The 268,033-nt window shown below is 43.5% G+C and overlaps 1 protein-coding gene and 3 long non-coding RNA genes across 7 annotated transcripts; 2 read left to right on the plus strand and 2 right to left on the minus strand.

Moving 5' to 3' along the window:
• Positions 1–12,366: 12,366 nt before the first annotated feature.
• Positions 12,367–212,595, minus strand: RFTN1 (raftlin, lipid raft linker 1). Of its 4 annotated transcripts, none has more exons than XM_072792875.1 (10): positions 212,419–212,595; positions 194,299–194,451; positions 132,466–132,652; positions 105,657–105,765; positions 72,290–72,629; positions 63,453–63,656; positions 52,164–52,279; positions 22,935–23,038; positions 19,729–19,810; positions 12,367–13,738 (listed from the first exon to the last, which is right to left on the minus strand). In XM_072792875.1, the coding sequence occupies exons 2-10, from the start codon at positions 194,441–194,443 to the stop codon at positions 13,343–13,345; spliced, it is 1,683 nt and encodes a 560-aa protein (XP_072648976.1). In that variant the 5' UTR covers positions 194,444–194,451; positions 212,419–212,595; the 3' UTR covers positions 12,367–13,342. The 4 variants fall into 4 exon arrangements, with proteins under 4 accessions (XP_072648976.1, XP_072648977.1, XP_072648978.1 ...); XM_072792876.1 differs by lacking the exon at positions 212,419–212,595 and adding an exon at positions 212,226–212,371; XM_072792877.1 differs by lacking the exon at positions 212,419–212,595 and adding an exon at positions 211,676–211,834.
• Positions 25,631–32,365, plus strand: LOC140614070 (uncharacterized). Its single transcript, XR_012014961.1, has 3 exons — positions 25,631–25,870; positions 32,014–32,124; positions 32,275–32,365. It is a non-coding gene; the product is annotated as an uncharacterized lncRNA (long non-coding RNA).
• On the minus strand, positions 26,519–34,675 carry LOC140614072 (uncharacterized). Its single transcript, XR_012014963.1, has 2 exons — positions 33,894–34,675; positions 26,519–31,244 (listed from the first exon to the last, which is right to left on the minus strand). It is a non-coding gene; the product is annotated as an uncharacterized lncRNA (long non-coding RNA).
• Positions 85,327–88,004, plus strand: LOC140614071 (uncharacterized). The gene is made up of 3 exons (XR_012014962.1): positions 85,327–85,414; positions 87,089–87,163; positions 87,889–88,004. It is a non-coding gene; the product is annotated as an uncharacterized lncRNA (long non-coding RNA).
• Positions 212,596–268,033: the final 55,438 nt, after the last annotated feature.

A 268,033-nucleotide genomic window follows, 5' to 3' on the forward strand; every position in this document is an offset into this window, starting at 1 on the left:
CTCGTTGAATGACTGAAAGAAAGCAACTGGCATTTAGCTCCTTGATAAGCCTGGGGGTTGGGAGGTGGTCCCCAGAATGGGTAGAGAGAATGGTAGAGCCTCATCTCAGGGCTGCTGTAATGAAACTCCTAGAAAGCAGACTGCTGTTCTTAACCTTCGTTTAGATTTTTAAAAATCCAAAACAAGTCCATAGGCTAAGGCCAGGCCATTCTTTCTGTGACACACAGTGTTGGGCCTGAAGCTACCAGCTTGGAGAACACTGTGAGAAGGAGAAGGCAAGATCAGTTCTAGAGACACAGGAGCCCCAGTTGGGATTCTGTTCCTGAGCTGATGGGAAAAGTCAACTTGCCTCTTGTCATCTGTGGCTATAGGCCTCCCAGGGACTTTGGGGCTTAAACACAGAATGGATTTATGGGGCCTGATGATGACTGGCACCACTGTTCTCAGTCATCATCTCAATGACTCTGCCCCATTTTGAATGTTGTCAAGTTTTAAGCAAAGATCATTTGTCAACTATTTCCATCCCAGATTTGAATTCAGCAGGAGGAAAGGGGGGCTGTTGACCTGATGGGAATTTCAAAGTTTATCCAAGGTGCACTGGTCACCAGTGTTTCAGAGGTGAGGTCTGGCCACTATAAGGAGCCCTGACTCATCAATTGGCCCCAAAGTGCTCAGGCCCAAGGGCTGGGCTTTAGGGCTGAGTACCCAAGAGGCACAGGAGCATAGCACCATGAGATTCAGTGATGTGGGAACAGCAAGGGGCTCTTCTGCTGGCTGGCCAAGGCAGCTGGTGTGGAAGCAGACACAAAGGTACAGAAAGAATGGCCGGCCCGGGCCTTTCTGTGTTGGGAGTGGAGATGCAGGGTGAGCCCCTTCAGCACAGCAGGAGATGGGAGCGTAGGGAGGTGCCACCACTGCCTGTCTGTCCACTATTGTGCTACAGCAAGGTCTACCTGTCCTGCCCAGCACCCTGCCAGTGACTGACTGTCACCATCTGTAACCTGCTTGGATGGGCCAGGTCATGACCTTGGCCTGGACTGTAGTTCCTTCTAGCCTGTCGTTTCTGGTGCTGAGTGCTGGACAGTCTTTCTGGTCTGCTGGCCAAGAATGGCCTGTTGCCCTTGTTTACCAGGCTAGTCAAGATCTCTTGGGTACTTGGATTGAGCTAACTCCCGCCAGGGTGCCTTGAATTTATAGTGTGGTGGCTGAGAATATAGACTGGAGAGAGCCCTTGAATCATACTGCTTACTAGATAGATGACCTTGAGCGAGTCACTCAACTGTGGCATGCCTCAGTTTGTAATTACACACATGTGTGCACACACTTGCAGCTGCATATAAAACAGAGATAATACTCCATACCTCCTAGGGCTGTTATGGGGACTAAATGTGATTTAAAAAAAAAAACATATAAAATGTGTAACAGAACACTGCTTGAGTGTGTTGTTAATTTGCTATTCCTTGTCCTATTGAGAAAGGATTTGAAGAGGCCAGATGGCTTAGGCTTAGTCCACTGACCTTTAACCTACTTGCAGGTAGGGCTCTGTCTTGTTCAGCACTATGCTCAGCCCACAGCAGTTGCTTAATATTTCTTACATGGGTGAAAGGACCTGCCCAGAGCTGATGAGCTACGTTAAAGAAATTCTTAAAGATCCTTCTGTCTCATGATTCTGTGAAAAGACGTTTCTTCTTGTGACAGGAGACCCTACAGTCTATGCATGAGATAGGTTTGAGCCTTCCTCAAATGTGAAGTGTTGGTATGAGCACCAGTGCTCACCAGAAAATGGATCAAATACTTGGTCTTTCCCAAGTAGTCCACCATTCCTCACCAACAGGCTGTCTGCAGGTGGCTGGGGAGCTCTGAGGTAAAACCCTGGAACCCTGGTTCTGGTTAGTAGCCTCTACTTTAAAAATCTTGTTACAAAAATGATGAAAGAATCAATGCTTGATTCTTTCCTTTTATTTATCGATATGAATTGGTGCCTTAGCAACCTCCAAAGATGGTCACCAGTGAGATGTTTTTAAGTTTCGTTATGAACTCATGGCTTTTTGTACATTTGATTGTATCTATTGTGGCCAATTTTCTGATGCTCAGCTTGTTCGGGATGGCCCCTGCTGTGTTGGTTGTGGGCGCTGATGAAGGGTTGGGACTCTCAGGGGTACAAAAAGTGATCTAATGAGCAGGAAGGAGGAAAAGAAGGTAAGTGTGGTATCAGGAAGCTACATGAAGAAAGCATCTCAGGGAGGACAGACTGGCTAGCTGTGTCATGTTGCTGGTAGGACAGGAGAGAGGAGTTCCCACGAGTGGCCATTGATTTAGCAGCTGGAAGGTCACTGGTGATCTCCATAAGATGGGTGTTATAAAGGAAAGCATGTGAAGAAAGAAAACCTATTGGAGTGGGTTTAGGAACAACTGGGAGAAAAGAAATTATAATGGGTGGGTATAGATAATAGTTTCAAAGAGTTTTACTATAGAAGGAAGGAAAAACATAGGAGAGGCAAGTAGAGTCAAGAGAACTACCTCCACCCCACTTTTTTTTTTTTTTACCCATTTAAAAAAATTTGTTTTAAAACTTTTTGTTTTTAAATAATTTTAGGTTTATAGAAGAGTTGCAAAGGGTTCTCATATATCTTTTACTCGGTGTTTCTGAATATCAACATGTATTTATCAAAATTAGGAAGTCAACCGTATAGTTAAGTTGGTGCAGTACTGTTAACAACCACAGTATTTTTAAGGTGAGAGAAGTAACAGCCTGAAAAACTATGAAAGAATCATTCAGTGGGATACCAGCTGGGGAGGTGGTGACTTTTTCTGGAGGACGATAAATTGGTTAAGTATGATTTATTGAGCATCTAGTATGTGCAGTCACTGTGCTAGTAATTGAAGATAGGAAAATATGTTATCTTGAGGGAGTTAAGTAGTTTGGAAAACTCTTTTTTGCCATTAAAAGTGGATGCTTTGGAGGGAAAAAGTGGGTTTTTTTTGCAATCATTGCTGGTGCAAAGAGAAGCTGTAGAAGGTGGCTGGCTGGGCAAGTCCCTGGACAATGACATCCTATGGGTGGAGGCGTGGGAGAGGCAGTGGGAAGGGTTGTGCCCACACGCTGGAGACGGTGCTCAGGAGAGTTCTACAGGATGCATAGCCGCTGCTGCACATATGTTCACGTGCGCTTGTGTGAGCAGCAGTGTGTTTGCGCGTGTGGGGATTGTCCAGTGCTGTGTGCCTCGGCCTGATATTTTTTTTTCTTTCTTGATGGAAAACAGCAATTTCCTTCATTCCTGGGTACTGCAGATGATCGTATGCTGATAATTTGACCCGAGCGCTGTTGTTTCATTTTATTTTAAATGAAACTCCAAGAAGTATTCTATTCTCATCTTAGAGAAATACTGAGATGCCTTGTCTTTAATATTATTCTTCCCTAATATGTACCTCTACAGCAAGCGGGGTGATGACATATGAAGATACCTCCTAACCCACCATCAAATCAAGGCATGCATTTAGAGGTGTTTGTGTTCAGGAATTCAGACTTCCTCATTGTTGAGCAACCATCTTGGTCCAGTCTGTTCTGGGTTCTTAAAAACCCTACAGGAGCCCATAAGCCTGACGTCGTCTCTTCCGTCTCATCCCTGGGTCCCAGTTTGTTGTGCTTCAGCATACCAAGATTTTGTCTATTTCTCTCTTCTTTTTTAATTACCTGATAATTATGATTGTAAAAAATCAAATAATATGAAAGTATGAATACTAAAATGCCAAAGTTTTCTTCTCTCCCATCCCACTCCCTGGCCTAGAATTAACTTCTATATAAAAAGCTTGCTAGGTATTAGACATTTTACAGTGTATTTACCTCATATACAATATACAGATATGTGTGATAGTGAATTTCAGTCTTCTCACACACTCCACACTGTGGGTGTATGCCATAATGTATGTAACAGTGTGTCTATGACAAACATCTAGATTGTTCCCAGTCCAGGCCTATTACAAACAGTATTGAAGTGAACAAATTTGTTTGTGTGATGTTTAGCATGTATTCCTTTTGTTTTTTTTTTAAATTTTTTTAAAGATTTTATTTATTAATGAGAGACACAGAAAGAGAGGCAGAGACGTAGGCAGAAGGAGAAGCAGGCTCCATGCAGGAAGCCCGATGGTAGGACTCGAGCCCCGGACCCAGGATCACACCGAGTCGAAGGCAGATGCTCAACCACTGAGCCACCCAGGCATCCTTAGCATGTATTCCTGTGGAATTATTAGAAGTGTCATTTTTGGATCAAAAGTTGGCTGGTATTACCCAATTACCCTGTAAAACACCTAATTGACTTATATTCTAATAGAGTATGAAAGTACCCATTTCTCTGACAACACTAGATTGTCAAAGTCTTTAAAGTATATTTTCCTAGTCAGTGGAATCAAAGATGCTTTTTGAAAAAAAAATGCTAGGAAGTAGCTAAAGTATTTTGGCCATTTTGATGTCTTACTGATTTGCAAGTCTTTATAAAATAGAACAAATACTAATCTTTTGTCTGTATATGTATTGCAAATGTTTTTTCCTAGCCTATTAATTATCCCTGAATTCTGTTTGTTATAACTTAACACCAGAGTTTTAAATTCATATATAGTCAAACATATCAGTCTTTTCCCTGGGCTTTTTTTTTTTTTCTTCAATTTTTATTTATTTATGATAGTCACAGAGAGAGAGAGAGAGAGTCAGAGACACAGGCAGAGGGAGAAGCAGGCTCCATGCACCGGGAGCCCGACGTGGGATTCGATCCCGGGTCTCCAGGATCGCGCCCTGGGCCAAAGGCAGGCGCCAAACCGCTGCGCCACCCAGGAATCCCCTTCCCTGGGCTTTTATGCATATATATTCTTCCAGTACTTTTGCAGGTCTTTAGTCCATTGGGAATTACTTTCTGTGCTTGATGGGGGATAACCGTCTGACCTTTTTGTATGGCTCTCCAGTTGCCCACCACCATTTATCCAATTCCCCACACTTTCCCTAATGATTTGGAATGCTTCCTTTAGAGCGCCTGGGTGGCCCAGTCAGTCAAGTGTCTGCCTCCAGCTCAGGTTATGATCCATGGGTCCTGGGATAGAGTCCCTCATCGGCCTCCCTGTTCAGTGGGGAGTCTGCATCTCCCCCTTCCTCTGCCCCCCTGCTTATGCTCTGTCTCTCACACTTGCTCTCAAATAAATAAAGGAAGCATTTCTTTAAGATTTTATCACATATGAAATTCCCACCTTCAGATGAATTTTTTTTCCCCTAGACTTTGTTCCATAGGTTTACTTATTTGTTCCTGCTTTGTTATAACACTGTTTTAATTATTCTAGGCTTCTTAGTATATTCTGTATTTTCTTTACCTCCTTTCTTTCATCTCCATGGCTGGGAGTGATGAAGCCAGACCTACGGGACTGGGACTTGGTCTATTTCCTCTCCTTTTAGGGGGCTTTCTGCCCCCTGGACTCATCCTTGAGCTTGTTCCAAAATCCTCCCTCCCTGCCCCCCCCCCCCAAACACACACCATTAACAGGGTAGACTGGCTGCTTTTTTTTCGTTGTTTCTATCTTTTTTTTTAGAGAGAGAGAGATTCATTTAACCAGAACACCCTGTTGTGAAAGCATTCCAGTAGTGAGGTTTTTTTTAATTCCAACTAAGGCTCCCTGTTCTTAGGGACTGTAGGAGCCTAGAGAGAAGAAACAAAGAATGATACAAGTTTAGTTGGCTGTGTAGTAGGATGGAGAGAACAGGGCATGGAGAGACCTAAATCATCACTGTCTACAACTTGCCTCCTTCATGACTCACCATCTCTCTGTGCCCTGCTCTCCTGATCTGTCAAGTGAGTAGGACTATAAAACTTACTATCCCTTTTGGCATGATCATTCTGCAGTTTCCTGATGGAAGAAACGGGCCTTAGAGATCAGGGGGTGGGATGGGTTTGAGGTTGGCCATTCTGATGAGAGATGACTAAGGAGGGTCTTAACTGTCTCCAGATCTTTGATTCACTGTTGGAGTGGCTGTTGTTTGCATCTCCAATGTCGACAGAAGAAGAAGAAACTGCCTTGGACTGAAGCACGGGAAAAGTTTGGTTTGATGTAGAGGACTTTTGCACCATAGTGCTGATTAAATTCTGGAGTTGGGGCTCGGGAGAAATGGTGGATTCACCATTAATAAGAAAGAAAACTGACAACATTTGCCTGTTGGGGCTTAAGGTGGGCTAGACTGAGACAGCAGCTGAATTGATAGCTCCCTGGATCCGTGAGAAGTTAGTTTTCAACAGCTCGTAACTTAGGCATTTCGTGAATCCAGAAACTAGCAAGACTGCCAGTTGTCCTTCCTTCCAAGATGATTTTCTCGTTCTTTTTTGTTGAAGAATCAACAAGAGGGGAGGTGCCCAGGAAAGCTCACAAACAGAGCTTCATTATAGGAAGCATTTTAATACCCGATAAGTGAAATGTTATTTCTTACCCTCATTAAGGCTTTATATTGTTTACAGGCAGCAGAATAATCTAAAGCCGTAGTGAACTTAGTGACTAGTGAGCAGGACATTTCAATATAGAGGTGTTTATTACTAAAGACTGCATTTGTTGCAGGGTGGAAAGCTTGCTTTCTTCTACCAGTCAACCAATGTGGGATCCATGTTTTTAAATCATTTCTGGATTGAATGAATCCCTTTACTCCATTGCTTTCCTTTTTTTTTAAGTTTTTAATATTATTTTAGAGGGAGAGAGAGTGCAAGTGTGTGAGCACAAGTGGAGGAGGGGCAGAGGGCGAGAGAAAAGCAGACTCCTCGCTGAGCTCGGAGCCTGACACTGGGGGTTTGATCTCACAACTGACACCATGACCTGAGCCGAAACCAAGAGTTGGATGCGTAACCAAATGCACCATCCAGGTGCCCCCCGACTTTTACTCCATTTCTTTTTTCTTTCTTTTCTTTTTTTTTTTTTTAAACTCCATTTCTAAGACAGAGTCTGCACAGTGAATAGCTGTGGCTGAATAACTGTCACCATCACCATAAAAAATCTTTTGGGGCAAAACTTGGGCCCTGTCCTTCTGACCCAAAACACAGAGTTGCGGTTGTACAGCCACATGCCTTACCCATGGTACCTCCCAACCAGCTGCTTCTGCTTGCCAACAACTCCCTCTCTGAAAATTAAAGACATATTCTTCAAGTCTTAAGGAAAGTATCACGACTTAGGTTTTATTTTTTTATTTTTTTATTTTTTTTTTACGACTTAGGTTTTAGTAACTTTGTAGAATAGTTCTTCAGATTTTTTTTTTTTTTAAGATTTTATTTATTCATGAGAGACAGAGAGAGGCAGAGACGTAGGCAGAGGGAGAAGCAGGCTCCATGCAGGGAGCCCGATGCGGGACTCGATCCCAGGAACCCAGGATCAGGCCCTGAGCCAAAGACAGACGCTCAACCACTGACCACCCAGGTGTCCCAGGCATTCAAATCCTTAATATTAATCCACGAGAGAGGTGCTAGAAAAGAGGTGCTAGAAAAGTTTTTAAACAATGGTAGTATCACTGGATTGCTTATTCCGAGGAATAACTTTTTTTTTAAAGATTTTATTTATTGGGGATCCCAATAAATAAGTCACGCGCCCAGGGCCACACACCCGGCCGGTGGCAGGGTCGGGGTTCCAGCTGTGGGCGGCTCAGCCCATGCCCGCCCCCCCCCACCCGTCGGTCTCCACGCAGCCCCCGGTCACAGCCGCTGGGGCGGGGGGAGCGGGGACTGGGCGTGTGGCGGCGGCGTGGGAGGTAACCCGGTCCCTGGCCGGGCGCATGGCTTCCTCCTCTGGCAGCAGGCACCAGGGCTCCCAGCCAGAGGCTCGCCGGGCCTCACCCTCGCGTCCACCGTCCACGTCCTTCCCGGTGCCGTACTCCGGGGACCAGGGACAGGAAACCCCGAGTGTCCCAGGAGGCGGCCTCGCCCGTCTGGGTGGCCAAGCAGGCCGGGTGCTGCTCACGCGGGGGCCTCCGGCACCTCGGCAGCCCGATGGAGGCAGGACCCCCTGGACAGCTGGGGAGTCCACGCAAGCCACCCCCAGGCTGCAGGCTGCACCCGGGCCTCCTCCTCCCCCTCTTGTCAACCCTTTGTCCATCTTTATCGCCGCCCGCTGCCCTTGGCCTGCTCGGGTGGGAGCCGGAGCCCAGACGGTGCTGGGCCCCCCGGGTCCCCCCAGGGCCAGCAGGCCCCCCCTGCACAACTGCAATATGTTGCCGGAGTGAGGAGCTTGGGGTGAAGCCGAACCTCCTAATGAGCACTGCTACATCTGAGAGCTATTCCTGCAAGATGTCCTGCGGTTTAAAACGGGCCATGATTAATATGTTTAGAGGACTGATAAAATGTGCTTCTTAAGAACTGAATTAGAACGTCTCGTCCCGATGCTTTCTTGAAGCTGGTCCCATCAAGCAGAACTGGCCGGGTGTGACCAGCTGGGAGATTTGAAGACATTCACGCAAGGACTGGACTCATGTTGACTTATCGTTACTTATAAACCACTAACAGAGGGGTGCCTGGCAGGGCGCAGTCAGTTAAGCGTTGGGACTCTTGGGGGCCCCTCAGTGGCTCAGTCAGTTCAGCATCTGCCTTCGGCTCAGGTCATGATCTCAGGGCCCTGGGATCGAGCCCCACATTGGGCTCCCTGCTCACAGAGAACTTGCTTCTCCCTCTCCTCCCTGCTTGTGCTCTCACTCCCTCTCTCTCTCTCTCTCTCTCTCTCAAATAAATAAAATCTTTTTTTAAAAAAAAGTATCGGGACTCTTGCTTTTGACTCAGGTTGGGATCTTGGGGTCATGAGATCAAGCCCTGTTTGGGGCTCTGAGCGTGGACTCTGCTGGAGCTTCTCCCTTTCCTTCTGCCTCTGCCCTTCCCCACTCTTTCAAAATAAATAAAATCTTTAAAAAAAAATCTCTGCTAACAAATACATTAAGATTTTATAAACACTATTAAAGTATTTCTGTTGGGATGGCTCCTCTGTGCTTCCATAGCAGATAAACTTCACATTCTCGGTGCTTCAGCAGAGCTCATTTGATGTACCCCTCGCCACGGGCCACGGTGACCCCTGCCAGGGGTGGTGGGGAGGAGAGGGCGGGGGGTGCTTCGTAACGATCAGGCCCAGGGGTGGCCCGCATCACATCTGCTCACGTCCAGTAGCCGGAGCCCAGTCACAGGCCCCCAGGGGCTAGCGGGACTGGGAGAGAGGAGCCTGTGGGCACCGGCGGAATGAACCCTGACAGCCTGTCTCTGCCGTTTGTCGCCTGCCAGCCTACGTGAGGATTAGCCCCACACCACACCAAGCACTTTGCATACAGAAAGCTAATGAGGCGGGTGTCCGCGCCATCCCACACATGGGGACACGGGCACGTGGAGGGTAGCATGTAACCAGCTGGCTCCACAACCCGGCTGGGCTTTCGTCCCGCACGGACCCGGGTATCAAACAGGCTCACTGCTGCATTCGCGCGGGGTCCCCAGGCCCTCCCTGTGTCACTTCTTCGGCCTCGTGCCCATGTGCACTTGAGAGCACTACCCCTACATCTCATTCAGCAGGGGAAGGTTTCCTCCGCACCCACACCCTTTCCCCGAGCCTCTCTGGAGGTGGAGAGGAGGTCTGGAAAATACCTTCCTGGCCAAAGAATTCAGCCACAGCTTCGAAAGAACTTCTTTTGTTCCTGGGGGAGGGTTTTTCCCCCCTCTAAAAACCTCTCGGGTTACCTGGGTGGCTCAGTAGTTGAGCCTTTGTCTTTGGCTCAGGGGATGATCCTGGAGTCCTGGGATCGAATCCCGCATCAGGCTCCCTGGAGGAGCCTGCTTCTCCCTCTGCCTGTGACTGCCTCTCTCTGTGTGTCTCATGAATAAATAAGATCTTAAAAAATAAAAAAAACTTCTTTCCATAGACAAAGGGAACAATGGGGCCGAAAAACTACCAGAACCCTCCATGGCATGAGGCAGTCCCTCCCATGAGGCTGGCCTTGGCCTCCCCTTTCTGGCAGTACCCCTGACTCCCTGGAACGCTCCCATTGGGCTGCATGGTGGTGGGGGCAGGGCCACTGAAGTCAGGTCTCCACTTTTTTTTTTTTTTTAAGATTCCCCAGACTGCGGGCAGCCCAGGTGGCTCAGGGGTTTAGCGCCGCCTTTGGCCCAGGGCCTGATCCTGGGGACCCGGGATCGAGTCCCACGTCGGGCTCCCTGCATGAAGCCTGCTTCTCCCTCTGCCTGTGTCTCTGCCCCTTTCTCTCCGTGTCTCTCATAAATAAATAAAATCTTCAAAAAAAAAAAAAAATCCCCAGACTGGAATCACGCCCTGAGCTGAAGGCACTCAACCACTGAGCCACCCAGATGTCCCACTTAGGTCCCCACTTAAGTCATCTATCACCCCCAGAATTCCCCCTTTCTTTCCAGACCTGCTGTGACAGGTACAGCCCCAAAGACTGACTGCCACATCCACAAGCCTGGTGGAGCCCAAACATGAGCCTCTCCAGCATTTCCTGGTCCACAGGGCTCTCGGTGCCAACAGGCCTTTTCCCTGATCGGCAGTCACAGGAGAGCACACTCTCCTTCAGGGATCCCGCCACCCGAAATGCACATGGAGGATGTTGGGATTGTCGGGGCCTTAGTTATTTGCCGTTAGTAAAAAGCATCTCATTTCACAAGAAACAAGCTGTGACTCAACTCAGCAATCCTGTGGCTGGTGGCTCTCACCCTTGGCTGCACCCTAAAATCCCCAGGGGGCTTACGAACCTGGTGCCCAGGCCACTCCCTAGAGCAACCACTCTAGTCTTGGGGTGGGACCCAGGTAGTGGGAATATTTTCAGCTCCCCCAAGGATTCTAGGGCGAGCCAATCTGAGTTCCGCCTCGGGCAGACCGACGTTTTGCCAGGTATCAGCGGGGGTGCGGGGAAGTGGGGAAAAGCAAGACCCTCAGGAATTACTTGTTAGCCTGGTGCTGGGGGCCAAACTCCCTGAGGAATTCAAATTAGCTACAGTCACCTTTAATTTTTTTTCCCCATAACACATGCAGCCAACATAAATGTCATTTAATTATTGAAAAATATGCCCACTGCCGAGTGATGGCAGCCATCCACCTGAAGGGTGCAGCCTGGACCAAATGCTTTCCAGACTTGTGAGAGATGGGCCTTGTTTTTGTCCCAAGCTCTGCTAATGAGCGTATTTTTAAAAATCCATTCCTCTAAGAGGCTAAGAGACAATGTTTTATTTTTTATTTTTTTAATTTTTATTTATTTATGATAGTCACATACAGAGAGAGAGAGAGAGAGAGGCAGAGACACAGGCAGAGGGAGAAGCAGGCTCCATGCACCAGGAGCCTGATGTGGGATTCGATCCCGGGTCTCCAGGATCGCGCCCTGGGCCAAAGGCAGGCGCCAAACCGCTGCGCCACCCAGGGATCCCGAGACAATGTTTTAAATCAGTGTGGGTAGCTCAGTGGTTGAGCGTATGCCTTTGGCTCAGGGCGTGATCCCGGGATCCTGGGATTGAGTCCTGCGTCACGCTCCCAATAGGGAGCCTGCTTCTCCCTCTACCTGTGCCTCTGCCTCTCTCTCTGTATCTCTCATGAATAAATAAATATGATCTTTTATAAAATAAATCAATGCTGTATAGATATTCTTGAGCATAATTGTGGGGAATGTCATTTTTAAGTATCTTCTCTTTGAATGGAGTCTTTAACCTTTTTAGGGAAGCTCTGGGTCTGGGTGGGGGGCAAGTGTACTAAAAAATCAAGAGGCGAACACCTGGACAACATGGCTTACAAGGGTTTTTCAGTACTGCCCTATAAAAATATCGCACAAATGTGTTTATTTTAGCAAACTTGCAAATGAGGACGAGACTGGCTTCATGAAATAATTAAAAGTCTGGCAATGGGGCGCCTGGGTGCTCAGTCAGTTAAGCAGCTGACTCATGATTTCTGCTCAGGTCATGGTCTCTTGGCTCTGGCTCTGAGCTCAGTCTGCCTGGAATCTTCTCTCTCCCTCTCCACTCCTCCCCCACTCACATGTGTGTGCACTCTCTCTCCTTCTCAAAAATAAATATTTAAAAAAAAGTGGAAACATGCAAAGAAACCGATGGAGGGCTTTTTGTTTGTTTCTAAAAGATGTTTGTCTCGACCACCCCAGGCACTAGGAGGTGGCAGTGCCCTGCCTTACCTGGTGACACCTAAATCCCACTTTCCATTTTCTTTCTGCAAATGACAGGAAAGTACAGTGGGCTTCACTGGCTCTATTTTCCACAGGAACTTCATTTTCCTCTCCAACAGGAGTCAGAAACAGAGTGAGTGGGGACTGAATCCTCTGGACATCAGGCTAGGATTTTTTTCACTGTGACACAATACTCAATACTCACAATACACTAAACTCATAGATGATTTATTGCTTTAAGTAACTAAACAAGAAAGAGAAAAGACAGGCTGTTGCTTGGGTCAAGACAGTCGGCATTCTCTCTCCATAGTTTGCCAGTTGCATCTACTTAAAGCCTTAACAATACTTTCTGGACAATATAAACACGTGATAGCATACATGGAAACAACTTGGCCAATGATACACTGATGAAAATAGCACGTAACAAGGGCTCCTGACTGGTCGGGTTGCCCTGAAATGACAGAAGGAACGGGTGTTCATACGATGTGCTGAGTACAAAACCCTTAAAAAATTTTTGGCATTAATACTAATACAGAATACTTTCTTGGACATTCTGCAAGAGCAGGTGCACACACAGCATTACCTCTTCACTTCCAGATTACCAGTATCTATGGGAATACTTTGAAAAAGCCAGGAGGTGGGGCACCTCCCCTCCCCGCTGTCATTTCCTCATTTTCTTTGCCAAAGCAGCAGGGTCTGTGGGGTTGAGATGGAGAAGGGCACCTGATGGCCTCCAGGGGCTGTAATGTCACCAAGTAGCTGCAGAGAGCAGCAGGGGATGGACAGGGCCTCAGTGGGTGGGCATGGGGTGGGGATGAACAAACAGCCTTGGTTTGGAGCCAGGGACGCCCAAGGATGGACTTGACTCGAATGCACCCTGGAGACCGTGGGGGTGGACACAGGCACTGGATGTTCTAGTCCCTCCCATGGGACTGGGCAACGGACGGAGAAATAACTTGACCTCTTGCATTCTAACACTGGGGCAGTACGACACATTTCTAATGGATGTGCAGAGACCAACACTGTCAGGGACCCGGCCCTCGGGAGGACCCGGGTGAGCTCACGAGAAGAGGTCAAGCCAAGCCAAAGGGTAACACGTGACACTGGGGCGAACCAGCCCCCCGCCTGGACACCAGCATGGAGCCTCGGGTCGGCCAGCTCATCAGGCTTTCAACACCAACACTGGACTCAATTGTCTTCCACGGTGGCGGGCTCCGCAGCCCCCTCCTCGGCACCTCCCTCCCCGGCCTCCTCCCTGGGATGGGGGTGCTCAGCACAGCCCCCCGCGGGGGCCCTGCAGGGTCCAGCTGGACCATTCTGCACAGCCCCACCCTCTACACACAGCTGCTCGGGACACTGCTTTCCTTCGATGACATCCTGGATGGGGACCTTCAACTCCTCAGAGGCCTCGTCCTCCTGATGCGGGCCTGGCACACAGTTTCCCACGTCTCCAGCTTTGGAAAACTGGTCTTCTAAATTCTTCTCGTTTTCTTCTGCTTGTCGCTTGTCTCTGGCGCTGAGTTTACCTTTGGATTTCCTCATCTGCCTGCTGTGCATGTCTTCTCGGGAGAATCGCCACTGGAACTAGAGATCAGAGAGGGTGGGGATAAATGAATGCAGTCTCCAGGAACCTAGAGCTTCACCGATCGCTCGCATTTGCACCCATGTCACTTCTCAGAGCCAGACACACAATCGCCAGTATTCCTGGAGCACAGCATTACCAGCACCAAACTTGAGTCATGGCCCAAATACATCACACCCACTGCAAGAGTCTGCCCAAGGTCTTCCATGTGGTGTATTTTAGATCTGGATTTCAGGGGTCTCTGGGGACGGTCTCTGTCTTTCAACTGGCTTTGGGAAAGGAGGTCCTGAAATCCCATCATTTGAAGAGGCAGGATGGGAGAAGAGAAGAAACATGGGGCCTGTCCCTCTTAAGAGCCACGGTGCTGGCTACTTGCTTCCATTCTGAGCTGTGGGTTACCAAGCACTGGGCCTGCATTCTCTTAACCAGGTCCCTGGAGTTCAAAGGGCACAGAACCAGGGGCCAGTGCTGTGCCGCATGATCCACCCTCTTGTCCCAGCTCAGGCCAACTTAAAAGGCCATCCCAGCTCCAGGACTCCCCGGGGCTTTGGCTAATAAAGCCACTGCTGTGACTGCATCACAGCCCAGCTTCTCCCCCTGCCCACTCCTGTGCTCTCCTTTCCCCACAGGGCACTCCTCCCTAAAAATTCCCTCCACCCAAATTTTCAGAGGCTGCTTCCTGGGGAGCTTCCCCGCAACTAAGCATTTCCCCCATGTGGCACAGAAGTCAGCAGAGGCTCAGAGTGGACAAGGTCGCACGGTAATGGAGCTGGGCAAGAACGAATCATGCTGACGCTATGAGGGGTGACGGGCGTGAGGAGTCCCTAAGGTCGCGAGGTGCCCACCCACCAGAGGTTGCCGCTGGGGCGGCAGCAGCGTGCGGGGGTCAGAGGCGGCCACGGGCCTCGCGGGGCGTGCCTGGCAGTCTCCGCGCCAGCGGGCAGCGGGCACCGGGGCAGGAAGCTCAGACCACCCAGAGGGAAGGCAGCTGTCTGTCCTTGGGCAAGTTATTGATCTCTCCAAGTCTCAAATTCCTCGTCTCTCAGAGAGGCCCCGGCTGTGCAGCTCCTCTGGGCCCTTCTACCCCTGCCCATCTACCCCCCGCTTGCACTGTCTCACGCACGCCCGGCTCTTCTCCCAGGGACTGCTCTTGCCAACTAAGCAGAACTTCCATGCGTCCCCTGGAAGCCCAGCCACATCCAATTTCCTGTAGAAGATCACATTTTGTTGGTTTGCTGTAACCCACCAGGAGAAGACCCCAGCCACTTTCTCCGGGAACCGGCTGGGCTGCTGGGCACAGGATTTGGGGCTGTCCACACTGAGCTGGTGGGAACGATCCCAGCCAACGCTTTCTGTCCTCCCTAGTCACCCCAGGGAAATCTGTCAAGCAGGGTGACTTCTAGGACTACACTGTCTTCTGTGTCCTCAGACGGGCCACGGTGACGGTCACCCACTCCCCCTGCTGCCTGGGGGGTCCCCATCCCAGCACAGCTGTCACAGGGCCTGCAGCTAAGCATCGAGGAGGCCCTGACTTAACTCTCCCCTTTGCCTCCTTCTCTCTCTGGCAGGGGCATTCCCCCCTGAAACAGGGAAGGAGCAGGAGACAAAACTCAGTGTATCACCTGGAAGTGAAATGTTCCAAAATGTGAAGCAAATGGCCTACAGGGTGGAACAAGCACACACCACTGTGCCTAGGGAGGAACGGGCGCACACCACGCTGCCTACCACAACTCTCACACTGTGGCAAGGCCTCCCGTTTCCCTGAATCCCCAAAGCTGTGCTCTCACTAGTCACTGTTAGCATGATTTTATAGATGAGCCCACAGAGGTTCAGCGAGGTTGAGTAACTTGCCCAGTCACATAGCTAGAAAAGAACATGCTGGAATTCAGACATGCTGAACATGCTGGCTCCACACAACCCTTCCAGCCTCTCATTCTTGGTAGATGAAAGGCTTTAGGCTCTTGCTGTGGGTAGGAGGGAGGGGCGGGGCAAGGGAAGACAGGAAACAAAGGGAGAGGCCAGGCACCTGTGGAAGGGCTCAGCCCAACACATAGGCGCCTCACCTTTCAGACTGTATGAAGTTCCGATGCACCTGCTGGGTCAGGCGCTTGACTCATTAGGCCAAGTCGTCAGCTAATGGAAATCCAGATTTAACTGCCATTAAAGATAAGATACTTTGGTTCAGCTTATTTAAAAAAAGATCTATGCTGAAGCCTCCCTGACAGGCCTATTTTTGAAAAAAACCAATAATGGCTGTCCACAGGTGGGCCAAGAAAGGGCCCCACACTATTTAATGATAAGGCACTGGCCCTCAGACTTGAGCAGACCCCACAATCATGCAGAGGGCTCCAAAAACAGATCACTCACCCCGTCCCAGAGCTTCTGATCAGTGCAACCTGGGGAGGCCGGGGAGACTTTGCATCTTTAACAAACTCCCAGGTAAGGTCCATACTGCTAGTCCATGGGCCACAGTCTGAGAAGCACTGAGCTAAGAGAAACACACCCTCTGCCCTCCCACAGCCCTCAGCTCTGCCTCCCATGGAGGGGCCTCCTGGTCTCCCTCTCATCTTCACATCGGGCCCCCTTCACCACCTGGGCTTCCCCTCCTTCAAGCAGAAGACAGTCAGGGGTTTTAACAAATAGCAACTGTTCCAGATCCCAAAGCTCAAAAGGGCAACGTCTCAGAAAGCAAGATGAGGAGAAGCAGGGCGGGACACAGCCACCCCTGTTGGACAGTGTCAGGTTTTTGGGTTGAGGCCCTGAGGGGAGGTCTGTAACCACAGCCCAGCATCCTGGTTAGGATGGATTCCTAACCTCGGGAGGTACCAGGACAGCCTGTGAACAAACAAGCAGGCCGCACGTGCCGGGGCCTTCCCAAGCCGTGTGTATGGCACGTGGGTGTGTCGCTGCAGCCCACACCAGAAGATTCCAACTAGCCGTCCCTGTCAGAAAGAACCGTGGAAAAGAAAAAAAAAAATCCTTCACCTGACAGCAGTGCATGTCCACAGTTCCATGTCGGCAAGGGGTAATGGATTTCAACCCCACGTTTTAAAAGCTGTCTGTTATCTGCCTCCACTTCAAGGAGTGTAGCCGGAAGGAAGACTTTGGTGTAGTGGAAATCACCTATTACCTTGGTAGGAGTTTAATTATTTGCTCTGAAAGTCACACTCACGTGCACACAAAGAGGTTTCTTTCAAATGCTGAAAAGTCTTGATTGGAGAATTTTCTCTACTTTGCTGATTAAAAGAGGCCTCAATATGCTGCGTCCTTGGTGTGCCAGCCTTGAGGTCCCTTTTCTGAGATTTTAATCCAGATGTAATACGAATTTCCTGCGCTCACAAGTTTCATTACTCATACATACAAAGGAAGAGAGTGTCTGAGGCAGAGGGAATAGCCAGGGCAAAGGCCCTGTGGCGACAAGGGACACAGAAGGTCATGAAGGCCACAGGAGCTGGAATGCAGAGAACGAGGACAATGGCAGAAGAACTAAGAAGGGCCAGACCACACACGGCCCTGTGGATCCCACTGCAGACTTCCATCTTTATATTAAGAATCACACAAAGCTTTAGAACCATTTTAAGCAGTAGGGCCATAGGATTCAATGTGCTGTTTTCAAAGATTCCTCTGGCTCCTCGTGGAGAACGTATTTGAAGGGGAGACCTGCTACTAGCGGATTAGAGTTGTTGAAGTGCATGGTGGTGGCAAGAAGTGGAGGGATTTAAAGTTTCTAGGACCTAAAATAGACAGGTCTTGAGGATACAGTGACCATGGCAGTGAGGAGACAGGGAGTCAAGGATGAGCCCTGGATGAGTGGCTGCCTCTGGGTGGTGGTGATGCCCTTGTTCTAGTGGGGGTGGGGGGAGTGGGAGTGGCCAGGTCACAAGTTGCTCAGAGATGCTGAGTAGTGACGGGGCACATGCTGCTGGGGTCTTAGGGCAGAAGCGAGTACTGAAAATGCAGGTATAGGAGTCATCAACTCAGGTGGTCAGATTTCTCCTTCTGGGGAGGAATGAGATTTTCTAAGGAAGAGACCAGAGAGTGAGAGACAAATGGGGCTGGGTCTGAACAACCTGATGGAAAACCAGGGCAGCAGTGTGGGGTCAGACCCAAGAGAAAAAGGTGCTTCAAGAGGCAGAGGGCAGCCAACAGTATCAGTGCCGTGGGGGCTCAGGCACAGTGAGGACTTGATGGAGTCACTGCCATGGCCATGAGGGTACCCACACCTCGTGCGAGCAGGATGCCAACCTGAGTCAGCGGCAGAGCACTGCCAGGACCATGAGAAGGAGACAAGCCATCTGGCTGTAAAGTCCCCTCTCTGGGACTCCACCAGTGAGGTGACCTCTCCAGGTCACACGCAAAACATGTGCTCCACACGAGCCAATCCTTTGAATGAGCAGAAGATAAGTAAGTACTTCACAACAGGAAGCAGCCACCCTAAAATTTTAGTACAGCTGATTGGGGTTGGAAGGGTCTACTGATCAGAAAATGAATGACTCCATCCTCTGGATTTTCCCCAAGGAAGTCGGTCCACCTTCTTATAGTAGCTTTAAAGCTCGGAATCTAAAAATCTCTGGCTCATCTCCTCCGTGAGCCACAAACCCTGTGTCTCTCCTTTGGGAACGGCCCACAACCCAACCAGGAAGAGCCTGGCAGGAGAAGACAGCACTGCCTCCCTCCCTCAAGGGCAGAGCCGGCGCGTTCTGGCGTCGATGGCAGACCTGCCCGCGCGCTGTTGCTGGATGTCACCGTGAATGCACGTGGTCCCTGGGAGCTTTGGGCAAAGCCGCAGCTTACAGTGGGCCGGGGGAGATCCATCTTCCAGCCGGAGGCTGACTGCTCCTGGTGGTTAATGGTGGCTTCAGTCGTGGCCTTCTGGCCCTCTGCTGCTGTCACCTGTCACATTAGCATCTTGGAGCTGAGACAGAGACTTTCCTCTGCATCCTACACCATCTGGCTTCAGGTCGCCATCTCCTTGGCGCTCCTCCCAGGAGCCTCCCCCCAGCCCCTGGGTTTGCCGGCTGGTGAGGGGCTGCTACAATCTGTTCACTTGCTTGGTTGCTCCTGTCCAGGCTCTGTGTCCAAAGAACACGAGGAGCCAGGAGGGGCGCATGGGATGGTGCCAAGCGTGAGATGTGGAGCAGGTCCATCAGGCTCTGCCAGCGAGCGCTGCCGTGGCCATCAAAGGGGGCTCGAGCTGGCTTCAGGTGGCACCTGACTTGGGCTTTGGCAAGTTCCCCTGACTCCCTCACCCCTTCCCAAGCCAATGGTGAACCGCTCACCGGCTGCAGAGCGTGGCAGTGCAAAGCATCAGATTCGTCCGACATAAGAGAAGGACTTGGGTTTGACTTCTGGAAACGCGGGACAATTTCTGAGAAATTCCCAGCCACTGTCTCCCAGCACGACTGTGTTCTCCAGGCCTGGTCACGTGCCTTCCAGAGTGGGGAGGAAGGCCCCCGGCAGCCCCCGGCAGCCTGGCCTGAGGACTCACCGCCACGGACTGCGGGCTGGCCTCGGTCCATACCAGCCGCTGCCACCGAGAGGCCCTCGGGTCGGGGCATGCCAACGAGGAGCCCTGGCAGCGTCTCCCTGCCAACATCGCCAAACTTCTGATGTCCCGAGGGATCCAATGGGCTGCAGCTGGAGCTTGTCATGAGATTAAGATACAGAGAAGCTGGGCACAAACCCAAGCCAGCGCACCCCCTGGTCAGACGGCGGCTGACCTCACGCCCCTATTTTCAGGTTAGTGGGAGTATCTGGCCTATGTGAGCGTCCCCCAGAACTGCTCTACTCCACAGTCTGGCCTGACTGCGGGAGACTGGCGGACGGGGAGATCCCCCGGCGCCCCCCGGTGCCCCCATCTGGCTGGTTTCGGCAGCCTCGGGTGTGATTCTGCTTGCCGAGGGCTCAGGAAGTCAGAGCCGGCTGCCCACTCTGCGCCACAGAAGGTCCAGCTGCAGGCGGAGTCCTGCCCAGGAAAATCAAGGTCACTCACCTTTGATTCCTTCTTCTTCATTTTCTGAGGTAGACACGGTCTCTGAAGAAAGACGATCTGCTTGGTGGACACATTCCCCTCCCTGTAACACACACAGAGCTGAGACTGTGTTACACCTGGGGGGGCCCCAACCTCACCGATGCGCCCGTCCCGAAGGTCATTAGGGCCGAGCGCCCGCAGAAAGGAAAGCTGCCGCCCACAGTGAGGGTCGGAAATCGAGAAGCTGCCCCCCCCACACACACACACACCAAGCCATCCCCCTCCACTGGATTCCAGGGGTCTCTGCCAGGCGCCCAACAAAAGCGTCGTGGGCCTCTCTGCCAAGTCAGCTTCGTAGCTGGAAGCTCCCCTTCCCTCAGTGTGAAATAACAGCCGGCATCTTGGCCAAATGATGACAAACTGGCTTCTTTAGTGACTCTCAAGAGGTGGAAGGCCTCTTCCAAATCTGTCTTTGGATATGAGCCGAGGAGAGGTCAGAGTGGCCCAGGACGGGTGGTGAGCTCTGCCCCTCCTGGGCCCTGAGGCGGCCTGGCTCCTGTAGGCACAGGTGAGGGGTGCTCGGCAGCACTACACATTTTTATGGGTGCGCTTTCCTCTCGGCCCCCACAGAGCCGCCTTTAAAGGTGGCAGAAATATTTGTGAAGGAGATCACGGTCTTCTCTGCTGAGGCAAGCGCCACTGCATGGAGTATCAGAGGGAAAGGAGGGAGAAAATGAACATATTTTGTGCTGGGGCTGGGCTGGGTGATTTCACACATCATGGCTCATTTAAGCCTCACCACAGAGCTCCAAGGAGTGGGACTGCCGCCCGTCTGTAAAGACAGGAGACAAAAGCTCAGTTAAGGATCGGGCTTGAGATCACACGGTGAGGTTTCAAGCTCAAACCTGCCTGGTTCCAGGCTCTCTCCACTCCACCATGAGGAGGCGTGTATGGCACAGGCAAGCGGAGGATTAGGGGGGATTATAGAGCAGTTATTGGATCTGAGAGGGAGACAGAGACACCTGTCTGTACCCTCTGGGTGTAGAGAGCTCAAAATGAGCTGGGGCTTCACATTCAAATCCATTCTCATCACGACTCTTGTCCTTTGGAGTAGGTAGGGGGACAGGAATTCTTCCAACTTATGAACAAGGAAACAGATTTAGAGAAGCTACAGAACTTGACCAGAATGGACAGTTAGCAAGTGGAAGGGTCTGGACTGGTCATGGACAATGCACAAATTCAGCATTCTTTCCACCCCTCCGCACCATCCCATACCCACAGAAATCTTGGCTGTGATGCAGCCTGGACGCTCCCCATGGCCTGAGGCCCAAAGGTGGCTGCAGACCAATGCCTGGTTGTGTGCAGACCCGCTGTGGCCCAGTGTCAGGAGGAAGACATGTGGAAAGCCCACACAGCCTCATGGAGGGACCCAGGAAGGCAGAGATCGTCACCATCATTCTCCACCCTCAGTCCGCGACTGCTCCGCAGCTGCACTGCCCAGCTGTCCCCCCAAAATCACCAGCCTTGCCTCATGCTGGCCATCACCCTGCAATGGTGAGCATGCAGTAGGACTCAGGGAAGGTGGAATATTGAAGGCCAGGTCGGTGACAAGGCTGCCTGGTGTAGAGGAGCACCTGACTCTGGAGACTGAGGGTCTAGTCTCAGTTCTGCCACTTACTGGCTTGTGTGGCCTCAGGTACATGATAGAGCCTCTCTGAGCCTCAGTTTCCTCACTTGTAAAATGGGAATCATATCTATGCTTATAACCCCACAGGATAGTTGGGAGGATTAGTTGAGATAAACCTGAAATACAGATGGAAGGCCTTTCAGGGTTGATGTGCCTGGGAAATGCCCATGAGCTCAATGGAGGGTGGGCCAACCTAAGGTGGACAAATTCTCCTAAATGTGAAACTGTAGGGAGTGCCACAAACAAGAGCCAAGACCACAGGTCTTCATATCCTCTTTGTGGGACTACTGACCAGGATCATGATCTTGGGTAAGTCCTTCAACCTCCCTGGCCATACCTTCCTCAGCTGTAAAATAGGTTTCATAAAAAGATTTTACCCTACATGATTTTTTTGAGGACTAAATGAAGCTTTACATGCAAGGTACCTCCTCAGGCCAGCATAGGACACAGAGTAGGGACTCAATTTCTTTTGTACCTGAGAGCCCTGGGTCCCCTCAACCCAGCAGGCTCATCTTGGACATGCCTGGCAGTCATGATTCATGGGCCAAGACTCCCCATGTGGGAAAAGGAGTGCAGAGGTGATGGTTAAGAATGAATGCTCCTCATCACTTGCCATCAGGGAAATACAAATCAAAACCACAATGAGATACCACCTCACACCAGTGAGAATGAGGAAAATTAACAAGACAGGAAACAACAAATTTTGGAGAGGATGTGGAGAAAGGGGAACCCTCTTGCACTGTTGGTGGGAATGTGAACTGGTGCAGCCACTCTGGAGAACTGTGTGGAAGTTCCTCAAAGAGTTAAAAATAGAGCTACCCTATGACCCAGCAATTGCACTACTGGGGATTTACCCCAAAGATACTGATGTAGTGAAATGATGGGACACCTGCACCCCAATGTTTATAGCAGCGATGTCCACAATAGCCAAACTGTGGAAGGAGCCTCGGTGTCCATCTACAGATGACTGAATAAAGAAGATGTGGTCTATGTAATACAATGGAATATTACTCAGCCTTCAGAAAAGATGAAAACCCACCATTGGATTCGTTTGTGGATGGAACTGGAGGATATGATGCTGAGTGAAAGAAGTCAATCGGAGAAGGACAATCATCATATGGTTTCACTCATATGTGGAATATAAGAAATAGTGAAAGGGACTATAAGGGAAAGGAGGGGAACTGAGTGGGAAAAATTAGAGAGGGCGACAAACCGTGAGACACTCCTAACCCTGGGAAACAAACAAAGGATTGTGGAAGGGGAGGCGAGCAGGGGGCTGGGGTAACTAGGTGACAGGCACTGATGGGGGCACTTGACGGGATGAGCACTGGGTGTTATACTATATGTTGGCAAATTGAATTTAAATTTAAAAAAATCTGGAAAAAAGAAAACCAATCTGAAATCCCAGCTCAGTCACTTCCCAGCTGGAGTCTGTGTAACCACTCTAGCCTCACAGGGCTCATCACAGGATTAGATAAATGATGCGCATGAAGTGTGCAGCACAGAGTAGGTGTTGAATAATACTGACGATGACTGTTACCTGGTAGTCTTGATGACAGGAGTTGGTAGCACACAGGTGAGCTGCCAGCCATAGGCCGCCAGGGAGTTCAGCAGGGGCACGTAGTCCGTCTGCACCTCGACACCCTGGGGGAGAAAGGCCACTGTGAGGGCTGCGGGGCCGAGTGACTGAGGGGGCACTGGTCAATTGGCCAACTCGAGAGTAGGAAAGAAGCGGGGCACCCTGCAGCCTGGAGGTCCCGCTCCAAGGATGCTTACAGACTCTGGAGCCAAACTGCCAACACAAGATTTCTTTCTGGGTCCTGACTCAGTCTATGCAGCGACAAGGAATTAGAGCCAAAGGATTAATGTGTTAATTTGGTTTTATTCTTGTCTGGACAAATAGCCTCTTGTAAGTCTCCTGGAGAAGCACAATCACCTTGCTTCAGAGCTGTATTCAGGGCTGATGACAACATATGCTAAGGATTTTGGAGCGTGCTGTGGGGAGTTAGATTATATCACATAAACGATCAAGTCGTTTGCATCCAGCCATAGCAGCGACACAGACACACAGTCACCCATGCACACACAGTCACACACACAGGGAGCTTCACCTGTGTTACACATCCTGACGTAAACGGGGTAATGAGCACTCTCCGTACTTCAAATCAGTGTGTGTGTGGTGGTGGGGAGCACTGACTTGCCTTTCAATTTAAAAACTCAGTCCTGCTGCCATGGGAGGGCACCGTAATGAGAGGCCACTGCCCTGGGTTCCATGTCATGCTCTCACTTTGCACCAGGCCTGGTTTCTTTCCCTGGGCTCCCTGCTGACATTGGAAGTGAGGCCTCCACCCTGCCCGGTGTCTACCATGGATTCCCCATCTCGGAGGTTGGCTTCAGAACCACAGAACATCTCAGACCAGGGTCCAGATTCCTTCCAACCAGGGCTAGTCAGCCAGTATTTCTATTTTGTGGGGTACAAATGATGAACGAAGGTCCTGCTGCTAGAATTCACAGTCCGGCAGAGGCAACAGCACAAACATTCGAGTAATGGAAATATGAAATGGCCTACTGGCAGGGCCACGAAGCTTCGAAGGTCAGCAGAAGAGGTAGGATGCCAGCTGTGTGTCAAGGTAGGCTTCCTGAGGCCCAAGGGCTGGGCAGATACTTGACAGGTGGAGCTGGGGAAGAGGCATTCCAGGGGAAGAGGTCCAGCACATACAATAGAAGACCACACCGGGCCTTGAGCACCGCGGAAGGTGAGCTTCACTTGGGACTGGCACTGCTCACAGGGGACCATAGGTAGTGAGTGGCTGTCCTGCTGGAGGCCTTCTGGAAATAGAACCAGCTCATCTGGCTGCTCTTGAGTAAGGGGGCTGGCAGAGAGACGAGCCTTGCCTCTTTAAAATGGCTTCTAAAACCCCCATTGCTGGGTGCCCATCCCGGTGTGGCTACCAAGTCACCTGAACTCCTGGCAACTAACTGATCCTTTGGGAGCCTGTTTCCTCAACTGTAAAAAATATATCTTGGCTTATGACGACGGTTCTCCAAGTGTGGTCCCCCAGCCGGCAGCATTGGCATCACCTGGGAACTTGTTAGAAACACAGAGTCATGGGACCCTGCCGAGACCTACCAGATCAGAAACCTGGGGGTGATGTGCCCTGGAATCTGTTTGAAAGAACCTTCTCACTAGTCCTGATTCAGCAAGTTGAAGAAGCACTGCCTGAATAGTCAATTAGGTCTCTCTCTCTCTCTTTTTAAGATTCATTTATTTATTTTAGAGAGTGAGTGAGTAAGTGAGGGGCGGGGAGGAGGGGCAGGGGGAGAGGAAAGAGAGTCTCAAGCAGACTCCCTGTGGAGCCCAGAGCCTAAGGTGGGGCCTGATCTTCTGACCCTGAGATCACAACCAGGCCCGAAACCAAGAGTCTGATACTTCACTGACAGCACCACCCAGACACGCATCAATCAGGTCTCCTCTGATGACACCGAAGAGTCTGCAATTCAGAGGCCAAATATAATCAGTTGTTACCTCAGAGCTAACCTTCCGTCATCCTTCTCCACTTGAGAAGAGGGCTCTGAAAGGGAAGTGGGGTGAGGAAGGGGAGAGGGCAGGGGAAGGACAGGCAGGCTAAGGAGCAGGAGAAAGGAAGGGGCCTTAATAAGAAGGCAAGGAGCGGGAAGGGAAGGGAAGGGAGGAAAGGAGAGAGAGGCCCACGTCTCATCACTTGACCGGAGGGCCAGGAGGGGCCCCCATGCTGACCCTTTCCCTGAAGTCCCCACTCAGGCCCGGAGATGGCAGGTGACCCCACGACACCCCTTTCTGCCCAGCCCCCTGGCCACAAGGGGGAACCCCCTTCCACACCAGCTGGCTGCAGCCTTCTTCACTGGGCCAGGCCCCCGCCACCTGCTGTGGCTGCTTTGTCCTGACAACCCTGCCCCCATCTCCTGCAGTCCCCGTTTCAAGGAGGGAGGGAAGAGTGTTAAATCCACACTCTCAAGCTTTGCGAGGTTATGATTACTTGGGCCTATCAAGAATAACCTTCCCACTTTATCAAGCGCTGTGACAAACCCGCCACAATCAGACAGTAGCCATGGCAACTGGGACAAGCTTTGGCGCCTCACAAAGCCCTGAGAGGCAGAATGGAGTCCTTTTATTAGTGACCGTGGCCGGCTGGCGTTTTCGCGGCGGGCACCGCGAGCCGCCAGACAATGGACCGCCCCGCCGCAGCCGGGCCTGCCGCGGACGGGCCGTGCCTGGGCTGCCTCTGTTTTGCTCTATTTTATTTCACTTTGTCACTACCTTAAAGAGAAAGACAGCAGGATTTCTCCCAAACAGTTTTTCCCCTCAGGGTAGGGGATGTCAGCCAGAGGGTGCAGAAGCAGAGAGTCTAAAAGGAAAAGAGAAAACACAACAAAACGTAACCCTGCCGGAGAGAGCTGAGGGTTCAGCCTCGAGTGTCACTATCCGGCCGTCACGTGGTGAGCCTGAGCCGCAGCGTAAAGTACAAATGGCAGGGGGCGAGGCGCCGCACTCTGCCACACTCTCCCGCTCCCACTGTTTGGGGTGGTCTTGATTTAATTAATGGTAAACGTGGTTTTTCTGTAAGCATCTATCAAAGCCGGTTTGCATACTACCAATACTGCATGAAGATGGCATTTCTAGAATATGACATGAGCCCCATGCAGTCAGTGGAGGAGGCTTTCAAGTCCATTAGCTCAGAAAGGTGGGAGAAAACCTATCCGGGTGGAGGCTCCCTTTGATCTGCTTTTCTGTGACACTCCAGTGAGGACAGAAAAGCACAAACAGCACTCCAAAGACAGCCCGCTTATCAAACGGAAAGACATTTCTTTCTGGAAGTAGGAGCACAAATTTTAATTAACTCTCCACTCTCCTGTGTGGATCCGTAATCTCCGATCACACCTGGAGTGCTAAAAAAATGGAGCATGTCCTGTGGTTTTGCAACTTGTGTAAAAGGAATTCATTTGTATTTATGGCTTTTTTCCCCCCTTTGTTCTCTATAATTTCTCCAGTGGTTGCAAATCAACTAAGGAAACAGACATCCAATGCAACCTTCCCTTACCCTCCAAAAATCATGACAACAGAATGTAGAGTTTACTAAGAAATGCTTTTGTCTTTTGAGCATTTTTAAAGATCCTCCATGCAGGGAAGTAATGAGGAGGTAGCATACTGGTCCAGTGAGAAAGCTGGTATCCTGAATGTCAGTTTGCTCTTCTCTTTTCTCCTCTCTCAATCTGTGGAAGCAATCTGGGAGAAACGCAGTTTCAAAGAAAAGACTTGGATCCTTCCACATGACTGTGTAGATGAAGAGAGGAATTTTACTTCCCATATCTGAAAAGTGTGTGGGACCAGCACTGGGATGGTCTCCATACCTGGAAACAGTGACTGGGGAATGTTTGCCTCTATTCCTGACTGCCACCAGGCTGGGCCTTCGCCTTTCACGGAGAGGGTGTGTGAAGGTAGAGCCCTGCAAAGACACATGTGTGTCTTTTGTAAAATTGCTGCCAAAACACTAATGCCCAACACTTATTGGCAGGGTATGTATATACCACTGTTTCTTTCCTTTCAACTTTAGATATCCTTTTATTTCCTACCATGAGAAGTAAAGGCTTAGCATTCCCATACACATTTCTTTCTTAGTGCCCCAAATGGTCACAGTGTAATTCTAATCAAATCAAAAGTTAGTGTTTGTGTTATCACAACTTTGCACATGTTGCTCATTGCCAGGGCAAGCAATGCACTGTGACTCTGCCTTCTTTTTCACAGGATACTTTATTTTTCCTGGAGTTAATTATGTCCTCAATTTTTTTTTCCTTCACATGTCTGGTTGTATGTGAACCCATGACTAATATTTATTCCATGCTCCAACAGCTATACTTTATGCCCATCGATAAATATCCCATGTGCCTAAATACATTAATTCTGTGTTTGTTTTTTTCTCCATTAGGGACATCTGGAGCTTTCTACACCCTTGCTCCAATCCTGGTCTGGATGCTTTCCATGACTGGGTTCATCTGCCATTGCTATCTAAGGCTGGTGTTTTCTCTTTCTTGGGTTCCTCCACATTTTGCTGGACTGCATCCTCCAGTGGCTCCCTAGGAAGCAAATGCCCTGGAAGTCATTTGAATCTGTGCATTCATAAAAGTATAACTATCCTCACCTTTAACTAACAGTTCGAGTAGAGAAGTCTGGGCTGAAATCTACTTTTCCATTAAGATTTTTCAAGTACTGCTTCTCTAGCTTCTAGAAATCAGCTCTGCTATTGGGATATCTACTTTGATTGCTAATACTTTGTAACCTGTTACGTGTCATAAGCTTTTAGGATATCTTTCCCGTGAAGTTTCAGAATTTCACAATATGCCTTGGTGTGGGTCGTTTTTGCTCATAGGGCTACACACACTTGATGGCCTCACATTCTGATGGTTCTTGTCCTTCAGTTCTGAAAAGTGTTCTTTGGTTTTCCTTTGACAGTTTTCGGTTTCTCCATTTTCTCCCTTCTTTCTGGATCTTCTGTAAGTCAAAATGGAGGACTGATATTTTCATGTCATTACCCCTCCCTATTGTCTTACTTGGTCTTTTTATTTTTCCTTTTGAAAGATTTCCTTTATCTTTCAGCCTTTTTATTACATTTTAAAATTTTCTGCAGCTCTATTTTGGAGACCCAAAAGCTACAAAGACGGGAGCTAGTAATCTTATCACAATATGTAAGGATTTTAAACCAATGCCTCTGTTGTCAGCTCTGCTGTTCACTTCTCACCATCCCATGGTCATTTATACTTTGAAAACCAGAGCTTTTCTCAGGTTCTGCAAGAAAAAATGGCTCCTTGTACATTTAGGTGGCAGCTTCCTGCACTTTGCTAAGCCAATTAGCATCCCTCTATTTTCCTTTTCTAAAAATGTGTTGAAATCAATCCTCTTCTACTTTCCCTTCTTCCAGCCTTTTTGTTCTTGTGAATATCTCATCTATCTATCTATCTGTCTATCTATAATCTGCAGTTTTCATTATTCATGGGAGTTATGTTCTATAACGCTGCCACAAGAATTACTGAATACAGTGCTCTAGAGGAAACACAGGGTTAGGTTTCTTTGAGCTTCTTCTGATGACAATATCTTCATCACCTGATCAATACAGAACCTTGTTTTATGTGTGTTTCTGTTGAAAGGCACCTTTTTGAATATATCTTGTTGATTCATTAACTTTGAACTCACAGCTAACAGTACTAGAACCCAAGGCTGAACAAAACTTATGCAACATGTGTCTTTGCTCTGTAAGGCACATTACAGCCTTCTTGTGCCTAGGAACACCAGAGAGTACTTCAGCATTAGGTTTAGGGCTATTTTAAACAGCAAAATCACCAATAAAAGGCACAAAAGTGTGAAAAATGTGGCACTAAGTAGACTGCAAAAAAGGAGACTTATTTATAAGGGCTGAAACAACAGTATGCCTTCGCTGGGGCACGTGAATATTGGCAACTCAAATTCTTTGCCGTTCTGCATATGCCTACAAGTGACAGTGAAAGCACCAAGATTATTTATTTGAGGATTACAAACAAATTTAAGCAAGTAGGATTTGCAAATATAGAATCCATGAATAATGAGAATTGACTCTATCATCTTTTCATCTATCTACCTACTTACCGATGTATCTATCATTGATCATTCCTTTTGTATCCTTTCACTGGGATTTTTCAGAAGACATAGATGCCTGTGTCCAACTCCCCACACTGAAAACAGTTTTATTATTTTAATTTTAAAGGATCTACTGGAAGCCTTTTCTCAGAGTCTGGAAGCTATGAAGTAAAAATAATAAATTTGGTGACATAAAAACCCTTCTGCAAGACAAGGGACAAGCTATGTAAAGTGAAGAGACAAAAGAAAAGATGGGAAAACATTTGTAGCTCATATTACAGAAAAAAAAAGGAAGAGCTCCTAAAATTTGATTTAAAAAAAACCAGTAATCCAAGTTTTAAAATGGACACAAACAGGAAGAGAGTAGAATCACAAAAAAAAAGGAAATTCAAATGGCCATTAAGCACACTAAAAAACACCACATCCCACAATAAGAGAAAAGCGAACTATAACTACTGAGATACATATTTTCACCTATCATACTGGTAAAAACCCAGAAGTTTGACAACTACTTTGTTGACAAGACCACGGGGAAGTAAGCATTCTCATACACCGCTGGCAGGAAGGCAAATTGATTCAATCTCATACAGAACAACTTGACAGTATCTTTCAAAATTGCAAATACATTTACCCTTTGACACAACAATCTCACTTCTGGGAACTGATCCTATATATATATATGTCAAATGTACAAAGTTATTCACTGGAGAACTGTTTGCAATAGCAAAACACTAAAGATTACCCCGGTGTCTATCACTATCAGGCTTGCTAAATTAAATTACGTTTTATGCACATGACTTGGGGGCCTGATTATTGGCTGATCATATGTTGAACCAAGGTGTCCAAGATAAAAAAGACAATGAGAAGGAGTGAATTCCATTTTAGACATGCTGAGTTCAAGGAACAGTGGAAGGTCCAGGAGGCAGCTAGATGAGATGGGGCCTGTGGTAGAAAGAATATACCCACCCACTCCCCCAAATACTTCTATGTCCTAATCCCTGGAGCCTGGGGCTACATCACCTTCCACGGTAAGAGAGATTGGGCAGATGTGATAAAGTTAAGGATCTCCAGAAGGGGAGATTATCCAGGTGGGTTCAATGTAATCAAAAGGGTCCTCTGAAGAGAGAAGCAGGTGTTGGGGATGGAGGGAGGATGGGGGGGTTGGCCAGTTAGGGAGAGAGGTGTGAGGATGGAAGCAGAGGTCAGAGTGACTGGCCCTGAGCAGGACAGCCTCTATAAATTGAAGTCAAGGAACAGATTCCCTCCTACAGTCTCCAGAAAGAATGCAGCTCTGCCAACACCTTGATTTCAATCTCTTAAAACCCATTTTGGACTTCTGACTTCCAGAATGGTAAGAGAATAAATCTGTTGTTTTAAGCCACTCCAGCAGCCATAGGAAATGAATACACAGTTAAATGCAGGGGAAGGCAGGATGAAAATAAAGAACTGGAGGGGACAGCCAATACTCAATACTTGGGAGCTGCAAACTCAGGAGGCTTGAGGTTGGTGAGGACAGGATCTCCTGGTGAGGAGGTGAGTGGAAAATAAAACAGAGGCTGGATGGGGATAAATCAGCTCTTGAGCAGTCAGGGTGGGAAATGGGTTTAAGAAGAAAGATTCACACCATCAAATGTCACAAGAGGGCAAGCAACACAACAACCGAAAGACTTTCTGCAGTTGACAGTGAGGTCTTGGGAGACCACGAGCAAGACATTTTAGAAGGGAAGTGGCAGACGGCAAGAGGTCTAGCATGTGGCTGGTACTGAAGACGAGACAGGGTGTTAGCATGCTGTCAGGAAATGAAGGTTTGCCTTGGCTGAGCCTGGGTGCAGCAGGGGCCGTGGCCACCAAGGGCATGTGGGGAACAGTCATACCCTCATGTGATGGAAAGTAGAGATCCGAAGGCCGGGCAGGAGGGAAATGCCAAGGAACATTTCATCTCTATTTATTCAATGATAAGTGGATGCTTAACACTGGGCCAGTCTTTGCTGAAAACTCAGTGAGTCCTTCAGCATCCCAGAGGGCAGAGCTACACTCCTACCACTCTCCATTTATGAATCTCCACAGTTAGTCAAACTGGTTCTTTGCTGGGCACCTGGGAAGCAAGATAGTTGAGGCTCTTCTGCTGCGGCAGGAGATCCCGGTCTGTTGGGGGGGTGTGGAGAGATGAACACGGTTCCCCCACCAGATGGAAGCCACCATGAGCTGTGCAGGAGGGAAGGACAGGGAAAGGAATGACTTGCCCCTCTGCTCTCTGGGGAAAGGGCAAATCCCTCCAGCTGGGGCTGCAGCAGCCCTGCCTTCCCAGCCCTCATCCTCCCCCTGGGCCTCCTGCAGGACCGCTGCCTCTGCCAGCAGGAGGGAGGGGCAAGGACGCTGGGGCCGGCTGGAGATGTTGTTTTCCTCTTTGTTTTACACACAATGCCCCAGAAAAACATTTTCCTGATATGTAATTAGGCCAACATAATAGAGTCTAAGAAAGCAGTCGGTCTCATTTTAGACAACTTTGGCTTTCATAACGTTCAAAGAGAATATGTTAAAAAAAAAAAAAAAAGCTTAGTTCTCAGATGTAGAAAAGGGGGCAGATGATATGCAGGCAGTACAGTCTTCCATCCCAAGACTCTTTCCCCACCCCCCTTGCTTAAATTCACGTCTTTGCCTGATTTTCTCCACCACTCAAGAAAGGTAACCAACCTTAGTGCCCTTTGAGAGCCCAACAAAATAATAATAACAACTGTCATTATTATTTGAGATGCATTGTTTGCAAAAAATGGCCTTAATTATTGTCTCCCTGTATCCAGGCCTCTTTACAACATACCTCTGCAGAAAGAGGGAGAGTCTGTCTCTCCACCCCTTGAAACCAGGCTGGTCTTCTGATTTTTTTCTGATCAAGGCAATATGGTAGATGTGATCTTACAGGAGTTCTGAACCTGTGCCCTGATGGGCCTTGTTGCTTCCCCTTGCTCTCACGCAGCCCTGCCTATGTGCTGAGGACATGCCCAGGCGAGCCTGGTGGAGGATGGCAGACATTTGAGAGACCATCTTGGACCTATTAGCTGCTGCCGAGGCATCTGTGTGAGCCCAGGTGGGATTAGTCAAACCGAGGCCAGATCAGCAGTCACCTGGCTGATCTGCAGACTCACTAGCAACAATAAAGGGTTGTTCTTGAAATTCACTAAAAGATGGCTATTTTATTCCATAGTAGAAGCTAACTATCCTATTCTTATTATTCTAGGAAGAGCTGGATGCCCGAGCAAATGTCTAGAAGGAACACCATTGTAAAAGTCACCTGGTCTAACTTGAGAGAAATAAAACAAAATAGCTGCTACTGAACGGAATTCAGTGTTTTTAATTTTTCACCACACTCAAAGCTGGCACACCCAACCTCACTTTCTCCATGCCAGACACTCTGTGACCTTGCATTACACCTGCAGCCCTGAAGGCTAATTGGTGATAAGCTACCTTGAGGCCCAGCACTACCACCAGCATATCCTGGGAAAGAGTGATAAAAACCCCCCACTGGGGAAGAGCATCCCAGCTCGAGAAGCTGCTCTGGCTTCTCCTGAAGTACCACCCACGACAAGCTGGCAGGAAAACTAAACCTGCATGTTCAAGATAACACTCTCCTGGATGCGAGGACAAGCGGGGTGATTTGGTCCTGGTATGTGTGGTTTTCTCTGAAGTCACATACGTGGAAGGTGGGAAGGGGTTGTGGGGTGGCAGGTGATGATGGCAAGCCATACATACTACCGGAGCTGTCTGCTGACATGCGCCAGCCTGCGCAGAATGAGAACCACAAGAGGCACGTTACAATATAGGACTCGGGATTATGCTGGAGATGATGAGGTTGGATGTTTTGAGGTTAAGGAGGTGACAGCTGAGCAAACCTAGCTGTTAGTGGGGACAGTCGCTGCCACGGTTCTGAGTGCAAACAGTTAAGCATCTCAGAACTGCTACATCCTGTTGGCTGCTCAGCGGGACCTCATACTGTCGCAGCACGGGACTTACATCCTCCAGAAGCTGACATTTCACACACATACTGAATGCATCAGGGGTGAGCATGTCCTCTCCAGCAGACTTGGAAGCAGCTTTGTTTGATAACAATTAAACAAGAAACGCTTTCTCTATCCAGAGACTTGCCAAGTCCCTCCCACTTGCGTTGATGAGTGAGGAAATTAGGCTCTCTGGGAGTAAATGGGATTTGCCACTTTATTACTCTTTTTTCAGACATTCTGAGGTGGATGAAGGATCATTTTCTAACCTTTTTTATGTCTTCACATTATCTACTATCTGGAAAAGAGAGGATTTAAAAGAGCTTTCCCACAGTATATAATTAAAGGGATTTACTTTGGAGTTGGGGGCCTGAAAGTATGTCAGCAAAAAACTCGAACTTTTTAAAAAATTATTTTCTATTTTTTGGGGGGCTAGGAGGGGTAGAGGGAGAGAGAATCTTAAACAGCCTCCACACCCAGTGTAGAGCCGACGCAGGGCTTGATCTCACGACCCTGAGATCACGAACTGAGAAAAAAATCAAGTCAGATGCTCAACCATCTGAGCCACCCAGGTGCCCCCAAAACTCTAGAACTTTTAAGACTACATCAAAATTACCACCTTCCTCTATGGTTGAGTCCTGACACCTTACCAATAATCATAAAATGCTAACCCAAAAGATGGCCCAGAACAAAGGTTGGCTCAAAATCTTAACAGCAGAGGAAATGGAAGGAAACTAGCAACAGATAGAGCTACACAAGGCTGGGTGTCTTGGCCTTGGGTTCACTCTGAAAAGAAAGTGGCTAAGACCTTGATGCTGTGGAACGCTCAACACAACAGATTTTGTCTCCTGACTTTCCCCACCTGGTGAATTCAAGGTGCCACAGTCCCACTTTGGCATTCGGTCAATATTCTCTTCAGTCAATTTTCTCTCCACGGTGACCCAATTGTCAGCGTCTTGTTGCTATGGTTACCATGATTCTAACTCAGCCATCTCTCCCCATGTTCCCTGCTCCCTCAGGCTAAATTATGTTACACTAATCCCAGAGCACGCCCTCTAAGGACCCTACTCCTGGTAAGTGGACTTCTAATAGAGTGTCCAAGAAGAATATCCAGCCTTCAGGACATGTCAGATCTCTGACTGTCCAGTACCCCCATCCCATGAGTCCTTCCATTCTCTCTGGCTCCCTGCTCCACTATAGCCTAGAGGTAAATTCTCCAGAGACTGTATCAGCATCTGCACTCACCAAAGGACAAGCTGATGAAGAGCAAACCAAAGTCAAAACAATGAAAACGATCTCAGAGAGACTGGCCAACTCTACTTGGTGTCCTCTGAGAAATCCCCATATCACCCACTGTCCCCTGCCCTATCACTTCATCTTATTGATCACTACTTGGCATGGATTTGTTTACCTACTTATTGCCCCCTCCTTCACAGGAATGGATCTCCACAAAGGCAAGGATTTTATTTATCTCATTGCTGACAAATCCCAAGCATCTAGGCAAGGGTCTGGCACAAATGAGTGTTCAATAGTTGTTGAGTAAATGAATGAATGCACTTGCCATCCCATTTTTAGGGTAGGTTCTCCTGCTGCCATCTTCTACTCTCAAAGTCTTAACCAAAATTGCTATAAATCACATTTAACATTGATGAGAGGAGTTTACCATTAAAAAATGTGACTTAATCTGCCCGGGGGATGTGATACCATTCTCCTGGGTATTCTGTATGTGGGAGCTGGAAGTATATTCTTGTATGAAAATTGAGCACACAGAGTCATATGCTGGTCACCATTAAGGTCACTAGATATTTTAGCAAAGATTATCTGGTAAATTATTAAACTGGCCCCACACCAATTCATCCACTTCCTGCATCTGTGCTGCTACAGAATGTTGCAGATTGTCTATCAGGAGATAGCGTCTTTTTCCCCACCTCTTGAATCTGAGATTGGTTTCAGGACTTTCTTCGGCCAATGGGACATTAGCAAATGTGATGCAAACCAAAGCATGAAATAAGCTAGCACACTGGGACTCTTGAGGACCCTGGGACTGACATTGTGTGAATAAGCCCAGTTAACCTCCTGGGCATTAAGATATTTAAGACCAAGTTGCCCCAGCCAATGGCCAGGCAATAACCGGCCATGTGACCAAGGCTACCCTGGACCATCCAGCCGTCAGCTGAGGCATAAGAGAGCCCAGGAGAGATTAGCTAAGGTGCTCCAGAGTAGAACTGTTCAGCTGACCCAAAGAATCCTGAGGTAAGTAAATGGCTATTTGAAGCTAAAGACTGGAATGGTTTACTACCGGCAAAAACAAATATAGACTAGAAAACAAAACAGCCAACTACCATTTAATAGAGACGAGTCTTCCTGCTTCTTTCAAAGTTACTTTGTCCTCATATGGGAAGGTGACTCTACAGAATCACCTGTAGATGATTCATGGCCCAAATAAGCTTTAAGTAGGGCAATACTTTTGTGATGAGCCCTGACCTTTACCTTGGGCCATAATCACCATGGCCCAAATAAGCTTTAAGTAGGGCAATACTTTTGTGATGAGCCCTGACCTTTACCTTCTTGCCCAATGCCCTTTCACTAGTAAGAACTTTCACAGTAAAATCAAAAGTAAAATTTGCTTCAGTGGGATAAAAATAAAAAATTGGCTTAAAAAGTATGGACTTTTAAATCAAAAAATGATATGAAGTGTAATGAATGATAAAAGGTAAAGAATATTCATGGTTCAGGCACCTGGAGGGCTTGTCAGTCAATTAAGTGTCTGACTCTTGATTTTGGCTCAGGTCCTGACCTCAGGGTTGGGAGATCAAGTCCCACGTCAGGCTCTGTACTTGGCGTGGAGCCTGCCTAGGATTCTCTCTCTCTCTCTCCACCCCCCCCACCCCGATTTCTCTCTCTCTCCTTCCTAAAAAAAAAGAATATTCATGGTTTGCAAGCACAAGAAAATGGAAACACCTAAAATCCACCAATAGGAAGCTAATGGAGCAAATTAAAATACTATTGTTCGTATACTGAAATACTTTACAGCCATTTAAATTGATGAAGTAGAAACAGTATGAACAGTAAGATCCCAAATATGCAAATGTAAACAGAATATATACTACAAGAAAATATACCAAGATGTTACATTGTTATGTGGCTCTCTTCTCAGTGATAATGAGAGTAGGGTTTTTGCTTTCTTTTCCTCATTTGCATTTCCTAAACTGTCTTCAATTACAAGCACCACTTTTTAAAAACATCTTTATTGAGATATAATCGAAATATCTAAATACTCACCCATTTAGTCTTCAATTCAATGGTTTTTAATATAGTCACAGAATGGTGCAACCATTACCACAGTTTAAATTTGGAACATTTTTCATCACCCCCCCCCCCAAAATTCTTGTGCCCGTTAGCAGTCACTCTCCCTCTCCCTCCCTCGAAGCAGCACCAATCTACTGTTTCTATGGATTTCTATGGATTTGCCTTATCTGGACATTTAGTGTAAATGGAATCATGCATTACGTGGCCTTTTGTGTCTGGCTTTTCAAGGTTCATCCATTATACCGAAGTGAAAAAAGCCAGTCACTCCTAGAGATGTAAACTCAGAGACATCCCTTCTACCTCAGTTGAAGAGGATGTTAATTCTATCTCATCATGATCCCAGGGTCTGGAGATTGAGCCCTGCTTCGAGTTCCCTGCTCAGCGGGGAGCCTGCTTCTCCCTCTCCCTCTGCCTCTGCTTCTCCCCCTACTCCTGTTCTCGCTCATTCTGCTCTCTCAAATAAACAAAAAAATCTTAAAATAAAAAAATTCTGTCTCAAAGAGGGTGCTCACTTAAAAGCAATGAGCCAACCATGCATCCCAGCTTGTTGAAGTTGGAAGGGATCAGGGTGGTCCTGCAGTCGTGTGGCTCTTGGGCTGGTGGAATGTTTCACGTGGATCTCGCATTTTCCCCTCCAGACCTACAGACACGGAGTCTCCAGGGGTGGCGCCTTTTTAAGTCCCTAGGTGATTATGAGGATCAACTGCTCTAGTGTTTCCTGCCTCTAGAACTGACTGAACATGTGAATCACACTGGTACTTGGTTGTTGACAGCCACAGGCCCCAGCCACCTCCATCGCTGAATCGTTCCACAGGGGCTCTCCAAAGGGACCTAGTTATTTCTTTGCAACCAAGGAAAACAGAGTCTACCTCCTTTATGATAGGTCAGCCTCTCAAAGTTAGGGAGTCAGCTACCGGATTGCCTGTTTTTAATTCTTTTTTTTTTTTATAGAATTTATTTTTTTTAAATTTATTTATGATAGTCACAGAGAGAGAGAGAGAGAGAGAGAGAGAGAGAAAGAGGCAGAGACACAGGCAGAGGGAGAAGCAGGCTCCATGCACTGGGAGCCCGACATGGGATTCGATCCCGGGTCTCCAGGATCGCGCCCTGGGCCAAAGGCAGGTGCCAAACTGCTGTGCCACCCAGGGATCCCTGTTTTTAATTCTTTTAAGATAAATATGCCCAACTGTTTTCAACCATTTCCAAGTGTACCCTCCATCCCTCTCTCTTCTGTGCTCCCTATAGCCTGTGTTTCTCATCAAATATGGCAGTTGTGGTGCAACATGAGGCTTGAGGGCAGCCAGTATCAGACTGGCATGTTCATAAATGTGGCCGGTTTTCTTTTATAAGTAGTAGTAACCTGATGTTGTTCTGTGTTCATTCAACCAATGTTTGCAGAAAACTTGCAACACAAGAGAAATTAGTATGGGAGCAGGGGACATGAATATTAAGGATGGCTAGTTGTCGTTGGGTCATGGAGTGTGCACAGCAATTTTAAAAATTAACTCTAGAGTAAGGTGGAACATGCTCAATGCCAAAAGAAAGGGAGAGCTGATGTTATCAAAGATGATTCCATAAACATCTGGGGCAGGAAGTGTGAGGATCCCCATGGTGAAGACTTGAGATGGAGGAGGGATTCAGCAGAGGAAAGGAGAGAACACAATGAGGGGACAAAGCGACACCTGGTGTAATCTGATAAATCCCACTTTGTCCTAGCCCAGGGCATGTGGAACATCTGGAGGGGAGTAGTAGGTATACTGTTGACCTGTATTAAATTCCTTTCATTAGAATTGTTGTCAAATCAAGTATTCTCCCTTCTGTATGACTGATTTTTTTTGAACTTAAATGTAACTGATTTTTTTGTGATACTTAAATGTACCTCTATTACATTTCATTGGACTGGTCTTGATCCAACATTGACAAATTAAGAGATAATGAGATTAGAAAGGAATTAAAAAGTCACAGAAACCTACTTTAAAAAAAAAAAAGCTGGATTAGATAAGTAATTTTCAAGGTTTCCTGGATTTTTTCTTTCTTTCTTTTTTTTTTTTTTAAACAGTGGGGGTACTTTCCACAAATACCAACCGTAATCTAAATTAGAAACTCTGTGAAAACAGAGATTCAGAAAAAGCAGTTCTTGTTGACACTGGCATGGGTGGGTTGTCCAGAATCTCCCCCTTCCCACTGTCAAATGTGCCCTTTATGGTCTTCCTCCCATGCCCAACTGGAATGTTTTTGCAGAGCCCAAGAGCATCCATGATCTTTAGATCCTCAAGGCCACCTAGTATACTCTGTGGCTTACCAGCTTTGGGTCTTTCTCCACAGGCCCACTACTTTCTAGATTTCTACACAAGCCATTGAAAAAGCCGCAAAAGAGGTCAATGCACAAGATGGCATCACAGGGCCCAGGGGCAAAGACTTCCTCTAATTAAAGCACTTCATTGCTGAGTATAGTCTCTCAACCAGTCTCACTCCATCCATAGGCTCCTTTTTATTTAGTTTTATTAAAATTCTTGGCCAAGTGAATTTCAAAAAGGACACATTCAAAGAAGTGGTGATGAATTGATCACTTAACTACAAGAACACCCTTCAACCCTCTATAGTCACTGATTTAATACACTTCATTCTTCTTGGAGAACCATCTGCCCTGTCCTCCTCTGTAGCTTGCAGACTGTCTAAGCATCTAAAAAGTTCTTCTACGGCTATACCACCCTGAAAGCACCTGATTTCGTCTAAAAAGTTCTTAAGGGGGCCACACAGAAAGCATGAGAAGGAATGTGGCAGTCCCTAGGAGCAAAGGCCTGCCCTTGATTGGCAGCCAGCAAGGAAACCAAGACCATAGTACTACAAACGCAAGGAATTGAATTTGGCCAACAACCCGAATGAGCTTAGGAGTCGATTCTTCCCCAGAGCCCCTAGTAAGGAATGTTGACCTGCCAATACCCAGCTTCAGCCTTGGAAGACTCTCTGTAGGGGAAGCAGTTGAGCCCACCTGGATTCTGACTCACAGAAATTGTAAGATAGTAACTGTCTGTGCATATGTTTAACACTCTTACAGAATTATCTTCCACCCTTCTAATGCCAAACACCCTTGGAAATCTAGAGATCGAGCTTATTTTATCACATTGAGGGTTGCCTCCTTGTCATTCTGTGCTTACAATGAAGGCTTTGAAGCATACTGTTTTTTAAAAAATGCATTTGTTAAAAAATTCTGAAAATTTCAGAATTTTAGTGCGGACTTCACTATCCCTTCCTCTGCTGCAAAGCTCTAAATTCACCTGGCCCTGTGGTCTTCACCAGAACGTACATACACTTGCCTCTCCCCTCTTGCCTGGGGGTCCTGGTGACTTAGTGCCTTTCACCATCCTCAGGATGCATGACGATGAAGAGAAATTATTTATGGGCATGCAAAGGCCAGGGGGTGGGAATTCATTTTTAATGACTGTATTCCTTCTCTCTAGTTAAAGACATCAATCCTTTCTGCCCCAATTCCCTCCATTCATCATTTTTCACAGTGGCTGACACACAGTAGGAACTCAATATTTATTTGTTGAATAAATGTTTTAAAAGGTCTAACTTAACTTGTATTACTAAATTTGTACAGGAAGTGAAATATGGGTGTCTGAGAGAACCAGATCATTGACTTTATGGAAGAAAAACATCAAATTCTTCCTTTTCACTCTCCTGCTATCCAAGCTGTCACCATGTCCAGTTTTCTTTAGCATACTTCCAGGAGCATCCCCCACCTTTCTAGTCCCACTCAGCAGCAAACACTGTTGGCTGTCAATCAATATAGCCACTTGTTAGCCCCGGTTCCCTTTCAAAGTGACACCCTCTGTAGCTCTAGCTAACCATTTCCTTGACAATGATGTGGGTCTGCGACCCAACCCCAGCCAAGGGGACCCAAGCAAACTCTGCTTGAGAGTTTCTGGGAATAGTTTTGCTGGGGGGGGGGGGGGGGAAGCATGTGGCAAAAAACAACCTGTTCTCCCAGTTGTCAACATGTTCACATGAGAAGCTTGGAGTTGCTGCAGCCACCTTGGGCCTAGTGTCCCAAAGAGAGACCTGGTAGGCAGAACACAGAAAGGTGACAGCACTTAGGTCCTTTGCAATGTCCTTAAGCCAACAGAAAAGCCATCGGTTGCTGACTCTGCAACCACCCCACCTTCCTCCAGACCTCCTGCTTGGTGAGCTGAGAAGAAAAATGCCTACTGTTTAAATTATTTCTAGTTGGATGTTCTGCTGACAAGCATCCTCGCTGAGACCATGACTGCCACTCTTATTCTCTGACCTTGGGACCTTTTCCCCAAGCATCCGTCTGCCTTTCCCCCATTCCAGTCCATCTCTCCCAACAACATGCCACTTTAGGGCCAACTGTCTGTGGACTCATGGTTCCCTGATGAGATCCCCACCACAGCCCACTTCAACCCACTGCAAACCCAGGTTCTTGCTAGCCCACAGAGTTCCCGGCAGACTCTCTTCCCAAGCAGACAAGCTATCAAATGCACACCCCAAGGCTCCCCTGCAGTTCCATCCATACATGTCCCCATTTCCCAGGACTGCTGTAACAGTGACCACAAACTTGGTGGCTTACTACAACAATAGAAATCCATTCTTTCAGTTCTGGAGGCCAGAAGTCCAGAAGTCAAGGTGTTGCAGGGCCACATACCCTCTGGAGGCTCTAGGGGAAAACCCATTTCTGGCTCCTTCCAGCTTCTGGTGGCTGCTTGCATTCCTTGGCTTATAGCTGCATCTCTCTATTCTTTGAGGCCAGCGTTTCCAAATTTCTCTCTACTTTGCCTTCACGTCTTCTCTGTGGGTGTAGAACCTCCCTCTGCCTTCCTCTTAGAAGGATATGTGTGATTGTTTTTAGGACCTATCCACATAACCCAGGATAATCTCCCTATCTCAAGATCCTTAACTTGAATCACATCTGCAAAAATCCTCTTTCCAAATAAGGTAACGTGCACAGGTTCCAGGGCTTAGAAGCTGGTACTTTTGGAGGGCCCTGTTCAACCTACTTCTCATGTGGCTGTGTGTGCCCTCCACCTCTGTTTATCTCTGGAAGGAGCTCCCAGAGGGGACTCTTAGGGGATGGAGGGCCAGAGGTGGGAGGAAGATTCACTTTTTTAATATATGCACTTTTGGACTGTTAAGAGTTTTGTTTAAAATTATTATAAAACCCACAATAATTTTTTATTTCAATTTGCAACATAATTCACATTATCACATGGAATTTTTTAAAAAAGACATATTCTATCTTAGGCCAGTTTCCCCAGAAACAGACCCTGAGAGGAGGATTTGCATGCAAGTAGCTTTATTATAAGGCAGCGTGGGGGTGGGGAGAGGCGGCCAAAAGGCTGAAGCCAAGCAGGGACACAGGTTTATGCAACATCCCTTGAACGGTAACTAAGCCTCACCCCATGGGAAGCTCTGGGGGGTGTCCAGCCTGGAGCCAGGGAGCTGGCCTTTTACATACCCACCCTCCTCAGTCACAGACAAAGACCACCCCAGGGGTATCTAAACACCCAGGGACTTCTGGCTCGCCTTTGCCTGAGCACAAAGCAGACGCCAGCAGCCAGGCACAGGTGTCAGCAAAGGCACTCAGGCGCTGGTTGCTAGAAGTGAAAGCACATTGATAAAAAGGAACCCAAGGATCTGGAAAACCACTGACATCAGCTGCTAATGTTCTAATTTGAAAACAAAACAAAACAAAACAAAACAAAACAACACCAACAAATGAACAGATGTGCTTTCCCTTCTGGTCTGCCTCCGCTCTTGCAGAAAGCCCCTCTTCCAACCCCCTTGGCTCATCTGCACCCCAACGGAAGCTGCTGTGTCCAGCAGCCCTTGTCAGTCTCTACTTTCCCAGGGCACTTCTGGCCAGCAGGATATCATCCAGCACTGAGTGCCTTGCTACTTGTAGGAAGTCTTCTTTTCACCTGGATGCTCCTTAAGGTTAGGGGCCTCAGCAAATACCCCTTTGAGTTCTTGTCCCAGGGCAGCAAAGAGCAGTTCCCTCTCTCTGACCTCTGAGGTTTTGCACTTCTCTGGGAGTTCTCTGCTTTGTAGCCACTAATGCTCTTCACCCTTTTTTTCACTCCTACATAACCTTCCACCAAGTACCAGCCATCTCATGGGGAAGCTGGAGAGCTGGTTTTCATCCAAAAGCCCATCATGTGTCTCTTGCTGCCACCGCCACAATCCACCTGACATTTCATGATTCCACGTCAAGCTGCTGCTGCCCAGAAAAAGGCAGAGGGAAAATTCTGCCTGAAAAAGAAGAGGAACAGCCATCCATCCAGGGATCCACTAACCCAGCAAAGGGCCCAAGTCTAAGAGCAGAAGTCAGGACTCAATGACCCGATAATGGCTTTTTGGGGATCACTCTTTTTAAATACGATCTCCATCATTTTGGGAAGAGGAGTGACTTACTTGGGCAAACACAGACCATACAAACTAAGCTGTTCTCCATCAAGTTCCTAATAGCCAAGGAGCAATAGAGACCCTTCCAGGGGCAAGAAGAAAGGGGATGTCAGAAACTCAGGGAAAGTTCACTATGGCCCTATGGCAAGAAACACCTGAAGGGAAGCTGACTCCAGGTAGCAGTGTCAATTGAGGATAAAGTTGCAGCACCTAAGTAAATCAAGGAGTCTGTAGAGATTGATTGAGTGTGGATTTACAAGGACAGAGGGAGGTACTTGACTCTCCAGGGATGGTGACAAAAGTGAGGTAGACCCAATAAAGGAGGAAAGTTAGGCCCAGAGCGATACTAGGTATACGTGACTGCATACACATTTATGCACACACGCACCTTTCAAAACTCTCTTCACAGCAAGAAGTTGTACAATACGTTGAAGATAATAGAAAGTGGAATTATTCAACTCTCATTTTACATCCTTATCTACAAGAAGAAAACAAATATAGCTAAAGACGAAGAGAAGAAAGGATGTGGTGAGACCTAACGACTTATCTTTTAAAATTTAATTATTAATTACCCAAGTAAAATGAATATTTCTCTATGGAAAAATGAAAATGTTAATAGATAAAACTACCTCCCCCTCTTCCATTCCGAGTCACAGAGAACCACTGATATCAGGTTGATGGGGGCCCTTCCAGGGTATATTTACATATACCCTCAGAAAATAGATCATATTGTTTTGTGAAGCTTTTTCCCCCCATTAATGGCATCACACTGTATCTGTATTAGTCAGGGTTGTCCAGAGAAACAGAACCAGCAGGCTGCGTGAGAGACAGAGGACAGAGGCAGAGATACACAGATACAGGTACTTCCCTCTTTTCAAAAGTTCATTTTCTACCACTTCATTTCACTACAAAAGACCTATAATAGTGCCTGTTTTTGCTAATTGCAAAAAAGAAAAAAAATCCAGTGAGGATTTATGCTTTTATGAAAAAAGGCAGAAGGCAAAAATAGCGTTCGGTGGCTGTTGGGCAGCGAGCTGGTGCAGAGGGAAGGCGCATCCAGAGCAGTGAGGGCGGCCCCGCCAAGCTCCCTCCCCAGAGCCACAGAGCCACCCTAGCTTTGACCTGTGTCTGTAAGCACCTCTGTCCTAAGGCATAAGAAAAGCCCAAGAGAGATGATCTTTTGGGTCTGGAAATGCTCAAAACATTTTCTATGTAAATGAATGGCACTCACTTCTTTGCTTTATATCAGGCTTATGAAAGCCTTCATATGAGTGCTCTAGTTTTGGATAGTGGGGTAGACCTGTATACATATTAGAGCAGGTTGGGGAGGGAGGGATTGATTTTTTTTTTTTTTTTTTTTTTTTTTTGAGGAATTGGCTCCTGCAATGTGAGGGCTAGCAAGTCTGCAGTCTGTGGGGCAGGCCCTCAACTGATGGGATAAGGCCCACCCACATTATAAAGGATTAGCAATGTGCTTTACTCAAAGTCCACTCATTTGAATGTTCATCATGTCTCAAAACTCCCTCCACTGCAACATCAAACTGGTGCCTAACCCAACAACTGAGGTCCACAGCCTAGGCAGGGTGACACATAAAATCAGCCATCACAGCATCATTCTGTAACCTGTTTTTTCACTTAACATTTCTTGGAGTCCCTTCCCTGTCAGTTTAAATGGAATGACTGCATCCTTAAGGATGTATCATCCTTAATCCTACTGATGGACATGTATACTGTTTCCTTTTTTTTCTAGTACTCTAATCATCCTGAGATAATGTCCTTCTGTGTGGCTTCTTGTGAACAAAGGCATGTGTTTCTCTAGAAGAGGTGGATGTGAGGCATGGGGGCTTGCTGAGTCATGGGTAGAAGTTGGCATTTCACATTTTTTAAAAAGATTTTTTATTTATTTATTCATGAGAGGTAGAAAGAGAGAGAGAGAGAGAGAGAGAGAGACATAGGCAGAAGGAGAAGCAGGCTCCATGCAGAGAGCCAGACGTGGGACTCGATCCCAGGTCTCCAGGATCATGCCCTGGGCTGAAGGCGGCGCTAAACTGCTGATCCACTGGGGCTGCCCAATTTCACATTTTTAATAGAGAATAGTAACCTGCTCTTCAAAGCAAACCTCAAATTTTTAAACAATGAACTTAAAATTTGTCAACCGTAGGTACATTACATTTTAAAGAAAAGGTGCTCAGTCGTAACAGTGCAGTGATGTGCCACTTTCAAAACCCAGGTGGGACAAAAGGAATCTGATCAAAGTGAAAGCCCCCAGAGTTGCTAGAACAGACTCTGAGGTTGCCCTAAGCACCTCCCCTCACAGGCCTCCTCTGTGCTGTGATCTGCTCTGGGTTAAAAAAAAGGGCAGAGTTATGGCTTGGCAGTGGGTGGGGAGTGGTGGTGGGGTGGGGAGGAGTCTTGCCTTCAGTCCTGGTCAATCATGGCAGTAATCATTTGAGGGAAAATCTGAGTCACAGGAAAAAGAGAGAACTGCTGCCTTTGGCACTCAAGGCTATGATCTCAGAACCAAAGTAATTATCCTAGAGAAACGGTGGCAATGAAAAGAATGCCAGATGGTTTAATAAGGATAAATATTGGCTCCCTTGTCACAGCAGAAGGTGGTGGATGCTAGATACCATAGAAATTGATGTTACTCCCTGGCAAATCCTGTGTGGATTGTTCAAGAGATGGCTGGGAGCCCCTAGAAACAAAAGATGGATCCCTAGAAGCCTTAAAAATACAGAAATTTGTGGACAACAAGTGGGACCGGTGTGTTGTGGGGCAGGTTAGGGGACGAGTTGGGTGGGGGCATGGCCCAGAGTAGATGTCAGTTACAGAAATGCATCCCACTGAGCCTCTCGTGATTCTTTCAGCGATAATGCTGACATGGTAGGTGGAACAAGAGGACCATCTGAAACCTTGGCAAAGGGGTTGGGCATCATGTTAGAGACTAGAGGAGAGATGCCCCCAGCGTGCCAAAGGGCCATGTCCTCCATCTAGTTGTATTTGACATTGGATTGGAAAGAAGCCATCCTACATATGAAACCTTCAGAGAAGCCAAAGCTGAGATGATCCTCCAAAAATGCAGGACGATATAACCATGATCTAAAATGTCTCCACAGGCTGGGAAAATGGGCAGAAATTAATAGGATGAGATGAACTGGGAGTCAGTTCAACAACAGACTGAATGCACAGGGAGCGGATGGGGAGAGCTGACTACATGCCACCTCACATGGCACAGTCTGTCATGGCTGCCCGCAAAGCCCATCCAACCTCCCGCTTGACTAGCAGAAGCTCGGGTCCAGCTGTCGGGGGACCAAGTACTCACAGGTGGCAGGCTGCTCTCCAGGCTGCTCATGCCACCCCACCCCCAACCCTGGTCCCAGCAGCTGAGCAGAGCACAGCAGGCTGACTCCCATGTGTTCCCAGACCTGTGTAGGCCAGTTAAGTTCAACATCATAATTGCAGGTCTTCAGTTAAATTACTTAAACTGATGGTGAGGGTGAAAGAAGTTATTTCTAGGGAAACTAAGTAGAATGCTTTAAAGACTTGACAAAGTACAGTTACTTAAACATAACAACTGTGGCTGAATTAGAAGTGGGGGGGCTGGAAAATATTAAGAAAAAATTATGAAAACAAGGATTCTGCAGTGTGATGCCTTTCCTAGACTTCTAAGAAACTGACCCAGGACACTGACAAAGTCACATTGGGTGTGGTTTACACAAGAAAGATGAAGTGGGGGGATCCCTGGGTGGCTCAGCGGTTGGGTGCCTGCCTTCAGCCCAGGGCGTGATCCCAGAATCCCGGGATGAGGTCCCACGTTGGGCTCCCTGCATGGAGCCTGCTTCTCCCTCTGCCTGTGTCTCTGCAACCCTCCCCCCCTCTCTCGGGTCTCTCATGAATAAATAAATAAAAATCTTTTTAAAATATATTTAAAAAGAAAGATGAAGTGGAGTTCCAATCAGCAGACCTCAAACTCTAAAAATTGGCAAATATATGTGTACTTATATATCTTACATTTAAATATATGTGCAAGATAGGGATATGATTTCCTTTGGTTCTTTTTAACTTTTATCAACTAACTGGCCAAACACCATGCCAACTACATCCGCCAAAAGTGCTTTTACTGTTATCTGGTGGTCAGTTCTGGCAGCAAATTTCGCAAGAAGCACTGATGAGCTAGAAGGGATCAGGGAGAGGGATGAAGATGGCCTCAAGGGGCACCTGACGGTGTCCACAGCAGTGACGGGCCATCAGGCTGAGGGTATGCAGAAGAGGGTCCCTGCCTCTGTCCTTCCAGCTCTTACTCTTGACCTACTCATCTATGTAGTTTCCCTTTTCCTTTCAAAGAAGGACCCTTTCGGCTCATACTCTGGATTGTAAACACAAAGATGGTAAACAAAATGGGCTCCTGCGTGGCTCAGTTGGTTAAGCGTCTGCCTTCAGCTCAGGTCATGATCCCGGGGTCCTGGGATTGAGCCCCAAGTCAGGCTCCCTGCTCAGTAGAGAGCCTTCTTCTCCCTACTGCTCATGCTCTCTTTCTCCCTCCTAAATAAATAAATAAATAAATAAATAAATAAATAAATAAAATCTTTGGAAAAAAAAGAAGATAAAAAGAATACCTATTACAAATGTTCTATGGATGGGGCAGCCCCAGTGGCTCAGCGGTTTAGCGCTGCTTTCAGTCCAGGGTGTGATCCTTGAGACCCGGGATTGAGTCTCACGTCGGGCTCTCTGCATGGAGCCTGCTCCTCCCTATGCCTGTGTCTCTGCCTCTCTCTCTCTCTCTCTGTGTGTGTGTCTCTCATGAATAAATAAATAAAATCTTCAAAAAAATGTTCTATGGATGGACTTTTATCATACTACTCACAACTGCCTTTAATTTAGGCCACAGGCTTCCAACTGAGAAAAATGCAATGCGTTTGGCTCCATACTTTCTCTAGCCAACCTCAGCTGTGCTTTCAGAATAAGATCAAGGCAACAGGGAGAGGATCTTTCTAGTTGATGACCCTAGGTGACCAATAAAAGAAAGTGCTATTTACTTACTATATGCCAAGTACTACACTCACAACTTTTTAACATATTATTTTCCTTCATTCTCAACTTTGAGAGGTTAACAGTATCTCCACTCATACAACTGAAAGATGGATAAACAGAGGGGATGATTTACTTTTCATATATTCAGTCAGCCGGCTGGTAATTAGAGAACCAGGATGGATTGCCAGGCCAGACTCTAAATTCTCTTTCCAACATATTGCAGTGTCTGCAGAACTGTGAAGAGCTAGGTAGGCTTTCTCATGAAAGCATACATGTGCACAGGTGGACAGGGAAGTCAGGAAGCTGTGGCTAAATGAGAACGTTACATCTGTACACGCCGCTGAGGCTACCAATCTGCACAGGAGTAAGGAGGCAAAAAGCAGCAGGACAGTCCCAACTGTGAGAAAAGGGAAAAAGCTGGTCAGAAATGTTTTGCGGCCAGAGCCCAGGAGTTTATGGGCTGGCCTGAGAGGATAGAGGTTGCCAGAAAGGCAGGGTCAATCATGAGCCAAGAGGGACCTGCCCAGGGCTTGAACAGGAAAGGTCTTTCCGAGATGCCAAAAGGGTGGAGAGGAGAGGACGCCATTGGGGTCTCAAGGGTGGAAGCTGAGGTTGCTGGACAGACGCCCACATACCTGGAGGGGCAAGCAGAAGAGGGGCTGACTGTGGGGGCAGGCGGGGGTGGTCCTACAGAGCCTCTTCAGAGAGCTGAGCCATGGGCAGACCTGCCCTGGACTGGACGCTGCTGGGCCGTGCTGGGACACAGCTGTATACAGGTGGTTCTGCTAAGGCGGAGATTCTCAAGGGTGGGCTTGAAAAGGAAACGCGGTAGGGAGAACTTGGATATCTGTGTGTTTTAAAACTCTCAAATGATTCAAGCTCAATTCTGAGAAATGTATGTGTACGTAATGCTGGATGAACCAAAAGGCTTCAGCCCAATTCAGGAAGCATTTGCTGGAAGCCTTAGAGAACAAAGATGACCAACCCCCAGCCAAGAAACTCAACGTGAAGGAAGGAAATTGGATAAAGAAATCACAGTGATCATAATAGGAATAGACAGGCTTATGCACAGAGAATTATAGAAACACAGAAGAAGAGTCTTTAACTCTGAAGGAGTTTAAAAGGCTTCCTGGAGGAGGAGACCTATAAGCTCACCCTAAGTCTGCTTATACCAGCTTTCAAAGAGGAAGAGAAATCCATATAGGCTAAGGGGTACAGTCTGTCCAGAAGAGAGCTCCCCTCCTTTCGTCCTCCAGAGATGGCAATCAGAGGCTGATGCTGCTAAATGGACAAGGGTCTGTTTCTACTGTGGGAAATCTGGGAACACTCCAAAGGCGCTAGAGAAAAGAACAAGTCTGAAGACTTGTGCAGAGAAAACTGGCGAACACCTACATCAAAACCATTAATCCACTTGTCACCATCAGGAAAATTAAGAAAATGTGTTTCTGCCTAGCTGGATGCCAGCCACACCTGCCTATCATGTTGACGTGTGATAGAATAAAGGCCTAGCCAGTGATGTGCTGCTAAATGCTTACAACTGGTTCTGAGGGAAAAAAAAACAAACCCTGATTTCTAAGGTTTGCCAGTTTTCATGGCGCAGTACTTCCACTGTGGCCAACTTCAAGTTACCAATCTGACTGAATCTGTCACCGAATAGGGAGCTGGGAAGAAATGCACAGACCTGGCTTTGCAAGCTGGTACACACCACTGGGTCAATCATGAGTCTTAAAACCCTAGGTCATTTCCAAGGATCCCTAGAAAAAAGCCACAGCATTCCTGCAGTGAGTGTGTGTGTGTGTGGGGGGGTGGGCATGCAGAGAGAAGAAGACAAGGCACAATGATGACACGACTAAAAACTAGTATCACTAAATTAATCAATGCACAAAAATTAGAGATCATGACAAAAGAGTTCAAACATCTCAGAAAGAAATAAAATTAACAAATAAACCTAATGAAAACCAATTTGCCTATCCAGGAACACTTTCTGGGTAAATGTTAATCTTTCCCGATCTCAGCTCTTAACCCATAACATTGATCTCTGAATCAAAAAGACAATCGTGTTCTTATTTCCTTATTTCTTATTTGCTGTAACCTTATCTTCCTCCCACAAACATTTTAGATAGGATGCATTCATTCTAGTTATCCATCAAGGTCTCAGTTAGTTTCAAAGGCTAAAGAAAGCCAAGCCATTGGGGTACTTTCCCCCATCACGACTTTCATCAAACAACACACTAGACATCTGTACTGTCCTTTTAGAGACTGGTTCTTGAAACTGTGGATCAGAATCCCCTGGAGGGCTTGTGAAAAGGGATTGCCAGGCCCTACCCCCAGACTTTCTGTTTCAGTTCATCTGGAGTGGGGTCCCAGAATCTGCATTTCTAGCAACTTCCTAGGTGATGCCAAAACTGCTGGTCCTGGGACCACATTTTGAGGTTTTGGATCATTGCCATCAAGTCCCCTTTCTTGAGGAAACCGCAATGCCCTCCTTCCCTGAACAGCCATGTTAGTGTGCAGACAGCAAGAGATGTGACACATGTCCCGTGGCCTGCCGATCACTTCCATACATGCACCTGTTTCCATGTATGCACCTTCCATACAAGCACCATGTGTGGCTTGCTGTTACAGCCAAGTGTTACAGAGCAAACAGAGTTACTGGATGTTGAAGCACGTGGGCTGTTTCAATAGGGTCCTTAGGATCCTCAGTTGCTACCTCTGTTTTTTTTTTTTTTTTAATTTTTATTTTTTTTTATTTATTTATGATAGTCACACAGAGAGAGAGAGAGAGAGAGAGAGAGAGAGAGAGAGAGGCAGAGACACAAGCAGAGGGAGAAGCAGGCTCCATGCACCGGGAGCCCGACGTGGGATTTGATCCCGGGTCTCCAGGATCGCGCCCTGGGCCAAAGGCAGGCGCTAAACCGCTGCGCCACCCAGGGATCCTGCTACCTCTGTTATGTCATATTTTATCCAATCACATGCAGTGGGCTGGATGAGCAGCATGGTCCCATCTTAAATTCAGGAAGCTTCGGGCCGAGAGGGTCTTGACCTGCCCTTGTTGGGCTCTCCACATTATACCGAGCTTCACCTCCTTTGCATTCCATTTCTGGTGAAGGGAGCGGCGGTCCACTGAGACCAAAGTCAGGCAGGAGGAGCTCACAGAGCCTGACAGCAAACCGGGTCATCGCCAGAGTCCTACCTTTCCTTAAGGACCCCCAGCGCCCAACCTAACTGGCCCTGGATGCTGTGTTTTTGGAATTCCTATTGTCTCACTGATTACTATAGTTTTCCTTTGCACTCTTGCTTTCATACTTGCAAGCATCACTGCTCGCATGCAGGCACGCCCCCACCAGCTCCACTGCCAGTCTCACGCCTGCTCAGAACTGGGTTAACAGTGCCCTTGGGACACCAGCTGCCATCCAGCAACCAGGTAAGGGAGTCGCCTGCCATCAGGTTGCAGTTCCAGAAGGCACGAGGGCACGGCATGCACCCAAGGTCTGGTGGGTCCTGGCACCATATACTCCTCACAAAGACCTGCACCCACATCTGTCTTACTTTGGCATAGAGAGCCCGGTTTGGCAAGGCTCCTCAGGGCAATGCCAACCCTGTGTTCTACTCAAGAAATCAGTTCAGAATTCAGTCCTGTGTGTTCAAACCACTTATCCCTTTATCCAAGATATGGGCTGGGTAAGCAACTAGTCTGAAAAGCCCATCCCCCCTATAGTTGGGAGAAATCTCCTCAAAGTACATACTGGCAAATCTCAGAAATAAATCAGCTCTTCCAGGGTCCCAGTGGAACATGGCTTGAGGAATTCCTCTGCCCACAGCAGTTTGGTGGCTTCGGGGGTCAGTATTTCTCAAAGACATCCCTCAGCACTTACTGTGAAACCTTGGGTCAGGGACCTAACCCCTCTGTGCCTCAGTTTCTTCATCTGTAAAATAGGGGCAGTCATGTGCTTGCCTCCTGGGCTTACTGCACAGAGTACGTGAGTGTACGTGCACAAATTTCTTCTAAGGATACTTGGCAGAGGGAGCCATAGGGTCTAACTCCAACAATAATGCCCTTATTATGGTAGCCACAAACTGTGTGCAGGCCTCATTTATGTCACTTAGAGTTTTCAGTTATAGGCAAATTAGTGAAAGAAGAATCTCCTTCCACCCAATGATCCAGCACACACATGTGTTTTTCCTACAGAAAGGGAAAGTGGGGCCCCAACTGGAGGGTGTGGCAGTATGAAATGGGCCTTGGAGGGTCTACCCAGGTCAAACTGCCTTTCAGAGAAGATCTGCAACAGACACGGTCAGACCCAGCGAGCGGATGAAACAATCACTGTCCAAACAAAAGAAGCACCACTGCCAATCCCACACTTACTTCCAGGACTGTCCATTGTTCGACAACAATAGCATCATAGGCCTGCATGGTTTTGCTATCTTCTGTGGAAACAGCTTCAAAGATGAATACTCCATCTGTCAGGCTGTGTAAGGAATCTGTGGAAAAAGAAAAAGGCGGGGGGGGTGGGAGAGTTCTGTAAACCGTCTGTGGCAGAAGCCTTACAAGCAGCGAAAATTTTCACTGCATTCATTAATAATCCCAATCAGAACATCTTTTCAGCATGTTAATTAAAGAAGGCACACACAGCCATAGAGTCTAGCCCCATCAGAATGAATGAGACTAATTTACCTCGCAGTTTTGAATAATATCCTTGATTTTATGAGCCCAAATTTCATTGTTAGCAATCACCATTTGATTTCACGCTTTACCTTCTTCTTCACGCTCCAGCGTCAGGATGCACTGGGGTGAACTTATTCAGGGTAAAACACAGTCATTTAGAGACAGTTTTTAGAAGAAAACTATATTTAGGTGAAAGGATTTTTTTTTAAAGGGGGAGAGATAGAACACACCTGATCTGAGCTTGGCGGATGCATTCTATATGCGCTCATTCTTGGGAGTTCCTCACGATGTGGGCAGCTGAACAGACAACACTTTAGCTAGCTCTTGTCAAGAGGCAGAATTTGAGGGAAAGGGGAATTTTCACAAAGGATTTACCACTGAAAATGTTTCCTCGGGCATTGCTCTGGTCGGTATTCCAGGGTCTGAGTTCCATACAATTCCACAAAAGTATTAAACAGATAACAAGATTCAAGAAGGATTCATGGTCTTACATAATGAGAGTATAAAGAGAACAACAAGGTCCCTACCACAGCAGGAATCATTAAGATAGGTGCTATCTGCCCCTTCCTTTTTCTTAATGGCTCCTACATGCCCTAAATTCATTTAGATAAGAGATTGTGGGAAAGAGGTCTTGGAGAGAGAAGCAGGTGGCTTGGATCCATGCCCTATCATGAAAAGTGATGTGACCCCTTTCAGAGGTTTGGTCTCTCTGTGAGATGGGATTATGGATATAGACTGACTCCTGGACGCTAGATTCTGTTCAACAAAATCAATCACACTGCTATGTACTGAACTGTATCTCTCCTCACCCCAAATTCATATTCAAAGCACTAACTTCCAAAGTGACTGTATTTGGAGATAGGGCCACTAAGACAGTTAATGAAAGTTAAATGAGGTCATCTGGGTGTGCCCTAATCTGATAAGGCTGATGTCCTTACCAGAAGAGGAAGACACCAGTGTGCCTTCCTCCCTTCTCCTTGCATGGAGGGAAGGCCAGACGAGGACCTAGAGAGGGAGGGTGGCTGTCTACACATTAGGAAGATACGCCCAACCAAAAACTGAATTAGGTTCAGTTTAATGTGCTTGCTTAGCCAGCACCTTAGCTGTGGACATCTAGCCTTCTGAACCATGAGAAATAAATGTCTATTATCTAAGCCATTCAGTCTGTGGTATTTTATTATGGCAATACACGCAGAAATATATTTAATGATATACTATTTTTATTTTAAAAGAATAATTCACATAATAATACGATTTTTTGAAATTTTATTTTATCAGAAAGGGAGGGAAATTCAGAAAATCCTTTGAATCACACTGGAGTTCAGGAACTGCCAGCATTTTCAAGAAGCCACAAAAAAACAAGACTGGCAGATGTAAATACTTAACAAATATTTAGCTTCTGTCTTCCAGTAGACATCATAAACAAAATCGAAAGGCCATTAAGTGAGAAAATTATTTGCAACAAAAAAGATAAATAAATAAATGGCTATGCTTAACATTCTTTATATGTGTATAAAAAGCTTACGGTGCTTAAGGGAATTTTAACTGCACGATCTTTCTGGAGAGCGATTTCACAAGGTCTCAAGAGCCTAAAACAGAAAAGTCCATCTTCTTTGACCCAGAAATCTTACCTCTTTCAGTCTATTTTACGATAATAACCACTAAAGCCATCAAATATTTATCTACAAGGAATACTTATAAAATTACTTGAAAACATAATCTAGGGGCTCCTGGGTGGCTCAGCTAGTTAAGTGTCTGACTGTTGGTTTCAGCTCAGGTCATGATCCCAGAGTTCTGAGATCAAGCCCCATGTCAGGCTCCATTCTCAGCATAGAGTCTGACTGAGATTCTCTTTCCCTCTTCCTCTGCCCCTCCCACTCATGTGCTTTATCTAAAATTTAAAAAAATGTTTAATTTAAAAAACATAATCTAAATGCTCAACAATGCAAATATTAAACCATAGACAAATAGTTAAGTAAGGCAGGCGACTTCCATACAATTAAATACTATGTGGTCACAAAAGAATCATGGGAATTTAATGATTCAGAAAAATCCTTAGAGACAATGTTATAAAGAAAAAAAAACAAGATACAAGACTACAGTATGAGCTGTATGTGAATTTTTATGTTAAAAAGGGTTAGACACACAAACTTTAAGGGAACACATAAAATCTAGTGGCAGGTATGAGTGGCAGGCTGAAGTATAATTTTAATTTTTTTAATCCTTTTCTACAAGGTGAAGCAAGAGTTAACACAAGCATAATACAAGTAACAGATAACACATACACACACAATAATTTTCTTTTTCTGTCTTCCACATGGCTCTTGAAGACAGAACTAGGATCAAAAAGTTTTAGGAACTACAGGGAGAGAATTTTAGTACAATAGAAGTAGAACCTTCCTTAGTCTAAAAACTGGTAGATAAAACTCAGAAGAGTGAGCACTGTGTTACTGGAAGAATTCAAACTTATACTGAAAACCTTTCCTAGCGGCTCATTCATTCATTCCAATGCTTACCTAGCATCAATCTCATGTAAGATACTCCTGTGGTCACTGGAGATCTTGCAGGCAGAAGGACAAATGAAGTCTATGCCCCACAGAGCTTACCTTGCAGTGAGGGAGGGAGTCAATAACATAATGTCAGAGGTAATAAAGGCTATAAAAATATAAAGTAGGCTAAGGGGAGAGAGTGAAAGTGGAGGCAGTGGTTGGCTATTTTTGGAAGAGGTGTCCAGGGCATGTCTCTCCTTTTGAGTAGCAATAGGAATTTAATTAAGCAAGGAAGCCTTATGGATCTTTAGGGTTTGAGAGTTCTGGATAGAGGACAGAGCTGGAGTAGTAGAAAGGCACAGTGAATGAGGAGCAGCCAAGGACCACAAGAATGGTGAAATCATAAGAGAAGAAAGTCAAGACTAATAGAACTGATGGGGAGACCAGACAACTTGGGACTTATCCATGTGACTTGTCTGGCCAATGGCATATTAGCAGGAATGATGCAACAGGTGTTTGGCAGGCACTTGTGTGGTTGAGCTTAACCTCTTCTATCTTTGCCACCACTTTGAGAGGACATGCTCAACTAGCCCATTGGTTCCAAGAAGCTGAAAGACACATAGAACAGAGTTGCCCCAGTGGATCTCAACTGAGACCAGCTGACCCACAAACCTGAGAGTGAGCCCAGCTGAGGTCAGCAGAAATGCTTCATGGGGTTGCTTGGGCCAACCCACAAATACTCGAGAATAAATTATTACTGTTTTAAGCCAATGATGCTGGAGTGGTTTGTTACACAGCATTATTATGGCAATAGTGACTGATACAATGTCCAACCTAAACCTAAGAAAGATGAGACTGGTGTACTTTTGGTTGGCTTGGGGGTATTCTTGATTATTTCAGAATGACAGAAAGGCCTGGCCAGCTCAAAAAACCACAGCTATGAGAGTCATTCCTGTAGCACAGTAGCATTATCCAGATACTATTCCAATCTGACAAGATAATACTCCATTTCAAGTAAGATCAATGTAAGTTAATCAACACCATGCTCCGGTTTCTCCTTTGTTCCCTAAACTGAGAGTCTGTTATTAAACAGCTTTGGCAAAAGTACTAAGCTTGCCTCTCTTATCTGCTCTATTATAAAGTTTTCTCCAAGTGTTTGCTGGATTCCCTCCTGAGAGATATTTTACAGAGGTAACCAGGGAAGAACAGGGCTGCTTTTCAGCTGAATCACATTACAAGTATTTGGGGCTTCAGGATAAGATGGACCAGAGTCAAGCTGATTTTTAAAGTTCTGAGTAACAAAGATCTAGCTGGAGCTCCTGGCACAGTAGGAATGCCCTAGAGAACTGCTTTGAATAAAGCTTCCCAAGTCCTGACCTGGGGATTCTCAAGACCAGAAGGGACTCAATGATTCCATCAGGATTATACTAATACACCACAAATTCCCACAAGCCTTCTACCAAAAGAGTTTATCTCCAATTTCCAAAGTCTTTACAAACAAATCTCCTCAATGGAAAACCTGCAAGCCCTTAAAATGTGCCTACCATGCGCTTGACTTACTAAAGAACCCGATCTGACATAACCATGATGATGTGTATTTAGCCTGCCAAGAGCACTGTATGGCTGAGCTGGAGTCCAGAAGGAGAAAGAAGACACTGCCAGTCAGCCAGACTTTCCCTCCTTCCTCCCAGGTCACAGGCCCGGAAGGAGGACTGTGTGGTCAGTGGGAAGAGGTACGGCCAGACCTGGGTATAAACCAGGTCCTTGTTTATACCACCTCATCCACTGTCTGCTTTCCAGCTCTCAGCCAGCTACTCTGCAATTCTGAATACAGAATGCTGATTCACTTAACTATGAAGCAAGTTCAGAATGGCTGTCAAAATTTGATCATCTGTAACAGCAAAAAGGTCAATGAACCACAGAGAGCAGACAGCTGGGCTTTTAAAGAGCCCCTTGTTTTGACGGCCTCGTCCACTCCCCATCTTCTCATTACCTTCTTGGCTCAGCCTTGCTGCAATGTGTGCCGGGCTAGGTATAAATAGGTCTAGCTTAGAGTGAAGGCTCCCAATGTAAAAGGTTAAATCGCCCTACATCTATGGAAAACACTCCATTATCACTGCATTTTTTATTAAAGCAAAGATGATTCCCTACTGTGCACAGAGAGCTATTTTCCCTGATATTGTATAAATATTTGATGCCAGTCTTTTGGCAAAAGGCCACCTTAACATTCCAAGCTTATGATTTACAAGAAGGATGTGCGAAATGGAGATTTGCCCTATTATTCCAAGAGATAAATTCTAGGGGGCCACTGCTCTGTCCCTGCAACCTCTGAGACCTAGCAAGCTAAACTTTGGGCTTATACTCATGGTGTTCTCCAAAGTCCAGCTGGAAACATGCACACAGTGACAAGTATGTGGTCTAATTTTGTGGGATGAAATAAAAAGTTACCATTCTCCTTTTAACAAGCTAGGCTGTATTAAATTGTTCCCACTGGGATAGCTGACCTAACAGATTTCCTTGGGTCTCTGAGAGCCCGCCCGTTCTCCCCATCAGAGGCTGTGCGGTGCTCACAGCACCATCTTGGTGCCAGGAATGGCACATGACAACTGTATAACCATAATTGCATGTACTCTCATCCCTACCTGTAACCTCACCATAAATGTAATCACTGTGAAGCCAATCCTAGGTCATGGTGCCACGTTGCTCCCCAAGCATATGATGCCTAATTGATATTAACAAAAGAGTGGGTAGGCCTACTGCCTTCTACTTCCCAAGCACTCATGGCTCCTCTTGGCCTGTCTTCACTCCTGTTTTCTAACTTTGAAGTGGTTAGTGATCTAGAGGAGGTATTACCCCGCTTCAGTTACAGCAAGGTGAGCCTGCAAGTTCAGAGCCATTTAACCAACCAGACGGGGAGGAAATGCTCTGATCTGCTTGCTGGATGTGAGGCACATGGGCCAGGCACAGTTAATAGTTTCCCACTGAATCCTTCCCCCAGATCTGCAAGGCTAACCATTACTTCTTGGTGAGTGAGTGAATGGAGGCTGCAGAAGTTAAATCATGTGTCCATGTTCAAATGGAATGAATGCAAGGGCCAACCTAGATCTAAAATGTGGTTTGTTTGATCCCAAAGCCTATACCCTTTCAATCACTAATGGATATTTACTGAGCTACCATTCTGTGCCGGGCACTGGGGTTCCAGCCCAGGTTCCTAGCCTTATGGAGTTACCTGACTACTATGCCATACTCCACACCTGGCGTTTTAGTGGGATCACAGTGAGACTGGCCTTAGGGCTTCAGTTTGGGGCCAAATCTGTGCAGATGCCACACCTTCGTACATGGAGCAAAAGGAAAAAATGAAAATATACTTGGAAGTGGATCAGTTGTACATATTGACACAAGAGATGGTGTATAGCAATGAGAAAAAAAATGATCTATAATTACATGTAAAAATGTGGATGAATCTCACACATACAATGAGCAAAAGAAACCAAACACAACAAGGGGATTCATTCATATACTCCATTATCAAAAGTTTACAACTAATCTACAGTGTTTCTAATTGGGACTACAGTCACCCTCTGGGGATAGGGACTATGAAGAGGGCTTCAAGGGGACTGGTATCTTCTATTTCTTGACCTGGTACTTGTTACACAGATATACTCACTTTTTGAAAATCTACTGGGCTATTATCTTTATAATGTGCATAGTTTTCTGTATGTGTGTGATACTGCATTAAAAAGTTCATTTGAAGATGTGCTAGGGATACAAAGGAAAATGCATTTATGGTGTAAGTGACCTCTACCCTTCACAAGTGGCTCCTCTGAAACAGAAGCCATGCCTGTAATCAATAAGCCAAACATTCCCAGAGATGGCAGTGTTCCAAGGGAGTGGCTGCTGGAAGCACCTGGAACTGCCTCATCTCCCTTCCTTTCCATTCCGCCCACATCTAGCTCTTTAACTCCCCAGGTTCCTGTGATACACACCCTAACACCAGCTTCTCCCCTCACCTCCACTGGCATTACTTAGCATCATCCAGAAACCTTTATCGGTCATCTTCTGTATACTGCATACAGTATACAAACACTGGGATACTAAGAAGTAGAGGATGCAGAACACGCCCAGGGGTTTTTAAGTACGCCTGTGTAAAATATGTATCTCTGTGTATTTTATTTGAAATATATACATGTATATTTTGCAAATATAAAGTAATGTAGGTCATGCTAGGCATCAAAAAAGATGATATAAATACCAAGTGTCATCTCTTAATGAGATGCAACATGTAAAACTCAACATCATCTGGAAGGTGCTGTAGTCATGGTGCTTAATTTATCAAGGCTGTAGAACTAAATTCCAGTTTATAGAATAGAGAGGCTAGAGAATTAGGTAAATGACATCATGAAGTACCAACCAGACAAATAATACAAGACATTCTGCAGGGTAAGAGGCCGGATTTATTTCAAGCAGCAAGGGTCATAAAAAACTCTTTTAGGTCAAAGAGAAGTGAGGCCATGGTCACCACATGCAGTGCATATTGGTGGACTGGGTTCTGGTCTGAACCACTTGCTGCAAAGGACATTTTTGAAACAACTGGAAACATCTGAATGTAGGCTGGATAAGGATGATACTGCCAGAGATGTCAGGAGTATAGAGCTAGGAGAGGGTGACGGGAGGGCCAGGGGAGCTGGGGGGAGGAGAATTAGGACGGGCCAAGAGAGTATAGCGCAAAGGTGAGGTCAGGGAGGTAAGGATAGGGCAAGGGTAGAATAAGGAATGCAGAGCAAGGACAGGGTCAGCCAGGGGACAAAGGGAGGACCAGGGCAGGCAAAGAAAGTTGATGGTGGCAACAGTATCATCAGTGGCCTGTGAGAGCAGCACAGATTCTGTAGGCCTGGAGGCCCTTGATGAGAAATCAGGCTCCTGAGTGGGTCTTCAGATGGTGGGCACCTGGCTCTACTTTGCCCTTACCCTTAAGGATACTCACCCAACTCCTTATCAAGAGCAGAAGGATTCCCCTCCCAGCTTCTGCCACCCTCTGGAAGCACAGATTCTGACATTTGTTTCAGTGGGTGGTGTTTCTTTATACCTATCTGCCCTACTGTCTGACCCACCCCTGTATGCATCCAAACCAGTGGCTGGCAACCCAGGTCCTGCTACTTCCCTAAAGGTGACTCTGGAGCTCTCTTCCTTCCCAAAAGCCAGCCAAGGCCTCACTGGGAGCCTAAACCTCTTGCCAACATGGTCACCTCCTTTACTCCCTCCTCACATGGCTTTTCCCTCCCCTTACCCTTCTTTCTTCCTACTACTCTCCTGCCACTTACTAGCTGGTAACATTAGCAATGACTTAACCAGTCTGTACCTCAGTTTCCACAGATATGTAACAGGGATAATAACAGTATCTGCCTCATTGAGTTGTGGGGAGTAAATGAGTTCCTATGTTTGAACTGCTTAGACCAGCACAAGCACAGAGTGGTTGCTAGGTGTCTTTTATCATCATTATGCTTCATTTTTATCTGTACCTTGGCTTGCCAGGCCTCAAGGGCACAGCTTCCCCAGCCCAAGATACCCGGTCCTTCTAAAGCTTAATAAATTATTCCAGGAGAGGAGCTCTAGAGACTGAGCAAGGCCCAAACTTGAGGACCACTCAAGTCTTTCCATGTCCATGCGTGGGCAAAGACTTGAAAACAGAAGCTGGAGTCTTAACTAAATAGGCCTGAAAACAGAAGCTGGAGTCTTAACTGAATAATTCTGGCTAAAACATCACCCTGTTTATGGGACAAAGTTCTCAAGAGTTTTACGACTCTGTGGAAAATATCTCAGAGTATAAATATCTATTTAAGAATCAAGACTGGTGTTTTTCCAGATGGCAAACAGCTTAAAGATATGCTTCTAGCTCTGCCAGCTTTACTTGTAAGAACACTAATTACCTTATTAGAAATAGGTTCCTTTTTATAATTATGATTAGCTTGCCCTTTTTTTTTTTTTTTAAATTCTGGGAAAAGAGCATATGTATATTTCATCCCTGGCCAATGGAAACCTTGGGCTTTTCCAGAGCAGAAACACCCTAACCCACTGAGTATTACTCCCAAGTCACATTCCCCTCCCATCAGAAGCATACAGGGTGAAATTGCATTTGAATTTTGAGTAGGTTTAAATAAATTTTGTTCTGAGAATTTTGCCATCCCTGAGACAAGCCATGCAGCTGTACTGAAGCCATAGACATGTCAGAGGCTTGGGGCTCAGCTTGCACAGTTGCAGTTGCCAGGGGAAATTTCATGTTCTGTCTTCAAGGCAGGAAGGTTGGATTTAAAGCAGTTAAAGCCAAGGGAGGATATAACAGCATTTCATTTTTTTGTTTATATATATATATATTTTTTTATTGGAGTTCGATTTGCCAACATATAGTGTAACACCCAGTGCTCATCCTGTCAAGTGCCCCCCTCAGTGCCTGTCACCCAGTCAACAGCATTTCAAATGCTCAAGTCAAATCTGAAGAAAAAAACTGCATGAATTATCTGTATTTTTGGACTCAGGGTCAGAGAATGGGGTAGGAGGAAGTAGGAAGCTGTCTTGATTGCCAAAGCCACAATGGCCCAAAAGATGATTAATGGCGTTGTGAACTTTCAAGGTGTCCTCAGTTTGCCCCAGACATGCTGGTCAGCAGGACCAGAGAAAGTTTCTCTTTTGACACCCGAATTCTCCAAAGTGAGGCTGCCTGTGTAGCTGCTACCTTGAGTGCCTCACTGAACATCTTTACGGTGTTAGGACAACTAACCATCAGTTTCCAAGGGAGAAATTTAAACAGATGTATGGCCACAGAGAGCCTCTACAGGCCTAAGAGCAGATAAAAGGGGTCATTAGCACAACCCAAGATGGGTGATGGGGTGTCTCTGCAGGAAGCAGGAGGCGAAGGGCTCCTCCCTGGCCTTCCCTAACGCCAATGAATCAGGGCTGTAAACATGTGCCCCAAGTAGATGCCACTTGGTGTCTTATGGTGCATTTCAAAACAGACTGTGATGTTTTCTGGTCCAGGACCTTTGCAATCACCCAGGGAAAGCCTCCTTGTATAGAGGGAGGTTGCCAACCTTGCCACCAGAGAACCAAATCGATTCTTCATTAGTTGTATTAATGAAATAATATACTCTAGAACTGCACTAAGATACTACTAGCCAATAAGCACATATAGTAATTTAAATTTAAATTAATGAACATTATATAACATTTTAAATTCAGTTCCTCAGTCATACTGGCCACATTTGAAGTGGTCAACAACCATGTATAGCTGGTGACTACCATCCTGGACAGCACAGAGACAGAACTTTCCCATCATCGCCGAAAGTTCTTTTGGACAGGGCTGCTTGAGGTGTATTCTTAATGAGCCAGCCACCTTTCTTATGTCATTCATCCATTCTACAAATGGTTCTGACCCCTCATGCTATATAATACCTTCTGCTATTGTATTAATATTTTAAATTATATACTGATATTTAGATAGGAACAAGGGACTCATTTCCAAAATTAAGACCTGGCTGTGCCGTACAATGTTCCAAGGCTTCAGATGATTTAAAGCACACATTCAGAACTAAGACTGATGTCTCTTCTGCAGATGTTTGCTGGCATTTCAAGGACTGCAAATAATGTAGAATCCAAACTCTGTTCCTGACTCGGCTAATTCTTGGAGAGAAAACTGCTCGACAACCAAGACACGGTGCTGTCAATGCCCCCCACCAGGTTTTGCTGGGATCAACAAATTTGGTGTTACGTTTCACTTAGGAATCCCGCTGACTGGCAGCCCTCAGGATCCTTACATGCTGGCATGTTGGCCTCACTCCCCAAACTGCCTCCCAGCTCTGATGGCGGGGAGTGACTCAACTTGCCTTTGTGTTAAGCCCAAACCCTTTCTTTGCCTGACGCATTTCCCCCCTGTGGGCACACTCTCTGCTTTAGAAGAGTGGTCATCAATAGTCCTACTCCATGCAGCAACCCCCAGAGATAACTCATTACTGGGGAGGGGGTACTGGGTGCCATGAGACCCAGAAACAGTGTGTGTGTCTCCACAGAGCTTATAGAAACTAGGTAGTTCAACTGACTTCTCTGGGGTTAATTCTAAGGTGCTGCGCTACTGCTACATCCAACTGTAATACTGTCTACAAACAATTTGCACTTTTGGAGCAGCATGATCCCAGGGGGTAATTAACAAACGGGGAATAATCTGTTTAAAGCCTTTAAAAGCAACATGGATTGAGACTATCATCAAAAACACAGAATCACTTCCCCTCCTCTGTCATTTTAGAAGATACTGGGCTGACTCCTAGAGAGGTTTAGGCAGGAGAGGTGGTGGATTTTGCAGACAATTCCTCAAAATGTGTTAATTAGAAATCAAACACAACGAGTTTAACAGCTGTGGGGCTTTCTGAATGGGGCAGGCTCTGAAGTCGGGCTAAGAGGAAAAGAGAAGCAGAGTTCATGAGGGCTTGCCCAAGGTTTGTAACTTCCATACCATTGACCATGCCAAGGTAGAAGACTGCATTCACCAGCATGCCTCCTTTCCGGAAGTGGTCACTCATGTGCTCCAACCAGTTGGCGTCCAAACTGCTCACCGTCTGGCCATTCTTGGAGACTCGGAGAGGAATGCTGACAGGATAGTATTGCCGGCACTTCTGCTGGCTCTTCGGTTTGTTGAAAAGGGTGAGGATCTCCATTTCTGTTGGGATTGGTAAAAGAGGCATGAGAGAAGAGGTCAAATTAGTGCTAAAAACCTGCCTCATTGGGTCTAGCGGAATCTTTTACGAGCCTTAAGAAATGATATCAAAGGTAAACTCTGCTAGATTGCACTGTTGCCAAAAAATAAAACCTGATTCCATCTTATAAATTAGGGAGCCTTGAAAATGACATGGACGCAAAGGTTGAGCTTCCAGTGGGGAATGGGTTTTGAATCTGGCATATAATGAATAACTGTTATCTGGGATCAGTTTGTACAGTCACGTGTTTGTGAAGACATTGTAGACATTTCTAGAGATTCATACAAAGGTGTTTTGGGGAAAAAACAGTGGGCATATTTGAGTAAGAGCTGGTCTTTAAAAAAAAAGGTGAATATACAGAGGTACATAAAAATAAAAATATGGCTCTAATTCCAGGAACCTTGTACACCCCTGAACTATTTATAAACTGCAGTGGTGTTTCCTGGGGCTGAAACCATAATACTTAATCAAGTACCTCAAAAATACACCATTGATATGTAAAAATAAATATGTTCCCGTAAATGTTCCCAGGCAGGAGTGGCAGGTAGATGGTACCAGGAGTGAGGCTCTGAGCTTTCCTTTCCATTCACTTATAGCACAGTTCTTCAAAAATCAATACTCACTACCACCCAGCAGCTGACCCACACCAGCCCTACATGCTGCTGGCCATGAGTGAGCAGTATCAGCCTCGAGGAACAATTACCTGGAATTTCAATGTAAGTCTTGAAGGTCTATTTTTGTGTTACTCATTTAGTCAAGCAATCAGAGTTTACCCGGCTTAAAAAGCTTTGCTTACACAGGCTAGTCAGGAACATGCTTTGGTTTCCAAAAATATCTATTGGAATAAAAAGAAAATCCCCACCCTTCTTTCAAAGAAATATTTTAAAGGTCGTAAACAATGGTTGACATTAGCAAAAAGGACAACTATACTTAATGCTCACTGGAGAGATCTGGCCTAGAGCCACATTCTGGGACATGGTCTCCCATCCCTCAGTATCTCACAATTTTGCAGTATCCAAACACTAGCTGAATTATTATATTTCTAAACAGAATCACTTTCCTTTATTTAAATAAATGAATTTAAAAAGGAAACTTGGCTTTGTGGCCATAAGGGAAACAACTACCACTTGCTATAAACAGAAGGGGATGATGAGGCACATTCACACCAAATATGTCCACCCACATAACATCTAAAATTATCCCACATAGGTACTATATTCCGGGCAAAGGAAGTTTTTTACAGCTCCATCTGAGCAAACAGCAGCAGAGATCTCTGGGGAGCAGTGCCAGGCCATGACACTTTATCATCTGCAAGAGTTAAGCTACCAAGGGGCCATTTCAAGTTATCCATTGGATAGAACCAATTAGGAAAGAAAGGGGCCCATCTTCAAAAGTAGCCACCTGGATTTTAAGCAACTGAATTGAGTCTGTTTATTATCCCCACTCCAAATTACCTTTCTCAGTCCACTTGCCTAACTCAGGAAGCCACCTCTAGCCAGTAAACGCTTTCGCACAAGAAATTAGGTCCTGGTGTCCAGAGGTAGTAATCACCAGACTACTTCATGACTTTGAAACACACTTGAGAAATGGAGTCATGCAAAGAAAGGCTTGTAACGGAGGGGAATCAAGCAATGGATTGGAGCTGACGGGATAGGATGTGAACTATATGATTCTCCAGTCCTAGGTGCTAGGGGTTCAAATAAAAGGCACAGCTACTAAAGACGAGGATAAGCAATGCTTTTTTCCTGACTTCATCTAGATTTCTTCCAAACCAAACCCTGTAAGTTTTTGAGTGCCAGTAATTCATTTGGGAAGTGGTCCCAGGAAACAGAGCAAGGGGGCAGGGGTAGGAAATAAGCAAGAGAAGAAAGCCTGTGAAGGATGCCTTCATGAGCAGGTTACTGCTATAGCTATAGGGGTTCAGTTAACAGGAGCCCCTGAGGCACTGTGTAGAACACAACTCAGACTGCCTTACCAAGGGGCAGGGAAGCCAGGGCATTTATCCTCAGGGATTGAGGGCCACTCCTGAGGTCTGAATTCTCTGGGAGTGTCTGGCCTACTGGGGCGTGTCCCCATTCCAGAGAACATCTGCAGACAGAGGCTAAGAAAACTGTCCTCAGGTGATCCCAGGGTGGCCCAGAGTACCAACTACCATGGTGTGCTACGGTCAAGCACAAACACATATAGAGATTTTTTTAATATAAAGATTTTATTTATTTACTCATGAGAGACACAGGGAGAGAGGCAGAGACATAGGCAGAGGGAGAAGTGGGGTCCCCACAGGGAGCCCAATGTGGGACTCGATTCCAGGAGCCAGGGATCACGACATGAGCCAAAGGCTCAACCACTGAGCTACCCAGGTGCCCCTAAACACAAATAGATTAAAAAGAAAAATCACAGCCTCTACATGGGAGAGGCGAGTGGAGAATTTGACGGTGGCCAAAGTCCAAAAATACATGACAACACTTCATCACACCGAAGGATTCCCCACTCATATGGCACGACAGAAACACAACTTTCCCAAATGCGTAATGGAACAGAAAAAGGGGAAGGCCAAAAGGGGAAGGGAGGGTGCCAGATGTGGGGTGAAGGGAAGACAGAGACTGTCCTCCACAAGGTAGGCAGCATGGTGCTGACAGCGCCCCTGCTCTCCCATGGGGTCCTCCCCAGGGAGGAGGGCTGAAGCTAGAGACAGAAAAACATTTTTCCGGAAGGGAAGGAAATGGTGCTGGACTGAGAGCATCCAACACGTTAGTAGCAATGAAATATTGGGAGAAACTTAATGTTGGATGTGTAACCCTTAAGTTAACTCTCTCCTCCCGCTCTATCCGTGGCCACAATCCTCTCACTACTCACATGGAAGCCGGCCAAGAGAAACTATCCCCAAACGATGCTCTTTGATGTTTTAATATTCTGATTCTCCAACACACATCATCACATGAGCGGGCACCAAGGGTTCCAAAAAGGAGTCCCAAAGTTTGTTTAAATTTTCTCAGCTGCTCTGTGACTCTGCCATGACCCCAGCTGGAAGATTTTTCCAGACATGGGACAGAAAGTCCCAAAGGAGGGGGGAAGACATTGTTTCTGAGAATGTTCTGAGAACAGCTGAAGAACTGGGACTGACAGAGCACTCAAGGAGCCAAGACTGTCTTGCCTTGTGTTATTTGTCTTGTCTTTCTCTTTCTTCCTGACTCAAGGGGCCTTGCTGTGTGCTTTGTAGATCCCGTGTGCAGAAAAGCAGTAATATGATGGGGGATACGTACACATTCGCTGGATTGACCTGAGCCAAACAAGGTCAGCAAGCCAGGGAAGGAGGCAGATGGCATGGGGCCTACTGGGTGCTGCCAGCCTGACAGCCAGGTCACTGAGGCCTCGCTCAGCTCCTTGGGAACAGGAAGGAAAGGTCTGAGGTCCATGCCAGGCAGTGGGGGTTTGAGCATGGGATGAAGTCTGCGTCCGCCTGTAAGTATGGCCCCAGAGAGCCTGTGACTGGCAGGTAGCGGCAAGCTGGCTGGGTCCTGGTATTCCAAGAGACCTCCGGGCTGGAGGGAAGAGAGAGTTCAGAGTCTGGCTAAAGCATGGGGGCTCCAAGGGCCAGAGTAGGAGGAGGAGGAGGAGGCTGGCCAGTTGGCCGGGTGGGGGGAGGAGGGAGAAACAAGTAGGTGTCAGATTTGACCTCGTAGCTGGACTGAGAGCGGGCTAAGGTCTGCTGAGGTCCCAGGCAAGGGGGCTAAGATGAAAGGTCTGCATCAGAGAGCAGGGCTGTGGGCTCTATGGTGGGACAAGAGGGCAGAAAGGCTTGGAGCCCATCCAGATTCCTGACTCTGCGAGACACTGCTGCAGACTTCTGTCTGGGCCTGGTACTACCAGCGGGGCAGCTCCGGGCCTGGGTGGGGGCTATTTGTGAGGACAAAGTAGGGGAAACCCTGCACGCCAAGGAAACCCTGCACAGCCCTCTATGGGAAGCCCCTGGCAAGGACGGCAGCAGCCACGGGCACTTCCACCTCCACCACCTCATGTGACTCTCCCAGCCTGCAAGCAAGGGGCTGCATCACTTCTATGCCCAGAAACCTCAAGTGGATCCCCCAGACATCACAAACTGGAAAGTGGCAAAGCCAAGAGTCTTTAAAACCCCAAACCTTGGGTTGTTTCCAAATCTAACAAGAGGCTCATTTCATCAGTACACAGAAAGCAGGAGCTGCTGACCACGGGTGGGGAGCTCAATAGCTCGTTGTTAATGGACTGAGTGAAAGGCCAAAAAGATGGTGGCAGGTGGCAGGTCTGGGAAGAGGCAGAGCCACAGGGAAGAACCATCCTGGGGGCACAGCGAGGGGAGGGCGCTGGCCCAGCCCGGGAAGGGGCCAGACATCAGAAGGGCCAGACTCCAGAGGACACCTCCTCGCCCTCTCCACACAGTGAGCTGGCTGCCAGGGAGGCCTCCTAAAAAAAAATCCCCTCAGCTGAGAAATACAATTGAGGTCACTGGCTTGGGTTTCTGGCTGGCATTTCTCAGCATTTTTGAGTGACGAGGCACAGGATAAGAAGGGCAGTGCTTCGGAGATGTTTTATCATTATTTCAGTGACAGTGAGAACAATCTGAATTTGTGTGGACCTTTCTGGCCTCCATGTTTCTCTGACTCAAGATGTAGCAACAGAGACAAAGAAGGAAGGACAGAGAGGAACGTTGGAGGCGAGGGGACAGGCGACAGGTTGACATCGGGGGGACGCCTTCCTGACTTTCCACTGCACTGGCCTTCCCCACCTGGCCTGTTCATTACAGATGAAGAAAGCATGCTCCCCATTGACAGAAATGCATCACAAGGGGCCATTCATGCTCCTGTGAGCAGAGCTGCTGGGGTGCCATGTGTTCACCGTAAGGCAGGGGCAAGCACGGGAAGTGCAGCGTCTGAGGGGAGGCATGGGGCTGTCCCAGCACCAGGTCAGGAGATCTCTGCACAGCAGGGACATGAAACCCTCAGAAAATGCTCCAGGACCAGGAAATAAGGCGATGACCAGGAAGAGAACTGCATGATGGATCTCCAGAGGGACCTGCATGGGCAAGGGGGCATAACCTCCAGACCAGAGAGGCAGTTCAAGAGCCCACGGGGATGGGGAGGGCCCGCCTGCCTTGGGTCTGGATGGTGAATCTGCTGGCAAGCCCTATGTGAGCAGTTGCAGCCTAGACCTGGCTCCCCTAGGCCTCCTATAAAGGAAATAAATTAAACGAGGAGAAGGAGGGGGAAAGAGGGAGACTCCCTCTGGATTTTTTTTTAATTGTCTTGCTGTGATTGCCTATTTAAACCCACCTGGCAGAAAGAGGAGTAAAAACACTTCACCCTCCTTAGGGGGCCCTGAGAGAAAGGCAAGCTGAAAGCTGAGCAAGCAGCGGGGAGGGGAGACTGAGAGGATGCCGGGGCAGGTTGGTGGTGCAAGGAAATGGCAAGACTTCTCAGGGAAAAGATTTAGGAGAGAGGCCCGGGTCAGGTGAAGGCCATGACCAATGCTGACATGCTCCCGCATGTCCGGCCTTCAGGGAGGCTGGATGCTCAAGCTATGAGATTAAACTTCACTACATGAGGGCATGGAAGGTGACTTTCCTTATCTGTGAAATGGGCTTAATAATAACATCGGCCACCATAAAGCTGTTGTGAGGCACCATCAAGATGGCACATCGGCAGAACCTAGACAGGCTCACCCAGGGTTACCACCATCACAAACTGTTGTCTATTCATCCCCCACAAGGCCATGTATGTGCACCAGCAATGCCTGTGTGTTCATTAGCTGATAAAAAAAGTCCAAAGGCTCATTTCTGCCACACAACAAGGAATAAAGGATGGCAGAGAGCTGCCAAAATTTCAGAGACCCGTGGCCTCTTAGCAGAGAGATGGGGGCTGTGTGTAAACAACAGCCAGCCAGCTTGCCCACTGGGTGAGATTAAAGTGGGTATTATAACATCCTCCACGGCCGAAATTCCCATCCACTATTGGGCCGACCACCTCCAGACACACATTAACGCATTACTCCTCAGCAGGATCTGGTTTGTTAGGAGAGAACAGAGACTCTGAAGAAATGAGACACAGGCCAAGACACCTCAGCTGTTGAGGACTCTCTGTGTGTACAGCAATGGAAGGGAGTCTCTGGGTGAGAGAGGCAAATAGCCCCAGGGCAGCATGTGGAGGAAAGGGTCCTAGGGCAGGAGGTCTGGAAGCAGTCTGGGAGAAAGGTGGATTCTGGAGCAGGAAATACCAGAAAAGTCCCGAGGGGTACTTCAGTATTAAGTGTCTCCTTTCTCAAAACCAGGGTTCTGTGCAGGAGTAGAGGTCAGTAGGCAGGGCTACTGAGCCTGTACGCCAAAAATAACAGTTCACACTCAGAGTCAGGCAATGGTAACTGTTTTAAATGTACATCTCATTTAACATTCCAACAAGAAAATATTGCTCCATCTCTATTTTCCAGGGTAAGAAACCGAGGCACAGGAGGGTATTGTGCCCAAGACTGCCTAGGTAGAAGGTGACAAATGGAATGTAAGTCTAGATTCTAAAAGATTATTTATTTATTTGAGAGAGAGAGAGAGAACATGAGCAGGGAGGAGAGTCAGAGGGAGAGGGTGAAGCAGGGGAGTCCGATGTGGGACTCAATCCCAGGACCCCAGGATCATGATCTGAGCTGATGTCAAATGCTTAACGGACTGAGCCACCCAGGTGCCCCTGGAGTCTAGGTTCTTACCATAGTGCTACCTGCCTCTCAAGATTCCTGTCCTTTTCTCCTGAGGGGCCTGTGCCTGCCCTGAACCCTCACCCTGGTATGTTCCTCCAAGGAAGCCGGTCTTCCTATCAGAGATTCAGAGCAACAAATCCAGCCCAACACCACTGAGAAGATGGAGGTTTCTGGAATAAGACTTCAACATTCATCAGGAGATGCACACAGGGTCTCAGCTACTCTGGAGGGACCAGAAGTCTACCTCACCCTGCATGAAATGCCCCATAAATAAAGAACCCCACTTTAGGATCTAGACCTTGATTAAACAACAATCATAATATATCCCAGAATGGAGGTAGTAACTTAATCCCTTTAAGTTAACTTTGCAAATAAGCCCAGAATGAACCATCCCACAATTTTCTTTTTAGGAACTACTGACCTAATATAATAAAAGAAACTGTTCTACCTTCTTTTCTATTCTCAAAGCATAAACTGTTCCTCATCATTAATAAGAGGCTAATTTTGGGATGCCTGGCTGGCTCAGTCAGTTAAGCAACCGACTCTTGATCTCGGTTCAAGCCATGATCTTAGGGTCGTGGGAGCAAGCCCGGGGTGGGGCTCCATGCTCAGTAAGAAATCTGCTTGTCCCTCTCCCTCTGCTTTTCCTCCTGGTCAAATAAACAGATAGATAGATAGATAGTAGATAGATAGATGGATAGAGATAGATAGATAATCTAATTTTAAGAATCAGTAAATGAATCATAACATTAACCAGGAAGGTTAAGGCTAAGGAGAAAGGCCTCCTAAGGCCTGGGGGTCTCCTCGCAGTCTTGTTACTTGTGCACCTTCCAAAGGCTTGGAAAAGACCACAAAACTCCTGTGAGAGCCTGGCTCTCAGGAAATGGCTGGACACTAGATTTCTTGGAGAAAGAAGAGGAAAGGGAATTACAGGGAAATGGAGTGAAACGTCACTCACCATAAACTGAGAGCGTCCGTCGATCTTATTACTCTATGAGAGCATCACACAGGGGAGACTGAGCAGAGAGGTGAAATGGGATGGCCGTTAAGGCAGCGGGGCTCACAGACCAGATCTGCCAGTTTCCAGCGTGGGTGAAGATTTACTCTCTAACCTCTGTTTACTCAGCTGTAAAATGGGCAGTGATACCACAGCTGACCCACATCACAGGGCTATAGGGGGAATTAAGAGATCAGTCATGTAAAATGCTTACTGGTGCAGGGCCCGGTACACAGGAAGTATCAATATAATGTTGGCTACTATCATCACTGTTGTATTGTTATTTGAAATTGCCAACCTAAAGTGCATGCTCTAATGGCCGTTACAATGTGATTAAGAGGATTCACATATTGGTGGCCTCTCCTTGGCAGTGTTCTCTCCACAGTGCTGATTTGTCAACTACACACACTCCCTGAAATCTGGTTGTTTACAGCCTAGTGAGTTGAATCACCAGTTTCCTGCACAATTTGTCCTCAAATGGCTTTCTTGATTTCTTTCTTTAGGCAGATATTCAAAATAAACGGACCAAAAGTGGAGCATAGGTTCTACATTGGTGCCCAGCATGTTAACGCTTCCTATGCTAAGAGCAAACTAATTCAAGGTCAGTGCAGGAGTGTGGGGATAAAGATCCCTCAGGTTCTAGAATCCACTTCCAATGTGACATGTTGGAGCAACTACAAGTCAATTTCATGTGGCTGTGCTCTCTCAGAAGTCAAAACCCCAAAAGCAATCAGTCAGGAGGCCCAGAAAAATCAAGTTTTGGATAGACAGCCATCTGTACACTCTCATTCTATTTCTTTTTCCTAAAATGCCATGGGAATTACTGGAAAGCTGTTAGCCTCTCTTTAAGTGGGTCAAGAGTCCCTGTGTGGACATACTTACTTCCCGAAAGTGGCTCCTCATGCACTTCCAAGAGGTCACCATCCGGCCCATCCGAAGTCTTGTTCACCCCATGTGGTGACAATGCTGCACCATCCCCATCTCCTGAGGACAAGCTGGGCTGCTCAGCAATGGGCGTCTCCCCTCCGGGGCCCTGGCCTGGCTCCTGGCTGCTGTGGGTCCCTGCTGGTGCACCTGGCTTCTCATCACCCCCACACCTGCCAGGCTCCTTTTCCGCATCTCTGGTGTCTGCTGGGGGGCTGCTGGCTGCTGGCTTCGCAGGGCAACCGTACTGAGGTATGACACCGACAAACTTCAGGCCCTGACTTGCAGCATCCTGGATCTGTGAACAAAATGAAGGGAACCGATTGAATGGGATGTTCTATCAAAGGGGAGCATGTACAACATCCAAAAACACCTCACTAAAGGCATCTGTGGGTATTTCAGTCTGAACATGAAATCTCTCAGATGCTCCATGTTCCCTCTAGGTGGTGGCCACACCCTAACCCTGGCCCCACTGGGGACAGAGAGCATGGGGCTTGCTCTTTTTAACTACGAGGCATGTGGCTAGACAGGGCTGAGATTACCTCTCTTTGAAATACTGCACGAGTCCCTTCTGGTTATTCTTTTTTCTAAGAGGCTACAAGAAGGTTCTAAAGGGTGGGCTGGAACAAAGAGTTTGAAAGAGGAAGTTCATTTTGGTAAGAGTTTATTTTTTTCGTTATTTTTTTTCTGATGAATCACCTACTTCCTGCCAATGAGGCTACTGTATAATCCAGCATGTCTATATAACCATATACCAACTACCAGATGATATTTTATGACCCAAAGAGCTTCCTCTTTTAAACCATTGTTTTGGCAGAGGAGGGCGGGAGTAGGGAGAAGCACCACTATGTGAAAGCTGATGCGCACGTTCCCCAGGGCGGGGAAATCTGATGGGGACCTGCTTGGGAGGTGCTCTCCGCCAAAGCCAAAGGCACCTGAAAACGATGCTGGGTCCACAGGCATTGCTTGGGCAGACTCGTGACTCTCTAAGCTATGGTACATACCCTCTAACCTTGGTAACAGGTAGCTTGCTTCTGACTTCCTGAGCCCACGAGATGGGGGGTGGCTAATGGCCACACAGAGTATTGAGGCACTTTAACTCTCCCCTCCCAGACGAATACCCCCAGGCTGTTTAATAGTCCTAAGTGAAAGAAAAATGCAAAGTAGTAGCCTAATAAAATTAAGCAAGAGCCAGCCCAAAGTAGGAAATCAGCTTTAGGGGACTTCCTGGGCAAGGATGCTCAGGTCACTTTACAGATAAATCAGGAAGTGAGGACCTCAGGGTTGTAGGAGTCTTAGTCACCAACCTGAGTGAATGACCTCAGAAAATCTTGAGGCTTCTGCAGCAATCATCCACCCTTATTTGAGAATTGGTAAGAAACGCCAGCATGGAGCTACTCTCTCTAAGGGACAAGCAAGCCATGACAGCCCTCCTTGGATGAACCAGCATAATTTTAAGCCAAAGGTCATTTTAGTTCAACACTGCACATTCTGGAAAGCAATCTAGAGCAGTTACAAATGTACAGTACAGTCTTTCTATAAAGTCTAACCCATGCTAGAAAATAATGACAATAGGAGGAATCACCAGCTAGTGTAGACTTACTGTGTCCAATGCACTGTACTAGGCATTTTACATAAATTGTTCTGTGTAATCCTTCCAAGACCCCACATTGTATCATCATCTTCATTTCAGATGAGGATGCTGAGGCCCAGAGGCATTAAAGTCATAAAGCAAGCAGCAAGTAGCTAAAGTTCAAAGCGAGGTATGAGTCAGGCCCAAGTTCATTCTCTCAACCACATGACCAAGTGGACAGCTCTCAAAGCATCATCAAGCACATACATGTTCTTGGACATATATGTGTCCAAACATATGGCCATGGTTGGCTCAATCCATTCTTCAAAAATTGAACAAAAGGGGTCCACTAAACAGATCCCTTTCCATTCTGAAAATTTTTCACCCACAAATCTGGGATACTCACTTACTTTTATAAATTGTTTTGGAGAGCTTCTGAAAGAAGACACAGGTAACAAGAGTTTTAAAAGAAAAGAGTGGGAGATAATGATTGTCAAAGTACCTTAGGTTAAGGGAAGCTCCTGCATACAAAGCAGAGCTCTGAGCTTCCTGGTGACACAGGCAAAGCAATGGATTTTACAATCCTCAAATGAAATGAGGAAACATGCCAGCTCCCTAAGAGAGAAGTATAATTTGCTGGTAAGGAACCGAGAAGTTCGTTGTAGGACTCTTGTAGAGTCATGGTGTAAGACATGTCTTCCTTAGTTTTACAGAAAATGAAGAGATATTTTTCTCACATCACTTAGGTATTCTTAACCCTTGATAAAAAGCGAGGACATCAGGCTAAAGCACAGATCTTTGAAGGTCCTTCTATGTGGAGCTGAAGCGAGGTGACCCAGGTCTCTGTGGACAGCTGTGGCAGATGGCAGCACGCTGACATGTGTCAGTGCCGGGGAACTGGGCCACATTACCACTAACTTCTCCAATTCCCACCACAGTGGCCAGGGGTGGCTTTTTCTAATCTTAAATTGTTGAAATTTGTCAAGTTATTTCACAAATTACTTGCCTACACTTCTTCAGAAGGGGTCTGGAAACTGGCTTTTTAAAGTTTCAAATACGTTAGGCAAATTCTCAAGGCACTAAACCTGTACTAAAAGTAAACGAAACCTAACTAGCCACAAATTTTCATAGGTGAGAAAATACCATTAATAATTTCCAGATGTAGCTCTTATGGGAAGGACAGTGAGCCATCTTCCCCCAAGCTGCAGACCTCTGTTTCAGCTGTCAGGCCCCTACACTCCAGTGTGGCTTTCTCCTTCACCAACTGCAAACCTGAGCCTCTCCGCTTGCTGTGGCACTGCAGGGACAGGTACGCTGCCGGCACTTGGCCTGCTCACACCTGGCCCACGTGACAGGGGTCTCACTGCAGACAAAACACCTCTGATGGCTGAAGCATTTTTAAAAGCTGGTCTCACCAAGGGCTTGACCCCAGGCCAGTCTCAACCTGAGTCATGGGGCTGGAAGGCAGGAAGGCCTGGCTTGGAGCTCCAGACGTGATTCTGGTACCAGAGTATGTTACATAACTTTCTATGGTTCAGTTTTCTCACCCATAATATGGGGAAATCATACTTCTCTTGCAGTTGTTCTGAAAACCAGACATTGCATATGGCAGGTGTGCTGAAGGAGAGGCACAGAGAAGGTAGTCCTGACTGTTACCGTTGCTCTACCCCCCTCCTTGTCGGTCCCAGGCTTCTGTGACCCTGCAGAGACTGCTGACAGTCACCCAGAGTAAGGAGGTGACAAATCTGGACACAGGGCACTATTCCAGTCCTCTCCTTCCTTACTGAGACTTGAAATTGGAGAGCTTTGCATTAATCAGACATGCATTCCCACAGCTAACTGGGCAACCGTATTCCTTGGTGCTACTGCACCTCAAACTTGTCTTCTATGCCAGGGGTTCCCAAAGTGGAGTCCCTTATTAGCAACACCAGCATCACCTGGGAAGTTGTTAGAAATGCAAATTTTCAGGTCTTACTGACTCAGAAACCCGGAATCAAAACCTCCTTCAGATTTGATCCCCAAATAGGTTTTGCCTGGCATACTGTATTTCTGGATCATGACATGATCATGACATGTTGGGCCCAGACACTTGTGTTTTAGCAAGCCTTCCAGGTGATTCCAATGCACCCCAAATTTGAGAATGCACATTTCACAAAGGCAGAATTTTGTGCGCTGCTGTGTGCCTGGTGTTAGGATAATGTCTGACATACAGTAAGTGCTTAGTAAGTATCTGTGGAATGAATGAATGAATGAATGAATGAATGGGTACAATAAATAATGAGTAATGAGTGAAGGTAGGGATGAAGCCAATTAATTTTTCAGCTCCCGAATTCAACAAACTGTATTAAGTCCCTACACTGGCCCAGACCAACACTGTATCTAGGTGCTGGGGTATAAAATAGGAATCTCAAATCTTAAGATTCAGCCAATTATTGTAAACAGACTTTAAAAACAACTACATTAATACGGCACAAAAATGCTTACTTTGTAATATTTTATTTAAAAATCAAGATTATAAATTCACACAGTATCATGACAGCTATGTAATATTTCTATTACTATGATTTTTCAAAATTTATCTAATGAGTATGCATATTACTTTTATAACTGAAAAAAAGTAAACATTCCAAAAATTTCTCATTGAGAATGACAAATATAGTAATGGATATAAAGGCATAGAAATGACAATGATTATTCTTGCCTAAAGGGGAGGTCAAAATGTTTCTGACAGGTCAGGGCTATAACAAATGAAATAATGTAATATAACAGGAAGAGGTAAGGAGTGTGATAAAATTGGAGTATGTATGCCTCATTGTACACATTCAAACTAAAAAAAAAAATTTGGGATCCCTGGGTGGCGCAGCGGTTTAGCACCTGCCTTTGGCCCAGGGCGCGATCCTGGAGACCTGGGATCGAATCCCACGTCAGGCTCCCGGTGCATGGAGCCTGCTTCTCCCTCTGCCTATGTCTCTGCCTCTCTCTCTCTCTCTCTCTGTGACTATCATAAATAAATAAAAATTAAAAAAATTTTTTTCCCCAAAATACTGTGCTAGGCAAAACCTATTTAGGGAGCAAATCTGAGGTTTGAAGGATGAATAGGAGTTCTCCAGACAGGTGAAAAAAAGGGAGAATGGCAATGCAGGTAAAGAGAAAGAAGGATCATCATGGGTAAAAACGTGATGGTTTGCAACAGCCTGATGTATTGAAGTATCTTTTATGAATATTTCTGGATCATGACAGGACAAGCTAGGTGTAGGGGCGAACTGGAAATCAGAAGGGCCATATCGTGGATGTCACTGAATGCCCATGCCAACAAAGGCTGTGACTTCACACTGCAGGCCAGCATAACCAACTTTCCCACTGTAGTAACTCCAAAAACAGAGAATGGAGGTCTGAGGGCAAAGCACAAGATTTCTTTGAATGCTCACCTTTTATCTTAAACATTAATGAGAAATTTGTATCCTGCACCATTGTACTATACAGTATTGAAACTTTTAAAAAGATGCCAAGGTTAAATGACTCCCTCTTGCCCCCACCCCAACCCTTCCAGAGAAACTCATGTCTCAGGAATATGAAACATCTTGGTGCATAAATCTTTGCAGCTCTCCTTACTTTCTTCGGGTGGATTCCTGGAAGAGGAATTAATGGGTCAAGGGATATTAACTTTTCAAAGGCTTGATACAGGCTGCCAAATTGTTTACCAGAAAGGGGGAGTAGTAGTCCTTTTCAACCAGAGGAACTGCATTTAGATTTTATAAAGATCAATATTTGGCTAGACCCTAAGGGCCCTGACTCTTCTAACTCTAGTACAGCACTTGCTTTTCTCTTTTTCTCTCTTAAAGTCATTTGATTGTTTGTTAAACTGATCCCTGTTTGTTTCTCATGCACTCATTTATTCATTTGTTCATTCATAACCTTTATGGAGAAAATCTCTTGAGCGTACTAATGGTAGGCACTGGATGCCATTTGTCAGGGTTCACCCTCAGTTACCCAGTCTCCTCACTCTACATCCCCTGTGGTGACCTCTTCTCCTCATGTGGGTTTGGCCACTAGTCATATGTTAATTATTCCCAAATTCGGACTCCCCAGCTGTGACTTTCCTCTGAAGTTCAAACCTATATGACTGATGATCAGAGCTGCTAGGTCCACCATTGTCCTTGTTTCTCAAACTAGAGCCACAGGCTTCTTCCTTAGCTCTTGCCTCTCTCTAACCCTGTGTTATCAGCTCACCACATCCTGACAGATTTATCCCTCAGTGTTTCTGGACTCCCTTCCCCATTCTCCATACATCTAAGATCAATTTACTTCGGTCTCATTGTCTGCTGCTAGACACTGCCATTCCTCCAAGTCCTCATGAGCATGGAGTCAAATCAATGTGGAAGATCAAATCACAAACACCCAGGTCACCTTGTTATGGAATTCCCTGCAGACTGTCACATGCATGCCTATAAAATTTCTCTAATGACTGTGATTATTAAAATAGCAACTGTTAACATTGTATAACTTTTCCACAAAGAACTTTAATATGCAGGATCTTAGGCCCCAAATAATACCTTACAGAAGAGGAAACTGGTTCTGGTCAAACTACCCAGAGCTAACTACACTGGTCAAACTATCCAGGGCTGGTCAAACTACCCACAGCTAATCACAGGCAAAGTCCAGATTCAGCTCAGTATCCTAAATCCAACCTGATGCTCCTTCAGTGGTACCACTCTTTCTATTTTGTGTAATCTAGCCTGTCCCAAGATGCTCAGTATGATACCAGTTTAAACTGAAATACACCTGCACCCACCCTCTCATTTCTGCTACATTTAAAAACCACCACACCCCTGGCACTTCCAGGAGTAACACTGCTAGCTTAGGCAGCAAAAATTAAGTAAGACCATTTTCAACTGATCCGAGACTTCATTCAACTGCTCTGTAATGAGTAAACACAAATTTTATAGTAACTTTATTTTCCCAACCTAAAAATCAGATATTATAGTGTGAGAAAGATATTTTTCTCTTCAAAAAATTTATTTCTGGGACGCCTGGGTGGCTTAGCAGTTGAGCGTCTGCCTTTGGCTCAGGGCATGATCCTGCGTGATCCTGGGGTTCCAGGACCGAGTCCCACATCGGGCTCCTGCAGAAAGCCTGCCTGCTTCTCCCTCTGCCTCTCTATGTCTCTCATGAATAAATAAATAAATCTTTTTAAAAAATTTATTTCTATAAAGTCTTAACTCATTATAAAAACTTAGAGCTTCTTTGGTTATACACATTTTTATTCTTTTTAAAGATTTTATTTGAGAGAGAGAGAGACAGAGACAGAGAACATGAGCCAGGGAGCAGAGGGGCAGAGAGAGAGGGAGAAGCAGGCTCCCCACTGAGCAGGAGCCCAATGCAGGACTTGATCCCAGGACTTGGAGATCATGACCTGAGCCAAAGGCAGATGCTCAACCGACTGAGCCACACAGGTACTCCTGGTTATATTTTTAAAGAATCACTTTCCTGAAAAATCACAACATGACACTGGAACAGTCCCAGAAAATCTAAGACGTGTTGTCTGTTACTCTACTTCCAAAATGAATACCTGCTGCTAAAGATACATACAGGTTTTTCCTACTATCTGAAAGTAGTGTGTTCCTATGAAAACTTTTGTCAGCCAAAAGACACAAAATGAAGAAGCAATTACCATTAGTTTCTATGGAAAAAATCTTGAGCAGACCCAGACCCAAAAAATAATCTCTCTTAAGCTTTTCTGATACATTAGGACACGTTTTGCTAACAGATGCACAAAATAAATCAAGATAAAGCACAGATGCTCACAGACACAGATCAAAGTTATGGAGGCTGGAGGCTGAGATGTTGAGTATAGTTCCTGGGGAAGGACACTGGTGGGGCCACTATTGCTGCTTGGTGTATGTGCTGCCTCTATGATGGCTTGCTGCAAAACAAACAATGAATGCTATTTTTGCTTTTTGCCTTTTTTCACAAAAGCAAAAATCCTCATTGGATTTCTCCCACTTGGTGAAAACAGGTACTAAGGTAGGTTTTTGTAAAAGAGAAGTAGCATAACGTGAACTCTCAAAAAGTGGAGGATATCTGCACTCTGTCTAGTACATGTGTTTCTGTTTTAGAGTATATGTATCAGCCAGGATGAAACCAGTTATAGAGAAATGGAACATGGGCTGGATTTTGTAAAAATGAAAGCTATGTGTAACATGATGAAAGGAGCAGAATAGGATCCTGCTGACTGGTCAATGGGAATCACAGTTCCCACAGACCATACTAAATGGCATATGTGAAGGATCAGAGTCAGTGGAAGACTGTTTTGTCAGAATCCAGTGAAAAAGGTGTTGTGGATAATTTTATGTGTCAAATGGCCAAACTATGGTGACCAGTTGCTTGGTCAACACTAGTCTAGACATTTCCATAGAGATATTTTAAAGACATGATTAACATCTTAATTAATTGACTTTAAATAAAGCAGATTGCCTTCAATTATATGGATGGGCCTCACTCAATCAGTGGAAGGCCTTAAGAACAAAGATGGAGTTTTCCCCAAAAAAGGAATTCTGCTTTTAGACAACAACCTAGAAAATCTGCTCGAGTTTACAACCTTCAGACTCACAATGCAGCCTGACTCTTACCTGAGCCTCCAGCGGGCCAGAGAACCCAGCAGGTTTTGGACTTGCTAGTTCCCACAATCCTTAAAAATCAATCAATTCCAATCTCAGTATCTCTCTCTACAGATAGATCAATCAATAGATAAATAATCCTATTAGGGGATCCCTGGGTGGCTCAGCAGTTTAGTGTCTGCCTTCAGCCCAGGGCATGATCCTGGGGTCCTGTGATCGAGTCCCACATCGGGCTCCCTGCATGGACACTGCTTCCCCCTCTGCCTGTGTCTCTGCCTCTCTCTCTGTGTGTGTCTTTCATGAATAAGTAAATAAAATATTTAAAAAATAATCCTATTAGATCTGTTCCTCCAGGGAATTTTGACTAATACAGAAGGAAAATAGAGAAAGGAAGCAAGGGGTATAAGATAGCACAGGGCAGGCTGATAAAGGTCTCTTAAATCTGTACCCGACTTGGGTGTGAAATGAAGATATGGCCAGGAGCTCCCAAAAGGTAGTGAAAGAGCATGTGCCCCAAACAGAAACAAGACCATTGGGATTTATTCTGACATTGACTTACACTCCCAGAGGAGAGGCTGAAGTATGGCAAGAAGGTTACCAGGTAAAGGAAACTGCCCCACCACATTTTGAGGTGAGAAAAGGTAAATCCTTAACTTCTACAAGTTATAGGCAGTTTCTAATTTTATGATGAACTTAAAAGTTAAATTAATAGAATTAAAATTAAATTCATAACTCATTAGTGAACTAATGCTGGAAAATCAGAAACTCACAGACTTTTAAAAGATACAGAACTGGGCCATCCAATATGGTAAGCTATTAGCCAGGTGTGACTATTTAAATTTAAAATAATTCAAATAAAATTAAATCAGAAGTTCAGTTCCTCAGGCACACTAGCTATATTTCAAGTGTTCAATAGCCACTTGTGGCTAGTGACCATATTATTGGACAGTGAAGATACAGAACGTTTCCATCATCACATATTAATAAATATTATTGTGAGCATAATAAATCATATAAAATACTAATAGAAACAGTTTTCAACAATGACTCCAGAGGCATGTAACATAGGGAAAAGACTAAGACCTCTCTCTCACACACACATATACACACCCCACATTTACCCTAACCCAGACCACTGCCCACTCTGACCCTCCCCCATAACTCATGGGCCACCATTCTGCAACAGCTGACATTTTAAAGTCTTTGGGGATGTACGAAATATAAAAGGAACCTACAGAAGCATGCACTTATGTCAAGAACAGGCACAAAAATGCTGTTCTGAGTGGCACAGTTACACATGAGTCTTTACGGTGAATATTTTATCAGAGGCATACAACCCTTCTCATCTTTTGTCACCTAAACTCTGTACAGCTATCTGAAAAGAAAGGTTCAAAAATAACACAGGTTTTAGCTCAAGTCTGAAGATGCCCTTAGTTCTGATGTGTTAACATTCAGCCTTAGGAACTGAAACCTTTACTAAGCATTGTTGGGAGTTTAGCGCCATTATCATATAAACCTGCTGGCGTTGTGGTTTTCTCCTTTAATGACTGGGGCTCTTAGAATAAGCCCTGGACAAGAAGTCTGTGACCTACAGCTTGGACCCAACTCTGCCACCTGCTAGCTATGTGACTGGTTAAGCCAGTGGATCTAACTGAATCTCACTCAGTTCCCTCATTTATAAAATAGAGTTACTAATACTCATTCATTCATTCATTCATTCATTCCCTAACTCAAAACCTTACTATGTGCTAGGCACAAGTAGCAGGGAACACAATAATGAGTCAAACAGGAATCCCTGTGCTCTCAACTTATTTTGGTCCAAGTCAAGGGGTAATTTAGAGATTTTGAAGAATTACTGTGTTCAATCTTTCTCAAACTATTGCTCAGTTTGAAGGGCCACTGCTTGCCCTTAAATCCCGGTGGACCTTGGGTTGGGGGAAAGAGGTCATTTTTTTAAAAGATTTTATTTATTTATTTATTTATTTATTTATTTATTTATTTATTTATTTATTTATGAGAGAGACAGAGAGAGAGAGAGAGAGAGAGGGGCAGAAGGAGGAAAAGCAGGCTCCATGCAGGGAGCCTGATGTGGACTCAATCCCGGGTCTCCAAGATCACACCCTTAGGCTGAAGGCGGCACTAAACCGCTGAGGCACCAGGGCTGCCCAAGAGGTACTGTTTTGTTCTCTTCTACTATTAGGGGTGATTTGGTGGGAAGCTCAGAATATGCTGAAAGAACTGGAAAGCCACAAACTCCCTTAAAAACAAAAGAAGAGATGGAGCCCAGCATCCCGGTGGCAGTAGAGAACCGACCATCCTTCAGTAGCTCTCTTCAGGGTAGGCATTTCTGATAAAAGGAGTTTTATTGGCCCTCATTATCTGTGTTAATTGACTTAGTTCTTTCATTTAGAGTGTGCTTATAATTTCATAATTCATTATAAGTGTAGTGCATAGGAGTTCTAAATCAGGAGAACTGAGAAGGTGTGCTGTTTAACTCCTATTCCTCAAAGATCTTCAATTGGTGCCCCCCTGAAAACCAATCCGTTAGAAGACCCCAGCCTGCCAAAAATATAAATCAAAGATGCAAAAGGGAGGTAAACAAGGAAAGGTCTATACATGAGGAAAGACTCAATGGTATCTCAAGTAGCAGCCAAGTGGAGACAATATGGTAGGGCCAGAGCTGGACCTTAGGAAGACCTGGAGCCAGTGTCTTCAGCACAGTCAGGAAACTTTCTCCAAGTTTTGTCCCTACTTTTATTTATTTGTTAGCATCATTCTTCTTTCTTATTTAGGAAAACTTTTCTCCATGTGGCAGGAAATAGGATCATTGTCAACTTCTGAGTTTTCTCCTTACAGCCTAGCCCCTGGAGATAGAATGTCCAAACTTCCTGGTTACACACTACCGAAGATCCCACAGAAGGGCTCTGATTGGCCCAGCTCAAATGAGGTGTCCACTTCTGGGCCAATCAGCTCTGGCCAGGACAGAGCTGGGTGGCTCCCATGGAAGTCATATAGCTGGATTATTAGAACAAAGGTTAGCAACATGAAGAGGTAAGAAAGTGTCATAAATTATGTAGAGGAGAGTAAGTGCTCAGTATGCCTGCACAGAAAATCCATAATCACAAAAGGTTACATTAATTGAGTGCTTACTATGTGCTGCAGACTACTTTAAGGGCCATACATGAGTTAACTCATTTAATCCTTATGATAACAATAATCGATTTTTTTAATCCCCATGTTACAGATTAGAAAACTGAGGCACAGAGAGGTTGCACAGCTTGCCCAAGGGCACACAAACTGGTGTGTGTGCGGGTAGGATTCAAAAGGAGGCAGTTTGGTTCCAGACTCTATATTCCTACCTATTATATATAGTTCAGCATTATACTGTCTATACAATAGCCTATACTCTAACCTATGTTATGAAATACCAGGGCTAGGTCATGAAGACTGTTGAATCTTTAGTCTGGACTTTTTACTCTGTAGGTAACGAGGTGCCATCAGAGTGTCAGAATAGCAGTGACACAATCAGATTTCTCCTAAGGAAAATTAATGTGTCCACAGAATGTGGTATGAATTCACTTCAGTGGAGGGTGGTAGTAATAGAAGTGAGCAGACGGGAGGCAAAAAGTGGCTGAGGGGGCCTGAGAGTCACCGCAGAGGTTATGAGAAAGGTCTTTAGAGCTACCCTTGTCTGGGAAGGATAGGAGTGAGAAGTAGATGGGAAACCAAAAGTAGAGACATCAATCTGCCAACTAAAAGGGCAGACACCACAGGCCTCTGCTGTGTTAAACAATTGCTAATCACCCAAAGGAGGACATTTTTGAAAGCAAAGGTAGAACAGTTAATAATAATGCTGAGATGACAGGGATAAGTTGCAACCATCCAAGGAAACTGAGGCATATGATCACCTAGTTAAACGTGATCAGCAGTGAAGACCCAGAGAGCTGCTTTAAAAAAGACTCCAGTGACTGCTCTCTCTCCTCCTTCTTTGCCCAACATGTGGTCTGCTTTCTTCTATCACTTAACTGCTATTACATCCTTGGCTTTCTCAATCTGGCCCCTCTTGCAATGTCAAATCCATCCCACCCATCCAGGGTCACAGCAAGGAAGGTTCAAGGCCTTCCATCTCGACCATGGACCGACACTGTGCCGACCTGCAATCCCTCCATCTACCCCTAGCCAGCGCTCCCATCCTCCCCCTGGAGGGCCTCCCCCACACTTTGTTCTGGCACCTCCACTTTCATGAGCCTTTATTCTTTTATCATTCAAAGTTCATTCCCCTGCTTCTCCCTCTGCCTATGTCTCTGCCTCTCTGTGTCTCTAATGAATAAAAAAGTAATCTTTAAAAAGGGAGGGGGGCTCCTGGGCGGCTCAGTAGTTGAGCATCTGCCTTTGGCTCAGGTAGTGATCCTGGGGTCCTGGGATGGAGTCCCTCATCAGGCTCCCAGCAGGGAGGCTGCTTCTCCCTCTGTCTATGTCTCTGCCTCTCTCTCTCTGTGTCTCTATGAATGAATGAATGAATGAATGAATGAATGAATAAATAAATCAATCAATCTTTAAAACAAAATGGAACAAAGATCATTCCCTTTGGGGTCTGAGCAGATTGTTCTATTTGGGATGCTGTTCGACCTAAACTCCTCATGACTGGTGTCTCCTTGCCACCACGGTCCTCTCTTCCCATTTATGGCCCTCTCTGAAATCCCAGTCATGGTCACCTCGTCATGTTTCAACATGCCTCTTCCTTAATTTTCATCATATCACTTACTTCCACCTGTGTCCTTATTAACTTATTGTTCGTCTTTTCCAGTTGAATGAGAACTCTGTGAAGGCAGGAATGTTGTCTATTTTGTTCCCTACAATGTTTCCAGCATCTGAAACACTTGTTGGTACCTCGTAAGTCCTCAATAAATGTCTATTAAAGGGGAGAATAGGAAACATATGAAATTTGCAGCATCTGATGTTACTCCTAAGTGGAATGTCTATGACTCTTATAATTTCAGAAACAATCCATCTGGGGCCAATAACGTTTTGCAAATAACAGTCAATTGAGATTTTGAAAATCTGCACATCATTTGATACTCATCTCATTTTTAACAGTGAAAAAAAACCTAGTCTAGAGAAATTAAGGGGTTGGAGGTCCAGGGCTACATCCTAAGAAAGCAACGTTAAAATAAAATGATTTGCAGCCCTTCGGGTTTCTAGTCCATCTCTTCACAAACCAGGTCAATCTTCCCCTCAGGTAAAAGAAAATCTACAACAATAAACAATTCGTTCATATCAGTACTTCTTATCAAGGTAAAAAAAATGCCTCTTAACTGGGCATTCCTTGGGGCCTTCTTTCTTAAAGGAACTACCTAACACAAGACCATGCATTTCCTTAAAAAACAAAATGAAACAAAACAGCTAGAATTCAGAATCCTGGAACTGCTGAGGTTGACAAGCTCAGTTTTATACTCCGATAATACCAGTGACCCTGGAGTTGCAGGCTTGAGACAAAGAACCTCGAGGGCTTATTAAGACTCCTGAGAATGTTCTGGAATACCAGTTTTAGAGTCTTCATGGAACTCAAATCTCAGCACCACAGTTAAATGTTTGAAGCAAAAGAACATAAGTTTAAAGAACTTTAACCAAGAGCAGATGTTTCCCTTCACACCATGCTGCTTTAACAACCAGTATTTGTGATTTTTTTCTCCCCACCATTCCCTGATTTACATAGGCATCCAAAACATTGATGAAAGGCACTTTAACAAAATGTTGAAATGGTGTGGTTGGACCAGTACTATCCTAGTTTTACCTCTTGGTTAAAAAAAAAAAACAAAAAAAAAAAAAACAAAAAAAAAAAAACCCAAAACCTTTTCTATTCCCATGACTTCAGACCAACAAAAATATAACACGGTCCTAATGGCATTTGAAACCCCCATGGTAAACAGAGCAGTTAAACTAAGTACTTGGGGATGGTTTTCATTACAATGTGCTAAAGAAATGAATGTTTTATTGTTCCTTTGTAAATACCCTGGAGAACACTGGGATGGTTCTTCTGGAAGATGGAAATGATTTGAGGGAGTTTCAGATCTCATGAAGATATGTGATCTCTTTTGAGTAACAAATAGGATTTATTTTGGGGGGGGTGCTTTGTATTCACAACTATTGAGCATTACACTTAAAGATTATTTTCAATGTCCAATAACCTTTCTACTCAATACTCAATTCTACTTCTTGCCTTCCTTTTTATTTTTAATGTATTCCATATTTGCCCTTGCATGGTCTCAAAGCACTCTCCCAGGAGAATGAGCTGTAAATTAACATAGCATGTTCAAATTCATGTATGTGGCAGACTGTATGTTCCAAAGATGGCCACAACAGTTATTTCGCATTCCAAATGGTCTGCAGGAACTGTGCCACTCCCCCATCAAAAAGCAGAGTTTATGTCCCTCTATTTGAACCAGTATGGGCTTCTGTGATGATTTTGACCAATACATAAGGTAAAAAGGGTGTTATATGACTTGAGGCCTCGTCTTAAAAGTTCCATGAATGCTCACTTTGTTCTCTTGGGATGCTTGCTCTTAGGACACAGCCATCATGCTTTGAGGAAGCCCAAGAGTCTGTGGAGAGGCCTATAGCCAGCAACAACTTATCAGCCATGTGAGTGCACCATCTTGAAAGTGGCAGCCACTATCACTTCAGCCATGTGGAGCAAAGATTAGTTAAGTCTCCCCAGTCCTGCCCAAATTGTAGATTTGTGAGCAAAATGAAAGACTGTTGTTGTTTGAACCTTCTATGTTTTAGGATTGCTCATTACACAGCAGAATAGATACCCTCTTAAAATCCTCGCTAACCTATGGGAAGATACCAGACTACAGTAATTTCTTAAGGTAAAATCCACATCCTTTATAAAGGATGCAATTAGCAGCACTCTCAGATATGCAGAAATATAAACAAGGATACTATGAATACTTCCAAGGAGTGGGCCTTGAGGAATATGCTTTAATCGAAAGGTAAGAACAGTTTGTAATTAGCTTCGCAGTTTGTGATGATGCCTCGAAACTGCTGGAACTAGCGGGTACTCGGGAGGTAAGCATTGCCCCTGCAGTGTGCCTTACATTATTAATCGGCTGAGCAAACCTGTAGACAAACATGAGCTCAGTTTTTGTTTATCACAAGTTACAAATGTGCAGAATGTGAATTAATGATGATGTTTTACTATTCAAGAGCGACACAGAATAATGTCCACGTTCCCAGGCACCATCAGAGTCAGAAGGGATTGTAGAGACCTCTGCTAAGCTTGAGGCTTAGTCAAAAAAACAAAACAAAACAAAACAAAAAAACAAACAAACAAACAAAAAAAAAAACATGTGTGTTATCTTCAGGTGTCCTAAAGAGAATCTTCCATTGCCCTCTGGAGAGTGTCTCAGAAGCCGAGTAGCAGCTACAGCTCTCATTCAAAATGAGAAGTCACTGAAATAAAGTTTCTATGCCAACTGAATGATAAAGAGTTCCATCAAAAGCTAACTTTATTTCTACCAGGAATATATGTAAACATTTTCTTTTAAAGTTTTCCCATCTTTTCAGGTATTTTCTTTTGACTTCTACTCCCTGTATCCTCCATACCCCAACCTTTTTCTCTCTGAAGAAGCTTTCTTTATAAAAGCTTCTCTGCCTTCTGCTCAATAATATCCCTACCACCCCTTCGATAACATCCCTAGTTCTGCCACCAATAACATCCCCTATCTAAAGAAGATGTGGGGGCAGCCCGGTGGCTCAGTGGATTAGCACTGCCTTCGGCCTAGGGCCTGATCCTGGAGACCCAGGATCAAGTCCCACGTTGGGCTCCCTGCATGGAGCCTGCTTCTCCCTCTGCCTGTGTCTCTGCCTCTCTCTCTCTCTGTGTCTCTCATGAATAAATAAATAAAATCATTAAAATAATAGAAAGGAAGGAAGGAAGGAAGGAAGGAAGGAAGGAAGGAAGGAAGGAAGGAAGGAAGGAAGGAAGGAAGAAGATGTGGTATATGTAAATGGTGGACGATTACTTAATCCTTAAAAAGAAGGAAATCCTGCCATTTGCAACAACATGGATGGACCTAAGTGAAATAAGTCAGGCAGAAAATGATGAATACTGTATGATATAACGTATATGTGAAACCTAAAAAAGTCAAACTCCGAAAACAAGAGTGGAATGGTGGTTGCCAGGGGCAGAGGGTAATGCTGGAGAAATGGGGAGGTGGGGGTCAAAGGGCACAAATTTACAGTTATAAGATTAATACATTCTGGAAATGCAGTGCACACCATGATGACTATTGTTAACAACACCGTTAATACAACACATTGCATAATCACACAAGAGATAGCTGTTAATATTCTCACTACAAAAAAGGTAACTATGGATATGTTCATTAACCTTAAGGTGGCCAATGATTTCACAATATGTAGGTATATCGAATCATCATGTACACCTTAAATTTACACAATGTTGTCACTTGCAGCTCAATAAAGCTGGGGAAAAATAATCTTATTTTTTCCCATTACCCCCAACAATATACCATTACTATCACCCCCATTGGTAATACTGCTACTATTCCAGATAATAACGTCCCTAATATCCCATCAGATTTCATGCCTACTACCCATCTTCCCCAGCTGCATTTTCAATACCTAGGAATACTGCTGTAAGACTCACGGAATGAAGATATAGACTAGGAAGTAATTAATTAGATGGGAAACCTTGGTTTGATCCATTTTCTCTTATTGCTTAGGCTAGATGTATAATAACTGTTATTAGAGTACTTGGGCCTTTTGTCCAAAAATACATAACTTGTATTACTTTTATAGACTACAGCACCACTCATATCATGATAATCTTATTTTTTAGTCCTGTAAACACTTAAGTCAGAAGTGATCCAATGAGTGAATCATTTGAAGTCTTGATTTTCCTCACAACATGTTTTTTTTTCACTGTAGTCTCACTCAGATGGTAACATTTACTTGAACCTTAAAAGAAGAAAAAAATGTGCAAACATAATAGCCCTTGTATTAAACTCCAATCCCGGCTGTTAGCTAAGAAAGGGGAAGACAAAAACAGTTATCACTCAACAAACACTGACTTACTGGATGGAGGGCACAGGGTATAGTAAAATGAGCCCAGCAAAATGTACAAAAATGAGAACGTCTGGCGCTCAAATTCAGCGTGCCACCATCATAAACCTGAATTAGCCCAATATGCCTCCTTGACGGGGGAAATCATCCCAACTCAGACCCACTATAAAATCGCAGAATATTTAGAGATCGCCAATGTGCAAAAGTCTCATTTTACAGAGAAGGAAACAACAAATTCAGGAAAGTGATATGCCTTGCCTAAATGACTGTTACTAGCAGGTTTCCTTTACCGGAATCAGGACAAAATTCTGGAGTTGGGCTTTTAAAAAGTTCCAGAGTTCTCCTTGAGGAGGCAAGGCAATTTCAGCAAAGGAGTACTTTGTGTCCAAGTGCTTTCCTCCACCAAGCCATGTGCAGAGCTCATCCTAATGCTGAGAAGGATGAGTGGGAATTCTCCCAAAGGCAGAAGACCCTCGGAGAGTCCACATGATCCGCAATCAAAGTGAAACCTTCCACTTGCAGAGGAAGATAAAACAGGCAGCCTAAGCGCTTGGCAGGATAAACTCCATTTCTTAGAGGAGACACCCCACCCTCCACACGCCGCCGCGAGGTCTGTCCAGATTCCCACGTTCATTGTCTGTGCTGGATCCCACACAAATCTGGCAGACAGGAGGTCTCGCCGAGCAGGGGCGTCCAGCACCTCTGAGCCACGCACGCGGGCAAGTTCAGCCTGTGCTGTGAACCCGTCAGCTACCACATGTGTTCACTGACGGTGCATAATTAGCACTCAAAACATGTTCCATCTCATAAAGAAAGAAAGATATATATATATATATATGCACGCATGCCACTTTGGAAACCTTCCCGGTGAGAACAGCAATTTCCATATTTGTAAACGTGTCTGCCGAGAAGTATGAAGCAGAAACGGGTGACACAAGAACCTTCACAAATCGCTTCCAGAAAGGGTTTTACTCAACAGGTTTCAAATACCCTGAACACTGGAAAAAGCTCCTGCAAGTTACAGGAAAAGAGAAAACGGGTGAACGTCTGTCTACTTCATCTTCGCTGCATTACCTCTGAAAGCATCTGTCTACACGATGCTGATACCGTTCGAGCCCCAGAAATCCACGGGCTCTCGCTCTTTCATTCCATAAATATGCACCGAGCATCTGCTATATGACCTACTCTCTTCTTGGCATGGGAACAAGAGACAAGAAACAATAAACATACTAAGTAAAAACAGTGAAGTATCTCTGGGAGTCAAAAAGAGCTACAGATAAGAGAAATAGAGAAGAGTGAAAGGAATCAGTAGGCTGGGGAGTGGCAAGGCATAAGGGGGGGTTTCCAAGATTTTGTTTGTTTATTTATTCATTTATTTGTTTGTTTGCTTATTTATTTATTTATTTGAGAGAGAGAGAGAGAGAGAGAGAGAGAGAGAGAAGAGGCAGAGGGAGAGTGAGAAACAGGGTCCCCGAGGAGCAGGGAGCCTCATGTGAGACTCGATCCCAGGCCCCCAGGATCAGGACCTGAGCCGAAGGCAGATGCTTAATTGACTGAGCCACCCAGGTGCCCATCAGGTGCTCTTTTAAAAATGGTGGGCAGGGTGGGTGGGCTCAACGAGAAGGTGAACTTGAGCAGAGATAGGAAGTGAAGAAGTCAGCCAAGCAGATATCTCAGGGGAGGAAGGTCCATACAAATCATCTCCCCTGTCAAGAGTGACACCAGTATTCAGCAACGGCAACATGAGGCCCTTCACCACGGTAAGCTGAAGGGGGAGATACACCGCCTCATACATAATCACACCCTGCATCTCCTGGATATACCCTGGGTCTTACCCTCCAAACTGTTATTTCTCAGGAAGGAGGGAACTTAATTACTTCACACACTGGCCGACTTTTACAAAGTTTCTCACAATATAAGGGCGCTCTGTCACTTTATTTTGAACAACAAAATGCTTACTAGGGAAAACACATTAATCAAAACTGCCTTGGGACCTTTATTAAAGTCATCTGATGGACTTAATTTTTTAGAGGGAGGGAAGCACATTTAACAAAATTTAAAATAATTCCTGTGGCATGAAACAAAATTTTGGGTGCTACAGTGTTCATGCTTCTTTAAAGACTGCATTTTAAAAAAAGCAACGTACAGGGAGGCCTGGGTGGCTCAGTGGTTGAGAGTCTGCCTTTGGTTCAGGGCAAGATCCCGGGGTCCTGGGATCGAGTCCTGCATCGGGCTCCCTGCAGGAAGCCTGCTTCTCCCTCTGCCTGTGTCTCTGCCTCTCTCTGTTTCTCATGAATAAATACAATCTTTTAAAAAAATTTAAAAAATTTAAAAACAATGTACAAATTCTGTACACAAATGAAAATGAACAAACTACCAGGACCCTGATGTGGCTCAGTGTTGAGTGTTGAGTGCTGAGCAAAAAAATGCCATTTACGAGAGATTCCATGTAAAATTCAAAACCAGGCGAAGTTAACCTTTGGTGTTAGAAATTAGACAGACTATCTCTGGGGAGAAGGTGGGGAGAAGTAATGGGAGTGGCCAAAGGGAGGGCTTTGGGTTGTTCTATTTCTTGACTTGGGTACTGGTTACCCAGGTGCATTCATTTTGTGCAAACTCACTGAGCTGTACACTTAAGATTTATGCACTATCCTGTATTTATGTTATAGTTAATAAAAAGAGAGTTGTTAAAAAGGGCAATGCAGAGTAAGGGGTTGCATTACAGAGATTTCTCATTCACCTCTGAACTGGATAAGAAAAAAAACAACTATCCTAGTGCTAAATGAGTATTTTTGACTTAGGGTAAGTCTAGAGATGGCATCACTCATGAATTTTTAAAGTGCTGAATTCCAAACAATTTGGATGAAAGTAAATATAATGAACTTGAAACCTTATTTTAGATGGCCCAAAAACTCACTCTGGTGATGATAAAGACACTGAAGGCAAAGATACATAAGAAGTGTAGCAATAAAAAGTGTTTTGTGGAATATAAACATGGGGAGAAAAGTATTATTTCCAAATGTATATATTTTATATATCTAAAAAAGGGCAGTTATAACTAAATTAATAATTAATATTATAAACAGAAATTTAATTATTTCAAATATATTCCTAAATGGCTGTAAAGTTGGCTCCAAACTGTGTTCTGGATCATCCCACATGGGAAACTGTCCTCTCTTATCCAATATATGCTATATACTGATATTGTTCCTTGCTCCTTGTGGCTGACAAGACTCATAACCACCAAATTTTTGTGTCAACTGGAAAACACGGAGAACTGAAACTATTTAAATAAACAAACCCTGCAGAACTATGCTGTCCACACAGCAGCCACTAGCCACATGTGGCTAGCCATTAAGCACTCATAATGTGGCTAGTGCAATTAAGGAGCTGCATTTTTCATTTCACTGAATTTTAATTAACTTCAACTTAAATTTAAAAAGTGAAGGAGTAGAAAATATTTTTTCTATTAAACACAAGTTTATTTTGTAGGACATTTCACTTTAACTATTGGAAAGTTAGCATCCAAATTGAGATGTGATACAAGTGTAAAATATATACCAGATTTCAAAGATTTCACTTGTGGAAAAAAATATAATATAAAATATCTCATTACAGGGGTACCTCGGTGGCTCAGTGGTTGAGTTTCTGCCTTCTCAAAAGTCCCGGGATCGAGTCCCACATCAGGCTCCCCACAGGGAGCCTGTTTTTCCCTCTACCTATGGTCTCTGCTTCTCTCTCTGTGTCTCTCATGAGTAAATAAAATCTTTAAAAATTAAAATAAAATAAAATATCTCACTATAAATTGAAAACATAGTATTCTGGAGATATATATATATATATCCATATATATTTTATATATATAAAATATAGTACTAAACTTGGTTAAATAAAACATTGTACTAAAATTAATTTCACCCTTGTTTTTACTTTTTTAACACAGCTACCAGAAAATTTTAAATTACATGGGTGGCTGAAATTATATTTCTATTGGACAGCACTGCTAAGGAATAAAATGCCACTTTTGATTAGTGACTATAGGGGAGAGATAAAATGAGAATGAGAAATCAAAGCTGGAAAACCAATATATTTGAAGATCTGATTAACAACTATGGTGGAGGGCAGGATGGGGGTGGGGGAAAGGAAGGAGACAAGGGGAAACATGCCTAAGAAACCAGTGCTTCTTTTAAAGGACCATAGTCAGATAAGTGGGGACGGACCCAGACAGCAGAGCAAACACTATCTATGATTCTACAGCTGTCAACAAATCCAATGACCTAGTTTTGCTGACTACGTGTTAGAAGATTGCCATGTGTGTTATTAAAAAGCAACAAGAATGACAGAGGTGCTGAGCACATGTCTTTCTGGAGTGACAAAAGAGAGGAGGGAGTTTTAAATTGCTCTGCTCCAGATTTCCCCTTCATTAGAGGTTTCGTGGAAGATTACAAAACACCAAGTATCTGGGCATAAACACTTATTTTAGCAGAACCAAGAAAGTGCAATAAGACGCAATAAAGTCCTTCACTCTTGTGAGCAATTGCCGTCATGTACAGTTGGGGGACAATGTTAGGAATCCCCTGTAAAAAGAAAGGAGATTGACCCCGCTGCTGCTAACTACCTGCAATTGTCCATGGTGGTATAGAAACAGGTGTTTGGGAAAGAGGAGAAGTAAGGGGAAAGTTCTTAAATTATATTTGAGAAATGCTGAGGTAAGGTAAGTAAGCAGGTTTCTGACTGCAGACCTTTTCAGAATCTTGACTCTTTTAAGGAGCATCACGACTTTTCCAAGAGGATTTACAACATGCATGTTTCCCAAACACACTGGACCACAGAGCCTCTTTTGCTGAGGAGTATTACAGGAAGGGCACATTATCAAAAAGCGCTGGCTTAGAAGGAAGAAACTCCAAATCTTTGGCTCTTTGTTGCTTCACCCTCAGCCCTAAAGGAACATTACTATCTGCTACACGCATAGTTCAGAGGCAATTGGAACTAGAACCTGGTGGTTAACGGAGCTCATCCATCACCAGACTTCTTCTGAGGACTATTTCAGTAGCTGTGACAGCAAGGTATATCTCAGGTGTCCTGTGGCCAGAGCTGTGTCTTGGAGAAGTACCCATCTCCTTCATCTTCAGGACCTCCCAGGCTGGCCTACAGCCAACCAAACATCCGGCCTCAGGCAAAGTTATGTGCGCCCTGGCATCATCAGCCTCCTACCAACAAGTGGGGATGGAAGAGCTATTAGCCTGCCACAGGCCAAATGCCACCCAGGAGGGTGGAAAAGTATCCTGAGAAGTATGACAACCAGGCTGAATTTCTCCCTAGAACAAAGCATTCATGGCACCTCTCTTGGAGCATCTTATTTCCCCTCCAGTCTTTTGTCTGCTTCACTAGCTTCTAGAATATTTTTCTGATTCCCTGGTTTTAGGGCAATTTCTCTGCAGAGACCACAAAGGAATGAAGGCCTGACAGCCACGGGCTGCCCACAGAGTCCCCAACAGGCCACTTTCTGTTCTAGGCACATGTAAATGCCATTTTTAGGAATCCCAAGTTAATTTTATTTCTATTTTACCTACAAGTTTGGTTATTTTATTATTTCATGTGATATGTGCTGCAAAAGCTAAAAATTACAGAGAATTGTGATGCTTCATATGGGCAAGTCCTAATCCCCTAGTCAGGTATTCAAATTCAGTCGCTTAATAAAAAATTGCATTAAGGAGAACAATGAAGATAATTCAGCAAGCCCATGGAAAGAAAGGACATCTTAAATTTAAAAGTGAAAAAAAAAAAAAAAAAGCCTGGAAGACTGGAAATGTCAGAACCATCTTAGGAACACAGAAACACACATGAATCCTATGGGGTAAAGGACAGTGGTTTTTAATTATAACCCAAAGACATTTTGGAACAGGCCTTGTAAAATACATGCTGGAGGGGGAGAGGCCACCAAAACAGCTTCCATAAAGATTGCCAATGACCTCATGACCACAGCACGATCATGGGGTCAATGGCTAGTTCTGATTTTTAGTCTTAGGGCACCGACACGGTTGACAACCCCTCCATGCTGAGACACCCTCCACCTCCATCACCCACTCTTTTTGAATTTCCCTCAAACCTTTGAGCCACTTCCTTTCTGCCTCTTTTCTCTGCATGGCAGTCAGTGCTGGAATTCCCTGGGGCTCAGCTCCCTTCCTTCCTCAGTTATTTCATCCATGACCAAGTTTCAATTAGCATTTGCCAGCCGGGGTCTCCAGCCCAGAACTGATGTCCTGGTCCAGTCTTCCTGATCTCAGCAAAGACCCCTATTCATCCAGTTGCACAGGCCAAACCAGCCGGTCCCCTCCCTCTCTGCCATACCCTATTACCCAATCCCTAAACCCTATTACCCAAACCCTGGGGAGCTGTATGGCTCCATAGTTCTTAAATCAAACCACCTCTCCACATCTCTACCCTGACTGCAAGCTTAAGCTACAATCTCTAAATGTCTATAAAGTAATACTCCAACAATGTCCTAACTGCATCTACTCCTGCCCCCAATCCAATCTTCACATCTTTTCCCAAAGTATACATTTGGTATCACTCTTTAGCTTCTTCTCAAAACTCTCCAGTGGCTTTCTATATTTTTTTTGTAAGATTTTATTTATTTAATCATGAGAGACACAGAGAGAGGCAGAGACACACAGGCAGAGGGAGAAGCAGGCTCCATGCAGGGAGCCTGACATGAGACTCGATCCCAGGACTCCAGGATCATCCCCTGGGCTGAAGGCGGCGCTAAACCGCTGAGCCACCAGAGCTGCCCCCTCCAGGGGCTTTCTATTGCATTTGGGATAAGATCCAAATCCTGAGCCTATAGGTGAACCCTACCTACCTCCCCAGCCTCCTCATGCAGCACTTACCCTTCCTTCTCTGTGGTTAAATCACAATGGCCTCCTTCCTATTCCTTGCAGCAAACATGCTCCATCCTCCTCATGGCCTTTGTCCAAGCTATTCCAATAACCACTAACCCTGACTCTTCTTCACCTGTTTGACCCCTTAGATCAAAGTGCAAACACCACTTCTTAATGGACCGCTTCCTCCTCCCACTGCCAGCCTGGGTCCCTTACTATGTTCTGCCCTAGAGCACTTACCCATTTGTGATGATACTTCCATCACTGACAGCCTGCTCCGTGTCTGTGTCTTCAGCTGCACTGTATGACTCATGTGACCAGGGACATTATCTGTACTGGCTCACTAAGGTACTCCTAGACACTACCATAGAGGGGTCATCAAAAGATCTGTTCAAAGGAGCATGAATGGATTCTGGCTCACTGCTACTGGGTCTTGGATTCATGCAGAGAGACAATGAAGCACAAGAATTTGTCTTGTTTCTTGGAGAGTGATCAAGACAAACATAGGCCCCCTCTCTCCCCGGAGGCTCAGATTAACTTCAATTTACTTCCCTAGACAGAACGGGAAGGTGGCAGGCCAAAGAAAATAGCAGGAGACAGAGGATCAAGAGGGGCTAGGGCAGGAGAGTCGCCCGATAAGAAAACAGAGGCCTTCAGACATCAGGGCCTACATTTTTTTTCTCCATTCTGAGCATCTAAGTCTATGAGGTCCACCTACCACCTCCCCAAGCCTGAGGAACAGCCGATGACTACTCTGTGGGCTCACCACCACCCCCCACCCCTGGCCTGCCTCCCTCTTTAACTCACCTATGACTTTAATTTTCTCCTCTCTACTGGTATCTTTTCACTCCTACTTAAAGCAAACAAAACTTCCTCCACCTGTACTCTGTCTGAAACACCACTTCTGCTCTTTCCAAACTCATGTACTCTTAAACCCATGGAGGGAGGCCTCTGCCTTCTCCAACTCTTGAAAACTGCTCTTGCAAGATTTACCAGTAGACTCTGGTGACCAAACCCGGTGGGCCACCTAACCAGTGGTTTCTGACTCGACCTCTTTCCTGCTTTTATACTATTCTCTTCCCCCAGATTCTGTAACATCATGTTCTTCCTTTTCTCCCCTTGCTTCATAGAAGTCCTTTCTTTTTCTCTGGGTCCTCCCCAGAGCTCTCACCACGGTGCTTTTCTCTTGCTCCTCTCCAAGAACAAGTTCTCAGGTTCTCCATCCTGTCCCATGGCTTTGGCACCTCAACCAGTGGCTACTCAAAGTGTGGTCCTCAGCCATTGCTGGTCCACTGACTTTTTGTTAACAATCCATGACAAGATATGCACATGAAGTGAGAGTGAGCAGGTAGACAGTTTTCTAGCCACCATGTTTTTATTGTATTTTCAAAAGTATCATTTAATAGACTAGAAAAAGAGCAAACCAAATAAAAAAAAAAACAAAAACTGGTCCTCCACCACAGATAATTTGAAAAACACTTATCTAGCCTTACAGATTTATTGATTGATTGAGTTATAAGATTTTATCTATTTATTAGAGAATATGAGAGCACAAGGAGGGAGGAGTAGTAGGCAGAGGGAAAGGGAGAAGTAGGTTCCCCTATGAGCAGGGAGCCCATGCGAGGCTTGATCCCAGGACCCTGAGATCATGACCTGAGCTGAAGGCAGATGCTTAACCGACTGAGCCACCCAGGTACCCCTAGCTTTTATAGTTTTAAACTGGTTGATTAGCTTATTTGGGAAAACCAAGAGACTTCACAGTAAGAAAATAAAAAAACATTTTCAACTTCTCTAAAACAAAGCAAATTGACTAGGCAACCGAAGTACAATTGGGTTGGTACTTCCACCTGGGAATAATGAGTTGATTCTAGGTGGCAGCTGCCCCTCTGAGGTGGGTATGTGGCACCTAGATAACCACCTGAACTTCATTGTCTCTTGTCATTTTCCACCCTGTAGGCCTCTAGAGCATGTGCACCTCAGACAACTGAATTCCAGCCCAACAACCACAACTGTCTTCTGCAATGTTTCCTTGAGTGTCCCATGAGTCCCTCAGTCCTAACATGTCCATCATCAATCTCATTACCTCCCTAGCTCTGAATAGTTCCTCAAGCCCAGAGTTCTCCATCTTCACAAGTGACCATACTTCACATTTGAGTCACCTGAGTGTTATTTTAGGTTCCTCCCTCCCCTTTAATGATATGATCTTAGTGATTCTTCCTCTGTTTTTCTCTTTTAATTTGTCCATTCCCTCGATAAATGTTTATTAAGTTCTAGAGACACAACAGCAAACAAGATAGCCCTCTCCACCAGCAACACCTCACAGGTCACCTCTGGCCTCTTCTCTGCCCTTCTCCCCCCTCCCCTCCCTGCCCCTTCACCCTATCCCCCCATCCCCGCTCTCTCTTCCACTCTGAGGACATGCTCATTTATACACTATTTTGCCTTCATTCCTTCCCCACTCCTGCCAGATACCTTTTTAAAATGTCACAATCTTTTTTTTTAATAAATTAATTTTTTATTGGTGTTCAATTTACCAACATACAGAATAACACCCAGTGCTCATCCCATCAAGTGTCCCCCTCAGTGCCCGTCACCCACTCACCCCCACCCCCCACCCTCCTCCCCTTCCACCACCTCTAGTTCGTTTCCCAGAACTTGCTTCGTTTCGAACATACATTCAATTTAGTGAAATAGAATCGGTCCATCTGATTTTTTGAGTGGGTTAGCCTCTCGACTTGGCTAAAGCCACGGTTTTTCAACCCAAGGTGGTGTGTTTGGAGGGTGGTGGGGGGGGCGGGTAGTAGGGAATTCCAGATCTGAATCTACTAGAGAGACTTCTTTTTTTGCTTCAAAACACACCTGCTCAGGCTTCCCTCACTTTTGGTTGCTTTGGGGGTCCCGAAGGGGCACCTCGTTGAGAGTCTTTGAGTTAAAGGGCCACATTCAGGCAATTTGAAAGGCCTAAAGATGGTTCCCTGTCTTCAGCAGTTTTAATAAAAAAAAATTTTTTTTTAAATAAAAAAAATAAAATGTCACAATCTGCTTGGCTTGGGGGTAGGTGAAGGTGTAGGGAAGATTAAGGGAAACCTTTTTAACATATTTCTCCTTTCATTCTGAATCGGTGTCTTACACTAATTAAAATTAAACTCTGCACTCCACTTGTAGAAATGAGGCCCTAATGCTCAGCAATCAGACAGAAAAGCAAATGATGAGTCATTTATATACTAGAGGCAAACTTTCATAATCCTGGGGATTTGGGATCTTCCATTTCATTAAAAGAAGCCACTTAGATTTTAAAGATCTGTCAGGTTCTTTTCTTTAGGTCAAGATGTTAAGCAGCACCATTTGGTTCTTGAAAGGGCAATGCATCTAGCTTAATCCAAGCTACTGAATTTCTGAGGATGAGTTGGCCCCCAAAGGACAAGGCAGGGAGGGATCTGCCTCACGACCCCTCCACTACCTACATTCTGAAGTCTCCATGGTCCAGGAGAAGACAAATTTAGCTCTAGGTAGATCATGCGGGTCAGTGCTCACCCCTCCATCATAAAGTGGAGTGACCCTAAGGGGCAGAGCCCAGAGCGGAGGGCCTGAGGGCAAAACCCCTGAGGTCTCACCTGGACAGTGGCTGGGAGTGTGGCTTTCTCCAATGGGTAGTGAGGCCTAGAGACCCAGTCTCCACTGAGGGGAGGCCTCCGAGGTGCTCTACAATCTGTGTCTGCCTTCTATGCCACCTCTCCTCCAGCTGAGACAGCCCCTCTCTGTCCCTGAGCACTACCCAGAAGAAGCAGCATGGCCCGATGATCATGGATGTGGCCTCTGGGTCAGACAGGCTGGCTTCAAACCTTAGTTCTGGCTCTCACAGTTGTAACTGGGCAAACCATAAAGCTTCTCTGTGCCTCAGTTTCTCTACCTACAAAACAGGGATAAGCCTTCAGAGGGGGTGAGATGAGAGTTAAGAGTACAGAGTGTGTAAAGTCTGTCAGTACAGGGTCTGCCTGGCACACAGAAGGATTCCCTCTGTGCAGTGAAATCCCACTTAAAATTCAAACAAAATGGCTCAGTCAGTTAAGCGGCTGCCTTTGGCTCAGGTCATGATCCTAGGGTCCTGCGTTCAAGCCCTGCATCGGGCTCCCTGCTCGGCATGGAGTCTGCTTCTCTCTCTCTTCCCTGCTTGCGTGCGAGCTCTCTCTCTCTCTCTCTCAAATAAATTAAAAAATAAAATAAATAAAATTCAAATAAAACCTGCAAATACATAAATATGGACCAGCAGCATATAATACAACCAGAGCGCCTAATCTTTTCCTCCTCTCTCTTTTCCTCTTGGGCATGGCAGGTACCTTCCTGTATTCTGTTGCAGGGGCTCCCAGCCAGTTTCTGTATCTTTGTAGGAAACCCTATCTGATGTACTGCACCTTAGCTGGCTTGAGTACGGCTCTATGTCACGTAATTAAAAGAACCCTGCCCAGAACAGGCTCCCTCTTCCCTCTGTTCATCCCAAACTCCAGCCAAACAGAACTTGACTCTCAGCCTTGAGCTTTCATTCCACACTCCTATCCTTACCAAAACCAGTACTGTCTGCTTCACCCCTCCATCCATCCCTCACTTTTCAGGACCCTCATTCTATACCACCCCTCTCCAAAACCTTCCCATTTGGCCACAGAACCTTCCTGCTCCACCCAAGTCCCACTGTACCTGTTGGCGCCTCTCTTGGAGAAAGACCTGGTCAGGCTGCACAGTCTCAGCCCCTGGGCAAATCTGTCATCCTCTCGGAGCTCTTTCCTCCTGTCTAAAAGGGAGCCACCACTGCCAGTGTGACCCCTTGACCAAAATTACTGTGAAGCATAAACCAGAAAATGTATGCAATGATTCTGGAATCATCAAAGGGCTTTCCAAACATATGAGCACTTTCCCAAGAAGCTCCAAAGAATGTAAAGGAATTTGAAGATGAACATGTAAGCCCTTTATCTGACATCATTCTGTCTCTTTACAATCCTCTGGGAGCTCTGAAGAGCAGGAAATTCCAAGGGGCCCTACACATCCACTAGCCACACAAGACAGGCTCCGGAAGTACCTGGCAGCCAAACCTTTGTCTCAAAGGAGCAAAGGCGGCACCTCTGCTCTCCAACAGCCTTGAGACTCTTTGTCCCTGGAGCATTCAGTTCTAGGACTTGGAACACACAGTCTCCCCAAGCCTGCCCATAAATCTGCCCTTTAAATGTTCTGTGGTCCATAATAAATAATTTATATAAAGGGCTGGTTGGATGGAGCACAGCAGGATACAAGAGGAGAAAAACAAAACGCAGTAGCCCAGATTTAATTTGAGCAGCTAAAGTGCTCAGAGAAATCATCAGACCACACTGAAAGGAACAGAGTCATCTTTATATAATTCCCTTCGCCCTCTGTGGAAAATCATGATGGAGAGAGCCTGTAAATTATGGCACCTTCAGCTAATTTTACATGACACAGATACAGATGATTTTATTTTTCCTAATTGTGGAAAATAATGAAATCTTCTTTCCCTCCTTCCATCCATGTTCTCTATCCCAAAGTCCTTCTAATTTAAAACATTCAGTGGAAAAATAATACCGGGCCATTGTTCTTAAGAAAAAAAATCTAATCACTTTGAATTTAATTCTAATATGCAGAGAATATGAGCTTATCCTGTGTGATGGTACAATGACAAAATGAGTTAATTACCATCTCATCGTAAGACGGATCTGCTTGTCATAGGAACAGGAGCCATTATTTCACACAAAATAATGACCCAGATAAAAAGTAATGACTGTACACTCTAGCCGCCAGTGGCACAGCTTCATCTTGGCCTAAGTGAATGGCAATTAACAAGTGTCACCACTCTCTATATATACAAATAGGGACCAGGCTGGCTATTCATTAAATATTTACTGAAAAGTCACAAATGGTTTTTAGCATATTTCTTCTCAGGAAGCTCTGAGGATTTTCTACTTGTGTGATGACAGAAAAATTTACACATATGTAAAATTCTTCTATCAGCTGGAATAGCTGTTGATCCTAGAGAGGGGCATTCAGTTCCCCTCCACTCTTTGCACACTGAAGCAGTGTTTTCTCCAGCAATCTTGTCCAACAACAGAAAAGAGGAGCAGAAGGAAGGAGGCCCAGATCCATCATTTTGTCCCTCTTCTGCCTATCATGGCCACTGGCTGAGAAACTAAAGCTACATCCTACACTGATAGCCAGAAATACTGGATCCTTCCAGGTCGTGCCCTCAGCTGCAGTGGACAGTGAGGGACAAATGGTGGGATGATCTCAAGACTCCTGAGTTGTTGGCAGAAAACTTTATGTGCACCCACTGACCATGACCATGAATCACCTCTCTACTGAGAGGAACAGAGGGGAGAGATTCTGGGAGACAAGCTCCAAGCTCCAAGACAAGCTCCTAGAAATCTCCTAGTGTGCAAACTGTCTAGTCTGTCTGGACCCAATGCTTTTTGTTTAACCAGGCATATTGCAGGAGCAGGATGGCACCATGGACTTTTTAGGGTGTATAATTTTCAAAATGTTAAAAACAATTTTTATACAAACATAGAATGAGGGATCCCTGGGTGGCGCAGCGGTTTAGCGCCTGCCTTTGGCCCAGGGCGTGATCCTGGAGACCCGGGATCGAATCTCACGTCGGGCTCCTGGTGCATAGAGCCTGCTTCTCCCTCTGCCTATGTCTCTGCCTCTCTCTCTCTGTGTGTGACTATCATAAATAAAAAAACAAAAACAAAAACAAAAAAAAACCCACTTTCTTTCTGAAAAAAAAAAAAAAACATAGAATGAGCAGGTGTCAATGATTTATTTAACTAATACTAAAGTGAACTATCTAAAACTGATATGCACCCATGCATGTAAATACACACATACCACACAGATGTCTACCTGCATGACAGATGCTACACACACCAGGATCTGAGAGCCCACTAGTCAGGCTGTTTTCTCAAGACTGGATACGGGCACAATGTAACAGGCCAGTCATGCAGTAAGCTGGTTTGGTTAAGACGAAGGTACCAAATCATATGGGGTTTTTGTTTGTTTATTTGTTTATTTATTTATTTATTTATTTATTTATTTGAGAGGGAACATGCATGTGTCGGGGGAGGAGCAGAGGGAGAGAATCTCAAGCAGGCTCCCTGCTCTGTGTGGAGCCTGACACCGGGCTTGATTCCATGACCCTGAGATCATGACCTCAGCTGAAACCAAGAGTCAGCTGCTCAACTGACTGAGCTGCCCAGGTCTGCCCCAGATCATATGTTTTTAAAAGAGATACTTGATAGTATACACAGAGCCTCATGCACTAATCTTAACCCACTTAGCCCTCAAAACTTCCAAGCATTCCAAGTCTTGTTTACAAGCCTATTTCTAAAATGACTTTTCCCAGTACTCAGATCATGGGGTAAGTTCCACCTCTAACATATCACTACCCAAGTTTATCAGAACATTTTATAACAATTCACAAAAGAGGACCCTATTTATACAGATGTGTGAACAAAATTTACCTTTTACCCACATTTCTGAGATAATGATCTGAATTCCACCAGAGTAGAAAGTCTCCACCATCCTAGTAAAATTATCAGAGACACTGACCTATGATGTCATGTGACTCCCAATCTGCAGGTCTTGCTCCTCCACACACACACACACACACACACACACACACACACACACACACGAGGGGCTAACCCTAGGGCTTTGTCAGGCCTGAACACTCAATAAATGTTGAAGGGAGGGAGGCAGGAAGGGAACAGCAACAAAAGAGTTACTGGGGGGGGAGCCTGGGTGCCTCAGTGGTTAGGCATCTGCCTTTGACTCAGGTCATGATCCTGGGGTCCTGGGATTGAGTCCTGCATCACATCAGGCTTCCCACAGGGAGCCTGCTTCTCCCTCTACCTATGTCTCTGTCTCTGTCTCTTATGAATAAATAAATAAAATCTTTAAAAAAGTCACTGGGTATTTAACAAGATAATATAATTATTTCATTCTTTTGTAAAAATCCTCTGAAGAGCCTCTACTGCATTTACAGCAGAGTCCTGGCCCCTACCACCATCCCTTAGACTCCCTTTCTCTCCCAAAGCTTGATCTTTTTGACTCCCTTCACTTGCTCCTGCACCACACCTTCACACATGCTGCTCCCTCTGTTTGTAGGGCTCCCCAACCTTCCCTGGGCAGCCCCATCACTAGGTTACTCCTCCTCATCCCTTCTTAGTGCAGAGGGACCTCCCCAGACCACATGGTGTCTACTTGCTCCTCTGCCTTGCTGCTTCCCTGCTGGTAATGCTCATCACACTCCTCCAGGGTCTGCCTTCCAGGTATGACGACATGAGGGCAGGGGTCACAGCTATTTCATTCTCTGTGTCCAAGCACCAAGCAGGCAAGTACTATTTCTGGTCCAAAGTTGATGGCCATCACTTCTTATTAATGAATTTACTAACTGACAGATCAGATCTCAAACAAACCATAATCACCTCTACAGGATAGGGAACTGTCAAACATTGTGCAAGACTGGGTGACAGAGAAAAAAGCATTGAGGAATGAACTTAGCCCCAGTTTGGGCAAGGACATTCCTTCTGCAGTAGATGTCACATTGAAAGTGGACCCTGCAATTCGGGTAGGAAACCTCATATGGCATGAAGAGAAGTTCAAAACCAGACAATTTCTGGGCAGAGAATGATTCTCCTGCAAGTGGGCAATTTTCCCTGATATAACTGCATGCCAATGGATACAGCATTCTGGGATGCTCTCACACTAGAAGGAAAGATGGCTCATGGCAATGAAGACCCACAGGATAAGTAGAAGGTGGGATCTGGGCTGGAGGTGCTATCACACCACCGTGAAGGTTTGAAGGGAGTCCCAGCAATGGGTCCACAGGCCTGTCAGCTATTAATGCCACTACAGCTTTAAAAGACAAGGTCCAGGGACCTGCCTGCCCAGGAAGGGGGGAAGCTACCATGTTCCCAAGTCATCTTCAGCCTGAGCAATGTGTGTAGTGGTGGGGGTGGGGTGGTTTGCACCCTTGCAGGACTGCTCAAAGACCCACATTCAAGAAGGCACAGGCTCTGCCCCAGCCTGTGAAGTGTGGCTGAACTAACCAAGTTAGCCCCAGCCAGTTTGTACTGCAAACCTGTTCAGTTGTCTACAGGGCTCACCTTCTTAATGAACTCTGGGATGAGTTTTTGGCCTGTCAGGTGGTCTAAGGAGGAACAGCAATCTAATTCCAAGATGTAGCGTTCATTGTGGAGATCACTTTTCTGAGATCTGAAGAGAGGAAAAAAACACACAAAGATTAAGATTTTGTACTACACACACACACACACGCACACCTGAATGAACAGTTGGGTATTTAATGAAACCCCAAATTCTTTCCTGAAAGTAAATGTCAAAAAGGCACTACTGAAAAATAATTTATGGTAAAACTCAAATTTTACACACACACACACACACACACACACACACACACATAAAATTATACACATCATGGAAAGACCTCTAAGACATAGTATCAAGTTATAGACATTTAGCACAATATAGTGTATGCATTAAAACCACACACACACACACTCCCATAATGTTTATTTCCCATGTGTTTATATCTACCAAGGCACAGACAAAGAGACACACCAAACCAATAATAGATTTACCTCTGGGGGATGGAGAGGGTCTGCATGGGAACTGGACCAAGGGGTGGTGTGGTACCTGAAAGTAACTGTAGCTATATCCCTAATTTTCTTTTCACTTTTTTTTTTGAAGAGAATATATTCTTACAGCACTTAGAAAATTAAAATTAATTTTAAAAGACTTTTAAAAGGTCTTTTACAAATCCTTTTTTTAAAAGGTTCATCCCCTACAGAAGGCAATCTGGCAAACTCTATCAAAATTAAAGATGCACTAAAGAAAGAATATAAAGAACTTTAGTTCTGGGGAAAGAGTGATTATCAAGGCTGTTTGTGGCAAACAACTGCAGTCTTCTGGTCGGTGCAGAGGTGTCCAGCACAGCCCCGCCATCTCCCCACACAGGGGGTGTGGCCGCCTCCCTCTTTCCCACCATGTAGATGTGCAAATGATACAAAACTACGCACATTCAGGAGAGCCAGCAGCAAGGGATCACCAGAAAGAAAACCCACCACTTCATGCCATTGTTTTGAGGGGCTCCTATATGACACTTACATAGGCCTGAGGAATTCCCAGAAGCCACATGATTATCAGAAATGGAAGATGATTCCTTGGCCCACTGAGTCAGGCATAAGGCAAGAGAAAGTGGATTGCTGCTAAGTGTCAGCAGGGCATGTATGCTCTCTCTCTCTAGGTAGCTGTCATGGAGATCAGGACTCAGGACTAGGGTCCTGGGCTCTGCCCAAGGCTTCCAGCACAAGCACAGCCACTCCCCACTGGCTGAGAGGTGAACAAGGCTCTCCCGGCCCACTTATGAGGAGCTCTACCAAAGAGGGGCCCATGCCAGCCCCTGTAAGAACAGGTGTGGCCATAAAATTCTTAAAGTGGGGACTTTCACACCAAACTCCTGATACACACGTATCCTGCCAAATAAATGGCTTCTGAATGCATATTTGCTACATTTTAAAAATGAATTTCTAAGATTCTTCTATATTATTAAAATCAATTTATGCTACCGTTAACTATCTGGGTATGATTTACATAAAATTCAAAAGTGCAAAAATTTTAAAGAGGATTTGGTTTTTCACAGGTGTGCAATGGGGGAAGCAATGTCAATTGCATTATCTTGACTTTATTTTTCCTTCCTGAAAGGAAACACATCCTTTCAGGAGTAGGGACTGAGATATATACTTTTGATATGTAAAAGAATAAACAGACTTAAAACTGCTCAAACTGGAATAAACTAACTCTGAAAGAAGAAACCAGTTCTGTGCTCCAGACTTCTTGCATTAAGACTTTGTCAGACTAGACGCATGTTTTCATCCTTCCCCCACATTCTCATCCTCTACCACCCCAAACAGAAAACATATTAAGAGAAACTAAAGCAGAAGATTTCAGACTTTTGAAAGAGAAGACTTGGTCATGATACACAGTCATGGGTATTGTGGGGTCTCAAACAATGAAGACAGGCATGGGAGGAGAGTGTTCTAAGATGTGAAATCCCAGCTGCTCTGTCACATGAAGACAAATGTCAGACCTTGGAGGTTATTTATAAACACCCACTAAGATTTTAAATGAGTAGGTTGAAAAACGGTAATCATTTTAAGTAAGTCGACACTATAGCCACTCAGTAAAACACTCAGAAAATTAATGGAGTCGGTCTTTCAGCAAATCCAAACCAGGTTCACAAGGAATAAGCTCTAGTACAGGATCTAGTAACCACCATCTTTGGTTCTAGAACCAGAAGTAGTATAGGAAGGAAGGCAGCTCTGGTTCATTTTAGCAGATAATTTACTCAGTTATATTTGAACTGAAATGAGCACAAAATATCTACAAAAATAGGCGTTGACAAATTTTCTAGATAAAACATGAAAAATACACATCTTGACCTATTGTCTTGGCAAAGCAAATCCAATGTCTACTGAAGGAATAGATGAGCAAATAATAGGTCGTCTCTTGCCTTTAGGAATTACCTCCAGAATATTTAAAAAATATTTTATTTATTTCAGAGAAAGAGAAAGAGAGAAAGAGCACACAAGTGAGAGAGAGAGCATGAGAGAGAGCACACACAAGCATGGGGGAGGGGTAGAGGGAGAAGTTGACTACCCGTTGAGCAGAGAGCTGCATGTGGGACTTGATCCCAGGACCCTGTAATCATGACCTGAGCTGAAGGCAGACTTTTACCTGACTGAGCCACTCAGGCACCCCTATCTCCAGAATTTAACTACAGTAAATATGGTGGCTGTGGTGAACATACCCCTAAGGTGACCCCTTCCTCCCAATCACTTCCACCTGCTGTTCATGCCTTTATAAAACCCTCCCCTTGAGTGAGGGCAGGACCTGCACTTCTAACCACCAGAATTTGGCAGAGGATGGGGTGTCACTCCTGTGATTACACTATGCTGTAAGGCTCCATTCCAGCGGGCTGGGGCTACATATTCCTCTTGCTGGCTTTGAAGAAGTAAACTGCCATGTAATGAAAGGGTCATGTGGCAGCTCCTGGCCAACAGTTGACAACAAACTAGGGATTTTTGTTTGCAATAGGATGACTACAAGGATATGAATCCTGTGAAGAACCTAAGGGAGCGGTGGAAACAGATCTTTTCATAGTTGATCCTCTGTTGAGATTATGGCCCCCGCCAACACCTATATTGTAACCTAATGAGACCTGGCACAAAGAACTCAGATAAGCTACAGGAATGTGTGATAAATAAGGCATGTTGTTTTGAGCCACTAAATTTGTGGTAATTTATTACAGAGCATAGAAAAATAATATAGTTGCTGAGTAGGAAGACACGGCAGCTTCATGCTCACAATAAGCCTCCCACTGGTGACTAAGTCTAGGCTCAGGCACACAAGATCCATTCAGACACCTGAGAGCAGTCACTAACGGTGATGAGTGCTCCATGTCTCTGAGGGTAAGGATCACCCTGGGAAAGAGAAGCAGACACTCAACAGAAGTTGCTCTAGGTGTCAGGGTGTGGCCTGTGATCAAGGGATCACATCAGGAAGGAATAGATACTCTGCAGTCAATCAAGTTCCTATGGAAGAAGCATTAACATAAAACTCTCAGCTGAGAAGGCATTTGCCTCCTGTGAGGAAGAGAAACACCACTTAGGTTTCCCCAAAGGCCATGTCCTTGTGTTATTCTGGAAAAGGAAATGAGAAACCATCCAACTTCCCCTGGACCAGAAGCTGTGATGGCTTCCACTTCTGGAAAGGACAGAGGGATCTGGATTTAAACCATAAGAAAAAGGAGGGACACAGAATGTGTTTTGGAGATGTAGGATTAACTACCTAAAGTCTCCCTCATCTGGAAATTAACACCTAATACTCTGAGATTAAATGTGAGCACTCAAAGAAGAGCACTGCTAACAGTGAAATGTGCTTTGCCACCTCCCTCCATTGCCTATTCCATAATTTCCTCCAGATTTATCATTTATAGGCTACAGGTGCTAAAGCAAACTAGAGGTGGGTTGCTGACCATAAATAAATATTTATTTATCTACTTATTTATTTATCTATTTATACTTCCTGTGTCTTGTTTCTTTCACCGTTAAATGGGAATATTATTAGTAGCTGTCTCTTAGCATCATTGCAAGGGTTAAATAAGACAAAAGCATGTAAAGCCCTTAGCATAGGGCATGGCAGGAGGTCTGGCCTCAGCAAACATTAGCCACTGCTGATGTAGTGACTATCATCTATAACTGCATTCTTTACTTTTCAAACACGCATCATAGTTTATAATTACTCATTTGATAAGTACTGACCACAACTACTATTATGCGCCAGGCACTGCTCTTCAGCATACGTCAACAGACAGAAGAGACAAAGATCTCTGCTCTCGTGGATCTTACAATCTAGTGAAGGGGGACAGGCAAAAAACAATAAACATACATGAGCACATAACAGAGTATGTTCAGTGGTGGTAAGTGTAGAAGAAAAAAGAAACAGAGCAAGGTGAAAAGAATCAGGAGTGTGTGAGAGGAAGATGTGGGGGTTTTTGTTGTTGTTTTTAAAGATTTATTTATTTATTTTAGAGAGAGAAAGAGAGAGAGAGAGAGAGCACGAACAGAGGAGGGGCAGAAAAAGAGGGGGAGAGAGAATCCTCAAACAGACTCCCCACTGAACATGGAACTCGATGTAGGGCTTGATGCCAGGACCCTGAGATCATAACCTGACTTGAAACCAAGATGTGGCTGCCCAACCAACTGAGCCACTCAGGTGCCCCTGGAAGTTGCAGTTTTAATGAGGGTGGTCTGGGCCTTGCTGAGAAGGTGACATTTATAATACAAGATCTATGAGAAGTGAGGGATTTGGCCATGCTGATATCCAGGATAAGAGTTTCCAGGCAGAGGGAATAACCAGTACAAAGGCCCTGAGGCAAGACAATACAAAAAGGCCCTGTGGCTGGAGCTCAGTGAATAAAGGGCAGAGGAGGAGAGAAGACATGGCTAGATAGTCAAGAGCAAGGTAACATAGATCTTACAGGCCACTACTGTAAAGACAGTAGTTTTTACAAAGAATGACAGGGGAAGCCCTTGGAAGTACTAAACAGAAGTAACATGATCTGATTTATTTTACAAGGATCCCTCTGGCTATAGGAGGCAGCTAAGAGATTAACTCAGTCTTCTAATGGGGAGATGATGATGGCTCAGGGTAGGTTGTTAGCAGTTTAACAGTAGTCACAAAGGCTAGATTCTGGATATATTTTCAAGGTGGAACCTTTAAGACTTCCTTATAGGGTGTAGAGGGAAGAAAGCAGATCAGGGTGACTAAGAATTTTTGTCCCAGTAACTGGGAGAGTGGATGAAGTTACCACAGCTATGATGGGGAAGGTTGTGGGTGGCACAGTTTTGGGGGAAGGTCAACAATTCCGTTTCAGATGTGCTGAACTTGACTTATGCAGCAGACGTCTAAGTATAGATGTCTGGTAGACAGTTTAATACATATTTCAGTCTGGATTTCTGGAGATACAAATTTGAGAGCCATCAGCTTCCATGTATTTAAAGCATAAGATTGGATGAGATTTCAATTAATGTAGAGAAAGAACTGTCAAGGACTGACCCTTGGGACCCTCCACTGTGAAGACATTGGGAGAAAAGAGAAGAAAACTCAAAGAAGAAGAAGGAGAAACCAGAGAGGAAGGAAGAAAACCAAAAGAACATGCTGTCTGTCCTAAAAGCAAAATGCAGGAAGCATGTCAAGGGGCAAGGTATGGGCTACCCTGTGAACTGTTTCAATAAAGAAATTCATAATCTTCTCTTCAATTTACCAATGGTCTTGAAATCCCCAAAGGGAAAGTAGATTTAGTCCACCCTATGGAAATAAGTGCAAAGAAATCTGTTTATATTATGATTAAATTATGATTATTAAATTAACCCATCGATTTGAGTTTCCAACAGCTTAGTTCCTTGAAAAAGTAAAAACACCTTCATGCTGCTAGGCCATTTCTCAAAAACTGTGTGTGGGGGAAAATTAACTAAACAGCTCTAACCCATCTCACATCTTGAGGCCCCCACTTGTACACAGCATTGGAGAATTGAGGTGGGCTTACTTCCATTCCAAGGGGATTTTCTGAAAGGAAGAAGAATAAAAAGGATATTACTGAGCAGAGGTGTGATGCGCTGGTGGTAACAAGGCACATATACACGGCAGTCCCGACTGCTCAGGATGCTGGAGAAGCAGCTAAGACTTCACAGCCCACTTAAGTTTTAAAAAGGCATCACAACAGGACAACTAAACGTAGCGTGGTACCCTAGACTGGGTCCCAGAACTAAAAGAGGACATTAATAGAAAAATTGATGAAATCCAAATAAAATCCACAATTTAGTTAACAGTAATGTATCAGTGTCAATTTCTTAGTTTTGACAAATGTACCAGGGTAACATAAAATAGTAATGCCTGGGGATCTCGATGAAGTGCATAAGGGAATTCTCTGTAATTTCTTTGTAACTTTTCCGTTAAATCTATAATTATACCAGAGTAAAATTTATTGTTTTAAAAGAAAGAAAGCCATTCTAGACTTTTGGGTATGTGTATTTCCCATTTTGACTCTGTAATATTTATTCTCCAAGTCAGTGTCTCTAGACTAAACTATACCTACACCTCTGCCTGCCTATACTTCTCATATCAGAGACCCCTCAAATCACAATGGGGCAATGTCTAAAACAACTGGGTCTGGAGGAGAAAATGAAATGACCTTTGATGTGCCCCAACTTCAGGCACTGGAACATTCTAACAAGCAAACCTTGGGCTCTGTAAATCAGATAGGGTTTCCCACAGGGCAGGCATCCTCAGCCTTAGCTGCATTTAACTTTGGAAGCACTTTGGGAGCTCTCATAAATTCTGATTAGTTTTAGGTATGGCCTGGGCTACAGGATTTCGGAAATTCCCAAGTGATTCTAATGTGGAGAGTGAAGAACCACTGCCCAGGTAGGGTATGTTGTATCTGCCACTGTCTTGGAGATCTTCCCTGGACAAGAACTGAACAAGTCCATGGAAAGAGAAAACAGAAAAAGAATGACTTGTAGAGACCAATAATGTAGACTCCTATACCCCCAGAAGAAAACAAACCTTCAAAAAAAAAAAAAGAGATTAAAGAAATACAAAATAGAAATGAGGACCTTTCTCTATGCCTCTTTTGGTCAAAAAAACTTCGAAAGGATATCTGACTTCTTGCTCCCTTCTCTTCATTTTTACTTTTTTATTGTGGTGAAAATATACATAACATAACATTTATCATTTTAGCCGTTTCTACATGTGCATTCAATGTCATTAAGCACATTCGCATTGTTGGACAACCATTACTACCATCTATTTCCAGAACTTTCCTACGATCCCAAACAGCCCTCATTTATTTGACACCTTATAAATGTGATGCAGGCCAAAACTGAATAGAGAATTTTAAATAAGCACTTGTAGGGGCAAAATTTTTAAATAAATGTTGTAGTGGATTGAGCATCTGACTCTTGACCTCAGCTCAGGTCTCTATCTCACAGTAGTGAGTTCAAGCCCAGTGTTGGGTGCCATGCTGGGAAGGTTTTTTATAGAAAAAAACAAATGCTTGCACAACACATAAAAGCAGATTTAGAAACTGAGCATTTGTGCACAAATTTCTCCTAATTGTAGGGCAGGAGAGCAAAAAGCCCCTCTGCTAAATGAAGTACCTCAGATGTCAGCCCAACTGGCCACGGATGTCAGAGTTGTTTAAGACCATAAGACCACCTATTCCGTGTCGTGTTGACCTCATTACTCACACACAAACATCAACTGTAATAAAAACTGCAAATCAGAGCTGCACTCATTACAACAATCACGTCTGCCAAGGGTTATGCAGTCACTCCCCAGGCAGCCAGAGGGTCAGAAAGTCAAACCAGAGATGCAAACTCAAAAGCCCACAGGCAATGAGGGGAAAAGGATATACTGTTGACCCAAATACATAATCTAGACACTTTGTTCTCATATAAAAGATACAGGAATGGTCTTCCTGTCCATGGAGAAGCAGGCTCTCTCTGCTTTTCATTCACACAGAATCCTATCAGATGCCCTCTCGCTAATGCCATTTCTGAGAGCGATGTGGTTGGAGAAAACCTGTCTCCATCATGAGAAGAGTCACCAGTGCAGGAGTGACCTTAAATGGCAAGCACCATGGCACTACAGTATTGGGGAGACAGTGAGAATTGTGGAAATCAACGTAACCTGGGCAGTTTACATCCCAGCCATCACTAAGGATTCTAGGCCAGAGTTGCCAAAACTTCTAGTTTTTTAAAATAAGTCATTAAATTGTGTTTTATGTCAGCTATAACTGTTAAACTGTGGCTCCAGACAATGTTTTTTAATGTTACGTTGGCCAACATCTTGGGATTGAATTTGACCTCTTGGTCACCAGTCTCTGGCCTCTCGGTTACATACACAAAGCTCTCATGTGAGTCACAGAAGGCTGGATGCCAGGGAAGAGATAAGAGTGAACAGATGATCTAACTGTATCATAATCAGAATAACCAACCCATAAACCCAATCCAGATAGTTCATTTCTTGTAATGACTCAGCAGATTCTTCCCCTCCATGCTCTCTGCTAACCCATGATCATGACCAGTGCATTCACACAGCCTCTGCCAGCAACACAGCTCAGCCCTCTGCTAAGCCATTGAAAGAGCATGTATGCGAGCAAAGACTGCACTGTCTATGAGTACTTTAAATATTCAAAATCAACTAGGGCAAAAGGGTTAATCTTCAAATTATACTGACAAAATGCCAAGCAGTTAATTAAATATCCATTTTGGTTTCATGAGCAGATCTGGAATGTCTCCTAAAAAACAAATGCCTGTCGAAAAACTATTATAAACTCTACTTTTAAAAAATAAACATGTGAATAACTACTACCATACACACTACTTTTAAATAATAAACATGTAACAGATCTCACTTCAACTCATAAACCCCTCAGATAACTTCAAAGACCATGAGTTTAAACAACATCTCCTCTTTCCCAGGACTACAGTCCCAGTTTGAACTTGAGTTGTGAAAAGAAAAGAGAGGATGTGCAGTTCATCAATAAAACAACTTTTGCTTCACTTACAAATAATCAGAAAGAAATGGTGGTAAACTCAAACTTAGATTAGTAGGCACTTCTCCAACCAAAAAAAAAAAAAAAAAATTACTGAATGTCAGTTGACAGAAACAAATTCTCTGTCTGGGAAACAGGAAGGATTTTTAAAATATTTCCCCCAAGGCAATCCCAAGTTCAAGTAGAATAATCAGAATATTTTTTTTAAGTAGTAGTAGAGAGGGAAAGGAATTACAGATCTGAAGACTTGTCAATGTAAAAAAATAATAATAATTCTCTAGTTTCATTAAGTAATGTGAAACTAATGACAATAAAACAACCTGTGTATTCATTCATCTGTTCATCACTTTCCTGACCACTGACCACAAGTAAGGCACTGAGTTAGATCCTGCCTTCAAAAAATTACAGTCTATGGGCATCTAACTATGCAATATCGCTATCTACTGTATGTAAACTGTATAAAAACAGAGGTGCCATGGGAGTTCAGTTACTTTCAGTGTCAGGGATCAGGAATTTTTTTAAAAAGCAAGAAGTGTGTCAGCTGAGTCTAAAGCTGAATGGAAATTAGTCATGGGACAATGGATAAAAGAATATTCCAGGCACCAAGAACAGAAATTAGTAAGCATATATGTGGAAACAAGCATGAGTTACATAATGGAAATAATAAATAGGTCAGTTTGGTAAAAGGTGAGGGCTGCCTATCAGGATCAGTGGGACGAATAAATATGAGCCCAGCGCACATCTGGATATATCTGCTGTTAGGATGGACCTGTGATGTGTCTTACAGGGTGGGGCAGCAGAGAAGTGAGGACCATGGTTGGAAAGAAAGGATGAGGTGGTCGCTACAGGATGGGACTGGACTTCATTTTGAGGGAAAGGAGAGTCAAGCATGGTCTTAGAGAAGAGAAGACATGAAAATACAGACTTTAGGAAGATTAAGCATGCAGCATTGTGTACGATGGAAGAAGAGGGAAAGAATGTTTCAGGAGAGCAGTAATGAGCTGAGCTAAGATTTTGTAGAGGGAGTGGACGGATGGGAGACAGATTTTAGGTATTTCCCGTCCCTGCAATTGGTGGTAGTTGGGGTGGAGTGGGGAGGGGAATAAATGCTGCTTCCCAAAGATGCTCTCCGAACAATGGGGAAAAGATTTCCGATCATTTTATGACTCCTTCCCCTTGTAAAATAAATCAAATCTACTTAAAAAAAAAAAATGCAGCTGCTGGAGTCAAAAGCTTCCCCTAGTAGTGAAACTTAAGAAATGCTTCAGGGGAAAAAACAAAAAACAATCCCCAAGTAAACAAATCCTAGCAAATCTTTACATAAAGCACCTAACTATACAGTCTATCAGAGGAGCTCTGAAGTAGGAAGTAGAAAGAAGGAGAAGAATGAACTCATAGATGGGTCACTGCCTTTTCTTCTGATTTTCTCTTCCTCTTTCACCAACAGACGTTCCCCACTTCTGATAAGGGTTTGATATCACCAGGAACATTCCAGAAATAATGGGAGGCTGTGCAAATGATACCCTAACCACACACTCTCTTAGGAAGCTGCACACTGCCAAGTATGAGCAAGTTACTGTGGGCATCTAACTATCCAGTACTGCTGTTTATTCTAGAGAAATCTTGCCACATCCTGTCTCACTGTTTACAGTCAGAGCTGGCTCCCTGGTAGATAAACTGCCAGTGACTGCGCAACCCAAGGAGCTCACCATCAATCTTAAAAGCAACAGGAAAACAAACAGGCTTTACCCCAGTGGTCCCTGTATAATGCAGTATTTCAATCCCCATCAGGCTGGACTATAGAAAAGAGAACCTCAAGGAATGAGATCTGGGGCAGGGTCCTGCTTTCTCTGGGATCCTAAAAGTTTCCCCATTTACTTTGAAAACTGTGGAAAGGACTGATCTTCGTATTAATGCACAAATAATATTTTATCACAAACAGAACACTGAATGAAGCAGGTCTCCCTGATACTTAACTGCTTTAGAAAAGTCATGTTATCCACAGACAAAACTAACAGTAATAGCACCCCATACAAATGTTCTTCATGACTCTCTCATGGGCTATGTTCAACTGAGTGACAAGAAGTCTCTTCTCTGTTTATATTCAATGCACATGTTCCAAATTAAAGTCTGTTTATTGTTTCCTTCTTTTCTAGATCTTCCTACCCACACCCTCTAACTAAATTAGATGATGGAATTAGATGATGGAAATTAGCCACTGTCCAACGCAGTAGCCACTAGCCATTGTTGCTATCAAGCACCTAAAATGTGGTTAGTGCTCCTAAGGAACTGAATTTTTAATTTTATTTAATTTAAATGAATTTACATTTACATTGCTACACTTGGCTAGTGGCTACCTAATAGGAGAGCACAGCTTAACTCTCTTAAACTTTAATGTGAAAACATCACCGAGGACCTTGTTAAAATGAAGATTCCAATTCAGCATTGGCGGGGCCTGGGAATCTGCATTTTCAAGGAGCTCCCAGGTGATGCCAATGCTGCTGGTGCACGGATGACACTCTGAGTAGCAAAATTCTAACTGCTTTGAGAACCAGTGGCGTGATCCAGAGGTTTCACGAATCAGAGGTTTCATGAATCAGTAGTCTCCAAATTTTTTGATCGTGGACTAGGTCAGTAAAAACTCCTGACTACTGCTGCACCAACAACCTACATAGGTTACATAAACTATACACAAAAGAAATTTTTAAAGATGAGAAGCAAATGAGATAAGCAGTATTTTAAAATTATAATCACAAGAAGTTCATATTATGAATAGCTAATATTTCAAGACTTAATATACACTTGAAATGAGATTCATTGTTAGCAATAGTGGCAACATTAACCCACATTTCAAAATGTCTTCTTGATGAGTCCAAATTTCTTCGGCCATCTTCTTTTAGATCTGAATAGGTATATAAATACATATATATATATAGAAAGCTCTTACAGTGAGAAATGGGTCAGTGTGACATTTTTCTGTGTGTGAGTGTGTGTATGTGTGAGAAAGAAACAGACAGGGACAGAGAGAGAGGGAAAAAAGAGACAGAGAGAAGGATTTTACATTTATATTTCTGGTGTGTTTTCCTGAATCTGCAACCACATTACAGGATTTTTTTTTAAGATTTTATTTATTTATTTATTCCTGAGAGGCACAGAGAGAGAGAGAGAGAGAGGTAGAGACACAGGCAGAGGGAGAAGCAGGCTCCATGCAGGGAGCCCGATGTGGGACTCGATCCCAGGTCTCCAGGATCACGCCCTGGGCTGAAGGCGGCGCTAAACCTCTGGGCCACCAGGGCTGCCCCAGGAATTTTTTAAGCCATGCGTATATTTCATGAGGGTTAAACTACAAAAAATAATCCACAATCCACTTCACTGAGTTTTCAAATGAAAGTCTTCCTCTGAACCCAGGCTCTCAGGATACCTCCTGCTTCATATAGACAGGTGACTTCTGACCTCTGCAAGCAGCCAGGGAACCACCTTCAACCTGAACGTTCAATATTAGTAACACATAACTTTTTTCCTATTTTTTTGACATAAATAAATATACACAGAAGCCTCAGTACTCCTTCAACATGGGTATGTACCTCACTTTGGTAATACAGGCATACATAACATGTAGAAGTCTCAGAACGATCACAAAGCTCTAAAATAAAAATTTACCTCCAACACTAAGAGTGAACTCTATGTTCCTGAAAACACACAGTAGAAATTGTGTTGTAATGTAATTACAGTTTTTAAAGAATTTACTGGGAATTGGAGAAAATAGCTTTAGACTCTGTATCAACATGCAAATCAACATGCAAAGGTTGGAAAATCCTGAAAAAGAACAGTGCCTTGATACTAATATACACTAAAAACTTATTGTAACAAAAATAGCATGGCATAGGACAAAAATCAATAAAGAGATCACAGGAACAATAAAGAACTGGGAACAAACTAGGGTATATACAGAAATCCAAACTATGATATACAGGTACCCTTTCATTCCATGGTAAAATCAGGCAAATGCAATAAATGATGTTGACAAAGGCAGCTATCTGGAAGAAAAAAAAAAGTAGATCCCTACCTCACACCCTAACATTAGCCCAATAGTTCTCACCTAGAGGCAGTTTTGCCCATCAGCAGACATTGATAATATCTGGAGACATTCTGATTGTCATTAACTGCACGGCCAGGGGTAGGGGTGGTGGTGTTTGCTACTGGCTTCTAGTGGGTAGAGGCCAGGAATACTGCTAAATATCCCACAGTGCACAGGATGGTCCCAGCCCAAACTGTCAATAGTTGAGACACTATATATAGGCTGGGAAATCCTACCCTACCCTTACAATCTAACCCTAATGGTTAAAAAATTAAAGAGGAACAGTGTTAGTAGTAGACAGCTTCTGATGTGAATCCTGGCTCCTCACTTACCAAAAGCATGACTCTGGACAAGTCAAGACGGTCTCATCTTCTTCATCTTGCTTTCAGGAGTAAAGATAATGTATATCATGAAGCAATGAGCAAAAACTCGGGCCAGACACAGTAAATGGGAGTTACTATGGCTGGTGCCATAAATAATGAATCACATTAAGAAATGCCTGCAAACATGTACACATTCTTCACAAGAAAAGTGGGCTTTTTGTTCCTAATAAGATCCAAGTTGCCTGACAGAGCCATTTTGGGGACTTTAACTATAAAAGTCCAAAAATTAAAATTTCAACATGTTGGGTATGTCATCAATCTCCCCAGAGCAGGGATTGTGCTCATCTCATTCTCTCTAACAAAGGCTACTACCTTAGAAGATACAAGACACCTAATAAATACATTTGGGGTTTTTTAAGTAAAGAGGAAAAATAATGCACTAAGGGCCTCAAAACCATTTGTACAGAACTGTTTAGTGCAGAAACTGACAAGATCCAGCCAGCCTGCTCAATGGAGCCACCTGGGGTGCTCAAATGGTTTGTAGTGTCAAAATGCCCTGAAACCAGTTTATGCATAACCAGGCCTCTGGTCCCAGAGCCTAGCTATGGGGGCTGAAGATGCTGCAAAGCCTAGAGGATACTGGGAATTCTTCAAGGACCCTTCTATAAGCTCTAGGGATCCTGAGCTGAAAGATGGTGTATTTCTGAGCCATGAGCCTCAAGAGAGAACTTAAGCCCCCCTACCCACCAAACAGTCCCGCTCACCCACCCCACACTTCAATACTAAGGAGTCATTAATAACTTCTTCAGGCTAGTTTTCCTAGGATGTGAAATGGGAGGTGGGAGCTAAGGCAAGAAAATGGTGCCTTTCTGTTACAAAACAGAATTAAGTCTAAACTTCCATTGAATGCATGATGTTTTCAACAAATATTCACAACAAAAACAACCATCATGAGGACATAGTGAGAATAAATTATAAGACTTAACACATAGGAGTGAAGCAAAAGTGCTCTCAAACCCTCAGAAACAGGTGTTGTATGAATACAAGTTACTAATTTAGTTTTTAAAGCCTTTGGAGCCATTTTCAGTTCCAACTCATGGTTGATGAATGGGAGGTAAATGAAATGATGTACTCCACTAAATTGTATTTATGGCATTTACCTCTTTGTAAAATGGTTCCATCTTTCAACCACTTAAAAAATTATAGAAGACAGTTAGATAGATAGAAAGATAGTCATTATATCAAAATCCTAAGAACACTGAAATCACTGATAATGTATTTATACGAATCTGAAAGTTATTTCTCACCTGCTGCTGCATTCATAGCTAAAAATGTAAAATTAACTTAGTACTAGTCTTTTCCAGAATCCAACACTGGTAATGCCCATGTATTTCTCAGCTTGAAAAATACACACAATCTAATTTAAGCCTGATTGACAAAGAAGAGAAAAGACAAAAAAGACTGCCAGGAATATTTAAAGTAAGACAATCTGAGTTCCTAAATTTAATATGCAATAGGCATATAAATACAAAAATCTAACACTTCAGTAAAAGTATTGCAACTAAATTACCTACACTGTGTGCACCAAGCCCTCAAAATAGCGTGTAGGAATCCCTACAGCCCACCTGTAATGCCTCAGAATAAATCTTTCATTGTTATTGAAAGACTGTGTGTTCTGTGGGAGGAAGGGGCCTTTATTTTACTTTAAATAAATACAGACATTTCGTGGTACTCTAGTATTTGCATAAGATCAACAAGAAATTTCAAAGAAATTTCATGCTTGTGCCTCTGTGTCTTGGGTACCTGCTCACTATTCTCTGCCATTCTAAACTATTCGGAAAAGACTGGAAATCACTAGTATGCTAATTCTCTCTCTCAGAGGAGACAAAAATAAGTAAATAATAATAATAAAAAAAAAAACAGAGAAAGACATAGGCAATCAAGAACGGCTATAAAACAGGGGTGGGGGTGGGGGAGGGGAGGCTCTCCCTGAACAACGCAGGTTTGTCTCTCTTGTTGCCTCCACTGGGACAAAGGCCGACACTTTGGAGGTGTAGAGTAAGAGTAACTAGGCAAGCCATTACGGGTGTGGATTGAAAAAAATTCTCTTCCCCCAAGAGAATGTGGCTTTACACCAGCATATTAGATTGGAAAGTGCAAACACAATAATTAACAGTGAATCCTGATACTTCAACACACCAGAAAAGGGTGTCACTCCAGCGTGAGATGGGAAATAGGAGGACTAAATTAAGGTAGTCTTCGGTGATGCTGGACAGCTCCTTAGGGGGTACAGTGGCAGCCCAAGAGAGCTAATCAAGTCTTCCAAACACCTCGGGAAGCTTGAGAAAACTGCTGAAGGCTGATACCACGCCAACAATGAGGGGCAGCTGCGATCCCAGAGTGGGGGCCCTTTCTATATCTGAATCTAAAATAACGACCTCCATGCTAAACAAACACTCTCGTATTCTCCGCTCTGATTTAAGAATAGAACTTTGAATTCACCTTCTTCAATTTCTGCTGTCTGGGAATAAACCAGCTGCTGTGATTTCTCCACCGCAGTAACACATGTCAATCACTGCTAAACCCAGTGTTACTTTTCTTCCCCACGTGTGATTCCAACATTCAGCACGCTCCAGGGCTGAACCCCAGCCTCCTAGCCTCATATGGGAGCATTTTCTAGGGCACACCTCTGTAGGCTACTACCCCCTGTGTATTTCGTTTAATTATGAAACCTCTTTCTAGAAGCCCTGTAATTCTCCCAAGAGTCAAAGTAATTGGTAGAAATTAGACATGAAGAGACACAAGGCCACTTAAAGAGGACACCTTCGATTATAATTTTTTAAAGAACTTTCTTTTTAGTACCAGTATAATTTTGTACTTTCCCAATTTTGCCCTTTTCAAATGCCAAAGAAAATGCTCATGTTATCTTCTGGGCTATAAAAAAAAGGCAATGTAATGCATTTGTACTTCACTTAAGGTGCACAAAGATTTCCTTTTCTTTGAAGGCCATCCTTTGGATGTTTTTAAAAAGGAAAAAAAAAAGAGTAAAAAACCTATACATATACCCTGTGGCAAATTACTTTTGTTTGGGCAATGAAAGGATTGTGTGTGTGTGTGTGTGTGTGTGTGTGTGTGCGCGCGCGCGTATGTGTTTTTCTTCCTTGGGGCCCATGCTGTGTGGCTACATTATCAAGATGCACTTTTGGCACTGGTAAATATGTAAACCAAAACCAGATCCATTTTGCAGTGAATTTATGGCCTTCTAGTGAAGATGGTAGCAAAATTCCAGAGCATAGTTCTATTCCACTCAATTCAAGAAAATTCTATTAAGCGACACACATACTCACCACCTGGCACTCTACGTAAGTAATGGGCATCCACAGATAAATGAAGATTTAGCAAGGGGGAAATAGGGTAGGTGGACATTTCCTTCAAACAATAACAAGAGTCTGAGAAGTATGATGATTGCTGTGTGTGAAAGGAGACGAGATAGCTCAAAGGGTGAATGATTAACTCCATCTAAGTAAGAATCATACAGAAATCTTAAAGATTGCAAGATGCAGCCATTGGGGTAGGCTAGGGCTGCACAGTGATACTCTGGATTCAGTTTCAGACCACCACAATAAAGTAAATAGTGCAATAAAGCAAGTCAAATGAATTCTTTGGTTTCCCAGCATTATAGCAAAAGTTATGTTTACACTGTACTGCAATCCATTAAGTGTGCAAAATCATGATGTCTAAAAAAAAAGTATATACCTTTTTTTTTTTAAAGAGTATTTATTCACGAGAGACACACAGAGAGAAGCAGAGACATAGGCAGAGGGGGCTCCCTGTGGGGAGCCTAATGTGGGACTTGATCCCAGGACCCCAGGATCACACCCTGAGCCAAAGGCAGACGCTCAGCCTATACCTTAATTAAAAATACTTATTGCTAGAAAATGCTAATCATCATATGAGCTTTCAGTGACTTGTAATCTTTTTGCTGGTGGAGGGTCTCCCCTCAATGCTGATGGCTGCTGACTGATCACAGTGGTGTTGGCTTAAGGCTGGAGTGGTTGTGGCAATTCCTTAAACTAGGGCAACAATGAACCTTTGCCACATCCATTGACTTGTCCTTTCACAAATTATTTCTCTGTAGCATGTGATGCTGTTCGATAGCATAGCATTTTACCCACAGAAGAACTTCTTTCAAACAGGAGTCCATCCTCCCAAACCCTTTATCAACTGCTGTTTCATCATCTAAGTTTATGTGATATTCTCAATCCTTTGTTGTAATTTGAACAGCCTCCCCAGCATCTTCACCAGGAGTAGTTTCCAAATAAAGAAACTACTTTCTTTGCTCATCCATAAGCAGCAACTTCTTATCTGTTAGTTTGATCATGAGATTGAAGCAGTTCAGTTCCATCTTCAGGCTTCACTGCTAATTCTAGTTCTCTTGAATTTCCACCACATCTGCAGTGCCTTCCCCCACTGAAATCTTGAACTTCTCAAAGTCAGCCATGAGTGCTGGAATCAACTTCTAAACTCCTGTTGATGTTGATATATTGACCTGTTTCCACGAATCACAAATGTTCTTAATAGCATCTAGAATGGTGAATCCTTTCCAGAATGTTTTCTTTTTCTTTTTTTTAAAGATTTATTTATTTATTTATTCATGATAGACACACAGAGAGAGGCAGAGACACAGGCAGAGGGAGAAGCAGGCTCCATGCAGGGAGCCCAACGCGGGACTCGATCCCGGGATTCCAGGATCGCGCCCTGGGCCAAAGGCAGGCGCCAAACCGCTGAGCCACCCAGGGATTCCCTCCAGAATGTTTTCAATTGGTTTGCCCAGATCCATCAGGAGAGTCACTATGTCTGGCAGCTAGAGCCTTTTGAAATGTATTTCTTTTGTTTGTTGTTGTTGTTTGTTTTTTTCAAATGTATTTCTTAAATAAGATTTGAAAGTTGAAACTACTCCTCGATCCATGTGCTGCAGAATGCACGTTGTATTAGCAGGCACAAAAACAACACTAATCTCATTGTCCATCTCCATCAGAGCTCTTGGATGACCAGGTGCATTGTCAATGAGCAGTAATATTTTGAAAGGAATCTTTTTTCCTGAGCAGTAGGTCTCCATTGTGGACTTAAAATATTTGGTAAACCATGTTGTAAACAGATGTATGGTCATCTAGGCTTTGTTGTTCCATGCTTAAAAGCAGGCCAAGTAGATCTAGTATAATTCTCAGGGACCCTAGGATTTTCAGAATGGTCAATGAGTATTGGCCTCAACTTACTGTCACCAGATATATTACCTCCTAACAAGGAGAGTCAGTCTGTTCTTTGAAGCTTGGAAGCCAGGCGAGGACTTTTTTCTAGATATGAATGTCCTAGTCAGCATTTTCTTCCAACAAAAGGTTGTTTCATCTACATTGAATGTCTGTTTGGTGTAAACACTTTCGCTAGTTATCTTAGATCAATCTTCTGGAACTCTTGCTGCACCCTTTACGTTAGCACTTGTTACTTCACATTGCACTTTGATGTTATGGAGATGGCTTCTTCCCTTAAACCTCATGAACCCACCACATCTGCAGGCTTCAAACTTTTCTTCTGCGGCTTCCTCATCTCTCAGCCTTCATAGAATTGAAGAAAGTCAGGACCTTGCTCTGGACTAGGCTTTGGCTTAAGGGAATGCTGTGGCTGTTTTGTTCGTCTATCCAGACCACTCAAACCTTCTACATATCAGCAGTAAGACTGTTTCACTTTCTTATCATTCATGTGTTCATGTGTTCACTAGAGCAGCTCTTCTAATTTCCTTCAAGAACTTTCCTTTGCATTCACAACTTGGCTAACCGTGTGGTGCAAGAGGTCTAGTATTCGGTCTATGCTGGGCTTTCAACATGGTTTCCCACTAAGCTTAATCATTTCTAGTTTTTGATTTAAAGGGAGAGACACACAACTCTTCCTTTCACATGAACACTTGGAAGCCACTGTAGGGTTATTAACTGGCCTGATTTCAATGCTGCTGTATCTCCAGAAACAGGGGTGCCCAAGAAGTGGGAGAGAGATGGGGGGATGGCTGGTTGGTGGAACAGCCACAACTCATATTTATCTATTAAATTCATTATCTGACATGAATGTGGTTCATGGTGCCTCAAAACAATTACAGTAGTAACATCAAAGATCACTGACCAGTTTATAATAACAAAAAAAATAATAATGAAAAAAAGTTTGAAATATTGCAAGGGATGACAAAATGTGACAGAGACACAAAGTGAGCAGCTGTTGGAAAAATGGCATTGATAGACTTGCTTGACACAGGATTGCCATGCACTTTCAATCTGTAAAAACTGCAGTATCTGAGAAGCACAATAAGGCAAAGTATGTCTATATTTTGAAAAAAGGGAGGCAATATTTAAAAAAAGAAGTTCTCACATAAACATCCAGATTTCTGGGTTTTCTTGAAAAAAAAAAAAAAAAAAGGTACAAGACCTGATGACACCTGGCAACAACAGGACAGAGTTAGGTACTGACTCTCTGACAACCCAAGAGCCCCCACCCAAGGTTCTGGCCCCTGGAAGCATCTGAACTTGCAAGCCCTGCCTTAGAAAAAAAGGCAGTCTTCAGGATTTCAGATTCCCAGCCCCAAAGGGAAGAAGGGGTAAAGGCTAGGCACTTCCTGATATTTGCTTTCCTGGAAATAAAACAGCAAAAAGCCAAAAGTATCGTCTCTCACTGCATCACTTGACACTGGGCGGCCAGAGCTGACTCATCTAGCAATCTGTGCTGCTCGTAAGTACTTGGGAGTACAGCTTGCTGATGCGGTCTGAGAGGAAAAACTTCTCAGACTCCAAGCATATGGTCAATTTGGAACCGGGCAGCTCACTTACCACAGCTTTCGGCAAGCCACAGCGTCTCTTCTAAGAATTACTAGAGGCATCTGGTATAGGGAACAAGGACCACAACAGGCTGAGCTCAGTCAGCAACACTGAAATGGGCCTGTCCTCGTGGGCTCACCACAGCTTCACACAGTTTCCCATGGCCTCACTCAGCTCAGACTTCACTCCTGGCTCCTGACTGCAGACACCTGCCAGGGGACATCCCGCCCCCAGCAACTGCCCACAAACACGATGCAACCAAACCAATGCTACTCACATTCCTTCTGAGGTGGATGCTGCCCACGCTCCACCGAGATCCCCTCCAAAACCTCTCCTGGCTCTGTGTGTCCTCCCCCTACGTTCTGCATGCTTTAAGTTCTCTCTTGGCCATTGGAATTGCCCTGCCGGGAGGTGCCCTAGGCCAGGGAAGTGTCTGAGGCAGCTCATGGCAAATGGCTGCTGAGGGCAGAAGCATGAAGGCCCCTTCCCAGCCTCAAGATGGACTCACTGCTTCCTGGGGAATCAGACTGAGACTGACACTGTACCCTTGCTGGCTTCCTTCCCTGCCCTGTCCCATGTCCCCACTCCTAACTGAGGCTTCTTAGGAACACTTCCCTGATGATCCTCTCAGGATCTGCTCCAGGGAAACCCCACTAAGACAGAGCCCTTCCCCATCCCCTCCCCTCCCTCCTCCAGTTAATCCTCCCAGCCCCTCAGAGTCAAAAATGCACTTGTATTTTGATTCCTCCTCTTCCTTCACCCTCTCTGCAGCTAAATGTTAAATCTGTAACATTTCCTCCCATCAGAACCATCTCCCATCCAACTCTGCCTTAGTTCCCACCACAGCCCACCTGAGTCCTTCTAGAACTAGCCACCCACTGGCTCCCTCTAGAACTGTTTTCTCAACCTCCATTGTCTTTCCCTCTTTCACTTTGAAAACTCAGACCTTCTAAGGGTTGTTCCTACAAAACAAAACAAAACAAAACAAAACAAGACAAAACAAAAATATTGCAATGGTTCCCCAATGACCTCAGGATAAAATCAAACTTATTAGCCCCACCATCAGAGGCCTCCTGGTCCCGGCCCCTCAGGCCTCTTCTCCCTGCTTCTCTCTGACCTGTGCTTTGTTCACCCCACACCATCCATGGTCTGCTTCCTCCAGGCTCCCTCGGGCCAGTCCCCCTGCCTGGAAGACCCTCCTCACCACTTGTCTCCCTGTACAAATCTACCCATCATTCCAGACCAAGAGCAAAAGGGGGCCACAGATCCTCCTTCTTCTCTAAAGCACCCCCATTAACAAATTCTGGGCGAGAGGTGAAAACCAAGACCTATAGATTTAGCTGGGCATTCACATAATTTGCACCATATATATTTGACAACTCCCCTCTCCGCAGTAGATAAGTATCTTGAGAGCTGAGAGCTCTTTAGAGTCATCTTTGCATAGTGTAGCTACACTGCACACATTTATCTTAGACAAATCTAACTGCAAGAGGGGGCCGTTTACCACTTCAAACGTGCCAGTTGTTCTACTCAACAGGCAGATGTGTCCCAGAATGGATGTGAGACAGGAGGCATGGAGATCCTGTTCCCTTCACCACAAACGGTTCCCTAAGGGCAGCACCTCACCCCCTCAGCACACTCACTGTAAGCCGAACCAACTTACATCTGCCTGGGGTTCATTGTTGGAAACACAGATCTGATCTCGTCCTGAAGGAAAACATGGCATTGGTCAGGTAGAGAAATGCTCCAGTATTATACTTTGTGGGCAAGTAAAGAGATTTGCAAGGGCAGTTTTCATTATATGCATTTTCCACCTTCCAGGAGGGCTTCTGAATCCTGCCCCTTGCATTAGCAGCAAGCCCCTCTGTGCACCCTACCCCTTCACCCAAGGCCTCACCTGATGAATGTGGACAGGGTTCACAGTTTTCTTCCCTTGTACCATATAAGGCTGATATCCCAGGGAACCTGGACCCAAATGGTTTTGACCCATTAGTGATGAAAAACACATCACAGATAACCCTGAACTGGCTTTATGTGTGAACAATGACGACACAGCAGCTGAAAAATGGAGAGGCACAATGGGGTTTTGTATTTATGCCTACAACCATAAAACGGCCTAGAATTAAACCCACACTCACGAAATATCAGAAGTGACATGCTAATAAGTGACTTCTCTTAGCCATCAAATTTTAAGATCTTTGGCAACTCATTTTAAGGAAAAGTATCTGAAAAAAAATGAAGGACAACTTAACTGTACTTAGAATTCAGAATGAATGAAACTATATTAACTATCCTGGTCTGTTAAAAATCACTAAGTGTTCCAAAGAGTTTTAAGAAAGTAGCACAAACTCTCTTTCTACTTATTCATGAAATATTTAAAATTTAGCTACTCATTCTTCAGACAGTTTTCAAAGTAAATTCAACACATCTAGAATCAAGAACAATTTGTACTACAGTGTGTGGGTTGGACTGACATCTTAAAATGAAATGGCAGTTATCAGATTTTTCAAGGAAAAATGATCAGGTGATTTTTCATGGAATTAAGTAAAGCTTGTCTGAATGGTACAGGGCTCACAGGAATGTTACTGCACTGAGCTTTCGGAGTGACTCATTAACAATGCAGTTCAACTCTCAATGGTGCTCTCAAATTATCCAATCTCCATGAGGAGACACTGTAATTATAAGACTCAAATAAACTCTTCCCACCTCATGCACATCACTCCCATTTCTGCCCCAAAGAAATCAGGACCAAGTTAGAAGCTCTTTCCTCCAGAAACATTCCTTCCTCTCCTTGCCAGTGGGAGGTGACTTCTTTTTCCCAAATCTCATGGCATAAGGCAAATGCCTCATTTTCTCAGTTAAATGACAGGTGTCTAGAGGGCAACCTCCATGTCTGGTTGAATCTTGCACCCTCTGCCTCCTCACCAAGTAGAGCTCCCAGCAAAATACCTTACAAAGGGTAGAGTTGAGTGTTTGCAAATGAATGATGAAGGGAGTGAATGCAAGCTTGTAGGGTTCTGTCCTTTCTCCTGATCTTAACTACAGATCCCAAAAGCCAGTATGTTCACCTTTTAAACATATGAAAGTTTGTATCCAGGATTCAAGTTGCCACCCGTGGTTAATTCTTGCGAATGAACTTGATTTGGACTGACGCTACTCTAACAAGTTTACCCATAGCTCTTTTGGGATGGTCCAATTAGAAAATATTAACCAGGCATTTTACTTCCTCTTTGAGAGCTAAATCATTTCATTTAACAGCATCTACAGCTCTCAAAACTTTGGCAGACTTTGTGAAAAATACCATATTAACTTTATTAAAAATTCATCATGTATTCTCCTTGTTTCATTTCTACTACATAAACTCCCTACTGATACAGGAAAAGCTCTGTTGCTTTTTGTTTATTTATTTTTAATAGTGTGGGGTGTCCTTTCCTAAGGATGCAAAAACACATGGTTATTACATTTGCTAGGAGATAAAAGCCCTGCCCTTTAAAATGATATTGTATAATGACTGCTTTCCACCACCACTCCTCCCACCCAATACTAATGGGGAATGGAAATAGGGGAAATTCTCTTGGTCATTTTTGCCTTGAGAACGGTAAGTTACCATTCTCATTAGCATGACAAATTAACAAACTTTAGTAATTTCCTTTAAAAAAACAAACACAACAGGGTGGGGTGGGATCAATTTCAAAAACTTGGCACAAAGTTATCCAAGGAATTTCTTTCTCTGAATCTGCTTCTTAAGAACCCAGATTGTTCTATAAAGTCATCCAGCAGTATGTAGACTTCAGGCACTATCTACCAGAGTAAACTCAAATCAAAAGAGAATGCCATCTTCTTCTTGAAACCCTCCTGCACACCCATGTCTCATTCTTCCTAATGGCTTGATCCATTTTCCTTTCCTGGAAAGTAAGTTTATTAGCTCAGGGACTGTCCTCAGTGGAAGTGAAAAAAAAACCTACTGAATACCTTTAGGTCCATTGCTGGCTGGTTATGGACTATTCCCCAAAGTGATGGTTCTTCTAATGCTTATGAGGAGCTTTCTCACCCACCTCATCTGATCAGATAACTGAGGTTAGTTAGTTCAGGTCTTGCAAATCATTTAGTACCAGAAAAATCCACTAATGTGCCCCTGACCCTATAGCACTTATTCACAGGGGTGCAGTGTAGAACACAAGCCCTCCAACCAGAAGCCCTATGTTTCTTCTCACCTTTCCTGGTACTCAAAACTCTTCCTAGCAGTAAAGAGGCGATCCCCATGAGCTCTGGTGAGTATCGGCATGGAGCTGGACAAGAATTTGATTCTCTCACCTTTGTTACTCTAAGTGTGACCCATGGACCAGCAGCATTGCTATCATCTAGGAATGTGTTGGAAATGCAGAGTCCCAGGCCCAACCCTAGACCTGCTGAATCAGACTGCACTTGAATAATATCCCCAGGAGATTCACAGGAAGCACATCAAAGTTTGAGAGGTGCTACTCCATAGTAGCATCTTCATATGTAGAGTCAAATTCATTTATGACGTGCTGACTTCATGCCAAACCCCACACTAACATCACCTGCAGTAGAATTACACTGAGAGATACTCTTGTGACCTGACCAAAGTGGACTTTCCCTTCTGCTCATCAAGTCCAATGCAATGATTTAAGAAGCAGAAACACCGATGCCCAGTGAATGCCTTGTATAATCTGGAAGGTATGTGGTAGGTTGGTTTTATTTTATTTCCTTTCTGAAATTCTTACTTATTCTGAGATTATTGAGTCGTAATATGGAGGAAGATGGAATAATGAAATTACTACCTCATCTAAAAATCAAAGGTAGCTTCCCTGCTTTTTCCATAAAAGGGTTTTCCACAAGAATCATGGGTGCAGGAACACAGCAGGTACTTCACATCAGGGTTCAGAGGGGAGGCAGCCTGCCTGGGACCAATCAGAGCTCTACTTGCTGCCATTTGTACAACCTTGACAAGTAAGTCAACATTTAGGCTTCAGCTTCCTTTCCTTTAGAATGGAAATAAAGGGACTCAGTGGTTGAACCTCTGCCTTCAGCTCAGGTCATGATCCCAGGGTCCTGGGATCGAGTCCTACATCAGGCCCCCTGCAGAGAGCCTGCTTCTTCCTCTATGTCTCTGCCTCTCTCTCTGTGTCTCTCATGAATAAATAAAATATTTAAAAATATAAAATAAAATGAAATAAAATAAAATAAATAAGTGAAAATAAAAGCAGTACCTATTTCAAAGACTCCTTATGAGAACAAAATGATACCTGTAAAGCCTGGCATATTGTGAGCACTCAGTACAAGTGACTTATGATAATTACACATAATATTGTGTGTCAGTGGAACCTAAAACCATTGTGGCTCTTGCAACAATTTCCTCTTGTGATTGATCTAGATATAGTAAATCAACATAAAGAAATGAAGAGTCAAAAAAGACAGACTTGAGAAAAGTTTCACTCTATGAAAACCATGGTAATTCTGGACGTTAGCAAAGGTGGCCACCATCTTTCACTTCAAATTCCAATGCGTGTGGACTCCAACTAAGCGTCCAGAGCTTGATCAGCCATGAAGAAATGAACACTACCGGCCAGGAAGGAGTCTATCTTAGTCACCCAAACCTCCATCTCACAGCTGCCTCTGGTGAGCTCACTAGCCAGATGTCTGTTTACCAGGCAAAGTAACTTTTTAAAAGACAGAAAGAGAAGCAATCATTCTGTACTCTTTTTAAACTATAGCGCATTGTCATTCCTCTCATGATAACTGGCCAAAGGACAGATCTGATTTCTTTTGCCAGATTTTATTTCAAAATAAAGCACAAAAACATATCATGCTTACTATCCCACCCTCGTTGTTTTTTTAAATCACTTAAGATTAATATATCTCCTTTTGAGAAACCAACCTCTACCTCTCTTTTCCTAATTAGACTCAATAAAAATATAAGAATAACCATTCAACTGGACAAGCCACGCTGAAAAACACCCTGAAAGCCTTGAAAACTAAAATGAAGACAAATGTATCACAGCACTTGATTCAAGTGGGTTTTGTTTTTCTTCCCAAGTGACTGACGGAACATACGGTAAGTTTAAAATATCCAAGTATTTCTGGAGTTTGGAGGAAGATATTAAGTTTGTATAGTCTTCAAAAAAAGAGTGTGCTTTGCAGCCATGCATTTCAGATGGACAGTATGATACTCCCACCAGCTGCATCATCCTGGGAGTACACCTTTTCAGACTTTTCAGAGGAGGCCTCTTTTTAGTCAAGTGTAATCCAATAAATTAAAGGAGGGTCAGGATATATGGAACTCTCTACTCATGCAGTGAGGACAGTTGCAGGACACTATGAGACTTCTCTCTGGTTATCTGACACTTTGTCTTACCTGTCAGAGAGCAGAGGCCCTGGGGAGATCATGAAAATTTCAAATATATTCTCTACCTCTAGTCTTCTCACTTTCCCTCCTCCATTCAACACACATCAGCCACCTCCTAAGGCTCAGCTAACGGTTCACCTAAGACGACTTACCTGTCAGTTTTCTTGATCAGGATGGCCCTGAAGATGTGCTCGAGGGGTGTCTTCTCCCGTTCATGGGTTGGCTGCACGAAGGGGTGCAGTGCCACTAGTGAGAAGCCCTGTTGGTACAGCTCCAGGAGCTGGGCGGGCAGGTCATGCAGGGAGGCCAGCCTCACCGCTGAGGACCTCGGGAGCTCCGCTGGAGGTAGAGAGAGGAGAGGCTCATGAGGAAAGCCACACCAGGGCCTGCCCTCCCCATCCAAGTCCTTCTCCCCTTGCCCTTGCACACTTCCAGGTTACTTCTCCCTAAAAATGAGTTTATTCCTGTCTTAACTACTGTCAAAGAGAACTTAAAACAGCAGATTATTTTCCAACTCATCCAAAGGGGTTGTCATAATTGGATGTTTTAAACCAAGAGTCAATCTTCTCAGAGATCACATTGGAAAAGTCATTTCCACCCTCTCAAAAAATAAAAAAAGAAAGAAAAGAAGGAGGAGGAGGGAAAAATGACAACTGCATGCAAATATAAAATTCCCCAGCTGGCAAAAAGCAGCACTGACAAAGTCAGAAGACAAACTGGAACAAAATTTCTGGGACACTTAAGAGAAAGGGGTAATTTCCTTAATTTGCAAAGAAACCACTGAAACAGCGAGAGAGAAAGAGACAGAGAGAGAGAGGAAGGAAGGAGGAAGAAAAGGGGAGGAGAGGGAGGATACGGAAGGAAAGAGAAAGGAAGAGAGAGGAAGAAAGACAAAATATACAAAGACTCAACTGCCTAAAAAACAGAAAAAGTTAATTAATATTTGGGAAAAAACTCAAATTAACTCCACATTACAACTATGCAAGACACATATTTTTTTCACCTACTGAATTAAGATTTGAATTTAAAACAATTTTTTGAGATGGACAGACATAATACCATAGATTATTACCATAAGTAATGTTGATGAAAAATACGACTCCTACATAATTTCACATGGATGTACATAGAGTACATCATACCCAGGGATTCCATACCTAGGAATTTGCTGGACCAAAGATAAAAGTATTGTACTTTTTTCATATATGGCCAGATTTCTTCCACAGAGTAGCATGGATTTACCTCCTATCAGCAATGTATAAAGGCATTCCTTTTCCATGTCCTGGCTAATTTCATAGTGAAAAAAATGATCTTTATTGTGGCAATTTGTATTTCTCTTACTACATAACTTATATTTTTTCTTACTGAACATCTCATGTTTAAATACTATCTGTGTCACCTTTTCTATTAACTGTTCATAATCTTTGCCTAGTTTTCTATTGGGTTATTGGTCCTTTTCTCTATTGATTTGTCAAAACTCTTTATATATTAGGAAATTTAGTTGTCATTGCAATAGCTTTCCCAAATTTATTGTTTTTTGACTTTGCATAAGGTGGGTTTTGTCATAAAGAATTTTTTATGGAGCTAAATTACTCAATATTCTATGATTTTTTAAAGGTTTTATTTATTTATTCATGAGAGACAGAGAGAGAGATAGGCAGAGGCAGAGGGAGAAGCAGGCTCTACGCTGAACAGAGAGCCTGACATGAGGCTCAACTCCAAGACCTGAGGATCACGACCTGAGCTGAAGGTGGAGGCTTAACCAACTGAGCTACCCAGGCACCTGCCTTCAATGACTTGAATTTTATGTCATAGCAGAGAGATCAGGGATCATAAAACAATTTTCCTGTTAAGACATATTTCATTTTTCAGATGTGAATCTTTGAGCCAATTTGGAATTTATGCAATATGAATTCAACATCCCACCCCCTTTTTCTCATTAATTTGAGCTGTCACCTTTATCATATATTCTTGAACATATAAATTTATTATTGTGATCCATTAATCTGTTTTAACAATTTTAATGTCATGTTTTAACATCTGGTCAGGCTATTTCCTGAAACTTCTTATTTCCTTTTTAGTTTCTGAATCTTCCTTTTTTTTTTTTTAATGACCTTTAAAACTAACTCATCAAACCTTCCTTCCAAAAAAATCTTATTGGTATTATTATTGGATCATGTTAAAATTATAGCTTAACTGAGGGAGAATGGATATCTTCATCACACTGTAAGTTCCCATCCAAGGACAAGGATAATTTTTGTTTATTCAAGATTTCTTTGGGGTCCCTCAGGCACATTTTAAAGTTTTCTTCACATAGATATTGTACACTTATCAATTTTACTCTTATTTATCTTACTGTTATTGGAGTAATAGAATTTTTTTCCCCTTTTTATTCCTATGCTACCCATTCAGGCAAGAATGTTGGGGAAATAGCCATATTCATCATGGTGATGTGGTGAACTTCTCTGGAGGGTAATATAGTGTGTTTGTCTTCAAACCTAAAAGTACACACACCCTTTGTCCAACAATCCCACTACTAGGTATTTTGCCTATGGCTGGACTCATAGAATCAAGATATACGGACAAATATACTCACTACAGGCTTGTTCCTATAGCAAAAACTTGAAACCAAATAGTTCTTCATTGGAGGGCTGGCTAGCTAACCACTGGGACACCTCAGTGATGAATTCTATGGGCCATTTAACAAGACTAAGATAAATCTGTTATGTACAGATGGAAATGTATCCAAGGTAAGTTTTTAAGTTAAGACGCGACGTGTCAAACAGTGTTTATGACAGTCTTGTATAAAAATAATTAGAAAGATAGGGAAGCCCTGGTGGCTCAGTGGTTTAGCGCCGCCTTCAGCCCAGGGCCTGATCCTGGAGATCCAGGATTAAGTCCCACGTCAGGCTCCCTGCATGGAGCCTGCTTCTCCCTCTGCCTGTGTCTCTGCCTCTCTCTTTCTGTTTCTCTCATGAATAAATAAAATGTTAAAAAAAAAAAAGAAAGATAATTTTTTTAGAATAAAATTTTTTTCTGAAATAAAAAACATATGAATGTAGGAGAAAGGGGCTGGAGTATAGAGGGAAGGAAGGTGGTTTTTATTTTGTACTCACAGTACTATTACCATCCACAGGGGCCATTGGGTGGAGGGTCTATGAGATATTTTAATTTTCTTATTTATATGCAAAAACATCATTTAAAAGTTTCGCATATATTTCTGAGAATAACGTATTATTTCTTTTTTAAGATCTATTTATTTATTTATTTATGGTAGACACAGAAAGAGAGAGAGTGAGGCAGAGACACAGGAGGAGGGAGAAGCAGGCTCCATGCCGGGAGCCCGACGTGGGACTCGATCCCGGGACTCCAGGATCACGCCCTGGGCCAAAGGCAGGCGCCAAACTGCTGAGCCACCCAGGGATCCCCCAATGTACTTTTTTAAAACACAAACCTGGGCACCTGGGTGGCTCAGTCGGTTAAGCATCTGACTCTTGATTTCAGCTCAGGTCATGATCTTAGGCTGCTGAGATTAAGCCCTACATCAGGCCAGCTCAGCACACAGTCAGCTTGTCCCTCTCCCTCTGTTCCTCCCCATGCACATGCGCATGCACACTCTCTCTCCCAAATAAATAAATAAATATTTAAAATAAATAAATAATTAAGCACAAACTTAAAAAACTAAATCTAGGGCTACTTAAGAATACTACTTAACATCAGCTTCTGCTCTCATTTCCATACATCATGCAAGGAATTTACAGGAAAAAAAATCTATAGCAATGATTCACTCTAAAGCAGTGCCCAGCATCCTGGAGAAATCTCCATTAATAACAATGACAAATAGAAGATTGGCCAGGAAAGTGTGCAGTCTTTTCCCTTGAAGTGTACCTTCTGGATATGCAGCTAGTCAAAAAAATCTAAAGACAGGTCTGGTAAAAAAAATGCTGAGCCCCTCTGAATTCCCATGCAAAGAAACCCGCCAAATACCTCCTTAGACCCAGGCAAGGGGTCTCCCACCCTGGACCCCTTGCTTTAGAGCAGGGGTCCTCCAAGTGTGCTCCTTAGTCCACCAGCAGCACCAGCAACACAGAGATTCATTAGAAATACGGACTCTAGGGCCCCACCTCTGACCTGCTGACTCAGAATCTGAGTAATCTACACCTTCATAAGCCCTCCCAGGAGACTGAAACTGAGAACTACTCTGCGGAGGGTTCCTTTGGCTCTCCTCGCCACTCTCCTTTCCTCTCCCCTTCTTGGGTGAGGAAACCAGGGACCTAAGTAAGACATGTACCAACCTGTCATCCACAGCCCAACCTCACATAGCCAAGAGCTTGGAATTCCCTGACCTTACAACCTCGGGCCCACCATGCAGTTCTGAGCAGCCTTCTTCAGTCTGCAGCAAAGGTGGATGGTGCCCATGTGCGCACCCCCAGGCCCCCAGACAATCAGGAACTAGGGTGTGATAATCTGTGGGGAGACACTGCCACAGGAGCAAAATTTAAGGGCCACCGAAAACTCAGTAAGCAAGATAAATAAAAATGTAACGCAATATGTTAAAAAGTGAAAATTCATGCAAAATCCATAATAAAAAAATATCAAAACTTTTCATAAAGAGAGGATCAATATTACGATATTTTCCCTTTTTCCTTAAGCTCCAATATGGCTTAATACAGCACTTTATTGATCTTGTCTTTTTTTTTTTTAATTTTTTTTTAATTTATTTATGATAGGCACACAGTGAGAGAGAGAGAGGCAGAGACACAGGCAGAGGGAGAAGCAGGCTCCACGCACCGGGAGCCCGATGTGGGATTCGATCCCGGGTCTCCAGGACCGCGCCCTGGGCCAAAGGCAGGCGCCAAACCGCTGCGCCACCCAGGGATCCCTTGATCTTGTCTTTTTAAAAAACTGTTGCCTCACCTGCCTCACCCTAATGCTGGCTCATACCCAGTATCTCTTGCACTCTTGACCTGGGCCCCTGCAAATGATAGAAGCAGGTCTGTATGCAGGTTGTGCCCAGAGAACAGGGGCAGGTTTCCTCTGCTGTCAAGAGATTACAAAGTGGCTGACCTGAACAAGCATCACTGTGTGTGGCATAGACGCTGGCTGTTTCGTTTGCAAAACCGAACAGACTTTTGGTAGGTGGGTAAGCCCTTTTCGGAGGGTAATTTTACAACGTCGATCAAACCTAAAAATACCATGCAGCATTAAGCTGCCCCCTCTTTGATGAAAGCATATATGAAGAGCATCTGTGAGTCAACCAATATGAGACCACCCACTCAGCCGGTCTCCACAGCACAGTGTTTTGTAAATGTTTCAAGTATTTCAAATTCTTACTGCTATAATAAAATAAGCCTTTACTAAGATTCTGATCATTTATAGATTTGTTCCCCCTTATACATTATGCTGTAATAAAGAAATAAAAGTAGTCGGTGTCTTTAGAAGACTTGGGATTCTAACTACATTCTTCACTGGTATTAATCCTGGGCATGTGAACACCCAGTTTCCTTGTTTAAGATGGGCATACTAACATCATACCGCACCTAGAAGAGTCCAATGGGATGATGCATGTGAAATCGATGAAGCTACAAACTACCACTGTCAGTGGTGGTAGCAGTGGTGGATGGGAGTTGGTCAGGGATACTGGTCAGCTGAGGCCAGTGATGACACCATGGTGCCAGGCCACTAAATCATTCTCCATTTCCTCCCATACCCCATAACCACCAGGCTTACAAATCACTGTATTAAAAACAGTAGTTGATCAACCACTTTACAGTTAAATGCTTCCTGAATAAAACATAATACCTTTAAAATTTTCATCTTAAAATCTAAAGATGTATCTCTTGTCAAAACTCAGCAAACTTTATGGTTTTAATTTTTTGGTATGCATGCTGGCAAAGTAAGTTTAGCTTCATGGCTAAAAAACAAATAAAAATGAATCTCAACAATCTTGTTGCAATAAAAAAAAAGGCTCTTGTTGTAAATATGATTAAAGGCCTTAATTTCTTGTTTCTGTTTGAACCTTAACCTTCAGAAAAACGCTAGTTCTTATAAACTAACCAATCCCCCAGTATTATTACCAGAAAAATAAAGGAAAAAATGACTTATCTGTTTGGAGGGACATACCAATTGTAGCCTCTTGGTCTATTTCTCACCCCACCCACCAGGATAACCTCTCTACTATTTTTGTTTTGTAAGATTTGCCTGACTTCGTTGACAAATTATGTAACCTTGGGCAAGTCATATGACTCCCACCCCATCTCTTGGGTCCATTCTTTATAAAATGAAGACCCTGGATCGGCAATTCTGATAGAAGCTTCCAACTTTAAAATGCAATTATCTCATTATTTCAATCTGAAGAGTAACATCCAGTTTCTAACTAAAAAATGACATTGGATAATATGATAAATGTTCGCAAAGTGAACTCAAAGAATTCCCCTAAACTAGAGCCATAATGGGAATAAGGAAAAACCGCACATGTGGGAGAGATGGATAGAGGCAAGGATCTGCTGCCACTGTGGCAGATTAAAAGCCACTGTTGTTTTTGAGGGTCCCAGTCTTCTACCCATCTCAGGCACTAAACTGTCCGCTCCGACTGTCCTCAGGGGGTTGGGAAGCTTTCCGGGGGCATTCTAGGGAAGAAATGCCTGCACAGTCATGGGAGAGAAAGGGGATATTTTAAGAAGCATCCCTAGGGACGGTGGGTTCCTCTCTTCCTAGCAGAGAGCTAGGAGGACAACAGTGTGAGTTATCTGCAGTTACTCTGACGTCCTAGGATTTTATTACGATTCCACTCCAGGACTGAACTATGTACACCACTCATTGTAAGTTGAAATTTCTAATTATAAGCCTTCATGTTCTTAAGATGAGAGACACTGATGATGCTGTCTTGGTCAATGTTTCTCCAGTCTGAGGCAATGCCACTGTTACGGCCCAGTATCTGCCTGAAGATCACACTCTCCTCTTTCTCCACTTTCCAATCAAGTTCTCAAGTCTTTATCTACAGTGATCAGTCTTCAAGCCCAGGGACCAGGCTGGACACCCCCTGTGCTCCTACTCAGTGAGCCGCATCTTCCTTGCTCACAGGGACTTGGACTTACAGCGTGCAAAGGCCAGTTCTCCAGCTGGCCTCTCCGACCACCCTGGCAGGAATTGGCTCTTACCTGGTGACCTGGTAGAGGGTCTGGGGCAGATCACAAAGCCAGGAACTGGGGCCCCCGGGACTGGAAGGATATGGTACAAGAGACACAGCTACGGGAAGAATAATGAATACTAAAGCCCCATCTCACCAAGGGGGCAGCATCGTGTTCTTCCAGCCTGGTCCCTGTCAATGGGAACACAGGCCCAAGAACTTCATATTCTTACCTTCAAGAACTCAGAAATCTTGGTCCTCATGGAAACTCTCCTCATCTTTAGATTTGGCAATTAATTCCCATTTTATTTTCAAGTCCATATGGCCCAAAGCCAAGACCTGTAGGTTGCAGAGTCTGGATGGGGCATTTAATTAAGTGTAGGGAGATGGATTCTCCTTCCTATCTCTGATCTAGCACTGTCAAAGCATGGTGTGAGCCTCGGTCATGTACTGAAGAGCTTGTGATTCTGTTCATTCTCACATCATCACGATTTACATCAGCATTCAAGGATACATCTGCACGTATTTGACACAGCCCCCTATTTCCTAATTCTTCTCTCTTCTATGCTGATGTAGAGATGAACTACAAGTTTAGAACCATATAATTATGTTTTGAATCCTCTGGAAATATTTCTTTCCTTCATTCAATCACCAATAACAGGCTTTTGATTTCTAAAAAAAAAGTCAAAATATAGAAAGTACTGCTGGAAAGGTATTTTGGGTGGCATGAGAGTCCAAAGATCTTTTAGAATAAGGATTTTGTTTTCCTTTCAGAAAATAACTCCATATAAATAACTAAGCCATTATTCCAGGGGTAAAAAAAAAAAAAAAAAAAAAAGAGGAATGCAAACAGGGGGAAAGAAACCTCATCCACAAAACCACACATTTCTTAACACTCCTGGGATAAAGTAGATTTCGTTTTTGCTATGACTATGTTTTGTTTAGCAAAAACATTCTGCAGCCCCACTTATTCCCTGGAAACGAAGCCCTGCAGACATCTGCAGAAGAGCCAAAGCGACAGCTTTGCTCCTTTCAAACTTTATTCCTGGGAAAGTGCCAGGTTCAAGACAAGGAAACCCCTGGTGTACAGCACCCGCACACTTTTCTCCTCTGTACAGGAGACAACGGCGTGCTGAACTGCAACAGCTTCTATTATTTTGCTCAGCCATCATTTGTGACTTTAACCTAATTATTCAAAGTCCGACTCCGCTTTTCTAATTACATCTGCTAATGGATCTGTCAATACCAGGGAACGAAACACGAGAGAATGACACCATCTCCCTCGGGTAATTTCCCTCACAGGTAGAGCTGATAATGACACTGTTCAACCAAATCTCTCTCTCTCTCTCTCTCTCTCTCTCAAGTTCCTTGAAGGCCGCTATTTCTATAACATCAGTCGGCCTGCACTTTGCAATAGATCCAATTTAGCGAAACACTAAAATCAATCATTTTTCAATGTGGGGTTTATTGTATAGGTAAGGAACAGGAATTCAATTTTTTAAATAATGCTTGCAGCCCAATATCTTCTGTCTGTATGTCATTTCTAAATCTGCGGAATAAATTAAAGCTTGCATTTTGAAGCTTTGCAAATTCAGATTTCTATCATTACTTGTCTTATCAAATAAATGCATGTTTTTGAAACTTACATAAATAAATGAAGCCTATCCAGGATAGGCTCAGGAGACCACACCATTAAAACACTATTTATTCTTTTTTATTTTTTTAATTGAAGTGAAATTCACATGAGATCAACCATTTTAAAGTGAACAATTCAATGGCATTTAGTACATTCATAAGGTTGGACGACCATCACCTCTCTGTATTTTTAAAACATATTCCTCACCACAAGGAAACCCCATAGCCATTCAGCAGTTACTCCCTACTCTCTTCTGCTTATAGGCTTTGGCAACCACCAGTTTTCATAAAACACAGTTCTTAACACCTTATCTAAATCATGGATAAACTCAAGGGGGAAAATCTTGGTAAGTCTAAAAGCATTTCTTTAAACTTATATAAACCTAGGATTCTACATTCAATCATGGAGTAATTGGCAAAGCAACAGACGACACCTCATCAAATGAGTTCTTAAGATTTTTTGTGGCCACCAGACCACAAATGACTGGGAAGCATCAGATGATCAAAGTGCTAGGATAACAGGTGTGTGTGTCTCTGTGTGTACATGTTTGTGTGTGTGTGGGTAAAGCAAAGGGTGGAGGGAGACAGGAAACTTGTTATTGGTTGCTGGTCATTTCAAAGAGTCACGCATAGTCACTGAATTATGCACACACAACATCATACTGTAAAAAATTCAGTGTCTAGAAGTTGTAAGGAGAGTGCTGAGTAATTCCCATTGACTGTACCCATTAATCAAACCCAAAGGACGGCATTACTGCTCATCTCACTGGTCCATTTTGACAGAGAAGACACAGGCAAAGATTCAAGAAAGCTCTTCCAGCAACACCAGGCCTCACGCTGCTTAGATTTCACAGTGGGGTATTGAAATATTAAAAAGCAACTGGCTAGAAACTGAACTCAGAGTATTAATAAAATATTTCACACACTTAAAAATACTTCTTATATAGTGAAGAGAAGATGTAAAGGATCACCAAGTCTTTAGAATTTCTATTCCAACTGGTCCATACCAAATCCAAGGAGAGCTTAGCATGAGTCAGAAGAAAAGTTAGTTATCAATATTTTATGCCACTTTCCTAATTGAGCATGATATCATGATAGCTGACACTCTGAGCAGTTCTCTTTGATTTTGAGAGTACAATAAACTGATTGCATCCAAGACCAGCTACTAATGAATATGTGCAAACAATATGGAAATGAAACTGTTTAGAATGTAAATGGGATCTTATATAGATTTCTATGCTAAAGTCTAAAGATTTTTATAAAAATAATCAGTACTGAAAAAATAATGTCAACTGTGGCCAAGTCCTCAGAGAAGGCGTATCAGAAAAATAATGCACCTTTACAAGGAGCTGTAGGAATCAACTAAGAAGTGTGATTGCTCTAATGCCTTCAGAGAAGCCAAAGGAACCGAAGAAGCACCTGAAATGGGTAGCATAGTGAGCCAGCATATACATTCTGAACCTGGAGACCATGTGGCCCCTCACTCCCGCGCACGTTCTTCTCTGTCCGCCATGTGAAGCAGCCCAGCTAGAGCCAGGCAGGCAATCAGCTCTTTCAGAACAAGAAGGGACATGGTGCATTTTTTATCTGTAACAGCCAAATGCCATTTTAATTCCTTCCCTACATGCACACGATGAAATCCATCAACAACAGTATGGCTGAACGGTTATGCTATGGCTCATCCATACTACAGACTATTAAGTAGCAATTTAAAAAATGAGTTGGATCCATACCTCTGACCTGGAAGAAAAAAAACAAAGGTTGGTATGTCACTGAAAGCAAAGAAAATATGCAAAAATCTCATTTTGCATAGATGGCCAAATAATGACAGGACAAAGATTGTGGTTATATACAAGAAGTGACTGGGAATCTAACCCTGAACAACATAAAATGTGGAAAAAAAAAAAAAGAAATTTTCCCAAGAGTATGGTGCCCCAAGGGCATGCACACACTTCAATTTGGCACAAGAGAATACTACTGTTTCTTTTTACTTTGAGTTATTATCACAAGGGTCTCAACTCTATAATAGAGTTTCACACTGGTATATCAATAAAGTCTTTATGTAGGAGAATTTTTTTAAAATTTGCAAATATAATATGATAAAAATATATAAAATTATAAAATAATGCACTAGAGAAACTGCCGGAAAGCACAAAAATTCACCATGTGCAAGAATAGTTTCAAGATCTTATGACAAGAATAAATTCCACCATCTGGGGGCTTAGCACAACATCTACCCACAAAGGAAATCCACTTGTTGGTTCAAAGACACTACTCCCAGACACACCAGCAAATTCACCTCAGTGGCCTCCCCTTTTCTTTGCTGTAGTGGAGACACACCATATATTCAGTGGCACTGTCACAAAGACATTCATAAGACTTACAAAAAGTTCCACATATTGGAAACGCGTTTTAACAAAAAATACTCTAAGGTATATGACATTGCAAAAGATTCAACAAAACTCTGTCACATGACAACAGGGCCAGACAGTTCCCTTACTCTAAAAAAGGCTTCCACACCTGCATTTTCAGCTTTGCATGAACAATTACTGCATTCATGCGCAAACTCCCAAATTGGTGCATGGAAATAGAAAATCATACACACAAGTTGAGCAGCCCCGGGCTCCGCTAACCAATTTGCATGCAAAATTGTCATCAGCACTCTCTGGTTTATTTTTTGCCCGTGGAAGAGATGAGGGTCTGTGATGCCTGAGGCCAATTTTAAGAGGTATTTTGGTTCCCACTATAAAAATGGAGTCCCGAAGAGTGTCTGGGGGTCTATGCACGCCTGTGTGCCCCTCTCAGCTGCCTTCCAACAGATCCCCAAGGAGGAGGAGAAAAGCTGGAGAGTGGGATTAAGTAGAAGAGTTAGGTGAAAGCAAATGGCCATGGGAGGTTCTTCAGAATAAGAGAAGAAATGTAGGAGGGTGGAATTTTTTATTTACATCCAGAAAAATGTCATCTATCAACAACAGTTGGCACAAAAAGAGGAAGATAGATTTAACCAGGGAGGAGAAAGGATTTTCCTGACTTGTCAGTGAGAATTTATAGAAATGGACCACCAGAAAGTGTGGCCTTTGAGATTGCCAAAGAGGGTGTGAGAGGCATCTATGTGCTCATAAAGCATCTTGGGGTTTTCGCTAACAATTTCTACCCTCCACCCCTGTTTCTTTCCTCCTTTCATGTGTCACTACTGAGCACTCAAAATGTGGTTAGCCTCAAAGGAGGTGAGCTTTAAGTGTAAAACAGACATGACTTCAAAAACTTCATATGAAAAAAAAAGAATAAAATATCTCGATAAAAATTTATTGATTACACGTTGAAATGACATTTGGAACACACGGAGTTAAATGAAATGTATTAAAATTAATTTACCTATTAATTATTAATGAATTAATCTGTTATAATTTTTTAATTTAAATTTTTTATGAGAGGGGCACCTGGGTGGCTCAGTGGTTAAACATCTGCCTTTGGGTCAGGGCATGATCTCAGGGTCCTGGGATCGAGTCTCACATCAGGCTCCCTGCAGAGATCTTGCTTCTCCCTCTATGTTTCTGCTTCTCTCTATGTGTCTCTCATGAATAAATAAATAAAATCTTTAAAAAAATAAAAATAAATAAAATTTTTATGAGAAAACTTTAAATGACATCCATGGCTCACATTATATTTCTATTGGGCAGGTCCGTTCTAGAATCTCTCATTTTAAATTAGACTCAGTTTAGCCCAAAACGTGTGATCCCTTCACCAGCCACCTTTATTAAGGTGTCTGTTTAATTCCTTACTTAACATCCTATAGCTACAACTATGAGTAAGGCCACTTCTTTTCCCAAAATAAACCTGTAACACCAAGGAATGGGGAATGCCTGCAAAAATCTTTACAATGTAGGACTGAATGGGTAATCTTCCTTCAGGGATACTAAATCTTTTCTTTTTACCAATTGTCACCATTCCAAATTGGCAGAAGAAAGCAAAACTTTGGGCTGCCTTCACGTCTGATGTTTTTAGTCCCTGAGACCCTTGAATACCTGCTCTTTAAGAATCTCTGGGAAACCAGTCACACCGGCTTCTGAAGTGTTTACCTCTCTGGAGCCAGTGGGTTCTCAACATTTTTGTGTCCCTACTGCACAACAGATCATACACCCTCCTGAGTCACACATCTCACCCGCTAAGGGAACTCTCAAGCTGAGAGTCATTGCTCTGGCAAAACTGGAGATAAGAACCAGAGGCCTCCAGCCAGCCAGCACCCCAGCTGAGATTATTCCTATCAGAAAGTTCAATGGACAGTGGACCCTCTAGTCTGTTTCGCCGAATCCCTGGAAAGTGCTTCATATTGGATTTTCTGGATGATTTATATTACATTTCAGAGATGCAAATTCCCTCTCATGCCCCTAATAAACTCATCTATGTGGTCTTAATGCTTGGACTTGACAGAGCTGTCTCCTTCTTGGTCCTTCCTTGCCTGGTTTCTCTGAGGGTAGGATGGCAGCTTCATGCTGCTCGGAATTCTCACATATTGTAAGAAGTGAGTATTGTTATTACTTTGTTATAACTGCAGTGTAGTTTGTCTTATTTCTAAATGATGCAGATCCTATTAGGCAAATATAAAACAGAAATCTGGAATTGAATTATAGGGTAGAAAGCCGGTGATGTATCAAATCTGGCTCAGGCAGAGAGATGGATGGTGTGCTGGTCAAGGTTCCCTCTCTGGAGCCAAAGTACTTGGGTTTATTTTCTGTTTTATTTTTGTTTTTTTAATTAAAGTATAGTTGACACACAATGTTTCATTAGTTTCAAGTGTACAATATAGTAATTCGACAACTCTATACGTCCGGCTGTAGCAGTGTAGCTCCCATCTGTCACCATACAGCACTATTACAATACCACTAACTACATTCCCTGTGCTGTGCCCTTTATCCCCGTGACTTACTCATTCCATAACTGGAAGCCCATGTCTCCCTTTCCCTTCACCCATTTTGCCCATCTCCCCACCAAATCATCTAGGTTTAAATCTCAACACCACCCCTTCCTAGCTGTATGACTTTAGGTGAGTTACAAACCCCTATGGGCCTCAGTTTTGTCTATGTCAGATAAAGGTAATGTCAATCATATTGGGCTGGGATGAGGATTAGGTGAAATAATGCATATGAAGCACTAGAACTGGACCTGGAACCTGTAACACTTCTGTATATAGGAGCTGCTAAAATAATTATTCTCAATATTATTATTATTAATAGCTCTAATCATCTCCCCACTTGTTAGCAAGCAATGACAGGTCTCCGTGTCCATAAATGGATCCTTATGTCTGAAATCACTCCAGTTGTACACTGATATTCTTTAGTTTTCACATATGACTAATTTCTCAGCCTAAGCCACAGGCCTGATTTTTTTTCCTGCAACTTTCTTTTATTTTTTTAAAAAAGATTTTATTTATTTATTCATGAGAGATAGAGAGAGAGGCAGAGACATAGGCAGAGGGAGAAGCAGGCTCCCTGAGGGGAGCCCAATGCAGGATTTAATCCCAGGACCCAGGAATCAGGACCTGAGCCAAAGGCAGATGCTCAACCATTGAGCCTCTTTTAAATGCTGGTTTTAATTTCTATTGGTTTCTAAATGTGAATGCCCAATAGGTCTAGAACATCAAGACTCAGAAAAATAAGAGAGGCAAAAAGCATATTGAGGGGTTCAATGATTTATGCCAGATCCTACCACAGACTTTGGTGGTATCAGAGAATGGGCATGGGGAGGAGGGGGTGAGGGCATGGCTGCAATGGGACTGGAAAAGCCTGGAGAGCCAGTTCCAGAAAATGGCACCATCTGTTAAGAGTAGCCAGGAACCAGTGGGAGAAGGATAGCAGAAGGCCCCAGTGAGGAACATAAACCACATTCCAAAAGGAACAAGAGAATAAAGGAGATGACTGAGAGAAGAGGTGGAACCACTTAAAGCCTTTACCACAGAGCACACCAGGAAAAGGGAGATGACGAAGGGATGGTGAAGAGGAAGGCATCGGGCAGGCAAATGTCGCCCCCGCCCTGACTACTCTCCACGCCTGTCTTCAATCCATCCCAGATTTGAGAAGTTAAATGTGCAAAGAAAAAATACTTCTTGAAGGAGGCATAAACCCAGGGGTAATTCCAGTCTCTTCCCTTTGTTTCCTCATCTATGTGTCCTAAATTCCTCTCCTAACTGCCACCGACAAGGACTCCTATGCTAAGTTCTCCTCCCACCTCAGGCCTGCTCTGCCTGCAGCTCTACTTGGAAGCGTTTCAGGCGTTAACATTTAAAATGAGAACAGAAGCCCTATGAGTTTGTCCTCAGCTAGCACAGAGAAAGGGGAGGCTGAACCGATAGTGTCTGGCCACCCCCAGACACAAAGGGGTGGCAGCCTCAGGGAGGGGACGGGCAACCACTAGGTGTGGAGGGACGCAGCTAGAAGCAGGCTGCAGACGGGTCAGTTGCCACCTGACCGCTTCACTGCCTGCTCTTCCCCAACTACCATCCTCTTTCCTCTTAGTGTTCCAGACTTTATTTATTTATTTACGGTTTTTTTTTTTTTTTTTAGGTTTTATTTATTCATTTGAGAGAGACAGAGAGAGAGAGCTCGAGCAGGGGGTGAGGCAGAGACAGAGAAGCAGACTCCTTGCTGAGCAGGGTGCCCAACACGGGGTTCAATCCCAGGACCCCAGGTTCACGACCTGAGTTGAAGGTAGACACTTAACCAACTGAGCCACCCAAGGGCCCCTGTTCTAGACTCTAAATACCGCTTTTGAATTGCTTTTCTAAGAATCATCGTTTCAAAGGATTTTACAGCTGAAAGAGCCCTTACAGAGACAAGGATAGGAGAATTATTCCAGAAATAACAGCAATGATGACAACACTGATAGCTAGCTTCTACTAGATTTATGCTGTACCGAAGATATTGTTTTATGTGCTTTACTTGCATCTTCCTTTAATTCTCAAACCGCCTCTCTAAGACCTCCATTTTAAAGATAAGGAAACTCTGGATCAGAGAGGTTGAGTATTTTCCTAAGGTTGCACAGCCAGTAAATGGTGAACCCAAGACTCAAACCCAATCATTCAGAACCTATATCCTTAACTATGAAGTCTTCCTAATTACTTAAACCAGTCCATTCATTTTCATGGATTATAAAGTGACATCCGCAGGGATTAAACAATTAGCTGTGGACATATAGCTTGCAGCAGAATCAGAACTATAATAGACTTCTGGACTCTCCATCCAGTGCTCTTTGTACCATACCATAAAACTATAGTGAGTGCAGCAGGATCACAACAAAAGAATCCTCAAGACCAACACACTGTCTCCTTGTTTCTCCACAATGGTGTGCCTCCTTGGTATTCCTTCTTAGGCTCTGTATTTTGTTTAAGTACCATCCATACTTTACTACCTAGATCACTGTTTTCCCTGAAAGGCTGATCACAGGCAGGTAAACAAAGCCTTTCTTAAAAATATAATGTTTATTTCTTCAATAAATTTGATAGTGTATTCTTGATTGGGGAAAAAATACAACATGAATGCAAGCCATGCGTTTAGCGCCACATAAGTTTATAATGGGAAAACCAGAAAAATAGGGATAACTACATAATGATTATAAATAACCACCCGAAACCAGACTTGTTTAATTTCAGGGTATGACACAAGAAAATAAATAAAGCAAATGTTTAAAAGAGAATCCACTTTTCAAATTGAAATTTTAATAGTGATCTTCAAAGACATCAATAATGTGGGGGCCGAGGCATTTCAGTTGGGCAAATCCAAACAACACGTTATCAACCTTCCCCGTGTCTCTGGACTTCCTGCCCACAGTGCAGAAGTGGGAGGCAGATGATAAACGTCTAAGCCAGATTAACGGTATGTCGTGGCAGACCTCTGTAATGAGTATGAACAATACCTGGTGTGTGCCTCCCCTGGTGGGAGATGGGGGTGCCACCCTAACAAAGCTTCCTCCTTCACCTCCTGATGGTAATAATTTTTAATGCTTTTCTAGAACCCCATGTTCATACGTCTTCATAGGCAGGGGATTTAATAGCAATTACCAAATTGCCCTACCACTGTCTTACTGATCTGTGGAGTGAGACCATGCCTATTTCCCCACGGTACCAAGTCGATAGGTGAAAAATGATATCGTTGCTTTATTCTGAGTTTCTATAATTAGTCATGAGGTTGAGAATATTTTTATATATAATCCATACAAATGTAATTAGGTATTTCTTACTCTTCAGCTGGGATCCCTGCTACCCATTTTCCCATAACACAGATTATCGTTTTCTTATTGATTTGTAGTACAATCTTCTACAAGAAGGGTATTAGTCCTTAATCTGTTATGTATATTGCAATTTTGTTTTTCTTTCACTACAGTAGCAGCCCCCTTATCTGCAGGGGATATGTTTCAAGACTTTCAATGGATATGGGAAACCACAGATAGTACTATACACACTATGTTTTTCCCTGTACATACAGACCTATGATGAAGTTTAATGTGTAAAGTAGGCACAGTAAGAGATGAACAACAATAAAATAGAAAATATTTTATTGCTATAGGAAAAGTTGTATGAATGTGGTCTCTCTCTCAAAATATCTTATCATACTACCCACCCTTCTCCTTCCTGTGATGATGAAAGATGATAAATGCATGATGAGATGAAATGAGGTGTAGGACGCAGGCACTGAGATATAATGCTAGGCTACTACTGGCCTTCTGATGATAACTCAGGAGGATCATCTGCCTCTAGGCTGCAGCTGACTTTGGGCAACGGAAACCCCAGAAAGTGTAACCATGGATAAGGGAGGACTATTATACATAAAAGTTTTATGTGGTCAACACTAACTTTTTTTTAAGTCTTTTTTTTTTAAGATTTTATTTCTTTATTTCAGAGAGAGAGCATGAGGGGTAGGGAGGGGCAGAAGAAGAGAGAGAAGCAGGCTCCCCACTGAGCAGGTGGTCTGATGAGAGGCTGGATCCCCATAATCATGACCTGAGCCAAAGACAAACCACCAACTGAGCCACCCAGGCGCCCCACTTCCAAAACTTTTAAGGCATCTGGGCTACATGGCATATTTAGAAAGGAGTGCGCTTTACATTTACATTGATCTTTATATTGAAAACTCCCTTAGAAAAAATTAAAAATAGAAAAAAAAATGAGGAAAAAATAAAAAGAAAGAAAGGAAAAAAAAGAAAACTCTCTCTATAACTAAAAATGATGTCACTATCCCCTAAGATATATAAGTGCTTTGAACTAGATTCCCAATGATGATGGCAGGTCATGACTTGGCCTCTAGAATAGTCTTAGTGAGCTGGCTGTGCACATGTGCTGAAGTCCAGGAAGAGAGTGTCTGAGCAGGGCCAACAGCCTCATAAGAGAATGAACCAAATACCCAGGATCCACCTTCCTCTAAAATTACTGAGGTATCTAATTACTCCCCTCCCCCATCTCTTCAAATTTAGATCATAGATTCCTTGTGTTCATGCCCAATATATTATTTCCTGGCAATTCAGAAAACATACTGTTGGGACTTTAGAGCTGGAAGGGACCCTCATTTTACAAGATGGAGAGGGGCACCTGGGCGGCTCAGTTAGTTAAGTGTCTGCCTTCAGCTCCAGTCATGTTCTCAGGGTCCTGGGATCGAGCCCCTCGTCAGGCTCCCTTCTCAGCAGTGAGTCTGATTCTCCCTTTGCCTCTCCCTCTGTGATCTCTCTTACTCTTGCTCTCCCTCAAATTAATAAATAAAAATTTTTTTAAAACCCAATAACAACAAGATGGGGAATTGAGGCTTCTCCCCTTCTGGGCCCACACCATTTGGGCACTGCTGGAGAGAATCATAGTGTTGGGAGAGGCATGGTCTCTGACATCAGCAGGGCCAGCATTGCCCACACCTCTGTGGCTCTCTCTCTCTCTACCAGCCCTGGAGGAATTCCAAGCCTGAACTACATCTCATCCACTCCATGACCCCAGCATCACTTCCTTCCAGACAATTCCACGTGCCCAACTCACCTAAGTTTCCATCTCCAGAGCTCCAAACCCATCTCTACAGCTGGTTCAGAAAAAACTCCATCTGCAAATCACACAGGCAATTGGAACCTAACATTTTTGGAACCAAACCTGGCCATCTTTCCGAAGCTTGGATGTCTTCTGCATCTCATCATAGTCCATAGCATCACATCTGAGAACAGTGCAAACCTGGACCCTGGGAAAAACAGGCAGCTCCCTCTTCCTCTCATTCTTCTCTACACCCAACTCGCTGCTGCAGCTTGTCAAGTCTCTCCCTTGGACTCTCCTTTCTAAGCCTTCTTCCTTTCCACAGCCCGGCTTTCAGCCTCAGGTGGTCTCCTGTGGCTTCCAGATCACCATTCCCATCTCCAGGCTACATGCTATCTACACCACGAGCCCGGTGATCTGCCTACTACACAAGGCTGGCATACCTTTCCCCTGCCAAAAACCCAGGACCCCTCATTTGGTCCAGTGGTTCCCACAGGGAACGGTACTGCCTCTTAGGAAACATTTTAGAAATTCGAGGGAGGCACCCTCAATTACTGCAATGACTGGAAGGTCACTACAGCAGGTGAAGGCCAGGCATGCAAGACACCTATAAGGTACAGGGTAGCCCTACAAAGAATTGTCCCAATCCCTACACAATTAAAAAAAATCCCAATGGACAGGCTTTGTAGGCGAAAAGCCTATCATTATCAGAGCCTAGAATTTCAATTTGCTTTAAATATAAACAAAAATAATGTTGTAGGAATGTACTCATGTAAATCAAGAGATCAACAGCCAGAAAACTATTTCCCAATACTACTGTCCAGCACATCTGCACCAGGGTCACCTGGGGCGGGGATGGGGGGTGGGTGGATGGGAGAGCATGTCTGCTTAGAATGCGTATCCCTGGGCTAAGTCCCAGATCTATAAGTTGATCTGCAGGGCAACGAATAGGGTCATTTACTTCTTTTGCTCACTCAAGTTTGAGGCAGATTGTGTGAGAGGCTGTCGGGAGCTGCATTCTGAAAAAGACCGTCAGGCCCAGGACAAGCTCACCAGGAAACAGTTCGCAGTTGATTAGTAATGCCTGTATGGTGGCAAGAATGGGTGAATACAAGATCCCAAGCTCTCCTTCCTCCTCTCCTGCTCACTCCCTACCTGTTCATTCCTCATCCTCCATGACTCTTTCTAGAAGAGTCTTTCTTCTTCAGCCTGCCTGAAGGCCTCTCTCCATATCTCCAGGCACTATCTAGCACTCTTTTGTTCAAATAATAGTTTACTAGTGTGTCTCTCTCAGGCAGGCAGGGACTTTGTCTTGCTCACTTTCATGTCCTCACAACTAGTCTCTTTGCCTAGCTAATAATGAGAATTCAAGAGCTACTTTGCAAATGAATAAATGATAAAAAGGAAGGGAGGGAGGGAGGGAGGGAGGGAGGGAGGGAGGGAGGGAGGGAGGGAGGAAGGAAGGAAGGAAGGAAGGAAGGAAGGGAGGGAGGGAGGGAGGGAGGGAGGGGAGGGAAGGAAGGAAGGAGCAAATACATAGCCAGTTACTGGGAAGGATAAGACAGGAAACCTGTGTCTTTCTCTACACCATGTAGCTTCGCAGCATGATCCCTGGCTCCTCTGAAGATGATGAAGACTAGTGCCCAGCAAAGCCTCCCACTCCAGCCCCAGATTCTTGTCTGGGCACTCATGACGGGGACCTCCAGACCATCAAGGCCTCTTTGCTCACGTACCTGGGCACTGGGGATCAACCACCAGCTGCAGAAACAGCCGCACACCAGCATCCCCATTTGTTTAGGTGGTGCTTGTTTGTAAAAAGAGCTTGCTCTGTGGTGATTCTCTTTAACTATGACTTGGAGGACTGCTGTTATTTTTAGAGGCCAGGGGACACTAAAGAGGCTTATCTGGCAAAGAAACACAATTTGTTCGCCTGAGCTTTGCGTGTGTATGTGAAAATCCTCACGCTCCCGGCCGGCAGTTCTCAAATCCACTAAGAGACTCCATAAACAGGATGGGGGCAGGAAAACAAAAACCCCAGGATGACAAGCGTGGAAATTAACCCTGGAACCAGGCAAAGAACTGGTGTTGACAGACAGAAGGCAATGAAGTTGGCCATATGTAAGGATTAGGGACATTTTGAATAAGAGAACATTTTGCACAAAAGTTTTATTAGGAGAAGACATTAACACTAGTCATTTATGGTCCCCGAAGCCCAATATATTATCATCGGGGGAGGAGATGTCCACTGTGTTCAAAGGACCAGGGGCCCTGAAAATTCAAGACCCAGAGATGTTCATTCCTCTGAGCTCACTCCTCCAGCTAGCTCTCAGATAATCAGCTAATAGAGACAAAATAATCTAATCATGAAGTAATAAATGCACATGGCAAAAACACAACGGATATACTATTCAACAGAATTATACATCAGCTGTTCTGTCAAGATGATAATGAAACATCAGACAATCTGTGAGAATAACATGCCAAGGAGGAGAAATACAAATTGGGCTCCTCCATTCCTCATGGAAATTAGAAGATTCTAAACTAATCAATTAGCTCAACATCCCCCACTACCTCCACCCCATCTCTGCATTATCATTGCTCTTCATGAAATTTCCTGGGAATCCACTTACTATTCTGTGATCGCAGATATCAAATGAAAATCAAGTTCTCTGCTGAACACAAGAGAAACTTTACATTGTAATGTAAGATGAACTGATTAAGAGCACTTAATCTGTGAGCAGCTAATTCTTAAAACCTCCTAGCAGAGTGGATGAAATGTCAGAAAAGAGAAATGCAGCTTAGTTTTGATCACATAGGAAAAATGGATTCTGGCACTCAGCAGGCTGCCTTATTACCAAGTACAGTAACGGGGGCTGTTCTTTCTCAAATAAGGCTCTGGAGGTTAGAATGAAGAGCCAATCTCTGGAGAACCAAGGTAGGAAAAATACCTTTTCTTTTAGGAGATGAGCTGCTCAGGGCTTTGAGAGGACCCTAAAAGATGCAAGGTAGCTCAAAGAGAAGAACGGTTTACCTTTTTAAGGCAAATTTCATCTTACCCAACCTCTTACACGTTGTAAAGGAATTACAAACTCGGGCATATTTGGAACAAATTAATTGTAAAAAATAGTAAACACTGTCTATTGAACAAACTCCAAGAAAAAGGGTCTCAGAATGGCTTTTCCTTCTTAAAAATTCTTGAGGGTTCCTTAAGAACTTTTGTGTACATGTGTTACATCGGTCAATATTTATTATATTGGAAAATAACGAAGGCATTTTCTAAACAAGAGTATCCAAGCACACATTAATTAGTGACGATGCCATCATCCGCCATGCAGCCCCTGGAAAAAGACTCCACTGTGTGCTTGTGAGTGAATGAATGAAAAATGCAAATAAAAGTCTTACTATTATTTTGTTGGTTTTTTTTTTTTAAAGATTTTATTTATCTATTCATGAGAAACACACAGAAACAAGCTGAGACATAGGCAGAGGGAGAAGCAGGCTCCCTCTGGGGAGCCCAACGCAGGACTTGACCCCAGAACCGTGGGGAATCACGACTTGAGCAGACACTCACCCAACTGAGCCACCCAAGTGTCCCTGACCTTACTATTATTTTGAAAAAAGTTTTGCCCTTAGGAACTCCTGGAGGGCTTCAGACCACACTCTGAGAGCTGCTAGAGTCATGTCTGGCTGACACAGAGATGTTGTCTGTCTCAAGCACCATTTCCCTTTGTATTTGTAAAAACAAAATACTCCATGCATCTTATGAGTCAATAAAAAGTTTACAAAATGGCAGATGCCAGCTCTATAAGAACTCTAACATGTATGTGTGAAACTTTTTGGGAGAATGACAGGAACACTGGCTCTTTCATCTTTTATAGTTCACCACATTTGTTTGATGGCCTCTGCCAGTACAGATGACTTATTGCTTCTACACAGGGTCATGAGATGCCTCTACCACACCAAGGGATGGGCTTGTCCCGGTAAATTCAGTTCCTCCAATAAAACCTGCATGTAAGTCAGCCACTCCCTAAAGGCTGTGTACCCTAGAGGCTAGGAACGCACTCTATGGAGGGAGACTCCTTGGGCTCAAACCCTGGCTTGGCCACTTGCTGAATGATGTTGGGTGAGTTCTTTCAATCTATTTGTGCCTCTATTTCCCCAAGCCTAAAAAGGGACAATAATCAAATTGCCTCACGGGAGCTTGATAGAAAGCAAAAGGATTAAATGCCTAAGACATCATAAATGCCCAACAAAAACCAGTTGTTATTATACCTTCTTTTACAATATACACACAGTTGCCTAAAAAGTCTCAAGGCAGTTTTAAGCTCAAATTTCAGAAGTGTGAGCTCTATAAACTTACCAGAAAATACCATTATTTAATTCTGTTACTTAAAAATAAAATCTTGGGACTCCTGGGTGGCTCATCAGTTGAACGTCTGCCTTTGGCTCAGGAAGTGATCCTGGAGTTCCAGGATCGGTTCCCATATCGGGTTCCCTGCATGGAGCCTGCTTCTCCCTCTGCCTATGTCTCTGCCTCTCTCTCTCTCTGTCTCTCATGAATAAATAAATAAAATCTTTTTTAAAAATTAAAAAATAAAAATAAAATCTTACTTTTTTCTTTCAGTCTTCTGACTTAAAATGGTAAATGCTACCTAAAACAAAAACTAAACTGCTAATCTCATAGTGGGATGGGGAATAAGATGAATGTATAAATAAATAGATAACTATTATATATAAGTATTTATTTATAACATATAAATTTACATGTTTATAACATATATAGTTATTACTATAATATAAATATAAATAATTCTTATAAAAACAAGATTTTTTTATCATTAAGACTTAATTCATTAGACACTTATTGAGCACCTGCCATGTGCCAGGCTTGTATGAGGCGCCAGGATAAAAAAAAAAAAAAAAAAGAAAAGAAAAAAAGCAGCCCAACTGGGGCTTACACAGTCTAGTGGGGGCAGGCATGGAAACAATTCAATATAGCATGCATGCATCCTGCTGTATTACTAAAGTCTAGTTCTGCTCAGGGTGTTGGGGCCTCAGGTAGTTAGCCCAAGTGAGGACAGAGGGAAGGAAGAAAATATTGGCCTTGCTGACATCTGGAAAACATTTTCCCTACCAGTGAAGTGAACTTTTCCTTTCACTTGTCATTGATTCTGTTCATCCACAAGAAGCCCATCTATCTACAGCACTCTTATCGCACCAGCTCTTTAATACAGATCTTTATTGAGCTTTTCCGTCTTTGTAAATCGTAAATTGTCCTTTCAACATCCATAATGACAAGCATTTCGACCCATACGTTCTATTTACATATCATAGTAACAGCCTCTTATTTAGATGTCAAATTCCAGTAACTAAAAAACTCAGATGCATACAAAGAAAAAGCACAAAAGATGCCGAAATAATTCTCAAAACCATGGCTACTTTCCATAAACTTCAGTTCTCTTTGGAGAGTGTCTCAGGCTATACTTACTCTTCTTTTACACAAAGGTATAGTGAGTTTGTACACTTTTTTTTTCTAACACATTGGAAATACAGAAATCTGAAGATCAATTGAAAATACGATGCTCAGCTCCAGAAGTTCTTTAAAGTTACCAACCAGGACTTTAACCAAATGAAATTAGTCTTCATGGGACCAGAAAAGACTAAGTAACGTCCACAATGTATTTCAGACATCTAAACTCTCACAGGAGGAAAGATTTATTCTTATGAAAGACTGATTTCTATTTTCCCATTATGTCAAAAGACTGAAAATTAAAATCAAACTTAAATCTACACTCAAAATTCTCCTAAAATGTTTCTTGAAAATACTAGTCCATGCTCAAAATTCCCTTTCCTGAGTAGCTGTCCCATATCTCTATAGTGACTTAGTCAATATCATGATGGCATAAAAAAAGGATGAAGAGTGAGTATATTACTCTAGAAATGTTGGCCATTGTTTGTTTAAATGCTAGAGAAAAGTAAGCTCTGAGATTTATGGATAATAGGTTTTGAGAGAGGTTTATTATTCTGTAACTTTTAGTTGTTTGACATTTGCAGACTAAAATAGAAAACTCAGAAAATTCAATGTGATCTTTTTCTTCTCAGATAACCACAGCCAAGATATTTTTAAGAGCATGAACTTTCCAAATGATTGGCTCATTTCAACACTGTATGTGGACATAGCCTTGGTCTGAATGTTTGTGAGTTTTCAAGATGATCCAGATATATTACATGAGTATTATATAAAATCAGATAATGTAGTTTGTAAAATATACTTGTAGAAGGAGTAAATTATGTGGATTCTTCTGGCCCTGCAAAACATCAGAATTGTCTCAATTTCTCTTTTTCCAGTGTGATTTTTATCTACTGTATGTTGTTTTGATATGTGTACTTTTATTGGAGGCTGGTGGGATAAGCTGTACATAGGGAGCTTTTTTCTTTTAAACCATATTTGGTTTTCATTTTAGGAACAAATTCCTCCTCTCCTCATTTTTTCTTCCCCCGAGGTCCATTAGGTTTATAAATAAACTCAAAGCCCAGAGGGAAAACTTCAGGAGGCACACACAGGTGGACCTTTCATCTGAATTCGCTGAGCCCACTTCTGTCTGAACAGCTCTCATCCTCTTCGGACCACATCTGGGCAAGCAAAGTGAAGCAGTAAATATAAGAAGTGGATCAGTGATGTCAACCACCAACATCACTGGCCAAGATCGAAACCTCACATTTCAATCAGAGGCTGGATAGGGAGGATATTTTTTTAACTGAAATGTTCTTCCCAGTTTTCTCCTTTTTTGGCTAGGGTAGAAGTATCATATCAAAGGGCTGTTACACAAATAACGGATGTGAGAGACAAATGAGCAGACATCACTTTAGCCTCATTTTCCAAGCCAAAATTCAGGATGTAAGATCTAAAACCAGAAAGAATATTTTAGAACCAGAAAGTTTCAGAACATCTGAGACATGTGGCCTCTGCAGCTATGACATGGTCCACTCCCTCCCACCCACTCACCCCAGAATTTCTTACCCTTTGCAAGGCAGCCCCCACCCTAAAAGAGCCAGACTTCTCAAACAAAATGACAGACAAAGCAGACTCGGCCCCCATATAAATCCGAGAAATCTCAAAACACATTACTCAGTCGTTTGAAAAGTGAGCTGGAAAGGCCCATGGAGGCACTTCAGACAGCCCAGGCTGAGGGACAACACGAGCCTGTGCAAGCACATGAGTGCTGTGCAAGCACAAGTCAAATGTCTGTGATCTAGAGCAAAATCACAACATAGATCCCACTAGGCAATACTTAGGAAGAAGCTAATGAACTGAACCAAATTTTCCTTTGACCATTTTTGATGAGAAACAAGCTCTGCTATAATAACTTTCTTGGAAGATTTAAATATAGACATGACAGTAGAGTTCAATAAAAAAAAAAAAACTCTTATAAAGGGGAAACCATCTCCTCAAATAGACTCTAAGGTGATTTACCTTGGAGGCACATTTTTCTGTAAAACTCTTACATGAATTATCAGAAATAACCTTTAAAATACTCCCTATACATTAAGGAGAGCACAAGATGAGATGAACACTTTATGTTGGCATACTGAATTTAAATAAAATATAAGAAAATACTCCCTAGGGATACCTGGGTGACTCAGCAGTTGAGCATCTGCCTTCAGCCCAGGGTTTGATCCCGGGGCCAGGATTAAGTCCCACATCGGACTCCCTGCATGGAGCCTGCTTTTCCCTCTGCCTTTGTCTCTGCCTCTCTCTCTCTCTCTCTATCTGTGTGTTTCTCATGAATAAATAAGTAAAATCTTTTTAAAAAAATACTCCCTATATTACCATTTTCAGTTCTATATATACACATACATGTGTGCACACACACACACACATAAATACATACATTTATCTGTATGTATTTTCACTAGGCAACCCAAGCCAAGTACTGGGGTTTGTCTGAAATAATCTAATACACTAAAACCCAATGGCCAAGCTACAGACAATAGCAGGTGCATCAAGAGAAAGAATAGAGCCTTTTCAACCAATTATAGAATTATACAATGTGACCATGTTTACATTATCGAAGGGAGGCAGACCCAATTACCTAGCTACTTCAAATTAATAACCCCATTTACCTCAATTATCTGGCAGGCAGGGTCTAAGTAATCTAAGCAATTACCTTGATTCACTCAGATGGTATAGATTTGGCCTGTGAGTCCAGAATAATTTTTCCTTCCAGAATGCCTCCACCATCAGCAAATATCAAAATGCACAACAGCAAATTCACATCAGCTTCTTCCATAAGGATTAAAAAACAAATTCTTTCCACTGTCTGCCAGATTAAAATTTGCTATACTTTAAATAACACAGGTTTGAGGTTTTTTTTTTCTGACAAAAACTCATAGGACTATAGGATTTTACAGCTGGAAAGTACCCCAGGTTTAAAAGCCACTTACTAGTGGCAGTATCCAACGGGAAATCCAGCTACTGACTCAGAGAAACGAAGTAAAGGAGCGCTAAAGCCCAAACACTTAGGTTCAAATTTTGGCTCTCCCACTTAATAGCTGCAAGGTGACCTTAGCAAGTACTTACCTCTCTGACCCTAAGAGTTCTCATCTGTACAAAGGTGGTAATGATGGCACCTACCTTATACTTGGTACTAGTGCCAAACGAAATAATGCATTTAATGCACTTGGCAAGTTCTTGGAACATACTACCATTTTTAAGAAGCTAAAGCACTCAATATTATCATTGCTATAACATCACCACCTGCAATGAGCTCAGTGATGGCCCCAAAATGATAAGTCCACATCATAATCCCCATGACCTGTGTATAGTACCTTATATGGAGAAAGATGCAAAAGTGATTAAGGATCCTGAGAGAAGGAGTTTATTCTGGATTATCCAGGTAGGCCCTAAAAATGCAATCACATATATCCTTATAAGAGAGAAGCAGAAAAAGTTTTAAGACAGACACAAAGAAAATAACACAGACATACAAAGCAGAAGGCAATGTGAAGACAGAGCAGAGAGATGCAGCTACAAACCAAGGGGTGCTGAGAGCTGCCAGAAGCTGAAGAGGTAAGAAACAGATTCTCCCACTAAGGACTCCAGAGAGAGAGTATGGCACTGTCACCATGTTTTCAGATTTCTGGCCTCCGGAAATTTCTGCTGCTTTAAGGTTACCATATGCAGGGTAGTTTCTTATAGCAGCCCTAGTAACTACGTCACCTAAACAGATGCGTCTCTTGTCTGGCCTTTAAACTGTGTCGAGATAATGCCTCTCCCTCCGCCTAAGCCTGTTAGCCCATAATGCTAACAATGACAATGACAAGGTAAGGATGCCTGGCACTGGAAATGCCAGGGGCTGGTGTTACGGGACTGAGCTTGACAAAAGCAGAGAAGCAGGAAAATGCAAGAGACAAGAGGTAAACAGGTTTTGTTTGAGAACAGGGGTCTGGGAAGTAAATGCATTAAGCCTGAGGCTGGAGGCCCACCCTGTAAATGGGTCTAATCCACCAGTAACAGTAACCTCAAATGTCAGTGAATCGTTTGTTTTTAAATGACATCCATATCCACTCAACACCCTGTGTTTTTTCATTGTATTTTCACATCTTGAATCTGTGGGTGGATCTCTCTAATAAATTTGGGTAAAATTTTTAGCCATTTTCACTTCAAATATTGCTTCTGTCCCATCCCCTCCTTGTCTTCTTCTGAGAATCCAATTCGACCTATCACAGACTACTCGTTGTATCCCACTTCTCTTATGCTCTGTTTGGAATGTTCCACTTTCTCCTCTCTGCACTTCAGTTTGAATAATTTCTATTAACCTTCCTTCCAATTCCCTTTTTTCTTCTGTTCTGTAGGGTCTTCTGTTAAACCCCGCTCTACTGAGTTCTTACTTCAGATATTTTCACACTAATAGAATGCCCATTGAGTCTTCATAGATTCCGATTCTCTGTTGAAATTTTCCATCTTTTCATCTATTTTCCCCATTCAAAAAATTTCTTGAATAGGAATCCCTGGGTGGCTCGGCGGTTTGGCGCCTGCCTTTGGCCCAGGGCATGGTCCTGGAGTCCTGGGGTCGAGTCGCGCATCAGGCTCCCTGCATGGAGCCTGCTTCTCTCTCTGCCTGTGTCTCTGCCCCCCTCTCTCTCTCTCTCTGTGTGTCTCTCATGAATAAATAAAAATCTTTAAAAAAATTTCTTGAATATATTAATCACATCTAAATCTAATTAGTAAATTAGATTTTTTTACTAAATCTAATTAGTAAATTCTAGATCACCTGTAAGTCTGTTTATATTATCTGTTTCTCTCTTGTTTTTCTAGGTGACACTGGCATGCCTAATAAATTTTTATTCATACTAGACCCCATGTATGAAACAAATAAAGAGACTTTCGATGAAGTTACCTTCCTCAGGAGATGCCTCTGCCTTTTGCTGGCAGATGGAGCTGGGGGGAGGAACAGTTGAATACCTGAACCAGCAAGGGGCTGGTACAGGACTAAACTTCCCCTGGGTCACTCCTGTTCCCAGGACATGGTCCATCAAGGCTTTCACCTGAGAGCCTGGTATATTCACTCCATTCCCTACCTCTTCTCACCTCCCAAAGCAGGTCCTGTCTGCTCATCTTTATCTTCCCAGCACCACGACTGCTGAACTTCTCTTCTGTTGTCCACAGGCCTTCTGATAAGCCTTTATCTTCCCAGCCCACACAACTTCAGGATTTAGCAACTGTTTTGAGAGGAAAACATAATTGACTCTCCAATTTTGTCTCTCCAGTCCAGTCCTATGAAGTCACCAAAACTTCTGCTGGTTTCTCCTTCCCAGAGCGGCAAGGCTCCAGCCAGGCAAAGATTTCCGGTCCTTTGCCAGAACTCTGAACCAACAATGTCCCTAGGGGTAGAGTAGATCTGTCAGCTTATCTCCTACTCACCTCCCTTCTGACACCTCAGCATCTCCTACCCAGTCCTCATTGTTTTAACACCTCTCAGGTACTTTTTTTCCTTATTTTTCTTTTTTAAAATTTATTTATTTATTTGAGAGAGAGAAAGAGAGAGCACACAAGCAGGAGAGGCAGAGGAAGAGAAAAAGAGAATCTCAAGCAGACTCCACATTGAGCATGGAGCCCTGGGTGGGGCTACATTTCAAGACCCTGAGATCACAGCCTGAGCCAAAACCAAGAGTTGGATGCTTAACCAACTGTACCATCCAGGTGCCCCAACACCTCTCCAGTGCTTTTGAACAGAATGGTGTGTGTGTGTGTCTGTACAGTGTACTGTATATGGCTTTTCTTGCTGTTCTTGGGATCATCAGTATGCCTCAAACTCCTCAATATTACCGAGAAGCAGAAATCCCTCCTTTATATTTTTCCAAGTGATTTCGCTACAATACTTAATTTCCTCTTATAAACCTATGGGGGGAAAAACAGGGCAGTATTTATCATTCGGGTCTTTTAGATGAGGGGTTGGCAACTATGGCCTACAAGGCAAGCCCAGCCTGTTGCCTGTCGGGGTGAATTTTTACTGGATTGCAGCCACACACATTCATTTACATATTGTCTGGGGTTACTTTTGCAAATGACAATGGCAGAGTTGAGTAGTTGTGAGAGAGACCACAGTGCCTCCAAAGCACCAAATATTTACTATCTGTCTCTTCACAGAAAAAGTCAGTCAGTCCCTTTATATAGAGGAAGCTGAGGCTCAGATACTTTCAGAGACCTTTAAGTTAACTCGAGACAGAACATTGCATCTAAAGTCCCCTGATGTTTATTCTAGCCACCTTGCCACTGTTCTAATTCTCTTCCCATCACAAGATTATAATAATTTTTTAAAGATTAACACAACTCTACATCTGAAAATAATGACTAACTGAATTTAGATTTTTAAAAAAAGGATTAACACAAGCAGAGGGAGAGGAGTCTGAATCAGACAGGCCCAGTACAGAAAGAGGAAGAGTCCCAGAAAACACAATTAAAAGCCCCTCTATCTTTGGAATATTTAGGGAGTTTCAGCAGTCACCTTGGAAATCTGCTGAAACAAATAAATACAAGAAGGCAAGCATTCAAAGATGCCACTCTGAGCAAAGAAAGTCTTACCATCTCATGGGGGGTTTTGGTGGTGGTTGTTCAGAAAATGAACATGTAAGGCAGAACAATGAAAAGAATCCTGGAGAGTATATTCAATTTTCATCCACTTGATTGCTAAAAGCTATCATCCTGGCAGTCCCTGAGCTGGAGGGAAAAAAAGTTCTCCAAAAGAGGATGGCAGCTCAGACAGACAGACGTACAGAAGCACCCAAAACACACACACACACACACACACACACACACACACACACACACACTATATATATTAACCAAAACAATAAAACAAGAAATTCTGATACAGTTCCACACTTTACAAGGACTTGAAAGACCATCTTTCTCTTTTTCCTCTTCTGCTTAACACAACGCATGGCAATTTGCTTCCTTTTCTGAAAATTGTACAATCTGATGAGGGGTGCAATTTAGCACCCCATGTCAATTATGGATGCTAAGAGTTTCAGAATCAGGATATCGCTGAAATTAATACACACACACATACACACACGCACGACCTGCTGAGGCAGCTAGTCTTTTCATCGCCTCTTATGCAGAAGGCTGTGCAGGGCATGTCTACATCTTGCCAACTACCAAGCCCCATTTTTCCAGAGAAAATGGATTTACAGCTGAAGAGGGAAAAGCAAGGTATAAGAGAGGAGAAAGACTACTTTATAAAAGTAAAAAAAAAAAAAAAAAAAAAAAAAGTAAATACAAACTCCCCTCAGAGGAAAGGAAAACAAACTCGGGAGGAAGGAAAGTCTCTCAAGGCCTCCCTGACAGGATCCCAACGTTGATTCTCCCAGTGCTCAGATTTTTTTTGAAGACAGAAAGTCAAAAGCAGAAGTTAGCTCACACTTCCATGAGTGAGCCACTTAAATGCCCATCATTCTGTGTCATTCGTGCTCTGAATTCCTCAATGGTCCCCAACACCCAGTACTGGCGTCCGAGGCCCTGGACACAGCATATACGGTGCCCTGCAATCCCATGTCTCCCCTCAAACTCATTTTCCAGCCACATTCTGTCTCGTCTGTTCTGCTCTTGTAATAAAGAGCGTCTTCAAAATGCATCATCCCACCACCCCGCTACAAAGGAATCCAGTTTTGCTGGACAACCAACCACATTTCTACTTCAGAATTCAACATGAAAGAAGTTAGAATATTTTACTTGATTTTAAAGTTGTACTACCTATAAAATCTCTATAGTTATTTACTGATGATATCATGTGTGAATATTGCAAAAGTTACTTCAAGCATTATGAAGCTCGAAGAGATCTCCTACATTGTCTACTCCAAGTTTCCCATTTGGTAGCTCACGGAGTCCATAAAAAAGGGCAGAAGATTCTTTTTGTTCATTGATAAAAACCACAAAGAAAGCAGCTTCCCGGAAACTGGTCATTCTCTCATCTCCTTCTGAGCCTGACTTTAGGCTCGTACTTGACTTTCAAGTAAAACACCAAGTACCCTCAGAAACCAATACTTTTTACAGCAGGAGCTTCTTACACCTTGTTAGCCAAGAATTTCAGAAACATATCCCTTGTTTGCCAAACAAGGCTCGCAGCTCCACAAAGCAAGGGCTACACTGAGGTAAATAAGTATCTACACCCACACTCACTTCTCACAGCTGCAAACAAGGAAGGCAGTTCATGGCTTACCATGAGCAGCTACAAGACACAAGACTCTCAAACATAAAACTGAGTCTCTGAGCCCAAGGAATATATGATGTAGTTGAAGGATTAACACACAGACATACATGAACTCTAACCACTGTAACATATATTGTTTGAAATGGGAATCTTTTTGTTTGTTTAAAGATTTTATTTATTTATTCATGAGACACACAGAGAGAGGCAGAGACATAGGCCGAGGGAGAAGCTGGCTCTCTATAGAGAGCCCAATGTGGGACTCGATCCCAGGACCCCAGGATCATGCCCTGAGCCCAAGGCAGATGCTCAATCACTGAACCACCCAGGTGCCCTGAAATGGGTATCATAAATATTAAACAAGGATTGTGAGAAAAGTAAGTTAAAAATCCTCAATATGTTAAAAAATTATTTATAAAAAACTTTTAAAATTGGTAAGAAAAACATATGCATTCAAAGCTAAAAAAGCTAGAAAGCAAGCTGAAGACCAAAAAAACAGCTACCAATTTTTTAAAATACAAATGATTTGTAACTAGATTTTTTTAAAAGTTCAACCTGGCTAGTCAGCAGAGAAATGTCACCCAGGAGAGGGAAGGGGTTCAGGGCAGCAAGGATTTTTGTGGCCTCCCACAGGTAGATTCATTTCTAGCACATTTAATTTTTCTGGAGGACAGCTCAGAAAAAGGTCTGATCCTTGTTTGCATAATAAGTACTCCAAGGACACAGTAGGTATTCAGCAAACGCAGACTGAATGAACGCAGGCTCTATTCTTGCTATAACCACTGATACTGTAGGCCCATTTACTGGCATATTTGTTTACAAAATTGGCTGTTCCCAGCTCCTCCCATGTCTGTAATGTGCATGCCACTATTCCCATCAAGAGGGAGGGTCTGCTTCCCCTCCCACTGAATCTAGGCTGGCCTTGCAACTTGCCGTATCAACAGCATGTGGCTGAAGTGACACTGCCATTTCCGGGCCTGGGTCTGGAAGTGTGGCAGCTTCCACTTTCACCCTTTTGGGATACAGCTCAGGCCCAACTCCTGAATGAGGAGACACTTGAGGAAAACAAGACCAGGAGGGGATGCATCAAAATGCCCCAGCCAACAACCACTGTTATCTACCTGAGAAGTGAATAGAGCTATCTTGGGACTTCCAGCCAAGCTCCTAGCTGATTCAGCCATATTGAGTGACCTTAGGTGATAGCACAGGAGCTGAAGAACTGCCCTGCTAAGCCCAGCAGACTCACAGACTCCTAAGAAATAAGGCATTAGCCACCAACTTTGGGGTAATGTTTGACACAGCAAAGGATAACGGAAAAACATGTATCTAGTTCTTTCTAGACAGTGAGTTACCTAACACAGGTCAAGAAATAGTAATTATGCTACAGAAAAAGGCAGGCAAGATACTGGGGGGCCACTCTCATTAAAGCAGGGAGCAAAAGGGAGGTGGAAACAAAATGACAGGCCTCAAGACCAATTCTTACCATGTTGGTATGGAGAAAAATGAGTGTTGTGTTGATGCACAAAACAAGAAGCAGGGGGTGAGAATTTCAGTAGAAGGGAGTCACTACTGCAATCTACTCCTGCACTAAAGGCCTGGGCCAGGGACAATGGGAGGCATGTGACGGAGGGAGGAATAGAAAGATGATGGAAAAAAGAATCAAGTAGATAGGATGGTACTGGACACAGCAGGAGAGGAGACAAAAAGAAAGTAGAGCATCTTGATCTTTCTGGGGAGATAAAGAGCAAAAGGGCAGTACCTCACTTACACAGTGGCCATGCAGCTCCCAAGCTCAGCCACCTGGAACACAGTCAGCCTCCATTCCTGGGCCCCATGAGGGAAAGCCATACTGCTCCAGGCCCTGCCCACAGGACTGGCCCTGCAACCTCTCACCAACTGCCTACCACTCTCTTTCTCTACCTGGGCCAGACACACCGGCTGCGTCCTGTTCCTCAACATGCCAGGCACATGCCTACCCCAGGATGAGACTCCCGGAAAAGAAGAGGGGCAAGGTGTGACCCCTGGGAATGCCCAGGCCTAAGGGTGAGGCAGAGAACAGCACAAAGATGAGCTGCCCAAAGAGATGGAAAGGAAGCTAGGGATTCAAAAACCTAGCTGCAGTTCATGAACATCAAAAGCTTTGGGAGATGAAAGTCGAGGGAAACAAAGTTCCATTGAAGGAAGGAAGGAAGAAATGGATGAGAATGGTTCAGCCTTGGCAGTCTGAGCAGGGAGTGAACCCACATAGGAAGGCAGTTGTAAAGCATGCTGTCCCTCACCCCACGGCGCCCGTGTGTCAGCAACACCGGTGTAGAAGGAAGCTGGGAGAAGCTGGCTCACTCTCACTAACCCTAAATTAATTCCTAGCAAACCTTTCCCATTCATTATCGTCATCTTTTCTTCATAAATCAAGCCTGCTAGACTCAAAGACTGGAGCATTCAGGAAGTGCTTACTCAAAGCACAGAAACATCAATATGGAGACTACAGACCCCAGAACGATAACAGGGTGAGATATATTTATATCCCACAGTTGGCCATGCCTCAGCACACTTTTCGCTTTCTAGAAATTCCGTCAGCTTAATTTATGTGGCTCATACCTCATTCCCTTTCAGGCGACAAGCTTTTTATCTTTTTCATTTGGAAACTTATCTTTAGTATTTTCCAAATCCTTACTGTCTTTAATTTTTGATGTAGTGTGTTCTGTCTAGAGTTCCTTGTAGATAAGCAGGGCTCTTTTAGATGCCATTTGTCTACACCCCATGGCTGTTGAATGTGCTCCACCCCGTGATCCACCCTCAGATCCTAAGAGCACTGACAGAATGAGGGGCAGGGTTCCCTTTTTCCTGTTGTTTTCTCTTCCAAACCACTAAAACTCTCCCAGGTGTTTGCGTCCTTACTAGCTTTAGATTAGATACTTAATGCATAAGTCAGCCCAAGTAGAGCGATAGTGTATAGAAAAAGGCTGAACGTGCAACCTAGGATTTGGGAGTTTATTTTTATTTTTTTTAATTTTTATTTATTTATGATAGTCACAGAGAGAGAGAGAGAGAGAGAGAGAGAGAGAGAGGCAGAGACACAGGCAGAGGGAGAAGCAGGCTCCATGCACCGGGAGCCCGACGTGGGATTCGATCCCGGGTCTCCAGGATCGCGCCCTGGGCCAAAGGCAGGTGCTAAAACCACTGCGCCATCCAGGGATCCCAGATTTGGGAGTTTAAAAAAACAAAAACAAAACAAACTTTACTCAGGAAAAAAAAATAGATAAGGCTAAAACCAGATCTCAGCTTAAAACTGGTATGGAAATTGCAACTAGCTTAAGCCAATTCAAGCTGGGCCAATTATCACCAATCATAAAAGATGACTTATAAGAGGCCCCGATGCCCCAGGACAATGGAGCAATTAAAACTTTATAACCGAGACAGAAAATGCCACATAATTAGACATAGCCAGAAAGGAGTATGTTGGCTTCTCCTTCCGGTGGCTGACCCACGAAGGCAGGCATGCAGCCATCTCTATACTGGCAAAAGCCCGGTCCATTCTCCTATCACTCAGCCTGCCTGAACCACATCCGACAGCAGGCCACTAAGGTGGAGTTTCCTTTGGCAGCGAGCCACTAACAATCTTTGGGTCTCTTGCCTACTCCAAGTCCAAATAAACAGAAGAACTACTATGTCCCCACCCAACAGGTACCCACCTGGATATGTGCATTAAAAAAAAAAAATCTAGCTGTTTATTGAAGTGGTCAAGCTTCTAGAGCAAGGTACCTAAGTTAAGATTTTGGCTGTCCTACTCCCCAGCAACATTTGTTTGTGTGTGTGTGTGTGTGTGTGTGTGTTTAAAAGACTTTATTTATTTGAGAGAGAGTGCACAAGCAGATGGAGGGGCAGAAGGAGAAGCAGACTTCCCACTGAGCAGGGAGCTAGATGTGGGGCTGGAACCCAGGACCTTAGGATTATGACCTGAGCTGAAGGCAACGCTTAACTAACTGAGCCACCCAGGTACCCCTCTCCCAATAGAATTCTTATCTGTAAAATGGGTAAAATCATAATACAAACTTCATTGAGTATTATAAGGATTAAATGAGTTACTGTAAGTGGAGGGTTTTGAACAGTACCTACCTAGCACATAGTAAATGCTACATGAGCTGGCTGTGGTTGTTTTTACTATTAAGTATTCCACAGTGGTGTCACTATTATTATTAAGCAGTTCACAAGAGCAAGAATTGCCATTAGCAGCCAGTTGCAAGGCTATGACATGCATCCAGGCAGGCCAAACCCAGGGCATAGGAATGAACAACACAAGCCAATGCTAACAGGCAGTGCAAAGAATATCCACAGGCTTCAACAAAAGCCCGGCGCAGGAGGCAAGAGAACTGGAGATGCGGAACTCCAGGGAAGTGGCACGACAGGGTCCCTGCAGGGAAACAGGGAGAAGCCCAGTTGCTCAGGACAGACATCTGATTCTGAGGCCCCTCTAAGACTTTCAGAGAGAATGGTCTTGGCCCTGGCAGATGCTTGCTCACTTTGAACATGAAGCTTATTCTTTTCCCTCCTCCCACATTTAACACTGACTGGACACAGAGCCAAGGTTGGCTCTATAGAAAGATAGGACAATGAGTCACAGAAAATATACCCCCAAGGACTCTTTCTGTTGACACAAAGACATTTCCTGAAGGTCTGCTCTGTCCCAGGGCACTCCAGATAAGTTATCTCATTTTACCCTGACAATGACCCTGTGTTGCTACAGGCACAGAAAGGCTAAGTAACTTGCTCAAGATCATGGGGTTAGCAAGAAGCAGAGTGAAATCTGAACCTTGATCTATCAGAGACTCTAAAACATGCTCTCTCCACCACACACCAAGTACCTGCCCTTCAGTAATGATCAGTTTATCAGTGTCAGCAGGAGAACCTCAGGTATATTGTCAATAGCATTGAAATGGAAAAGAAACTTCCTTTGTTCAACTAAGTCAATCTGGATGAGCAGAGAGATAGCTGGGAAGGGACAGAAAGGAAAAAAGAGGACTAGGCTACAGACCCAGAGACTTATATTCAGTCATTCTTAACAAACTCAAGAGATGTGATCCCTTGGTACTTTCATTTGTCCATCTATAAAATAAGGATGTTAATATTTGCCTTTCTAGCCCAACTTCTATATGGCTGAGGAAGCTCCTATCAGATTAATTCTCCTGCAGACGATAACTATAGGCTCTGAACAAAAACCAAAGCTAGCTGAGGGCACTGGAGAGTGAGAACCAAGGCAAACAGACACTGGAAGGGAGTCATCACTTAGAAGAAAGGTACTAGACTGAGTAGGTTTATGTATGGTCTCTATCTAAGAGCAAGTCCTAGTCTGTACCTCAGAGGAAGCTAAAACTCAGACAGAAACCTGCAGTCTTACTGGCTTAGAGAAATAGAATCCAGGGTGACTTCAGGCGCTGGAAAACGAGAGGGGAGTCTCAGGAAAGAGACAGCCAGAGATGAGGTGCCTCAAATCCTGTGTCTAATCTCTGTCCATATCTCTGGCTGACTCCTGAACCATGTATGTATAAAGTACTCTCCCAGAAGCCTGGCTGAGACTGAGCCACTCAAGACACATAGTTTGCAATTAGAGTCAAATCAAGTAAAGTACCTGCTAATACAAACAATTAAACAAAAATCAACACTAACCAAAGGAATATAACAGAATCCAGAGTCTCTACAACATGACAGTCACAATGTCCAGGATATCATCTAAAAATTATTCCAAAATATGATCTAAAATGTGACTCATTCTCAAAAACAATGACAATCAATGAAGACCAATCCCATGTTGACTTGGAGGTAAGAATTAACAGGCAAGGATTTCCAAGAAACTTTTATAACTGCACTCAATATTTGTCTAACCTACCTAACAATTATTTAAAGCTAAAATATGGTGAGGTGAGCAAAAGGTGCTTTGAAAAATTTTACACTGCTACACCTACAAAATAAAAATACAGGTGCTTCCAACTTTCCTTGTCTATTACCACAAAACATACAATTAAGCAAACTGTTTTTTTTTATTTTTTTTTAAATTTTTATTTATTTATGTTAGTCAGAGAGAGAGAGAGAGAGAGGCAGAGACACAGGCAGAGGGAGAAGCAGGCTCCATGCACTGGGAGCCCGATGTGGGATTCGATCCTGGGTCTCCAGGATTGCGCCCTGGGCCAAAAGCAGGTGCCAAATAGCTGCGCCACCCAGGGATCCCACAAACTGTTTTAATATGCAACACCTTTCCTCTAGGAACAAGTTATATTCAAGAACTAAATTTCTGATCAAAACTCTGTTTTTAAATAATCAGTCTAATAATGTGTTACTTTATTTTTTAAGATTTTATTTATTTATTCATGGGGGGGGGGGGCAGAGACACAGGCAGTGGGAGAAGCAGGCTCCATACAGGGAGCCTGATGTGGGACTCAATCCCAGGACTCCAGGATCACACCCTGAGCCAAAGGCAGGCACTAAACTGCTGAGCCACCCAGGGATCCCCTAATATGTTATTTTATGCTTATGATAAGCATAAAACATAAATCATTTTTTAAAAACTAAGCCATACATCTTAGCTTATTTTATGCAGAGGGAGGGGACAGTATATATATATATATAAGGCACCATTGTGGTCTTAGGTAACAGACAGACTGGACTCAGATCTTGGCCTCATGACACAAAATCTGTGTCTCCTTTAACGAGTTACAAGATGTTTTGCACCTCAATTTCCTATTGGAAAATGTAGATAATCATAGTACCTACCTCACAGGATTGGTGTAAGAATTCATATTTAAGGCCTATGCAGTGACTTGGTACAGAGTCAAATGCTGAATAAACAGGTGAGAGAGGGGAGGTGGTTGGACAAGCATCGTCCAGCAGGCCAATTACAGAACTGGGAGTAGAGCCCAGACTCGTCCCTTCATTTTAAGTCACTTCCTCATCAATGCTCTTTCGTTAGGCACAAATGCAGTGTAGATTGATTATTCCACATTCCCAAAGACTTAGAGAATGAGCAAACCACATAAAAAGCACAACTCTGCCAACTCACAAATTTGATCAAAATATTGTCTAAAAATCAGAGTATATTAGTTTCAAACTTTTTAACAATTCCTTTGAATTTGAAATGTCTTCAGATGTGGTTTAGAAAAGCACTGCTCCTTTTTAAAGGTGACCTTGAGAAATTTACACAGGTGTCTTTTTTTTTCCCCAATCATTTTCATTGGTGCCCACACAGAGCCTCAGAATTCACTGGACACATACCCACAAACAGCATCTTTATACAAGGGTATCTGCAGCTGTGAAGATGGTGTGGGCGTGGGAGGACCAAGCACCTCCTGCTTATGCTTCTTGTATTTGCTGTCTTTCTTTTTTGCCCCTTTTCATCTCTCCAACAGCTAACACAACGTCAAGGAATTTAAGCCGAAAAAAAAATTGTCTAGGATTTTAGGAGGGAAAGTCACATTTCTTTGCCCAAATGACATAAGAAGTGCTATAACTTTTTTTAAAAAGATTTATTTATTTATTCATGAGACACAGAGAGGCAGAGACATAGGCAGAGGGAGAAGCAGGCAGGACTGATGTGGGACTCAATCCCAGCATCCTGCGATCATGCCCTGAGCAAAAGGCAGATGCTCAACCACTGAACCACCCAGGCATCCCAAGAAGTGTTATAACTTTATGAAATTTGGGATTTTGCCTTAAAAAAAAAAAAAAGAAAAACAGGCATTGGGATGCAGAGCCACTCAGAGAGATGACGTATTTTTCCTCACACAACCCTCCTCCTTCCTATGACCAAGGACAGGATTTGAGAAATAAAACACAGGAATCCATTAAACACTGGCTATATAAAAGCAACAAAGATCATCTACACAGGTAGACAAAACCTGAGCCAAAAGCCCAGGTCTCAGACCTCATTTAGTGAGGAGAAGAAATTAGAACCTTAAAACATGTCTCAGAACAAGAGCCCAGTCAAACTACTAAGTTCAGAAGGAGAAAGAAGAACATCAAAATGCCCAGGGGTTATAGCTTCTGACAGAGGTACATGAGATGACTGGCCAGGAAACATCCCTGAGGGTTCATCTGGAGTGTTCTGGAATTACAAGAACACCCTGACTAAGGTGTGGAACCCCAGCAAGGCAGAGACCGTTCTGTTTCCAATTTTAGGAGAACACAATTTCCTGTTTGAAAGAGGGACTTTGTCTCAACACATAATGACCTTTGCAGGCCTTTGGTCAGTCCCCTAATTACACAGGGGAGGACATCTGAAGTTGAACTGATTAACACAATGTTAAAAGCTGAGGAACGTGGCCAATTTAGGGCCACGGTGAGACTAGGAGTCGCCAGAAAATCTGGATTTTTCCAGGGGCTGGCGCCACCAGGTTGGCTGGCTGTGGGCAAGCTCTTTCTCCATCAGTGGCCTCAGTTTCCTCATCTGCACAGGGTCATACCTGGGTGGGGTGACCTCAGAGGCTCCTCCCTCTTCTAAATGCTGGGAAATCACTGTTGGCCATAAACCTCCTCATTGCTAAGAGCCAGTTCCCATGATGTGTGAGTGCATGTGAGCGTGCGTGCGTGCACACACCACACACACAATATTTTCAGAATGCAATTACCTTGTCTATTCCTTTAGCTCTGCCCATTCAACACTGTTAACCAGAGGAACCTACCTCAGCTCCAACACTGGGCAGGATGCCATGACACCAGGTCACTAGAGTAGTGCAAGACACCACATTTTCACAAATTGATCACTTTCTTATCTTACCTATACATAAACTAAGACTCAGAGTTCCTTATTATTGAATGATCAAATAAGAGCCACGAAAGCACTCTGCATTCTCTTGCAAGCCCTCTATCAATACGAAGCACTACTATTTTTCCCAAGGCAGCCAGCTTCTACCTCTGATGGGGAACTTTTCCTTAGGTTTCCCCACTTTTCTCTATCCTGCCCTGTCCTTGTCTGGTGTCACCTGGGCCTAAGTGCGGCCCTCACCACTGACCTTTCCTCAGACAATGCTTATGGTCCTCATAGTCTAGCTTGTGCCACATTCCACACGGTTCTATCTCACAGTTACCCACTCAATGCAGTAAACTACTGTCTGTCAACATCCTGGCAATGGGGGGGACCTTCTCGAAAGATCAATTTGGACAAATAACCTTATTTTGAAGATGGGGCCATGAAGGTCCAAAGAATCATTTAAATCATTCCTGTCTTAGGCAGTAAATCTTGTCAGGTCTTCATGGACATGAGTCTAACCTGACTCTTCCTTGCATCTGGTATAATAAAAATAGCTACCATTTACTGCATCTTATCTACAGGCCTACCCAATGTCATCTGATGATTTCATTCAATTCCAACAACCCAGGAATACAGTGCCATTTTACAGGTAAGAAACTGAGACCTAGAGGTGCTAAATAACTTACTTGAGGTCACAAAGTGAATGAGACAGGATTCCCACCATATCTGCAGGCCTCACTCTTGATCTGTGCCCTTAGTCACTCAACCCGTGCTATTGCATGATGTGCGTGGGGGATGAACGCATACACAGTTACGGACTAATTAGTTAATGCTGCTGCTATTCTCCTTCTTCTCTACAAGATAAATACAGGCTAGGCTGATCCTGGGGCCACGAGAAAGATGCCAGCACACCCCCAGGAAGCCAACTATGGTGAGAAGTATACCAGGGACAATGGCCTGGACATGTCTGGGCATCTGATGGCCACCTTAAAGCACTCAAGAAGAGGTGGCTGAAGAAATGGGCTTCCATCCAATGCAATTTTTAAACCACTGATTCACCATGAAATGCAGAGTTGAAGTCGAAGGAGCCTTTGCCATCACTATGTTTGGAAAAATTTATATACTCTTTGAAAAAAAAAAAAAAAGCATCAGTTATTAGCCCAACCTTTCCCATGCAGCCAGATGAGAGAAAACATCCTGACAAGTTGGGAGTTCACTCTTTCAGGACAAAGTTCTACCACAGCCAGAATACACAGTTCTAGCAATCGAGGGAGGGGTAGAAGAAGAAATGGCTCTTCTTCCTACTAGACCCAACTCTTAGACCTGCTGGTTTGGAGGTCCTCCTTGGTTCTCAAGGAAGGAATACTTCTACCAGACAACACAGCAATGGGTTCACTGAACTGGCAGATTGGCAGGTGAGATAGCCAAATCGGACTGCTGCCATAAAATGGAACCCACGGCAGTCTGTGGAGTGCCTCTTGATACTTCCATGTCCAATAGTAAATAGTAATGGAAAACTAAGGCAACAGGGCTTGAGGACCAATAAGGATTTGGATTTCTGGATTACCCCACCAGGTGATGAACTCCAGCCAGGTGAGGTGCTGGCTGAGGGCAAAAGCTAAGTCCCAATACTCAAGGCATCCACAGCTGAGCAACACTGCAGTCTCTTCCAGCTCCAGCAGTCCCATATAAACATTCTGTATCCTACAGGCTGAACTAGAAAAATCACTCATGTCACCCAGAGAAGGACACTGTACCAATTGGAATTGTGTGTCTCCTCTTCCTGGGGAGAAAGCAAGAGCACTGTACAAAGAGCAGTCACATCTTGTTAGGCAGAAACGTTGTTGTGTTGTCCTGTCAAGTTTAAAATGTGCAGGAAGATATTTAGATGCTGGGACTCTGAAGGGGTGGGCTGTGCTGGTCATTCAGTTGCTGTCCCTCACGTCCATCTACCCTTCTAGACTCTGATCTGTGTTGTAAGCCAGGAATCTGAAAATGGCATTCCTCCTCGTCTTTTAGGTTCCTATCAGGTTCTACCAGTGGGGGCTCCAGATAGACATTAGATGGAGAGAGAGGGGAGAAGGGGCCCCCTTCTCTTGTGGCACTTCCTCCAGGTGGCAGCAGCCGATTCCAACCGCTAGCACATTTTATTATTCCCAGAAGCAGCGTCATGTAGCTCAGTGGCAGATGCCGAGGCTGGAGCAGTTAATGAGATAGAAGCAGCCTCTATCTTCAAAGTGTTTAAAATTCATCAAGGGAGAAGACATTGAACAAATAAGGAATTGTGATCAATGTTGTGAAGATTTTCTTCTGAGAGCTTATCACAGAAGAATGATATGTCCATGGGATGGTTACATTTTGGGATTTCTGGCTATTGGCACAAATATATAAGGATAATGGCACCAAATCACATTCAGAAGATCCACTCAGACTGTGTCATCCACCTGAAATCAATATATCTTTAAAGAAGGTTGATGTGCACATCTAAGATTTTTTTTAAATTGCTTTGCATTATGCAGTTTTTACACCCATCATTCATTCATTCAGACATTCAATGCCTTGGCATTAAGGCTCTGATGACAGCAATGACAAAGGCAGAGTCATGCCCTCCTGGAGCTTATATTATGGTTGGGGGACACCATAAATAACATCAAAACAATAAAACAGATTCAGATGCAGACAAATTCCATGAAGATAGTAAGACAGAGAGTGAAAGTTAAAAGTGAATGGGGCAAGGGGACCCTATTTTAATCAGAGTCTTAAGACAAGGCCTCTCTGAGAAGGTGGCTTTTAAGCAGAGACGAGATGAAGAGAAGGGATGAACCAGGAGAAGATGTGGGAGCAGAGCCTTCCAGGCAGAGAGGTTCCAGAGTACCATCAGAGAGAAATCCTCTGGTCACATGATATCAGAGGTACTTGAGCAAAGCCATTGTGGAAGGAGACCCTCCATCTTGGGCAGAAAGCTGTCCATTCGTTTCCAGTGAATTCTACATGTAAGACATAACTCAGTGGCTGAGTTCATGTCCCCACTCTGGCATGTGGTTATTTTTCTTTACTTTCAATTTACATTGCAAGCTGGAGAGAAATGAATTACATCCCCCTGGGTTTCTCTGTTCCGTACAATTAAGAAAACCTATTTCTTAGTCAAGGCGGATGACGACACCAAGATTTCCCATTTTCTCTCTGCAGGGAGGCTATCATCACTCAATATTAATTGATCCTACTTTTCATCCATAAAGGGGTTGGAACAAATTTTTGGTCACAAAAACAGCAAATATTACACTATTAAGATAAATTATTAATGGGTCTCCATTAAAGCACACTCTTGTTCACATGGCATCAGCTGCCTCAACTCTTACAGTGTTTCTTTAATGGGGAAAAAAATGAGCAAATTATTATATTCCTTCCTGATTGTGGATAAATCGCTGGTGCTTATCTTATTTAAGGTTGCCAGGGATTCTCTACCATTTCATCACAACTAGAAACACACAGAAAGTGTGTAATATATCTTGGGTTCCCAGCAGGAGAGTATGTCAATCGAATGCAATTTTATTTTCCTGCTAGAGAGCAGATAAAGTGAAAACAGCAAGAAGACACAAGAAATTCTCAAAAATCAAGGAGAGCTAGTAGCATCATTTATATGCATTTTTTTCTTTCTCCAGACAAAAATTTGATGCTAATTTTTAGAGTATGTGTTCAGATTAGAGGGATATAGTGAAAGGAAGGAAGGAAAGAAAGAGAGAGGGAGGGAAGGAAGGAGGGAGGAGAGAAAGGAAGAGAAAGAAAAAAAAAGAAAGGAGAAAAGAAGTAATCCATTTGCATCATCAAATAACCAGCCCATAGTGAACTGGGGACATTTGGTTAGAGCCAAACATCATTATTACTGATGGGGGATGACTAGGTGCTGGCATCCGGTAAAGATCAATTCTCTAATTTAAGAGAGGGATTTGGATACCCATCTCTTTCATGCCCTTCTTGATCATTTATTTATATAGGTGCTAGGGCTTTGTAGAAGGGTATCCACAGGGCATTTACATTTCATCAATATGTTTAAATGTCACAAATCTTGACTTTCACAATTGGAAGGCCGACTTAGCAATTTACATCCCAGCTGATATATAACTGTGGTCAAAGCAAAAGGCTTTTCTGAAACATATAATTTAGTCTTGAGAAGAGATATGCTCTGCTCAACAGGGCCTATGGCATGAAATTTGAGAAATGCTACAGACATAGCTCATGACATCAAAGAAAGGGCAAAGATAGAAAAATGAACAGTAATAATTTGCTTCCGGACTAAGGGACCTATACCCCCATCTGCCAGGTGCTGTGTATTGGCTGCCCTTCCTTCTGGAAAACTGCCCTCAGATAAATGGGAGCCACCTGGTCTGGGCCATGAGAGCACAAAAGCCACCAATGTTGCCCCTTCTTTCTTTCTTTCTTTTTTTTTTTTTTATAAATTTTTATTTATTTATGATAGTCACACACACACACACAGAGAGAGAGAGAGAGAGAGAGAGAGGCAGAGACACAGGCAGAGGGAGAAGCAGGCTCCACGCACCGGGAGCCCGATGTGGGATTCGATCCCGGGTCTCCAGGATTGCGCCCTGGGCCAAAGGCAGGCGCCAAACTGCTGCGCCACCCAGGGATCCCTGCCCCTTCTTTCTACTTACTGTGGCAGAAATTGTGGATTCTGTCAATTAAAACCCATTTCCACCTCCCTTAAGTTAGTCTTCCTGGACTATAGAGTCTGAAAGCCAAAACTACAGTTCCTGTTTACAGATGAGGAAACAGAGACACAGAGAGGTTAAATGACTTTCCCAAAGCCACACAGCTAAGTGGCAGAACCAGAATTTGAAGTCTAGCTCAAGGGTCTGTGCTCTCAACCACTCCACAATGCTGCCTATCCTAGAAGAACAAAGCTTTTAACATAAACTGCCTGTATTAGTTATACAACAATGTGTTACCCACGGATTTAGTGGCTTAAAACACAAACATTACCTCACAGTTTCTGTGTGTCAGGAATCCAGGTGAGGTTTTGCTGGGTGTTTCTGGCTCAAGGCTTATTATGAGGTGGCATCATCCGGGGCTAAAGGGATTTCAAGGATCCACTGGGGGTAGGACCTACATCCAAGCTCATGCACAGGGGTGTTGGCAGGACTCAGGTCCTCCAGGGCTGCTGGACAAGTGCCCAGTTTTTCACTGGCTATTAGCAGGTGGCCTCCCTAAGTTCTTTGCCATGTGGGTCTCTCCACTGGGCTAACAGCATGGCATCTGGCTTTACTCAGAAAGAGAGAGCAAGAGAGAATCCTAGATAGAAGCCACCTTCTTTTTGTAACCTAATCTTAGAAGTGACATTCCATTACTTTTATGATATTGCATTCACTAGAAACAAGTCACTAGGTCCTTCCACACTCAAGGGAAGATTACACAAGAGTGAGAATGCCAGGAGGGTCACCAAAGGCCATCTTGGAGGATGCCTACCGTGCAGCTTACTATCACGGCATATTAATAATAACAATAAGCATAACATTGATAATAATAATCAGCATAAAAGCTGAATTTAAAGTTGTTTTTAGGGCAGCCCTGGTGGCTCAGTGGTTTAGCAACTGCCTTCAGCCCAGGGCATGATCCTGGGGTCCCGGGATCGAGTCCCACATTGGGCTCCCTGCATGAAGCCTGCTTCTCCCTCTGCCTGTGTCTCTACCTCTCTCTCTCTCTGTTTCTCATGAATAAATAAAATCTTTAAAAATAAAAAAATTTAAAAAATAAAGTTTTTACCTCAGTCAACTTGGCTTTCAACTCATATTCCTCCCAGTTTGAACAACAAAAGCTTGGTTCCTTCACCTCTCTGGGGCCTTGGCCCCATCACTTGTCTTAAGCCACATCTGACTCCTCACTTCATAGTAAAGCAAGTAAAAGGTATTAGGAGAAAAGATAGTTTTTTCTTGGATTTTAGTTATTTTGGTCTAATCCACTTATGTGAAGTCCATAGTAAATACTGCCAAGTAGAAATAAATTTCTGTTTGAATTTATAGTTTCCAAATTCACAAGAAACAATGGTAAGGGATAAAGCAAGGCAATCCTGAAAACCATGAATGCCCTTCTCCCTGTTCCTAGTCTTGGTCCTGGCATTAAATCGGCCCAGGCTGCTGCAAGAAGCAGCAAGAACTTTTCTTTCACAGGCTTATCTCACCCTGGCCAAGCAGACCATTGGTCACCAAGAAAGCCATAACAGACTGAAGTCCAGGGCATCCTGGATGCACCTACTGAGTCCCCATAAGCTCAGCTGTGTGCACGAGCAGCCCAAACAAGTCCCTCACCCCCCCAAAAGCTGGCTTGATTGAGACACTAACTCAGGGGTTTTCTGAGCTGCAGTCAGTGGGTCCAGGGATCAGACTTCAGATCTTATTTCCAGGGCCTTCCTGTGCCCACCAAACAGTAGACAAATCTCTAGCCATGCAGCGCCCACCAAGTCAAAGATAAATCATGGTAAGTCAAGGCAGATGCTCTTCTAAGATAACACACAGACTCTATTAAGTGTGCCCACACTGGACTGGTTTCCAGATACAGGAAAATAGACACTAGGCTAGGACATTAATAATGTAGACTTGGATGGGACGTTTTAGACACTGGTTCCTACACTGAGGGACCCTGCCTGACCAAGAGCAGGTAATCAATAAATATCCAATGAATTAATTTTATTGAATAAGCCTGTCAGACAAGACTGATTTCTCTGTTAAGGAAAGTCCACCAACCAAGCATGCCAGCTCCCTTAGGAATGAATATATTACCAACCTTAGATCAAAAGCATTCCCTCCACACTGTGCCATATTGTGTTCATGCTTACTAAGCAACTCTGAATATACACCTGGGATGCCAAACTGAAATAATTTCCATCCTCTTTCGGGAAGAAGAAGGCTGTCAAACTAATGCATCCTCCTCCTAATAAATCCTATGTACGCACCTGAAAAGTATGTTTATACAACAGAATAGGAAAATATCTCAGCTGCTGGTTAAAGTAGCAGGTACCCATCACCTACGTAGTTTTTATTTATCAGATGACCTGTAAACAAAGAACAGCTTCAGGTATGTCTAAAACACAGAACTGAGGAAATTACTTTCTAAACATAATGACAGTGACATGCAACTTGAAGCCAGAATCCTCTGCCTTTCCACACCAGAACTGCTTTTGAAAAAAAAATTTCTGAGGCAAAATTTAACAAGCCTCCTCTCTTTGAAGCATCAGTGAAATCTGGTCAAGGTGTTGGAGAAAGCCTCTTTATAAAAATTCTTTGAAGCACTATCGCTAGTAACAATAATTACTAGCATACATAGAACATTAACTTGTTTTCTGTTCCATTTTAACCAAATTAGATAAAAATTATTCCCACTACAGCACCGCTTTTATGAATTCTGCAGAAAAATAATTTGGTTTTGCTTTGACAGATAACAGTCCTCACCAAGAAATATCATTTTACTGAATGCAGCCTTAAATCGCTGAAATTTACTGCTTGCACACAGGCACAGGCACATATGGACTCACACCCAAACCTGAGCCTATTCTCACACAACACTGAGTGCTGTTTCTTGGTCTGGCTTCGGAGTAGCTGGAAGAAGAGCAGAAGAATTTTTACATTAGGAAAGGAATGCAAAGAATGCCTTCCTTCCTCTTAAATCTAATCTTATTACCTCCATTAGTGAATATTTAACAATAAAATTAATACTAATAGACTTGTTTGCATTATCAAAAGCAACAACAATATAGAAGATGTATAGAGTCGCTTTGCTCGGAAAAGCTTAACGCCATGTCACCCATATTATCTCATTTATCTTTAAAAATCCCCACAAACTCTGTAAAAGCATATTTATCTGCAGCAAGACATGTTTTATGGGAACCGATTTCCTTACCACTCTGCATCTTCTGTATAAAAACAGGGTCTGTTTTTAGCACACCTCCCAACCAGAACCTCAACCCATAACTCATGCCACTGACTTCCTTTCATAAGTCTTAAAAACAAAACAAAATAAAAAAAAGCAACCAATTCTTAGCAATTACAGAAACTGAAACAAAAATGAAACACGGGTAGGAAATAAGTTGATAGCACTCAACAATCGCTGTTGCCCAACCTGAAATTAAATAAATATACACACACGCTCTCCATGAAAACTCTGCTACACAATTTATTAATGAATGGTGAAAGAAAACAGAAGCCGAAAGTGGGTCAGGAGAAACTGTTTAATCTAATAGTCTGGAAATTATACTGGGAGGAACAGATGGTTTCACAGAAGTCGATGCTACCTAGAGCAGCAAGGAGTGATTTTCTAGGAAAGAAAAATGTTTCCCTACCCTATTGCACATACTATTTTCAGCAAAGGAGGAGTCTATATTCAGCACAGGATAACCTCTGGGCTTGGCATATTGACAAAAATGGGACTAAGCAGCAGCCATCCCACACACCCGAGTTCAGACTTGGCCTTCCAAATCTGAGCTAAAGGTCAAACAAAGCACCCTATTTTAAAACCAGCAACACATGGAAGCCAACATTATACTCTAGTGGGTTATTAGCCACTTTCATGATCTTGGCAAATAAGAAAACAGTTCCCAGTCCATGATGGACAGTATGGTCTTCTCATGGCTTCTAAGCCCCAGACTCTGAGGGTCCTGGGCAGCAGCAAGAAACAGGCTAAGTGGAGTCAGAAAACTGAAGGTGAAGCTGTGGCCCGCACATCCACTCTGTGACTGAGCCTCTCTATCTCAACGATAAAAAATCATCTATCAAGTTGTAAGGACCCCTTGAGCTCAAGTATGCAAAGCTGCACAGCAACTGTACAGTGTAATGCCCAGTTGCTGTTTTCATCCTCACTGCCTCATTTACCAAAACATATAGGTAAGTTCTCCCAAGAGCAGAGCTCAGTTGAAGGGAGGGCCAGCATAGTGGGGCCTTCAAATGACAGGTCGAAGTCCACCGAGCCTCAAAGCTATACCAGAGAGACCTATGGTAGAGCCAACACTGCTTATAAGCAAAGGAGTTGAAGAATGCAAGTCTGAGTTCTGATTTTAGCCCTATCACCTATTTGCTGTGCAACCACGGGCAACTTGGGTAACCTCTCTGAGCCCTGTTTACTTATTATCTGTAAAATCAGGATCCTAGGGGATTAATTTGCACAGAGCACAGTGCATGGCTCATTAGCTGTTATTACTGTTGCTATTGTTACCAATAATAATAATGTTATTATTATTACTGTCATCATCCAAGCCCATTGCTCCTGTCACAATCTCATTTGCAGGGATCCTCAGCAAGCCATGATAAGATACGGGCATAGAACAGCCTTTCTGCCATTATGATTACAGTCTGCAGCAGGAGGACCTCCCTCAGGGATGAGCTTAAGATTTAGGGGATGTAAAAAGCCAACATCCCCAACTCAGACCAGAGAATTTCCTGCCTTATTCTATAACATCAAGGGCTGCTTTGGGCCTTCCTTCTATCCATCCTCCTCCCCTCCTTCTTGGCTTCTGACATTTTGTTTCAAGGTTGATTGGTTGGTTTGTTTCACCCAAAAAAGAAAAAAATGTCATCAACATCAGTGACTTTATGTTCAATTCTGCTGAAGAGCTGCAAATATTATAGATGAGTTTGTTATGTTCAAAAGCTGCAGGTATCATATTTAGAGAGAGGTAATAAATACCTCATTAAGGATGGCAAAACAAACACTTGAGGGCACTTGAGGCTCCATCTAAAGGAACCCCATGATGAAACCCACTTTAAACCAAGAATCCTCCTGTAATGCAAATAACCACCCCCATCCCCCTATTCTTTTCCATTCCTTCCCTACCTTCCTGAGTCAGAGTCAGACATCCTTGTAAAGGGGGACTCACATCTGTTGGTCCCCTGCAGCCAAGTGTCACTTCTAGCCCATGTCCTGATCCATTCTCCATTCACACTTGGTCTAGATTTTCAATTCTAGCTCATTTGTACAGAGCCTGGTTAGGCTGGCAAGGACAAGGCAAAGGCACAGAAAAGGAGTGCTGAGAACAGAGGTAGTGGAGGCCTAATTAAGGCAAAACCTTCCAGAAAAGAGCCCAGGAAGACGCTGAACCACGTGACTGGTGGGGCCCAACCACAGCTTATAGACCTTTCTAAGGTGGCATGGTTACTGCTAAGTGTGATGAGCTGCATAACTGAAAATAAAGGTCTATCTAGATATTGGGGATATATTCGGGTCCCCAATATGCCTGGTGTGTGTTGGCCAGAGCCACAGTTCTGACTGGAAAGCCAGAGTATGCCCCTGGGTCTTGATGAGTGAGTGAGAAGGGTTCACTAAGGCCTCTGAGCCAAGAAAGAGTTTTCTGCAGACCCCAGACCACAGGCTACAAACCTGTTGGCCAGGAAGAAACTGTTCCCTAAACACACCTCTCACTCCTCTTCCAGGAGAGTGCCCAGCAACTGCCTGGCAGACACTAATTCCCACTGATGCAGCCTCTCATTCTCGAATCCTTCCCTCCTGTGTCCTCCACTGTCCCCTCCACAGAGGCTGGTCACCCCTAGGGCTGGGTTTTCAGGGAAGAGAGCCTGAAGGAGATGAAGCTTTCCATGGACCTTGAAAAAGAAAGAGCACCCAGACTTGGAGTGTGGTGAAGGGGCATCACTCCATATGAGGAGCAGTAGACGCAGAGAGGCAGAGGGGTGGAATGTGTGGTACCACCGTGGGAACAGCAGGTAGGTTCATAAACGACTGTCAGGAGATGAGGGTAGGAATGGATAAAAGGGAGCCAGTCTGAGAAGGACTGGCTTTTCAGATGGGATGAATAACCATTTAAGGCTTTAGAGTGCCCTGAGGAGGTGGGAAATCCACTGGGGTTGGCTGGGTTTCATTTACAACTGAGATACGGAGAACTTGGGTAAGAAGGAGGTTTTTGGCTGCTGGGGGGCCTGTGACCTAACCCCGTAGTTTTCAATGTCATTCCAGTGGGAGCAAAAGCAAGCAGAAGCATTACCTGGGAACTTGCTAGAAATGCAAACTCTTGGGCCCCACTCCAGAACTCCAGAAGGACAAATTCTAGAGGTAGAGGCTCAGCAATCTGTGTCCCCACAAGCTCACCACGTGATTCTGGTGTTGTTATAAAGTTTGAGAACTGTTTATTCCAGGGCTTCCCAACCGACAGCATGTCACTCAATCACTCAGCACTCTTGGGAAAGAAACTAGACATTGAGGACCTGGAAGCAACCTGCAGGAGATTCAAATAAAATCTCAACACATGTGACCCACTGAAGGTAACCAGTTGGGGTACCCACACTTATACCTACCACCTAGCACTTTACAAATGCCCACTTACTCATTCTCAACCATAGCCACATGCTGGTATCAACTGTAGTTTCAAAAAATGCTGATATCTGAGTCCCTTCCCCAAGACTGGACTCGTCTGGGATGTCAGGTGGGCATGGGAACTTTTTAAGCAAGTTTGAGAATTATTGTGTCAGCTGGTACTATTTTTATCTTAGGAGTATGGCCTGTCCTTCCAAATATATTATAAACTATTTCAAGGCAATAAATTATGAGCAGGTCATTATATATTGTTAGGTATATAAGGATTTATTGAGTTTATTTTATGCTTAAAAAATCAAACCTTTTTTTTTCCTGCCCTCTTCACTCAGATAAAAGAAATTTGTACTCTACCTGGTCTTTGGAGGTTCTCCAAAAACGAATTCCAGACCAGCCGTATCAGTATCACCTGGGAACATGTTATGACTGCAGGTGCTCCAGCCTTGCCCCAGACCTAATGAATCAGCAACTCTGGGGCCAGGGTCTGAGTTTCTGGGTTAAAGGCCCTCCAGGTGATTCCGATTCACCCTCAAACTGGAGAACTATGACTTGAAGGAAATGATATGTTCTAAAGGCTCACAGTCTTTCCGTGTAGGTTAGCATTATTTTGGATGGCATCTTAGACCTTGCTATCACCTCCCTTCATGACCCATGAAATCTGACAGGCTAACAATGCCAGGATTTACAACTAGCCATTAGGCACCCAATAACCCCAAAACACTTGAATCTCTTTGTTTCTTGGTCTTAATGTAAATTATGATCCATCCTTTTAGATGAGTCTTTTTCCTGGTTGTGGAGCAAGATTAAAAGGACTACTTACACAAAGATTACTAGCTGCTTCTGCAGCTGCAGTGAGGGCTAAGGTTGCCCAGACTGGAAGTTAAATAAAAACTGGACCCTGAAAATGACTCAATGAACAATTTGCATGTTTTGAATAATGTATGTCATCCTGTGTTATTATCATGACTACCCAAAATTTACATACCAAGCCGAAAGGCTAAAATGCTGGAAGTCAAAATCCAAGTATGAGTCTGGTCAGCACAATGTCAAAGAAAAAATCCCAAAGGTCACTTCTTCAAGACCTTTTGGACAGGAAAACCACAGAGATGGGAATTTTTAAACTGTGGCAATGTGGACTAATCTTAGAAATTGTAATGCATGTCATGGGAATTCTTTATTAGCAAGAATTTAAGAGAAGAAGCAGAAGATGAGCCTGAAGAAGATATGCAGTGGAGCAGGGAGGGACTTTTCAACTTTTTCATGTTGAAGTCCAATTTCGCTTCAATCCCCCCAGTGTGCAGGAAATTCAGAAACCACGAGAGCCCAAAGTGATGGCCTCATGGTGCTACAAACAGCTAACATCTTGCTGGCCTAGAATAAGTGGATTTTACAACCCCTTGAAACTCAAGATCTCAATTTATTCCTCTATACCATTAAGGTAACTAGCTAGCTACCCTTCTAAGATTTGTTAGTTTTTAAAATTGATTAATACAACACTACGTGCTGAATAAGCAGTAGCTCTCATCATTACATGTGAAAAAAATGAAGCTACTAACTCTCATGCATTGTTGAAAATGTTCAATGGTACAACTATCTTGGAAAACAGCTGGCAGTTCCACATAAAGGTAAATATGCATGTACCAAACAATCCAGCAATTCCACTCCTACTTCTTTACCCAACTGAGATGAAAACGTAAGTCCACATAAGACTTGTTCACAAATGTTCATAGCAGATTTAAAAAAAACACATTTTATTTATTTAACAGAAAGAGAGAGAGCACAAGAAGGTGGAGCAGTAAGCAGAGGGAGGAAAGGGAGAAGCAGATTCCTCACTGAGCAGGGAGCCTGACACAGGGCTCCATTCCAGGACCCCAGGATCACGAGCTGAGCTGAAGGCAGAGGCTTAACCAACTGAGCCACCCAGGAACCGCTCATAGCAGTTTTTTATAATAGCCCCAAAGTGGAAATAGCCCAAATGTGCAAAAGAATGATTTAAACCAATCATGGCACATCCAAACAATGGAATATTATACAAAAACAAAAGGGAATGAGCTCTGATACATACAACAGCACAGATGAATCATAAAAGCATTACACTGAGTCAAAGAAGTCACAAGTTAAAGAAGTCAAAGATGACACAAAAGACCATACACCATATGATCTCATTCCTGTTATTCTGAAAGAAGCAAAAGTAGGAATGCCTGGGTGGCTCAGTGGTTGAGCATCTGCCTTCAGCTCAGGGTGTGAACCTGGGGTTCTGGAATCAAATCCCACATCTAGCTCCACACAGAGAGCCTGTTTCTCCCTTTGCCTATGTCTCTGCCTCTCTCTGTGTGCCTCTCATGAATAAATAAATAAAATTCTAAAAAAAAAAAAAAATCTTGTGTTAAGAGAGTTAAAACACTGGGTGCTGGTACCACTTACTACTTACTACCTGTCAAGGTGATTTTCGGAAGGAAGGAAGGAAGGGAGGGAGGGAGGGAGGGAGGGAGGGAGGGAGGCTGGCAGGCCGGCCTTCTCTCTCTCTGACTCCAAGGGCTACTTGGATATTGGAGTGAATATATTATTTGAAAATGCTTTAAAGCAGAATCTGAGCATCCAGTTGGGCCGGTGCCCTACACACCATCCATTCCTCTAGTACCTACTCTCCCTTACCTGCCAGTCAGTCCTTGGGACCACTTCCTAATCTGTCCTGACTCTCCGACCCACTCCTCTTATCCCCACTGCCACTCCCTCAGCAGAGGCCACTTTCACCTCTTGCCAAATGACTCCAGTGGCCTCCAAATGGTTTCTCCTTCCCCACTTTTACCCATTCCATTCTCCTTCATTATAAATCCAGAGCAGGCTTTCCAGAATGTGAATCTGATCATGTCATCCACCCTCTCCCCACCTTAAAAATCTCCAGCATTCTGGAGAAAGCTAGACTCCTCAGTCCAAGATCTAAGATCTTTAGTCATCTGGCCTCCACTTACTTTTCCCAAAGGTCACACTCTAACCAAAGTGAACTGCCTACAGCTTCCCATATATGCAATGTTGTCTCCAGGTTCTGACCCTCCCATAGGTTGTCCCCCTTGCCTGAAAAAATAATCTCCTTATACCCTTAATCTTCTGCTAATTTAGCTAACTCCAAATCCACCTGCAGATCTCAAGTCTTCCTCAACACACACACCCTTCCAACAAGACTGGGGTTACCATGTCTCCTGTATCACCATCACACGGGCTAGCAGCAAATCCTAAAATTGCCTGGTTCTTCATCCATAAGAGATATGAATCAATCTGAACTAGTAGATTAGACTGACACTATGGACTGAATGTGTCCCTTCGAAAGCCCAACCCCAGTGCCACTATTTGGAGTAAGGAATTAAGGTTAAATGAGGTCAAAAGAGTAGGGCTCTAATCTTATAGGATTCATGTCCTTATAAGAAGAGATATGACAGAGCTTGCTGTCTGTCCCTCTCTCAGCCACGTAAAGACACAGCTAGAAGGCTGCAAGCCAAGAAGAGGGCTCTCACCAGGACCCAGCCATGCCAGCCCTCGGATATCAGTCTTTCAGCCTCCAGATCTGAGAATATAAATGTCTGTGGTCTAAGCCACCCAGGCCAGAGTATTTTGTTAGGGCAGCTGAGCTAACTAAGGCAACTGGGAACACCTCCTGTCTGGTTCACCCATATTTCCTCAGGACATAACGTCTGGCCTCCAGTCACCGTTAAGTATCTGTGGAATCAATGAACTGTCATCTTATGGGCCCTAGTGGACCCAGGGGCAAATGTTCATAATAAAAATGGCTCACTAGGGATCCCTGGGTGGCGCAGCGGTTTGGCGCCTGCCTTTGGCCCAGGGCGCGATCCTGGAGACCCGGGATCAAATCCCACATCAGGCTCCCGGTGCATGGAGCCTGCTTCTCCCTCTGCCTGTGTCTCTGCCTCTCTCTCTCTCTGTGACTATCATAAATAAATAAAAATTTTTAAAAAAATGGCTCACTAGTCTGAAATAGAGATGCAGATTCAGACTGGAACTAAGTTATCCTCCCCTGAAAACAGACTAGAACAGTATGGCCCCATAGAACTTACCATGATGTTGGACATGTTTCTATCTACACTGTCCAATATGGCAGCCACCAGCCACTCGTGGCTGTTTTTTTTTTTGTTGTTGTTGTTGTTTTTTAAAAGATTTTATTTATTCATTCATGAGAGACAGAGAGAGAGAGGCAGAGACACGGGCAGAGGGAGAAGCAGGCTCCATGCAGGGAGCCTGACGTGGGACTCGATCCCAAGTCTCCAGGATCACACCCTGGGCCAAAGGCAGGCGCCAAACTGCTGAGCCACCCAGGGATCCCCGACATGTGGCTGTTAAGTACTTGAAATGTGGCTAGTGTGACAGAGGAGTTGAATTTTTAATTTTATTTAATTTTAATTATTACATTTAAATGGCCACATGGCTGGTGGCTCCTGTACAGGACAGCACAGGACTAGATGTTTTAAAAGCAAAATCAAGCCCAGGGCACTAACCTCACTATGCAGGTCACTCCCTATGCCAACTGTCCCTGACACCAGACATGTCTAAAACACAACCAATTCTCATGATACAGGTAGCTTTCAAGTGGTATCAGAGTGGCCTGGCACAGAGAAGCTGGCAAAACATATGTATAAAAGGGATAACGAGGCACCATTTTGCAGAGATTGTGGTGCTTTATGGGCCTATATTTGTGATGAAATCCATCAAAGGGCAGGTTCATCCCTTGGTGACCAGAGTTAACTGAAAATTTGAAACCCAATCAAATCACTCAGAATTGATATTTTGAGCAGCTTATGTGCTTCACTTTGAGAATCCTGCTGCTTTTCACCTCAGTCAGCCCAACAAGTGAGGCTGCCTATTGCAACATAATCCACAGTAGCTCAGAGCTCTAAGTAAGGGACAGACAAAACAGTGTCAAGTCTGATTCTGACTTTTGTAAAAGTGCACATGTCCCCTTCCTGTCTAAGCCACCAGGTGGAAGAGGCCCACACCCTCTCCCCAACTTATAATTTGTTAAAGTCAGATGAGCAACTTCCCCATGAGAAATAAGCCTATCAAGTGTTACTTAAAAATCTTCTGTGTCTAAAACCCTATGGAAGAGGACTATCCTTATGTCCCTCTAGGTGATAACAAATTTTCTAACAAGAATGTTCTATTTGGTGTTGACACCCATTTGTCTAGCACCTTGCAGTTTATGAGGCACAGGAGTTCTGGGGCCCTTGAGATCTAATTCAAATTCCACCCCAGTCACTTCCTGGTACTGTGTCTTTTAGAAAAGTGACTTAACCTCTCTGAGTGTTGGTTACCCAACCGCAGAAAAGGAATGCATGTACCCATGTAGCTCACTGGGTTTCCATGAGAATAAAATGACATAAGAAGCCACACAAAGATGAATGTTAATTTGCAACAGCCCTAACAGAAACAACTGAAATGTCCATCAACACATGAATGGATAAACACACTATGGTATATCCACACAAGAGAATATACTACTCAGCCGTAAAGTAAGAATGAACTACCACACACAAAACAACACAAATGAATCTCAAAACAAGTAAGCCAAGTGAAAAAAGCCAGACCAAAAAGAGTATGTCCCACATGATTCCATTCATAGAAGATCCTAGAAAATAAAATCAGTGATGGAAAGCATATCACTGGTTGTCTGGGGACAGGGGGCTGGAAAAAAAGGAGTGATTACAAAGGAGCATGAAGAAACTTTGTGGGAGATGGAAATGTTTTGCATCTTGATGAGGTCATGGTTTCATGGGTTTGAACATTTTAAATACCTGCAGTGTAATGTGCTTAAATTATTTTATTTTAATTTTGATAAAGTTGGAAACGTTGGGAAGACCTAATGCACCATCACAGGACTTAGCACATAGTAGGCTCTCAACAAATGCTGGCTCATTCTGAAGCAATAAGGAATGATCTCGTTAGAACTTTTGGAAAAGAACTTGATGGGCTGCCAGGGAAACAGGTGAGCATATGTCACACTTACTTTGGTTGACTAGAACCCAGTTATTCAGGACATGCTATTCTCAGCTAAAAAGTGTGAACAAGAAAGATGCACAGAAAGATAAGCAAGGCTTGATCTCTGCCCTCAAGGAAACACAAATACATTTAATGCATGATGTAATAAAAGTGTCATAAGGATGGTACTGACAAACGGCAGGCATGCCGAAGAGAGTAAGCGTGGCAGGATGGATGTCAGGGAGAACAGTTTCAGGTGGTGGGACTCTGGCAAGCAGTGAGGGGTGGGGCAGACGCTGTGCCACAGGAGCAGAGCAGAAGTTGGGATGGGGGTGGGAGGCACAGCCCACTGTGCTCCAAGGCAGGAGTAGGGGACGGTCCACAAAGTGCAAAGCTGAGCAGGAAGGTCCTCAGCACTGGGTGGAACGTCCACTGCATTTTTCCAAGGGAACCAGCCAAAGGTTTCGGCATGATCAGCTTTGTGTTTTACACAAATAGGTCCTGTCTAGAGGGCAATTTGGCAATTTGTCAAGAGTCTTGACATTCATATCTTTCAACTCAGTAATTCCTGAGGAAATAATCAAAAATGCACGCAAAGATTTATGTACAGTGCTGCTTATCACAGCATTATTTATGATAGCCCAAAGCCCGAAATAACTTAAATGTCCAATAAAAGAAAATCGTTAAATAAATTATGGTATGCTAAGTGATTAAATCATATATAGCCTTTAAATCATATTTTGAGAACATGTGGGGTGACAGGGTACTGCCTCACTCTACAACGTTAAGCAGCAAAAAAGCAGGACACAAAAATATACATTAAGTATTCATTCAACAAATATTTATTGATTATCTACAATAGGTCAAGCACTATTCTAAGTATCAAGGGTACAGCAGAGGGTAAAACAGACACAATCCTGCACTCGTTAGAGGGATCCTACCTTCTAATGAAAGAAGGCAGACCGCAAATAAGCAACAAATAACAATAAGCAAGATATACAGCATGTTAGACAATAGAAGGCATCATGGAGAGCAATCAAGAGGACAAGGGATGGGGAGTTGCAGGGTAAGTAGACATATAAAATAAATGGTCAGGGAAGGTTTCACAGAAAACCAGAGAGCTGAGGGTCTGAGCCAAGGGTATATCTGGGAGGACTTCCAAGCAGAGGAAACAGATAGTGCAAAGGCTCTGAGAAAGCCTGGAGGGTTCAAGAAACAGCAAGACTGAAATGGCAAAACACGCAGGACAAACATCTAGAGGATAAGGATGGACAGTAGTTACTCAGGATGAGGGGAGCTATGCAGGGCTTTGAGCAGAAGAGTGACATGATCTCTAGGGGGACAAGGGTAGAAGCAGGGAGACCAGTTGGGATTTGTCCAGTGGTTTCCTAATTTTTTTTATGATGGAGATATGTTCATTTCATAATCAGGAAACAAAAGGTAATTTAATATAAGGAAGCATAGTGCAGCAAAGCAGTGTGGGTGCTCTGATCAGAGCACAAGGCAGGCAACAAATCAGACGGTGAGGGAAAGAACTCAGGTGTAAGTGATGGAGCAGTACTCAGAGTTCCTGAAGATCTCTGTGAGCAAAACTTACTCTTTTTTTTTTTTAAGATTTTATTTATTTATTCATAGAGACAGAGAGAGAGAGAGGCAGAGGCAGAGGGAGAAGCAGGCATCATACAGAGAGCCTGACGTGGGACTCGATCCAGGGTCTCCAGGATCACGCCCTGGGCTGCAGGCGGTGCTAAACCGCTGCGCCACCGGGGCTGCCCCCAAACTTACCCTTCTTAATAATAAAAAATACATAACCATGATGCAAAGTATATATATATGTATATACTTTCATATATATGTGTGTGATATATACTCATATATATATATGAAAGAGACACAATGAAGCCCCCATCTTCTCAGCTTACTAACAATCAATATTTAACATGTTGGCATATTTCCTTGTATTCTTTTTTCCTACACATGCTTTGGTTTTCTCCTTAACCATGGTCTATGATGCCTGGACCGTTGTAGGTACTCACACGTTCACGGAACAAATAATGGATGACCAAATGCTCCAAATAATTTTGTGTTCAGCTTTGCTCATGTTACATTAGCTACATTACAAGCATTTTCAGAAGTAGTTTTAATAGGGCTTGGGTGACACAATGGAAATCCTGGGCAAGGAGAAGGCATGGTCACAGATGACTAAGGTGACAAGTCTGTCTGAGAAGACAGTGGTGACATCATTCACCAAGGACAACAGCAGGAAGGCAATCTGATGAGGAGGATGCAGGGCTCCGTTTGGGGGACGTGCAGGGGTTCACAGAACGTCCCTGCAGAGACGCCCAGCTGGCCATGTCTCTCAGGGCTCAAGAAGCAGGGGGAGCCTTGGCGCAGATGGGAAGAGGAGTGGATGGACACCAGCTGCCCTACTACCTGCCCGCATCATGCAAAGAGCTTCTCAGACCCCTCCTCTTCTGGTCTCTGCAGTTGCCCCATGAGATGGGTTTTATGTGCTCCTTTGACAGAAGAGCACACAGCAGGCCTAGTGATTGGCCCAGCCACTCCAGACTCAAACCCCCAAATAGAGGGCTTTTCCCACGAATCCTCTTCTCTGTTAATAGAAGCTTAAAACATACCCAGCAGCTCAGGGAGAAAGTGGCAAGGTGCCTGATTAGCACTTATGTTTGCATGCAACTTCTAGGGACTGCGCCCTACACCGAAAGAATGATCTTTCCTCTTCTGAAAACATATTTTATGCTTTACATGTTTTCTTACTTATAATTATAGTTTGTTGAGGTATTTTTTTTTCATGTATATGAGTCTTCTCTCCCACTAGGTAAGAAGCTCCAGGAAACCAGGACACACTGCATGACTGAACTACAGCATCAGCCCAATGCTGTGCACACAGTCGGTGCTCAGCAAATACTCCAGGTGAAAACCTTATTGCTTGTCAGTCACTCCAGGGCCACTCGGACAGTGTTAGTGGTGTGACCTGGACACCCTCAGGCTCAGCTGAGGCAAAGCCAAGCCCAGATGGACAAGCACTCTTAAAAGACACCAGACAACAGACAGGTAAATTTGGGTGGGCAGGCACGTTAATAGGAGATAAGGCAAATTCTCCTTTTGCACGTAGCTCACTACGACAGAGTCTGCACACTAGCTGCCCCGCGGGCCAAAGGCAGCCCACCCGCCTGTGTGTACCAGTTGACTCACACCTGGTTTTAACTGGTTACAATTTCAATTAGTTGCTATCTTTTAAAAAATGAAAAGTTCCAAATAAAAATCTAGATTTCTGTAGAGAGTACCTTTTCGAAGGCCCAACTTTTCCAGGTCCCCACAGCCGCCCACCCTGCCCACCTCCCCAGTATATCCTTGTCAGGCCCCACCAGCCCTGCTCTGGGGTGGGAGGGGACCTCAGGTACAGGCTGGGTCCCAGCTCACATGCCACCAGGAGTGTGGGCCACCTGCACTCACCAGCACTCAGGGTAGTGAACTCCAGGAAGCGGTATTCGTAGGACACATCTATCTTGGTTTCCACCTGAGGCCTCTTTAAAGTTGAATAGATATTTCCAGGCCGTTTGTCATCGCGTTTCTCTAACTTGTTCAAGCCGCAACCCATTTCAGCAGCTGCCAGCAGAAACCAAGAAAAGGAAAAGGAGAGTGATTTTTTTTTTCTGAGATTTTGTTTTTAAACACCATAGTATAAAAGACCCCTGACGACTACATAAAGGATCTCAGCCTTTATGAAACCCAGAGTATAATTCAGTGTATGACCTGAACACTGGAGGAACTATGCTCAGTACCCAGGCTGGCTTCTCCTTCTGTGAGGACACCATTACCAGCCATCCCACACTCCTGTAATGACACCAAAAGCATACCTGTCTTCTATCTTTTTTTCCCCTGAGAAAAATAATACCTCGGAGCGCCTCAGTTCCACTATCATCTGTACACATGATTTAAAAATGAGATCTTAAAAGCAATATGGTACATTATGGTGTCAGCCCGGCTGAGAGGAAAAAACAAAACAAGAGATGTGTCACTTTCACTGTGGTTGCTAAGAGAGGATAATAAGTTGTCGGTACAATTTCCAAACTCCAAAGTCCTTTCTGCCCTCAGCAGTAATTATTTAGACAGGAATTTATGTTCATAAAACATCTCTAAAAGTAGATGGTGGTATTTTTACAGGCCTCATCTAAACGTCCCCCCTTTAATTCTTTTTTAGACCAAACCACAGGAAATAATAGTATGCTTCCATGCTCTTAAAGTCATTTTAGACCAAAATGAAGACTGGTTGAATACTAATAGCAGGGCCAGAGAAATTGGAAGCAGAAATCCACGTGTATTAGAGTGAAGATCTGTGGCTACAGTTTGAAAGAAAAATGGGAGAAATGTTAAAATAATGTGCATATTAGGGTGGGCTCAGCTCCCAGCCTTTCGAGGAATTAAAAACAATCAAGGTTCTCTGTTTAGGCAGAATGACATTCATGAAATGACTTTTTATCTACTCCCCAGACTTCAGCAGAAGATATTTTCCTTTTGTGCACTGAACATGACCAATGTTCCCCCTTCTCTGGGGTACTAGAGCTGCCATCAGAACATATTTCACAAAAACATTAACTGGCCAAGAATATCACAAACAGAAACGTGGAGACCACTTCCTGTTAGAGATAAGAATTTCCTTTTGCTTAGTCCATTCACAAGGTACCCAGCTTCCTAAGGCAAATTGGCAAACTCCAGAAAAACAAAATGAACCTTGAAAAAGCAGTAAGTGTGTGTATGTGTGTGTGTGTGTGGGGGGGGGTGGAAAAGGGTGGTGTCGTGACACCAGGCTATACTTTTCAGTAATTAAAAAAAGTCTGGATGGATGGATGAGAACAGGAAGGCTTACTTATGCCTTAATAAGGGAACATTAGTGTCCAAAGGGCCAGGGCAGACATGATTTATGTGCAATCTGCATGAACTGATTACTTGTAAAATACTCTGTAGTTCTGCAGATATAATAGCTGATATTACGGAGAGACTGCATATTTAACTACTAAAAAGCAAGCCACCTGGCATCTGCTGAGGCTAAGCAGAAGACAAGCGGACAGGAAGGCTCCTGGGTACTGGGGAACAGGTGACCTGGCAAGATGAGCACTGTGGCCACCAGAGCAGAACTGGAAATAACCCAGAGGCTCACCAAGTAAGTCACTTACATACCTACGTCTCTAAGAAAGACTGAGCACTTGGGGCCTTCAAAAAAAGAAACTTCTTCCTTAAAAATCCTCCCATTCTTATTATCCTATTAGGTAAATTCTAGCATTAGAGATTCACTCTCCCTCAAGGATCTCCTTTGAAACCTCAAATATCTCTATGGGAAGGGCAACAAACTAAGCTTATGGCAGCCACTAACGCTTTAGTATGACTTAATTTCTTCTATAAACGACACGTTCCCCTTCTATAAACGACAATAGAGAAAAAAGAGGAGAGGATTACCAGGATAAGTAAAAAGACTCAGAAAAAGTTAAGGAGGTGGAAGGAGATAGGGGACAGTGTGCCAAGAAGCTTCAGAGAAATTCTCCCAATTTACAACTTTGAGTTTAAGATTTCAGTTAGCTTGTCCCAAACATGAAGTCTCTGCTCAAGTTCACCCCAAAGAGCACTGTGCTGGTCTCACAGGACATGACAAGGCTCTGTGCAAATCATTCAAGTGATCTGACACAGAAAAGATAAACAGTACCAGCCAGAAGCAAAACAGTACCAATCAGCAGCAAAAGTGTAGTATTGGTTAAATCCTCAAGGTCTCAAACTTAGGATTCATTTCTTTGGAATACGTGCAACCCCAGTTAAGCAACTGCTTCTACAGCATGGCTCTCTCTGGGAAGGCGGCATATGAAGCAGTTGTGAGCCAATAAACCCTTAGTGTGAATTTGTTCCTCTTACTCTTTTGTGCTGAGTGAGGGCCCTACCTTATTCACTCCCGGCACAAGTGTTCCTTTTAGTTCCTTCCTATGTTGTTCTACCATTCATCCTGCCCCGTCAAGATAGTAAAGGTTTTCATATCGTTGTAAAAACATCTATTACAGGCCCTACTATGCTCAAACAAGAAAGATCTAGCTTACAAAAGGGGGAAAAATAAGATATAACAGTGCTTCACATTACTGTTTACTATGGGAGGTTCCCATGCTCATACTAGAAAGCCCACAAGGAGCTCAGGTATGGGCTTTTGAGGGCGGTGAGAGGTGGGAGGCAGAGGGAAGAGTGGAGGGTTTGGCTTTGCCAGATGCAGGCATTTGGTGCCGCACACTCCCTCAGACATTCAGGGAGTCTTCTGTATCAGTGGAACCATGTCTCCCTCAGGAGTCAAGGTCTCTAGTAGGGCAGAAGGTAAATGGTAAGGACAGTGGTTTTGAAATATGGCCCCCAAATCTTTGACACCCCTGCCATTGAAAGGTGGGGTCTACATCACCTCCCCCGAATCTGGGATCCATGGTTCTCTGACCAATATAATATGGTGGAATGACACAGTGCCAGCCTCTGGACCTGGGCTTTAAGAAACTGGGAGCACCTACTTCTTGATTCTTGGGATGCCTGATTCTTGGATCCCAGCCACCATGCCATGAGGAAACCCAAGAAGCCCCAAAGGGAGGCCCATGTGGAGAGCAACCGACAGCCAGCACCAACTTGCCAGCCATCTTGCTGTTAAGCTATCTTGGAAATTGAGCCTCCCGCCTCAGTCAAGACATTGATACCATGAGAGGCAGACACAAGCTGTTTCCACCAAACTCTGCCAAAACTGCAGATCCCTGAGCACACTACACCATTGTTTCTGTTTTAAGCCTCTAAGTTTTGGGGTGATTCATCATGCAATATATAACTCATTCACCAAGTTTGTTCAAAATGACCATGGCCTGCTGCCTCCTCAGTAGTTGAAACTGCCTGCATCTAGCAGCCCTGTTTTAGTCATTCACCCTTTGAAGGGCATTTGGCTTTTCCAGTTGATTATGAATAAAGTGGCTATAAACAGTCACACAGAGGTTTTTATGAGGACATAAGTTTTCATTTCTCTAGGGTAACACCTAGGAGTGGGATTGCTGGGTTGTGTGGTAAGTACAGGGGTCCTGTTAACAAATGATGCTTCTCTTTCCACATTCAAGGTGACCAGGTGCTGACCCCAGGAGAGGCATGGCAGAAGGTGAGACCCTTGGAGAGTCTCACTCTGGAGCATCAGCTCATGAGAGCCGTGCTATTCATGGTTATTCCTCCTTTTGTTGTCTATTTTTGTAAGGGATGCATGATATAAATCACTCATGTGTGATGAAGTCTTCCCATGCTTTATCTATGGTCTATCTAACCCCCACAGCTCTGCCCTTCCATATTCCTACAGTCACCTCGCATTGACACCTAATGTAAATCAAGTTGCTCATTTTATGTGTGATCAGATGACTGGGTCAGCTTTGATTATCTGACAGTCACACAGGAGGTTTTTTTTCTTTCTTTTTTTTTTTTTTAATTTTATTTATTTATGATAGTCACACACACACACACACACAGAGGCAGAGACACAGGCAGAGGGAGAAGCAGGCTCCATGCACCAGGAGCCTGACGTGGGATTCGATCCGGGTCTCCAGGATCGCGCCCTGGGCCAAGGGCAGGCGCCAAACCGCTGCGCCACCCAGGGATCCCAGAGGTTTTTTTTTTCTTTTGTTTATACCTCTGTCTTCCCAGAATACATCCCTGCACCCATGTGTATGCATCTCTCTAGCATCAAGGGACCAAGAAAAATCTTCCAAGAGTTCTTCAAAGGTAAAGCAAAGAGAGGAGGTCTTTCCCCATTCCTGTGGTGAGACAGTGGGAAAAGAGCCAAAATAAACATACAGTTCTCCGGCAGAAATTGGCTAAAATAATTAGGAACTGGATGCTGATTAGGGAGGAAAATAAGGTAATCACCGGGAGGTTGAGACCCTAGATGCAAGGAGACGTCGTTAGAGATTGCAAAAGACCAGAAAGCAGAGAGCCTTCTGATGGACTGATGTTCTGGAAAATCAGTTCTTTCCAAATCAAATCTAGGGTGAGGTGTGTTTTTGAGACACGATGGACCAGCTTCATGCAGAAACTGTCGGCTCCACGAGGAAGGGAACTTTCCCAAATTCATGCATATGTGCATGCACTCATTCATCACACATTTATTAAGATCTACTTTAAATCAGGCCCTCCATTAGGAAAGATAAAAATGGGAAGACCAGGCCCTGCTCTCAGGGAGATCAGAGGTGAAAGTAGGAGAAAGACAGTGAACAGATGCATACGGTGCAGTGGGGTGGGCTGTTCTGGAAGTCTGAGCAGAGTGCAGGACACTCAAAGAAAATTCCTGTGATAGAAAACAGACAGCATATCGCTACAGAACCTGGTTCCAGAAGAAGCTGATCAGCAATGGGCCATGATGTCCTGTGTCATTTTCAATGTTGAAACCTTTGTATTTTTATTTTAAAGTATTTCTAATTTATTTCTGAAATGCTTCCCAAGATGCTCATAAGACACTGGAAAGCCACTTCAAAAAAATCACTCCTTAAAAGATTATTTTTCAGCTAGCATTTCTAAAACTTCAGTTTAAAGGTTCATTTTTACTATCAACTAGCGTACAGGCATTTAAATAATGGGGGCAATAAATGTAGTTATATTTTCAAATACAAATTAGTTTCATTAAGAGGGAGTCTTCATTTACCACACTTGCTGCTAATCTGTGGCAGACTGTAAAGCTAATTTTAACAATTGCCAACAGCTCATGACAAGCAACCAGAGATGGGGCAATTATATGCAATGATGCTGGATCAGCTGGCAAACTCATTTTTTATTTCTACACTCAAATCCCGTATTTGAAGCCTCAAGCGTGTTTATTACATCACTCAGTCACCCAGAGTAAGAACTGATGATCCAAATTAAGACATTTTTACATGATAGGAACATCTCTCTCAACCTAGAAATGTAAACGAAAATGTGAAAATTCAAATACTATCAAATCTTGATATCCTACACACATGCCCTAAGACACAAAACCAAGGATAAGTAAAATTGAGGGACTGGGCCAAAGAGGTGAAGGGGATTAAGAGGTACAAACTGCAGTTATAAAATAAAAAAGGCAAAGAGATGAAAAGTACAGTATACAATATAGTCAATAACACTGTAGTAACATTGCATGGTGACTACACTTATTGTGGGGAGCACTGAGTAATGTCCAGAATTGTCAAATTACTGTGTTGTACACCAGAAACTAATACAATGCTATACATCAACTACACTTCAATAAGAAAATTTTACCCATTCAAAGTGTTCCTGATTAGATGCCAAGTATAAGGAACAATCTACATGAAACAGTATTATTTGTATGGTGCTACTTTTTCTAAATCAGTGAATATATATATAATTTATATATTCCATAAACTTATATAAATGATAACATACGGTAACATGTTACATATATATCTTGTATCTGGCAAGACACAGGCCACAATGTTCCCAGAAACTTCCTCTAGGCCATGAGATTATGGGTGACACCCTATGGTTTTTTACATTTTTCAAGTTTTCTGTGCTATCACCTACATTATTTTCTTCATTAAAAACATAAGTATGACTGCCAGCCTCCAAGATGACCTTCAATAATCCTGGCAGCATTCATGAGGGGTCTCCACCCACAGTGAACAGGGCTGACCCGTGTGGCCAGGAGGGTGCTACAGAAATGATGAGTGTCATTTCCAAGGCTGGGTTACAGCTGCATCGTGCGTCCTACCTTGCTCCATCTTGGATCTCTCACTCTGGGGACAGCCAGCTGCCACAGTATGAGGACACTCTATAAACCCTGTGGAGAAGTCCCAGGACAGGGAACTGAGGCCTCCATCCAACAGCCAACACTGTTGATTAATTCAACACCCATGTGCAAGCAGATCTATCAGACCCAGAACGGCCTCCAGCCTAGTCATCTTGATGACAACCTTATGAGGCACCTAGGTCAGAACCACCCAGCTAAGCTGCTTCTGGATTTCTAACCCACAGAAACCCTGTGAGATGGTAAATGGTTTTGTTTTGTTTTTTTAAATATTTTATTTATTCATGAGATACACAGAGAGAGAGAGAGGCAGAGACACAGGCAGAGGGAGAAACAGGCTCCATGCAGGGAGCCTGATGTGGGACTCGATCCCAGGTCTCCAGGATCATGCCCTGGGCCGAAGGCAGGGGCTAAACCACTGAGCCACCCAGGGATCCTGATGGTAAATGTTTATTGTTGTTTCTGGCTGCCAAGATTGGGAGTAATTTGTTACATAGCAAAAGATAAGGAACACAAGGGGTATTTACATTACCAAAGGAAAACACTTGTTTACTATCCCCTCACTCCCATACCTCAGTTGATCCAGACCACCTTTCTGCCTTCCCACAATCCCTATCACAAACACCCTTAACTAAGCCCAGTTCCCTTTCAGAAGAACCTGCTGCTCAAAGTGTGGTCCTCAGACCAGCAGTGGTCCCAGACTTCCTGGGAGCCTATGAGAAATCCAGAATCCCAGGCCCTCCCAGGCCTACTGAACCAGAATCTATATGTTTGACAAGTGATTCATAAAGTTTGAGCAGCGGTCAAGTCTGAGAAACCCTGGGCCATGGCAGGGGTCCTCAATCTTGGTTGCATACTGGAATCATCTGGAGAGCTATTTAAAAGTCCTGATGCCAGGCATTTGGGGGTGGGGCCCGATCGTCAGTATTTTGAAAATCCAGGTTATTCTAACTGGCAGCCAGAAGTGAAAATCAACAATTTAGGAGCAAGTTTGATTTTCCCCTCTCCAGTCTCGGATCTTTCTTAAGATTCTTAGTCAGGGGGACACCTGGGTGGCTCAGCGGTTAAGCGTTTGCCTTTGGCTCAGGGCATGATCCTGGAGTCCCGGGATTGAGTCCCACATCAGGCTCCCTGCATGGGGCCTGCTTCTCCCTCTGCCTGTGTCTCTGCCTCTCTCGCTCTCTCTGTGTCTCTCATGAATAAATAAAAATATTTAAAAAAACAAAAAGACTCTTAGGGCTAAGAGCCCCAGTCTAGAACATGGCCTTGTGGACCTCTTGATCCCACACTCCCACCTCTTGAACCTTTTGGTACTCAAATACTCTCTTTCTACCTCTCTGTTATCCTCCCAAACACAGGTACACCCCTAAATTTCTATCCCCAGCCTCCTCCTGTCTCATTCTCTTAAAATCATTTTCAGTATGGGGCGCTGGTTGGACCAATCGGTTGAGTGTCCTACTCTTGATTTTGGGTCAGGTCATGATCTCAGGGTCAGGAGATTGAGCTTTGAGTCGGGCTCTATGGAGAATCTCTCCCTGCCCCTCTGCTCCCCAACCACCAACTCATGCTTGCGCTCTCTCTCTAAAATAAATAAATAAAATCTTTTTAAAAAAAATCATTTTCAGTACAAGCCACTTCGGACATATAGATGAGGAGAGAAAATGAGACATCTTGGCTCAGGGCGTGATCCCAGGGTCCTGGGATCAAGTTCCACGTTGGGCTTCCTGCGTGGAGCCTGCTTCTCCCTCTGCCTATGTCTCTGCCTCTCTCTGTGTGTCTCTCATGAACTGAAAAAAAAAAAAAAAAAAAAAAAAAAAAAAAAACTTAAAAAAAAATACACAGCAGAGGTTTTGAGACTTTCCACTTCCTGGCACCTTCAGCGTCTCAGTACGTTTTCACGGCACCCCCAAGCTAAAAGCAGTATTTACAGTTCCACTTATTAAGTACTTAGGTCCAAACAACATAATTATTTATGTCCAAACAACTTATTGGCCTTTTGAAAAAAAAAAAAGTATGTAAAAATGGAAAGAATATACCTTTCTTTCATTTCTAAGCCACCAGAAGTACTTACTAATGGGATGTGTACATCTCTTGGGCACTGCACAACCCCTCAAACCTTGGAATCACACTGGACACCATCACCTTCATTGCCTGTTCCACTAGGTGGTTTCTTAGCAACTACCCAAAAGCCAGCTTCACAGAGATAAGATATCATCAAAAGGAATGTTGTGCTGTCTAATGTTTGTACTGCAAACTACCCCAAGATGGTAGGTAGTGTGTTACCTAACATGTTAAATACCACTGCGTTCCCCTCAGAAATGTAAAACAACAACAACAACAACAAAAAGCCCTTTTGTCCTGTCCTTGTGATTTTGCTATGGTGCCTTGGGGTGCCTCAGTATGGAATTTGGGAACCTCCGATATGTGGTATTGTTGAGTATACTCAAAAAACTCACATAAATGCTATCATCTTCCATGTAGCCTTCATATGCCCTCTCATGGGCCCTGCTTTGGCTATTCTTGCTAAAACTTCCAGTCTCCCTCGCAGCCTGGTGAACTCCAGGTGAACATGCCCAAGGACCCATTTCAACATCTTAATCTAGACCTTCCCGACATTCCTGATGAACATACTCCAAAATGAACTCAACGCCTTGCCCATCAAGGCCTGTTCTTCCTCCTGTGTTCTTGCTTCTGTGGGTAGTACCACTGTCTTCGTAACATCCAGGCTCAAAACACCAGGCATCAGCCTGTTCCGACCACTGTCGTCACAGCTACCACTGGCATGGTACTGAGTTCTGGTGGAGGCCTTAATGCCACTGCTTCATTCTCCTTGCCAACCAGCTCTCTGAGAACCATCAAAGGCCTTCCTTACATCTGGTTTCCTTTGGTCTCTCACCCATTAATTCCTATCACAGGCTAATGCCAGATTAACCATTCTGTGCCATGCAAGTGGCTCAAAGAGCCTAAGAAACATATACTGTCCAGCCTCAACCTCACCCCCAACTGCCTTCCTCCCAGGTCTCTGGCTATTCCTCTTCTTATACCCTGGAGTCAGGCTGTATGAAGTCAGGGCTACCTTTTGCACATTGAGCGCTCTCCAGACATCATTCCTTTATCTCCACACAATCCCCACCTGACACTCCTTTCTCTTCCATCTTGACCCTCTGTATTAGGGCTGTCCAGAGAGACAAAACCAATAGGATATACAGAGAGAAGGCAAGGCAGATTTAATTTTAAAAATTGACTCATGTGACTGTGGGAGCTGGCAAGTCAGAAATCTGCAGGGCAGGACAGTAGGCCAGCAGGTCAGAGACCTACAGAAGAGTTGGTATTACAGTCTTGAGTCCTAAAGCAGTCTGGAAGCAAGATTCCTTCTTCCTTGGGAGACCTCAGGCTTTTCTCGTAGGTCCTTCAACTGATTGGGTGAGGCCCACCCATGAATAATCTGCTTTACTCAAAGTCTACTGATTTAAATGTTAATCACGTTAAAAAAGAAAAATAACCCACAGCAACACCTAGACGTGTCTGACCAAAAACTGGGTACCATAGCCTAGTCAAATTGACACATAAAATTACCCATCATACCCTCCTTTATTAAGCACTTACTGTATGCAAATCACTGTTCTAAATGCTGAGGATACCAAAGTGATACAAAATACAAAAAAATAAATAAGTAAATAAAAATGAACAACCTTGCCTTCATGAAGGACCTTACCTTCTGGAGCAAAGAAACAGAATATACAAATAAAACTAATACAGGAAATTCAATTTTAAAGTATGTCAAATAAAGAATAATAAGGCAGGGAGGAGGGAGAGCCAGCACAGTGGCAGAATATACAATAGTTAAAAACAGGATGATCAGTCCTCACCCAGAAGGTGATGTTAAGCACAGTCCTACACAGGCCATGGGATGAGTGGGGGATGGTGGACTGGGCAACGTGGTAGCAAGTGCAAGGTTCTAGGACCTACTTGGGGAATGGGGGTGGCTATGGGGGGCACATGAAATCAGAGAGGCATGGGGAGACAGGTTGTGCAGGCTGTGTAGACAGTGGTAAGGACTCAGCTTTACCCTGAGATGGGAGCCCCTTGAGGGTTTCAAGCCAAGAGTAGACATGATCGCTCTGGCCATGACTACCATGGAAATGTGGAGACTAGTTGATGATGGGGTAGGAGCAATGATCAAGTTCTGGATCTATTTTGAAGTAGAAAATGAGATTTATTGGTGGTTTGGAAATAGAGCATGAGAAAAAGAGGGCATCCAAGACACCTCTAGGGTTTGTGACCTGAGCAACTGGAAGGCTGGAGTGGCCCCCTTCGGAGCCAGGGATGGCAACAGGAGGAAAACAGGAGCTTATTTTAGATGTGGTAACTCCATCAAGTGGCGGTGTGGGGTAGGCAGCTGCAGGGACAGTCCTGAGCTCAAGGGAGAGCTCTGGAGCTTTCACTAATGCCTCATACGCCCATGTGACAAGCCAACTTCCCAAAGGTCAGTTATGTCTTCTTCCTCCCCAGCAGCAGCTATCCCAATGTCCTGCCACAGATGCACAATAAATACTAAACCAACATCTTTGAGGACAGGGCAGACACTTACTACCTGGTAAAAGATGGAGATTTGAGAATATTTGGAATATTTGCCTGTCTCTCTCAAGTTCATCTTCTTGAACAGCATAGCACAGGGGTTGGGTGCACAGGTTCTGCAGCCACACTGTCAAGGTTCAAATCCCAGTGTGTCTAATTCCTAACTGTGTGATCTCGAGGAAGCATCTCAATCTCAGGTTCCCAATTATAATATGGGGATATCCTCAGAATCCACTGGCAGAGTGAGGATTAAATAAGTTAATACAGGACAGGGCTTAGAAGAGCTCAGGCACATAGAAAAAGTAGTATAAACATTAACCATTATTAGAAATACTACTGGTATCACTTGTTATCCATTGTAAAGATTCCTTTTGACCTTCCTATGGCCATAATTACACCATACTGCACAGGGTGCTTATACGGTGTTCTGAGACTGAAAAAGTTACAAAAGCCCTAACTTACAGAAGTATTTAAATGAACAATCTGATTCCTTGTACTTTATATTTCCAAAATTTGGTAATACATGATTCAGACACATTCCATTAACCAGAGTCTGTGATTAACCAACTCTCTTATCCAACTTTATGTATGAGGCCTATTACAATAATTTCTTCAAACTTAGGAATCTGGGAGCTATTCCATAAAACCTGAAGGATTCCTCAGGAAGTATTTCCTTGGGGTAAAATAACAAAGTAGGAAATTTCAAAACACACACATGTGTGCCCATACACACGATGGAAGCTGATAAACCTCTGTAAGAAATAAATGCTAAAAAAAAAAAAAAAAGAAAAGAAAAAGAAAAAAAAAGAAATAAATGCTGACAATCAAGGGGGTCTGCCTTGAGAACAACAAAATGGGACACTGGAGTTATTAAAGCCAAAGAAAGTTGTCACTGAAGTGCAGCTGGCTTCCTGGTTGAAAAAGTGTAGAAATATCCAATGACAGTTTATAAAGTAACTTAAGAATTGGTCTGGGTGCCTGGGTGGTTGAGTCAGTTAAGTGTCTGCCTTCAGCTCAGGTCATGATCTTATTAGGGTCCTGGGATCAAGCCCCGCTTTGGGCTCCCTGCTCAGTGCTGAGCAGGGAGCCTTCTTCTCCCTCTGCCTCTGCCCCCTCCCCTGCTTATGTTCTCTCTCTCTCTCTCTCTCTCTCTCAAATAAATAAATAAAATCTTTAAAAGAAAAAAAAAAAGAGTTGGTCAGTATCAGATGAGCTGGGCAAAACACAGCTGATGTGGGCCTTCTACTGGCTGGTGTTGATGCCTCATGACACGTGAGGACTAGAACCCTCTGTCCTTTGAACCACAGAAGAGGGGTAAGCCAGGGCACCATAGTCCCCGCCCCTTGTCCTGTGCAACCAGGACACAGAAGCTCCCAGGCCCCCTCCAGCACGCCCAACACCAACCATAAGGGCAGTTGGACCCAGGAGAACTCCAGAGCGAAGCCCTTCATACCCCCAAAGAGTGTCTCCTCCATCTCAGTCTTGGCAGGTAGCCATCAGGCGTAGAATGTGACCTGATTTCCCAGCTCTTTGGTTCTGGCCCCGCTGAGAGCCGATTCTTCTTCCTGAATTCAGCCCAGGTGGGGAGTAAGTCACACAAATGCATATTTAAAAGCTGAACGGAATTCTTATTTGGAGAGCAAGGAATTAACAGGGCTCAAGCAGTGGCCATCACTTGCCTGCTGTACCGATCTTTTCACAGAAAGCATCCTGGTTAAATATGCAATGATTATAACGAAAGCCCCTTTGGGGGCCCAGGAGCAAAGGGAAACTCAAATTTATGTCAAAAACTGAATGTGAATTGGAGAAAAGATTACACACACATGCAAAACCTTTAAAAGGTAAACATAAAAGAAATGTCTGGCTAAATTTATCTCTTTGTCAGTGAAAAATAGCCTAAGCCTTTGCCAAGTGTGTTGCCAACTCTTCAGTTGAAGGAAAAGACAGAGATGCTGACTGTAGAGCGGCACTGTCAAGCAGGACCCTCAGCCCTGGTGAAAATACTCTGCCTCTGCACTGTCCAAGACCCATGCCGGGAACCACATGTGGCTCTAGGGCACTTGACAATGTGGCTAGTGGGACCAAGGAGCTGAATTTTTTATTTTATTTCATTTTAATTCATTTTACACTAAAATGCACATAGCCACACACAGCTGGTGGCCAAGGTATGGGGTAGCCCAGCTATAGACACTCCAACTCAACAGCTGATAGCGTTTTTTCTCCCTCCAATAAAACTAAAATCACAGTCAACCAACAATATCCACAACTGCCACCAAAACACTTAGTACCTCTCTACAGGCTCCGGCTGCCACAAACTCCGAAAACTTCAGAGCAAAAGAACAGAAGATGAAAGGAAGTGATCCCAGTGTGTCATTTCTGGCCACGGTGCTGTACCACCCGCCCCCCCGGTTGATGTGTCTATTATCCCACAGCTTCACAACTTTGGCAATCTGTGCTTGCAGACGTAACCTCATTTGCAAAACCAGAACATCACAGTCTCTTCTCTATGCCTAGGAAACGTGAAAAAGTGAACTTGGGGCAAGTTACTTAACCTCCCTAAGCTTCGGTTTCCTCAAGGCTAAAGTGCAGATAAGAATAGTCCTCGCTTCTCATGAAGATTAAATTCAAAGAATGCATGTAAAGTGCGTAACAGTGCCTGGCAAAGAGTAAAGTGCTCAGCAAGTGGTAGCTATAATGATCAGTTTGTTAAGAACAATAGTAAAATCTGAAATTAAAAAAAAACCAGTGCCACTAAAGTAGAAGTTTACAGTCGGCAAGTTTTCCTAGGCTGAAACACTTTGAACCTGTTTACCAGGCTATGGTAAAGTATCCTCTAGTGAAATACATCTTGGGGACATCTCAGCATTCACTGTCAACACACAGATGGGCAATCACCCACCCAGTCACGTACCACGAGTCCCCAGAATGGCTCAGCCGGTATTTACCATGCCCCTTACTCTGTGGCAGGCACTGTTCTAGGCCGTCAGATCAGAACAGTTCCCAAACACAGGCAACATCTCGAGATTCTATGCCACCTCTCATCTGACCCCTCAACCTTGGCCAGATGAGAATATTTCATTCTGGGGTCCCACGCAGTCGGAGGGGGGCTCTGTTTCTGTTTCCTGCATCAGCCAAGGCCAGGTTTGGCTGCTGGTCCACAGAACGGGACTGAAGGGTAAGAGAACCTGAGGGGAACCAGCCCATTTTCTCAGCCAGGACAATGAGAGGGTGTCGACAGGTCATGTTTCTCACTGACAGGCCAAATCACTTTAACAGGAAAGCTGTTTTCTGAGCCTTCAAAAAGCCAAATCTGATCTGCCTCACAAAGCAAACATAACCGCTTTCAGCAGCCAGCTGCGCAAGCCAGTGAAATCCAATGGGAATCTCCTCCACCAAGTTCACATCAACCAGACCAATACGTCAGAAATCCCCCCAGGAGTGGCTAAGCAGAAGTGTAGTGGAATTCTGTGGGTTTGGGGGGTTATTTTATTTTATATATATATAGAAAGCACTAAATCAATCTCCTTTCACAACCAAGGGTACATTTCCCTGTGGAATTCCCTTCTCTGAAGATCTCTACAAATAAAATATTTGTCTGATAATCTGCAATAATTTAAGTGTAAACTCACTCACTGGCAGAGTCAGAGATTTCTCACAACTCCTCCAGCTATAAAACAACATGCTTCGGACTGTCTCGGGGGTCCAATTTCTGCACCCCTCCACTGGAACACTGGTCAAACCATGCTCTTGACTTTGAGATAGGAAAATAGGGTTGTCATATCTGGAATCTCATACTTGTGTTCTTTGCTGGTAGGACTGTAAAAATGGTACAGCCATGTTGGAAAAGGATCCAGCAGCTCTTCTAAGGTCACAGACACCTCTTCTTCAACCTACTGATTCTACTTCTAGGCATTTACCCAAGAGAAATGAGAACATATGTCCCCGAAAGATTTATACACAAATATTCATAGCAGCTTCGTTCCCTCTACCCCCGAAAACTAGGAATAACTTGTGTGTCCATCCGTAAGGGGGAATGTATTAACAAACTGTGGTATGGACATATCCTGGAATATATAACTCAGCAATAAAAAAAAAAAAAAACCACCACCAAAATACTGATATACACAACATGGATGAAACTCAAAAATAGGCTGAGTGGAAGAAGCTTTACACAATACTGTAAAATTCCACTTACAGGAATTCAAGAATAGACTAAACTAACAGAAACAATCAGCAGTGGTTACCACTGAAATGGGGGCAGGGACTGACCGGGAATGGGGATGAGGAACTTTCTGAGGTGATGGTAATACTCTCTATCTTGCTAGCAGCTAAGTTACACAGGTGTACACAGCTATCAAAACATTATGCAAATATCACTCTCAAGATTTGTGCATTTCACTCTAAGTACATATATTCTACCTTAAGCAAATCATGAACATATATTGAACTCTGAATAATAAAATGTGTGCTGAAACATCTAGGAGTGACCTGTGCCAATGTCTGTAATTTCCTTTAAAGTGCATAAAACAGTAAGTTGGGACTTATTGATGGATGGGACTTAAATGAGACTTAAGATGGATAGAGGCATGAGTAAGTTGACAGATGTGTAATAAAGCCAGTACCGCTAAACTACACTCTAGATACAGGTATTGGGGTGGTTACCATTCTTGCAACTTTTATATATTTTTTAAAATGAGATAGGTGGTGAAAGAGTCATAATGCCCTCTCCTTAGCCCGCAATTTAGAAATTTGGCGAGACACCCATGCCCACCAAGCCGTAGGCCCATATAGTTTCAATTCTGCTGAAAAGTGAAGATTGGAAGAACACAAGTAGCTTTACAGGAACTCCCATCACTCATGCCAAAGATTTTCTGCCTGTTTCCCTACAGACAAAGCAATTATTTGAATGGAAGCCAAAAATTCCTGCTCAAGAGGGAGAAAAAGAACTCATTCCCAATTTGTTCCCTTTCAATTCCTGTACCAAACTATTAGCTAACTGCACAACACTCCACTTCCATTTGCCCCCACGTGCATCAAGCCAAAAGACTAACAAAGAAAAACCACCCCAGCGACTTGATAAAACAGAGGATGAGGTCCAAGCTCTCAGGACCAGAATCCCAGCTGAAGGCAAAAGAGGATGCAGAGTCACTTCTGAGGTTAAAGTGATTTCACTGAGGTTAGCACACACGCATGCACCAAAGAGCCCCAAACAGCTTGTTGCTTAACCCCTCTGTGGGGTCTGGTGACATCTGGGGTCACTTGAACTTCGTAGGGAATTCAGCTGTTCAGAGGTACAAATTAGGAATCCCGGCAGCCAGGGACACGTGGGGGTGCATAGCGTGCCCTACCCACAGGCCCAGAGGTCGCTCGCATTACCCCGCCTTCCTTCCTGGCAGGGCCTCACTTATCCTGAGATGACACACGATGGCAGGGGCTGAAGACGCCTGGCCTGACTGTGCACCCAGCATCTGAAAACAGCTGTACCAATTACAAGAAGGAACTCTTGCTGGAAACCCAGGGCATTTGTCCCAGACTTAAAAAACATAAATATGCTTTTTGTTTGTGTAAGTCCCCCCCCCCCAACAACTCGCTGCCAGCACCCAGGGTCCCTGGGGATCACCCACAACCACACAGGGCAGCTAAGCATGAGCACGGGGAGGCAGCAGGGCGCGCGCCTGGTGGCACTTTTGGCTTCCAAGAGGTTCTCGCTGCCAAGACGGCGATATCCTAGGTCAAGGGCACGGCCCTGGTCCGGGGAGGGCAGGAGCGCCGCACGCCGACAATCGGGTTTTCTGGAAGAGACGCCGCCGCCGCCCCGCCGCGGCCCAGACCCACCCCGGCGTCCCCGGAGCCCGCGAAAGTGGGTTAGGACGAGGAGAGGAAGCCGCTTAGGGCCGGGGACTCCCGCGCCGCGAGTCTCGGCGCCTCCGGGGGCTGCGGCGCGTCTGCTCGCACGTACCCGGCACCCCCGCGCCGCACCCACCTGGGGGGGGGCACGCAGAAGGGCAGCCGGAGCCGCCTCGCCCCGCCTCGCCCCCGCCCCCGCCCCCAGCCTCGCGCCCCCCGGGACCCGCACCCCGCGTCAGCTCCTGCCCGATCCTGGCCAAGGCCCCCTGCGGCAGCGCCCCAGACCCACCTGTGGCCTCGAAGCTCCCCCCCCCCGGCGCCCCCGAGCCCGCAGAGCCCACGACCCCTAACAAACTGCTCTAGGTGCGTCCCCCACAGCGTGCCAGTGTGAGGATTTTTCTTTCTTTTTTTTTTTTTCTCCAAAAAAAGTTGGCCAAGCTCGCCGCGTGCGGTGAACGGGCGCCGACCGCATCCACGCCGGCCGGGGCGGTGGCGGCGGGGCCGTGCGGGGGGCGCCCCGGGGCGCGCGGGGTCCGGCGCGGCGCGGTCCGCGGGGCCGTGCGGGGCCGTGCGGGGCCGTGCGGGGCCTGTGCTCGCCTCCCCCGGTCCCGCCGCGCGCCCACCTACCGTAGGGAGCCGGCGGAGGGAGAGGCGCCGGCGCGGGCTCCCCGACACAGCGCGTTCCGTCCCGGGAGGAAAGTTTGTGCCATCCAGAGCCCGCGGCGCGGGGAAGGCGTGGGCGGGGCGGGGGCGCCGGCGGGGCGGGCGCGCTCGGTGTCCGTCCCTCCCGCGATCCGTGCGTCCGTCCCTCCGCGGAGCCCGCGGCCGCCGCGCTCCCGCTCGCTGCGCCCTGAGCCCGGCGCGCTCCGGCTCCGGCTCCGGCTCCGGCTCCGGCTCCGGCTCCAGCCCCGACGCGCCCCCGCCGCCGCCGCGCGTCCGCCCGCTACACTTCCTCTTCCTCTGAACTCATGTGCAAAATATGCCGCGCGGCATCTTCGGGGGAGCCGCGGGCCCCGCGCCCCCTCGACGCCCCGCGCCGCCCCCTGCGCGCGGCGGGCCACCTGCGCGCCGCACACGCCGCGCCCCGCGGGCGACCCCGCTGCCCCTGCGCTGCCCCTGCGCTGCCCCTCCGCGCCGTGCCGGGGCCCAGCGACCCGCCCTCGCGACCCCTCCTAACCAAGGCTGTGCGCCGCGGGGCTGCACGCAGGGCACCGGCTGCCCCCAGACCTGAGCTGCGTGCCCGGGGGTGACTGCCAGCCACCAAGGTGCCGCTGGCTGAGGGTCTGCGAGGATCACTGCGCGCACCTGTCCTCCCCCCACTCCACAGGCGGCCTTTACTACCCGCCCCTCCCCCCGCCAGGCTAAGTTACCCGAGTTCGTGATTAACGAGGGGGATGATGCCACCGGCTCCTTGCCACACCCTATTCCACCCACTTCAGGTGTCCAGAAGGTAGGAGAAGATCTGGCGAGCCATCTTGGCCTGCAACTCGAGGTCGCCCAAAGGAGACAACTACATAAAGAAAGCACCGGGGCAGGGCTGACTTAATAAAGTGAGAATCTGAGGCAGAGAGCCCATTAAAAAGTTTTGTTTTGTTTTTTTCTTGGAACTTTGTAAACAAAGCAAAAGTACAACGTAGGAGGTTAAAAGCAGGACTCCTAGAGCCCGTTAGGGTTGGCCTAGCCTTCCTACTTACTCCCTGTGTGATTTGGGTAAGTGCCTTAACTGCTCTGGGCCTGTTTCCTCATTTGTTAAATAGCACTTCCTCGTGGGTTTTAATGTGTAGTGTTTAGGAAGCACTCTATAATTTAGCTATTATCATTGTTATTATTAATTTTATCATAAGAGGGCCGCAACAAGACAGCTGACATGATCTTAATTAATTATCTACACTGGTTGGGCAAAGAGGGGGCCTTTAGGCATTGGAGCCCACAGAGTGGTGGGCTGGTTTCGGGCCCCAACAGTGTTTTAATGAGGTCCTTCTGGTACTAATAACAATCCCCCCCAGGGGGTAAGGAAGAGCTATTTTGTTTTCAGGAATTCCTGTTTCTCACACAGCCTGAGATTTTCTTCCTTGTTTTCTTTTTCCATAGCCATCCCAGTTCTGTGTTCCTCCCTCCTGCCCCCAACACTATATTTGTTTGCATTTTGCTCCTTTGCCTTTCCAGCTCTCCACTCGCTGGCATCACTCACCACCACCATTTCCAACTTCCCCCGGCTCTCCTCAGCTTGCTCTCTGAGAGAAAACAACAAGACCAAGGGACAGCCCAAGTCCAGGTCCAAACAAGAGTGTGTTGGGGACACAAGGGTCCAGTGGCACCACCTCGGTTTTGAACACCCACCTATGAAGCCAAAAGGAGGGACGGATCTCTATGTCATTTATCTGTCAAGGCCTTGAGTTTTACAAGTCAGGGCCCATCTGAAATCTTTCTGATCCTTTCTAATCCTTACCTCAGAGAAAAAAAGTAACATTTATAGGTATTAACCAAAAGTTCAAAAGTACACATGGAGTATTTAAATGAAGATAAAAAGAAAAGTGGGGGAATGTAGCAGAAATGGATTGTAGTTGGCGGAAGAAGTTTTATGTCTTTTAAGCAAATCATTTTCTTTTTTTATTTTTTTTAAGATTTTATTTATTTGTTCATGAGAGACACACAGAGAGAGGCAGACATAGGCAGAGGGAGAAGCAGCCTCCCCGTGTGGAACCCGATGTGAGACTCGATCTCAGGAACCGGGGATCACACCCTGAGCCCAGGGCAGACGCTGAGCCGCTCAGATGCCCCAAGCAAATCATTTTCACTCTATAAATTTTTGCACATAAGTTTTTTTTAAACACCTGATCATTGGGGTTAGTAAATTATTCTGATTCCGTTTTCTTCCACTTGACATTTTCCTGAGCACTAATGATGTGTAAATGTCTGAAATGTCTTTTTCCCCTGCTTGGATCTGCCTTTTTTTTTTTTTTTTAAGGGTTTTCTAGAATTCTGGACCTTTCCCCCTCGATATTCTGCCACTTCCTAACCTGGGACCTAGTAGGTGTTCAATAAACATTTATGGAATGAATGGATGAGTCATTAGTATCCAGACTTTCAAGGTTCTGTGTAACCTACATTGAACATTATCTGAAATATTCTAACTCTCTTTCACCTGGAATACCCAATGAGGAGTCAACGCTGGGTTCATCTGCGCTGTGTAGAGGTCAACCTCGATTTTCCACTTGGCTGCCATGGACTGGCCAGCCAGGGGATAGACCTTAGGCAACTGGGACTCACCTCTGACTGACCTCGCCTACCCGGCATCAACCCCAAAGATGCTGGAAGTATATCCTGGTGGGTTACCTTGGCAACCTCACAATGTCATCTGTTAGAATGTCCTAGGGCGGCAGCTTTTAATTCTATCACAGCGGTCTCATCGGGGGTCATGTAATAGTGCTGTTTTTCCTCTGCTCACACTTCCTCCCCCTATGATTTAACACTAAGTACTCAGGGAGGGAGCTGAACACGGGGAAAACCAAGCTATTATAGCACGACAGGTCACAGATGGCCCCAGAACTGGGATCCTGAGTGTTCGCAGTCAATAAAATGCAGGCCCCAAGTTAATGGGGAAGCTGGTTCTCCCCACACCCCCTGTGGAAAGGAGAGGAGTTAAACCAGCCTAGGCAAGCGTAAGCAGCAGCCGTGGCCAGACTGTACAATTCTTGCAAAAGCTCAGTTAAAGGAACCCCCCACTGGAGCATTTCTCTCTCTTGGCCTCAGCAGCATCGCCCCACTCTGGAGATGATTAAGGCTATGGGTACTGGCAGCCAGAGCAATTTTGCTGCATCCCAGCTACGCTGAAGCTTGGAGGGAAGGAGAATCCCAGCTAAACCTCTCCTTGTGCCTTCCTTCTCCCCACCTCCAACCCTCACCCCGTAATTTCACCACATTCAGCACCCCCCAAGTCAGCTCAAAATAACTCAGCCCCCCATTAGTCTGTAAAGAGCAATAACAATTTATGCAGAAAGCAGACCCATCAAAAGCTTCAAAACCTGAAGAGCTATTGTCCTGTGTTCTCACAGGGCTGCAGAAGCTAGATCTTGTATAGGGCAGCTGAACAGCAGCAGTTCAGGGCTGACAGGAAAGATAAGTAAACTCATATGTGCCCTGGGGGTACAGGAATTATTCATCTTTATCATCACAGTTAATATTTTAAGTGGGTTTGCAGCCACAGTGAGGTCACAGTTTGGCCAGCTGCTCCACAGTAAATGGCTGCCAGAACCCGGCCCCACATAGGGTGACACTGGTTTCTATAAGGAGGCCTGGTGGCAGAGGCCAGATTCTGTGCCCCAGAGCCAATGGTTTTGGAGGAAACTCTGGCCCTCGGTTCATTATGAAAGGCACAGCCTTCACAGATGTACCCCTTGCAAGTCTGTGGTGCCCCTGGTCACTGTGGAGCAGGGCACGCTCGTCCCAGGCTCCAAACATACCCTGTAACTCCTTTAGCTGTGTGGGAGTGGGGATGGGGACAGGGAGCTCGTTAGGATGTCGCTTATACATGCATTGATTGGCCAGGACCAGGGACTTCTGTCCAAAGTGTGGTCAGACTAGTACTTTGCAAATGCCACCACAGGCGTCACCAGTTTGAGGAAACATACGATTGCCAAATGTTCCATTCGCACCATTACAAAAAATACATATATATTGTTATTTGGCTCCTGAATCCACTCATTTTTCCTCTGAATTCTCAGTCTGTCAAACAGGCAGTTCAGGGGAGCAGGGGCCCTCCTGTGGCTGAAATAGAATTTGCTCTCTGGAGCAAAGAGGCATGAAACTGAATTTCAGCATTATTGTGTGAAGCGTGCTGCAACCTGCAGCCTTGTTCTCATGCAGCCAGAGGAACCCTCTGGCTTTACCAAAATCTATCCACACATAGCTCTTCATTGGTTATTCCGTTCATGGGACATTTCTACTGACTTGCATTTGTGAACAAACTTTATTACTTTATATCCAGAGATTATATATATATGTACATTTATATCACATACATATATATGAATATATAGAAGCCTATATATTCTATAGATGTAAAAAAAGATCATGGAGGGGATCCCTGGGTGGCGCAGCGGTTTGGCGCCTGCCTTTGGCCCAGGGCGCGATCCTGGAGACCCGGGATCGAGTCCCACATCGGGCTCCCGGTGCATGGAGCCTGCTTCTCCCTCTGCCTGTGTCTCTGCCTCTCTCTCTCTCTCTGTGACTATCATAAATAAATAAAAAATTTAAAAAAAAAAAAAAAAAAAAGATCATGGAAATAAATAAGTAAATGGAATAAGATTTTGTTACATTAATTGATATGGTTTCCCTCCCACCACCATTCCTTCCCCTCTCCCACTGCATTTTTTGTGATGCTGTACCAACCCTCTCTACATCTGTTTAGACTAGAGAAGATAAAACATGCCACAAGAGAGTTATTATAGGGATACAAGGGGGAAAAAAGTAAAATGGTAAAATTCTTGGCTTTGGGGTTTTGAAAGTTGAGGTCCAAATATAAAATTTAAAAAATACGGAAAAATAGGAAATCAAGTAGAACCATTGTCCCCTATCACATCTCCTTTTGTTCCTTACCCACCCGCTATCCCATACATGCATACACATGCATGCACACACACACACCCCATTCCAAGAATAGATCAATGTTGTCAAGCAGGAGCACGGTGAGCTGAGAGAAACAGGGGGGCCATGTCAACAGGGGGAAATTGGTAGGATTTAGGGACTGAGTATAGTCAGAATTCAGAAACCTACTTCCCTCCACTCAAGTGAGAGTCATCCAGAACAACAACTCTTGGAACTTGTCCAAGAGCTCTACAGGTTTTCAGCAGAGGAAGGAAAAATGCTGTTCCTACATTTGGCAATGATCTCCCATAAATAGCAGCTGGAGCACGACCTATGGGTCCTCCAGAAAGACTAACTCCTGTTCCTCGAGTTCAACCCTTTCTTAGTAGCCTAAGATGCCGTTTAGATGGAGAGTAGGGCTCTTCAAACCTTCAGGGACAGTGCAAAGATCTGAGTACTGAAGATGCTTCTACCTATTCCTGTCAGGCCTGTACTTAGATGGGTGGACCAGCTCAAGATCCTCCTTATAAGGCAGGACTGCAGTGATCATCGTTGCTGTTCCCCAAATATTTCTGGTCCTCTCCTGGTCCCATGGTAGGATTGATCTTCCTAGCCCCTTGTGATTATTTGGGAGGGGTTAGAGGACTGGTTCTGGCTGATGCACTGTGAGCAAAAGTGATGTGTGTCACTTCTGTGAACAATTCCTTGTCAAGATGAGACCCTCCAGAGTTCTCTCTTCCCTCTAGCAAGGCCACTGGCAACATTCAGTCCATGAATAATGGCAGGAAGCTGAGTCCTCCATCTAACCTGTAATGATTATGTAACATGAAGAGGAAATGACTTGGTTAAGCCACTGAGACTACAAGTTTGTTTCTTTCTGCAGCATAAGCTAGCCTCTGCTGATTGATGTCACCTGTTAGAAGCCATAAGCTGTTCTGGAAGGCATCATGAGCATATCTGGGAGCTGGAAGACTAAAGGAGGGGTCCAGTGAGAGGACCATTTCCCACATTGACTTGGAATCTTAGTAATTCTCAAGATATCCAATTAAGGTCCATGATCAAAAAAGCAATAAGAGCTATTATTTATCCACTCATTTCATGTTAATCTATTTATTGAGAACATACTATGTGCCAACACTATGCTAGGAACAGGGATACAGCAGGGAATGAATAGGCACTGTTCCTATTCCTCGAAAGCTTCTGCTTTAGCCACATTGAGCTAAGGATTGAAAGGAAATAAGGGGGGGATCCCTGGGTGGCTCACCCTGGGTGGCTCAGTGGTTTAGCGACTGCCTTTGGCCTGGGGCATGATCTTGGAATCCTGGGATCAAGTCCCACATCCGGCTCCTTGCATGGAGCCTGCTTCTCCCTCTGCCTGTCTCTGCCTCTCTTTCAGTGTCTCTCATGAATAAATAAAATCTTAAAAAGAGAAAAAGGAAAGGAAATAAGGGCCTGGAAAAGTTAAGAAACTTGCTAAAGGGGATGCAGTTAATAAATGGTAAACTGAGGCTTACACTTGAGCTTTTTGGCTCCAAATTCTTGGGCTTTCCTCACCGTCCCCGGCTACTTGAAAACCACAAAATCAGTATCACTTTGAGCCTGCTCTAAAGAGTAGGCAAAATTTAATCCTAGACCACCTTCTGCCTTGCTCTCAATGTTTGCTGACACCTGAAATTTCTTTAATAAGCACAACTTTTCATTCCAGAATCATTACTTAGTGCAGAGCCAGACAAATAATAGGCATTCTCTAAATTTTTTTTAATAAGGAAAACATGCTTGAATGAATCAATAAAGGACATAAGAAGGCTTAACTATTTAAAACTATTTCAATATCAAATAATCTAGCTGGTACTAAACCACAACTAAGTAATCACTCAACATGGATGTGATGCCTGATAGGGAGAAATAGGTTTTTTGAAATACTGATGCTCTTTCCAGTCCCAGCATATCCTGTTGGCCTGCCCCTTCTCTTTGACTGGGGAGCCAGCTAAACTATGTGGCACCCATAGCTCAGGAAATGGTTATTTCAGCAGAAAGACAAAGAAAAGTCTTGGAGGTCTCAAAAGCTTTTGAGTTTCAATTGTTCAAAGAGACTCAAAATTAAAAAAAAAAAAATCTTACAGAGGCAGAAAAAGATCTTTCCAACCACCCCAGGTACATAATATCGCCCCATACTACAGGGAGAGAGAAAAATGTGAGGAGGTGCAGGAGTGAGTGGACATTGTGAGTCCCTCAGTAAGATAGATCCCATATCTGGCCCCTATAGCATATGCAAAAAGAAAAAAGTGGGCAAGGTCAAGTAGCTTGTATTGAGCCAATTCTCTACATATAAACTCTACATAAAATCTAAAAACAACTCTCTGAAACCAATGAAAGGCAACTAAAAATAGGTAGAAACTAGAAGGGAGGCTATACTTGAAAAATGGAAACGTCCATGGGTGGGTTTCCCTTTTTTTTAATGGTTTTTCACCAGGCCAGGCGCCAGTTAGCACCCCACAGGGCAGCCCAAATTCAAACGGAAACCTACAGTGGCACCAGCTAAGGAATCAGAAGACAAATTTCAGAGTGAACACAGCAGCCGGAAAGTGAAAGGAGAGACTTCTATAAATGAGAGAGCCACAGATGGGGAGCATGAAACTGTGCTAACTCTCCTCTAACTTCCGGCTGACCCCTTGCACCCACTGCAAGGGAGACCAAGGTTAGAATTTTAGTTCAGCTAAGTTAACTGCTTGCTAAGACGTTTTAAAAATCAATATTCTTGGGGCACCTGGGTGGCTCAGTGGTTGAGCATCTGCCTTCGGTTCAGGTCGTGATCCTGGGGTCCTGGGATCGAGTCCCGTATCAGGCTCCCTGCAGGGAGCCTGCTTCTCTCTCTGCCTATGTCTCTGCCTCTCTCTGTGTCTCTCATGCATAAATAGATAAAATCTTACATAAATAAATAATTAATTAAAAATCAATATTCTTGCAAGTCACATAGCAGAATCCAGAGTCTTGACAATGTATCATTCACAAAGGTCCACAATACCATCCCAAACTACTAGGTGTTAAGAAGAAGTAGAATGTAACCCATATCCACGAGAAAAATTAGTCAATGGAGACCAACCTCAAGATAAGCTAGGTGTTGAAATAAGAGTAAGATGTTAAAGCAGCTATTATAACTATTCTCAAGAATATAAAGGAAAGGTATTTGTGATGAAGGAACAAATATGCAATCTCAGCAGAGAAATACAAACCATGAAAAGAAAAGAACCAAATGGAAATTCTAAAACTGAATATCTGACAAAGAAGTGAATAATAATGGTAGGTGGTATAATAAGAACCTGAGATGTGTTTGGGAGAGCACCAATACAGGAGGGCCTCACGGCTCCTGTGCCAAGTAGAGCTCAGGCTGGTAGCCAAGATGGTACATCTGGGCAGATGGGTCTGAGGAAGCCTCCAGGTTCCCTGGACCCTACCATTCCATGGAAAAAACAGAACAACTCCTGAGCACCCGAAATGGTAAAGGGCTGTAAAAAATCCCTCCAAGATTTCAGTAGTCAGGGCACCTGGGTGGCTTAGTTGGTTAAGCATCGGACTCTTGGCTTCGGCTCAGGTCATGGTCTCAGTGTTGTAAGATTTAGTCCAGCATCAGGATCCATGCTAAGAGCAGAGTCTGCTTGAGATTCTTGGCCTCTACCCTTTCCCCAACTCTCTCTCTCTCTAAAATAAAAAATAAAAAAAAAAGAAACATAAGGTAAGTTTTGTTTTTAGCATATCTGGGTACCTATTATGCTAATATGAGATAATGTGTGTGATATGAGGGTAGAGATTAGACAGTTGAAGGTTGACATTGTTTATTAGCAAACAAATATAGGGGCCTCCTCCCACTCTTCCCGTGCTGCATAGAAGGAACTCTGAACAGGTAAGAGTCATTTCCTCCCTAACTGCTAGCATGTGGTTCAGTGTGACAGCTTCTCAAAATACCTGTTTTTTTTCCCCTTCCAAATATTAATTTGGAAAAAGGGGCTTCCCTGCAAGAGGGTTTGTTAACTGAGATTTAACTGTATGGCCTGATATGTAGCCATTGACTTCTCTCTTATACCCCCAACTGCATAAGGGTTCTGATCTAGTCATTTCTCCATTTCCTAGAATGCCCTGGCTTATAAAATAATGTGAATGAATGAATAAACAGACAAAGGAATGAATAAACAGGTGAATACCATTTGTCTTAGTCTGTTCAGGCTGCTGTAACTGAAATACCATAGACTGGGTGACTTATAAACAACAAATATTCATTTCTTACAGTTCTGAGGGCTGAGTAGTCCAAGATCATGAGCCTTAAACTCACATTCAGTGTCTGATGAGGCCCACTTTCTAGATGACCATTTTTTCATTACAACCTCATGTGGTGGAAAGAACAGAGTGCTCTCTGGGGCCTCTTTGATAAGGGCAGGAACCCAATTCCTGAGGGCTCTAGCCAAATGACTTAATCAGCCCGGAAAGGGCTCACCTCGTAATACCATCACCTTGGGGGTTAGGATTCCAACAGATGAATTTTGAGGGGACACAGACATTCAGACCATTGCACCATTCATATCAGGACCTAATGCATCTATGTTGGATTAATGTTCCTTGCAAACCCTGCTCTTCCCTCCTCCTAACTCATTCTGTTCTCCTCATTCCTTCTGAAACACATTTCAGGGGTTTAAATGTCAGTGGCTACAGGCCCGCCTCCCCCCCCCCCCCCCCCCGCGTTGTCTGTCATCTCTCCACTCAGCTGAAATGGGAGTTCTGGAATAGGGCTCTCCGTCAATCACCGCTGAGGCCTTTTCTCTCAGCCCTACTGTTTCTAGGCCCAAGTATCAAGAGTCAGGCTGACAACCCTGGCCCCTGGCGGTCTGGGGAAAGAGCCTGAGAGACTTTTTAACGGGCCTAAATCTTGCTTTTGGCATGTAGCCTCCACTAAGCAACAGCTGGATGGCACTAGGCCAGACTCAAGCATCTGCCTTCTTCTCCAGGCGTTAGTATCAAGCATCTTTGCTAATGTTATTAAGGAATCATCAACATTTTACAAGTGTTATCATTTTTCAAAGAAAAAAAAAAGTCCCAGCTAGTTAGGCCATGCAGGACAGGACCTCAGTAGTAAAGATATAACAAGACAGGTCTTTTTCTTATTTCTCTTTTCCTCTCAAGGTCATTATGCTGATCTGATTACCTTTAAGAGGAAAAATCTGATTCCAAAAGCCACCTCCACTCTTGTCTGGTCTCTAATCCCAGTTAGAGGTTCTAACCAAGAGTCTATAAGTAAATTTCATTTTAAATAATTAAAAGTTTGCCTGTCAGGGTTCTTGTCGCATGCTAGAGAGATGGGCTCCAGACACCGGAAGGCATAAAGGAAATTAGGAAAAGGTTTTGGGGGTAGTTAATAGAAGCGATGGGAACACTGAGGAACCAGGCTTGGGCAGTGTGGCTAGTTACAGTTTTCAAAGATGGCCTGAGACAATATCTCCCATCCCACATGTTTTTCCAGAGCCTTGACAATCCCCCACCAAAAGGTGGAGTTTAATTACCCTCTCCTTAATCTGAGCAGTTGGCTGCATACCTGTAAACAACAGAAGGAGGCATAGATAAAGCTGTATGACTTCTGTGGATAGAAGATAATGCACTTGCCACTTAGACAGCTGGTGTTCACTCATAAAACATTCAGCTACCAAGCAAGCAGTCCAACTGCTTTGAGGCCACCATGTTTTGAGGAAGCCCAAACCACCCCATGTGGAGACAACATGCAGACAATGTGAAGAGAAAAAGAGATGCCCAGCCAGCCCCAAGTTACTCCAGTCCCACACTGACTTAACTTGATGAGAGGCCGGGGCCAGAAGCAGCCAGCCTATCCTTTCCCAAATCCTGATCCACGAAACTTATGAGAAAGAACAAAATGGTTATTGTTTTAAGCCATTAGGTTTTGGGGTTACTTGTTATGCAGCCACAACTGACCAGAACAGTCAGAAACAAATGAATATAAGAAAAGGATCATAAACAGTTTGCTCAAACAGGATCTTCTCACCACCTAGATTTCCTCTATCTCCCTTCAAGTTCCCATGCTAAGTGCCCAGTTCTACAGAGATAAATAAGAAAATAAGCAATGAACATAAACCTTGAAATGTCAGTGGCATACCAATTCTTTTAAGTGTACAGTTACCTCCTCCAAAACAGCCTTCTCATCTTCCTCTTGCCTTTCCTACCTGTCTTTACTAGAAAACAAAACTAAGCCAAAGATATCTGGTGGTGTTTTGTCTAGGTAGACGTGCATTTTGTGACTGTATCTTTTTTTATATTTTTCAGATGCTCATTTTAATGTTTTAGAAATGTGGGCTGAAATATGCAAGAAAAATACCTCTAAGCCCTTAAACACACACACATGCACTCTTTGTGGGATTTGCACAGTAAGACACATCAATCCTCAGATCATTCGGAGGGAGAGCCCTTTGACCCATGAGGGGGACAGTGACAAAAAAAAAAGCACTCTTGCTACTTTTTGAAAACCACTAGCTTACCTCACCTTCAAGTTCCTATTTTTGGTTCTCATTATGATACTCAAAAGAAACTTTCATTAGCATTTCTACTCAAACAAAACCAAGACACAATTAACAACTGCTTTAGGATTTTCAAATCCTGACATTTGGGAATTTCCCAGAAGGTGTTATTAATTTTACAAGTAAAATGTGTTCAGGAGGGAAAATACAGAGCCTGACTCATCTGCCTAACCACACAAGTAAAGCGTCATCTATTCCTGATACATAAACCCCCAGGGCATTGGAGAAAGGACAGTGACCACCCACAAATGCCAGTATCTCCCATTTCCAGATGATGGAAACCTGGAAAGCCACAGCTTTTCCAAATGTGTTTGCCAGCAAGACTACCAACAGATGTTGCCACAATTTGGCTTGTTTGGGCTGCCAAATAGGACCAGGAAGGATCAGGCCATATAACTCATGTGGATAGAGACTAAGTATTGATGTCTTAAGTCATGGTCCAGATTCTATTGCTGAACAACAAATCACTCCAAAATGCCAGAGCTCCACTGGTTTTTATGAGCTAACCTCATAGTCACATAGTGACTCCCTTCCTCCTCTCTCTCTCTCTCTCCCTATCCCTCCCTATTTGTGGGCTCTATTAGGAGGCTTGTTCCCTTTTGGTGGAAGGATGGCTGCCAGTAGGCTAAGCTCAGCAACCCCTGTGAAGAAAGGGCTTTTTCCTTTCCAGATCATTCTTACAAAAGTCCCATCATTGAGTTTCTTCAGCTTTGAGCAGCCTGACTTGGTCACGTGGCCATCTCTGAACCAATCACCATGGTCAAGGTGACATGATCCTCTGATATTCCAGGTCTGAGTCACATGCTTACCCTTGAGGCTGAAGATGGAATTGTTTGCACTAGGACTGCACAGATTGGAAGTCAAGAATGGGCAATGCCACAGGGAAAATCAAGGAAGAGTTACCAGAAGAGGCTCAAGATCAGACAGAGAAAATACCCCTAGCAAAGGAAATTGAAGACCATGTGAGGAATCAGTCATGGTGAACTAGGATAGGATAGCAAGGTTAAAATTATCACAGCAGGCCCGTTGACTTCCATTCAGAGTCAGGTGTCTTTGAGCCTAGGCTGTGTCTGACTCCTCTGCCTGAAGGCAATCTGGATCCCAGAATTTGAGGCCAGAGTCACCCACATTAAGATTTAATCACCCAGCAAAGAGGCTGTGTGGTTCCAGCTTCGGGACTGGAGGAACTCAAAAGCAAGAGGCCAAAAAATCTTTACAATTTTATTCTCCAGTTAGATCAGAGATCGTTGGTGACCACACAAGTTTTTAACAACTCAAACTGTAAATTTTGTTTGATCAAATATCACATAAAGATTAGATGTTTGCAAAGTAAGACCCATAAAGAAAGCCAAAGAAATTGGTATTAATTAACCAGAGAAAATAAACTGAAAAATGCATGTTGGTGTATGCACACACACATACACACACACACGCTGCATGGAGATGGAAGAGTATTTTTAATTAAGTCATCTTCTTTATTTAAAAATATGGTAACTAGCCATTCTTGAGCTCTACTGAGGATGAAATAAAAAGCAAATGGGCTTAATTACAGCATTGGGGAATTAAACATGAGAAGGAATTCTTTGTTCAACACTGGCCTAAATTTTAAGCTCTATTTAAATGTAAGCTTCCTCTGGGTAAAAAAAAAAAAAAAAAAAAAAAAAAAGTATCTTCTTTATCTTCCCCAAAGTTTGAAAGGATGGATAACCAAAAACTCTGAGAGACAGAGACCTGGACCAGACTCTATAACTTTTAAGATTTTATTTATGGCTACATATGAATCTGACTTATGCATTGTATCAGGAATATTTTGGCTGCAAGTTATCAGCCAAAAAAAAAGCCTGACTTTAATTATTTAAATAGTGAGGGATTGTTTTTCTTATGAAACAAAAAGTCTTAAGGCAACACCTTGCTGGCCCTGGTTTGTAGCTTAGAATTCTTTTGGCTTCCCTATGGTTGCAAGATGACTGCTGCAACTCCAGGTATCACATCCATCTTCGATCAGAAAGAAGAGGGAAGAGATGACACCTTCCTAGATACATATCTGGGATGTATATGCTCTCCCAAGAACCAAGAGAAAACATGAACTTATGTCTTACGGGTCAGAATTATATAATGTGGTCATATCCAGGTAGAATGTAGGGTAAAATATTGAGAATGGGAGTTAGATCGCCATGGAATTAGATCCTTGATGTTGCATTATTTTTACAAATATAAGCTATGAACATGATATAAACCAGTAAATATTTGTCCCAAGCAATGACCTCATTCCTGCAATTTAGGCAGACTACTTATCTCTCATAGACAATCTTAGCTTTCCAAGTCAGCTAAGCATTCATATTTGGTTCTGTATTTTGTTGTGGGGAGTGCTTCTCCCCAGACTTAGTCATCAGATCCTAGTGAGACTGTTGATCCAGGAGGATGTCCTGACCATAGGTGTGTAGGCACATGATCTAGGCCCAGGCAGTCATATTAATCCAATCATCTCTTTCCAGTGATTGGCCCATAGGTGGTCATGTGACCCTAGCATGCCCAATCAGAGTTATTCCCTAGGATTTTTTATTTAGAGTTAGAGGAAAAAAAAATCCTCAAATTTTGTTAAGAGCACTAGAAATGGGCTGCTGGCAAACAACTTCCCCATGTGGAGAAAGTGTATCTTTAGGAAGAAATGAGGCCACAATCACCAGAGATATGCAGAGTTTAAACAGCATGTGACAGCAAAGGAAAAAGAAGTAACTACAATTTTATTTAGGTCTCTGAATCTAATTGTGGTTGAACTTCCACTCACATGAGCCAAAATTCCCCTTTTTATTCAAATTGGTTGAACTGCATTTCTAGCCACTGCACTGAGTCTTGATTAATTAAGAGATTGCACAAACACCCAATAATGCAAATGCCATTTACTTGGGATTAAGGAAAAGGTTTACCAAGGGGAAATGGGGAAATGCTTCATGTACTTATATGGAGCTAATACGATTTTTTAAAGCACTTAGAAATGTCATAATATGTGAGTGCTGCTGTTAAACAATTAAAATTTCTGTAATTGTTTCCTGTCCTTTTTTTTAGAGCCCATTTAAAGACCTCTAAGATAAGCAGTGTTTGCCGTCTGTCCCTCTACTGTGGTTACTTTACATACTGGAAAATACTGCTAAGAAGGGTTCTGAGGATGACAGGCTGGCCAGATGGCAATGGGCTGAACTAGGAGTCAGACATCTGAATTCCTTTCTGTGCTGTGTGACTTAAGTGCTGTGTGGACCAGTATAAGCTACGTGGCCTCTCTGGCTTCAGTTTCTTCGTCTGTTCACTCAGAGACACAAACTAAAGCCTCTGAGGTCCTTTTCACTTCTATTGTTCTGTGTCAATGTGATCACTTAGATTGACCCTTGACTTTACTTATAAGGCCCAGGAGTGTGCCCAAGTCCTACGGCGAGGACACAGTCTAGAACTGAGACATCCTGACTCTCAGACTGTCCTCTAAATCAGACTAACCTCCTTCCATTATAGGAGAATAGCTGTGTTCTGTTGGGCAGATAGGACTTACTTTCATTCATTGCAGAGTACCTGATTATTTCATTCCATATCACCAAGTGTAAAGAATGAGGCCAGGTCATAAGCTCAGTCCCTATGTGGGATACTTAACTTCCCTCTTTCATGGCCCAGGAGTTACCCCAGTGACAAGCCATTGTCTTGTAAATGAATGCACTTGGCACAGAAGGACCAGGAGAGAGAGTGTACATACAGCCAGGAGAACTACTGAGGAATAATAGGAAAAAGCCACTGGCATCCATGTCATAGGAGTGGGTCTCTGAGTGTACAAAGAAGGTACATACAAAATCATTGCCCGAGTGAGGGGTCAGCCACTTCCCTAGACCCACCATCACACCAACAAGGACAGTGCAGTGAAGAATCCACTTTGGGGAGGGGGTCATGTCTCTCCATAGTAGTATCTAGGGAGAGAATCCATAGGTATTTCAAGGTGATTAAAAATAAAAAAGGGAGGGGGCATCTGGGTGGCCAAGGAGTTGAGTGTCTGCCTTTGGCTCAGGGCATGATCCCAGGGTCCTGAGATTGAGTCCCGCATCAGGCTTCCCATGGAGAGCCTGCTTCTCCCTCTGCCTGTGTCTCTGCCCCCTCTCTGTGTCTCTATGAATAGATAAATAAAATCTTTTAAAAAATAAAAAACATCCTGAACTCCTGTGCTTTTCAAGCCAGCTGAGCTCTACAGAGATGATTTTCTCTCCACGAGAAATCAGTGGTTTGCTCTGAGTTACCTCTACCATATTTGACGAGAAAATCCCTTTCGAACGGAACATTTTGGTTGATAAATGTGTCCTGGAGAAATACTTAACCAGATGATCCTGCAAACCATAATTTTCCAAACATTTTTGACCATGATCCATGGAATATGGGGAAATATATTTCACCCTACAGCCTGGTAGAAACTCACTTACATGAAAAAAACTGAAATAAAACATTCAGGACCCCAAACTGACACCTTCTTTCTGCAACATATCCTGATATCTGCACCTCGTTCTGTTCTATACTTTTTGGTTCAGTTTTTTTTTTTTTAAACAAGCAAACAGAAAAAAGGTGGTTGAGACCCACTCAGTTGACCCGGTAATGAATCACAACCCACAGTCTGTAAAACACTGCTTCTCATACCTCTCACGGCTATTTGCTGCTGATTCCCTGGGACTTTGCTTCCTCTGCATGCAAGGTGTCATGGGTGCTGCTTTCTTGTCCTGGAAAAGATAGGCACAAACCACACAGGAACAGGACTGGCTTAGGGATCTGTTGCACTCAGTCATCACTCCAGAGTGGCCAGCACCAGGGGTGGCTTCCATGCCAAGGTGGAGCTGCACTTCAGAGCACAGAGACAGGGCCACTGGATCACCTGTGCTCCTGCCCTTGATCTGGGCTGCGGGCACTCTCATGGACATCACGCCCTCCTCCTTCAATTTCTTTTCTCCTTCCTTCAATTAACAATGAGTGGTATCTATCCTTAGCCAGCTAAGGGGCCCAGAGCACAGAGTGAGCCAAATCCAGCCGTGCCTCCTGGAACCCACACCCGAGGACAGAACTCCACCAGATGATGGAAAATAACTCCTGTAAGAGATGCTTCCAGGCAGAGCCTCCTGGAATAGTGGTAGCTGAAAATAGGGGGGTTGGGATCTCATCGGGGAGCGCAGAGAAGGTGTCCCTGAGCCAGTGATGCTGATCTGCGAGCTGCGAGAGGAAGAGACCGAAGTGGGCGAAGAAGGAACAGCTCGTGCCATGGCCTTGCAGCCCCTGGGAGATGGCAGGAACGAGGCTGAAACACAGCAAGGGGAGGTCAAAGGAAGCCAGGCAGGTGGAGTGCAAGGAGCGGGGTGCTGTCTCAGTTCTGGCTGCAGGAACACAAGACCTCAGACTGGGTGGCTTATAGACAACAGACCCTTATCTCTCACGGTGCTGGTGGCTGGAAGTCCATGATCACGGCTCCAGCTGTTTCCTCGTGGTGGCAGGTTGGGACCCTCGCGCCTCTTTGCTTTGTACTCGCAGGTTGTTAGGGGTGAGGGAGCTCTGTCGGGCCTCTGCAGTGGGACCCCTGATCCTATTCATGAAGGCGCCACCCCCATGACTTAAGCCCCTCCCAAAGGCCCCAGCTCCTAAAACCACTTGTGGGATTTCCACAAATGAATTGAGGGGTAGGGATAACACCTGCATTCAGACATAGCTGAGAGGGTGGAGCAATGGGTGGGGCAGAGGGAGCCCAGGGAGGTTTCCTCTCACCCCTTGGAGGTTTTGATCAGGTTGACATGATCAGATTTGCATTTTGAGAAGACTGTTCTGTCCCAAGTGTGGAGGAGGGGTTGGGAGACAGCATGGAGGTAGGGGTACTAGACGCCCAGGTCACTGACAGTGCAATGCCCCAGGGAAACAGAGGAGGGCTTGAACCAGGAGGAGTGATGATGGCCATGGGGGAGAAGATGGTAAAGTGGGGAAGACTTAGGAGGCATCATCCATAGAGCCTGGAGATGGAACAGATGCAGGGTGCTAGAGGTGGCAGAAATGACTCCCTCACCTCCAGCTCACACTAGCCCAAAGCCTCCTTTAAGCACCAGTGTCAGCAGCAAGTGCAGAACACAGCCACCGGCCTGGCCCTGTCCCCAGCGGTGAAGGCTCCACACACTCTCTTGCCTGTGTACCCTTTACAACACTCCCTCTTGCTTTCTGCCAGCGGGGGGATCTCTGCTCTTCTCTCTTGGTGTTCATGCCCTATGCTGCAGAGTCCAGTTCTCTTGATTCGGCCTACAAGGGAGGCTGGACATTATACGAGTCAGGCTGCCCTGAGACCTCAAATAATTCAAGATTCACATAATTCAAGCACAGTCTTTCCAAAGCAAGAGGGTAATTCTGCTTCCTGGCCAGAGTGCCTCCAGCATAAACCTACCATTTAACCCACACAGCTTACAGCTCAGAAGTATTACCTGATTCTTGACCAGCTTTTATGTGTAAAGGTTTTGAATTATTTTGTATCTTGTATATAAAGTGAGACTTGATATACATAAAGCAAATTCATACCAACTTGCAGTCACTTTGGGTTTCTGGCTTTCTGAGGCCTCTGCAGTCTGCAGGGGGCCTCCAATTCCAGAACCAGCTGCTTAGGCCCAGATCTGTCTGGGGTCTTGGGACTTCCCACCTCCTGCCTCGGCCTGCCCTTCTCAACTTGATCAAGAACCATGAGCAGGGCTCAAGGAGAATGACAATTCCCTGGGCAGGAGCATACTCAGAGGACCATTTAGAGGCAGCAGAAACAGAACAGAGGCTTGAAAGATGGGCTTGGTTAGTGGAGACAGAGAGGAAGAAAAAGGCGCTGTGTGTTTGGGGGTCACTGATCAGACAGTCTCAGGTATGGGGACAAAGGGCGAGCTGTTGAGCGTATAGTAGGAATACAGTAAAAGTTTTTTTGAATGTGTGAGTGAAAACATAACAGGTTCAGGAATTACTTGTCCTATTTAAGTACTGATTTGTTTGCCAACATTTCATTATGAAAAATTTCAAACCCACTAAAAAGTTGAAAGAATTATACAGTGATCACCTACATACCCTCCTATATAAGTTCTATGTAAAACAGTTTACTTTACCTGCTATATCACATATCTAGCCATTAGTACATCATCAATCCATCTCGTTTTTCGATGCATCGCCAGGTTGCAGACACAAGTACACCTCACCCCACACCTTTCAGCATGCATATCATTCACTAGAGCCCACTATCTGTTTGCATCTCTTTTTCACTTCTGAGGTAAAATTTACACTCAAGGAAATGCACAAAATTTAAAGATGCATTAGATGAGTTCTGACAAATGTATCCCAAACCTCTAACAAGATACTCAACATTATCATCACTCCAGAAAGTTTCCTCAGATCTTTTCTCATTCATGCTCAGCACTTACCCTCCAGAGGCAACTACTATTCTGTTTTTTGTTTTTTGTTTTTTTAACCTCAGATGAATTTTGCCATAAATAAGTTGAATCAGGGCAGCCCAGGTGGCTCAGTGGTTTAGCACTCCTTCAGCCCCAGGGCCTGATCCTGGAGACAGGGGATCAAGTCCCACATCAGGCTCCCTACATGGAACCTGCTTTTCCCTCTGCCTGTGTCTCTGCCTCTCTCTCTCTCTCTCTCTCTCTCTCTCTGTGCGTGTCTATCATGAATAAATAAATAAAATCTTTAAAAAAAAGTGGAATCATACATTATGTACTCTTTTGTGTCTGGCTTCTTTTCATTCAGCAGAATGGTTTTGAGATTCATCTTTGTTGTAGTGTATATTAGTTGCTCATTCCTTTTGATTGCTGAGCAGTATGCCTTTGTATGAATAGGCCAGAGTTTGTTTATTCACTCTTTTGTTGATGGACTGGGCTGTTTTCAGTTTGTGGCTATTATGAATAGATCTGCTATGAACAATCTTATTAAGTACTTATTTTTTTATTATAACAAAAGCTAAAATATCATGAACTGGAAACCTCAATCAAAATCTCCAGCTAAGCCCGATAGTTTTCTGGATAGAAAAAAAATAAATAAGAGCTACCCTTTGTGGTAGACTTACATTGTGCCAGGCCATCTGCTGAGACTTTTCCTTCCATCAGTCATTCCACGTCAGCCTCACAGCCCTGTTTTCCAAGGCTTAGCGCAGGGAACTGACTTGTCCAAGCTCTCACAGACTACAGTGGCAGACCCTATGGGGGCCTTTCAGAAAGTGGCACAAATGTCAGTAGTAATTTCAAAGCCACGTAAAGATGGTTGTTTTGTATTTTTCATTTATCACATTTTATTATAATACTGACATCATTTTTATGTGCCTTCTGGAGTAAGCTTTAACTACAGCAAAGGAAAGTGAAGAGCCAAGGATGACAAGATCAGAAAGAAAGACCATTCCTTTACTAAGAAATCTTGAGGAACGGCAAGGAACTTTAAAAAGATTACTGATATATTAAAAATTAAACCGTTTCCTATTACAAAATACTAGAAAAAGGAAAGACCTCCAAATATACAGGCTTGATCAGCTTTTTATCTGTTTATAAAAGCAGATGTGACCAAATTGGAACATTTGCAGGAAACTTGGAAAGGAAGGATAGATTTACTACTACTACTGTTTATCTAGCCTACACTAGGGGCCAGGAAGACATGCTGGATCACTTACATGCATTTAACTCATTTCATCTTCCAGCAATCTCAATATCTATTCTCCCCATCTTCCTTAGTAAATGAATCCCTGATTTTAGTTGGTTATTTGGCCTCACAGAATAAAGGCATTTCTCAGCTTCCTTTGCAGCTAGGTTTGGCATGTGACTGACTTCTGACCACTGGGATGTAACCAAAAGGGGCATATGCAACTTCCAGAAAGAGGGTGACCTTAAAGGGAAGTGTGCCCTTCTTTGCCCCTTCCTCCTTCTAGATGAATAGAAGCAGATGTAATGGCTGGAGCTACAGCAGCTTTTACGACAATGAGGTGGAAAAAAAATGTGGTATGAATGGCAGGAAAAAAACAACAACCAGGGAGCCACTAAACAAGTTATAGACTCTGCACCTCCAGATTTTGTTTATGTGAGAGAAAAACACGCTTCTCTTGTTTAAGCTACTGTTAGTCTGTGTTTTCTGTCCTTCTAGTTGAATCTAAACCTGATATAGGAGGTACTGCCATCTGCATTTTATATATGAAGAGACTGAACCTCAAGTTTGCTTGGCTGGAGTATATTCTAGTCCCTCGAGGAGAACTATGCCCCACCTTTGGAACTGGTTGATTTCCCGAATCCCTAGGCTGATAATGGTGAAGTGACAAAGAAAATATGGTTTTTAGGTTTTGCTCACTGTAGCCATGCAGTGTGTCCACAGAGAACAGCAGCATGTCACAGCTTCTTTAAAAACTGGCCCTGGAGAGGTTTCAGAACACTGTGGGTGTGAAGTTTCCAAGAGCCACAGTTCTGGGTATCTGACTCTGAAAAAGTTACTTAACACCCTAAACCATAAGGCAGCAAAATTTGTCTTTAAAGCTGCCCCCCAAGTCAAATATCCTTTTAAAGGTGCCTGCACAATCCATGTCCTCTACGGTTCTGTGCAGTAGGCCAGACTCCAGCACAACTTCTCTGCTTGGGTGCTATTCCCTATGGAATGAATGAATGGATGAATAAATGAAACCTTCTGGTGTGATAACAATACAGCATGGATTAATGCAGCAGTTCCCCACCTGTAGGCTGTGAGGCTTTTGGGTGTGGGGAGAGCACACAGAGTTTTTGCATGGAGATCCTCAAATACTTTATTTTCCAGGGACTCAATCTCTTCTGTGTCTCCCACAGGGTTATACTGCTGCTTTTCAAGTGTATATATGCACTATTGTGATGAATAATATTTCATTAAAATATTATATAAGCATTAATCAATAGATATTAAACACACAACTATTATCATGCAAGAATTAAACCCTCAGCTTAATGCTACTCATCAAGAACTCTGAGAAACAGTCCCACAGCTAGTGATTTTCATAGAGTTTCAGACACAGAAGCAGTTCAGAGAATGGATACTTGGAGGCCTCCAGACCATTCAGTCACCTTCAAATCACACTGAGATAGAGCTCATGTCATGTGTAATGAAGCTGTACTGAGAAACACAAACCTAAACCCTTGAATTGGAGCTGCTGTGCACACTCCTTTCACTCTCCTTATATGGAAAAGAGGATCAGGTCCCGTGTACATCAAACACCAGTGTGTGGCAGTGTGTGGGGTGGGGGGTAAGGAGAAGGAACGAGCAGTGGGAACATCTGCAGCGAGCTACTGACTCTCTTGTTTCAGCCAGGGCTATCTGATGATAAAGTACAGAAACTGACTCTGGACAACTCAGGTGAGAAAATATGTACTCGAATTAAAGCTGGAGAGACAGGCTTTAGGAAGGACAGAAGGCATGATGGCAGCAGATACTTGAGGAGAGCTCCAGTCATTTTCCATCCATGTAGTACTTTGCCAAGATTGAGATTCTTTGAGAGAAGCATAGAATTAGCTAGAAGAGAGTAGGATACCATGAGTGGGAGCCTCCGCTCAATCCCTCACCAGGACTGGCCCCTCAAAGAAAACCAGAGTTCTGGCACCAGAAAAAGGGAGAAAGATGCTGAGCATGGAGGGAACAGCAGACATTTATTCTCTTTTTAAGGCTGTCTCTCTCTATCTGTAAAATGGGAACAACTATAAGCTACATTGTGAAACTTTACCAAGATAACACAGAATATAGTGTGGCACATGAGAATTGCCTAATATGTAAGTCTCCAAACTTTCCTCCCGAGAATGAAAATGCTATTGCAGGCTCTGTAAAGGATGCATCCCCAGTAGAGACTGGAAAACTTGCAAGTCCAGCCATGCTGTTTTACAGGTCTCCTGAACCTCACCAGAGAGCAAGCAGTGAATCTCTGCATGTTTGATCCATCATTTCCTGCTAGGGGAATAAAAAATAAACCGATTTTTGCATGAGTCCTTTCTTATAGGCAGGCTGGGGCTCTGGAGGAAGTCAATGCAATGGCCAATTCATCTGAAGTCAGAGGCTATAACAGAGCTATTATTTGTTTCCGATATTAAAGATCTCCCTCTGGCACTCAATGTTCTTTATGATGCATGGCCAACTGCCCACTGAGGGAGCTATTGCAGCCTGAACAATTTTATTCTAAAATAATATCATTTTGTTTTTATTTCCTACTGATACACACACATACGTATTTCTTTCCCTTAAAAAAAAATGATGATAGCTCAAAGTTACATTTTGCCTACACATTTTTCAAATTTTAGGATCATTTGTTCCAATCTGGATGTGGGCATGTCCCAAGCACTGCCTGATGGATGGCCTTGGTTTTTCTCTCCTATTCTTTCTTGGCTCCAATATTTGCCAGTTTGAACATTTTTGCTTAGTTCCAACATCTTCTTTCCATTAAACCAGACATTTCTGTTGCTTCACTCTTTCAGTGTTTTTTCCTTTGTCAAAAGTATGAAATTTGACAGATCATTTACTGATAATAAGTTACTGAAAGATGAGGCCATTGCAAGTTATGAGTTTCAAACTCTAGCTCTGGTGAATTTCTTTGAAAAAATGAACCAGCATTTTTTAAAAAATCTTAACAATAAAGTCATAATGCTTGGCTTCTCAGCCTGTTAAAGATTGGGTTTTCATCCTAAGAACAATGAAAAGACACCAAATTATATTTGACAGAGAATAAAATGACCAGATTTGTGTTTTTAGCATATTTCTCTATTGAATATGGATTAGAAAATGAGGCTCAGGGGTGAGAATGGAGGCAACAAAAGTAGATACAGGTTATGTTCATATGGGTAGGAGGCCATGGCCACTTGGAACAACATGGTGACAAGAGAATTGGAAGGAAGTAGGTAACTTGAGGGAGCTGACTGAACTAGATATTTGGCACAGGAAAAGCTGCATCAAAAATTAAGGAGTTGGGCATGTGGGTGGTCAGTCGGTTAAGCATCTGTCTCTTGGTTTCAGCTCAGGTCATGATTTCAGTGTCCTTGGGTTGGGTTCCCTGCTGAGCAAGGAGTCAGCTGGAGACTCTCTCTCTCTCCCCCCCACCTTTGCCCTTCCCCTTGCTTGCACTCTCTCTAAGGCAAGTTTAATAATTCAACACACAAAAAGACAACTGCATTCCTAGAGTCCCTTCTTCAGAGCAAATAATATAGCTAAAATATACCCATTGGTGTTGCATCATTTCCTTTGAATTTACTTCCAGAGTCAAAAAAGTCAATATCTATAAACCTAAATGTTTAATGATTTTATTTTTTTTATTTATTTATTTATTTATTTATTTATTTATTTATTTATTTATTTATTTATTTATGAGAGAGAGAGAGAGAGAGAGAGAGAGGCAGAGACACAGGCAGAGGGAGAAGCAGGCCCCATGCTGGGAGCCCAACACGGGACTCGATCCCGGGATTCCAGGATCGTGCCCTGGGCCAAAGGCAGGCGCCAAACCTCTGAGCCACCCAGGGATCCCCTGTTTAATGATTTTAGATGATAAAATTCATTTAAAATAGACACGTTGAATAACGAGCCTCTTGAAAATTTTGAGAAAAACCCATTCTTTCCCTTCTCCACCACAGACACCCTTTAAATTGAACAGTAAGCATATTTAGAAAAGAAACAACTCTTTATGTTTTTTTTTATCCTTCCAAGATGGATGGTCTTCTTATTCAGAGTTATACGTGTCAGAATAAAGAATGCCCATGAGGTTGGACTGTATGATGTTTTGGTAAAGTGAGATAAACATTCTTAGAAGAATGATTGTGGCTTTCAAAAAAACTAAAAACCCATTTTCCATAGAGGAGTTCTCCTTTGGGAACAGAAACTTTTCTTTATAATTTCTCTAGCCACACAGATGAAGAATATGAAAAAGGCATAATATATCAATTATGGACATGGTTACATTTTAAAAGAACACAGATTTTTTCCCAAATTTATCTTAAGTGTTCAACTCAGGAATTCTAGATGGAGACAGGAATGAATTTTCTTGCTTCTAAAAGCACACTGATCTCCTTCTTGTTAAACAATTTTTACCAATAACACTATATAGATTAGCTCAAAAAAGTGGATGAAAAACTGTTCAGAATAAGGCATTGTATTAAACTATCTGCTTAAAAATAACAAAAATTTATTCCTGCTCTCTGAGACAAAGAGGGGAATAACCGGAAGAATATCTGGGACTTACTGATGATGGTTAGGTTGTGGTCCCAGAACTAGGGGATTCTGAAAAGGATCTTGTCCCAGGAACTACCTGGTATAAACACCTCCTTAGACTGAGATGCACCGTGGTTTCCAGGTTTCAGAGCCTAGAGGGAAGCTGAGTCCAAGAGGCAGAGGCTTATTCCCTGACTATGTTCCTACATCCTAAGGCCCCTCATGATAGAAAAATCCAAGAGGAGATAAGCACAAAGAGGAGGAGATGCCAGGCAGCCTTTGAATGACTAATGTCCGCTATAGGCACTCCTCTCTACTCCAAGGCCACCCCTCAAATTGTTCTTTACTGGGTTCCTTGGATTTAGTTAACTTATCCAAAACAGTTATTAATTCAGATCCCAGAAATCTGACGTGACAAGAACTCATACAGGAGGTGAAATAGAGTTTAACAGTAGCTTTAGCTTTGACAAAAACAAAAATCTTTTTTTTTTTTTTAAGATTTATTTATTTGAGGTGGGGAGGGGCAGAGGGAGACGAAGAGAGAGAATCTCCAGCAGACTCCTCGCTGAGTGCAGAGCCTGTCAGGGATCTGGATCCCACGACCTTGAGATCCTGATCTGAGCCAAAATCAAGAGTCTGACGCTGAGCCACCCAGGTGCCCTGACAAAAAGAGTCTCTAATAAATGAAAGGAAGAGTGTTTAACCACTTAAGAGAGAATTAAATGCTTTGGAACCTGATGAATTTATTGGTAATAAATCATTTAAGGAGGTAAGCTCCTGAGGCCAGAATTTGATTCTCAAGGGGATTCTTTATTTGGTAAAACTTAACCTCTGAATTGCAGTGTGTAAATGTGTTTCTGAACTGCTTTTGAACAAATAAAGTTAGTTTTTTTTAAAAAAGGAGAAATTTCACTATTCAAACTCTGCACTAATTTCAGGCTTTCATTCCTACCAACAAGCCTAATGAAGTCTACATATATATATATATATATACACACACACTTCCCAAAGTATTTTCATGATTATTATTTTATTCAATCTCCACCACCATAATGTATACTAGGTAGATAAATTATTTTATAGAGAAGGAAACTGACACTCAAATTACTTACTTTAAATAACTAGTAAGTGACTGGTGTTTACCCTTATATTCCATGGCCCCTTGTTGTTATGTTTTTATTTTTTCAGAACCCACCTCTTATTTTATTACTGTTGCAAGGGCAAATCTCAAATCTGAAATAATGGACGAAATCAATGCCAAGACTACTCATCAACCAATGTTTACTGAGGGCTGCTGTATTGGCAAGGAAACAGGCCACGCTGCTTTAACAAAGAGACCCCAAGTATAGTAGCTCAAAAAACCCCAGGAGTTTGTTTCTCTCCCACATAACCTGCTATGGCACTGGCATTTCAGGGTAACACATCCAGGGACCCAAGTGCATTTTAGCCATCCCATCTTCTATATATCTATATCTATCTACCATATATATCTCAGAACATTACTCAGCCATTAAAAAGAACAAGATCTTGCCATTTGCAACAACACAGATGGATCTAGAGGGTATTATGTTAAGTGAAATAGGTTAGAGAAAGACAAATACCATGATTTCACTCATATGTGGAATGTAAGAAATGAAAAAGAAAGACAGACAGACAGACTCAACTATAGAGAATAAACTAATGGTTACCCGAGGGGAGGTTGGGAGTGGGGAAGGATGAAATAGGTGAAGGGGATTAAGATTACACTTACCACGGTAAGCACTGAGTCATGTATAGAACTCAATCACTATATTGTATGCATGAAACGAATAGAACACTGTATGTTAATTATACTTGAATTAAAAAAAACACATCCTGATGAATCTAGTAACTATTTAAAAAATAATATATATAGAATGAAATAAGAGATAGTGTTTTTATTTTGTTTTTAAATAACCACAATTTCTTAATAATGAGATCTATGTGCCTATTTGGCACTGCATAACTTCTCAGACCTTGGGCTCACATTGGATACCACCATTGTCATTTCTCATTCTATACTCATTTATGCATACAGCATGCTTTTTATCATAATAACCATCTGAAACCCAGCTTTACAAAGACATGATGTCATGATCTAATATTGAAACTGTGACTATTCTAAGCTACTAGTTTTATTTACTTAGTACCTGAGAGAAGTTAATGAGTTTCCTTCAAAAATCTAAACTATCCTGTAGTGTTCTTCTGTTCACTGAGATTCCTCAGGGTGCTCTGGCACATAATTTGAGGGCCACTATATACTACAGTGTTATCCTTATTATTGTACTACCCACCCCAGTTATGGCTTCTTTGGGAGGAGCAATACCTTTTGACCTCTGTGGTAATCGCTTCCTCAACTATTCCCAGACTCCTATCATTACTTATTGCCCAGGGGGTCATGAAGGAGGAATGAGGGCTAATGAGTTTACCAGCAACTTCCTTGCAACCATGCCTCAGCCAGTGGGAACCAAGCTTCCCCACCCCTGCTTGCCTTACCCTGGTGAGAAGCCCAAAGCAAAAATCAACCCACTTAAAGAGTAAAGGTGATGATGTGTAGGCTCCTACATTCCCATGTTCCTGTGACATAGATGAGATACTACACTGCACTGAACTGTAAAGAAGGAATGAGATTTCCCTGCTTCTGTGCATGCTCCATCCAGACACTGGGACTGTGTGAGTCTCAAAGGGTGGAGTGTGGAGGACAATCCATTGTAATGGGAGCTGACAATCTTGGAGCCCACTGGCTCTGATCTGAACCACTGGGCATTTCAAGAATTGATTAGTGTTGCCGCCATTCTGTGTAGAGATCACAACATGCAGCCTTCAGGCAGGGAGGTAAGAAGTACTGTGTCTTTGTTTGACTAGACTGAATCTGATTTCCATTTCATCCCTCTGTTCTGCCGGATGATAGAAACTAAATTGCCAGCAGTTCTAGGTTTCCTAAGATATGCTAAGTAATGTGAAATTACTGCTGTTTGATCGTTTCTAAACAATGAAAATGGCAAATGTGTATAGTTTGGGGCATAACTGGGCTCTGCTCCCAGGTTTGTGTCCACATTCTAGGGGGCTTATGTGGTGATGAAGTCTGGGCCACCTGGCCCCCCAGATCACTGCCCACTCTGTCTTTTCCTGAACCATCCTTGCTTGTCCTGTGTTTTCTGGCACTGGTCCATGAAGATCTCTTCTCTGTCACTGCCCCATTTCTAAGGCTTCTCTAAGGCTGCATCCCTCTCAGAGATCCTCACTTCACCCTTGGGTGCATGTGAAATGTGGGTAATGGGAGCAAGGCAGAGTCCTTTCTCAGTGAGACTTACTAACATCCAAATTCTCCTGTTCCCTAAGCCTCTCCTCTCTTCTCCACTCTTTAGAGTGATAAGAACCAGCTCTTGTCTTGCCATCTCACTTATTCTTCCAAATCTATGGTTTCTGGCATAAACTTAGGGCTTTAATTTCTTAGAGCTCAGGTTTTTAAGTTTCTGCATCTCTAAAACCTTGGTGTGGGAAATGGAAGACATCTGCTTCTGCTTTTATGCCTTGACATCTGTCCCCTGTGACAGCAGATGCCTCTAGTGGAGTTGATTGGGCAAAAGTATTTGGGGTACAAAGCATGACAAAAATTAGCCTGCTGTGGAGTGGGGTACCTGGCCCTTCCTCAGGCCTGTGTCTCATCCAGGTGTTCAGAAAGACACCGGATAGGGAGTCAGGAGACCATGTGAGAATCCCAACTTCACATTTCCAAGCTGTGCAACCCGTGTTAAGTCACTGCACCTCTCTCCAGGTCCCCAGAGTCAGAAAACATATTGCCAGAAGGCCCCAAACTCCTACTGTGTGGTCAAAGATAGACAGAGAGAAAAAAAAAAGTCTTCCAGATTCTAGTTGCATCAGGAGTAGCAAGACAATGTTTGTTTTGTTTTTTCTTAAGCCTAGATATATTATATTCAAAGCAATCTATGTATACTTTATTCCCTCTCATTTACCCCCACTGGCTGATCCAAATGGAAAAAGATACAAAGCACATTTCTGGCTTGACTATTGCCTGCTTAGATACGACCCATGGTGAAACACCCATTTTCCCACTCAGCTGTATTCCTGTTTATTCCTGTTAACACATGGTCTCTAAAATTGGCAATGACTTTCTCTTTGTTATTTTTACCTTCCTTTCGGGGGCCAGCCCAGACTCCTGGGTGGATTCATTTCCCATTGAATTACCAGAATAGGGCAGAATCTGATAGGAAGAAGTGCGTGGAAGAAAGCTCTGTTCCCAGGCCCTTACACAAGGGGATTTGTCCTCCCATCTACGCCAGAGCCTGGGGGCTGTGGGGGAACTGAAACGGGACATCCTGTCCCCTCCACTAGCATTCTTCCCCCAACCAAGTGGCAGTATTGTCCTTTGTGCTCTCACACAATTCGCACTAGGTGGAGTAGCCAGCGAGGCATGACTGAACAGACCCCATGACAGAAATGCCCCATTCTCCCGTGCCCAAGCCAAGGGCCTCCCAGCACCCTCATTGAGAGCGCCTCTGCCGGTGGTCCTTCTGAAGAGGGAATGCTCCAGGAAGGGGCTGCAGTGCCATGCAAATTTTAACCACGGGCTTCACAAATTTCACTTTTGACGAGACAGGACAGTTCAGATCTACACTAATCAAGAAAGGGTACAAAAGGAGCCCTGAAGACACACGAGCTTTGCCAAGGGCCAGCTTTCGGAGAAAAGGCAAAGGTCCAGAGTAACCATTTTTCTGTGTTTAGCAGTTCGGTGCCCCTGACACCACCTCAGCCACAGAGTGATGGCCCCAGCCTCTCATCCATCCCTTCTCCTCTGGGTGTGAAGATACCTTTGACTCATAAGTTCTAAGACCTTCCACTTTCCAAATGTATGACCCTGGGATAAATCCCTTAACCTCTATCTGAATCTCAATTTCTTCATCTCTAAAATGAAAGTAGTAAACACACCTACCTGACAGGGTTGTTTTGAAGCTTAATGATAAGGAAAAAAAAATGTCTAAGGTTTTTATGATTTATAAAGCACCATATGAACATAGTTTTTCCTGACTTAGCCTAGAATCTTTTGGAAGAGAGCTTAACTAAATTCTTTATCTTCAACCTCTACTAATTCAGGCATCTTGGACACAAAGTCATTATCCTCTGCTTAAATCCTTCCTATGGTGGGAAACTTGTTACCTCACTCTTTAATGAGAAATTACAACTACTACAAGACTTTATGACCAGAGTTTGCTCTTTTTAAATCACAGCCACCTCACATAAGCTCCAGAATAAATGCAGAGAGTGAGCTTTACTCATCTAGTAATTGCAGAAGGATCATCTAGATTTGGGTGACCAGATGTTTATACACATTTATTTCAAAATCTGAAATGATTGTACCTATCTTCCATTTTTGAAGGTTAAGTGTGTTTGTTTTGTTTTCATTATTGGAAATACATTAAAACTGGCTTAGGGATAGCATTCAGAAAAAGGAAGGGAAAGGAAAATTCACAGATGTTCAAAGCAGTGTATCCACTTTATGAACACAGAGTAAAATGATTTGTCCTAGGACTACTTCACTTTGGCTATTCCGAGAGGTCTCCTGCGGCTGCTATAAATGTGGAAGAAAGCTTTGTCCATTTCTTTTAACCTGAATAGTTCAACAAAATGTAAACGTATCAGAGAGATTCCTAACACCAATATGTGTCCCCAAAGCCGAGAACTTTTAGTTTTAGTTGCAGCACAATGGTAAATCGATTTTGCTTTTGGATTTAAGATTTGGAAAACATGTGAGATTAAGTCCTACTTTGGGGAATTTTTGCAAGGGGGAACTAGGATTTTATGAGTGTTAGGGCTTATAGTTTAAATCTGCAATTAGTATGAGCAGCCTAAAGAGACACATGTTCCTGTGATCTGTAGAGGGAAATGTAAGGAGAGAAGTTGGCAAACAGGGTTTTGCAGAGTTGTGCCATGAAGTTCAAGTTCTCATACATAGATTCCATAGTGACCTAAAAGAATCAGAGGCCTTAGGAAGAAATCAAGGGTGAGGAATCCTCAGCCCACAGGGATGTCCCTGACCTCAAGCCTCATAAAGGTAAAGGACAATCATAGCTGAAAATGTTGGTCATCAACCCAATAGTGATCACCTCCTCCTTCTATGCATATAACAGAAAACTCTATCTGTTCAGAAATGCAGCAGATAGTTCTGGAGACGAGGCCCCACTGAAGTCTCAACGTGCAAATTTTGATCAGTCTCAGTCTCAAATTATAATTGTTTCCCTTGCCAGTGATTGCTCTAAAATGAGGCATATGACACAATTCTGGCCAATGAGAAGTCTGCCAGAAGGACTTCTAAGAAAGTTTTTCTCACTCTTAAAAAAGGAGAGACCAAAGAGATTTTCTGCTTCTGGCATTTGGATGTTGCCAGAAAAGAATGTGATGCTTGGAGCTCTTGTAGTCATCTTATAACCATGAAGGAACAAACACGAGGCAAAGGCAACATGCTTAGAATAGTCTTTTTCATCTTAGGAAGATGGAAAAATCCTGAATCTTGCACTCTGTTTTGTTGCTGAACCAGTCATTGCTGGTACTGCCTCCTCAGAATTATTATCATGTGAGAAAATAAGTCTTTTTCTTATTTACTGAGTCGTTTAGAGAGAAAACCATAGAGCCAAACTTCCTACGTTCAAATCTTAACTTTACTGAAACTTTACTGAAGTATTTCATATAATCAAAGGAAAGATTGTCAACATGAGTAGTGATCAGGCTCCAATGAGCTAAGGGAGAAGTCCTGCCTTCTTGGACAGGATAGGATAGAATATGCTCTGATGCAAGTTAGGCCAAATCTCAGTGGCTTAACATAACACAGTAGTATTTCTCACTCTTGTTACACGTCCAGTGAAGGGGGTTTTGCTTCCCACAGTCTATCTGTCATCTTGGAAGAACACCATTTGGAGCATGGGATTTCCAGGATTTCAATGCAGGGGAAGAAAAGATGAAAGAGCCACACTGGTTTGTGAGTGGCTCGCACTCATCCCTTCCAATCACATTCCCATTTGCCAGAGCTCATCCACACAGCTCAACTCAGTCATAGTGAGGGCTGGGAAATGTGTCTGCTATTAGGGAAGTACTAATTTTTACTGCCATAGACACTAACCTAATTATAGGGATCAGAGAAAAGACAAAACAAAGGGTTGAGTTGAAAGGCTTTCGCTGATCTTCATATTTTTCAAAAAATACCAACATCCAAAATACCCTCAACCTGCAATTATGATATTTTATTTTATAGGCAAATCTTCACTTTCTCATTTGATAATCTTGGTACATCTTTATAAGGAACAAATTAACTGATATTTAAACTGCATGTCAAAACTGTATCTGCTGTCATTCTCTTTTTAATAATGTACCTTGAATAAAGGATGGCAAGGGCTAGCCCTGGAGAGATTGATTCCAAATTCCTTGCTAGTATGAAATACAAAAGAGCAAATGTATTTTGATTTACGAATAGATTTGCCATAATAATATGCTGATGGTTAAAACTGATCCAGCTAATCTGGATGAAGCTTCTCATACTTACTTTGCAAAGAAAAAAAAAAAAAAAAAGTAGTAGGTAGGAGGGGGAGGCCTAGACTTCCTTCCATTCAGCCCTCTGGCCAGAAGCCGGGACAATGGAGCTGTCAGAGTAGCCATCCCTGCTGTGCCTAGCCAATTTGCCTGAACCTGAAATGGAAGTGTTAACTTCATGGAGTCTAAGTCCATCCATCCTCTGCCTTTTTCCTCACTGAGGCTTTCAGCAATGCTTGTTGGGGAAGAAAAGGTGCTTGTTTTATTCTTAATTGTACAGAGCAGCTGATCAGTGTCTGCATGACTTCTTGAACAATGAGTGTATTTCAGACCTTCTTACTGCTTGCTTACTTCATTTAAAATTTAACAGATGTCAATTGTGACACAAACACTTTCTCCCTAGGTGATGGATTAAGGCAAATTTCATTTTATGCCTGGCACGAAGTCCACGCTATATTGTGTGTTGAAAGACCATTATTTTAAAAGAAAGAAAAAGGAAGGATAAAGGGTCTGACTAAAATTCTGTAATAATGGAAGAAAACTAGTTTCCACAAAGGCATTGTTCTGGAAAGCTTTGTTGGCTTAGGGCGCCACCTAATGGGCATGTGGCAGCGTACACAAGGGCTGTTTGAAGCGGTACTCCCTGCTTTCTGGTGAACACAAAGGCAAAGTGTGGAGCTGCGATTGCCATTTGTGTGGATTTCCATACCCAGTGAGATGTTGTGTTCAAGTTCTAGGACTGCCTCTAATTAGTTATGAAACCTTGTGCAAGCCCCTCAGTCTCTCTGAACTCCAGGATCCTCATCTAAATGGAGGTTCTCGAAGCCTTCTTTGTGGGATTGCCCAGAGGACTGAGAGTGTGTATTTGAAAGCAGGATGTAATCCAAGGGCTCAGGGACTCAAGTGACTGGCAGTCATCATGTAATGACATCATGAGGCCCTATGTATTTTGTCTTCCTCCTTTTGGTAGGGAAAATAAGTTCAGAAGTATGTTTCTCCACAATAAGGAAAACAGCACAAACATGAAAATAAATGGCTGTTGGCAGCTGTCCTCAAGGTTGGAGAGGTGACAGGAAATTGTGGGGATGGTGGTGAACTGGACACACCTGTCTGGTCTCAGGGGGTGGCCACAGTCAGCCTAGTCAATAATGGCTAGTTTCCTATTTGCCAAAAAAAAACAAAAAAAAAAAACAAAAAAAACACAAAAAAAAACCCCCACTTACCCATGTAGAATCTCCTGCCTTGTAAATTGGTTCAAGTTACAGGAGCTAAATAAGCCATACCTGGGAACGGAATTCAGCTTCTAGGTCTCCAGTTTGCAATCTCTTCTATGGTTCTATACACGTGTAAGAAGACAGGGATACTAGGGCACCTGGGATACTGGGTGGCTCAGTGGTTGAGTGTCTGCCTTCCGCTCAGGGCGTGATCCCACAGCCCCAGGACCGAGTCCTGCATCGGGCTCCCCATGGGGAGCCTGATCCTCCCTCTGCCTGTGTCTCTGCCTCTCTGTGTCTCTCATGAAAGAAAGAAAGAAAAGAAAGAAAGAAAGAAAAGAAGGAAAAGAAAGAAAGAAAGAAGGAAAGAAAGAAAGAAAGAAAGAAAGAAAGAAAGAAAGAAAGAAAGAAAGAAAAGAAGGAAAAGAAAGAAAGAAAGAAAGAAAGAAAGAAAGAAAGAAAGAAAGAAAGAAAGAAAGAAAGAAAGAAAGAAAGAAAGAAAGAAAGAAAGAAAGAAAGAAAGAAAGAAGGAAGAAGAAAGAAGAAAGAAGAAGAAAGAAGAAAGAAGAAGACGACGACGACAACAGGGATACTAGGAGTGATCCTGCTCTGTGTGGGCTGGGACAGGGGTGGGGCGCTCAGCCCTCCCTGTCCGGGGAGGGGACAGGGTGAATCTAGTGAGAAGAACAGGAACTGGGTCTGAAATCACCATGGTACTGGCTGAGGTGAAAGACACAACTGGTGGAGGCCTAAGGAGGCCTCTCTCCTATTATCAGTTGCCTCTTCCTGCTCTCCTTCCCTTTTTCTCCTGTTTCTTGGGACAAGAGAAACAGAGCTTTCTCTGGGACAAGAGCTTTCTCCCTGAAGCGTCATGCTTCCCTGCTGAGTTTCTCCCAAAAACCAGTCACCGGCCGCCACAGGGAAGAGAACCAAACTGGGAGTCAGACCCTGCAGATACTGTCATTTGTGGTGAGACCTGGGGCAAACACTTCTACCCCTCTGAGTCTTCATCTCCCCATTTGTAAAGTGGGGAGACAAACACCTTCCCTGGCTTCTACTAAGGATGGTGCCTGGGTCATATGAGATGATGTGTGAGGCAGTGCTTTGTGAATTTGAAAGTGCTGAACATTATCGGGTTATTTGAAAACTAGGCTGTCTACCCTTGAACAATTCTTAAATGCTGGAAATACAGCATTAAGAATGGATCATCCACCCATTTAATCAATCATTCATTCAACAAATATTTATTGAGCATCTATTATGTGCCTGGCACCTGTAAGCAATGACTAAGACAAACATGGATCTTCCCTGTCACACAATGTACATTCTAGAGATAGAGACAGAGAGTAAGAAAAGGGATGAAGGAAGGAAGGAAAGGGGAAAAAAAAGGAAATGAAGGAGGAAGGAAAGGAAGAAGCTTGAAATAGGCCAGGATGAGATTATTTACAGCACTAACACTGACAAACTACAAATCAGGGTCCTTTCCAAGGGCTGATTGTGGCCCATCAACCATTGGAACCAGAGGTCAGATTCCAACGGTAAGGAGCCACAGGGAGATTTTGAGCACAGCAGAAACCTGATTTGCTATCTATTTTCTCCAACTGTCAAAGATCAGTCTTCCACCATGTGGAGATAAGACCTTAACCAGACACAGCGGCAGCAGGACCAGCCTTCAAGGTCATGGTACAATCCAGGCTAGAGATGGTGGGGCCCGGATCCTGACAGTGATAGAGCAGCAAAATGTGGCTGGATTGGGAGCAGGGCTCACAGCATTTGTTAATGGATTGGCTGTGCAAAAAAGATGGAGATACGGCTGGTGAGTGGCAGAGGCACCCTCCCTGTCCGTGAGGAGCTCACATTCTAGTTCGAGAAACAAACAGGCAGTAAGCTAAGAATTTCACAAGTGAGTATTTAGTTATACCGGCTATTGATGGCATCAAACACAGTGAACCTCAGGGAGACCTAACCTAATCTGGAAGTGACATGTGAACTTGATCAAGGTGAAGGATGGTACAATTACACAGCTATGGAAACACTTAAAATATTTCTCCCACAACTCTGATCTGGACAGGCAAATGCCTGAGTCCCCAACCTGTCAGTAGTTAGTAATGGCCTGTAGCAGGCAGAAAATCAGCAAGATGTGAGCATTCACCAGTTGCCTGCCTGTCCTCCTTCTGAGTTGTCTTGTTCATCACTCCTATGAGTTGCTGGAGTAACGAGAGAAAGGGTAGAGGTGAAAGTGAAAACGGGAAATCTGAGAGAACAAACCAGGCATGTGGGAAGGGGGCGCCAAAAAAGAACAGTTTGCTAGGATGAATGAACTATCTGATAGTTTGGGAAAGAGAAAGATCTGGAGGAGAGCAGATGCCCTAATAAGGAGAGCCTTGAAGAAGAGATTAATGATGAGTTTCTTAAGGGCTGATGGTAGATTCTATCTTTTAACCCTTCCTGTATTGACTACCTTTGCCATGTGATGTTGTAGATCCTCCTACTAAAAGCACAGAATGTATTTCACCACTGTCACTCCTTATCATTATCCACGTAAAGCTCATCCGTGGAGTTTTCAGGAAACTAACATTAACCACAGTGCTTTCACATAATGCTCTGCTTTACTGACATCTGGGATACTCTATTAATCTCATATAGACTATTTCTCTTATTGGTAAAATTTTTAAAGAAAACAATGAGCTATTTCCCACTTATGTGTCAATGCACATTCTAAATCACATTCCCAAATTATTTTTAATATCAAAGTATTTGGGTTCTTGCTCTCATCCAGTTTTTATCAAAGTAAGGTCTATTGATCAACTGTAACATAACTGTAAAACTCATTTGGGGAACTTGCTAAAAATGCAAATATTCCTTCCTCTTGTCTTTCTTCCCCTTAATGAACAATTCTGCTAAAATGATTATCTGGAACACAGCAAGACAGGAATCTGCATCAGCAGATGAGAGTACATGAGGGCAAGTCTAGTTAGCATAGTAGCCCAGCAGCTGGCAGGACCCAAGCAGAGAAAGGAGGATATCCACCCAGAAGTGCTGCCTGGCACTTCTGAGCTTGAGCAGGGTGAACAGGATGTCCATGCATGGGTTTGGCCTACAACAAGCTGACAGACCCTGAGCTGGCTGAAGAGGCACATCCAGAGAAGCAGCATGACATGGGGTTTTAAAGCCCAAGTGGAGTGAGATGGGCCTCCATCTTGGGGGAAATGTGGCCCAGAATATGGATTCAGAGCTCAAGCAAGGTGAGAAGGTATCTCCACAGAAGGGTGACCTGGTGTCCTGGTACAGAATGTCAAAATCCAAGTGTGGTGGGGGAAAGTATCTATATCAGAAAGTGGGTGGTGGTATAGAAAAACCATACGATCATCTCAACGGACACAGAAAAAGCATTTGATAAAAATCAAATACCTATTACTGATAAAAACTCCTAGAAAACTAAAGATAGGAGGGAATTTCCTCAAACTGATAAAAGACATCTATAAAAAAAAAAACTATACTGGCACGAGGGTGGCATAGTTAAGCAATCGACTGTTGGTTTTGGCTCAGGTCTCATCTCAGGATCATGAGGAAGACAACCACGCTGGGTTCCTTGCTCAGTGGGGAGTCTGCTTGAGTTTCTCTCTCCCTCTCCCTCTGTCCCTCCCACCCCCTGCTTGTGTGCTTGCTCTCTCTCACTCTAAAATAAATAAATTAAAAAAAAAAAACCATATATCTAACTTCAAACTTAATGGTAAAGACTGAATGCTTTCCCTCTATGATTAGGAAGAAGACAAGGATGTCTGTTCTCACTCCTTATATTTAGCATTGCATTGGAGGTCCTGGAGCAGACAATCAGACAAGAAAAAGAAATAAAAGGCATTCAATGTGGAAAACTTTATACATAACTGACATGATTGTCTATGTAGAAAACCCAATGGACTCCCCTCAAAAGTTAGGAGAATAACTGATTTTAGCTAAGGTTGCAGGATAAAAGGTATTTTATAAATATGGAGGTATTTCAGTAAGCAAATAATCAGTAATCAATTAAAATTTCAGTTTTTTAAAAGATTATATTTATTTATTCATGAGAGACAGAGAGAGAGAGAGAGAGAGAGAGAGAGGCAGAGACACAGGCAGAGGGAGAAGCAGGCTGCCCTAAAATTTCAATTTTAAGAACAGTATTTAAGGGATCCCTGGGTGGCGCAGCGGTTTAGCGCCTGCCTTTGGCCCGGGGTGCGATCCTGGAGACCTGGGATAGAGTCCCACGTCAGGCTCCTGGTGCATGGAGCCTGCTTCTCCCTCTGCCTATGTCTCTGCGCCTCTCTCTCTCTGTGTGAATATCATAAATCAATCAATCAATCAATAAATAAAGGGCTGGTGTATAAAATTTCTTTAAAAAAAACAGTATTTAAAATAGCATAAAAATATGAAAGACTTAAAGCTAAATCTGATAAAATGTGGAAAATCTGTACACTATAAACTATAATATATTGCTGAGAAAAATTAAAGACCTAAATAAATGGGTCTCTTTTTATAGATTAAAAGACTCATCATCGTTAAGATGTTAATTATCTCCAAATTAATTATAGGCTCAAGGCAATCACAATCAAAATCTCAGCAGAAATTTTCTAGAAATGGACAAGCTGATGCTAAGATTAATATGGAAATGGAAAGGACCTACACTAGATAAAATGATTTGGGAAAAGAATTAACATGGTTAACACTACCTCATTTCAAGAATTATTACAAAGCTAAAGTAATCAAAATAGTGTGGTATTGACATTAAATATTGACAAAGAAGATAATGGAATAGAACAAAGAGCCTAGAAAGAGACCCACATTAGGGACATTGATTTTTTTTTTCCCCAAGGTGCAAATGCAATCAATGTAGAAGGGATGGTCTTTTCAACAAAGGGTGCTAGGATAACTATAAATATACTGTATATATTCATATATACACCATGAATATACTATACATACTCACATACAGTAACAATAATAATAAACCATACTTCATGCCACTTACAGACATGAAGTGAAAATGGGTCATGGACCTAAATGTAAAATCTAAAACTATAAAAATTCTAGAAGAAAACATAGGAGAAAATCCTTATGAACTTGGGTTAGGCATAGCTTCTTAGATATAACACCAAAAGTATGAAAGGAGAAATTAAGTCGGATCTCATAGAAATTTAAAATTTTGTTCTTCAGATGACACTATTAAGAAAATGAGAAAACAAGCTAGAGCCTGGGAGAAAATAATTTTGCACAGGAGATATCTGATACGAGACTTGCATCTAGAATAAAGAACTCTCAAAATTCAATGACAATAAAAATCCCATAAAACAATGGGCAAAAGATTTAAACTGAACATTCACAAAGAAAGTATATACATGGCAAACACATGAAAGATGTTAAAAATCATTAGTCATTACAGAAATGCAAATTAAAATCACTACACATCTATCTAAATTAAAAAGATTAATAAGCATACCAAGTGTTGGCAAAGATGTAGCGGAATTGAATGTAAGCAGTCAGGGAAAAAGAATATGTACTCTATTATTCCATTAATATAAACATCTAGGGCAGCCCGGGTAGGCTCAGCGGTTTGGCGCTGCCTTCAGCCCAGGGTGTGTCCTGGAGACCTGGGATCTAGTCCCACGTCGGGCTCTCTGCATGGAGCCTGTTTCTCCCTCTGCCTGTGTCTCTGCCTCTCTCTCTGTGTGTCTCTCATGAATAAATAAATAAAATCTTTCAAAAAATATGTAAACATCTAGAAAATGTAAATTATATGACAGAGAGCAGATCAACAGTTGCCTGGGGAGTGAGCAGAGAGGAAGGGACAGGAGGGAGAGATTACACAGGTGCACAAGAAAACTTTTGGGTGATGAATATGTTTACTATGTTGATTATGGTGATGGTTTCATGAGTAAATGCATATATCAAAATTTATCAAACTGTACACTAAATTGTATTTATTTTATGTCAATTACATCTCAAAATATTGTAAAAATTTTCAGATTAATTCAGTAATTAAGAACCTGATAGAAGGAAAGGTCAATTAAGATTTTGGAAAATAAATAGAGCCAAATGGGCAAAAATTTGCTTGTTCAACCCAATTAAATGTCAGTGAAAAACTGGAACCAATTCAAATGTTTACCATTTGGGCAAGAGTTTTGTACAGCATGAATCTACAAGTCAGAATACAATACAAGTATTTTATTTATTTCCTTTTAAATATTTTATTTATTTGAGAGACAGGGAGAGCTCTCGTGCAAGCCGGGGTGGTGGGGAGGGACCAGAGGGAGAGGGAGAAGCAGACTCTTTGCTGAACAGGAGCTGGTCCCGAGGCCAGGCTCCATCCCAAGACCCCAGGATCACGACCTAAGCCGAAGGCAGACACTTAACTGACTGAGTTATCCAGGTGCCCCAAGTATTTTTTAAAATATTTTATTTATTTATTTATTTATTTATTTATTTATTTATTTACGTGTGTGTGTGTGTGTGTGAGAGAGAGAGAGAGAGAGAGAGAGAGAGAGAGAGAATGGAGGTGGTGAGGGGAGCAGAAGGAGAGAAGCAGAGCGAGAGGGACAAGCAGACTCTGTGCTGAGTTTGGAGACCAACATGAGGCTCGATCTCATTATCCTGAAAGCATGACCTGAGCTGAAATCAGATTCCGGCACTTGGGGTGCCTGGTGGCTTAGTCAGCTAAGTGTCTGCCTTCAGCTCAGGTCATGAGCCTGGGGTCCTGGGATCCTGGGATCTAGCCCCTTGTTGACCTTCCTGCTCAGCAGACAGTCTGCTTCTCCCTCAAATGAATAAATAAAATCTTAAAACAAAAAAAGAGTGTGATGTTTAACTGATTGAGCCACCCAAGAACCCCTGCTATGCAGGTATTTAAGAAATCATTGGGAAAACGCTTATTGTTTAATGCTAAGTAAGTAGATAAGACTGAAAAATTCCACCTAACCCTTTGATTATGTGTGCATTTTAGTCAAGAACTGGAAAAATACATGGGAAAACATTATGTGTTGGGGTGATGGGACCATGGGTGACAACTTTCTTGTTACTATTAAAACTTATGTAAACAGGGATCCCTGGGTGGCGCAGCGGTTTGGCGCCTGCCTTTGGCCCAGGGCGCGATCCTGGAGACCCGGGATCGAATCCCACGTCGGGCTCCCGGTGCATGGAGCCTGCTTCTCCCTCTGCCTGTGTCTCTGCCTCTCTCTCTCTCTCTCTGTGTGACTATCATAAATAAATAAAAATTATTAAAAAAAAAACTTATGTAAACAATAAATAACGGAACTAGTAAAAAACAGGAATGAAATATTTTTAAAGTTATTAATTTTAAACCAATGGCCTAAGGCCATTTACTCCTAATTGTAGAAAAATACTACAATGGGTAAAAACCAAACCGATGATTTAGGGAACAAAACCCGGTACTTTTTTTATTATTATTATTATTCATGACAGACAGAGAGAGAGAGAGAGAGAGGCAGAGGGAGAAGTAGGCTCCATGCAGGGAGCCCAACATGGGACTTGATCCCAGATCTCCAGAATCACACCCCAGGCCAAAGGCAGCGCTAAACTGCTGGGCCACCAGGGCTGCCCTAAAACCCAGTACTTTTTAAGGAGTTCCGGAAGTACTGACTGTAAAGGAAGGCTTTCCTGGGAATGGTGTAACCCAATAGTAATGACAGACCTCATTAAAACCAAAAGGCTTGGGATACCTGAGTGGCTCAGTGGTTGAGTGTCTGCTTTTGTCTCAGAGCATGATCCCAGATTCCTGGGTTTGAGTCCCACATCGGGCTCCTTGCATAGGGCCTGCTTCTTTCTCTGCCTATGTCTCTGCCTCTCTCTGTGTGTGTCTCTCATGAATAAGTAAATTAAATATTAAAAAAAAAAAACAACCAAAAGGCTAGACTGAAATATCATGAGAGTAAAGGTTGACACTACCACCGATTCTTTATTAAATTTCTTCCATTGAAAAGCCCCATTTTTTATAGAGTGCTAAGGTCAGACTTGAGACCAGGCCTCACAAATCTGTAAATTTACCATTTAAGCTTTTTAAAACTTTTGTACAAGGATTCCTGGTCTTCTGAGTGCCATGGCAACACCAATTGGGAAAGAGGTAAGATGCCCCTCAGCTCCAACCTTTGTTCAAGTTATTCCTGGGGCCCCCTAGGTGTCTATTGAAGATCATAAAACCTGCAGTTCACAAAGGCAATTTGCATTATTTCCACAAGCCCTACTGAACACCTATTTGTGCCAAGCTCTGCATGCTGGGCCTGTAACAACGAATGAAACACAGTTCCTGCCCTAGAAGAATTTACAAAGAAATAGGGGTACTACAGGTGGTGTGAAATTGCAAAGTGCATATAAATGTTAGCTTAATGATACCTTTTCTACATCAAGCACTTTTATTTCTTCTGTTCTCACCTTTGTATTGTAGGAAATTCAAACAATCCAGAAAAGGAGGAAGAAAATTTAAAACTCTGAAATCCTACCATCAAGCAGATCAAGCAGCAAACATCACTGACACACATTCATGTAATAAAGACAAGGGAATCATATTCTAAATACTATTTTTCAATCTGCCTTTTCTAAGCAACAATGTGTGGTAGATCTCCTGACATGTTCATACACATCTTTTTTTAATTTGACATTAGCTATCATCCTTATCACCACATGACGTCAAAATGCCTTGGACTGTCACAGAAGTCTGCAGAATCAAACTCAAGCCACCTCTCTTTATTCACCTCCACTTTATCTAGCAGGTAATATCTGTCTTTTGTCCCAGGGCAGAAGGAACTCCGACCTTGGAATTGAAAGGCCCTGGTTCTGGTGGTGACCCTGTTTTGACCCTGAGCCATCCCTGAAACTTCAGTAAATCATAACTTTTTTCTTCTGTAAAACAAGAGCAGTATTCATTCTGCCTGCCTTTTTCATTCAGTGAAATGGCCGCAGTGCCTTTCTTCTAGCTATTCCTTCTGCCATAACTGTGCTAGAACAGAGTTAAAAACAAACCATCCCTTGACCTTCAGGATTCTACATGCTAGTGAGAAATGGGAAAAAAAAGGAAATTAATAAAATATTGTGTCAAGGGTTCCTGGTACTCCAAAGACTGTTCTCAGCCCAGGGTCCAGAGTGGCCCTTTATATGTGTCACTCAAATCATATCACACTGTACTCAAAAATACTTCAGTGCCTCTGACCTGCAGGCGCTTATGTGATCTCACTACCTGTTACAAATCTGTCCTCATTTTCTCTTATTCTCTCCTTCCCTCATTCTACTCCGCCAAACTCACCTTCTTGCTGTTCCTCAAAACCACCAGGCATGCTTTTCCCTCAGGGTCTTTGTATTAGCTGACCCCTGTATTTAGAATGCTGCTTAACCAAGTCATCAGCATGGCTTCCTCTTTGACCCTTTTCAAGTTTTTGTTCAACTGCAACTTTCTGTGTTTAGTTCTGACCATCCTCTTCAGAATGGAAACCCCATCTCTGCTGCAGCATTCTGGATCTTCCTATCAATCTACTCTCTTACCACTCTCTAATATACTAGATACTTCATTTCTTTACTAGAACATAAGCTCTAGAAGGGCAGAAATTTTTGTCTGCTTTGCTGATATTTCTGAAGCATCCAGAATGATGTCGGGCACAGTGGATGCCAAATAAATGTATCTTGAATCAATTGAACAAAGCTGACCAGAGAGGGGAACAGAGATGAGGGCCACCTCATCACACAGCTCCAGGGTGCAGCCTCCATTGTACTATGCCAATGGCATCCTCTGAAGCTGTGCAATGTGCAGGCTGCACAACGCTATGTGATGACTCTAAAAACAACTATGAAGTTACTTTGTCAGCATAAATTATTAAATGAAAATACTTTCCTACAATAAAAATATACAAAAATATAAAGAAATATCATCCCAAGTCCTTCAACCTAGAGGTAATATCTCTATTAATTTTTGCTGAACATTCTTCTAGATACTTCTCTATCTATGCATATATACACACATAAACCTTCATTTTACATAAGTATCATCACTTATGCCAAAACGTGTTCTTTTCTCTAACAGTATATTATGATAAACTCTCCATGTCAATAGATGCAAATCAGTACAATTTCTTTAAAGAATGGGTCTATAAATTAAGACCCATAAACCAATTCCATTTTCTAATAAATAAAATTTTACTGGAAAGCCATGCTCATTCCTTCACATATTGTCTATGACTGCTTTCATGCTACAATGGGAGAGTTGATTATTTGTGACAGAAGCCATATGGCCCACAGCCTTCAATATTTACTATCTGTTCTTTTACAGGAGAGTTTGCCAACCTTTACTTTGTGACTGAGTATTAAGATAGTATAAAAATGCTCTAACTGAATTACTCCCCTACTGTTACACATTTAGCTTCTTGTCAATTTTTGTTGAGGAAAGAGGTCATATATACATCTTGGACATATGTCCAATTTAAGGACAAATTCCTAGATCAGTTTCTTTAGCCACATTAATTTTTCCATATATTTGAGGACAGGTCATAAATACATAAAGAATCCAAACAAATCAATAGCAATAGCAATTACCACCCAGAAACCCTAAATATACATTTCTGAAAAAGAAGATATACAAAAACAAGTAATATGAAAAGGTTATTACTAATAATCAGGGAAATGCAAGTCAAAACCACAAAGATATATCACCTTACACCTAATAGAATGGCTACCATCAAAAAGAGATAAAAACTGTTGGTGAGAGTGTGGAGGAAAGGGAACCCTTGTATACTGTTGGTGGGATTGTAAATTGGTGCAGTCATCATGGACAGTAATATGGAGGTTCCTCAAAAAATTAAAAATGAACTATCATTTGGTCCAGCAATCCCACTTCTGGGTATATAACCAAAGAAAATGAAATCAGTATCTTAAAGAAGAATATCCACACTCTCGTGTTCATTGCAGCATTATTCACAATAGCTTAGACATGGAAACAAAGTGTCCATCAATGAGTGAAGAGATGAAATAATATTATATACATATATAACAAATGTTATTCAACCTTAAAAAAGAAGGAAATTTTACCATTTGTGACAACATGGGTAAACCTGGAACATGTTATGCTAGGTGAAATGAGCCAGACACAAAAAGACAAATACTATATGGTCTCATTTATATGTGGAATCCAAAAAACTCAGACTTTGAACCAGGAAGACTAGTGGTTGCCAGGAGTTAGGAGGTAAGAGAAATGGCGAGGTGGTCAAAAACTTTCAGTCATAAGATGAATAAGTTCTGGAGTTTTAATGTCCAGTATGATGTCTATCAATAATACTGGGCGGTATCTTTGAAATTTGCTAAGAGATTAGATCTTAAGTTTTCTGATCACACACACACACGGAAGTATGTGAGGTTATGGATTAATTAAATAACTGGATTGTGGTAATTGTTTTACAATGTATATTAAAAGTCATCATTGTACACTTTAAAAATCACACTGTATAGCCTAGAGATACAACTTTTATTTGCCAATCATAGCTTCAATAAAGCTGGATAATTAACTGATTGGTTAATTAAATTTGTGTTTAAAAATTAAAATAGAAAAATTATAGTAAAAATAAAGTTCAAGGAAATAAACACAACAAAAATTGAAAATAGTTTTACTGCACTGTAGAGACTATAAGCCAAGGGATTAAGCTGGCTTGAGATTGCTCTGGAAAATATTTTCTTGATGAAAATTCATTCATTTTGGAGATGAGATTTCTTTAGACCCAGAGCTAGACTAATAACTTTCTACTCCTTGTCAGACTTTATTAGCCGCTTTTCTACAAGATTTCTTAGGTCTCTGGAATCACCAGGGCCCCAAAGCACAGAGGATCTGTGCAGAATTTGTTTTGCAAGTAAACGGCAGCCAATTCTAACAATCCTCACACTGATTTCTACCTTAGGTTTTCACACCTCTTCCTAGGGGTTCCAAAGAGGTGGGCGTTTTTGTACCATTCCAAAGTGTTTTTAAAGTGTAAATTTAACAGCAAATGAGAAACTATTTTACTATTTAATGACACAATTTTACATGCAAGTTTTGTTTGGCTTATTGGCCAAATTATTTTCACTCATCTAGTATATTTCTTCATGAGGTTTCTGGTAAGGATTTATATTTTGCTCAGTTTGTCTTATTTTTGTTAGAATACTCTGTTTATTGAAGACTTTCTATATCAAAAAAACAAACAAGGGAGAGATAAAATACAAAGATCAAAACCTGCCATGGCCTCTATGATACACAGGCACCAGTGTGCAAATACCAAGGGTAAAATATGTCTATTTTATCTTTATTTTTACAACTCCCTACCCACCTCATTTAAAGACATTGTTCCCAAAGTCTAGTTATGTACTAAAGGAAGTATAGGACATAGGAAGCAGGGAAGGAAAGGTACAAAACCAAAAAAGCAACATCTCAGACATCATGAACGATCCCATTACATTTTGATCCCCCTCATCAGGACTGAACTTAGGTCAAGGCTGCAAAATTTCAAGAAAGATCAGTAAAAAACAAAACAAATAAAGAAATGAACAGAAAACTGTCTAACTGCAGTCATACATGTGAAATTTGGTTTTCTTCAGAGAAAGAAAAAACAACTTGACACTGAGCTTCTTGAGAGGAGTGCTGTCGTATCTCCACATTGCCAACACTTAGTACTAAGAGCCAGTGCAGCTCTTTTTGAATAAATGAATGGGTGAGTGAAAACAAACAAACCCTGAATGCGTAAGCACAAATATCTGTCATTACTTAAGTATTTAGAACTTGTTTGTCTAGATAGTTCAGTAATTTTCAACCACGGATGCACATGACAATCATGTAGGGATTTGGGTTTTTTTCAATTTTTATTTGGTGTAGTATGTAAGAAAGGTATATATAATCTTAGGGAGCTTTTAAAAACTGCTGCCCCTTAGAATGGCTAAAATTAAAGACTGACAACAATGTTGAACAACTGAACACTCATACATTGCTAATGAAAATGCAAAATAACACAACTACTTTGGGAACCAGTTTGGAAATTTCTTGTAAAGTGAAATGGACACTTAGCATACAACCCAGAAATTCCACTCCTAGGTATTTACCCAAGAGAAGTGAAAACATATATCCACAGAAAAACTTTTACATGAATGTTCATAGAAGCATTACTCATAGCAGTCCATAACTGGACAGTCCAGATGGCCATCAATAGGTGAAGGGAGAAACAAAATGTGGTACCTCCATAGAATTGAATACTAATCAGCAGTTTAAAAAAAAAGAATAAACTACTAAAACATTTAATAATATGAAGAGTCTCATAAACACTATGCTGAGTGAAAAAAACCCAGGCTGCTTGATTATATTTATGGAATTTATGAAATTCCAGTGCTTATAGAGTCACAACAAGAATATACAGATATAAATCTTCATGACTTTGAATTTAGCAATGGATTCTTAGATATAACAGAAGCTCAAAAAAATAACAAAATATTGATAAATTAGATTTCATCAAAATCAAAACTCTTGTGTATCAAAGGACATTACCAGGAAAGTGAAAATCCAACCTACAGAATGGGGAAAAAATATTGGCAAATTATCTCTCATAAGAGTCTAGTATTCAGAGAAATATGTATGTGTATTTGTATGTGAATACATCTCTATCTATTAAAAGAGAGGGACAGAGAAAGAGATTTTTAACAACTAAAAAGTAAAGACAAGCAACCAAATTAAAAAATGGACAAAGAACCCAATAGACATTTCTACAGAGAAGAAATGAAAATGGCCAACAAGCACATGAAAAGATGCTTGATATCATCACATATCTGATAAACTATTATCCAAAATATACAAAGAACTCTTAAAACTCAACAAGAAAAAAAATTTTTAAATGGGCCAAAAACCTAACAGACACCTCTCCAAAGAAGATAGACATATGGCAAATAAGCACATAAAAAAGATGCTCCACTATATCCTATGTCATCAGGGAAATGCAAACTAAAACAAGATATCACTATACACCTATTAGAATGGGCAAAATCTGGAACACTGACAACACCAAATGCTAGTAAGGATGTGGAGCAGCAGGAACTCTCATTCACTGCTGGTGAAATGCAAAATAGCAAAGCCACTTTGAAAGATAGTTTGGTATTTTTTTAAAAAATGAAACATATTATATGATCCAGCACTGCACTGTGTGATATTTATGCAAATGAATCAAAAACTTCCACACAAAAACCTGCACATGGATGTTTCTAGTAGCTTTATTCATAATTACCAAAACTTGGAAGCAACCATATGTCCTTCAGTAGATGAATGGACAAACTGTGGTACATTCAATACTGTTCAGCACAAAAAAGAAATGAGCTATCCAGCCATAAAAAGATTTAGAGGAAACTTAAGTGTGTAATACTAGTGAAATAAGTCCATCTGAAAAGGCTACATACTGCAGCATTCCAATTGTAAGAAATTATGGAAAAGGTGAAACTGTGGAGAAACCAAAAAGATCAGTGTTTGCTAGGGGCTGAAGGTGAGGGTGGGGTCTGAGACGTGAATAGGTGGAGCACAGAGGATTTATAGAGCAGTGAAAACAATCTATACAATAAAGATGGATTCATGTCATTATACATTTGTCCAGAACCACTGAGTGTACAACACCAAAAGTGAACCCTAAAGAAAACTACGGACTTTAGGTAATTATGATGTGTTAATGTAGGTGCATCAGGGTGCCTGGATGGCTCAGGAGTTGAGCGTCTGTCTGCCTTTGGCTCAGGTCGTGATCCCTGGGTCCTGGGATGGAGTCCTGCATCAGGCTCACCTCAGGGAGCCTGCTTCTCCCTCTGCCTATGTCTCTGCCCTTCTGTGTCTCTCATGAATAAATAAGTAAAATCTTAAAAAAAATGTAAGTGCATCAATTGTAACAAACTGCCCTGCTGGGGGATGTTGATAATGGATGAGGCTATTCCATGTGTGGGGGCAGAGGATGATAAGAAACCTCTCTATCTTTCCCTCAGTTCTGCATGAACCTAAAACTGCTCTAAATAAGTAAGTCTTGGGGGATCCCTGGGTGGCTCAGTGGTTTAGCGCCTGCCTTTGGCCCAGGGCTTGATCTTGGGAGTCCCAGGATCGAGTCCCGTGTCAGGCTCCCGGCATGGAGCCTGCTTCTCCCTCCGCCGGTGTCTCTGCCTCTCTCTCTTTCTCTCTCTCTCCCTCTCTCGCTCTCTCTTTATGTCTATCATATAAATAAATAAATAAATAAGTCTTTAAATACATAGTCTTTCTTAAAAAGTAAAGTCTTAAATGTCACACACATACACAAAAACATGTGAAAAGAAACAACAAATTATTTAGTGGTTTAAACCAAAATTCAATTTAATGGTTACCTCTTTTTGAGGAAAGAAACAGGGTGTGGTCAGAGAAGACAATCTAAATTAATGGAATGTTCTCTTTCTTAACATAATTTGGGTATTATTCTTTTTTAAAGATATACTTATTTAAAAACATTTAAAAATAAAGGCCTATTTATTTTTGCACTTTTATATGAATTATGTGTAATTAAAAAAAAAGATTTATTTGAGAGAGAGCAAAAGAAAGCATGAGCTGGAGGGGAGGCAGATGGAGAGGGAGAAGCAGACCCTCTGCTGAGCAGGGAGCCTGATGCAGGGCTCTATCCCAGGACCCTGGGATCATGACCTGAACTGAAGACAGATGCTTAACTGAGCTACCCAATTGCCCCAAATTATGTGTAAGTTTTAAACACACACATATGCAATATCAATTTCAATATGCCCCAGATTGTCTCTGGAACTTGATTTTTAAAAAACATATCATTAACAATATTCATTTGTGGAGGGAGGAAGATAATGAAGGAATAGGAGACCCTAGTTTCCTCTGGTCCCAGGAATTCAGCTAATACAGTTATCAAACCATCCTGAACACCTGAAAACTCAACCACAGATCTAAGAATTGCTGCAACTCAACAAATAGAAAAGCAACCACGTTCTGCAAAGTAGGAGGTGCAGAGAAGTGAATCTGAGGAGACACATGGGAAGACAGACCGTGGGGGAGGGAGCCTCTGGCAGCTGGCTACCAGAATGTGATAGAGCAGTGGAGCACAAAATTGGAACATTTGGAAGTCTTCTGTGCTGAGGGACATCCCTGCCTGAAAGGTGCTAGGTGGTGAAGAATTCTAGGTGGGACAGTGGTCGCAGGCACCCCAGGGTTGCCTAAGTGCCACAGGGTTCCCAGGCATTGGAAGAGTGGGCTCTCAGTTTGAGATTACCATAAATTGGGAACCAAGGCATGGCTGGGCCACCAGTCACCAAGCAGGGACCCAGCAAGTGGCAGAACCAGCAAGACTCCTGTTCCCTCCAGCAATGGTGTGGGTGTCGCCACAGGACTCTGCAGGGTTTGGAGACTCAAAGCAGGGTTGTGTGCCTCAGATAGAATCTCTCAGTCACAAGCTGAGGGAACACAGAGTGTAGTCGGAGACCAGGGAGACAGGAGTGATAGACTGCTTTTCCCTGAGACCACACTGAGGAGTGGGGCCCTGAGCCTTCATCTTCGGGACCAGAGATCATGAGGCCACCATTTTTCCTCTCCTCCTCTAAAGCTGCTCAGAAGGCCTTCAGGGAACAAAAGCCACATAGAACAATCTGGAGCTGATTTTGCCTGGCCCCTGGGGAAAGTACAGTACCGATCAGCCCAAAGCAAAGACACCTGAGAATCAGTACAATAGGCCCCCCCACCCAGATGATCAGCAAGAACACTGGCTAAGACCAAGTTTACCAATCACTGAGAAATGCAAAACTCCAGCGCTAGGAGAAAATAGTATATAGAATTCATGGGTTTTTTTCTCATGATTCTTAGTCTTTATTTTTAATTTAAAAAAATTTTTTTCTTTAGTCTTTAAATTTTAATTTTTTCCTTTTCAACTCATTTCTTATGTTTTCAAATCTTTAAAAAAAAATTTAACTTATTTATTCATGAGAGACAGAGAGAGAGGCAGAGACACAGGCAGAGGGAGAAGCAGGCTCCCTGTAGGGAGCCCAATGTGGGACTCAATCCCAGGACCCCAGGATCACCACCTGAGCCAAAGGCAGATGCTCAACTACTAAGCCACCCAGGTGCCCCTCAACTCTTTCAAGTCTTTTTTAATTTTCATTTTTACAGCTATATTCTATCCTTTCATTATATTTAATTTTATTATATTATATATATGTTTTTCTTTCTTTACAATTTTGGGATCTAATTTCTTCTAACAAACAGACCAAAATACACCCAAGATATCTAGTGTATTGCTCTGTTCTGTTCACCTGATTACATTCTCTTTTCCTTTTTCCTTTTTGTTTCTGGTTGCCTCTGATTTGTTTAGTGTATATTTGTCTGGAGTTGTTGCTATTTTAGTATTTTGTTCTCTTGTTCATCTATTCTTCTCTGGACAGAATGACAAGATGGAAAAACTCACCTCAAAAAAGAAAACAAGAAGCAGTACTGACTGCCAGGAACCTAATCAGCATGGATATAAGCAAGATGTCAGAACTAGAGTTCAGAATAACAATTATAAAGGTACTAGCTGGGCTTGAAAAAAGCATAGAGAATCCCTTTCTGGAGAAATAAAAGAACTAAAATCTAATCCAGTCAAAATAAAAACGGCTATCAATTAGATGCAATCAAAAAGGGAGGCTCTAACTGCTAGTAGAATAAATGAAGCAGAGGCAAGACTTAGTGATACTGAAGACAAAATGATGGAGAATAAAGAAGCTGAGAAAGAGATAAACAACTACTGGATCATGAAGGGAGAATTTGAGAGATAAGTGATACCATCTGAGTGAAACAGTATTAGAATAACTGGCATCCCAAAAGGAGAGGAAAGGAGGGAGAGTAGAAAGTATATTTGAACAAATTATTGCTGAGAACTTCCCTAATCTGGGGAAATAAACAGGCATTTAAGCCCAAGAGGCACCAAGAATCCCCCTCAAAATCAATAAAAATAGGTTGATAACTCAATATATAATAGTGAAACTTGCAAATTTCAGAGACAAAGAAAAATCCTGAAAGCAGCTCAGGACAAGAGGTCCTTAACCTACATGGGGAGAAATATAAGACTGGCAGAAGATCTATCTACAGAGACCCGGCAGGCCAGAAACAACTAGCATGATATATTCAGATTGCTAAATGAGAAGAAAATATGCAGCCAAGAATACTTTATCCAGCAAGGCTGCCATTCAGAACAGAAGAAAGATAAAAAGTTTCCAGGACAAACAGAAATTAAAAGAATTTGTGATCACTGAAAAAAAAAATTGTGATCACTGAACTAGCCCTGAAAGAAATATTAAATATCCTTTAATCAAAGAGAGAGCCCAAAAGTAACATAGACCAGAAAGGAACAATTTGCAGAAACAGGGACTGTACAGGTAATACAATGGCACTCAGTTCATATCTTTCAGTAGTTACTCTGAACGTAAATGGACTAAATGCCTCAATCAAAAGACACAGGGTTATTAGATTGAATAACAAAGCAAGACCCATTGACTGACTACTAGAGGCTCATTTTAGACCCAAAGACATGTCCAGATTGAAGTGAGGGGGTGGAGAAGGATTTACCATGCTAACAGACATCAAAAGAGAGCTGGGGTGGCAATCCTTGTATCAGACAACTTAGATTTTATACCAAAAACTGTAATAAGAGATGAGGATATCATAATTATAGGGTCTATAATCAAGAAAATCTACAATTGTAAATATTTATTCCCCTGACATGGAGCAGCCAATTATATAAACCAATTAATAACAAGTTAAAGAAACACATTGATAATAATAATAGTAGGGGACTTTAGCACCCCACTCACAGCAATGGACAGATAATCTAAGCAGAAGATCAATATGGAAACAAGGGATTTGAAGGACACACTGGACCAGATGGACGTAATAAATATATTCAGAGCATTCCATCCTAGAGCAACAGAATACACATTCTTCTCGAGTGTACATGGAACATTCTCCAGAATAAATCACATACTGGGTCACAAATCAGGCTCGACCAATACCAAAAACCTGGGATCATTCCCTGCATATTTTCAGGCCACAATGCTTTGAAACTTGAATTCAATCACAAGAGGAAATTTGGAAAGAACTAAAATATGTGGAGGCTAAAGAGCATCCTACTAAAGAATGAATGAGTCAATCAGGAAATTAAATAATTAAATTCATGGAAACAAATGAAAATGAAAACAACTGTTCAAAACCTTTGGGATGCAGCAAAGGTGGTCCTAAAAGGGAAGTATATAGCAATACAAGCCTTTCTCAAGAAACAAGAAAGGTCTCAACTACACAACCTAACCTTACACCTAAAGGAGCTGAAGAAAGAACAGCAAATAAAGCCTAAATCTAGCAGGAGAAGAGAATAAATAAAGATTAAAGCAGAAATCAATGAAATAGAAACCAAAAAAAAAACAGGAGAACAGATCAATGAAACTAGGAGCTGGAAAGAATTAATAAGATCAATAAACCCCTGGCCAGACTTATCAAAAAGAAAAGAGAAAGAACTCAAATAAATAAAATCATAAATAAAGAGGAGAGATCACAACCAACACCAAGGAAAAAAATTGTAAGTACATATTATGAGTAGCTATATGCCAACAAATTAGGCAATCTGGAAGAAATGGATGCATTCCTAGAAATTTATAAACTACCAAAACTGAAACAGGAAGAAATAGAAAACCTGAACAGACCTATAAGCAGCAAGGAAGTTGAAGCAGTAATTAAAAAGCTCCCAACAAACAAGAGTCCAGGGCTGGATGGCTTCCTAGGGGAATTCTACCAAACAGTTAAAGAAGAATTAATACCTATTCTTCTGAAGCTGTTTCAAAAATAGAAATGGAAGGAAAACTTCCAAACTCTTTCTATGAGGTCAGCATTACCTTGATCCCCAAACCAGACAAAGACCCCATCAAAATGAATTACAGACCAATATCCCTGATGAAACATGGATGTAAAAATTCTCACCAAGATACTAGCCAATAGGATCCAACAGCACATGACCAAGTGCGATTTATTCCTGGGATGCAAGGTGGTTCAAAATCTGCAAATCAACCAATGTAATACACTACATTAATAAAAGAAAGGACAAGAATCATATGATCCTCTCAACAGATACAGAAAAAGCACTGGACAAAGTGCAGCATCCTTCCTTTATTAAAACTCTTTGAAGTGTAGGGATAGAGGGGACATACCTCAATATCATAAAAGCCATCTGTGAAAAGCCCACAGCAAATATCATTCTGAATGAGGGAAAACTGAGAGCATTTCCCCTAAGGTCAGGAACATGGACAGGTATGTCCACTCTCACCACTGTTGTTCAATATAGTACTAGAAGTCTTAACCTCAGCAATCAGACAACAAACAGAAATAAAAGGCATTCAAATTGGCAAAGAAGTAGTCAAACTCATTCTTCACAGATGACATGATACTATGCGGAAAACCTGAAAGACTCCACACCACAATTACTAGAACTCATACAGGAATTCAGCAAAGTGGCAGGATATAAAATCAATGCACAGAAATCAGTTGCATTTCTATACACTAACAATATGACAGAAGAAAGAGAAATTAAGGAGTCAATCCCATTTATAATTGCAACAAAACCCATAAGATACCTAGGAATAAATCTAACCAAAAAGGCAAAGGATCTGTACTCAGAAAACTATAAAACACGCATGAAAGAAATTGAGGAAGACACAAAGAAATGGAAAAACATTCGATGCTCATTGATTGGAAGAACAAATAGTGTTTTCTTAAAAATCAACATTTTTCAGAGCTGGAACAAATAATCCTAAAATTTGTTTGGAACAGAAAAGCCCTCGAATAGCCAAAAGAATGTTGAAAAAGAAAACCAAAACTGGTGGCATCACAATTCTGGACCTCAAGCTCTATTACAAAGCTGTAATCATCAAGACAGTATGGTACTGGCACAAAAACAGATCATTTGAACAGAAAGAACAGAGAACCCAGAAATGGATCCTCAACTCTATGGTCAACTAATCTTTGACAAAGCAGGAAGAATATCCAATGGAAAAAAAAAAAAAGTCTCTTCAACAAATGGTGTTGGGAGAATTAGACAGCCACATGCAAAACAATGAAACTGGATTATTGTCTTACACCATACATAAAAACAGACTCAAAATGGCAACCTTAGCCACAGCAACTTCTTCTAGACACGTCTCCAAAGGCATGGGAAACAAAGGCAAAAATAAACTATTGGGATTTCAACAAGATAAAAAGCTTTTGCACAGCCAACAAAACAGTCAACAAAACTGAAAGGCAACCTACAGAATGGGAGAAGGTATTTGCAAATGTCTTATCAGATATAGGGCTAGTATTCAAAATCTATAAAGAATTTATCAAACTCAACAATCAAGAAACAATCAAGTCAAGAAATGGGTAGAAGACTTGAACAGACATTTCTCCAAAGAAGGCACACTAGCTAAGACACATGAAGAAATGTTCACATCATTCAGCATCAGGGAAATACAAATTAAAAAAAATGAGATACCACCTCACACCAGTCAGAATGGCTAAAATTACAAGTCAGGAGATGACAGATGTTGGCAAGGATGTAGAGAAAGGGGAACCCTCTTACACTGTTGGTGGAAATGCAAGCTGATACCAGCCATTCTGGAAAACAGTATGGAGGTTCCTCAAAAAGTTGAGAATAGAGTTACCCTATGACCCAGCAATTAATTGCACTACTAGATATTTACCCTAAAGATACAAATGTTGTGATCTGAAGGGGCACCTGTACCCTACGGTTAATAGCAGCAATGTCCATATAGCCAAATTATGGAAAGAGCCTAGATGTCCTTTGACAGATGAATGGATAAAGATGATATACACAATGGAATATGATTTGGCCATCATATAGCCAAACTATGGAAAGAGCCTAGATGTCCTTTGACAGATCGATGGATAAAGATGATATACACAATGGAATATGATTTGGCCATCAAAAAAATGAAATCTTTGCAATGACATGGATGAACCAGAGTGTATTATGCCAAGCAAAATAAGTCAATCAAAGAAAGACAATTATCATTTCATTCATGTGGAATTTAAGAAACAAAACAGAAGAGCATAGCAGAAGGGAGGGAAAAATAAAACCAGATGAAATCAGTGAGGGAGACAAACCATGAGAAACTCTTAATAATAAGGAACAAACTGGGAGTTGCTGGAGGGGAATGGGGTGGAGGGATGGGGTAACTTGGTGACAGACATTTTAAGAGGGCAGATGATGTAATGAGCACCGGGTGTTATGTAAAATTGATGAATCACGAACTCTATCTCTGAAACTAATATTACACTACATGTTAATTAACTGAATTTAAGTAAATTTTTTTAAATGGGGAAAAATTAAAAAATAACAGGAAAAAAGTATGCATGTTTCTATAAAAACTAAAAAAACAGAAATCAGTATTTGTTATTAATATCTTAAGAATGACAGATATTAATTCCAATGTAGGAAAAGAAGCAATGACAGGCCATGTTTCTCAAAAACCCATGGGTAGGAGATGCCTGGGTGGCTCAGCAGTGGAGCGTCTGCCTTCGGCTCAGGGTGTGATCCTGGAGTCCCAGGATCGAGGGCCACATCGGGCTCCCTGTATGGAGCCTGCTTCTCCCTCTGCCTATGTCTCTGGCTCTCTTTGGGTCTCTCATGAATAAATAAAATCTCAAAAAAAACAAAAACAAAAAACCACCCATGGGTAGTATACTGAAATTTTCCAAGTGGTCAAATGTAGAGTTCCTCCCTCCAGGAGGCAGGTATGGCATCTCTGCTTCCCTAATATGTACTCTGCTCCTTCCCAGCTGAGCC

This window comes from Canis lupus, chromosome 22 (genome assembly GCF_048164855.1).
Source record: "Canis lupus baileyi chromosome 22, mCanLup2.hap1, whole genome shotgun sequence".
Classification (NCBI taxonomy): Eukaryota; Metazoa; Chordata; class Mammalia; order Carnivora; family Canidae; genus Canis; species Canis lupus.

Excerpts from the sequence above, each read along its gene's own strand:
- RFTN1 (XM_072792874.1), bottom strand. Across the intron at positions 105,766-132,465 it reads CTGATCAAGAAAACTGACAG|ATCTCAGAAAAGTGATCTCC; the intron begins GTAAGTCGTCTT and ends TCCTCTCTTCAG. Across the intron at positions 23,039-52,163 it reads AACAATGGACAGTCCTGGAA|GGTGTCGAGGTGCAGACGGA; the intron begins GTAAGTGTGGGA and ends TTTCTCCCCCAG.